Source organism: Antechinus flavipes, chromosome 3, assembly GCF_016432865.1.
Source record: "Antechinus flavipes isolate AdamAnt ecotype Samford, QLD, Australia chromosome 3, AdamAnt_v2, whole genome shotgun sequence".
Classification (NCBI taxonomy): domain Eukaryota; kingdom Metazoa; phylum Chordata; class Mammalia; order Dasyuromorphia; family Dasyuridae; genus Antechinus; species Antechinus flavipes.
The window spans coordinates 167976317-168264674 of record NC_067400.1 but is presented as its reverse complement, the minus strand read 5'-3'; the positions used below and the strand labels follow the sequence as shown (position 1 = coordinate 168264674).

The 288358-nt window shown below is 35.0% G+C and overlaps 3 protein-coding genes across 15 annotated transcripts; 1 reads left to right on the top strand and 2 right to left on the bottom strand.

Moving 5' to 3' along the window:
• Positions 1 to 79722: 79722 nt before the first annotated feature.
• ING1 (inhibitor of growth family member 1) lies at positions 79723 to 88851 on the bottom strand. Of its 2 annotated transcripts, none has more exons than XM_051984205.1 (2): positions 88770 to 88851; positions 79723 to 81317 (listed from the first exon to the last, which is right to left on the bottom strand). In XM_051984205.1, exons 1-2 carry the CDS (start codon positions 88849 to 88851, stop codon positions 80614 to 80616), a joined length of 786 nt encoding a protein of 261 aa, XP_051840165.1. In that variant the 3' UTR covers positions 79723 to 80613. The 2 variants fall into 2 exon arrangements, with proteins under 2 accessions (XP_051840165.1, XP_051840164.1); XM_051984204.1 differs by lacking the exon at positions 88770 to 88851 and adding an exon at positions 87236 to 87430.
• CARS2 (cysteinyl-tRNA synthetase 2, mitochondrial) lies at positions 88178 to 166898 on the top strand. Of its 6 annotated transcripts, none has more exons than XM_051984198.1 (16): positions 88178 to 88281; positions 89285 to 89378; positions 107287 to 107404; positions 113150 to 113221; positions 113376 to 113481; positions 115538 to 115621; positions 119657 to 119786; positions 124972 to 125105; positions 129435 to 129499; positions 138633 to 138699; positions 147031 to 147169; positions 149176 to 149299; positions 152626 to 152724; positions 157129 to 157380; positions 157927 to 158048; positions 166135 to 166898. In XM_051984198.1, the coding sequence occupies exons 3-15, from the start codon at positions 107351 to 107353 to the stop codon at positions 157993 to 157995; spliced, it is 1395 nt and encodes a 464-aa protein (XP_051840158.1). In that variant the 5' UTR covers positions 88178 to 88281; positions 89285 to 89378; positions 107287 to 107350; the 3' UTR covers positions 157996 to 158048; positions 166135 to 166898. The 6 variants fall into 6 exon arrangements, with proteins under 6 accessions (XP_051840158.1, XP_051840157.1, XP_051840159.1 ...); XM_051984197.1 differs by having other exon boundaries at positions 88202 to 88564; XM_051984199.1 differs by lacking the exon at positions 88178 to 88281 and adding an exon at positions 88775 to 88866.
• Positions 161583 to 247756, bottom strand: NAXD (NAD(P)HX dehydratase). 7 transcript variants are annotated; one of them, XM_051984189.1, is made up of 12 exons: positions 247688 to 247756; positions 226559 to 226931; positions 223113 to 223886; positions 219170 to 219320; positions 216020 to 216065; positions 212813 to 212901; positions 192691 to 192799; positions 177311 to 177361; positions 177116 to 177220; positions 175648 to 175768; positions 166119 to 166239; positions 161583 to 161972 (listed from the first exon to the last, which is right to left on the bottom strand). In XM_051984189.1, the coding sequence occupies exons 3-12, from the start codon at positions 223741 to 223743 to the stop codon at positions 161822 to 161824; spliced, it is 1575 nt and encodes a 524-aa protein (XP_051840149.1). In that variant the 5' UTR covers positions 223744 to 223886; positions 226559 to 226931; positions 247688 to 247756; the 3' UTR covers positions 161583 to 161821. The 7 variants fall into 7 exon arrangements, with proteins under 7 accessions (XP_051840149.1, XP_051840150.1, XP_051840148.1 ...); XM_051984190.1 differs by lacking the exon at positions 247688 to 247756 and adding an exon at positions 231026 to 231317; XM_051984188.1 differs by lacking the exon at positions 247688 to 247756 and adding an exon at positions 228870 to 229754.
• Between the last annotated feature and the right edge of the window lie 40602 nt (positions 247757 to 288358).

The following is a 288358-nucleotide window of genomic DNA, read 5'->3' as shown; positions in this document are numbered from 1 at the left end:
GAGGTGATGAATTTAAAATGTATTAAAGACATATATTTCAGGACATAGCCAAGATGAGAACTTGTTTTGCTGAACTATGTATTAATGCAATTAAGACTTTCTTTTTTTTAATTGCTCATTGGGGGATGGTTGAGAAGTTTGAGGGACAAATTAATAAAAGAAGAAATTAGAAAAAATATGAAACAAGATAAAATGTAAATGTGTCTGGTGATGTATCTAGAAAACAATTTTTGTCTTTTTCTTTTTTATAATAATTATTATTTATTTCATGAAATATTTCCCAAACACATATACATTTTTAATAATCATTTTTTAAAAAATTTTGAGTTCCAAATTTTCTCCTTCCCTTTCACTTTTCTTTCCTTCTTGAGAAGATAAGCAATTTGATTTTAATTATACATGTGAGACCATGCAAAACCTATTTCCATATTAATTATGTTGCAAAAGAAAACACAAACAAAATTAAGTACTCAAGATAAAGAAAAAATTTACAACTATGGCTTCATTCTACATTCAAAGTTCAACAGTTCTCTCTTTGGAGGTAGACACCATTTTTCATCATGGATCCTTTGAATTATCTTGTATCATTGTCTAGATCAGAGTAGTTAGATTTTCTAAAAAATAATTGATCATCCTTAAAATATTGATTTTTTTGTGTACAAGGTTCTCCTGGTTCTACTCACTTCATTTTGCATGAGTTCATATAAGTCTTCCCAGGTCTTTTTTGTTATGTTTCTCTTGAGTCTTAACAATTGAGAGTTAAAATTTCTATTCAATTCTAGTCTTTTCAACAGAAAGGCTTGAAAATCCTATATTTCACTAAGTATCCATTTTTTCCTTTTGAATAATTATATTTTCTGGGTAGGTTATTCTTGGTAGCAATCCCAGTCTTTTGCCTTGCAGAATATCATAATCCAAACCCTTCACTTCTTTAAGTGGTAACTGCTAAATCTTGCATAATTTTGATTGTGGCTCCATGGTATTTAAATGGTTGCTTTCCTGACACAATCAAAATGTCTTTTTCCTTGAAGATTTCACATAGTCAATATTGATCTTAAAAAAAAAAATTTTTTTTAAATTAACAAATGGATAGAGAGAACCATCTACATCCAGGAAAAGGATTGTCAGGATTGAATGTGGATCACAACATAGTATTTTCACCTTTTTTATTGTTTGCTTACTTTTTTTCTTTTTTCTTATTTTTTACTTTTTGATATGATTTTTCTTGTGCAGCAGGATAAAAGTGGAAAAAATGTATAGGAGAATTGTATATGTTTAATATATACTGCTGTCTAAGGGAGAGAGTGGGGGAAGGGAGGGAATTTGGAATTTGGAAAATTTGGAATACAAGGTTTTGCAAGGGTGAGTGTTGAAAACTATCTTTGCATATATTTTGAAAATTATAACGTTATTATAAAAAAATTAACAAATATTATTTTTCTTTCCTTCTCATCTCTCCTTTCAACAAGAAAGGAAGAAAGGAAGGAAGGAAGGAAGAAAGAGAGGAAGAAAGGGAGAGAGAAAGGGAGGAAGGGAGGAAGGAAGGGAGGGAGAAAGGAAGAAAGGGAGGAAGGAAGGAAGCAGGGAGAAAAGAAGGGAGGAAAGAAGAAAAGCGAGAGGGAGGAAGAAAGGAAGGAAAAAAAGAAAGCCCTTATAATAAATACTAATCACCAAACAAATCAAATTCCCTCATTGGCCGTATCAAAAAATTTGTCTTATTCTGAACCCTGAGTTTATCACTTCTTAGTCAAGGAATGAATCATCTGAAATTGTGTTACATTGGTCAGAGTTTCTTAAGTTTTTCAAAGTTGTTTGTCCTTTTAACATGATTATTATTACATAAATTGTATTCATCATTCTGTACCACTTCAAAAATTCTTCCAAAGTTTCTACAAAGTTGCCCTCTTAATCATTTCTTATGATACTAGTGTCATTATACTGACTCAACCTATTTAGCATTTAGTATTTCTCGAATTATCAAGACCTATTCTTATTTTATTTTTCTTTTATTGCTATAGTTAATATTTCTAGCACTATATTAAATAATGATAATAATGATAGACTGATCTTATTGAATAGGTCTCTAATTTATCCCTATTACATATAATATTAACCTTTAGTTTTAGGTAGATATTATTTACACATGTTAGAGAAAAGTCCGTTTATTTATATATTTTAGCAATTTTAGCAGAAATAAGTTATATTTTACTAAAAGTTTCTTTTTCTTCATTTAATGATATAATCATGATTTTATTGTTCTTATTTATGTGTTCTATTATATTTAGAATTTTCTTAATATTAGAGCAACCTTGTTCTAATATAATATAAATCAAATTTAATCATAATATATAACCTCTTTCATATATTTCTGTAGCCTCTTTGCTAATATTTTATTTAAAATTTCTGTATTTATGTTCTTTACTGATATAGACTTTTCTTAACTTTTTCTGGTTTAGGCATAAAGATCATATTTGTATCATATAAAGAACTCAGTAAGATCACTTCTTTTTTTATTTTTACAGTTTGTATATTTTTGAAATTAAGTATTCTTTGAATGTTTGATAGAATTTGCTTATAAATTTACCCTTGTCTGGGAGTACATTTATTGCTTATTTTTATCCCTTTTTTAGTCCCTACATTATATTTATCCCTTTTATGAGTTTGGATTATTTAAATTATTTGATTCTTATTCTATTAATCTGGGCATTTCATACATTTTAAAAATATTGATCAATTTCATGTAGGCTGTCAAATTTATGGCAAATAGTTCGGCAAAATAGTTTTTAAAAATTTTTATTTATTTTCTGTTGTATATTCTTTTTTGTTATTTTTGATACTGGTAATTTCTTTAAATCAAATTAACTAATGACTTGTCTATTTTCATTAATTAAAATTTTCTAAGTTTTGTTTATTAATTCAGTGATGTTTTATTATCAGTTTTATTTATGCTTTTGATTTTTCAAATTTTTCATTTTTATTTTTAATTGAGATTTAATTCGTTGGTTTTCTCGGTAGTGGTAGTTGTTGTTTATGACCAATACATTCATCTCTTCTTTTTCTCTTTTGTTGAAGAAAACATTTAAAAATATGAATTTTCTTAAAAGGACTATTTCATTTCTTTTGATGAAATTATTTGTTGTTTTTCTGATTTGCTCTTTAATCAAACAATTCTTTGTGATCAAGTTTTTTAGTCTTTTGCTCTTCTCATCTATTTTCTGACTGAGTTCATCCTTTTCACATTTGTAACCCAAGTCCCAAAGTCCAGTAGTATGTGACTCTTTTCGGTAGTAGAGATTAAGGTTATGTATTTATACATATACAGATGATGCCAAAACCCACTTCAAGCTAAAAGACATCCCTTCCAATTAGTCAATAAATATTTATTATGTACTTACTATTGTGCCAGCTACTTTACTAAGTACTGAAGACTTCAAGAGGTTTATAATCTAATAGGAAAGACAATATGCAAACAAATATATACAAGGCACATATAGGTCAAATGGGAAAGTGTCAAAGGAAGAATAGCATTAGATTTAAGAAGTATTGGGAAAGTCTTTTTGTAAAAGATGAAACTTAAAGAAAGCCACTTTTATAGGAAGAGGGAAAGCATTCCAGGCATGGGAGATAGCCAAAGAAATTGCCCAAGTCAAGAAATGGAACGTCTTGTTCAGTAAACAGCCAGGAGACCAATGTCAATGAGTCAAATATATATATTTTATATTTCTTCTGATTCTTATGTTTTTATTTCAAAATTTTGACTCAATTCTGATATTTTCATCAGGAATACTTGGAATTCCTGTAACATCCATTTTTCCTTATTGCTGGATAAATTATTCTTGATTGTAATTCTTCATTTTTTGTCTCTTGAGATACTGTATTCCAAGCTCTCTCCTTCATAATTGCAAGGATTTGTAGTTACTTGGTACCTGAATCCTTTCTTTTTGAGTGCTTACTGTATTCTTTGACTTGAATTATCTGAATTTTAACAATGATATCGCTGGGAATTTTCATTTTGATATTTCTTTCAGGATGGGACCAGTGGATTCTTTAAATTTTCATTCTGCCTTATAGTTCTAATATATTTGGTTATTTGTCATTTCTTGAAATATGGTATACAGGCTTGTTTTTTGGTCATGGTCTTCAAATAGCTCAGTAATTCTTAGTGGTTTTTTCCCCTTTTTGTTCTATTTTCTAGATTACTTGTTTTTGATACAAGGTACTTAATATTGTTATTTTGTTAATTTTTAAAATTAAAAAAATTATCTCAGGGAGAAATTAACTTCTTTCTGATCCATTACAATTTTTAAGGATTCTGTACCTCTTGTACAAAACGAAAAAATCCTATTAAATCTCCTTGCAAGTCTTTTGTTGAGAGCTCCCATTTCTTTTTCCAATGTTTTTCTTAAGAGATTTCATTTTATTTATATGACTGCTTTTTATTCTTGCTTCATTTCTTCTTGGAATGTTGTGACCAAGTTGGTTTTTTTTTTTTTTTTTTTTTTGAAGCTTTGCTTTAGATATTGCGAAGTTAATTTTCTTCTTCTTGGTTTATGTTTTAGGTATTCTTGGCTCTATAATAGTTTCTTATCATGGATGTCTTTTTTTTTGGGGGGGGGGAGAGGTAATTGTTATTTGCTCATTTTTCCAACTTTGCTGCCTAAATTGGGACTTTATGCTAGGGTTACATTTCTAAGGAGAATATTGAAACTTTTTTGAATCCTTATCTATTTTTTTCCCTGGGGTTTTGCTGATGCTTTTTTTGAGTATTGAGTGCTATTTTCTTCAAAGATAATGGAGCAGTTCAGTGGGGACCTATAAAGTTTTAGTGTGCTCCAAATGGTCTAATCTTGTATAAAATCTGATTATTTCATCCATTGTCTGAGATTTGTAAACTCCTAACCTTAGCTTGTGTCAGAGTGACATAACAGCCCTGGTTAGAGATGATGTACAATGTTATTGGCTCTATACTATCAGCTAGCTGGAAAGCTCTCCTAGTTCAGAACAAGAGGTCTGCAGGTTCACCTTTGCCCTGTATTTCTTATGCAATAGGCTGAATTTGCAATCCTAATTTGGAGTCAAGTTATATATATGTAAATCAGGACTATGTGTTATTTGGAGTATACTAGATGCCCTAATATTCCTAAATTTAAATCCAATCTTTTCTCTTTTACATAAATAACAAGAAAACTTGAGGAGAGACAGAGGGTGATCAAGAACTGAAGAAATCAAAAAAAGATTTCCTTTAGGATATAGCACCTAAACTGAACCTTAAAGAAAGCTAATGGAGGTGAATGTAATGGATTGAGGCTTGAGTTGATGCACTGAGGTCCCAAGCACATGAGGCTAAATAGTAATTAGACCATAATCTATTAATATATAAGCTTGGAGAAAGAATGGCCCCCACCCACTCTTTGTGCAAGTCCTGATGTGTTGTATAGGAAATGATGATTTTGGTGGGTGGAGGCAGGGGAGTAGAAAAGGAAGGGGAAAGAGAGACTTATTGCATTGCTATTGCTACGGTTTGCTCAGCTCACATCTCTCTCTGTTAGCTGGCTTCCTGTCGCAACTGCCCATATTGCTATCGCAATCTTTCTTACCTATATTTGCTATCGCAATCTTTATTCACCTCTTCACTTCAATAAATATTGAAGATTTTTCCCTTAACCTGAATTCCTGACTCCGGCTGATTTTAAATACGCGGTCATTACAGGTGGATAAGGAGCATTTTCTAGTAAAAAATAGATATTCAGGATATATAGGAAACTGATAAAAACCTAAGCACAAGAGCCATTTCCCAATTGATATATTAGTCAAAGAATATGAAGAGGTATCCTTTAAAAGAAGATGTAATCTACCAATAACCATACAAAAATGTTTCAACTCACTAACAAAAAGTGAAATAAAAATTTTAAAAATTCAGAGGTTCCACCACATACTTTACAAATTGGCAAAAATTAAAGAAAAGAAAAATGGCAATTATTGGAAGAACTGGTGCAGAACTGAAATATTAATGCACTTTCTTGACACTACCAATAACAATTACTAATTAACTGCCACCAGCAGGACCAGCACACCAGAGGAGTGCTTCCTCAACCATTACAGAATAACTCCCACTGCCATTATCTCAGGAAGCTATCCCACCTCATCACTGTAAGTCTCCAATTATTGTGATTGCCTCCTATAACAAGAAAATTTTCACTTTTCAGGGATCCATTTGCACTTTACTGCAGCCTTATTACATAGACCAGGAATTCTATTTTCTCTTGCCCAAACTGACACTTTCCCAACTTTCCGAACAGATGGTTCTGGTACAGGTGCTGGAGAACTGTTTCTACCACAGTTAAATCTTGGCGAAGGTCCCATGAGTAAATCAAGATGTCATTGAGGGAAATTACTAGCCTTTGATCCAGCAGGTTGCAACAGACTGGATTCATAAATTGCTGGAAAACTGCAGGGAACTTATGGAACCCAAATGGCATAAATCTATATTTAAACTGACCCACACAATTCAGACTGTGTCTGAAAACACAGCTCCTCTATTCATACTCATCCAGACATATTCTGCCCATCCAACTTAGTGATGATCATTGCTTGATGATGCAGCTGAACCAGTCCACTGGAATCAAGGGCAGAGAGAGCTGATCTTGTGCCATGATTGGGTGAAAGTTCCATTAGTTTATCATTCTTTTTTCTCCATGAATTTAAGGAAAGTACCAACAGGAGAAATAGTAATAACTTGTGTGTAGGTCATACCAACATAATAAAAATTATAATAGTACTTAACAATTCATAAATGAAACCCAAATAAGTATTTTTTTTCTTATGGAACTCTTGTGCACTTACTTATTGTTTCCAAACAAAGAATAAATATTGTTGAAAGGAAAAAGAATACAGGAAATCAAACCAATTCTTCCGGGGACAACAGAAGAATAAGAAATTGGGGGGAGGGGTACAGGCTTGTATTTTTTAAAAAAACAAATTTATTTTAAGATGTATTACAAAATTCATGAACTCATTTAATGATTTATCAATTAAGCATTTAGAATAAACAGCTTCCAATAATTACCTTTTCATAATAAGTATTGCCACTTAAAATACTGAACAGAGATGCAATGACTGCTTAAATTCGGATTATTATTTTAATCCATTCAACTACTTGAGTTATAATTCCATTCAGCAACATTAAAGAGTGAATCCTGCTCATGTCCATCCTTCGTGGTATTCACAACACTATTCTTCAGTTAATAGTGGAAAACTGGTTTATATTTACCTTTTTACCTTATTTTTATACTGCCTAAATACAATACCCTCAACATTTCCACTTATATCTACACATTTTCTAAAAGTTTTCAAAACCTTTCTATATCTGATACCTAAAAGATAAAATACATCAAATAGCTCCAATAATACATATATAAACTCCTCACCACTACCACCACGAAAAAAGTTGCTCTTTTTGTAATGACATGTGTCAAGGAATAAAACAGTGAATAAAAACTTTCTCATAAATCAGAAGTCTGTTTAAAATGTTTGATGTGAAAAAGGCCTTTTGTAGAAGGCCCTGTTAATAACATTTGTTTTCATAAAAGATAATTGTTAAGTTTAATTGATTTAAAGATAATTTTTGTTGCATGTTACACTAAAGTTTTAATTTTGATTTTTTTTTTAAATCAGCATTTGCTGTGTTGGCAGTACAAATAAACCAGACAATGGAATGTCAATACTATATTTTCATTTCATAGTGCTCTGATTTTTTAAATCTCCAATATCGTAACTCTTAAAATGAAAATAATGACCATCTTGTATTAAATGTATATAATATGTTCAAATTATAGTTTAAGAAAATGAAATCAAATAAAACTTAGGTTTCAGTTCCTAAAAACAAACATAATATTTTCAAATTGAAATCGTATTACACTTTTATTTTTTGTACTATAGTTTATAACAGTTTAAACATAAAAAATACAATCTTAAAATATTCCAGTCTATGCACTAATTATCAAGTTTCTAACATGCTAAGAAACAGAAAACAGCATCCTATACTATGTGAAGAACTAGCACAGATGGTACTTTGATGACAACTGTCAATCGGCCACTTCTTTAGATGGGAAAATGCTTAAATTTATTAAATCTTTTTGTTATTTCTGTTCAGTGGTTTTAAGTCATGTTCAACTATTCATGACCCATTTGGGGTTTTCTTGGCAAAGATACTGAAATGGTTTGCCATTTTTTTCTCCAGTTCATTTTACAGAGGAGGAAACTGAGGCAAACAGGATTAAGTAACTTGCCTAGGATCACATAGCTAGTAAAGATCTAAGACCAAATTTAAACTCAGAAAGATGAATCTTCCTGCCTCAGGCCTAGCACTTTATCCACTGCCCCACCTAGCCATCATTATTACAATAACATTCTTAACATTAATGATTACAACATATTTTATTAGCAGATTTGAAGAAAGTATTCTATTTTGTGAATTATGAAGAACTTAGGAAAAAATACCAATGGTTTTTAAATAACTAACATGGGACATACAGGCATATTCTGGAGATAATGTGGGTTCAGGTCTAGATCACCACCATAAAACAAATCTTGGAATAAAGCAAATTGCATGAAGTTTTTAGCTTCCCAGTTATGTTTATGCAATGCTGTAATCTAGTAAGTTTGCTATTATTATATTATATTATAAAAACAACAATGTATATACCTTAAGTAATGGAGAAGCAGAGCCAAGATGGCAGAGTAAAGGCAGAGACTTATCGAGTTCTTCCCCAAACTCTTCCAAATTCCTTTAAATAATGACCCTAAACAAATTTCAGAAAATGCAAAAAGATGGAGTGGAACCATTTTTCAGCCAAAGACAATTTAGAAGGTCAGTAGGAAAAGTCTGTGGCACCAGGGTGGGAATCCAGCACAGTCCTGGTGCAAGCTGTGCCAGCACAACCCTGGCCCCACCAGGTGGTGACTGCCAGCATAGAAGGAACAGGCCTTGGGGCCTCTGAATCAGTAGGGGTACTGGTAGTTTCTAGACCTCTTAACCCAGAGACACCAAAGTTGACTTGGAAGGTCAGCAGAAAAGGTTTGTCAGTAAGGTGAGAGGGAATCCAGCAAACCAGGACAGGGCGGCAGTGGTAGCAACAGCTTCCTGCCTCAGCTCACAGGGGGTCTCTTTACTAGCACTGAGGAACCACTCTAGCATACTAGAACTTACAGCCACAGTGAATCAGGCACTCTCCTCACAATTCCAGGGCTAAAAAGAGTGCTTGTGGTCAGGTCTTTAGAAGAATCTCTGAAAACAGTTGTGCAAAACTCTGAAGCTTGCAACAATGCACCTGCCACTCTAGAAACTGAAGCCCTACTTTACCAAAAAGTTAAAAGGTGAGTAATTGGCTAGGAGAAGGAGCAGACAATAGAAAAAATTTCTGACTATAGAAAGTTACTACAGTGACAAGGAAGATCAAAACACATACTCAGAAGAAGATAATAAAATCAAAATTCCTATATCCAAAGCCTTCAAGAAAAATAAGAATTTGTCTCAGACCATGGAAGAAGATTTTGAAAATCAAGCAAGAGAGATAGAGAAAAAACTGGGAAGAGAATTGAGAGTGGTAAAAAGGAAATACAAAAAGTTAATGAGGAGAAAAATGTCTTAAAAAGCAAAGTTGGTCAATTGAGAAAGGAGTTAAAAAAGCTCACTAGGAAAATAATTCCTTAAAAATTAGAAAAAGCAAATGGAAGCTAATAACTTTATGAGAAACTAAGAAACAGTAGGAAAAAAAACCCAAAAGAATGAAAAAAATAGAAAACAATGTGAAATACATCATTGGAAAAACAACTGATCTGCAAAATAGATTCAAAAGAGCAAATTTTAAAATTATTGGTTTACCTGAAAGTCATGATCAAAAAGAGAGCCTAGACATCATCTTTTAATAAATTATCAAAGAAAATTATCTGACTATTTTAGAACCAGAGGGTAAAATAGAAGTCGAAACAATCCACCAAAAAGGACCCATAAGTACAAAAATGTTTATAACAGCTCTTTTTGTAGTGATGATGATTGGAAATTTGTCCATCAGGTGGGGAATGGCTGAATAAGTCATGGTACATGAATGCAAGAGAATATTATTGTTGGATAGGAAATGATGAGCAGGCTAATTTCAGAAAAGTTTGGAAAGATTTACATGAACTGAGAACAACGTACCGATGATCAACTGTAATGGATTTGGCTTTTTTCAACAATGAGGTGATTCAAGGCAATTCCAATAGACTTGTGATGGAAAGTGTCATTCCCATCCAGAGAGAGAATTATGGAGACTGAATGTGAATCAAAACATAGTATTTTCACTTTTTGCTTATTGTTATTTGTTTGCTTATTTCTTTTCTCATGTTTTTTTCCCTTTTGATTTGATTTTTCTTGTGTAGCATGATGAATATAGAAATATGTATGGAAGAATTACACATTTAACATATCAAATAGCTTGCTGTCTTGCAGGAGGAGAAAGGAGAAGAAGGGGAAATTTTTGGAACACAAACATTTGGAAAAGTAAATGTAGAAAACTATCTTTGCATGTATCTGGAAAAATAAAATACTGTTAAAATAAAAAAAAAAAATAAAAACCATAAACAAAAACCTTCTCCTCTTCAAAAAAGAAAGAATTCACTCTTCACCTCCTGAAGGGGATTCCAAAATGAAAATTCCCAGGAATGTTATAACCATATTTCAGAACTCCCAGATCAAGGAGAAAATATTGCAACCATTTAGAAAGAAACAATTCAAGTATAGTGGAGCCACAGTCAGGATAATAAAACATTTGGCAGCTTCTACATTAAAGGACCAGAGGGTTTGGAATATGATATTCCAGCAAGGTGTGGAGTTAGGATTACAACCAAGAATAATCTACACAGCAAAACTGAGTATAATCCTTCAGAGAAAAAGGTGAAAATTCAATAAAACAGAGGACTTTTGAACATTCTTGATGAAAAGACTAGAACTGAATAGACTGTTTACTTTTCAAATACAGGACTCAGAAGAAGTATAAGGAGGTAATTGGGAAAGGGATATCATAAGGGACTCAATATGGTTTGTATATTTACATTCCTACATAGGAGGAAGATGCTTGTAATTCATAAGAACTTTCTCATTATTATGACAGTTTTATATAGAGGGCATAGATGTGAATTGACTATGAAGGGATAATTTCTTTAAAAAAAAAAGTAATTTTAAAAAGTCATTTTTTGGGACTGGTCCTGTGCTGGGATTGTATGCTGAGCTCTTAGTCTGGTTCCACAGACCTTTTGTGCTGACCTTCCAAGTCCTCTGATATCTCTGGGCTGAAAGGTCTGAAACCCACCAGTACTGCTGCTGAGTCAGAGGTTGGGTTGGGCTGGGTCAGGGCTAAAGCTGGATCCAGGACTGTGCTGGCATGGCCTGCACCAGGGATTACATGCTGGAGTCCCACCCTTTTCTGTTGAACTTCTAAATTGCTTTTACCTGGAAAATGTTCTACTTATTGGGTATTCTGATGCTCTAAAATTTGTTTAGAGACATTATTTAAAAGAATTTGGAGGTTGAGTGCCTCTATACTCTTTATACTCTTTCCTGCCTTTATATACTCTTTAAATTTTTTACTTAATTTTTCTTGAGGGTTTTTTTGGGGGTTGTGATCTGTTTTATTTTACAATATGACTTATGGAAATATTTTGCAAAACTTTACGTGCGTCTTCTTAATGGGGATTGGGGGTGGGGAGGAAGGGAGAGAATCGGGAACTCAATGTTTTAAAAACAAGTTAAAATTGTTTTATACATACTTGGGAAAAGCAAAAATATTAAATATTTTTAAAAATACATTGTAGCTATAAAATGCTAACCATTATCTAAGCCTTTAGCAACCCATAATATTTTTGCTGAGTTGGAGCCTGAATAAGAAGAGTGGCTAGTATAACTGGTACAAGTTTTTCATCTTGCCCAGAGGATCTATACACTGAAGACAATTTCTGAAAGCTTCTAATTGTAATTGTAGGCCATCATGACCATGTAGGTTTTAAAATGGAATTTTTATCAGTTGGAAAAGTGGAATCTAAGGATAATCATCATTATCTGAACTAGTTCATAGTTCATGCAACCTTTGACCTAATAGATGAAAACATGTGACTAACAATACATAACCAAAAATTGTAGACAAATTCAATGAGTGATTTGTTTCTGCTTTTGTTACTGCAGCTATATGAGATTTATTATGCTTCATGATGTTAGACAAGAAGATGGAATAAAAAAACTTTAGTGATATCTATGATTTATATATAAAGTTTGCAATGAATCCATTTTGTGAAGCAAATTCATCCATTTGACCAAATGCATTTGACAGAAAAGTTCAACTTCTTGGGAAGAAACAAACTGAATACAGAAAATTTCTTAAATATGCGATGTCATTGTATGCATTGTAAATAACTAAAAGCCAACCAAGTCTATGTTGTCTAGTCTTGGCTTTCTAAACCTCTGTAAATTAACCTCCTTTCGAGTTAGAAAGACAGTAAGGCAAATTTGTTGTCATTGTTGCAAATGAACCAACCAGAATAATTTATACTTTCAAAAGATAAAATGAACTGACAATTATTTTTGCTTTAAAAATTGTTTAAAAGACTCCACTTTGACTAGTCTAACATAATCTTGATTAAATTGCAAATTAGGCAAATGTCATACTGTTTATCTTAAACTGAAATATAAAATTGACTCACAATAGGAAATAAAATTTATATATACACATGGATTTTTTTTTAAGGTTTTAAATATAGGCAATAATCATAGTGTGGAAGAAATGATTTTGTTTGTTAAATTTTGTACTAAGTATTTATCTGACAGCATCAAGTAATGAGTCTGGCAATAGTACCAAAAAGACAGAAAACTTAGAACTTGTATATAAGACTACCCATAAAGGAACTGAAGTGGTTGCGGGGACCAAGAGTTAAGTATATAAACAGTATACCTTTGTATAATCCTTTATCATTGTTATGCATTTGGAATTTTGAGGATGTTTTCTTTCCTCAACAAGATAGCAATAATTATAATTGCATTTCCTTTTGAGAAGTTAGTTTCATATTTTTGTAAAGGTATTTGAATTATTTGAATATTTTAGCTTTCAAGAATATCCTGAGAAGGCTGGCAGTTTGATAGTAAGCATATAGCTTATAGCTAGAAAAGTTGTCTGGGGTTTTTGCATTGTAGAAAGTATGGAATCCTATTATTTAAATTATATGGTATGTTTTTAAACAGATGACAAGATAATAACCAAAGAGTTCTTGGAAAAATGATACATGTCTAGAAAAGTATTGTTGAATTCAGTATAATAAGAGGGAAATTTTTAAGTAAAAATAATAATAACAGTCTTTTTGCTGATGGAATGTCTTGCCTGAATGTTGATGGTTTCTGACTGATCAGGGAGATAGTTGCTTAATGTTAAAGTGGCTGTGGCAATTTCATAAAACAGCACAACATTGAAGTTTGTCCTTTCTTTTGATTCTTCTTTTCACTTGAGTAGAGACCATTGTAGGATTATCAATTGGTCTAATTTCAATATTGTTGGATATTTTTTAGGGAATAAAGAAGCCAGAAAAGAGGGAGAGAGATAGGGAACAGCAGAACAGTGGGGCAGTCAGTAAACTCATACACACACACACACACACACACACACACACACACACACGCACATTTATTAAGTTTGCTGTCTAACACAGTAGTTTGTGGCACCCCAAAACAATTTCAGTAATAACATCAAAGATCATTGATCACTGTAACAGATATAATAGCAATAAAAGAATTTGAAATATTGTGAGAATTAACAAAATGTGACAGGAACACATGAGCCCACAAGGTTAGAAAAATAGTGCTAATAGACCTAGTTTATGTAGGATCGGCACAATTTGTAAAAAATGCACTCTCTGCAAAGTACAACAAAGCACAGTACAATAAAATGAGGTATGCCTGTATCAGAAATTCTAAGAAACAAATACAGGACATCAAAAGCAGTTAACTCAGACCTAAGAGATTTTGCTATTAATAGAAATATTTAAAGATTTTTTTTAAAGTTATATTTTAGAAAGAGCAAAAAATGGTTTTGTCCTATTTCCAAATCAAAAATTTAAAGTCTTTATTTTACATTTATCTCTTTTCAAATGCCTATTTATATTCCACAATGTAACATATTAGTACAGTAATATACATATAATTTATAAATAAATGAAAATATATATTTATAGGAATACATTATCAAAATAATTTAGAGAATACTGGCCTAAGCTGCTAAGAGATTAGGTGAGCTGCTCATGGTCTCACAATTAACTGTGTCAGAAGCTAGACCTAAACCTAGCTGCTCTAAACTAAATTACCTCTCAACAGTTCTTTGTATTCAGGGCAGCTAAATGCTATAGTGGATAGAGTACTGGACCGGAAATTGGAAGGACCTGAGTTCAAACTAGCTTCACTGGCTTCAGACACTGAATGTTAACTATTTTTGTGACTGGGCAAGTACCTCACAAAAACAAAAACAAAAAAATAGTTCTTTACATTCAGCTAAAATCTGCTTCCTTACAGATTATACCCATGACTTCCAATCCCCTGCCAAACATCACAGAATGAAAGTGTTTGCAAACCTAAATTGGCTACTTCTGAAATTTCAAAGATAGTGCTGAGATATGATTTGGAGTCAGAAAACCTGAGTTCAAATCATACCTCAGGTACTAACTGCATGACTCTGATAATTCACTTAACCTTTCTCATTCTCAGTCTCCTCATCCATAAAATGGGCATACTAACAGCACCTCCCTTCCAGAGTTGGGAAGATTAAATGAGATAATATATGTAAAGTACACTGCAAATGATATATGATACACTTAAAATGATATATGAATGTTAGCTGTTCCTTTGATCTGCAATACCACTACTAATCTGTATCCCCAAAGAGATCATTAAAAAGGGAAAAAGACCCCCACATATAAACATATTTCATGGTAGCAAAATGTTGGAAATTGAGTGAATACCCATTAGTTAGAGAATGGCTGTGGTATATGTGGTATATGAGTATGGAATCCTATTGTGCAAAGAAGAAATGATAAGAAGGCAGATTTCAGAAAAACCTGGAAAGATTTGTACAAATTGATGCAAAGCAAAATGAGCAGACTCATGAAAACATCATACACAGTATCAGCAACATTGTGTGATGATCAACTATGATTGACTGAGCTCTTCTCAACAACATAATGATCGAAGACAAGTACAAGGGACTCATAAAGAAAAATGCTATCCATATCCAGAGAAAGAACTGATAGATTCTGAATGCAAATGGAAGCATATTTTTTCCATGTGTTTTATATTTTCTTGTGTTTCTTTTTCATATGACTAACTATGACTAATATAGAAACATATTTTACATGATAGCACATGTATAAACTATATCAAACTGCCTATCATTCTCTGAAGAGGGGAGGGGAGAAAGGGAGAAAAACTTGGAATTCAAACTCTTATAAAAATGCTAAAAATTTTGACATCTTGGGGGGCAAAGGAGGGGAGGAATACTATTAACAGCAACAAAAAATGTTAGCTGTTGTTATTCTTTTTAAAATTACTATTATGTCTCCAGTGTATATTTGGTTATATTCCATGTTTGGGGTATTCAGAGAACGAGGTGCTCAGAGATGGAACATATTTATAGGACATTCCAGCATTTAGCCACTTTGGCTTGCTGCTGGAGTCTGCAAATTGAATCTCACAGATCATGAAATACAGTCTATTTCAATAGCTAATGCAGGTCCCCTACCTTATACATACATGCACACACACACACACACACACACACACACACAAAGCTCAAGAAATGTTAGCATACTGAGGAGGAGGTGGACCCAGGGCAGGATACCTACCATATCCCAATTCCTAGGATGATTGGAAATATTGAGAACCAAGTTATATTCTAGATGATGAAGTGGATGGAGTTCTGGGACTGGAGACAAGAAGACTCATCTCACTGAATTCAAGTTTGACCTTAGACACTCACTAACCTATTTCAGTTTCCTCATCTGTAAAATGAGTTGTAGAAGGAAATGGCAAACCATTTCAGTAGCTTTGCCAAGAAAATCCCAATTAGGGGAGTGGAGCCAAGATAGTGGAAGGTACACAGGACTTGCAGCTTTTTCTGGCTTCCTTCAGAATCAACACCAGATTAAGCCTCTGAATGAATTTTGGAGTGACAGTACCCACAAATATCTGGAGTTTAACAAATTTCCAGCCGAAGATATCTTGGAAAGGTCTGCCTCAATTGGGCAGGGGGGGACACTTGGCCCAAGGCAGACACAATGTAGGGAGGCCCAGGGCCGAAAGGCCCCATGAAGGGAATCTAGTGGGAGGCTCTTAGCCAAAATATTGCAGCATTGGCAGCTCAGTCCTGGTTTAGAAGCCAGTAGATCAGCAGACTAGATGTAAGACCACCAGTGCAACTACAGAAGGCAAATATTGAGCCCCTGAACCCCAGCATAACAAGCAGTACTTGGCCATGCCCATCCAACAAGGGAAGAAAGCCAGCAGTACCAGCCCTAAGGCAGTGTAAAACTCCTCTCATCCTATAAAGGGGAACAATCTCCTCTTTGCCCTAAGAGCAGACCTTAACCTTTAAAAATGAACAAAAAGGCAAAAAGAGCTCTAACCATAGACAGGGAAAACTAGACCTGGATAGATTTGAAACCATGAGGACAAAAGGTAAAATACTCCAGATGAAGCCTCAAAGGATGATAAGAGCTGGTCCTCAACTCAAAAGACGCTCTGAAGAATTCAAAAAAGATCTTAAAAGAGAGTTAGAAGAAAAACGGGGAAAGGAAATGGGAGCTTTGCAGGAGAGTTTGGAAAAGGAAACAAATTGTTTGAAATCTCATTGTTAGAAAGAGTCACATTCATCAGAATTGATCTTCATATAATATTGATGTTGACATATACAATGATCTCCTGGTTCTGCTCATTTTACTTATTATCAGTTCATGTAAGTCTCTCCAGACCTCTCTGAAATCATCTTGCTTATGGTTTCTTAGAGAACAATAATATTCCATAACGTTCATATACCATAACTTATTTAGCCATTCTCCAACTGATGGACATCCATCCACTCAGTTACCAGTTTCTTGCCACTATGAAAAGGGCTGCCACAAGCATTTTTGCAGACGTGATTCCCTTTCTGAAGAAAATAATTCAGTAAAAATTAGAATTGAACAAGTGGAAGTTAATGACTTAATGAGACATTAAGAATCAATCAAACAAAATGAAAAAAATGAAAAAATAGAAGAAAATGTAAAATACCTCATTGGAAAAGTAACTGACTTGCAAAGGATATAAACAGACAATTCTCAGATGAAGAAATTGAAACTATTTCTAGTCATATAAAAAGGTGCTCCAAATCACTATTGTTCAGAGAAATGCAAATTAAGACAACTCTGAGATACCACTATACACCTCTCACCTTGGCTAAAATGACAGGAAAAGATAATGACGAATGTTGGAGAGGATGTGGAAAAACTGGGATAGTGATACATTGTTGGTGGAACTGTGAATGAATTCAACCATTCTGGAGAGCAATTTGGAATTATGCTCAAAAAGTTATCAATTTGTGCATACCCTTTGATCCAGCAGTGTTACTATTAGGTATATATGCCAAAGATATTTTAAAGGAGGGAAAGAAATCCACATGTGCAAAAATGTTTGTGGCAGCTCTTTTTGTAGTGGCAAGAAATTGGAAACTGAATGGATGCCCATTAATTGAAGAATGGCTGAATAAGTTATGGTATATGATATGGAATGTCATTGTTCTATAAGGAATGATCAGGAAGATGATTTTAGAGAAGCTTGAAGAAACTTATATGAACTGATGCTGAGTGAATTGAGCAGAACCAGGAGATCATTATACACAGTAACAAGAAGACTATACAATGATCAATTTGGATGGATATGGCTGTCTTCAACGGTGAGGTGACTCAAACCAATTCTAATTGTTCAGTGATGAAGAGAGCCATATATACCCAGAGAGAGGAGTGTGGGAACTAGTGTGGACCACAACATAGAATTTTCACTCTTTCTTTTCTGTCCAATTTTTCTTGTGCAGCAAGATAACTGTATAAAAATGTATACATATATTGGATTTAATATATATTTTAACATATTTAACATGCATTGGACAACCTGACTTCTAGGGGAGGGGATAGGGGAAGGAGGAAAAATTTGGAACAGAAAGTTTTGCAAGGGTCAATGTTGAAAAATTACCCATGCATATGTTTTGTAAATAAAAAGCTTTAATAAAATTAAAAAAAAGAAAAACAACTGACTTGGAAAGTAGATCCAGGAAATACAATCTAAGAATTATTGGACTATCTGAAAACCATGAGGAAACAAAAGATCCTAAACAACAACTTTTAAGAAATCATCAAGAAAAACTGCCCTGATATCCTAGAACCAGAGGGTAAAATAGCCATTGAAAGAATCTATCAATCACTTCCTGAAGAAGACCTCAAAATAAAAATTCCAAGGAATATTGTAGCTAAATTCCAGAATGATCAGATCAAGGAGAAAATGAAAATCTCAAATGGGACCACAGTCAGACATGATTGAAATGAATGAATAACAAGAAGTTATTTCCTAGATTAGATACTGCTCATGTTTGCCTACCTAGTACTCTAATTGTAAGGAATAGCCATCAAAATTATATACTAACAGGAAACATATTTAAAAGAATTTAATGCTGAGATTCACAACATTTCATGCCATTTCAACAAAACTTCCTTAATAGCAATAACTTCCATTTGGCCTACATACTTATAGTATGATCTTTAATCCTTTGATTTTAGACTAGAAATTGGATGACTCAATTTTAGTACCATAAAAAGAAGACAAAATATGTAATATGATTCTTGGTGTTAATGACAAAGTATATATACTGACTGTTGGTCCACCATCTTAGACACTCTATGCTGTGTTCATTAATAACCCAGCCCCTTCTCTAGAGGGATCTATCCAACCTTATTGTATCCCAAGCAGAATATGGGGACTTGCTCCCAAACGCCTTAATCATCACTTTCTCTGTACTCCTTTACCCTGTTTTGGTGGGACAGTCTGGTCTCAGGTACGGCTATATCTACACTTTTTGACTATGGATCAGAGAAAGAGCCGACCACCCTGGCCTAGTTTTAGCCCATATAAAAGTATCCTGAAAAAGCAAAATCTCTAGCATCACTCGCCACCTGAAGATAATTCATCCTGGTGGTGTCCCTTGCCTTGCCTGAGCAATTTCTAGTCTAATGTGCTAAGTACACATTAGACTAGATCCCTACCTCTGCAGATCTTCTGTTCTTGCTATTTCTTAAGTACCTCATGACATATCTAACCTGGGACACCGCCAGGCAGCTCTCTTCTTATAAGTAGAAGCAGTAGGAAAAGCAGGATAGTGTGATAGCAACTCTTCATCATCTGCCTTCTTGGAAGGAAAAGCTGGCATAAATCAAACAAAATAGATGATAATACAGCAATCATTTGCACACACATAAATACATGCTGGTGCAAATCCACAAAAAGAGTGGAATTAGAAGGTAGGATACTGTTTAAAACAAAAAAAAAAAAATCCCAAAATTTCCTTACATTTAGATAAATGTTATCCCTTCAAGGTAACTGTTTTGGGAGGCTGTATATTTATTCCAACAATGCTGCTTATTGCTCAAAGTACTTTTGGAAGAGCTCTTTTAGAAATGCCTCAGAGCCAATAGCATAGTCATGAAAATGTTTTCAATGGTGCCAAACCTTTTCCCTTAACAGTGAATGATTTTGTTTCAGAAAGAGATAGAAATCATTCTGAGCCAAATCTAGTAAATAAAGCAGTAACTTAGAATTCTTTCACCTAGGGCAGCACCAATTGAGGATGAAAGTTGGGGAAGACAAATGAAGAAGACCATCTAAAGACAAGAATAGCTGTTGGGGGAGAAGAGTGAATCATCATCTGAAGAATAATGGAAGTTGGGAGTGACCCAACATGGCCCAAAAAGAAGGATGCCTTAGCAATGGGAACATGTGAATAATAGTGTGGAGTCCCATGAAGGAATAAAAACAGAGCATCTAGTACAGACTTGTAGAATAATTATGAGGTAAGGGCAAGAAGATCTCAGAACTGCTACCAGGAGAGAGTATGAACTTCCATGTTGGCCCCAAGGCAAACCCTTGAACGGTCCTTTACTAGATATGGTTCTATTAGTGAATAAAGTGGGTAGTCAGGGTAGGTAATGGTTCATTCATTCATTCCTTTGGTCAATAAGCATTTCAATGAAGGCATATTGTGTTCTAGGTACTAGGAGACACAAAGACAACCACAAATTGACCCCTGTCCTCAAGGAGCTTATATTCAGTGGTGATGGAAAGTCATGTATACACAAATAAGCAAACACAAAATATGTACAAAGTAAATCCAAAGTAATTTCATAAGGTGGGATACTGGTCATTGGGAGGCTTTCTGTAAGAAGTAGTACTTGAGCTGAATTTCATGGAATGTAGGAAATCTAGGAATCATTGGAGAAGAGATAATGTATGGGAAATGATCTTATACAAAATCTCATTTTTTTGTTTGTTTAGAAAAAAACTGGCTATAATCTAACAGGACTGAAACCTTGTGTAGCTTATATCTTGAATGTGAAGACGATTCCAAAACATTTTAAGCAATAGATATACCAGTAGAAAAAATAAATTAACTCCCAAGGAGGCTACTTTAAAAGATGATACATATTTAAATGTATATATTTTGGTTGGTTTATTTTAAAAAATCAATAATATACATTATGCATATTATTGATTTTTTATAAACCAACCAAGACATATAAATTAAAGACATATAAAATTAAAATTTTAAAATATCTCCAATTACATGTAAAAACAATTTTTTAACCTTTGGTTTTTAAATCTTGAGTTCCACATTCTCTCCTTCTATTACTCATCTCCCTTCCCTGAGGAAGCAAACAACTTGAGATAAGTTATACATGTTCAGTCACGCAAAATATTTCCATAGGTCACATTGTGAAAGAAAACACACACACACACACACACACACACACACACACACACACACACACACACACAAAACCAACCAAACCTCAAGAAAAATAATAGCATTTTTCCATCATTAATATATACTTTTAGCAAGAATATATATATGTACAATTTCTTCTTGTATAATTGTTCGTTGTAATGTTTTTTGCTGCAATGATGTATTTTGAGATGTTTGTTATTCATAATAAAATAATTCTTTTAAAAGTCTTATTTCTTTATGGACTTACTCTGTATTTACTCTCATTTTTGTTTGACATTGTTTGACAATAGGCAGTAGCTACTCTGAAAACCCATATGTTAATTTTTAAATGAGTATAGGAAATCCAGCTATAAAAAAATCAAGAGCTGATTGGGTTTTCTCTTTAATTTGATATTAGGGTTTCCTTGTTTTCCTTATCATTTCAATAATATCTGCCTTAACTTTTTAAAGATACTTTTTCCAGATTTATTTAGTACTGCTTACTTGAAAGGAATCTCTACATGTGATAGAAAACTGTAAAATTTATTTTCTGAGAAACATTTATTTCAATTATCAAGAACTTTAGTTTTCTTTTTTTCTGGCAGTTAAGAGAAGCCTTCACCTCACCAGGAAAAAAAAAATGCTGCCATTGCAGGGGCAGGGGGGGATGGGGAGGAATTAGAAAAAAAAAATCATATCAAGTTTATTTGAACATTTAGGGATTTTATTTTTATCTTGTATTTTCTTACCTGAGGAATGAAATTTTTAAAGTTGGAGAAGTTCAGTCTAGGATGGAAAAATTCAAATGAAGGAGGGATTGGAAGAGATTTATAGCAAACCGGAGGCTCAAGTTATTTAAATATTAATTCTTCCCCAAAGTAAGAATTTAAGAGATAGCCCCATCTGTCTGAACTTCCTTTGATAAAACCCAGTAAGAGATTTCAGGCATTCCCCCTCCTATCTAACATCTTTTATAGGCTTCACCTAGCACTTCCAGATATTTTAACCCCTCAGGGGCCTATTTGAGTTTTCAGTTTAAAAAAAAAATCTGCACAAGACTTCAGATAGAATCCAATTTCCCTTCTAGCATGATAATTTCCCCAAGGTATCAATCAGGCACAGAGATGGAGGCAGTTTCTGGCAGGGTCAGTGATGAAGACTGACGTGTTATCAGCGTGAGGGAGATCTTTGTGTGCCCCAGATCTGGCCTTGATCTCCTTAATGTGCCTGTCTTGTCTGATAGTGCCAGTCAAGAGTTCAATTGTCAAATTTAATTGCTGGAAGTTGTGGGAAGAACTTGAGCAAAGAAAGAAAAAGCTGTTTCCCTCGTTTAGAAATCTGCAGCAGAGTTTTGCAGCAGCTCTGAGCATAGGGGGACAGGGTAACCAACAGGCAATCAGCTAGTTAAGTAGGTCCCAACATTTCTCTTTAGTTTTCTCTGTCTTGCATTTCTTTTCCTGGAAGAAGAACATCAAACTTTTGAAATGAATTTTTTTTTTATTGTGGGAAGCTCTATTTTACCTTGACATAATGAGGATGAATGCTGCTTGACCCTCATGCCTCCAAATTACATTTTATTAAACTTTTAAAAAATCCACAAGTCTCAACTTTTCTTTTGTATTCACTGAGCAACTGAAGAGCCCTCCTGTGGCTAATTTAACACCTGTATAGTCCCAGAGACATTAATTGCAACAGTGTGGAATTTAGCAGCCAAATATTATCCTTAACCAATAAAGGGGATGAGAATAAACTCAATGTGAAAATGATTTGGTAATTTATCTTTGAAATCCTTCCTATTATTCTATCCAAGCTGAATGGCTCATTAAGCCTTAGCTTTATTTCTCTAAACCTCAAAATATACTTTAAAATATGTTATTAAAGAAAACCATCTCTTTTAATAGAGAGCCATCTCCAGTGGATTAAACATAATATTCTGAGTCTAGACTTCAGAGTTCTGTTTCCAAATCCTCTTCTAACTTGCTGGGTGGCTTTAGGCAAGTTACTTAACTGAAAATCCTCTTTTTCCTCTGCCCTGGATAGTGTTTTCTATGTATTTAAAACTCTCCAAGAAGCCAGCAGAAGCTGGGAATGACACCTATGAGCAAGGTTATGATGATTTAAAAATAATTTTTGAACCCCACTGAAGTAACATACTATATCAACTAATGAGCCGCCTGAGAATTAAGTTCCTATATGAGGGAAGTGGTCACGTGAAAAACAAATTCAACAAGTATTTATTAAGCATTATTGCAAGGCTCAGCCCTGAGACACAGAGACAAAAAAATAACATTCCTTGCCCTCAAGGAATTACGTTCTACTGAGGTAGGACTCTGTAGACACAAAGCAAATACAGGTGTGAGTTCCTCTAAAAGAGCTGTCCAATACTCATAGCATTGAGTGGTGGTTGTGAATATTAAGGGGAGAAACAATAGATCACTAGCGTCTTATCTCCCTCCCAGCCTCCTAAAGAGATTTTCTTTTAATTAATTAATCTTTAATTTAACTAATTAATTTCAATTAATTAATTTTTAATTTGAGTAATTAATTCCGAGAAGAATTAATTTTTTCTTGGAATTGGGGTAAGAAACTGGCATCAGAAGCTTGACCACTGTTCTTCTCACAAACAGAGCTACTTGTCATTGAATTCGGTATCCAACGCAGTTTGAAAAGAAAAGGAAAAAAAAAATCCTTGAAGATTTGATGCTTGCTCGGAATTAGTTGCACTTTGTCGTCTTGGTTGAGCAGGCCAGGCACCCAGTTCAGCCATTCCCCACCCCCACCCCAGCCTGGCAAATGCAATTGCCCTCAGTTGTGAATAGCTCCTGGCATCGAAGGTCTGGAGGTATGCAGGATGGTCAGGTTGGAGCCCACAATGTAGCGATTGTGGCCCAGAGGGCAGATCACCCGGTGCAGGTTGATTTGGCTGCAGCAAAAGGTCTCCTGGCTCCTAAAACACCAGTACAGGAAGGGGCACAGAATGGATAGCCAATATGCTGGGGAGGAGTAGAAGCAACAGGAGCAGAGGCTGCAGTGGTGGCGCAAACAGCATCTGCAGAAAACCCAGGATTCCTGACACCCGGATACTTAGGCAGCAGCCTCAGCCCTGGGCTGTGGGCGGACACGGGACCATAGCTTCTGCCTCCACATCCACATCCCCCAGGAAGCTTGGAGACACGTGGTGGGGGCAAAGTAGAAAGGTCCAGGTTTCTCTCACAGAGCGAGTTATTTTCCCTAGTAAAATAGCAGCAGGGCTCCACCACTGGGGCAGACCATAAACAAGATCCCTCCTCCTGGACCATGAACCAGAAAGAGGCTATTGCCATAGCAACCTAGTAGCAGGGCCCCACCCCTGGGGCAGACCATAAACAAGATTCCTCCTGCTGGACCATCAACCATAAAGAGGCTATTACCATAGCAACCTAGTAGCAAGATCCCATCCCTGGAGCTGACCAGCAGCCCAGCCAGAAGGAAAGCCTATCCTACAGTGAAAACAAGCAGCTAAGTTACAGTCCACTGAATGCCACCAGGACTCAGAGCCCTAGTACATTGTGGTTGTTTTCAGGGAGGTAATGCCATGACATGCAAGTGAAAAGGATTGTGCAAGGGCATCTCCCTCACTTTTCCCTCCAGAGCCCTCTGGGTCCACGGATAAGATATAGATCAAGACAACTGGAGGTTGCCCTGGATGCAATGGGAGACCTTGGCCTTTTTAAGCTAAGGTCTTCAACAGATCTCAGTTTGACATCCACATCCATTCAGTGATTAAAGATAGGTAGCAACTGAAACAAAGAATCTCTCTTTTCACCTAGTCTAAATCTCACTCCCCCAACCCATAACTAACTAACTAAATAAATCTGGGAGTGGAGGACTCTCAGGGATTCTGACCAAAATAGAAATTATTGTTATTTACATTCATTCTGAGTCAATCAGGACCTAAACAATCACCAACTGGGGTCCTATTGTTGGCCAATCAATGAGAGTAAGAGTGGTTGGGTTTAAGAAAGTAAATCTCAAGGTATTTGGGGGGAATTCCATGATCAAAAAAATAGTAATTTTTAAGAACTTTTTTTCCTTCATTCCTCTAAAAAAAAAAACACTTCTCACAAAAAAGGCAGAAAAAATGAGCAAAAAACAAAATAAAGATCTTTGCTATAGAAAGTTATTATGACGATAGAAAGGGTCAATGGCATTAACTTAGAAGAGGACAATAGTGCCAAATGAGTATATGTGAAGCTTCAAAGAAAATATAATTTGGCCTCAGGTCCAAAACAAATTCTTGGAAGAGCTTTAAAGGGATTTTAAAAAGCAAATTAAAGAAGTAGAAGAATAATTGGGGGGTGGGAGGAGGAATGAGAGCAATGCAATAGAAGAAAAAAAGAGTCAGTAGAATGGGAAAACAATATAAAAATTTTTGGAGGAAAATAACTCCCTGAAAATAAAATTGGACAAATAAAAAAGAAAGTACAAAAGTTCACTGAAGAAAATAATCCTTTAAAACTTAGAATTGAACAAGTAGAAACTAATGACTCTATGAGACAACAAAATAAATTAAAACAAAATTTTTAAAAAGAGACAATTTGGAATTTCTTATTGGAAAAAAAAATTACTTAGAAAATAGATCCAGGAGAGATCACATAAGAATTTTTGGACTACCTGAAAGTCATGTTTTAAATAAAAACAAAACAAAACAAAACAAAACAAAAAAACTTGGACAACATTTCTCAAGAAATTATCAAAGAAAACTGTCACCATATATTTGGAGGCAAATCAAGATCAAAAGAATCCACTGATCATTGTCTGAAAGAGATTCCAAAATGAAAACTCCCAGAACATTATAGTCAAATTCAAGAGCTCACAGATCAAGACTTTGTCTCAGACAAAGCAAAAACAAAAATATGTTAATTAAAAGAGATTAAGAAGGGAACTATATCTAAGAAAGTATTGCAAGCAGCCAAAAAGAAACAATTCAAATATCATAGAGATCCAATCAGGATTACACAATATTTAGCAGCTTCCACATTAAAGACCTGGAAGGCAAAGGAGTTAGGATTACAATCAAGAATCAGCTACCCAGCAAAAATTGAAAATAATTTTTAGAAGGAAAAATGGATATTTGATGAAATAGATGAATTACTAATTAAATTACTAATTAAAAGATCAAAGCTGAAGAAAAAAATTGAGCACCAAATACAAGACTCAAGGGAAACATAAAAAAGTAAAAAAGAAATGAGAAAGAGAAAACATAAGAAATTAAATAAGATTAAACTGTTTATATTTCTATATGGCAAGATACAAATTGTAACTCAATAACTTTATTATTCTAACAGGAATTAGAAGGAGTGTATGTAGACAGAGGGTATGGATATAAAGTAAATTTGATGGCATGATACCAAAAAAAAACAAAAGGAGTGAAGAAGAAAATTGCACCGGAAGAAAAAGGAGGAGGAAGATTGAATGAGGTAAATTATCCCACATAAAAGAAGCATGGAAAAATCCCACTTAAAAGAATGCAGGAGAAGATGGTGAGAATGGGGGTGGTAGGGCTTAAACCTTACTCTCATCAAAATTGGCTTGAAGATGGAATAATACACATATTCAGTTGGATATCTAAATCTTTCTTACCTTATAAGGAAGTGAAAAGGACCCTGGAGGAGGTACTGATAAAAGGGAGGACATATCGGGGAAGGTGGTGATCAGAAATAAAACATTTGTGAGGAGAAAAAGAGTGGGAGGTAAGGAGGGGTGATAAGTAAGCAAAAAATAGCATGGAGGAAAATACACAGTTATTATAACTCTAAATATAAATGAAATGAATTCACTCATAAAACAGAAGCAGATAGAATGGATTAAAAAACAAAATCCTACAATATGTGGTTTACAAGTAACATATTTGAAGCAAAGAGATACACACAAAGGTGTATAAAGGTAAAGGGCTGCAATAGATTATATTATGGTTCAACCAAAGCAAACAGGAAAAGCAATTATGATCACAGGTTTAGCGAAAACAAAAATAGATTAATGAAAAGAGATAAAAAAGGAAACTGTATTGTGTTGAAAGGTACCATAAACAATGAAGTAATATCAATACTAAATATATTTGCACCAAATGACATATAGCATCTAAATTTTTGAACTGTATAGTAGAAGCGAGGTATCGACCAACATCTCATACCAAGATAAGGTCAAAATAGGTACATGATTTATACATAAATGGTGATACCATAAGCAAATTAAGAAAGCATGGAATAATTTATCTGTCAGATTTATGCAAAAGAGAAGAACTTAGGACTAAAGAAGATATAAAGAGCATTGCAAAATATAAAATAAATAATTTTGATTATACAAAATTAAAAAGGTCTTTGCATAAATAAAGCAACCAAATTTAAGAGGAAAGCAGAAGACTGGGGGGGGGATTTGTAATAACTATGTCTAATGAAGACCTTATTTCTCAATAATATAAAAAAAGTGAGTCTAATTTATAAATATACAAGTCATTCTCCAGTTGATAATGGCCAAAGGATATGAACAGGTAGTTTTCAAAGAACTCAAAGCTATCTATAGTTATATGAAGTTATAATTATATAAAAAGTTATATGGAAAAAAGGCTGTAAATCACTATTGATCAGAGAAAAGCAAATTAACCACTTCACACCTATTAGGATCACTAGTATGACAAAAAAGGAAAAATATTTGATGTTGGAGGGCATGTGAGAAAACTGGGACTTTAATGCATTGTTGGTGGAGTAGCAAACTGATCCATCCATTCTGGAGAGCAATTTGGAACTATAAGAACTATAGAACTATAAAACTGTGTGTACCTTTTGATTCAGCAATACCACTACTAGATCTATATCTGAGAGACATCCCAAAAAAGGGGAAATAAAAAATATATAGTAGCTCTTTTTTTATTGAAGCTTTTTCATTTTCATTTCAAAACATATACAAGGATAAATTTTCACCACTGACCCTTGTAAAATCTTGTGTTCCAATTCTCTCCTTCCCTCTACTCCCTTCCTCTAGATAGCAAGTAATCCAATATATATTAAACATGGTAAATATATATATGGAAATCCAACATAGGAATACATATTTATACAATTATCTTGCTGCACAAGAAAAATCAGATCAAAAAGTAAAACAAAAAATGAGAAAGAAAATAAAATTCAAGCAAACAACAACAAAAGAAGTGAAAATGCTATGCTGTGATCCACACTTGGTTTCCATGATTCTCTCTCTGGGTGTAGATGGCTCTCATCATCACAAAATCATTAGAACTGGCCTGAATTGTCTAATTGTTGAGAAGAATCATGTCCATCAGAATTGATCATCATATAATCTTGCTGTTGCTGTGTATAATAATCTCCTGATGCTGTTCATTTTACTTAGCATCAGTTCATGTAGGTCTCTCCAGGCCTCTCTGAAATCATCCTGTTGATCATTTCTTACACAACAATAATATTCCATAACATTCATATACCATAACTTATTCAGCCAGTCTCCAATTGATGGGCATCCATTCATTTTCCAGTTTCTCACCACTACAAAAAGGGCTGCCATAAACATTTTTGCATGAGTCCCTTTCCCTCCCTTAAGTTCTCTTTGGGATATAAGCCCAGTAGAAACACTGCTGGATCAAAGGGCATGCACAGTTTGATAACTTTTTGAGCATATTTCCAAATTGTTCTCCAGAATGGTTGGATCAGTTTACAATTCCACCAATAATGTATTACTGTCCCAGTTTTCCCACATCTCTTCCAATAGTCATCATTATCTTTTCCTGTCATCTTAGCCAATCTGAGAGGTGTGTAGTGGTACCTCAGAGTTGTCTTAATTTGCATTTCTCTAATTAATAGTGATTTAGATGACTAGAAACTAGTCATTTTTTCATATGACTACTAATGGTTTCAATTTCTTCATCTGAAAATTGTCTGTTCATATCCTTTGACCATCTATCAATTAGAGAATGGTATAGCAAACCTTTTTATGGAACTGGAAGAATTGTAAATCGAAGAGATGCCCATCAATTTGGAAATGGTTAAACAAGCTGTGCTAATGTGATTGTGATGAAATATTATTGTGCCACAAGAAATGACAACTAGGATAATTTCAGAAAAACTTGGAAAGACTTACATAAACTGATACATAGATAAGTGAATAGAATCAGGAGAACATTGTAACATCAATACTGTTCAATGAAAAATTGTGAGTGACTTAGCTGTTCTCAGCAATACAATGATCCAAGACAATCCTAAAGAACTAAGGATGAAGCATATCGTCTATCTCCAGAGAAAAAGATGGTAATGACTGAATACAAATTGAAGCATGCTATTTTCTCACTTTCTTTCATTTTCATGCTAATTGAACTGTTAATTGAGTCTTCTTGTAAAAAATAACTAATCTGTAAATGTTTTACATAATTGCATATGTATAACCTATATCCAATTGCTTTCAATGTCAGAGAAAGGAAAAGAAAGGAAGTGAGAAAAGGAAAGACAGATTTGGAATTCAAAACTTTAAATAATTTTTTTAAATTTAAATTTAAATTAAAAAAAAACTGAGGGGAAAAAAGAATATTTAGTGCCATTAGTTGAAATTTGAAGATTTGGAAGTGAAGTGGTTTTGTTCTTTAACCTTCCTCCTTTTTTTTTAAACAGTGATTTTTATCAGTGGAAAGTGCAGAAGTGGTACTTCCTTTCCAAGGCAGAAAGTCATCTTAGAACTTTGAAGTCTTAGAGAGTTACTTAGAGTATTGAAAAGTAAGGGACTAGCTTGGGATCAAAGGTAGGACTTGAATTCAGATCTTCTAGTCTCCAAGTCCAGCTCTTTATCCACTAGAATTTGAATCCTCTCTCAGATACTTAATTGCTTTGTAACTCTATGCAAGTTACTTCTTAGTCTTGCTTCCCTTTCTGTAAAATGGGGGTGGTTGCAGCATTTATGTCATGAAATAAAATATGTAAAGTGCTAAATAATGCTAACTGTTATTATTTTGGGTGGAGTCGAGGTGGGGAGGTGTGGAGGTAGGTGGGAGTGGGGACAGCTAGATGTCACAGTGGATAGAATGTCAGGCAGAAAGTCAGGAGATTGCCTCTTCCTCAGTTCAAATCTGGTCTCAGACACTTATTATTTGTAAGACCCTGGGCAAGTTCAATGACCTGTTTGCCTCCATTTTCTCATCTGTCAAATGAGCAGGAGAAGGAAATGACAAATCATCATAGCATCTTTCCTAAGAAAATCCCCAAAGAGTCAGATATGACTGAACAATAACTCTGACTCCAAATCCAATGAATTTTTCACTACATTATGCTGCCTCCTATGAATCTATCATTTCAACAAAGCATTCAATTTTCAAATCTTTTATTTCTAATACTCTCACAGCAGTAATGGTACAGTAGGGGTGAACTTTATTATTTCTTGGTAGTATAAGTTTTGGCAGGTCATGCTAAGCTGGGAAATTTTTAAGTTTGATTCCCATTCAAGGACCAATCTAGCTAAAATCAGAGGAGTGCATTACTTGGTGATGAATTTTTCAGCCATATCAAATCTAAGATTAGACATCAAATTTTATAACTATCAAAAATTACAGATAATAATGATGAAGATGATAACCAACATTTTATTTTTTTCTTTCCATATTTGTCATGTTGAACAAGAAAAACCAGATCAAAAGGGAAAAAACATGAAAAAGAAAAAGCAAGCAAGAAAAAAGTGAAAACACTATGGTTCAATCCACAATAAGTTTCTATAATTCTCTCTCTGGATGCGGATGGCATTTTCCATTCCAAGTCTATTGAAATTGCCTTAAATCTCCTTGTCCTTCACAGTTAATCATCACATAATCTTGCTGGATTGTATACAATACTGGTTCTTCTCATTTCACTCAACATAAGTTCATGTAAGTCTTTCCAGGCTTTTCTGAAATCAGCCTGCTCATCATTTCCCATAGAAAATAATATTCCATTCAGCTATTCCCCAACTTATGGGCATCTGCTCAATTTCCAATTCCTTGCCACCACAAAAGAGCTGCTGTAAATATTTTTGCACATATAGGTCTTTCCCCCTCTTTTAGCATCTGTTGGAGCTACAGATTCAGGAGAACATTACTGGATCAAAGGATATGCACAATTTTATACCTCTTTGAACAGTGTTCCAAATTGCTCTCCAGAATAATAATCAGAATTTTATGTATCTCTTAAAAGTTTGCAAAGTTATTTTTTTTAATATAAATACTATCTCATTTTATTCTTACACCTCTTGAAGGTAGGTATTGAGAGAAATGAGGCAGATAGAGGTTAAATGATGTGCTCATGATCATATAGTAGGTGTCTGTGACAGGATTTGAACTCATATCTTCCTCACACCAAGCCCAGAGAAATATGAAGATTATTTACACTAGTGAATTTACAAATACATTTAGTAGTGACATAAACAACAGTCAGACAATACACATTTATTAAGCACCCAGTATGTACTTAATTGTTGACTGAAAAAACTTGTCATTTTTCTCTTTTAGTTAGCTTTTAGTGATGCATTTATACCAAGTGAATAGACGCCCATCAATTAGGAAATGGCTGAATAAGTTCTGGTAATATAATGATAATGAAATATTATTTTTCTATAGAAAATGATGAACAAGCTGATTTTAGAAAGGGAAGATTTACACAAAATGATGCTGAGTTAAACAAACAGAACTAGGAATACATTGTACACAATAACAGCAAGAATGTGCGATGATCAGTTATAAAAGACATGGTTCTTCTGAGTGGCTCAGTGATCAAGGCAATCCCAATAGACTTTGTATAGAAAATGCCATATGCATCCAGAAAAAGAACTATGGAGATTAAATGTAAACCAACACATACTGTGTTCACTTCTTGCTTTTCTGTTTTTTTCCTCCCATATTTTTTCTTTTTTGTTCTGATTTTTCTATTCCATCATTTTTCATAAAGCAACGTGTATTAAAAATCAATCAATTAATTAATTAAAAGAAATAAAATAAAAAATAATAACTTCCTGGTACACTAGAATTTATATAAAATGTTGTTGTTATTGTTATTGAAGACCAATGATATCACAAATGAGTAATGTCTTGCCTTGCACAAGAACTGGATTTAAGTAAGGCAGTTGTGCAAATTTTGAGCTCTTTCACACTTTCTTCCAGTCACTGAAGTTCAATGGCAAGACAACAGTCAAGACTACTATTAAAGGCCTGGGATCCAGTGCATAACTTTGGCGTCTTTGATGTCTTACCAAGCTCTAAGCACTCCACAACTCTTGCTTCAGTTACCTTCACTGTTTTTGGAATAAATTGTTTTCACTCGCCCATTCCACTGAGAGAAGTCTTCAAAATGTAAGAACTGTGTAGAGGCAGCCAGGTAGGCCTTGGGTTGGAAAGACTTGAGTGAGGAGTTGAGTGGAAAGACTAGTTATGTAACTCTAGGCAAGTCACATAACCCCTATTTATCTAAATACACTAGAGAAGGAAATGGAAAACCACTCCCGTATCTTTACTAAGAAAACCCATAGAGGGCAGGAAGAGTCATGAAGAGTCAGACATAACTGAACAACACGGGCTTTGTTGGGCCCATCCCATGCAGCATCTGCTGGAGAACCTCTGGCATCCTCCAGGAAAATGTAAAGCTCAATATTGAAGAGCTTAGGGCTTTGAGAAGACAAAATAATCACCTTATATCAAGAAAGCAAGAAGAATCACTAACTAAATAGATTCTAAGAAGGAGTCAGGAAAAAAAAAAGGAATGAGACTCCTTTAGATTTTTCTCTAATTGTTGAATAGGGAGCAGAGTTAGTACCCTTCCTTTATGGGAACAAGTAAAGCACATATCTAGAATTAAACAAGCTTGACCCTTAACCCTGGTCCTTGAAATCCTGGCTGCTGCTTCTGTTTCCTTTCTTTTCTGAATGTAGGTGACCAAAAATTGATGCTGAGATAGACATGCCCAGCTTTGGAGATAAGTGTGCACACTGGTTGGAGGAGTCCAATCTTATGTAATAGTAGTTATTTTACTTTAGCCTGTTTTAAGTCTTTTGTCAGTGCACACTTGTGGATCTTTCTATTAATCAAAATTAAGCAAACTGAATTCAAATTCTCACTGACATTTACTAGATGTATGACTTTGGACAAATTAATTCATTGAGCCTTAGTTTCATCACTTGTAAAATGGGGCTAAATGAATATGCATTACTTTTTTCATCGGATTGTTGTGAAGAAAGCACATTACAAAGAAACATGCTTTAGAAATTCAAACACTAATTATTATGTACTCTGGATCTCTCTCATCTTACAGGTGAGAAAACAGAGATCTTATACTTGAGGTTGCATAGCTAGTTAGTGACTGAGCTAGGATTAGAACGTACCAGTTTCCTGAAAGGGAAAGCAATTCAGTCATCTTTCCATTACACCATGGTGCCTGGGGTATTATTTCTCTCTCTGGTAATGAAACTGAGAGTAGTGACATCACTAGAACACAACCTACTTATTAATAGGATTATTACTTTCCTCTAACCCTTTTTCCCCTTTGTTCTATCCAAGGGCTCTTCTCCCTGTGAGCCTAGAATATGTCTAGACACTTGTAAGTCTCAAATACATCTCAAGAAAAACTTTATAAAGAAATCTACTGTGACTGCCAAACCCCTCCTCAAATGCCCTTCTTGCATACTTGGTTGGAAAAACAAGAGCCTTTTTTTTGTGGCCATTCAGGCACTCGATAGGTCAATGCCATAAATGCTAGAGCAGATTTTGCCTGCCTTCAGCTTCCTTTGCCATTCTCTCCATTTTTATTCATGATGCCACTAAAGCATATATTAAGAGCTGGAAAGGAGCCTATAAATCGTTCTTCTTCTTTTCACCATTATGGAAACTGAGATTCAGAAGTTAATTGACTTGTTGAAAGTCACATGGGCAGCTAATGGATAGAGTGCCAGAATTAAGAAGACTCATATTCCTAAGTTCATATCTGACCTCAGATACTTATTAGCTGTGTGACCCTGGTTAAGTCATTTATCCGTTTGCCTCAGTTTCCTCATTTGTAAAATGAGCTGGAGAAAGAAATGACAAAATACTCCAGTATCTTTGCCAAGAAAATCCCAAATGGCATGACAAAGACTCAGACAACTCAACAACAACAACATAGGTAGCAAGTGGCAGAGCTAACACTCCAAGCTAGATTTTCTGACCCCAAGTCTCAGGATTTTTCCACTGCATTGCGCTGTCTTAGTACTCTAGCCAGGATGCATCTTATTACCAGTTTATCATTAAGACATTAAGCATATCATTCACTCTGGCAAAATTAGAAATGCCTTTTGCCATCTTTAGTAAGCCCTTTGACACAATAGATAAATAATAACAGAATTATCTTTACTAATAATTACCATTAACCCCATGAAAGGCTAATAACTCTGCACATTACAACAGTCTACAGAGAGAGATGCCAACCATATTACCATTTCTGAACTCAGAAAATCAAGGTACAGAATAAATGATTTGTCCCATAGAATCTAGTATAGAGCAGATGATTCATATATTTTGAATGAATTTGTACCATGCAAAGTTGCTACTGTTCAATTGTTTTTCAATTTTGTTTGTCTCTTCATTACTTTATTTGGGATTTTCTTGGCAAAGATATTGGAGAGCTTTGCCATTTTCTTCCCCAGCTCATTTTTACAGGTGAGGAAACTGAGACAAACAGAATTAAATTTCCAGGGTCACACAGCTAGTAAGTGTCTGAGGCAAGATTTGAACTCAGGAAGATAAGTCTTTCTAACTCCAGATCCAGGACTATCCATTTTGCCACCTACCTGCCCTATTATACAAGAGATTGATCAAATAAATAAATCCCCTTAGACTCACTTATGTCTTTTTGTTTGTTTGTTTTTGCTATTCTATCTGAGTCTTGGTAGATAAATATGCAGGTATTAAAATAAATGAAATCTATATTTCACTTCCCAGACATATTACCATCAGCCACCTTGCAGCTGGACCAGAGACTATGCCCTGGAGAAATTAACCTTTTTAACTTTGGAATTCTTGCCCTGGGATTCCTGGCTTCCCTTCCAAGTCTTGTCTAATAAACAATTCAAGCAATCCACAACTGGACAGGCTTCAGACATGCTTTCTTTTATTCCCCAGTCATCTTCTCTCCAGTCACCTTGCTTGCCATAAGTGTGTGCCTCCTTCTTTTTACTAGTTTATCATCAGGACCTAGAATAAGAATTCTCTGTGCCTTCCTTCTTTGGGGAGATAGAAGCAGCTAGATAATAAAGTAGAGAGAGTGCTAGATCTGGAACAGAATGACCTGAGTTTCATTCTCAAATACTTGATAGCTGGGTGACCTCAGGCACATTACTTAACCTCTGTTTACCTCAGTTTCCTCTGTAAAGGGGGGAAAATAGTGATACCATCTTACAGGTTGTTGTGAGGATCAAAGGACACAATATTTGTAAAAACTTTATGGCATATAGTAGGCATTATATACATGCTTGTTCCCTTTACCTCATCTTCCTTTTTCCTCACCACCACAAGTTATTGTCCAGGAACCATAACCAAATCACTGCTGCCAGTGCTACTGTAAAGGGATTGTCATTTTTCTTTTTGGACAACTGGAAATGGCCCTGGATACAGTGGGAGACCTTGGTCTTTTTAAACTATAGTCTTTTATAGATCTTATTTTGACTGAAGCAGCCATCCATTAAATGATTAAGAATAGGTTAAAAAAAAAGTACCTATTAGAAGGGAAGCAACAAACTGGGAAAACATCTTCACAGTTAAAAGTTCTGATAAAGGCCTCATTTCCAAAATATATAGAGAACTGACTCAAATCTATAAAAAATCAAGCCATTCTCCAATTGATAAATGGTCAAAGGATATGAACAGACAATTTTCAGATGATGAAATTGAAACTATTACCACTCATATGAAAGAGTGTTCCAAATCATTACTGATCAGAGAAATGCAAATTAAGACAACTCTGAGATACCACTACACACCTGTCAGATTGGCTAAGATGACAGGAAAAAATAATGATGAATGTTGGAGGGGATGCGGGAAAACTGGGACACTGATGCATTGTTGGTGGAACTATGAACGAATCCAACCATTCTGGAGAACAATCTGGAATTATGCCCAAAAAGTTATCAAATTGTGCATACCCTTTGATCCAGCAGTGTTTCTACTGGGCTTATATCCCAAAGAAATACTAAAGAAGGGAAAGGGACCTGTATGTGCCAAAATGTTTATGGCAGCCCTGTTTGTAGTGGCTAGAAGCTGGAAAATGAATGGATGCCCATCAATTGGAGAATGGCTGGGTAAATTGAGGTATATGAATGTTAGGGAATATTATTGTTCTGTAAGAAATGACCAGCAGGATGACTACAGAGAGGCTTGGAGAGACTTACATGAACTGATGCTAAGTGAAATGAGCAGAACCAGGAGATCACTTTACACTTCGACAACGATATTGTATGAGGATGTATTCTGATGGAAGTGGATTTCTTTGACAAAGACTCAGTTTCAATTGATAAATGATGGACAGAAGCAGCTACACCCAAAGAAAGAACACTGGGAAACAAATGTGAACTATTTGCATTTTTGTTTTTCTTTCTGAGCTGTTTTTACCTTCTGAATCCAATTCTCCCTGTGCAACAAGAGAACTGCTCAGTTCTGCAAACATATGTTGTATCTAGGATATACTGCAACATATCTAACATATATAGGACTGCTTGCCATCTAGGGGAGGGGGTGGAGGGAGGGAGGGGAAAAATCGGAACAGAAGCGAGTACAAGGGATAATGTTGTAAAAAAATTACCCTGGCATGGATTCTGTCAATATAAAGTTATTATAAAATAAAATAAAATATTAAAAAAAGTACCTAGAAGTTACTGGTGTTTAGCACAGAGTAAGTACTAAAAAGCGTATTTATTCATTCATTCATTCCATTCTATATCCTACATAATATTACTTGTTATAGCTAACTGGATATTTGCAAGGACACAAGTTAGTGGCAAGAACGTCCCAGAATCTCCCAGTCACCCTGATTCTATGCCATCACCCTAATTCATAAGTAAGATCTTAGCGAAACTGAAATAATGCTTTCAAAGTAATTATAGGTATATTCCCCAACAGAAATTATAATAGCGCATATTTATAGCACATTACAGTTAACAAAGCCCTTTTATAGATATTACTTCATTTGGCCTATGTTACATCCATGTAAGATAGATAATGAAATTTACAGAAAATTAAACTGAGTCTCAAAAATAGTTAAGTGACTTGTCTAAGGTCATCCAGCTAATAATTTGTGGAGTTAGATCAACAAACCACAACTTCTATCTCCTGAGCTAGAGCTTTTTCTACAAAACTATATTACCTCTCCAAAGAAAGATTAATTAATAAACATAGGATTTGATTAAATTATCAAGCTAAGTTCAAGAAATTTTCCTTCAGAGATGACATTTTAAAAGTCTTTGAATACATGTAATTTGTAGCTATGGTTTAGGAGGTATGTGATCATTAATTATTTCTTTGTCATGCTCAATATGTTTTGATGGCACTTGGGGAACAATGGATTTTGCCTCTTGTGACTAATTTTCCATCTGTAAGTTTGGACAGCTGTTAACCTCAGACTTTGTGGTATTATGGGAAAAGTTTTTATTTTATAATTCAAAGCCATTGAATTTAAATCCTGTCAAAGTCAAACGTTTCATTAAAATTTCTATTAACCTTTTCCCACCAGAGTGACTCTAAATTGATTAATTTTTATCCCATTTTGAAAGCCTAAAAAGAGTAAATTCACCCATATAAAGATATATGTTCTGAAAGGACAGAAGGAGGAAAAGAAAGAGGAAGGAAGGAAAGGAAGCACAAAGAAAGAAGAAAGGAAGAGAAGAGAAAAGGAGAGAGGGAAGAAAAAAGAGAAAGAAAAGAAGAAAGTTATCAGTGGAATGAATAATAATCTCAGAGACAGAGTATTAGACTATAAGAATTGGAAAATGCTATTTCTACTGGCTATATTCTTATCATATTGCTGTGAGGAGACAAAGGAGCATTAGAGAAAATGGTAAATCTAAAATACCACTATACAATGTCCAATTTACCTAGGATTTATCTTGGTCCTTCAAAATAAAGTCCACTGAATACACCTAAATAATTATCACATGGTCTTACACTAAAGACAATCAAATTCAACAAACATTTTGTGCTAACTGTATACACTTCACTCTATTAAGACAGAAAAAAATTAATTTCTGTCCTCAAGAAATTTAGAGTGTAATATAAAGTATATGGAACATCCAAGGGGATCACAAAGTAGATTATAATACAGATCAGGATAAGTCTGGGCAAAGTATGCTAAGGAAATTTGAGAAGCAAGCTGGGAGATCAGATAAGTCTTCATGAAGAGGCAATATAAACTGAACTTTGAAGAAACAGAAAGAGGTCTATCAAGAGAAATGAAGAAATAAATCCCAGGAATGGGGATGACCTGTGTGAATAAAGGCATAGAAGTGGGAAAGTTTGGATCAAGATCAAAGAAAATCTAGTTAGTAAACCAATTTGACTGAAGTGGGGTGAGTGAAAGGGAGTATGTGGAGGACCTTAAATACAAGACTAAAGACTATCTTATACAACAGGCAATAAGGATCCAAAGAAGGTGTTTGTTTTTTTTTTTTCTTTTCTTTCTTTTTCTTTTTAATAGAAGAATGACAATCTGGTACTTTGGAAGATTATTCTGACAACTGTGTGAAGAATGGATCAGATGGAAAGACTAGAGGCAAGGAGAACAAATATAAGACTATTATGGAAGTTCAAGGAGGAGATGACAGTTTGAACTAGGATGGTGGCCAGATAAGTGGTGAGAACAAGAACATCTTTGTACTATTACACTGTCTGTCTTTCATGCCTTCCTCTATTTAGAGTTCTTCTCTTTCTTCAAGATACAATTTAATCACTATCTTTTGTATGAAGCCTTTCTTTTCAATTGCTAGTATCTTCCTTCTCAAACTTCCTTCCACTTAGTTACTTTGCATATAACTATATTATAACAAGGATAGCTAAATGACAGGAGGAAAGGGGAACAGTGGGATATAGAGGTATGACAAATTGGGATCTAATCAAAGGTTAGCAATCAAAGGGAAACGACCTCTGTGGTCTTAGAAAAGAGAGCTTACAGGAATACAGGTAAAAAGAAAGAGAAAATATTGAGAAGGTGGGAGGAGATAGAGGCTTTACTTTAGAAGAGGGAGGTATTTCCACTAACGAAGTAATTATGGGTAAAGGAAAATAAGAACCTTATACTGGATGAGATCTAGGAGACTTAGTGCTTAAAAAATCTACTTATCCTGGGATAGGGGTAAAGGGAGAGGAGAGAGTTGGAACACCAGGGGGCAACTCAAAGTAGAAAAGTGAAAGAGCATGGACACAGGGAAGAGATTTCCAGGAAAATATAGGGGAAAAAGGAAAACAAGACAGGATATAGGTCAATGGTGGGGGATGAGACCTACCATGGGTCAGTGTCCTCTCTGATACTTGCAATAATTGTCATTGTCCTGAAATATGAAAAAAAAAAAAAAAAACTATGGAAATTTTTTTTGAGATTCATGGGTTAAGTCCTACAAGGCACTGTGAGAAAGCACCTAGAAGAGAAAGACTGGAATGGATACTTTGGAAGCTTTGCATGTATGAAAAATACAGAGAAAAGAGACAAACCAAATGATTATAAAAGTCAAGAAGCAGAGAATGAGTATCTAGAGTAAAAAGGAAAAGAAGACAGATAATAAAGAAAGTGAGAGGAATCCTTTCTAGAAAAGAGTACAAAAAAAAAATAATTTTAAAAATTAAAGGACAAGAATAACTGAAGGGGAAGAGAAAAAAGAGAAATCTATTTGACAGAGAGGAAAAATAGAAAAGGAAGAATTATATAACCACTTAAAAACAGGAGACGAACTAATAAACAAAACTCTAGAGAGAAAAGGGATAACAAATGAAAAGAGAGAATCAAAGGTTAGGGGAAGAGAGCCAGTAGCAATAGGGCTATCTTAAAAAAAAAAAAAAAAAGATCAAAGTAACTGAAGGAATATAATAATGTGTTTATAGCTGAATTGGAAAAAAAATTATAACTTGGAAAACAATTAAGAGATAGATGGGAGAAAATACAAACCTAGCTCTCATAACTTTAACTTTACAACTTTGTAATTTTAAATGTGAATGGAATAAATAATCCAACAAAATGAAAAAGTGACAAATTGTATAAGAAAATAAAACCCGACCAATCTGTTGCTTACAAGAAACACATTTTAAAAACAAGTACATAAACAAAATAAAATGTGGAGGGTAGAAGAAAAATTACTATAATTTTAACATTAAAGATAATACTGTGGGGGCAGTTAGGTGGCGCAGTGGATAGAGCACCAGCCCTGAATTCAGGAGGACCTGAGTTCAAATCTGACCTCAGACACTTAACACTTCCTGGTTGTGTGACCCTCAGCAAGTCACCTGACCCCAATTGCCTTAGCAAAAAAAAAAAAAAAAAAAAAAAAAAAGATCATAGACAAATTATTTGCCAGGAAGTGATGCCAGTTGCCAAGATCTTTGTTTGTTTGTTTTTAATATTAATCTTCAAGTCATTCTTAACATCCCCTCTTTTATTTTCATCAAGAAGTTTCTTAATTCCTCTTTGCTTCCTGCTATCAGAGTGGTATTATCTAAATATCTGAAATTGTTGATTTTTCTCTCAGCAACCTTAATTCCAGCTTTTCATTCATGAGCTATTGTTTTTTTCTTAGATTGTGGTGTTCCATGATTGTTAGGTAAATCACATACATAAAGTTTGTCTAAGTTTGTCTATGATCTATGATGTCTATGACGAAAAAATTAGAATAGAAACAGATCACATATCTCTTACATCTATGGCTAAGTGTTCTTAACCAAACAACAGATAGAGTACTTGTATTATTTGAAAATGAAAAGCTTATGCATAGACAACACTAAAACTTCTAGGATCAGAAAGGAAGAGATCAAATGGGGGGAAAATCTTTATATCAAATTTCTCTGATAAGAGTTTGGTATCCAAGAGATTAACTATATAGAGATATCTACATATATATATAATTTATATTTATATTTAATAGCTATTTCTCAATAGATAGTCAAAAGATATGAACAGTAAGCAAAAAAACTGCAAACTATTCGCAACTACACGTAAACGTGTTCAAATCACTAACAACAAGAAAAATGCAAATCTGAAATTTTACTTTATATCCTGAAAATTGGCAAAAATGACCAAAAATCACAACAATCAATGTTGGAGGGATATCGTTAGAACTGGGAAATGGCACAATCATTTTGGAAAGCAATATGGAATTGTGCAAAGTGACTAAATGTCATACCCTATACTTGTGCTCTATGGAAGTTAAAATAAAAAAAAAAAGTCCCTATATGCCACCAAATATTTATAATAACACTTTTGTGATTAGCTCAGAAGTAGAAGCAAAGTAGATGCTCATGATTTGAAGAATGGTTAAACAAATTTTACATGAATGTAATGAACTATTACTGTACTATAACAAAATGATGAATATAAAAAAGCATGAAAAGATTTATAGAAATTGATGTGGAGTGAAGTAAGCAGAGACAAGAAAATAATAAACACAGTGATTAAAATGTAAATTAAAAGAAAGATATCAAGAAGTCAAAAGTAAGTGTTATAAAATCAGAAAGATCATGAATGAATTGAATGAAAAAAGATATTTTCAACTTACCTATTTCGTGGAGATGGGATGTCCACAGGCATTACAAAATTTGAAAACTTTTTCAATAATTGCTTGTGTGTATTTTTACTCTCTCTAAAAATATTATTTGTCATATGGGATAATTCTTTGTGAGAGGAAGGAGCAGAGATTCAAAGGGTTCTATGGTGATGTATGAAAACAAAATTTCAATTAAAAACTTATTTTTTAGAAAAGAAAAATAAAAAAGAGGACTGAGGATCAAATCTTAAATGATGCCTATGCTTACAGGACAATAGGAAGATGGATCGTGAAAGGAGAATGAGGAGAATTGTCATAGGAGCCAAGAAAGAAGATCAAGAAGGAGGAATAACAGCATTAAATATTGTAGAAAAATCATGGAGGATGAAGATTTAGTAAATACCCTTGGATTTGGCAATGAAGAAATCATTGGTTGGTGTTTTGGGAATAATTAATTATTATAATTAAGCAAAGTTTGGCTTTTTTTAGTGTTATTTTCATTTATATTATCAGTTCATTGTATATATTTTTCTGGTTCTGTTTACCTTATACTTCTCAATTATGTTTCTCTGAATTTCCAATAGTGATCACTTTTTAATGACATAGTAGTATGCTACTACATTGCTGTACCACAATTTTTCCAGTCATTCCCCAATTAGTGAGTACCTAATTTTTCCAAATTTTTTTAAAATCACAAAAAGGGTTGTTATGTGTGATGACTGTGCTAGCACCCAGGACACCCCAGAATCAGCCAGAGGCAGGATAAGCAAAAGTCCTTAGTCTTTATTCTTGGTCTTTAAATGCAGGATTGAACAGGATGGAAGCAGAATCTCCTCAACTGCTAAAGTGATCCTGGCTGTCTTACTCCACCACCTAGTCCCTCCTACAATTCTCTGTATACACCAATCATTGAGCCAGCACAGGATAGTGGGAAGGACCATTTTCCAAGCATATACCCATAGAGTATTGTCCAATCAGTAATTAGCCCTAAGTGCTTGAATCGACCTCAGTGCAATGACTGAAGAGTTTCAGTCCTCTACAGTTATGCTTCATAAAATTCTTATTAATTTTGATTATTTGGTTTTTCAGTCTACAGGAAATTAGAAACAATGAATTGGTAGAGGGTGCGGGTGGGGGGGGAGACTCAGAAGTAGGCATAATTACAACAACAGCATCAATGAAAGGAAAATAAGCCTCTCTGGAGAAGAGGTAGTAATACTGGCTATGAACTTGGTGAGTATATATCTCTTATTTCTTTTTCACCTAAAGAATCTTTGGACAAAGTTACCTCTGTTTTTACACTTTTTAAAGGAATTCTGTAAGATTCTGATACATACACTAAGAACACTTCTTGTGAAAAGAACCTCTAAGGTGGTGGGGTTTTTTCCCATTGAATACAGCTTTTTTGGTGGAAGGGGGTTGTGTTAAACAATAATAAGCAAAATGAGATTTTGTATTCTTTACAATAATATTCTCCAGGGAAGAGTAATTACATATGAATGGTAAGGTCATATAGACCTAATTGCAAAAGACTCCAGAATGTTGCAGACATCTTAAATGAAATTCTACATTGCTAAAAAGAATTTGTTTATCTACTGAATAGGAAAAAACCAAAAGTATGCTTTTTGTCCAAATTATAATATGCTGCTGAACGAACAGCCATTAGAACTGATCCATTAGTAAATACAACTAAAACATATACTATGAGTAAACCATGAAATGGGACTCATTAAATAAAAAAGGGACATCAAGTTATGCTATTTGTGGGAAATTAAACTGTGTTTTTTATTAATCCCACATTCTTCCTGAAATAAAGGCTCATCTTTTTTAATAACCATATTCTTGTGCTGAACTTACCTGGTTCTAAGTCATGGGATACAATATATCCAATGAATTTAAAAGTTGCATGTCATTCAGAGGACAATGAAGAAGTACATGATGGACAAGAATAGGCACCAACACATTATTAACCAAGAACTGAGTAGAAATCAATAATCAACAAGCATATGTTCAGGCACTGTGCTAAGAATTGGGAATTTTTAAAAAGAAGCAATATAGCCCCAATTTTCAAGAATTTTATATTATAATGGAGGAGATATCATGCATATATCTAAGAATATACAAGATACATACAAAGTAGCTTGAAAATAATCTTACACACAAAGGCAGTAGCAGCTAGAGGTCTAGGAAAGATCTGCAAAAGTTGAAACTTGAGCTGAATCTTTTTTTAATAGTATTTTTCTTTTCCAAATACATGCAAAGATATTTTTCAACATTCATTTTTGCAAAACCTTGTGTTCCAAACTTTTCTCCCTCTCTTCCTCCACCCTGCCCAAGATAGCAAGCAATTCAATATAAACATGTGCAATTCTCTTAAACATATTTCCACATTCTTCATGCAGAGCAAAACTTTTAAAAGTCAGATCAAAAGGGGAAAAAACACAAGAAAGGGAAAAAACAAGCAAACAGTAACAAAAAAGTTGAAAATAATATACTTTGATACACATTTAGTCTCCATAGTTCTCTCTCTGGATGTGGATGGTACTTTTTATCACAAGTCTATTGGAATTGCTTTGAATTACCTCATTGTTGAAAAGAGCCAATTGCCAAACAAAACTAATGCAGACAAGATTAGAAGGGAAACAATAAACTGGGAAAACATTTTTACACTCAAAAATTCTGATAAAGGTCTCATTTCTAAACTATATAGAGAATTGACTCTAATTTATAAGAAATCAAGCTATTCTCCAACTGATAAATGGTCAAAGGATATGAACAGACAATTCTCAGACAAAGAAATTAAAACTATTTAAATATGCTCCAAATCATTAGTAATCAGAGAAATGAAAATTAAGACAACTTTGAGATACCACTACACACCTGTCAGACTGGCTAGAATGACAGGGAAAGATAATGCAGAATGTTGGAGGGGATGTGGGAAAACAGGGACACTGATACATTGTTGGTGGAATTGTGAACACATCCAGCCATTCTGGAGAGCAATTTGGAACTATGCTCAAAAAGTTGTCAAACTGTGCATACCCTTTAATCCAGCAGTGTTTCTACTGGGCTTATATACCAAAGAGATACTAAAGAAGAGAAAGGGACCTGTATGTGCCAAAATGTTTGTGGCAACCCTGTTTGTAGTGGCTAGAAGCTGGAAAATGAATGGATGCCCATCAATTGGAGAATGGTCGAGTAAATTGTGGTATATGAACGTTATGGAATATTATTGTTCTGTAAAGAATGACCAGCAGGATGAATACAGAGAGACTTGGCGAGACTTACATGAACTGATGCTAAGTGAAATGAGCAGAACCAGGAGATCATTATATACCTCAACAATGATACTGTTTGAGGATGTATTCTGATGGAAGTGGATTTCTTCCATAAAGAGAGCTAATTCAGTTTCAATTGATCAAGGATGGAAAGAAGCAGCTACACCCAAAGAAAGGACACTGGGAAATGAATATAAACTGCTTGCATTTTTGTTTTACTTCTCGGGTTATTTATACCTTATGAATCCAATTTTCTCTGTGCAACAAGAGAACTGTTCGGTTCTGCACATATATATTGTATCTTGGATATACTGTAACCAATTTAACATGTAAAGAACTGTTTGCCATCTGGGGGAGGGGGTGAAAGGAGGGAGGGGAAAAATCGGAACAGAAGTGAGTGCAAGGGATAATGTTGTAAAAAATTACCCTGGCATGGGTTCTGTCAATAAAAAGTTATTTAAAAAAAAAAAAAAGAAAGAAAAGAGCCAAGTGCATCACAGTTGATTATCTCATAATTTTGTTATTGTCTACAGTGTTCTCTTGGTTCCACTCTCTTCATTCAGTATCAGTTCATGTACATCTTTCCCGGTTTTTCTGAAATTAGCCTAATCATCATTTCTTATAGAAAATAATATTCCATTACATTCATATACCATAACTTATTCAGCCATTTCCTAAGTGAGGGGCATTCACTCAATTTCCAGTTCTTTACCATTACAAAAAGGGCTGCTACAAATATTTTTGCATATGTGGGTCCTTTCCCCTCTTTTATGATCTTTTTAGATATGACCCAGTATAGATACTGATGAATCAAAGGGTACACACAATTTGATAATCTTATGGGCATAGTTCCAAATTGCTCTCCAGGATGATTGGATCATTTCACAACTTCACCAACAATGCATTAGTGTCCCCATTTTCCCACATCCACTTCAAAATTCATCATTATCTTTTCCTATCATCTTAGTCAATCTGAGAGATATGAAATGGTACTTCAGAGTTGTTTTAAGTTGCATTTCTCTAATCAATAGTTACTTAGAGCATTTTTTTTCATATGATTAGAAATGGCTTTAATTTCGTCATCTGAAAATTGTCCATTCTTATAATGATAACATGTATCAATTGGGGAATGACTTATTCTTATAAATTTGACTCAGTTTTCTATATATTTTAGAAATTAGGCCTTTATCAAAAACACTGGATGTAAGCATTATTTTCCAGCTTTCTGCTTCCCTTCTAATCTTGACTGCACTGGTTTTGTTTGTGTAAAAAATTTTAATTTAATGTAATCAAAATTATCCATTTTGCACTGCATGATATTCTCTAGTCCATTCTTTTCCTTTTTGATACAAGTGATTTGTTTTTCTTCTTTCCTTTTTCTAATAAAATGAACCAAAGGTTTATCTATTTTATTGGTTTTTCATAAAATCAACTCTTAGCTTTGTTTATTAGTTCAGTAGTTTTCTTACTTTCAATTTTATTAATTTTTTCTTTGATTTTCAGAATTTCTCATTTGGTATTTATTGTTTTTTTTTTTTAATTTGTTCTTTTTCTAGCTTTTTTAGTTGCATGCCCAATTCATTGATCTTCTCTTTCTTTATTTTATTCATATAAAGATCTACAGATGTAAAATTTCCCCTAAGAACTGCTTTGGCTATATCCTTTAAGTTTTGGTATGTTGTCTCATCATTCTCTTGGTTGAAATTATCGATTGTTTCTATGATTTGTTGTTTGATCCACTTATTCCTCATTCTTTAGGATTATATATAGTTTCCAATTAATTTTTGGTTTATTTTTTCCATGGCCCTTTATGACACATAATTTTTATTGTATCATGATCTGAAAAGGATGCATTTACTATTTCTGTCTTTCTGTATTTGTTTGTGGGGTTTTTATGCCTTAATACATGGTTTTTGTGCATGTGCCAAGTACTGCTGAGAAAAAGATATATTCTTTTCTATCCCCATTCAATTTCTCCAAAGATCTATCATACTTATCTAAAATTGTATTCATCTTCTTATTTCTTGTTTATTTTGTGATTAGATTTATCTAGTTCTGAGATAGGGCATTGAGATCCCTTATTAGGGATTTATTATTATTAGTATAGCTTTGAAGTCTATTTCTTCTTGCAACTCACTTAATTTCTTCTCTAGGAATCTGGATACCACACTACTTGGTGCATATATGTTTATTATTGATATTACTTCATTATCTATGGTACTCTTTAGCATGAGGTAATTTCCTTCTTTATCTTTTTAAATTAGATCTATTGTTGCTTTTGCTTGATATGAGATCAGGATCACTACCCCTGCTTTTTTTACTTCAGCTGAAGTATATTATATTGTGCTCCAGCCTTTCACCTTTACTCTGTATGATCTCTCTGCTTCAAATGTGTTTCTTGTAAACAACATATTGTAGAATTCTGGCTTTATCTGCTATCTATTTACATTTCATGGGAGTGCTCATCCCATTCTAATTACTAATTCTATATTTCCCACCATCCTATTTTTCTCAAATTATAGTTTTTTCCTCTTTTTAGTCTTTTCCTCTTCACCAGTGTGTTTCTTTTGCCACAATCTCCCTCAATCTGCCCTCCCCTTTTTTAACCCTTCCCTTTCTTCTCTCTTTCCCCTTTTCTTTCTGCCCTCCATTCTATTAGTTCCCTCCTTTTTTCCCCTTTGTCCCACTACTTCTCTATAGGATGAGACACATTTATATACCAAGCTAAGTATGTATATTATTCCCTCCTTGCCAAATCTGAAGATATTAAGGTTTGAATAATGTTCAGTCTCCTTCCTTATTTTTCCTTAACTTTAATAGGTCTTTTGTGTGACATTATTTACTCGTCTCCTTTCCTCTTCTCTCAGTACAATTCCTTTTCCACCTCTAATTTCTTTTTTATATCATTACATTAAAGTCAACTTATACCTATATTCTCTAAGTACACCCCTTCTAACTGCCCTGACAAAGATACAGTTCTCAAAAATTTCACACATCATCTTCTCATGTAGGAATGTAAACATTTCAACCTTTAAAAAAACACAGTTTTTGAGAGAGGCTGAGCCAATATGGCAGAGTAGAGGCAGGAACTCACTCAATCTTTCCCCAAAACTACTCCAAATTCCTTTATATAACAATTCTAAACAAATTTTAGTGTCAGATCACCCAAAAAAGATGGAGTAGAACTTTGTCCAGCCAAAGACAACTTAGAAAGTCAGCAGAACAGATCTATGACACAAGGATGGGAGTACAGCATACAATTCTAGTATAGACCTAGTCAGCACAGCCCCAACCTGAGAACTAGCTCCTGCCCCAGCCTTCTGTTCAGTCCCAGCCCCAGCCCAAGTCCCATGCCAGCAAGCAGGAACAAGTGTAGAGACCTCTGAATCAGCAGCAGTACTAGCAGTTTCTAGACTTCTCAGCTTAGAGACACCAAAGACAACTTGAATGGTAAGCAGAAAAAGTCTGTGAAACCAGAATGAGAGCCTGGCATGCAATCCCAGTGCAGGCCACGCCAGCACATCCCCAGCTTAGCCCCAGACCCAACCCAGTGCAAGCAAAGCAGGATCTCTGAATCAGCAGCAGCATTGGCAGTTTCTAGATATCTAAACCTAGAGACAACAAAGACAACTTGGAAGGTTGGCAGAAAAGTTTTGTCAGTAGGATGAGAGTGCTTTGGGAAACAAGCAAAAGAAGAGTAGATGGAGTAGAACTTTGTCCAGCCAAAGACAACTTAGAAAGTCAGCAGAAAAGATCTGACACAAGGATGGGAGTCCAGCGTACAATTCTAGCATAGACCCAGTCAGCACAGCCCCAACCTGAGGGCATAGGCAGTGGTGGTAGTGGCAGCTTCCTGAGGCCTTAGCTCATAAGATATCTCTTCATTAACATTAGAGCAAGACTCTATTGCTTAAAGGTACTGTGGGACAGACTATTAACAGCTTCAAGGCAGAAAAGAGGGCTGGTGATCAAATCCCTAGAAGGATCTCTGAAAACAGTTGCACAAAATCCCTGGAGCTTGGGACAATGTACTCTCCACCCTAGAAACAGAGCCCTACTTTGTAATAGGGGCATTTTTGGAAAATGAACAGACAATAGAAAAATATGGTTTCTGAACATAGAAAGACTATGGTGACAAGGAAGATCAAAACACACATTCAGAAGATAACAAAGTCAAGCTCTTACATCCACAGCCTCCAAGAAAATAAGAATTGACGTTAGGCTATGGAAGTGCTCAAAAGGGATTTTGAAAATCAAGAAAGAGAGATAGAGGAAGAATTGGGAAGAGAATTGAAAGTGGTGCAAAAGGAAATGGAAAAAGCTTATGAGGAGAAGAATGTCTTAAAAATCAAAATTGGCCAAATGGGGAAAAAAGTACAAAAGTTCACTGAGGAAAATAATTCCTTAAAAATTAGAATTGTATAAATGGAAGCTAATGACTTTATGTGAAATCAAGATACAATAAAGCAAAACCAAAAATGAAAAAAAAAAAAAAAAGGAAAAAATGTGAAATATTTCATTGGAAAAACAACTGACCAGGAAAATAGATACTGGAGTCATGATTAAAAAAAAAAAGAACCTGAACATCATCTTTCAAAAAATTACCAAGGAAAATTGTCCTGATAGTCTAAAACTAGAGGATAAAAAAGAAATCAAAAGAATCCACCAATTACCTCCTAGAAGAAATCCCAAAATTAAAACACCCAGGAACATTATTCTGCCAATTGCTGGAACTCCCAGATCAAGGAGAAAATATTTCAAGCATCCAAAAAGAAATAATTCATATATAGTGGAGCCATAGTCAGAATAACATAAAATTTAGCAGCTTTCTCATTAAAGATTCAGAGGGCTTGGAATATGATATTCTAAAGAGCAATGAACTAATATTACAACCAAGATTTTCTAGCATTCATGATGAAAAGACAAGCTGAATGGAAAATCTGATTTTCAAATACAGGACTCAGGAGAAGCATAAGGAGGTAATCAGGAAAGAGATATCATAAAGGACTTAATAAGGTTTGTCTATTTACATTCCAACATAGGAGGATGATACTTGTAAGTCATTAAAACTATCTCATTATTATGGCTATTAGAAGTATATATAGACAGAGGGCAGAGTTCTGAATTGAATATGAAGGAATAATATCTAAAAATATTGAAATTAAACAGTAAGAGAGAAATGTACTGGGAGAAAGAGAAAGGGAGAAGTGAAATGGTATAAATTATCTTCCATAAAAAGAGGCCAAAAAAAAGATTTTACAGTGGAGAAGAAGTAGGGGAGAGGAATGAGTAAACCTCTCTTTCTTATCAGAATTGGCTCAAAGAGGAAATAACATACATATTCAATATGGGTTCAGAAAGTGCAGTAGATAGAGAAGACAGGAGGATTAGAGTTCAAATCTGATCTCAGACACTTAACACTTCTTAGCTGTGTGACTCTGGGCAAGTCACAACCCCAGTTGATAAATGCTCAAAAGATATGATTTTTGCCCAAAGGGTTATAAATTCATGCATATCCTTTGACTTAACAATACCATTACTTAAGTATGAATAGCAAAAGAGACTTTTTTAAAAAGGAAAAGGATCTATAGGTACAAAAAATATTTATAGCAGCTATATTCTCAGGGTAAAGAATTGGAAATTGAGGCAATGCCCATCAATTGGGGAATGACTGAACACACTGTGGTATGTGATTATAATGGAATATTATTGTTGCATGGGAAATGATGAACAGGATGCTCTCAGAAAAAACCTGGGAAGTTTTCCATGAATTCAAGCAAAGTGAAATGTAATAGCAATGTTCTGGGATGATCAACTGTAAAAGGCTTGCTATTCTCAGCAATAAAATGATCCATGACTACTTTGAAGGACTTATGATAAAAAATTCTATACATACTCAAAGAAGGAACTGATGCTTTTTCTTTCTTTTTTTAAAAACTTTTTTGAGGGTTTTTTTTTTTTTTTTTTGGTTAAAGTAGGAGATCTATGTTTTTTTTTTTTTCATAACATGACTTTTATGGAAATGTTTTGTATATCTTCACATGTGGTTTCTTTATGGGGGCTGGGGGTGCGGATAAGGGAGAAAATATGGAAAGTCAAAAACTTTAAAATATATATATAAATTGTCTTAAATGTAAATGGAGAAAATATTGAATAAATACATTTTTTAAAAAGAAAGTTAAAGGGGCAGTTAGGTGGTACAGTGGTTAGAGCACCTGCCCTGAAGTCAGGAAGACTTGAGTTCAAATCTGACTCAGACACTTAACATTTCCTAGCTGTGTGACCCTAAGCAAGTCACTTAACCCCAATTGCCTTAGCAAAAAGAGGAGGAGGAGGAGGAGAAGAAGAAGAAGAAGAAGAAGAAGAAGAAGAAGAAGAAGAAGAAGAAGAAGAAGAAGAAGAAGAAGAAGAAGAAGAAGAAGAAGAAGAAGAAGAAGAAGAAGAAGAAGAAGAAGAAGAAGAAAGTTAAATAAATACACCTGAGGAAAAAAACAAAACAAAACATTTTTTTCCTTCCATTTACCTTTTTATGCTTCTCTTGAATCTTGTATTTGAAGATCAGATATGGTCTTTTCATCAGAAATTATTGAAAATCCTCTATTTCACAGAAAGGCTTGGCGAGACTTACATGAACTGATGCTAAGTGAAATGAGCAGAACCAGGAGATCATTATATACCTCAACAATGATAATGTATGAGGATGTATTCTGATGGAAGTAGATTTCTTTGACAAAGAGATCTAACTCAGTTTCAATTGATCTAGGATGGACAGAAGCAGCTACACCCAAAGAAAGAACATTGGGAAATGAATGTAAATTGTTTGCATTTTTGTTTTTTGTTCCAGGTTACTTTTACCTTCTGAATCCAATTCTTCCTGTGCACCAAGAGAACTGTTCGGTTTGCACACATATATTGTATCTAGGATACACTGTGACATATTTAACATGTATAAGATTGCTTGCCATTTGGGGGAGGGGTGAAGGAAGGGAGGGGAAAAGTCGGAACAGAAGTGAGTGCAAGGGATAATGTTGTAAAAAAAATTACCCAGGCATGGGTTCTGTCAATAAAAAGTTATAATAAAAAAAAAGAAAAGAAAAGAAAATTCTCTATTTCCATGAATGTCCATCTTTTCCCCAAAAAATAATGCTTAATTTTGCTGGATAGTTGATTCTTGATTGTAGTCCAAGTTCCTTTTCCTGCTAAAATATCAAATTCAGACCCCCACCACCACCCCCCACCCCCAATCCTTTAATGTGGAAGCTGCTAGGTCTTGATGGCTCTTTGACATTTGAATTGTTTCCTTCTGGCTGCTTGCAGTATTTTCTCCTTGAACTTATAATTCTGGAATTTAGCTACTATATTCCTATGAGTTTTCATTTTGGGGTCTCTTTCATGGGGTGATTGGTGGATTCTTTAATAACTATTTTACTCTTTGGTTCTATAAAGGCAGTTTTCCTTGATGATTTCTTGAAAGATGTTGTCTAGGCTCTTTTTTCACCATAGCTTTAAGGTAGTTCAATAATTTTTAGATTGTCTCTTCTATATCTATTTTCCAAGTCAGTTATTTTTTCAATGAGGTATTTTACATTTTCTTCTTTTTATTCATTTTTTAAGAAATTTTGTTTGATTCTTGATGTCTCATTGAGCCATTCACTTCCATTTGTCCAATTCTAATTTTTAATGAATTATTTTCTTTATTTAGCTTCTTTACCTAAAGCCTTTTGCATTTGGTCAGTTGTATTTTTAAAGAAGTTGTTTTGTTCAATGGATTTTTTTTTCCATTTTGCCAATTCTATTTTTTAAAGAATTGTTTTCTTTTCCCATTTCACAAAATTTATTCTTTAAGACATTTCCTTCTGTATATTTTTTCCATTTTGCCAAATTTATTTTTAAGGGGAATTGTTTTCTTCAGTCAAGCTATTGTTTTTTTCTCTAGATTATCATGTTTTCTGCATAGCTCTCATTTCTTTTCTGCATTTTTCTTCTATTTCTCTTTTAAGGTCTTTTTTGAACTCTTCCAAGAGAACTTTTTGAGCTGGAGATCAATTCATATCTCCCTTTGAGGCTTCAACTGAAGGCATTTTGCCTTTGCTGTCCTCTTCTGGGTTTGTGTTCTGATTTTCCCTGTCTCCATAGTACCTCTCTATGGTCAGAGTTGCTTTTTTTTTTTTTTTTAATTTTTTTTTTCTTTTTTGCTTTTTTAAAGGTTGAGGTCTGTTCCTAGGTCACAGGGGAGATTGTCCCAAGCTTCCCCTGCAGGGCAGCAGGGGCTTCTCACTGACTGCACAAGGGTTGGTGGTGCTGTAGGCTTTCCTACTATGTTGGTTCAGCCTGGCCAACTCTATTTGTTATTCTGGGATTCAGGGCTCACAATTTGTCTTCTGTAGATGTATTGGTGGTCTCACAGCTGGTCTGCTGATCCATTGGCCTTCTAAACTAGGACAGAGTAGCCAATTCTCCTGTATTTTGGCTAAGTGCCTCCTCCCAGATTCCCTGCTCAGGTCCTCCCCTCACCAGATTTCCCCCATACTGAGCCTCTCCAGGCTGGGTCTTCACTGGGCCATATCTCCCTCCTCCTCCCCCAAACCTAATTATGACTGATTTTTTTTCTGAAGTTCTTCCAAGATATCTTAGATTATTATGCTCTGAATATTTGTGGATTCTGTCACTCCAAAATCCATTCAGAGGTTTGATCTAGTTTGGTTGATTCTGGCAAAGTATTGTCTACTTTCCATCTTCTTGGCTCTTCTCCCTGCCCTTGAGCTAAATCTTGAAGGGAACCCTTCTTGAAGGTGAAGGTTGAAAATGATTTTTTCCTGTATTAAAAAAAAAAAAAAAACAAAACATTCTAGGGATGGAGAACAGTCAATTCAATGAGAGAAGATGAAATGTTGTGTGCAAGGAACAGCAAGCAGGCCAGGTTAGTTTAAAAATTCATAAAGAAGAGTAAAGTTTAAGATTGTAAATGCAGGAAAGGTTCAGGTTATGAAAAGCTTCAAATGATCCTGGACTTAATTTTGAGTCACAAAAGTTTGATTAAGTAGTCTACTCATCTCACCCCTTACTCACATTCAAAAGTATAGATCTACACTTTAAGAAACAGAATTTGGCAGCTAATCGGATATATAAACAAAGTGAGAGTGATAAGTCAAGAATAATACTAAGATTGCTAACTTAGATGATCAGGAAAACTTTAGTCTTCTTAAAAGTAACTGGTAAGTTGAAAAGAGATAGTTTTTGTTTGTCTATTGGTTGGTTGATTGGTTTTTGGAGTTGGGGGAAAAGAGAAGATAATGAGTCCTGTTTTGGACATATTAAATTTGAGATAAATCTATCAAACAATAAACATTTTGTTCCAGTATTTTTTCAGTACTGGATATATAAATACAAATAAAAACAGAGGTAGTTTCTGCCCTCAGGAAGCTTGAAATATAATAGAAGAAATGACTATAGGGTGTTCAGTTAGAGACGTTTAAAAGGCAATTGTAAAACTCAGGAGAGAATCTAGGACTGAATCAGAGAATCACCTGCATAGAGATAACAGTTGAATCCATTGAAACTGACATGATTACCAAGAGAAAAGGTATAGAGGGAGAAAAGAAGAAAGCAGGGACAAAGTCTTACATGATACCCACAGTGAATGGGCACAACCTGAAGATCCATAAAAGAAGTCTAGGGAGGAACTATTAGGTAGGAGGGGAACTAGGAGAGAGTAGTATCACAAGAACTTAGAGCATCCAGGAATAGAAGATGAGCAATATTGTCAAAAACTGCAGAAAGGTCATTAAGTTAGGAGACTGAGAACTGTTCATTATATTTGCAGTGAAAGATCACTGATAACTTTGTAGAGAAGAGTTTCAGTTAAATGATGGAATTGGGAACTAGATTGTAAAATGTTTATAAAAGATTGAAAGAAAAGGATGGGGAGAGGTCTGGTGATGGTAGTTTTCACAATGAGTTTAGCAAAGAGAGGGAGGAAAGATATTGCACAGTAATTAATAGAAATAGCAGGATTAAATGGGAATTTTTAAAAACTGAATAAAGAAATTAGTGAAATTAGTGAATGAATATTCCACAGATTCCACATGCCATTGGAGAGATGTCTTATGGAGAATTTACTGATAGGACTAGAAAAGTGTTCCAGAGGCAGGTTTGTGATCATAACCCACAGATATTTACTATCAGAGGAAATACAACAATGATATCACAGATCCATTGAGACAGAGTTATAAAGTGCTTCCCTTATAACAACACTGTGAAGTAGCAACTTTCCATTTTACAGATGAGGAAACAGAACTTTTTAGAAATGAATACATTTATCCAAGATCATAGCTAGTAAATGTTATAAGTGAGACATAAACTCATTTCTTCTGACTTTGAATCTCAAGTTCTTTCCATAATAATTCCTTTAAAAAGATTTACAAGAACAGTTATATGACACAGTGGATCCATACTGACCCTGGAGTCACGAGGATCCAAGTTCAAATTTGACTTCAGATACATTTACTAGCTGTGTGACTCTGGGCAAGTCACTTAACCCCAACTGTCTCCCCACAAACAAATAAATAATTCATATTTACAAAAGTGTTTCCCTTTGTGCTATAGAAATAAGATTAAAGGGGGAAAGGCTTGGACTCTATACAGGCCTATACTTGGGGGAAGGGCAGAAATGAAACAATGAGAGTTGTAATGATACTGTATAGCAAAGAGTGAATTGTGTGTGGTTTTGCTGTAGTACTTCAGTAAAAAGAATAATTTTGGCTATTCACAGAATGGAGCATAATGGTTTTCAGTGTTTGAGAGAAAACTGATGGGAAAAGTTTGTAGAACTTAACATGTATCTGCATACACAAAATAAAATTATTTGTCCACCTTAAAAAAAAAAAAAAGATTTACAAAAGGGTTAAATCAAATTTTATTGTTTAAAATAGAGAATCTAAGTGATCCAGAAAACCATCTTGCATTTCTCAGTGATGTCATACAGATAAAGAATTAGTTACATAGGTTAAATGCCTGGAGAATAGGTCAGATTTTGGTCACAGTTCAGAAAATGGTCATTTTAGACACTTACAACTCCAGGAAATTTAACAATACTTTATCAAATTGTTTGGACAATAAATTCATGCTATTTTAATGAGGTAATATCAGTTTTATTAAAGTTATAATAATAATAATAATAAACTCTGATTGAAGGAACTATAAAAGGAAGGAAGGCAGCTGTGGTTACAGATGTAAGAAGTTTCATTTAATTTTTTAAAGGTCCTTGAATGATAGCCAAGTTTTCTATCTTTACAGGTATGCTTTTCTATTTAAAACATGTGGGCATTATTGACATGAAGCAACCCTGGAAACTTTTTTCCTGAGCAACCTGGATAAGTAGAATGAGGTAAAACTCAGCCAAGAAGCTAAAGGAAAAAGATGAATCAATGTTATATAGAGGTTTGAGAATCTTTAAATTAGTAGCAAGACAGAGCTGGTTTGTCTAGCATTATATTCATTGCCTCACTAATTCATTGTCATCAATGAGAGATAGCAGTTCTTTCATAATAATGACTCTTAGATAAGGTATGACTTACTCTGGCCACTTCTTGCCTCATTGACACTATAAGTTCATAGAATCGGAGACTTTATAGGTAAAGGGACTTTATAAGTAATCTTGTTCAGCCTCTCTGTTTTATAAATGAAGAAACTGAAGACAGGAAAGAGAAGTATCATGCTCAAGATCACAGACCCCAAATTTTGATCCAGATTCTCCACTTCAAAAACAAGCACTTTTTCCATTATCCCACACTGCTTCCTTACTGATAATGCTTGAAGAACTTATAATGATTCACTCGTGGCCCAGCTCATGCAATAGAGCTTTGCTTTTGGACTGGACTTATTCAACTGCTCTGGATCTTGGAATTCATGCAACAATCAAAATAATTTCTGGGCCACATTTAGCTTCTAGACTAAGTGAAGGAATTCCTGAATTAATGAAATGCTAGAGTTGAAGAAAAGAAAGTCATAACAAGAAAATCTGAACCTTGTTCTTCAGTGATAGTCTCAGTTACTTAGACTGTGCAGGTCTAAAGAAGAATGACTGACTTTCTATTGAACTCTAACACCTGCTTCTTGGGGTGGGAATGGGATGGCATCGAAGGTAAACTAGAAGATTGTATATTATCCTGTGAGGGAAAAAGCTATTGGATAGAAAAAGACAGTTGTCTTGTTTGTAGTGTTCTCTGGTTCGGTTTTCTTGGGGTCTCTGGGAGCAGCCTTCTTTTCAGTTCAGTAATCACCACAAGAACAGCCAGGTGTTAAAGTCCAAATTCTTTGTTGTCTCCTTGCCTGGGACCAGGCAGCTTTCTTAGAGGCTTCCCAGAGTCTTGGTGTCAGTGGAACAAATAAAGGAGAGAGCCTGCCACTGAGTCCAAGGGCTTGTGTTTCAGCCTCCAGGCTGCTTGTCTTCTCTAGCTCTGTCTAAATCTGGTTGAATTTGTCCAATCTTATATGCTCTCTTATCATAGGTGTGAATCTTGTAGAATTATATTAAGTACTAAGTACATGTATTGAACTAGAGAACTATTAAGCACCATGCTAAAGTAGATAGCCATTGTCTTATCAATTCCACTGACTTAACACCTTGTAAGAATCCTTGTTTCAAGTTCAGAGTTCTGACCCATAACACTTGTTTATACATGGGCTCAGGTTTGAGCTTTTGTTAGGTTAATAAAATCTCTCTTATAGCTGATATCTTTTTTTTTCCTCAATAGTATTTTATTTTTCCAAATACACGTAAAGACAGTTTTCAACATTCATTTCTGTTGTTGTTTTTTTCCCCTGAGGCAATTGGAGTTAAGTGACTTGCCTAGAGTCACACAGCTAAGACGTGTTGCGTCTGAGACCAGATTTTGAACTCAAGTCCTCCTGACTTTTAGGCTGGTGCTCTAACCACTGCACCACTTAGCTGCCCCTTTAACAGCCATTTTTGAAAGACTCTTGTGTTTCAAATTTTTCTTTCTTCCTCCCTTACCTCCCGGCTCCCCAAAAGAGCAAACAATCTGATATAAGTTAAATATGTGCAATCCTTTTAAACATATTTCCTTATTTGTCATGTTGTGCAAGAAAAATCAGACCAAAAGGGGAAAAACCTTGAGAAAGAAAAAAGCAAACTTTAATGCTTCAATCCACATTTAGTCTCCATACTTCTCTCTCTGGATGCAAATGGAATTTTCCAACCTAAGTCTTATTAGAATTGCCTTGAATCATAACATTGTTGAGCAGTAGATGATATCTTTTAACCCAAGTGGGAGCTGAAGGCCATTTTCCTTTCTAAACAGACCAGACACAAGCCAAATTCTAGTATTATGGAGAGAAAGCCTAGATTTAGAAAGTTGAAAAAGATTTGTGGGAGAGGCTGCCAAGAAAAGACACATATAGAAAATGAAAGTAGAGTCATTATGGAATATGAAACCATAACATAGGGTTTGACATGCTAGAAGATTAGATGAATGAATGAAAATGAAATCTAACAGATTCAAATAATCAGCTTCACAAGAAAAAGACATGGCTAGACAGCACTTTAGGAATTAGCTCAAAATGTATCAGCTGTGATATAGCAGCTAAAAAAATCTGATGTTTGGTTGCATTAAGAAAGTTACAGTATTAGAAACATGGAGGTTTTTCTTTCACAGTATTCTGCTCTGCTCAGACCACATTTGAAGGTATTATGCTCAGTTTTTGACACCATATTTTTTTTTTTTTACAAGAATGAGACTTTAATCAGTTAACAAACATAGTAACAAATGGACCATCTGATTGGTATGAGGCATTAATTATCCCGTACACATCACATAGTGTTGATTGTGTATCCTCAATAGCAATTGATTTTAAGGATATTGATAAGATGCAATTTTTAGAGTAGGATCAACATATGAGGATAGGCAAAAGTAACTTAGCTGTTTAGCTTAGAGAAAAAAAAAAGTCAAAGAAAGACATATCAGTTATCTTTGAGTATCTGAAGAGCTGGAATTTTAGAAGAGCTTTCCCTGCTCAGCCACAGATAGCAGATAGCAGAAGCAGAAGCAATGAATAGAAGCTAAAACATACTTTTAGGTCTGAGGCAAAGGAATTCTAGTAATTAGAGATACCAAAAAAAAAAAAAAGAAAAAGAAAAAAAAAAAAAAAAAGAACAGATTGATGTGGCAGGTTGGAATTAACTTCAACAGAGGTCAACTGGAAACAGCTGATAAGAAACTTCACAGATGGATAATCTGAGACTAAGCTCAGCCCTCAGATAAGCGGCTATCTGGAGAGAAAGGGCATAGAATCACCCTGTCCCTTGGGAAGTATTCAGATCTAAATGTACAAAGCTCAAGGGTGAAAGCTATAGTTGTTTTTTCCAGACACTGTCTTCATTGCCTCACTAATGAGATAGTGGTTCTTTTGCATGATAATGGTTCCTTACGAAGATATGAATTTCTAGGTTGGTTCTGGCCTTTTGTCTACTGTGTCACTGTCTACCATAGGATCATATAGAATCAGAGATTTAGAGCTAAAAGGTCCCACCCTTCTGACTCTTCCTTAGTTTAGGAGTTCAGGTTAGAAACCTTGGAGGAAGTTAGGCTCTTTATTTAATGTTGTTCATTTTAACCATTGTATTGTTATTAACTATATTTAACTAAAGCAATCATGTAACAACTCTACTGACAACCTTGAGTACTTTATTGCTTCATAAAAGAACAGATTTTGAAACTCAGCCTTAGATAGATATTGAGTTTGAACACTTTGCTGGAGATCTTCCATCAAACCCTGATTGACTACTTTTTTATTCCTTGATCTATAAATTTAAATTAATTTTTTCTCAAGGAACTCAAATTTCCTTTTTAAAAATTGCCATCTTTTGTTTTTACTTCAAGGAATGTTATATAATGTTTAATGATGAGTCAAACTGAGACCTGTTGAAGATCTTAAGCTTAGCTTAAAAAAGGCCAAGATCTACCATTTCATCTAGGATTATCTCCAGTCATCCTGATCTATACTGGCCACTGGAGCCAGATGGCTCTGGAGGGGAGAGGAAAGCAGATGACCTTTCGCAGCCCTCTCTCACTTAAAGCCAATTCACTATAGCATCACCTCCCTGATGTCATGGTCATTTTTGAGAATGAAGGACAAACAATAATGATAAATTGTATTAGATGGCCACTGCAGTTCATTCCAATTCCAATAAGTTATGTGAAGATTGGGACTTGGCCTAAAGAAATCCAAGGCTTTGTTCTGAGTCATGTTTTCATGATATTTGAAACAAATTTATTTGTGGTGATATGATTGGGAGCTCCGGTGTCACAGCCAAAAGATCTGGGTTTCAATTCTAACACAAGCACTTACTAGTTGAATAGGCAAGTTATTTAACCTATTCAATGCCTCATTTGCAAAAGAAACATAATGATAATATGTATCTCAGAGTGTTGTGGTAAGGAAAGTGTTTTTAAACCTCTAAACCACAAGATAAGGTTTTGCAAAGCTTCTTCAAGGGTACAGTGACTCAAAGATACTTTATTCTACCATGGTTATTTAAAAAGTAAAAAATTCAATCAGTAGTTAGATTGATTTTTCACTGGATGTGCTAGCCAATCCAGAAGTCTACATGCCAGGTATTGTAGGAGGGAGCAAGAAACACTTTTGCTTACCAAAGTTTTCTTTCAAGGAAATTGTGGGGCAAAAAATGGCAATCAAGTGAGAATAGCTTGCTCAACATCTCCCACTCCCTGATCCACTTGCTTCTGAAGCAACCCTAACAGTTGACAGTGACTGCTGTTTTCCCCCCCGTGCCAACCCACTTCTGGCCTAGATAGACAAAAACACTGAAACGACCCAGAAAGGGATGGAGCCAAGGGGTAAGAGAAGCCAGAAGCTCTGAGAACCAATGAGACATAGGAAGTTTGGCAGTTACCCCAGAGCACCCTCTAGTGTTGGGTGGTATGTAAAATAGATGGAGCTGACCACTGTATCAACAATCACATAAGTGCTAAGGGTTCTGATGACTGAAGAGGACCAAACATTGAGCACAGTATTGTACCCACAGTGTCATATATGGGGATATCATGAGGAACTTTTTTTGAAGTAAAGGTTTTAAAAATATTGTTTAGAAATCTTAGATCCTTGGATCTTGGTCCTTTTAGTTCTAGGAAAAAAAACATATTGGACTTTTCCATAAGAAAAGAAACTTATTGCCTGCCATAAGAGTTCTTTTAAGAGCAAACTCTGTCTTGATCTTCTTTAAAATTTCATACACCACCAATATTTCTTGCACAGGCATGCCTTATTTAGTATACCTATCCATTGCTGATAGATACCTACCTCTTATCCTAAAGTCAATCCAAGTTCCTGTAAAATGCTGCCTTTCAAAGCATAGCACAGTTTTCAATTTCCTTTCTGTGATAGAGACAATTCTTTTTGAGTATATGCTTTTTAGTCAGTCAACAAACATTTACTTTTAAATATTTAGAAAATTAACAAACATGTTTTCTTTTCCTCTTACTGTACTTTCATGAAAAATGGGTCAAAAGAAAAACCCTTCTAATAAATATAGAGTCAAGCAAAATAACTTCCTACACTGGCTACACCTAAAAATGTCCTATTCTGTATCTTGAATCCATCAATATTACCTCTCAATCTGGAAGTGAGTAGCATTCTTCATTATCAATCCTATGGAATCATGATAGATCATTGCATTGATCTGGATGCTTAAGTTTTTCAAAGTTGTTTGTGTTTACAATGTTCAATAGCATTGATTAAGTGTTTACCTTGTCCTAGACACAGTGCTAAAGGCTGGGGATAAAAAGAAAAGAGAAAAAGACTTTCTCTACCCTCAAGGAGCTCACATTATATGGTAAAGGATATAAGTGATTCAGATATAACAAGGTACATACAAAATACATATAGTATAAATATAATGTTATATCAGAGAAAAGACAATAGTACAACAAGAATTCCTGAAAAGGCCTGGAAAGTACAATTTTAACTGAGTCTTGGAGGAAACTAAGGAAAAGTAATCCAGACATGATGAACAGTTAGTTCAAAAGTACAGAGACAGGAATGTCTGGTTTGAGAAGCAACAACTATGCCAGTGAACGTGAATTGTAGAGTATACAGAAGGGACTAGAAAGGGGAAAAAAAGGCCAGGATGTGAAGGGCTCTAAATGCAAAAGAGAAGGCTTTATATTTGATCCTAGAAATAATAAGAAATCACTGGAGTTTATTGAGTAAGGAAGATGTGACATGGCGACATGAAAAAACCTATATTTTAGGAATTAAAGCAAGGAAATTTAGACAGCCTTATTTAAGAGCTTATTGCAATAATACACACACACACACACACACACACACACACACACACACACACATATATATACATACATATATGTATATACACCACCATGGGTGGTGCAGTGGATAAAGCAGTGAGCTCGGAATTGGGAAGACTCAACTTCATGAGTTCAAATCTGGCCTCAGACACTTATTAGCTATGTGACCATGGCAAATCACTTCAACCTGTTTGTCTCAGTTTTCTCATCTATAAAATGAGCTGGCGAAGAAAATGGCAAGCCACTCCAATATATGTGATAAGAAAACCCCAAATGGGATTAAGAAGAGCTAGTCATTTCTAAAAAAGACTGAACAACAATGATGAGAAGAAAACCTCAGATAAGAAAACCTCAGATAAGAGGTTGGGGAATAGAGGAAATGAGGTGGGATAAAAAGGTTTGGAATAGTTGCTGTGTCTTGGAAAGGAAGTGAAGGATAGAGGATTGAACGTTAATATGGATAAAGAAAAGGGTTAGGAGTTATAAGACATAGTAAGAAAACAGAATAACATGAGTAATGTTAGATAAAAGAATTTTGTAAATCATGAACATGGAATAGAACAGTTGTGTTCTATATGATATGACTGTCTCTTGTATGGCTGAGGTTAAGAGGAAGACTTGCTCATAAGAAGTGAATAGAGAGAGGAACTGGAAAATTATGGCAATAACATATGTGCTCAAGTCCCCAAATATGAGGGAAGGCATTCAGGTAGTCAGTAAATAACAATTACCACAAACTTAACTGGGTGATATATTTGGATTGAATGAACCTTAGAGGAGGAGAGGTTTGCTCAACATAAGGTGAGTATGAGAATTTCTTTCTAAAGGACTATATGCAATCTGAGTGCTTCTCCTCCATCTCTGTTCCATTATGGAATTCTGAATCAAAAAAGACTGGCCACTCAGCTGGGAAGAATCAGCAGACTTATAAAGGAGCCCTTTGGTCTTCCCATTCCTAAATATGTGTGGATTCTGAAAATTTTTTTCATGTGGTTCCCAGGGAAGGGAATAAAGGTTGCTCACACAAAGCACTGAACACATAGTCTGGCTAGGTGAACCTGAGACTCGTTCTAAAAATCCTAGAAGGTTTCTGGCTCATTTTCCTGAGCACAGATAACTGAACAATGATAGTGATAGATGTCCTTGGAAGTTCATAAGCTCTGAGTGCTGAACAGATGACCTATGAAATAACTTCCTAATAGAAAGATGATTATTGCCAAGAAGTTGAGCCCAAAACATGCAATGATTTACCAGAAGATGTGAACTTTAAGGGAGCTCTTCAGATAGTGAAAAGTTGAGGTGAAGGTGAAATGGCTATTCAGAAATTCCACTATTTTATTTTTTAATGTTTTGAACATCCATCTCCTAGAAGGGAGGGTATAAAAAGAATTGTGAGTTACTGTGCCACAGTTTAAGTCTTCGTTAACACATGCTTATGAATCTTTTGTGTTTTAGTATTTCTTTTTGTGTGGAAGAAATAAGTAGCTATCCTACATCACAGAGAGTATTTTTCTAACTTTTTTGGGGGTTCTTAAATATTAGCCATCCCTAAACTTTAAGAAACTGTCCAGTGTAAAGTTTGACTCCTTCCTCCCTTTAGAGGTCAGGTTCCCTCAGAACTCAACTTAGTCTGTTTGAACTCAGACTTTGAGGTTCTTTAGTGGGATAGGGTACCCTGCCCTGGGGAAAACCCAGAGGGGAAAATTTGGATTTTCCAAGGGTCAATATTGAAAAAATTACCCATGCATGTTTTGTAAATAAAAAGCTATACTTAAAAAAAAGAAATTTCTGACCAAAAACAACAAAAATATTCCACAACTCTTTACGTTTCTTTCTCCCTCACTTCTCCCTTCCCCCTTTCTTTGTGCTTCTGTCTTGCCAATAATAAATAGGAAAGAGGAAACTCATCTTAATAGCATAAGACACTCTTTGATTTTTTTTTTAAAAGGGCCAAAAACAAAACTGTCAAATCTAAACTTGACATAAAGTATGAAAGATTCTACTTCTCCTTCATCAAAGGTCCCTTTAATGTTTTAGAAAACTATCTTAGCTAGCCAAGTAGTTTTCTCAAAGAAACCAAAATCCTTTTTCTTCTCTTGTAAAAAAAAAAAAAAATCATTTGGGTCAGTCTGAATGAGCAGATAATCTTGGCCCAGGCTAAGGCTTTTAGAACTCTTTGTAGGATTTGTTAAATTCATTTAAAGAAAGGGTAATCATGGTGCACATTCCATACGTGACTATCCGAAGTTCCAGGGTTTGAAAAATTATAACTGTCGCCAAGTTGTCACTACTGATTTTGTAGTTATCCTTTCAGTATGTAGAGTTACACTCTTCCTTTAGTTAACTCTCAGCAAGATTCCCCATCAGAGAATGGGAGGATAGAATGGATGAGAATGCCTAATAATAAAAGATAAAATGTGCATTTCCCATGGAAAGGGGGTGGAAAGGTGGTTAGGAAGTCCCTGCTGGTCTTAAACTGGCTGTATAAATGAGGTGAGGAGGAGGGAAGAGGAAAACGCTTCCAGAATTGATCGTTTTAGTTGTCAAGTTAACCAGCCCTTGTTTTGATCTAAGTAGATTTTTCTAAGATGTAAGTGATGTAAAACTTGGCAATTGTTCAAATCCCTGTTATCGGTATAATCAAAACCACATTTAGGAGAGCACTTATATTAGAAGGACATCTGGTCTAAAAGACAAAATTTCCTTCATACTATATACATTTCAGACCATAAATTATCCAGAGGTTGTATTCAGAGGTCACCTCTTCAGAGAACTTTCCAGGGGAACTCAGAGTTGGTCTCCTTAAGAATACTTCTCAGTACCAAATGCAATTTTTTAAAAAAAAAGTTAAGAAGAAAAATGTATCTAGCCTTTTGTATAGGAATTTTAATAGCTACTTTGCTCATATATTCATAATGGAGGCAGTTTCTTTGTGCTCTAAAGTGAAAAAAATTAGATTGCCATTAGCAAAGAATGTAACTGGTTCTTTACAAGCTGAATCTGGATACTAAACCCAGTAAGTATGGTAAAAAGCCCAATAACCTGAAATTTAGGTTTATCAGTGCTAAGATATATATCCTCACCAAACTGTCAAAAGTCAATAGGAGCTAGACGTTGAATACTATTATCTGTAATAAGGTGGTCATTGTTTAGATGTTTTTAAAGTGAACATAGACTGGATTCCCTTTATTTTTTTATAATTCTAAATTGCTTTCCAAAATGGTTGTAGGAACGCCTAGCTTCATCACCAATGCTTTAAAAGAGAAGTAAATTTAAAAGAAGTCAGAAGGTAGTAATGAGAAATCCTGAATGGTTAAATGTGTTATTGAAAAGGGAGAGTAGCAGCATGGTTCTAATTCCAGTTCCAAGGTAAGTCACTTCATCTATCTACGTAAAAATTTCCTCTGTTAAAATCAAAGTTAGTCTAGAGCAGTAGTATCAAATTCAAATGGAAACTGGGATACATGAATCTGTACATAAAGATCCTTATGCCGATGCATGAGGACTTATTTATTTTGTTAAATATTTCCTTATAACATCTTAATTTGGTTTGTACTGCACTTATGAACAAGAGTAAGATAGTTTTGACTTAGCAAATCCTCTGAAAGTCTTTGGGACTCCATCAAGAATCCTTTTCTCTTTTGAGAAATGCTATAGCATAATATTTGTTTAATAGAAGGCAAAAGAAGAAATAATTAAAACATATTAACATTTGTAAAGCAAGGTTTGGGAGAGTTGCTGCCCCACTTAGACCATGTGGTCTAGAAGATAAAGGCAGCTCATTATAGTGGGAAGAACCTTGGACTTTGGAATAAAGGATCTGACTTCTTACAAGTTATGTACCTGGGCAAATTGCTTTTCTCTTTGCAACTCAGTTTTCTCACTGTAAAATGAGGGGGTTGGCTTAGATGATCTTTAAGATACCCTCAAATTTAAAATTGTATTAAGTCTGTAATTGCTTGACATTCTTTAATTTTTTCTAAGTCTCTTCTGGAAAAGCAGAGGTATTCTAATAGAGAGGACTTGCCCTGTATGATTGGATCCAGAGCAGGTACTTGGGAGAATGGGATGAGGTAGGAACTTTTAAGAGGTAAAGGATACCAATTATAAACTTTGCCATTTTAACCAAGGTCATACTATCTGTCTCTCTTTTTTTCATAGAATCACAAAACCTCAGAATTCAAAGGAATTTCTGAGGTTATCTAGTATAACCTGCCCCTGAATCAAATGATCAGTTAACTAATCATTCAACTTTTATTACTTAGGTACTATGCTGTGTACTGAGGTTACAAAGATCAGTAAACTTTCGCCCCCCAAAAAAGAACAACAGTAATGAAGAATACAAAGGCACTGAGGATATGAAGAATAAAAAGAAACTCTCAATGTTGTGCCAAAGTTCCCTTTTTAATATCGTGACCCAGTTTCTCCAATTGTCTTATTTAGTTATTCTGCCTTAGGTTATTAACCTTTCCCTCTTAATGTTTGAGATAAAGATTTTATATCTTTAGGTTGTAGACATTCCTTCTTAATGTTTGACAAGATAAAGGTTTATCCATTTTAGATGTCATTAGAATATCAGTAACCACCCCCACCTTTAGGTTATCCCCATCTAGGTGCCTTCCCCACTATGTCATTGTTCTTGTTATCCCATAAAAAAGCTTGCTGTCCCGATACTCGGGGCTAGAGTCTTTGAGATGATAGTCTCGTCTAGCCCTGGGATCAAACATGGATCCATTGGTCCCAATATTTCTCTCTATTTAATAAACTATTGAGTTGGTCTCTAATCTCTGTCTTGCGCAGTTTCTTCGGCATTACATTATTTATTAGCTTATTTTCTAACAGGACAAGTAACAGATATGCAAACAAAGAAAAATAAAATTAAGATAATTTTGGAGGGGAAAGGCATTTAGCAGCTGGAGGATCTAGAAAGGCTTCAAGGAGAAAGTGGCCTTTGAGCTGAGCTTTGAAGAAATCTTGGGGATTAGAGATAAGGGAGTTCATTATAAATTGGTGGGTGGACTGTCTTTGCAAAGGAACAGGAAGAGAAAGTAGGGTAATATGTTTGGAAAGGAGCAAGTTAGAAGAAAATAGAAGGGAAATAAGCTTGTGAAAGTCAGAGCCAAATAGTAAAGGTCTTTACCTAACAGATAAATAAATACAGGATGTCCCCAAAATCTTAATATAATTCTAAGCTTTAACAGTTTAAAGACTATTTTAAGCGTCAATAGTCTAAAAGCCCACTAAGACATTTGGAAAATCCTGGACTTTGTCCTATAGGAAATAAGGAAACTATAGCTTTCTGAGCAGGGGAAGGACATGGTCATACCTATACTTTAGGAATATCACTTTGGTGGCTCTGTGAAGGATAAATTGGACAAGGAAAAGGCTGGAGATAGGAGTATCATTTCATGAAATAGTCCTGACATGTGGCTAAGATGATAGAACTGGTAAAACTTGACAATTTACTCGATTTGGGGAATGAAGGAGATTGAAAAAATGGTGGTGCCCTCAACAAAAGTAAAGAAGTTAGGAAAAGAGGTTTGTGTGAAGTAGAGGAAGGTAATAGTTCTGGTTTGAACTTCACATGAGTAGGACCTAGTTTCAGATAGGAGTCAGTGAAAAGTCATGGGATGGGAAGCCAAGAAAAGATGAGGGAAGACAACTGAAAACAAGAGTGTGTGGGTAAAAAAAACATTAATAAAAAAACTGGATAGATCTCTAGAAGCAAAGCATTCTCATGAGAATCGGGGGTCTGACAAATAAAGCAGACAATTGAAGGGAGGAAGCACCACAGCGGGCAGGATAGACGCTTTTAATCCCTAACGCAAATTCCCCTCCCATCACTAACCCTCATCCTTATTGGCTGAGGATCTTAGATTCTAAATGCGGGGAACTACCCAAGAAATTGAACTTGACCAATAAGTATACAGTTGCCCATATTTGGTCGAAATAGGGAGGATAACGAGAAGGGGACTTAAATATGCCTTAGGGGGCTAACAGGGGGCTTTAAATATGGCCTTAAGAGGATAGCAGGGAGGAGACTTTAAGTATACCCTTAGGAGAATAGCAGGGAGGAGACACTTTAAGTATGCCCTGGACCTAAAGCTTAAAGTCCTTCAAGCCTACTCAAACTTTGAAATAGATGTAGCCTTACTCGATTTTCACAATTTGTCATGAAAGATCTCACTTTATCTCATTCAAGAGGTAAGGAGTTCAAGTGAACTGAGGATGGTTCTTGAGTTGGCTAGTTAACTTGAGATGAAAAAGTTCTGTAATTAATGTGGAGAAAGTCTTGATACAAGGACTTAACTATAGAAAACGCAGAAAAAACTATTGTGGTTTTAAAAATTATCTACATCCCGAAGAAAGGGAGTCAACTATTAAAAAAAAATTGCTTTAGACTGAAAGTGTAATGATGTTTCAGTATCTAGCCAAGGGTATACACCTGGAAAGTTCTGGAAATCCCAGGTTTAAGACTGTTAAAGCAAAAATTAGCTCCTGTGATTCAAGAGTAGCAGATTTGACCAAAAGCAAAATGGAGAGTCTTTTAAGGGGAACCTGTAATGTGTGGTGAGAATTGTTCCCTAAAGACATCTCTGATATCCAAACCTGCACTGTTCTGGGAATATAGGTTTCATTCCCCGTGTCACTCACTACTAGGTTCCTATAAATTTGCATTCAATTTTTCCCTACCCTGAAACACATACCATGTGCATTGGTGGGAGAGTGTAAACTAGGTTTACAAATGATCCTCCTTTTGCTTTCTATTGAATAAATGTTATGCTATAACAGCATTTCTCAAAAGAGAAGAGAGTCCTTTTGAAATCCCAAGATCCTTTCAGAGAGTCTGTTAGGTCAAAACTATTTTCATAATAATATGAAGATGTTTTAATTTCTAATATAACAAACATTGAGGCTATACCCCACATAAATAAAAACTCTTTGGGAGGTGGTCCTCAATAATTTTTAAGAGTATTAAGAGGTCCTTTAGAAAGAAAAAATTGAGAATCACTGTTATGGTATGATTATTATCACTGTTCTTATAAAATAAATGTTTCATAATTAATTTTTAATGGTAATATTGTGGCAGATTTATTTAAATGGAAAACAATGTTGAAGATTTAGGAGCTGCAATTATGAGTAGGAGACATAGGTTTCCCCCTATTCCAGGATGACCTCCAGGACCTTGAGACTGAACTGTAGCAATGTGGTTATCAACTACAGGGAATCTCAAACTGCTAGAGGAGGTTCAGGTAAATTAGGGATTCCACCCTAGACTAGGAAAAGAGCATGCAGAGAAGTGGAAGCTCAATGCCATATCTTTGCAGACTACATGTTTGGTTTCAGAAACCTAGTTGAATTTGTTCAACAGGGAGTTGGAATGATGGAATGCAGCTCAGAAGAGAGACTAAGATTAAATATAAAGATTTTCAAGTCATTCACATAGATCCAGCAAAGACTAAGTAATAGCCAGTGGCCAGACAGGTAGAAGGAGAATCAAGAAGGAACTCCTCATTCTCATTCCACTCCCTATAACCTACTGTGCAAATGATCAACCAAATTTCCCTTATATGCCTTAAGTAAAAAGTGGCCCCATTGCTTTTCAAGTTAGTCCTTGAGAAAGACATGTCTTGACTTTCCTGTTGTCCATTTAATTTTTATACCTACTACAAGGCATCTCTCTGCATTTCAAAATCAAATTTAAATTTGGCAATATTCCAATCAAATAATTTTCATGTATATAACTCAATTATGTAATTAATTCCCCCAAGATATGAATTATTAAGGTTCTATCAAAACTAATGAAATAAAGCTGATAACTGACAAATGTCCACACTATAGTACACTTTGTGGGCAGCAAATTCCAGTTTTGTAGAATTTTTGCAGCTTTCACAATTTCTAGAAATACTTTATCTATGGTATGAATTTAAAATAAATAGTTTTAGACTTCAAGTTAAACTTTCAGATTTTCTGTTTAATCTCTCATTATGACAGGGGCAAGTAAGGAAGGGTAGGGATGGGGAGTGGAATAAAGTTGTCACTAAGTAGGGATTAAATAGATTTTGATTTTAAAAAATTTATGACTCAACTTTATTATCACCATTTATTTAAGATGAGGAGGCCACATAACTAGTTAGAGCTGAGATATCATCTATATGTCCAATATTAATTGGTTAGTTTTTGCTCTATCTTTTTGCAAGTTCCAGCTTAAAAAATATCTGTGTATAAGGATAGCATTTACCAACTAGTTTCCTGTTTTACCTATATCTCTTTCCCTTCTGCCATCTATTTTTTGATGTGTACATCATTAGCTTCTTTTCCTGTTTCAGTAAAATTCCATCCTGCTTATGTAACCAAAACCTATATAAGGTAGCTTAAAACTGTTACTCAGGACTCACTGATTTTTATATAGTGATGCTTATGCTCTGAACATAGTAAACTAGTTTTTCCAAAGCTCTGTCATTGACAGAAGTGTTTATCAATTGATACTGATAATTCTTTGTCATATTTTGGAAATAGATGTTTAGGTTTTAGACAAATGCCATTGTCAAGACTGATACAATCATTTGTGACTTTTTATCTTTTTTAGAGTAGAGGAAAAATATGAGCCTATTTACAGTTACTGAACTCCCACAAAGGTCTATATACACTATACCAGGTATTTGACGTAACTTGAAATCAAGTCACCATGGTTAGGATTCCAAGCTTAGCTTTAAGAATTCACTACTCTGATATCTAGTTCATCCTTACAAAATTTTTGTTAATGTTATTTAAATCCAACCTTACTTTCTAGCATGAAGTTAATTGATCTTTGGTAGCTTTTTTATATATGTTAATGCAGACAGCTATAGTTCTTTCATAAAGTCTTCAAACTGGACAAGTCTATTTCTTTTTTTATAATTTTCTTCTTTTAAAAAATGTTACTCTGAAGTGATTCAAGGCAATTCCAATAGACTTGTGCTGGAAAGAGCAATCCATATCCAGAGAGAACTTTTTTTGGTATTGTTACTGTTTGTTGCTTGGGTTTTTTTTCCCTTTTGATCTTTTTTTTTTGTGCAGCTTGATGAATATGGAAATATGTTTAGAAAAGTTGCCCATGTTTAACCTATAGTGAATTGCTTGATGTCTAGGGGAGGGGGGAAGAGGAAAGGAGAAAAATTTGAAACACAGGTTTTGCAAAGGTGAATGTTGAAAACTATCTTTGCATGTATTTAGAAAAAATAGAAAGCTATTAAAGTTTTTTAAAAGTTATTTTCCTAAACTTTTAGTTTAATTCTGGAGTGCTCTTTGACTCTGTAGCATCTATTAACCTCTAATGGACTCCACATCTCTTTCTTTCAATGTATATGGAACAATGACCTAATTGTTTATATTTCCATAATACACATTCAAGTATTATTGGTTTTATTGGTGGTGAAAAAAAAGTTGTCATTCATTTCCTGCAACCAATATGAAATATGAAAAATAGAGCAGACAAGTAAAATTATTGTAAGATTTATACTATGGAGTAAGCACAAAGGAATACACAAGAAAATGAAAGGTGGGATCATTTCAGTTATAGTTTGCTTCCTCTATCATTAATCCCGTCAGTGACAGTAATCCACCTAAAATTTTTACCACTCTGGCCCCTATTCCTTATATATAGTCTGTTTTAATTGTTTTTTCTAAAAATTTAGATTGCAAGTTCATTAGGCAGAAACTGTAGCTTGTACAGCGCAAGTATGTTCTCAGAACTCAATAACAAAAAATAATATGCTTTTCCCACCGTGAACTTCCTAGACCATCCTTTCAAGTAAGCTTGAATAATGTTCAATAAAATCCATAATCCCTGGTTTTTGTTTTATAATTATATTAACCAATTCTACTTTCAATCTTCATTTCTGCTACATAGACCTAGTTTTTCACTTTGGTTAGCAGGGCTCTCAACTAATCAAATTTTTGATTCATCTCCTCTTACTCATGTGAAAGTGATACACAGACTCCAAAAAGTCAACAGCATGATATAAAGACCAATAGAGTTAATGTTATACTAGGTTGTGCCAAAAGAGGTATAGTGTACAGAACAAAAGATGTGAATTGTTCTGCACTTTACCTTGGTCAAATCATATCTGAAATATTGTGATTAATTCTGGGTGTAACATCTTGGTGTAACAGTATCCAATCACCTTTAGACCTTCCATATCCTAGGGTGGTACTAATAGCAGACCCCCTGTTTGGCTTCCTTTGCCCCACCCACTTAGAAAACAGGGAACTTCTGAAATTAAATCTATCATATTTAGGTTTTCAGTTGCTCTGATGTAAGCAAAGAAAAGCAATAAAACCATAAAATATTTCACAAGAACAGAAATGAAAAGAAATAAAAGTAAAGCATCACAAAGATGAGGTATAGACACTCATTCAGCAGCCTGAGAAATACCTCTGGATAGATCTTCACCTTGAACATATCAGGAAATGATCGTCTGTGAGACATATTCCTCTGCATATGTTCCTGAACACCTGATATGAACACCTTTCGTGAATTTCTGTTTTCCTCTCTCCATCAGTGTTTCCATGAAGTTCCTGGCTTGGCTTGCCTTAAGTATTTCTCTCTACTTCACATTTCATGAAATCAATAGAACTCTCCATCATATCTTCCCAGGTTTACTATTGTCAATCAACAGTTATCTCTGGACACATGGCTTCATAATAAATGGGTTTCTGTTCTCTTCTAATAACATCTGAACTCTGGGTCCAATCATCATAAGAAATGATGTCTTTCCAATCCTCTCCACACTTGTTATGTAGGGGGTACATGAGAGCAATGTGGAGAAGGAAAAAGGTTTGTTCTAGTAAGCAAGAACAAAGAGCCAGACTTTGGCTTGAAGGAAGGAAAAACTGCCCAATAACTAGAGCTGTTGAAAAGTACAAAAAGTCAAGAATATCAAAGGAACTAATTGTGGAGGGAGGAGTGGAATGTAAAGGAAACAGTTTTAGCAGTATCAGATCTTCACTTATAAGACAGTAATTATCAAAACTAGTGGTACTAGCTAAGAAAGAGAAAGGAAGATCAGTGGAACAGAGAAAACAATCTACAAGAACTGAATATGGTAAATTTGTATTTGACAAGTGTAAAGATAAATTTTGGGTATAAGAATGCATTATTTGGTCTGGCAGAAATTGGACAGAGACTAATATCTTACACCATTTACCAAGATAAGGTCAAAATGGATAAATGATCTAGATATAAAGATATTACAAGAAAATTTAAAGATGGACCATATTACTTATAAATCTTATGGATAGGCAAACCATTTTTTGAATAAACAAGAGAGGGAGCAGTATGCAGTGCAAAATGGATAATTTTGATTACATTAAATTAAAAAGATTTTGAACAAATAAAACAAATGTAGCCAAGATCAAAAGGAACGCTGAAAATTTTGGGAAAAGTTTAATAGTTTCTCAGGTAAAGGTCTACTATCTCAAATGTATAAAGAATTTTGTCAACTCTATAATAAAGAGTCTCTTCTCAACTGATAAATGTTGAATATGAACAAAGAATATGAACAAGCAGTTTTCTGATAAAGAAATTAAAATAATTTGTAATCATACAAAAATGCTTGAAATCATTATTGATCTGAGAAATGCAACTTAAAACAAACTTGAGATTTCATCTTACATTTCTCACACTGGTTAAAATTATTGAAGGGGAAAACAACATTTTGGAGATGTGGAAAAATTGGTTCACTATAATGAATTCATTGTTGGTGGAATTGCAAACAGATCCAACCATTTTGGAGAGCAATCTGGAATTACAACTAAAGAATTATTAAACTGCCTCTACTCTTCAATCTAGCACTATCACTACTAGGTCTACTTCCCAAGAGGATTAGATAAAAAGGAAAAGAACCTATCTGCACTAAAATATTTATAACAGCTCTCTTTGTGGTGGCAAAGAACTAGAAATTTGGGGAACCTCTAATCAATTGAGGAATGACTAAACAAGTTTTGGTATACGATCGTGATGGAATAACTACTATTGCTAAAAGAAATGACGAGCTCATTGATTTTAGGAAAACATGGATAAATTTACATTAAATTAATGAAGAATGAAATGAGCAGAATCAAGAACAGTATATGGTAACCATAATATTGTTTTAAGAACAACTTTGAATGACTAAGTCATTGTAACTATTATAAATATCCAAATTAACCCAAAGAGACTTAAGAAAGACTATCTGCATCCAAAGAATATATATATAAAATGATTTTACGTAATATGTATATATGTTGATTCCCTCTGAAAAATGCAGCACCAATGACAAAAATAACAACAACAACAACAAAAAACCCAATCCTTTTCCCCTTTTTTCTTCAGAGGAACAGAATCAATGTATCTTAATGAAGCTATTGCAATCGCAGTCATTCCTTAAGGAAGATATATCTCTTGGCATAAGCCTTTAAGTTTGAAATATCTTTTAAAAAATTATGCAATATAAATTATTCAAATAGCAATTGACTGATTAGTCAAAGGCCTGTAGGTAAGTAAGCTATTTTTTATTGCTCAGAAAATGGAGAAATTAGTTATGAGTGCTTTGTTTAAGGCAGGAATCAGTGTAATTTGCATGTGTCTGAGGAATATCTGATAAAAAACATTCTTCCAGATAGAGTAGGTCATTTGTGACCAATGTAAATAATTTTAGGAGTATAGCACAAGGCTACTGATGTTATCATTCGACAACCTAAGTGATTTCTAAACAATACCTTCTATGGATTCAGGACGATTGAATTTTAGTGGTGCATGTATACTGCACCAAGCTTTGAAAAGCACCAGTTTAATGGAGCATTAAATGTTTTAAAGACATTATTTAACTTATTACTCATCCTAGAAATTTTGCTTGCAACAATTTCTCTTTTAAGTTAGGATTTCAAACTAGGGAAATTACCAGTCCTATTCTTAAAAACAAATCACTAGGGCAAAAGAAAATATGAAAACCAAACCTTTTCCTGTTTCCATAAAAATGACTGGATTCCTTTTATATCAAGAGGGCAGGAAAATGTGGAGAGGGAAATGTAAAATTATGCCTGATAAAATTTGGTTATGAAATGTATTTTTAAAAATTTCATTGGTGGCCAAGAATATTTATGTAACATTAAAATCATATATATGCTTATATGTAAACTTAATAAATGTTTGAAATAAATTGTAGAAATTATATAAAATTTTAAGGAGTCTGATAAGGCTGCATAAAATATTTCTGAAGAATTTTAGAGCTAGAAGGGCCTTTAGAAAATTTCTACTGCTGTTTTTTAGAAAGTAAGAGATACTTTAAAATTTATTTTTCTTTCCTTTTCAAAAAAAAGTTTTGTTTGATGCCTTTTGATTTTTACATTATTCATTTCCTAATATGTCTTCCCTCTCGTCATCCCTACAAATAAATCCCTTTACAATACAGAGAAGGTGAACTGAACAACTGGCTCAAACAACTCAGCAGTGGCAGACTCTTGATCTCAACTTAAGATTCTCTGATATCCAAAACAGTGCTTTTCCCAGGATATCAAATAGTCAAGTTCTTTATTCTTCTCTTTTTAAATATCTTTCTCACTAATTATAACCATTTCCTTAGGTTTTATACATTAGCAATACCTCCAGATAAATTAGAGGTGAGAAGAGGATGAGGAAAATGATCTAAAGGAGACTAGTTATATTCAGTTGATCTTTTTAGATTGAAAAATCTCAGAATGGTAAGAGTAAAAAAGGGTCCTTGGTGATCTGATAATTTAAGCTACAGATACACTGAAGCCCAGAGTTAGGTGATTTACCCAACATCACACAGCTAGTAAGAAACAGAACTGAGACACACCTAATCAGGCCTTTTGACCCTATATTTATAGCAGTATTTCTACTCCATCTAGAAGTCCACCAAAACAACCTAAGGTGCAAGGTTAACATAGTATAAATAACTTGTAAGTCTTTCTTCACAAGACTTTTCCCAGTTACTTTTTAGAAAAATATTTGTAGATGATCAGTATGTTATTACTATAATACCACCTAATCTGAACCATACAGGGTCAAGAATCACCTCTACAAAATATCCACTATATAGTCATCCAATTTAGCCTAAAACCTCTCTGGCTCCAAGTGGCTCATCCCATCTTTTGGATTGCCTAAGTGTGAGAGAAGTTATTCTTCAAGATCTGAACTTACCTCAAATCTGTTTTTTTTTTACAAATTGTATCCACTACCCCTAGCTCACTGGGAGTGACTTCTATAGACCCAAGTATAACAAGTGTTTTCAAATGATTTCAAGACAGCTATCAAAAATCCATTTGGTCTTTTCTCCTCCAGGTTCAACATTCTCAGTTGTTTCAACCAACTCCTCATACGGCATGAACTTGAAGCCCTTCACTATCTTGGCTATTCTCCACTAGATGCTTTCCAGCTTATTAATTTCCTTCTATAAGCATAGTGCCCAGAACACAATACTCCAGAAATGGTCTGAGAAAGGAGAGTACTGTGAGGCCATTACTTGGGCACTATGCCTTTCTTAAAACAGCCTAAGATAGAATTAGCTAGATTATAAAACTTTATCTAGAAAGGGGCTTAGAGAGTTAATTTTTATACTTATTTTATAGATCAGAAACTGAAGCCTATAGATTACTGCTGTGAAACCAATTAATTTTGAGAGAGGGGATCTTGGATATTATTAGTCCCTAAAAAAAAGGCAAGGACAAGATTTCCCAACTTCCATACAATGAATGGAAACTCTCAATGACCCCTCTCATTCTGCTTTTCAATGTAGTACATCATCTGACAAATGTTTGCTGTTATTGTTAAAAGTACATTCATAAACTTTTAAACTGGCATATTGCATGAGTTGGAGACAAGCTTTTAAGTACATTTCAGCTTTAAAAATAGGAATGTCACTGAAAAATAGAAAAGTTTAATATTTATATCCACTCTGCCTTCTGTTGAAAGCAGTCATCACTGTTTACATCACATCATTCAAGAACTATGCTAAAAAAAAAATCCAAATTTTCCTGAAGGAAATAGAATTTAGAATGCATTTAAATTATGTTTCTTATGGAAAAACATGTATTATCTTGATAAGTATCTTATGTATTTGGCAAGCAGTTATGGGGTTATCTATTTCCAAGGTATTGTTCTACATTACTAAACAGCCTTTATTTCCAAGGTATTGTTCTACATTACTAAACAGCCTTTAATTACTTTTTAATACATTTTAGTATCAGCACAGTTCATCTAACATTATATATTATACTAACTACTTCTTGACTTGATAGTAAAAACTTACTGGTTTCATTTATTTATTCAACAAATGTTTCTCTAAACTTTAAATAGCTTCTCTTCAAAATATGTAAAATGGATAAAAATGAGAAGCTACTAGAGATTGTATGATTTTTCCATTTCCAATTTTCCCATTTTTAATTCAAAAGAATTAAATGTTTCAGTTATCTACTTGCTTAATATAGCAAAAAGTGTAATATGATAGTTAAGAAAGTTAATGCACTCTTAGGCTCTATCAAGAGACATAGCATCCAAGCTTAAGAAGTTAGTCCTGCTGACTCTGCCTTGCTCAGAACATCAATTGGAGGATTGTTCTCCATTCTGGGTCTCTTTCAATTAGAAAGAACCTAGAGGAAATCCATCAGAATGAAAGGTTTTGAGTTCATCATATGAGGATCATTTGAAGTAATTGAATTTGGCCAAAAGAAGGAGAGCTATCGATGTATCTGCAGGGCTGTCTTGTGAAGGGAGAATTAGTTGGCTTGGTCTTAAATAGCATTGCTAGGAATAAAGTTAATTTAGATATATGTAAGGAAAAGCTACTGGAAAGCAATGGGTTCTCCTTTATAAAGGCTTTCAAGGAAAGCTGAAAAGACCACTGTCAGATATGTCAATAGGAAGGCTTTTTAATCAGGTATATTTTGGACTAGTTTATTATTAAATACTTCCTATGTGCCATATACTTTGTTAAGCCCTTGAAATACAAAGCAAAAAACAAAAACAAAAAAGCCCCCAACAATTCCTTCTCTTCAGAATTTGTCTATAAAGGGAAAAGAAAACATATGGTTTCCTTTTGATTCAGAACTCTATTGAATTCCCTTAGCACTAAGAAGATATGAAAAATTTAGATGAAAATTTCCTAATTTTTCTGTAAAACCTATCTAAGAAGGCTCTTTACAGCATTCTTCTAACATGATTAACTCAATGTACATAACTTCCTTTACTTTTAACTTTTTTGTATTTGTAACATGCCCAGATGCTTTTAACCTGCTTAAATCTTTTTGCACAAATTAAATCTCTAAATTTTCAAAAGCATAAAAAAAAAAATCAGATATCCAAAAATGTCATGCTTTTTTCACTCAAAGTTCTTAATTTTATGAAGTAGAAAATATACTGGGAATTTCTTATTCTCGATGCCCATCACAAAGGCGGTTCGTCACGGAGGTATATGGTGCTTAGTCAATTTAGCAAATATGCAATTCCAGTCATGTTATTTCAGTTTAGATCTATTACCCCCCAGTGTTTGGTAGTATGACATCACTCATCCCTTGAATTGGGGCAGTGACCACTGAGGAACGGCATAATTAGACAAATCACTCTATCAAGTGAAAACAGCCATGTCCCACAAAAAAGAAGTGCAGCCCAATGGATATATAACCAACCCTGGAACAAAGGAGACATCAGTTCAAGCCTTGCCAGTGACATATACTGGGCTAAGTGTATGGCTTTGGGTTAGTTATTAAATCTCTAAAGTGTTTTCCCAGGAGTCAACCTATATTGAGGTAAAGGGTTTCCCCTCCCCTATCCATTAAAATTATTTTCATATAATAAAATTAGAACCTGTTATACAGACTTGTTTGGCAATACTAATGTTGTTTAGTTGCACTACCCAACTGTTCTTGGAGAAGTGACCTCACACTAATACCCAAAACTGTATGTTGAACTGATTTTTACCAGTTTCAAAGTAAAAAAGTAGGCAAGTTGTTTTGTATTAGAAATAAAACACCATTTTTTTTTTCAACATACAGGTAAATTTTGGAAAAAAAATCTAAGGCTTTAGGTAAAATGCAAGTAAGATGTAAATAGTTTTATGACATTCATTTGTTAAGTTACCTAGTATTTCATCATTAGTATATTCTGTAAGCCAAAGGTATAGATTCTGCTCAGTTTCTAATTAACTTGTTAGTACTTCTGACACTTTTATTAAGGAATTTTTTTTTAAAATAGGAATATTAAATGCTATTAAAGGAGCAAACTGTCCAAAGTTTGATTTATTCTTTAATATCACAGCTGTACAACTTTCATACATACAGAAGGAAATGCACATTGGTTTCACAACGGCATTTGGCTGCATTTCCGATTATAATACAGTAAGTGCAAGTCCACTCAGAAATTTACATTTATACACTTATACAAATTAAAGATTGCTACACTATTATTTGTGACAGTATAAAGCTTGATTTTTTTTGTGTGTGTATTTTAAGAGTTCCACTGTTAGATCACTTTCTGGTTAAATATAAAATGTACTCAATCATTTTAAAATGGCCCCTTTGGGATGAGCCAGTATATAAAATATTGTCATGTAAAATTTAACCATTTTCTCTTTTAAAAAATAATCTTTTAACCCTAAACTTTTGTTATAGAACTGTTATACTGACACGTACTATAGTAGCAAGAGTCATTTTTTAACATCACATTGGGTATTTTTAAAAATGCAGCAGGCTGTATGTTTATTCAAATACAGCCATCTGGCTAAACGTTTTCCAATTTTTTTGTTAAGGTAAATAATATTTTCCTTAGATAAAAAATTGGCTTTATGAAATTATTTTCTTTCATCTATATTTTAATGGGCTTAAGTGCTTCCCGGTCACGAAAAGAAATCTGAGCCTTTTGACTCACTTGGGTGCTTAATCCAAATCTATTTTTGGAGTTAAAAAAAATGTTGATCCACAGACCACTTCTTGGTTCAGATGTACCAAATGAAAACAAAACAAACAAATCACTGCCATCCCTATAACAGGAATGGTTTATTTTCTAACTTTCTTTAAAAATATACATTTTACAATCCTTGTACCTCCACAAAGGTGGTAAAGGTAATAAATACACTGGTTTGTTTTATTCTTTTCCTTCACTATTATAAAATAAATGTCTACAAACTACCTGTTATAAGCTCTTTCTTTTTTGGATTTCTCCAGTGCTTTGTCCATTGTTTTCTCATTTTCCCCTCTACATTTGGGACAGTACCATTTGCCCTTTGGTTTATGATTAAGTCCTACACATGAGAAGTGAAACCACTCAATTGGGCATTCATCATTATCACAACCTATCATTTCTCCATAGGAGACTTGATTACATAAGCAGTATGTTGGTTCATTTGGATCAATAGGAAGGTCTGCAGGGGAGGCCTCCCTCTCTGCTTTGGCCTTGGATCTCTTCTTTTTCTTTGAAGTTTTAGCTTTTTTCTCCTTTGGAGTTCCTGAGGTGATATCGTCATGATCGTGATTATTAGAAGCATTCTCTCGGTTCTCATTGTTGCGCTGCCGCCTAGATCGCTTATTATTAGGCTTTTCAGTTTGAGTGATTGTCTCATTCTTAGACTTATCCTGGCTGGTTTTGCCACTATTGCCCATGGTGTCATTAGTCTCTTGACAAGTCTCAAAAAGTTCCACATGACTGTCAACTTGCCTGGTCCGATTCTCAACTAATTCCACCATTTGGCTAACAATCTGGATCTTTTCATCTCCAAGTTCCTGGCTCCGAATTAATGCTCTTTGAATGCAGTGTAAAACTCTCCTCTTCTGTACTGAGTCAGTCTCTCGTTTGAACTTCTCATAATATTCATCCAACTCCTTTAAGATTTCTGCAATGGAAAATAACATTATATTTATACTACAAAAAGTATTTATACTCTCTATTTGGACTGAAACAAGTCTTCATTATAATCTCTCATAGTATAAAAAGGGTAACTACAAAGGAAAATGCTAGAATCTAGGAATATAAATACCAGCAAATTTCAGATTTAGCAACTTGCCACTTAAAACATTCCGAATAACTTTATAAGTACAAAAGATGACATTTTTGGGGACTGCTAATTAATAGAAAAACTTCCTAACAACAAGTATTTGATGCCAGACCTTACTATTTTCTAGTAAATTAAATGTTATTCCAGGTAGTTCCATGACTTAATGCTTTTGTTTAATTTATAAAAATGACTGAGTTATTCCTCTATCTGTGAGTTTAAATAAAGCTCGAGACAGAAACTAAGTTTTTGACTAATCTACTTTCATCTGAGTAGCTCTATCTTTATACAGATGAAAAAAAAGTGGCCACAATATGTGGAAATAATCTGAGAAAATAAGTACAATGTGGTACACAATAAGCAGTGGGTAGGAGCCAGGAGATCTAGGTCCTAATTTTGGTTTTGCCAACTATGAGCTATATTAGACTATAACAACAAAACTAAAGTTATTTTAATATTTTATTAAGACTCATTTAAAAAATTTTTGATAAGATAGGACATGGGTTAGGGGGACAATAAAAGACATGCTGTGGTATATTTCTTTCCTTATGCACAAGTAATTAAATTAATTTACAGATAACATTTTTATCCCCAAGTCTAACAAGGAGTAATGTGTCCATTATACAGATTAAAAAAAAAAAAAAAGTCAAATTCAACTACTCCATCTCAGGACTCAAGATTCAAATAGTTATGGGGAGTTTCCCCGCACTGATTCACCTTCCCCCAACATTAACACAAAAATGTAGCCCTAATACTAAATTTAAACTTTTCAGAGAACGTACTAACAAGTGGTATACTTAGTTGTTGTTTTTTAAAAATGCATTTGGGGAACATAACTATTTAATGAAATTATTTTACAGACATAATTGCTTTTAACTGTACTAAATGCAATAGAGAAATTAATCAGAATTGTCAAGTCTACTTTAAGTATGCAGATTAAAACTTCAAAAGTAGATTTTTCCCTATTCAGTACTATTAGGCTAAATGGAATAAAACTTTTCTCTGGAAAGTCTGCAGTCTTTTAAAATATTAGATTCCCCCCCCCCCCCCAAGTATACAAATATATTTGCATCAAGTCAAATGTTAAAATCCATAAAACGTAAATGTTATTTTCAAAATCTAAACTAGTTGTTAAAAAAATTAAAAAAACATTCTAACTTACAATAAAATTGTATTTCAGAATAACTTCTATTATTACAGAAACAGAGACAAAAAATAACTTGTCTTGCTATCTCTTTTGGCAATATCCCCAAATTGAAGTTCTGATATAAGTGGGAACTGTCTTTAGGAAACAGATTCATCTAGTCACCTCCTAATGCAGGCAAATACAATTGCAATTTTCATTAAAAAATGCAAAGTTAAAAGCAAATTTCCCATTTTCTACAAGTAGCATTATTCCACTGATTTGTAAAAAGCTTTTTGTTAATAGTGAAATTAAAAACTTAGTAGTATTTCAAAGAAATAGAGAGAAAACACAACTGTACTACTAAAATAAAATGTAATAACATAGCTATCTCAGTATATTTAAAAATATAATAAAAGTATTACAGAGAGAACCTGGGTTCTTATGGTGACTATTTATGAAATCTGGGGAAAGCCACTCAATGTTCCCTAATCTAAATTTCCTCACCTATAAATTGGAGGGTAATCAGCTAATTAGATACATATACCTTTTAGCTGTAAGTCTGACTCAGTAAAATATTGCTGTATTGGCCATCAGAGAATTAAGAGTCACTTGTACTTACTGATTAGTATATGATTCTCCACATACTTTTTAAAAAACAGGATAGTAAATAATTGGCAAGTTTCACTTGTGAGGGGGGGAAAATCCTACCCAACAGAATCAAGCACTAAAATCTACAAAATAGGAAGGTGGATAATGCCAAATAACATGGAAAAGTTGCAAAATTCATTCTTTTTATTGTCCTGACATTTCACCTTCGGGTTCTCAGAACTCTTTTAAGAAATTTCCTACTAAGATTACAGTAACATGGTCTTTACAATGCAGAACAATTTCATGAAGAATTTGGATTTAAGTTTAGTGTTGGTTAGTAAGTTCCAGAGATAGAAGGGAGAGGGAGGAAAAAGTCTCCAAATACAAAAAGACTTAAGTATGCAGTGAACTTTAAACATACACAGACACACCAGCTAATTACAAATAGATTACTTGTATTCATTAAGGCAAATCTTCTACAATCAAATTAACATCTTAACCTATTTTGAGGAGTTCTCTATTTTTGAAAAAAAAAAAAAAAGAAACTTAAAATCTTTAAAAATATAATTGGGTTAGCTTGTCCTCTAAGCACAAATTAGTGCATTTTCTTTATGATCAATGAATGACATGTAAAGCAAGATATATGACAACACATTACTACATCATTAAGCTTTCATTTAATCTTAAAGGCAAACTTAGCCCAATCAATTTAATTTGTCAAATGTGCCAATATCTCAATCGCAGAATGTTATTTGACATTTAATCTCAAGTTCAAAGAGGTAAAGTGATTTGCACTTAAGCTTTATATTCACGTCCAAGAAAAGTAAATTATCATCATCAGGAAAAAATATCTACTTTTTACGAGTCACAGTACGGTTGAAAGCTTATAGCTTTTATAGCTTATAGCAGCATTTAAGGATTTTAAATTGCATAGTTCAAAACCTACCACAGAAAATGACACCATGACTCCGACAAGCAGTCCGATCTAAGTCAGTGGGGCTAATTAATAAATATGGAATAGTGACACTATTTGTCACTATTCCAAAGCAGAACTATTTACTTCATTGGACACAACTACCAGCACCACCTCTTTTTGGTCTCAGAAAGCAGTTGCAATCAGTTGAGAATAGTGTTTTTGGAGTGGTGATAAGTGGATGTTCTCTGAGAAAGCAACCTGCACCGCCGTCTCTTTCGACAGATCCATGGTCTCACAGATTATGCCCTTGGTGACTAACCAAATCAAAGGTTGAGGGTGGCTTGGTGGCACAGTGGGGCAGCTCCATTTCTGGATCGAAGGATTCGAAGACCTTAGGGAGAACTTCTTCCACCCACCCCAGGACTTAGGGGACTCTAGGCCGGCCCAAGACCCGCCCGCTGCCGATAGCTAATCCTATTCCGACACAGGTTCACCCGGAAAACACAGTAGAGGAAAAGCTTCGGGACAAACAGAGACGATTAAGGAGCAGCCAGCCCGGTAAGGCATGCCAGATCGTTACAAAAACCCCTTGGCAAGAGGGCTAAGTCACAGCCGGTACCCAGAATCTCCTCCCCGCGTTTCAACACCTCCTCCCCCCGGCTAGTGATGTGCGCGCGCGCGTGCTAGCCCACACCAATAGGCCTCGCCGGGCACTCACTTTTCCCACGCTGCACCACAGGCAAGAAAGCGCTTCGGTCCCTTGCGCGAGGAGCGCGGGTCTGTCCCCAGGGCCCATGCGAGCGGCGGCGCCCACCACTGGGTGAGTGACGAAACCTGTGGCGAAGGAGGAGGAGGAGGCAAAGAGAAGAGGCCGGCTCCCTCGAGCATCTTGGACCTGACGCGACCCACCCGAGGCTTGCCAGAACTCCAAACCGTCTAAGTGCTCCACCTAACCAAGGGGAATATCCCGAGCCCTGGCCCAGGGGAGTGGCCAGAGGTACAGTCGCCACCAACCGCTACCCCCGCCCACCTTCCCGTGCTCTAACGGCCGGACATGACACGCAGCCATTGTTCCCGGCCGGAAGCAGCCGGAGTTCTTTGGTGTCCTAGGAATGGCGAACTTAAAAATCTGACCTGGGCCGGAATCCGTCCAACCCCTCCCGGACTGACCAATGGGGACACAGTTTTCAGGTCAGAACTGCTCCACCTCTCCTCCGCCCCACCCTGTGCCCTCCTCCTCCTTGAAAGAGAGGGCCTATCAGAGTGGTAAGTGAAGGAAGGCTTAGGCTCAGGGACCCGCCCTTCCAAAGGGAAAGCTCCAATCCACGGCCAGATGCAGAGGGACTGGCACAGCCCGCGGAGCCCAAACTACCAATCTGAGGCTGGAGGCAAGAGGACTTCGAGATATTCAAAGCAATCCGACCTCTACACTCCTCCCCGCTTTCCCCCCAAATCCCCCTCCGCCCTAGCCGGGAGAAAAAAAAAAAGGAAAGCGGCGGAAACTGAGAGCGAGGCAAGTCACTGGGCACAACCCACCCCCTTCATCCCAGGGACCAATAGCCCGGCGGTGAAGTGATAAGGACATTCCATGGGGAACGTCACGGCCAATTACTAAGAGGCTGAGGCGGGGACGTTCCGCAATATGCTAATAGAGTGAGCTATAAAATTCGCTGCGAAACTGACTATCCGGCAGAGCGCACAGGGCGCCTTCAAACGAGGGGGTCTCGGTTCTTAGGGGGTAAGCCGCTGCTTTCCCCGCCCTCCCCCTCCCCGCTCCCTGCAGCACAGCCCAGTAAACCGTAAACATTAGAAAACTAAGAGTGAGGCTCTTCTGTCACAACCGATCCCACCACAACCTCCACCATGGCGAGTGACCTCCGAGAAAAGTTTCCCCAAAAGCAAACAATTCCCTACGGGCATTCCCTGTACCCCCTTTCCCCAACACACTTCTTACATATAGATCTGTAGAGACTCACACATTCAACCCCCCTGCTATCTTTCTACGTGTCTTAACCTCTTCCCTGCTTCCTCGTGAGCACAATATGGATCCGCGATTTCCTCGGCTTCCCTCCCACCCTCCTCCCCCATTACATGTACGTACACACACACACACACACACACACACACACACACACTCTCTCTCTCTCTCTCTCTCTCTCTCTCTCTCTCTCTCTCTCTCTCTCTCTCTCTCTCTCTCTCTCTCTCTCTCTCTCTCTCTCACTCACTGCATAAAACCTTTCCTTCAGACCCTCTGCAAACTACACCCAGCAAGCCTTTCCCAAGCAGCTTGGTCTTAGTAAGTCTGCACTGAAGAGGAGGAAGTGCAAGAGGGGGGCTGGAGGAAAAGGTGGCAGAGACCGTGCAGTACAGAGTATGTTATTCCCCCTTTACTTTATGTAACACTTAGGTTTAAAGACCACCCGATGGGTTGGTGATGGGGGTGGGGGATATCGGGGGAAGAGAGAGGAGGAGGATGGAGGTGCGGGCATTTCTCAGGAGGGACGTAGCCCTGGTTTGGACTAGACAACCTTGCCCAACAGCAGCAACCTCTCCTCGAACAGCCTCTTTACTATCAGCCTCTGTCTCTACTGCTACTACAGCCATAATGAACACTACATTCCTCAATGTTGTGGTGTAATCTGTGTCCAGCCTGCACTTCCCCCTTTGCTACCCCCTATTAAACACACACACATACACACACACACACCACACACCCCAGTACACACTACCTAACCATCACCCCTCTATAGAAAGAGCTGTTCTTGTAGTCTAGCTTAAATTAAGATCTTTCTTTCTCTCCTCCTTCTTTCTTGTCCCATGTTTTACACAGAAAGACCTTGGTGAATAAAAGAAGCTGAAGACCTTTTGTTCCGCCCCATGACAAGAGCTACCGCTGCAGATCCCCCTGTGCAGCTCTCTCCAGCTCAATAACATTACTTGCCCCCTCAGCTTCGGCCACCCCTAATGAAAATTCAACTACCCTTCTTAACCAGGGGCCGAGAAGAGGAAGGTGTAAGAGACTAGGAAAGGGTAGGAGCATTCACACAATCACACATACACTCAGATGAGCTAGGGGAAAAAAAAAGAGGGACCCGACCAACCGCCCCATCCATCACCCCCAGCTCTTACCTTGGTATTTCGCGTCTATTTCCCTCATCAAGGAGACGTTTCTCTGCAGATCGAAAGGCAGGGACTCGATGGAGTCCAGATAATCCTCCACATAGTTCACCAGGTGAATCTGCTCCCCGTTTGCAGGACTCAACATGGTTCACCCGAAAGGTCCCCGGCGACTCTGCACTGCTTTCCGCTTCCTCCACCCCCCCACCCCCCGCCCCCCTAAAAAAATAGCACTGCAAAATGCAAAGCTCTTTCGCACTCCTACCCCCCACCCCCCGCGGTCTCCGGCTCTCAGCCCCCCAAGAAAGCTACATCTGCTGCTGCTGCTCCGTTTCCCCTTCCTCCTGCGAAACGGAGAGAGACCGAGGAGAGACACCTCCCCCCAGGCCCCCCCTCCCCGCCTATTCGGCGGCGGAGAGATCGACTGTCGCTCCGGTAACTCGCACACAGGAGCTGTAAGAACAAGCTGAGGGTCGGCTGGGGAGGAAGGGAAACGGAGAGGCGGAGGGGTGGGGGTAGAGAATTAAAACAACCGCACAGGCCCCCCCTCCCAGATGGTAGGGGGGAGGAGTGGAGGGGGGAGCCGAGCGTACGAAGCGCGCACACACACCCAGAAGGGAGGAGAGAGGAGTAGCAGCAGCGAAGCCGAGTTGCCTTCTATGTATTTGTGCGTGTGTGTGTCTGTCTTTCTCCCTGCCAGTACCGGCTCCGGTTCCGGGTCGGTAAGGAGGAGGAGGGAGGGGAGAAACACAGCACAGCCTTCTCGCCACTCGATGCGCCGTACTTATCCAACGTGGAAAACCCAAATACCAGTTTCAAACACTTGGGAAACATTCAGCCCCGCCACGCATGGCGCATGCGTGTCCCCTTCCCCCTCCCTCTCTCCCTCTTCCCCCTCCCATCTCCTTTCCACTCCCTCCTCCCACCCTGAGGCCCCCTCCCCCCTCCCTTTCCGGGGCAACGGCAGCCCCGCCTCCTCCCGGCCTCCCTCTCTACCCTCACGATGCATAATGGGGGGCGGTGAGGATAGCTCGGGCTCCTCCAGGGCCTGTGTTCAGGTTGGAAATTTGGGGTTTCTAACCTGGGGCTTGTCTGTGTATCTGTATGACAGTGGGAACGGGGGTCGGTAAGAGGGCAATGAAACCGAGCGATCCTAGGGCTAGGCGGCGGCCGACTTGAGCCACAAACTTTATTGAGACTTTTGGGCTAGGAGGCCAAATTGAGGTGGCGGCGCTGACAGCCCGCCTAGGAGCTGGAACAGTCGCGCCCTCCCACATGCTAGCTCCGCCCCTGACCGGGCTGGCTAAACTGCGGAAGCAGCCCCGCCACAGCTACTACCAAGTGCGTGAACGGCCCCGTTACTTCCCCCTTAAACTATCCCCAGCATCTCCTCCCACTCCGTAACGGTGTATAAGTATGACGTTATCAAGAGTGGCGACTCCAGGAACCAATCTGCCATTCTCCCTCAGCCACACAATCCAATCAGAGAGAAGGATCGAGAGAGGGCGGGGCGAACGCCGACAATTCATTTCAGGATTTTACTTACTGGAGCTCCGGGTCCTCGGTAGGGCGGAGGTTAGGGGATGAAGTGGGGAGTTTGGTGAGGAAGAATTGTCAAGAGTGTACATGCGCACCACGAATTGGTAACGGGAGTGGGGATAAGGGGGAGGGGAGAATGTATGTATGTCCTTTCCCTCTTCGAGAGCCGGACTACCATTCCCAGCCTTCCGGATGACTTGTGCGCTTGCGCAGTTTCCTGCCGCCCTCCCTCCCGCCGTCCCTTTGTGTCTTTCTCCGGAGTTCAGTTTCGAACGCTCTAAAGACAAAGGGTCTTGGGAGTTTGCTTGTTCTTTTCCAAAGAGGGGAGGAAAGAGCCGAACAAGAATCACTTAGGAGACCTCCACCATACCCCTTGGCTGGCTAACCACTATCCCCCATTTCCCCTATCTAGCGTCTCTCCCAATTGCCAGCAACCCCTATGTCCCTAACAAACTCTATCTCCCCCACCTCCCCCGAACTTATCTTGGCCTCTCTTTTTCTAATCATGAGCCTTTTCTTTAGGGATCTGCAAACCCCTCAGTCCTCGATCCCTCCTACTTAAAGCCTCGAAAATTACCAATCCTTTTTCTTCACCGAAATCCCACCTCCCAATCAAGTAAGTAAACCGAAACTAGCTGCACCCCCAAACACTCGATTCTGTTTCCCCAGATCCTCTTGCCTTTTTGCTCCCTATTCTTCCTTCCCTACCCCCCACAAACTCCCGGATTTAAGGCTTTTTGAAAAGCTTAGGGGTTGATCAACCTCGTTGCCAGGACAACCAGAGACTGGAGAGGGTGAGCGGGCGCCGAAGCCCGGCCCCGCCCCTTCCCTCCCGGGTTGAAATTCCACGCCCATCCCTCCTTCCCTCCCTTTCCCTCTCCTCTCCTCCCACCCCAGCTTTTTTTTTTTTTTTTTTTTTTTTTTAAGGGGAGAAGCTTTCAAGTCTTCCACTGCTTTGCTAGTCTCCTCCCAACACTTTTACGTTCGCTTTCGTTTTCTTCGTTTTAGGGCTATCACGGTCTTTGTTTTCTGGGGGGAAAATCCAAAAAACAATCATTTAAAATGTATCATCGATGTAGCAATGGGAGCTGTGACTACGAGGGGAGAGTCAACTAATGGAAGTATTTGTAGATAGCACACTCCCTCTTAACTCTGTGACTTCTAAGAGTCCACTTCTGGTTCACAAACTACTGTATAGTAGCTGAACAGAATAATAAAACTGCTTAACATCTTTTAGTTACCCTGGTTGCTTCTTGCTTTGTGTACTGTCCCTCTTACTTGGTTAAGTGGAGAAAGGTCTTGGATTTATTTTCCCTTTAGAGAAACTGTTCAAAAGTGATTTAATCTCTTCCCCCTTCCCCATCTCTCTCTGTCCCTGTCTTTGTCTCTCTGTCTGTCTCTCTTCTTCCCTCCCTTCCTCCCTCCTCTCTAACTTTTTTCCTCTCTCTTCTCTTCCCACCACTTTCCCTTTTTTTCAGCCCCCTCCACTCTTTCCTCTCCCTTCTCTCCTTCTGGCTCGCTTTTTAATATTTGTAGGTACCTGTTTTTTCATTTCAGCATTATTTTCTCTTTTTTACTATGCCAGGCATCCAAGGAAAATCTATTAACATCCCCTAGTCCTGAAATTGCTCTTAAATTTACAGTTCTGGTGGTTTAATATGAAATGTCTTTTAAAAAAAATTACGGGGATCCTTATGTTGTGTAGAAATCTGGATGTTTTGTTATAGAGAGGAATGACCTGGTGAAATTTAAGAGATGATGTAAAAAATTACCCTGGCATGGGTTCTGTCAATAAAAAGTTATTTTAAAAAAGAATTTAAGAGATGGTAATTTTTTTTTCAAGAGGTACTTAAGCAAGTATCTTGTGAGATTTATTTTCTGTAAATAAAACTTGCTTGAGATATACTGTGTTTCCAAAGGAGGGATTTCCAAGTTGCTGTAAATGTTGAGGTATTCATTGCTACCCTCAGGATCAATTAAGTAGTTTTTAAACCACTGAGTGCAACAATTTCATATTGAAGACTTAAAAAAAAAAAAAAAAAAAAAAAGACAACTGGCTATTTGCTTGGTAGTTGGAGAAAGATTTTTGTTTCCTTTCCTTACAGGTTTATACTTCTTTTACATTTGGCTCAGCTTAAAATGAAACCATGTAGACATATACAGAGTTCTAGACTTCACTTCAAGCTTACATTCAACATTACTTCTTTCCTATATTTGATTTTAAAAGTAAAATAAAGAAGTTTCTATTAACCCATTTACAAATATATCCATGCTTCTCCATCCTTAAAAAAAATCCTTACTTGGTCTATGTCTAATAGCTATATAACACCTCAGTTAAGTGGCTATACTTTTTAAGAAAGCTGTTCACCCTGGGCATATCCACTTCCTCTCTTCTCACTTGATGCGAAATCTTCTGCCATCTGGCTATCCATTTTATCAACTAAAACTGATTTCTCTAAAGTTACCAGTGATGTATCTCTTAATGGTGAAATATAATAGCTTTTATTAGTCCTCATCCTTGACCTTTCTGTAATCTTTTACAATGTCAGTCACTCTTTTTTCCTCAATAACCTTTTGTCTCTTAAGTTTTTTTGACACTGCTTGCTCCTGGTTCTCTTTCCTGTCTTGTCCTCTTTCCTTTTCATTCTTTGTGGAACTACATCCAAATCAAATCTACCTACTCTAGGTGATTCCTATAGTTAGATTCTCTTTTCTCTCTCCCAACCCTGGTTAATCTAGGTTTGTAAACTTTTCCCCAAAGGATATGTGTGTATGTATTTGTATGCACTTGTATAATTAGTTTCCATTATAATCCTATTATTTTTATCCTCACTACTAGAAGGATCAATGACACAAAGTTAACCTGTTTTCTCTACTAACTCACTGGCTGAGTTCATGAGTTCCCACAGGTTCAAGGATCATCTCTAGGCAGACAGTTCCCAGATTTGTATATAACAGGCTCTTTTTCTCCTGAGCTATGATCCCAAATCATCACCTGCTTTTTAAAAACCTTGAATTGGTTGTGTTGTAAACATCTCAAACTCAACATATTGAAAACAAAATTCATTATCTTCCTTTCCAAATCTTCTCTTCTTCCTAACTTCCCTATTACTATCAAGAGCACCACTGTTCTGACAGTTAACTAAGATCAAAACTTGAGCTTCATTCTCAACTCCTCACTGATAAATTATCTATCTATTGTCAGGTCTCATGGTTTCCAATCACCACCCTGGTATAGGCCTTCATCAGCCTCACTCCTGGACTATTGCAATAGCCTTCTTGTTGGTCTCCCAGCCTCTCTTTATATTATGCCCTTCCATGGAGGTCACAATCCAGCAATACTTACCTTCTTGTTATTACTTGCACATAGCACTCCATCTTAAACTACTAACTGCCTAATGGGTTCTTCAACTCTACATATCCAAAACACAACTCATTTAGTTTGCTTTCAACTGCTCCCTCTTTTCAATTTCTCAATCATAAATGTCATCCTCAACTCCTCACTCATACTCACTTCACATATCCAGTTGGCTGTCAAATTTGTCATTTCTTCATAACATCTCCTATATAATATCTCCTTTTCATTCACACACCCACCACTTTTATCACCTCACACCTGGATTGTTGACAATACCTTTTGGTTGGTCTTCCTGTATCCAGTCTCTCCCAACTCTAGAACATCCCCCTCTTAGCTGCTAAAGAGGTCTTAAAACACGATCTGATGATGTCACTTACCATACGCAATAGATTGCAGTAGCACTTTGTTATCTCTAATACATATTTAAAGTTTTTCAAAATCTGGCCCTTTCTACTTGTCCACTTTTCTTAAATTTCACTCTCCTTCAATTTTATAATCTAGAAACACTGACCTTGCTGTTGCTTGAGCTGGATATTCCACTCCCAACTCAGTACCTTTTCATAGGAGTTTCATCTTCACCAACTCCTTCTGGCCTTTTCTCTGTATCCTGTATTCTTAGCACAGTGCTTGGCACAGGATTATTCCTTAATAGATACTTTTTTTTGCCTAATAGACTAGTACTCTAGTAAGTGGTCAACTGGAACTTTTATTCACAACTATTTCAAGAAAAGAACACTTTCCCATTTAAAAATGATCTATCTATTAAATAAACCTGGGTCCATTTTCCATTTAAAAATTAACCAAGAATTAAAATATAGAGTAACTTTTTAAAATCTTTTTTAAAACAGCATTTTATTGTTCCAATTACATGTAAAGAAAGTTTTCAGCATTCATTTTTGTACAACTTTGAGTTCCAAATTTTTCTCCTTCCCTTCCTTATCTCTCTCCTCCCCCATACGGCAAGCAATCTGATATAGGTTAAATGTGTGTAATTTAAAAAACATTTCCATATTTATCATGTTGTCCTAGAAAAATCAGATCAAAAGGGAAAAAAAAACACAAGAAACCAAAACAAGCAAAAAAAAGAAAAACCAAAGAAAGGTGAAAATACTATGCTTTCATCTGAATTCAATCATCATAGATCTTTCTCTGTATGCAGGTGGCTGTCTCCATTACAAGTCTATGGGAATTGCCTTGAATCACTGCTTTATTGAAAAGAGTCAAGTCTTATCACAGTACATCATCACATAATTTTGTTACTCTGTACAGTGTTCTCTTGGTTCTGCTCACTTCATCAATTCATTTTTCTTTCATCATTTCATGATGTTGATCAATTCATTTAAGTCTTCTGGGCTTTTCTGAAATCAGCCCATTAATCATTTCTTATAGAGCCATAATACTTCATTACATTCATATATTGTAACTTCTTCAGCTATTCCCCAACTAATGTACATCCACTTGATTTTCAGTTTCTTGCCACAAAACTGACTGTCTCAAACATTTTTGCATATGTGGGTCCTTTTCCCTTTTTTAATAGTCTTTTAAAGATACAAACCCAGTAGAGACACTGCTAGATCAAAGGGTATGCACAGTTTGATAGTCCTTTGGACAGAGTTGCTCTACAGAATAGTTGAATCAGTTCACAATTCCACAACAATATATTAGTGTCTCAGTTTTCCTATATTCCCTCCAACATTTACCATTATCCATTCCTGTCATCTTAGCCAAGAGATTAACATAAAAAAAATTTTATTTTTCCAACTACATGCAGAGATAGTTTTCTATATTCATTTTTGTAAGATTATGAATTTCAATTTTCTTTCTCCCTCTCTCCCTCACTTCTCCCTTCCTGAGGACAGTAAGCAATGTGATATAGGTTATATAGGTATGTAGATTAGATTAACATTTTTGTTAGAATGATTATTTTGTCATGTCTTCTTATAATATTATTGTAGTTATTATCTGTTATATTATGAGAGCTGACTTTAAAACCAAGAAGACTGGGATTCATTTCTGGCAAGTTTTTGTATGCTGTCTTTGTGATTCTAGGCAAGAATCTTTCAGTTCTCCAGACAGTTCACTAAAATTTCAGGGAAAACACCCAATCTATTTTGGAAGACAGAAGATTCCTCAAGAAGTACTTTATTCTAAAGACATCACAGGTCCAGTTACCATCCTATTATTTTCTAATAATACCCACCACTTCCTTTGGCTTCATTCAGAAGTTTTATTCTTTGCCACATAATATAATATAGTATGGACTTTAGTTGAAGAGATGTCATATATCTATTTGAAGCTCATAACATACATGTGGTTTAAGTGCAGCCTAAAACATTGAAATGTAAGCGGGAAATATCCAACAAAATAAACAAAAATAAAATAAAACATTGATAATGCTAATATGTAGTTTTCTAAGTCAATATGCTGCTCATGGAAATCATTATATATGGCTTAGAGACGCCTTTTCTGTTTGGGTTTGACCAGCTGCATTGGATCATGGTTATTCTTTAAATGAAATAAAAGGTTTAAGCTAGTTTTAGTTCAATGTACAAGGCCCTATACTTGTTCCTATCAAGACAAAACGATAATCCCTGTCCTTAAGAAGCTTACTTAATTTATATTGAAAAGACATAACATTTACACAGATTAAAAAACAAGATTATTTGAGATTACCAACATTAACTAAATCTAAACAGGAATGGCTATTTATGAGAAGAGGTAACTTTGAAGTAGAACACTGAAGGAAGTTTAGAATTTTGAGAAGTCATGAGCAAATGCCTTTCAGGTATAGATGTGAACTATCATGGAGCTGGGAAATAGAATGTTGAGTTGGGGAATACAACCACAAGTAGGCCAGTTTAATGTAAAATATAAGACATTTTAAAAGAATTCAAACCTCTTCAAATCATTCAATCAATGAAGGTCTGTGAATTTTGCTTTTTGGATCCTATTACAAAAGTTAAAACTTTTTGAAAAATGATATTTCTAGACTAAGCCATTCTTTAAATTAAAGCAAAATTTGCTTTAAGTTAAAGCAAAAATACATGTAAAAAATTTGTTTTTGAAAAGTTTGAAAAAAACGCAAGAATAAAAATAGAATAATCTATCCGAAGCTTAAAATTCCTTAAAACGCATTATTCTTTGCTTTGGTATTTGCTAAAATTTTGGCTGAAAACCAGATGATGAACCAGATGTAAGTATATGAAAATACTTAAACTACCTTAATAGTCAATGTTTTGCTATCACTAAAAAATATTTGTGAAGGACTGGTCCTTTCAAAAGACCTTAGAAAAAAAAGCCCAACTGCTACCTGAACACAGATTTCATTAGACAGTTTTAGGAAGACAGTAAAATCCATTCTTGAAAAAAGTAATTATTTTCTCTGACCAATTCAAATATCAACCATATGACTACCATGTATGGAATTTGATCTTGGTTCTTCTGAATTTGTAATCAAAGTTCTTTACATTTTTGATTAAGCTTCAAATATTCAGATTGCAAAGATAATATAACTTTTATCTGTGTATCTGGGTCAGAATTTTCTTTATAAATTGTGATTTTACAGACATTTCACCTGCACAAATGATTACATTTATGCAAGATTAATTCAGAAAGCTTTCAAAAAACATATACTGAGTTCTTACTATCTTCAGAGAACTGCTAAAGTCTAAGAGGAGCATTCAGAGTTTACATTCTATAATACTGAAATATACTAAAAGTGAGAAAATTATAAACCGACAAAATCAAATTACTGTATTGAGTACAAATGTATACCTATGTACTATACAGAAAGAATTACAGTATGGAATTAGGATTAATTTTAAAATGTCTTGCATTGGAGAATCAAATGCTAGTATTTACCCAGTGCTATTAATTCAAATTGTGACTCAGTGTTCTAAATCTTAGAGTACTTAATCTGTTTTTTCATAATACTTAATTTGGTGACATCTTTTTTTTCCCCCTGGAAAAAGAAATAAAGGAATCAGTGATCCCAAGGATTTGGGCTTTCTTAGCATTTGGAGGAAATACTTATGTTATCATAGTTTAGCATTCACTTCTGAAACAGTATGATGAGAAAACAAAGACATTTTTTTAGATGTCACTGAAAAGTCTCACTGGGGAGAGGTAGAGCGTTGAGACTTTGTACTTTGACGGTGGCAAGGGAAACTATGTACTAGGCATGAATCGGAATGGGATGGCTGGGAAACTGCAGGCACGTACTGGGTTGTGTTGTGAAGCTATTGACAATTTAAGCTTTTTAAACAGTTAAGAGTTAGTCAAATGTCCATTTCAAAATATACCTCAGAAGGGAGGGTGAGGGTTAAATTTAAAAGTGTCTTTTTAAAATCAATCTACCTGCACCGCCCATGCGCGAGAACAGAGTGATTTTGTAAAAGCTTAACAGTATCTTAGGTATTTAATTTGTGTGGAGGATTGAGGAGTATATTTAGTATATATGTGCTAAAAACCGCAGCGCTGAGATTTTAGCTCCGTAACCCTTTCTATTGTTGGGGCTTTTCTGGAGGGAGCAGAAGTAAACTACGCCCTATGGAGGAAAGGAGGCTCTTTTGCATCCGGCTCGCAAAAGTCAACGAAACAGAAGGCGTCCCGCAGTCTGACGGGCTCGTCCCAATTTCCTTCGGCGCTGCTTCTGGCTGATAGGGCCAGTCACTGTTGGGGGACTGTGGGCAGCCTTCCTGAGCCCCAATGCAATGCCCGTGGGCCTCTCAGTTCCATTCGCGCTGCGCTGGGGCAGAGCTTACCAACACATGCGCTTATTAGGAGAACGTGCTTCTTTCTTTGGGGAGGGGTAGACGTGGCTGAAGAAGGTGGAGAGAGGGAAGGAGGGTCTGGGACCACATCAAATCCCACCCCTTTCCGGCGCCCGCGCAGCCTTCTGGGGTTTTCCCCGACACTGTCCGGGCCCTCGGGACACCGCAGTTGTAGCTACAGTCGGAGGAAAGACTGTTCCCTCCTCCTGCTGCTGCACGTCCCCCTCACGTGGTTTCTAGGTTTGTCAGCCCCGCCCTACCCCTTCCAAGCGCTTTCCCTCTACACGCGGCTGCGAACTTGCAGCCCCACCAAGCAGAGGGCGGGATGTCTGGATAGCTGGGGCTGCTTCACTTGGGCCTCTTAGCTTCGCGGGCTAGAGCTCTCCCGGCCGGGGCGGCGCTTGGGGTCCGGCCTTGGGCGGGGAGGAGGCAGAAGGCCGCCCCCGGGGGCGGGCTGAGGGAGGAGGCGGCGGGCTTCCTGGCTAGTTCCACACCGCAACTGCTAAGTGGAGCCTACGGTGTCCGTGCTACAGCCGATCCTCTACGAACCTCCCGCGTTCTTCTTACTCCAACCCTGGCCGGCAGGATGCGAGGGTTGATGTCGCAGCCAAGCAGGCCGATCCTGTCTCCAACCTTGTGGAGACTGCGGAGCGCAGGCCGATGCCGGGTGCTGCCAGACCTCGCCGCTCTAGTCAGCTGGCGACTGGCAGGCTGGCCCTCCTTGGCCCGCTGCGTTTGTGTAGGCCGCGAGAAAGAATGGCAGCTGCCCCTAGGCCACGACACGGGCATCAAGATCTACAACAGTCTAACCCAAAGGAAAGACCCTTTAATCCTGCCCCGCCCGGAAGCAATTTCCTGGTAGCTCTGCCGATTCGTTACCGGAATTTGGGGACGTTCCCGAGGGCTGGGGAGGTGGGGTGGGAGGGAACAGGTATTAGAGGAAGAGCGAACCCACAGTTTCCAGGGGGGAAGTTAGCATATACTTTTATGCCTTCTGAATTTGCACAACTGGGGGATATATTATGTACCATTAGGTATATCTTACACCGAATTCGAAATTTTAAATTTACGATGTGAAATAATTAGGCCAAGTGTCGAGCAGCGTGGTATAATAGAATGTGAGAGTTTGGAGCGGGATTATCTCTCCCAGCTATTCCTCTGCAGGAGTCACAGCCCCCAAATACAAAAATACTTAGTAAATTCCTGTACCCAGATTAAGAACTCTTGTGTTAGTTACATATACAAGTTATTTTTCTTCTTGGAGTTTAGGAGAAGGCTACAGTTTTAGTTCCCTCATCTGTAAAGGGAAGAAATTAACTTAGAATCCTTTCTTTCCCAACTCTGGCCCTGTGTAAGAATTTGTTTCAAAATGGCACTGTATTGTAATGGCTACCTTGTAATTATGAATATAGTGTCGTTATTGAAAAGCTATTTCATTCAAAATGATGAATATTAACTTTGTTCACAGGTATAGTTGTGGGCCAACTGTTTATGATCATGCACATCTTGGGCATGCTTGGTGAGTTGTGGTACATTCTTTTTTGTTGCATTTAAGAAGAATGTTTCTACTTGTAGAAGTGCTTTTAAAATAGATTTGTCATTCTTTTAAAATAATTTTAATGTGCCTTGGTCAGAATCGCCAATTTATGTTATGAAGTTGAATAAATGCTCACTTTTCCCTTCTATCACAACCTGAAGACTCCAGAGATTTGAAAACATTTTATGAGTTGGAGGAAAATGGCCAGTCTAAGTATTCTGGCATTTGCTTTAATGTCAGCAAATTGGGTAAATGTTAAATAATTGACACAGCTGAAGACATTACCGATATTCATTTATTTAAAATCCACCGTTTTGATGAATTTGCCATATCCTTAATATGTGAACCTCTTACATGTTTGGTAATCCTAACTGGAGTGGAAAAAGAAACTGCCCTAGAGGCCCTTTTGCGAGAGTAAATGGTTAAAAATGTAAATTTTTGAATTATTTTGTATGGTGAAATAATGAAAATTAGACAGCTTTCTATAATTAAAGTAAGTCCTCCCAAACTTATAGGTATTAAAAATATTTTTATTTGCTCAGTGTATGTGACACGATAAGAAGGAATGTTTTTCCCCTCTTAACTTTGTCTTCTGTCAGTCTACTATTTGAGCACAAATGTTAACGATTTAATAGTGTTATTGATGGCCCCTAATTGTTTCAAATTCAACTATTAGTTTGATCAGATGCTCTGATTTCTTCCTGTAATGAGACTTTTCACTTCTGAAGAAATAAAATGGAAATATAAGATGCTATGTTGTAACTATTAAAGTTATTATTTTTGTATAATACAGAAGGAAGAGGTATTTAATTTCATTCATTCATTCATTCAGTAAACATGCCTACTATGTGCCAGGCACTGTGATAATTACTTCCGAAGCATATTAAAGCATAAAATAATCTCTGTCCTAGAACTAACAATCTAATGATTTTAATTGGGTGATGTTAGGTGTTCTTATGACTATCACTTTTTTACTTATATTCCCCCATCCCATTTTAAAACTATAATACTAAGGGAAGGAGTAAGACTAGAGCAAAAAAAGTTAAAATGTTTGGAACAGAACTGTCCTGGTAACCTGGGTAGCCTATTTCATGTCTAGCACCACAACATATAGTCTCAAGCTAATGCTTGAAAGCATTTTAAGAACTGTTGAGAGGCAGCTAGATGGCATAATGGATAGAGCGCCAGCCCTGAAGTCAGGAGAACTAGAGTTCAAATCTGGTCTCAGACACTTTACACTTTCTACCTGTGTGACCCTGGGCAAGTCACTTAACCCCAATTGCTTCAGCAAAAAAAAAAAAAAAAAACCAACCAAACAAAAAAAACTTTTGAAGGAAGCATGTGACATATAATAAATTATATGAATAATATACAATTATAAATTTACCTTGAGCTTTTAATTAACCATTTATTTACCTGCTCTTAGTAAGTCTTCCAGAATAGGTAGGGAGGAGGAGCAATTGTAGGAAAAAAAAAATACTCAACATTTGGGAAAGAGAAATAAATGAGGAAAGAAAATATACAACTATGTAGTCATTCTCTGTATATATTTTGAGAAGGTAGATTTCTCCCAAATTTCTAAAGGCTTATTAACTCAGAGAAAAAAAAATGGATTTTTAAAAATAATCATAAATCTGTAATCTTTGTACTTGGTGATGGTGGTGGGCTTTTTTGTTTTTGAATGGTTTGATTTGAAGTGATAACTGAAATGTCCAGTTCATGAATTCTATTTCACTGGATATTTTATGCTGATGGCTCCATATTACATCTATTTAAATAAAAGGAGGAACTAAAATCTGATAATGTCATAATCATTTTTTACATTTATCCTAAAAGTTGATTTTGGAGTTTGCCAGTCTGTATGAACTTCCCTCTTTTTGCTAAATAAATGTAAGCAAACTCTATGTACCAGTCTTATGTTAAGTATAAGATGTTATTTCTGGCCTCAGGGAGCTCACTGTCTAGAACAGACTATATAGTGCATTTAAACACATTTGAAGTTCTTAAGCACCAGATGAGTTATAGAGACAGACTTGTTAGACATATGTAGGAAAGAGGGGAAGTCTGGCATAGCCTGGCCTGTATCAATATTATTTTCATAGAAAATTGGGACCTTGAAGCCTTGGCAACTGGGACTTGAAGGATGGGCCATATTGGGTTAATGTAGATTAGGGGTAGTTCAAGGAAGGAAGTCAGTGCTTCCTTGTCAAGGCAGTAGAAGGTATGTTTGATAACAGAGGGTTTACATAGAGGATTTTGGAGGGCCATAATATGCTCAGGCTAAGAAATACAAATTGCATCCTGCAGTTAATGGAGAGCCATGAAGATTTTTGAGCTGAGAGTATCAAAAAATTACAGAATTGTAGAATTGGATGGAACTTTAGGGATCGATCAGCTAGTCATCTCACTTTACAAATGGGGAAAAAGAAGGCCAAGGAATATTAAATGAATTTTAAAAGGTCATACATGTGATGGGCCTAGAATCCTGACTTTCTGCTTATCCATTTAACAATCTGGTGTTCATTAGCTTTATACCTTGGATTAGAAATATAAGAACAGCATCTTATTGTCATATCTTTAACAAACTAGTCAATTAGCATTTATTAAAATGCCTACTCTGCTAATTGAAACTCTAGCATAAAAGAGCAATGATTCACAAACTTTTTGGTTTTAAGACCTCTTTATTATACTTTTAACAATTACTGAGAATACCAATTGTGGGTTTCATGAATAAATATCAATATTTATCATCCTAGAAATTTAAACTGATACATTTAAAAAATATTTAATTCATTAAAAAATAACAGTAAACCCACTGCATATTAACATAAAACACTTTTTATTTAAAAATAGTTACTGTATAAGACAAAAATTTATCAAGAATGACATTGTCTTATGTGTTTTAAAATTCTCTTTAATGTCTGGCTTAATAGAAAACAGCTGGATTCTTTTATCTGCTATGCATTCATTCTCCTGTGATAAATTGTTTTTGGAATATATAAAGAAAATATGACCTCATATAACTAAGTAGTTGAAGTTAATAAACAAATAGCATCTTAGAATTATGTAAATGCATTTGACTCAGATCTCCTGAAACATCTTGGGAATTTTCAGAGGTGTGAAAACTTCTGAAACAGAGACTGACATAGACTACTGTAGCAGCCCTCCAGATTTTCTTCTTTTTCCATCAGTCTTCCATACAACTGCCAAATTAATCTTCCAAAAGTCATAGGTCTGACTCTGGCTCTCTTAGTGGATTCCTATTTTTTCTAAAACAAAAACTCACTCTTTAGTCTGGTATTTAAATCCTAGCATAATCTTGGGGCAACTCCCCTCTCCAGATTTATTTCAAATTACTCCTCCTCATGCAGTCTATGTACCAGCAATCTAGACCTGCTCCAAAACCCTTGACTCTTCAACTCTTCATAGCTCAGCTCACTTATCTTCTCCCATTCCCCCCTTTAATTGAATGAATTATTTGTCATACTAGCTTGTAGCAATTTAGAGAAGCCAGAAGACTCTTCCAAAGCAGCACTGCCCCCTGCAGGCCACAGTTTATAGCATTCTGAATGAAAGTAGATTTTTGGTTTATTTGGAGTTTTTGAAAGTCCTCTTGAGCAAAGATGGACTTTTATATATAGCATTTCATTCTTGGAAGCTACACTAGAAGTCATTTGTCTAATTCATACTGAAGAGGAGTTCCTTTTCCAGGATCCCCAACAAGCCACTTGAAGACCTTCACTGAAGAGGAGTGTGTACTTTCTATTTTAGTTTTAGATAGCTTTAAGTGTTGGGACACTTTTTTCTTACATGCTATCTATATTGGTCTTCATCTGTACTTTGCATTGAGATATTATTACACAGTGTGTGTGTACTGCCTCCAACAATAGAGTTAACCCATTTTATTCTGCATTTGTCTGTGAGGTTTTAACTCTTTATGCCTCTGGGAGCCTTCTTATAAATCCTACATAAATGGTTCATGTAGCAGCTGTTGATATCAGGTCACTATCATTTGGTCTTGCATACTGCCTTATCTGTTAGACCTTGTTCTTCCCATATGAGCAGTGTACCTTCCTTTTTCAAAAATACATTTATCTAATGGCATTCCTTTTCATTGCTAGTCATAGTACAATTCTTTATTATTTGTGTTTTTGCTTACTTGGGTGACATATCAAAATCAGCTTCAAACACTTAGTTTGGTCAAGTCACCAAACTGCTCTTTTTAATAAGATTTATCAATTTCACAGAGTGCTTATGAAAATCAAAAGAGATAATACTAGTAAAACATTTAGCACAGTACCTGAATAAGAATAAGTTTTACATAAATACTTATTTCTTTCTTTTTCCCTTCTTCCCATTCTTCTTTGGGAAAAACCTCAACCTTTTTTTTAAAATTTCTTTTTTAAAAATAAGCTTTTTTCCTCTATCCCAATTCCCACCCCCAATAGAAAAATGAAAAAACGAAACCCTTGTGACAAATATGCACAGACTGTAAAATTAAATTCCTGCACTGGGCATGTTTCAAAATCGGTATCTCATGCCCAGCACCCAAATTTTTCTTGGTCAGAAAGTAAAGGAAGAACATAACTGACTGATAAAAAGATTCTTTCATCTTTTTCCTGGGTGATTAGATTATTATTCAGCAGAATTATGGATGTGGCTTGATTATAAACCATGTAAGATTATTTTACTGTTGAACAGTGATTTAAATACTTTGAGGGAAATTGGGAGAGGGATGAAATAATTAGTTTTCCAGAAGATTGGGAGTATCCTGGGATTGTCTAGCAGGTTGTGCTTCTGTGATCTGCATCTTCTAAAAAGCATATTGTTGGATAGTTGTTTGACTTGGGTATTTGGTTCCCAGTAATACTTTGCAGAAAAGGGGTTTTTTATTAAGTCTGTTTTTTATTCCTACATTACCTAGCTCACTGAATTGTGAGGAAGGAACTTTGTAAACCTTAAAGGCTTATAGAAATGTGAATAGTTGATACATATGGAGAGATAATCGAATTATTCTTTGAAGGCTCTCATGAGATAAAGATAAGGGAATATTAGGGTCTATTCCTCCTGTCCTTCAGGAAAGGATTTTATAAGTTTTAAAGAAAATGCTATCTTGGATGGTACTAGGTCACTTTTTATATGCATAGATCTATATGTCATTTAGCCAACTCCCTTGGAGCTTGACTTAGTTTATTATTTTTTAGATGATTTTATTGATGATTTTTTACCCTCTAGTCGTTTCTTTATACTCTCTTGGCTCCTTTTTGCTTTTCTTCCCTCCATCACCAAATTCTGCCTCTTAACCAAGGAAAAGTAAGCAATGCTCAGTACGACTACTCCATCTGATTGCTATATGTAACATCTTGCATTTCTAATTAGAGAAAGGAGATGTTCCATTATATCTTCTTGGAAACCAAGATCTGTTAATCTAGCTCATTTTAGTGCTTTTTGGAGGTTATCTTAGTTATCTTGTATATTATTCTTCTGGTTCTAATGATTTCACTTGCTTTAGTTCAAACAGGCTTTTCCATGTTTCTCTGAATTCCTCACATTATTTTTTAGAGTGTGTTAGTATTCTGCTACATTGGATTTGTTTAGCTAAAGTGGACATCCAATACTTTGTTTCCAGTTTTTTGCTGCCACAAAAGTGGGTTTGTGAATATTTTGGTGTATGTAGAATCCTTTTGTCTTTATTCTTCATTGTAAAAGGCAGGAACTCAGTATGATTGATTGAATCCTAGAACAAGATGTTAACTCAGTGGAATTGATAATACAATGGTTATCTAGTTTGGCATATGAGTTCTCTAATTCAGTATGATTGATTTAGTCTTACAGCAAATAATGGTTCCCTAGTGATATAATGATTGGTTTATACTCAGTATACTGTAATGATGTAATTGTAATAGAGCATATAAACTGGAACAAACTCAGCCACACACAGATTTCAAGATAGAGACTGTCCTGGTGGCTTTCCTGCCATATATTGTCCCAGAAGGGGAATCATTAGGTCAAAGGGTATGCACAGTTTTATGAGTTTTCTCATAGCTTCAAATAGTTTTCTAGAACAGTGGGATCAAATCATAGCTCCACTAATATCTTTTTCCCATTGCCTTTCTAACAGTAATTATTTTGTCTTTTATCATATTTGGCACTTTGAGAATGCCATGAAACTTCACAGGTGGTTAATTTTGTGTTGATCTAATTATTTATGATTTATAACATTTCATATGGTTTTTGCCAGCTTATAATTCATTTGTGATATAAATTCCTATATAAATTAATCATTCATATCTTGGTTATATATTTATGTCAATTTCCTTTATAAATTATTAGGTTTATCAGAGGTATTTGATTGAAAAGATTTTTTTTTCTAATTTGTACTTGCTATTTGTCTAGTGTATTGATTTGTTCAAAAAATTGATTTTTGGTAATGTGTTATCAATTTTGCTTGTTTTTATCTTTTACAGTCAACTTTGGTTTGGATAATCATTTTTTTTCTATTCCTCACTCTAAACCAGAGTTGTAAAAGGCGTCTTTCATACTCCTCTAATTTATGTATGATTTATACTTGTATAGTATGATATACATACTATATGATATATATATATATATTTGGTTAAATAGGCATTTCAAGCGAAGTATGATATCTGATGTGAGATATTAAATTGTGAAATTTTTGCAAAAATGTTTGTCTAGCTTTATACAAAGTTCTTTAATTGAAGAGTTGTGGTGATTTAGGGACTGAAGCAAAATTAGATTTTTTTATCAATACAAATTAATAGTTTGTTATTATTCTTTCCCTAACCTAAGTGGCATTAATTAAACTATTGCAGTACAGACTTATATGTATGTTCAGTAAAGACACCACTGTGTTTATTCGTCCTCCATAAATGCAATTGCATATCAAGTGATAAAAAGTATAAGCTAAATAGTTTTGCAAGGATCCTATTTTGATAACTAAAAAGTGATTACTTTATTTTCCACAAAGTTTGTGAAGAGACCATTTAGTTATCTTTGTATCTTTCTCCATGCAAAGCAAGAGTATATAGAATGTGCTTAATAAATGCTCGCTGAAGGTAAAACAAGTAGCTACTTGTTTCTTTGATAAATTGATATCTTTATTACCTTTTTTTTTTACATTTAATTTTGTAACATACCTTTTTTTTTTTTTACCCCAAATAAATTTTTATTGATGATTTTAAAACATTACTCTCATTTCTCTTACAATTCTTTCCCCCTAATAATATACTCCTATATAATAACACAGAAATGTAGTTTTAAAAAACAAAACAATGCCAGGGTAATTTTTTACAGCATTATCCCTTGCACTCACTTCTGTTCCGATTTTTCCCCTCCCTTTCTCTCCCCCCTCCCCCAGATGGCAAGCAGTCCTTTATATGTAACATACCTTCAAAGGACATTACACAGTAGATAGAGTTCTGGACCTGAATTTAAAATGACCTAAGTTCAAATGTAGCCTCAAACACTTAGTTGTATGACCCTAGAAAAGTCAGTTTCCTCAGTTATAAAATGAGTATATAAATAGTACCTATCTCCCAGGGTTGTTGTGAGAATAAAATGAGTTAATATTTATAAATCTTGAAAATCTTAACGTTCTATACAATTGCTAGATATAGTCATTTAAAAAATTTTTTTTAAATGTATAGGATAGGTCTTTACATAGGCATATAACAGTACATACATGTATATTTTATTATGTAGGTTTTTGTGTGTACCTGTCACCCTCCATACTACATATAGAGTCAAAATATATTTTATGTATATTATTGTGTGTCTGTATCTATGTGTGTATATACAGTCCGTCTATATTCACTTAGGCATAAATGTTTGTTTTGTAAAATGTGTTCATGATTTTTTTATTTGTTAACTAATATTCTTGACCCTTTTTATCAAGATTTGTCTTTTTGCTTGAAATTGAGAAAGTACTCAAATGTACCTAGTGCTAATAGAGAGCTTGATCTAATTGTTTAGTATCCATAGTGGATCCATAGACCCAAGAGCTTTTTGATGATTTCTTAATTAGATTTATTTTTCTACCCTTAAAAGTATATCCAATATATACTGTGAAGTAGAATATAAAGAAATGGCATCTTCCCTTGCATTATAAATGTTTTTTAAATTTGTCCTAAATAACTTTAATAGGAAAGCATTTCTGTTGATTTATTTTTCTTTTTTCTCTGCATTGCAGCAATGAGAAACTGGACAGACTTCAGGTAGACTATGGAAAAGGTTACTGTAGCTTTCAAACTCACCAGTTATTTAATGATAATATTTAAAGAGAATTTCATCTTTTCTGGTAGATGTAAACAAGGTTAAACAAAAGCCGGAAGAAGCATACTGTAATTCAAAGAGTATCTTTATTGGTTTATTGTAATGTAATCTTTAGAGCTGAATGATTCCGGAACACTCTTTTTGTTTTACAAACTAAGTTGGATAAATGTAGCCATAAGTCTTGTCAAGAAGAAATCTCTCCTTTCCTTCTCCTAAACTTCCCATAACCTTTTTTTTTTTTTTCTACTCTATTTCCATTCTTCCTTTTATGATATAACTTTTTGTCTATTTATTGTCTTTTCACCCATATTTCTCTATGCTAAACTCCATAGGGCATTTTGTCTTGATATTTCAGTGTCATCTATCTAGCACATTTCTATAGCATGTAATGGGAACTTTATTATATATTAGTATATATTTTTAAATGAATTAATGTTTTGAAGGCTATTAAACAGTAGAGGTTTTAAAATAAATTATTTTTAGTAGTAATTATTTTAAATAGTAATTTAAGGAATAATTATTTTCTGAATAAAAAAAGAATTAACATCTTATTTTCTCTTTTCAGTTCATATGTTCAATTTGATATAATTAGAAGAATCTTAATAAAGACTTTTGGATACAACATTGTCATGGTGATGGGGATTACAGATGTAGATGATAAAATAATCAAAAGAGCAACTGAGGTAAATATGAAATTAATTTGTTGGCTGAATATTGCAACCTCTCGTATTGTTTGTATTTAAATACTTTAAAAATATTTAATTTATTCACAGGTGGAGCTGTCCTTATGATTTAATCAAATTAACCAGAGACTTGTACTCATTTTTTAATTCTGTCAGATCAAGTCTGATTATTGGGCAGTAAGATGCTTTAATTCTTTTAGGTTCTTAGGCTTTGTTAATAAATTAACTATGACATATTTTTTGATGCTATAAAAACTTGAATTTTTGCCCCCTACATGAATAAGGTATTTATCATACTTATCACTCTTTTAAAAACTATATTCTCAATCAGTGATTAAGCATGTAGATCTTACTCATTTTATACAGTTGCTCATTGATTGAAAAACTTTTTTACAGAAAACCTCAACATGTCCTATGTTCTTTGTTTAATTTTTAGTGAGTATTTCTTTATATTGTATATATCAATGATAGGGAAGGAGAGCAAGGAAATTATAGGGTAAAAAAAATATCCTATTGTAGATATTCTACTTCACAAGACATTTAATAGGTAATTGTTTTTTTTTTTTTCCTTATAGACATTGGGAAAATACTTTTGTGATATTGTTAATCAACATAAAAATTAGTTCAGAGGAAAATCAGGTAAGCTAGGTTGCTTTTTTGGAGAAAGAATAAAGAAAATGGTAATAGCTAGTTGAAGAGAGAGTCCCCCTCTTCCTAGCCTCCAGTCATTAGAAATCTTTTTCAGCTATCCTGCTTGCTGGAAATCTACAGAATAATATAGTATTATTCTGCTCATGTAGTATATCAAGACACCTGTTTGCTCCTCGTTTCCTCTGTGTTCAAAGGCTTGGAAAAGAGATTTGTGTTGTTGAAAAGAAATCGTGGAAATGAAAGCTTGAAATAAGATGAAATGACAAGTAGATTATAAGAATACCTGAATTTCACATTTCAGGAGTTCATATTTTAATTAGTAGTAGATGATGTGGAGCCACTGTAAATTTTTAATCAGGAGAATAACTGATAAAAATGTTCTTGTTTATTTCTTTCCATGAAATCATATTTCTATGTTCTCTCCTTCAAAACTGGCTAAAGAGGGTGAAGTGGGATAAAGAGGAATAAGAATGTATCTAGAAAGCTATTGCAGGAATCTAAAAGTGAGGATAACCCAAAGGACAGAAAGGAAGAGACATTGAGAAAGAATTGACAGGATTTGCTGATGGGCAATGGAGAGCAAAGGAAAGAGAGTAATTAAGCTTTATTATTATAGTTAGAACCTTGTCTACCAGATGCTGTTGACAGATGAGTATATATATATGTGAGCGTGTGTGTGTGTGTGTGTATGTGTGTGTGCATGTGTACATATATATATATAGTACATATATATGTATGGAGTATGGAAAAGAAGGTGATTTCAGTTTTTAAAAAAACTAATTTTTAGATGTGAAGAATGTTCAAGTAGCGAAAGAGAATAGTTTGAGAAAGTAACATTGATTTGAAAATCATAAGTAAAAGACTGGTTCAGGAGGAGAGTGTATGTGTGTATAGTGCTTCAGGAAGACTAGTACTTTGGTGTAAGTGCTGCTCATCCACTTCTGGTATCCATCTGATTCATCGACTTTTCACCTGTGACTCCTGGAAACTGTAGCATACACAGCAGTCATACCTTGGTAAACTATTTTTGCAGATGGATTAAACCAGTTTGAGGGTGGGTAACCTATGGGTCTCAAGCCTTTTGTTATGATGTCTATCCCAAACATGTGAAGACTTCTCTATCAGGATAGTAGGGATGTGGACATTTAGTTCAAATATCCATGAAGGTGGCTGAAGCCTGTAGGCATTGTACCTTGACCTCAACATAGTGATTCACTTTGGTCCTCTTCAAGAACAAACAACAACTAATCAACCAACATGTTTTTGTATGTTTTTATATATATATTTAATAAAGATTTGTAATTAGGGAACTACTGTAGAATTAATTTTAAAAACCTTGTTATGGGCCAGAACTTGAAACAAGGTGATAACTCACTGGAATTGATAGAAACAATGCTTAAGTTTACACCTTTGAGAGTTCACACATTAGTTTCACATATTAGAGTTCAGGAGATTCACAAGTCAGACACCCGCAATCCCACTCTCTCAGAGGAGGAGTCAATCTTTGGGTTCACACCTTTAAGAGATCATATATAAGAAGCTCCTGAGTCAGTTGAGAAGAGTAGAACCAAGATTCAGAGAGAACTGGAGGCTGAAGCTGGCAGACAAGCTGCAAGAGCTCTTGGAACAGGCCTCTAAGAAAACTAACCGGGCTATTTTGAAGGAGACAATAAAGGATTTAAACTTTTAACACCTTTTGAGGTGATTATTACTTGGAACTGAAACTAAGGCTGTCTCCAGAAGCTCCCCAAGAAACCTGCACCCAGAGAACGATCATATACAAAAGAAGAGAACACCACAAACCTCCAAATCTGAAAACTTAGAAACTTTTACACACCTGTAAATCTATGGCACTATTCATTGTTTTAAGGCTTATTATAATATATTGAAATGGTGCTTTAAGGTTTTCAGAGTGCTTTCTTCATAACAACAGTGTGAGACTGATAATAGGGATATTATTATTGTTATTCCCATTTCACAGATGAGAAAACTGAGACCTGAAGAGAGACTAAGTTTCTTGTTCATAGATATGCTTTGTGTCAAGAGCTGCCTGGGTCCCCTGACTTTTGGGAGGGGAAGGGGGATGTCTTTTGACTCCTAAGTCAAAATGCTCTTAACATTATTTCACTCTATGAGGACTCATGTACTATTTACATTTTACTCCTAAAGAAGTGTTGCATTTTTTATAAATATATATCTGTAAGCTAGTGGTAATGATATTCCATTTTTTTAGTATTTATCAAAAAGGCTATTGCTTTTTATCTTCCCCCTTTTCTAATGGTGGCAAAATCTTGCATGCCATCTGCTTTGAAGTTTGTTTTAAAAATATTTTAAATTATGATATTACACTCATCTGAATTACTCTTGACATTTAATTTTTGGCACAATTTTGGATTTGTCAGATAAAAAGCAGAGGAGAAGGATTTATTAAATGAGTTTGAGATGGGAATGGAGAAATTAGTTCCTTAGCTTATTAACATGTAACTAATTTTAAAAAGTAAAAAATATCTTGTGGTTTAAGACAATTATTTTTTGTTTTAATTGGATGCCAATATTTGCAGGTACCTCATCGAAGCTGTTGTGACTGAAATTGAGTACAACATTTGTGAACATTTAGACGCTTCTAAATTTATCTTTAAATATAAATTATCTCAAATAACATAAGGATTATTCTTATAGGCAGTTATATAGATAGACAAAATGATAGCACGTGATTTTAAAGTCTATGTTACAGTAGAAGAGATGCATTCTCAAATCAAGGACAAGTTTCAAACTCCTTAGGCTAAACCAGATTAAAATGTTTAACAAAATTAAAAAAAAAATCTGTAGTACAACATATATTAATTTGTGGCTTTCTAAGTTAATATTTTATTTATAGGGATCTGTTTCTATTTGAGTTTAACACTAATTTAAATGATATTACCAATCAGATTGAGAAATAGTTGGATGACCAAATTCAGAATAAATTGTTAATAATTCAGTGGTGGCAAGAGGTTTCTTGTGGAGTATGCCTGCTTGGATTTTGGCAGTGACCTTTTTTTTGTCAATGACTGATAAAGTTGTAGCTAGTTGTATATTTGCAGATTAATTGAGAAGTTTTATTTACTGAATGATAAAGTCAGTATCCAAAAGGATCTTGATAGGCTAGATCATGGGGTTGAATGTAATATGATAAAATTTAATAGCAGTAAATATAAAGTTTTGCACTTGGGGAATCATAGTCAAGTATAAGATTGAGGATACAGACAGTAGTTGTGAACAAAATCTGAAGGTTTTAGGCAACTGAAGCTCATTATGAGTCCCAAGTTAAAAGTGGTTGCCAGAAAAAACTAGTGCAATGTTGGGTTACATTAAGAGCAAGGTGTATCTCTTCCAAGAAGATGGAGACAATATTCCTACTGTACTTTTCTCTTTTTAGATGTTACCTAAAGTAATATATTCTGGGTACCACAGTTTAAGAAAGGTGTTTATAAATTAGAGAATTTTGGAAGGAAAGTGACAAGAATAATGATGACCTTCAATCCATAAACATAGAAGATTGTTGGAGGACCTGAGCATGCTTAATTTGGAAAATATCACTCTGGGAGACTTGCTGTCTTTGAGCATTTGAAAGATCATTCTATAGTGGAGGGAGATTAGACTTGTTCCATTTGGCACCAGAAGATGGAAGCAGGAACAGTGGTTAGAAGCTGCAAAAAGGTCAATTTAGGCTTGAGGTTGGTAAAGTCATTCTGACATTTAGAGTTGTCCAAAAATAGAATGGGTTGCTCTGAGAGGTGATTGATTCCTTCTCTTTGTCTTCAAAGAGGAGCTGGCCTGTTGAGTATGTTGAGTCTTATGTATGATAGATAAGATTAGATGGCTAATGAAATTCTCTTTTAACTCAAATTCTGTGATTCTCAGAGTAATATAAAACATCTCTGTTCATTCCCTGAACATTTATAAACTGATGACAGAGGGAAGCATTCTAGAAGGAATGGGTAGGAAGGAAAAGATGGTATGGAAGTAAACATGACTTCTAATAATACATAGAGAAGCAAGAATGGGAAATTTTTTTCTGTGGAAAACAGTACACTACAGGCTGTTTTATAATCATTTTAATCTAACTTTGTTTTTGGGATTACTGGTTAAAAATAATATTTGAAAATTTTGAAGTGGCTACTTGGAGGCTTTTTAAAATTTTAATTTGAATGTGTTTTAGACATCTTGGGTATCATCATCATTAACATTACTAATTCCAAACAATGATTAACTTGTTGGCTGACCTTCAGCAAATCAATTGACCTTTTCATTCCCTGCTATTTAACCTTTTGAATGTTTTAAGTAAATGTTTATACATACACACACATACACACACACACACACACACACACACACACACAGTGCCTTTGGAATTGTAATAATCATGTGAAATGGTAGGAGGAAGCTTGTCTGAATGGTTTCTGGTTAGGGTTTTCATTTGAGTTTCATTTCTCTTTTATTTCTTTGATAGATAGTTAAATTGATTTTTTTCTCCATTTAAAAAGTGTAAATGATTCTTACAAAATTGAAAATTAATACCTTTTTAGATAGCTATGTAATTTTGTATATTTATAGTCCCAATACTTCTTTTATGGATTTCTTTTCCTCTCCCCACCCCTACTACCATATTTTTGGTTATTTTCTTTTGCCATCCAAAAGTTTAGAAATTTAAACATTCCTAATTGTAATAAATTGGTATAGAAAATAGCTTGATAGTTTGCTTTTTTGAGAATAGGCCAAAAGAACCATTTTTATAAGACTGCTATTTGCTTAAATCTATTGCTTTTCCTTCCAATCAGAAAACCAGGTCAATTAAACTTTTATGGTCATTAAATGCCTATACATATGGTGCACATGTTAGGCCTTTAATGTTTGATAGAATTGAATGATTTAAAGTAAAATGTACTTACTGAATTGAAGAGCTCTTTAAAAAATAGTTAAGAACATTGAAGCCATTTGGCCCAGTTCTTTCTTTGTATTTAAAAAATAGCCTTAGCTTGTCTTTTTATTAGCAGATAGTTGATTACTTACTCTCAGTAGCCTCCTATTAATTGATAACTCTCTCATTTGTAGATGAACATTTCACCTTCGGCTTTAGCCCGTTTTTATGAGGAAGATTTTAAACTAGATATGGCTACGTTGAAGGTACTATTACAATTCATTGAAAACTGGCTATGTTTATTTTCCTGGCTTTGTGTTCTCAAGGTCTCTTTAAAAAGTGAAACAGAATCATGTTGAAAACAATTAATATATTTTCACAAAGTGTCTAACTAAACAATACTTTTCTCCTTTACTTTAGGTTCTTCCACCTACAGTATATATGAGAGTAACTGACAATATTTCTCATATAATTTCATTTATCGAAAGAATAATTTCTAAGGGGCATGCTTATTCTACTAAAAAAGGTAGGATTTATATGATTAATATCTAATTGTAATTTGTGTATAACCACAGTAGTTAGGATTTTGAGAAATATGACATTTATTTTTAATGATAGTATTAGGTAGCATTCATGTAGCACTTTAAAGTTTGCAAAGTACTTATAAAGTATCTTATTTTATCTCACAACTGTGGAAGACATTTCTATTATTCTCATTATTACAAATGAGGAAATTGAGGCAGATAGAGTAATTGACTTCTTTGGTCACACAGTTGGTCTGAGACACTTTTGAACTTTAATCTTTTGGGTTCCAAGTTCTCTGTTCTATTCACAGGGCACCTATCTCTTGGTTTGCCTATCTATCTCTTTCTACCTACCTGCTTATCTACTACTGCCTAGTAACAATTGTCAATTATCAGTAGAGAGTACATAAAAGTTTACTGGACTTTTTGATATAATTCTCACTTACATATTTTGGTCATTTCTAAAGTAAATATGTTCTATTATAATATAAATAGATTACTGTCCTTTAAAGGAAATTCATTTTTAAACTTAATTTATATAATCATATAAATTTGATGATTGTCTAGAATAACTAAGTCTGGTCAAGAGTTCAGAGGATTTTTAATTCTATGGCTAGTTTCCCTGGAAAGGGAACTAGTAACTATGGCATTTCATTTGGTCAGCAAGTACCAAAGTTTCCTACTTGCCCTCTGATTCTGTTTGAATTCTTTACTTTCTTCAAGGCCTACATTGGCCCTTACCTTCTCCATTAATTTTTGCCTGACCAGCAATAGGGCACAACAAACTTTTCTATTTGTGAATATTGGATTAATAACATGCAATTGCACAGTTCATTATGAATGGTCATCTTATGTGATTTTAATCATCTGGTATCCTAGCTATAAATTATATATATAAACTGGCACATACTGACTGAAACTCTGAGCAGGTTACTTTATTAGGCAGAATGTTGTTAGTTTAGTTGGAATATTGCATAAGCTTTTAGGTTTGTTTCCTACTAAAGCTTCATTTCTTTTTTTAAAAGAATTTTTTAAAAAATCCTATTATTGAGATTTGTTTTCTCCTCTCACAATTAGTTTAAGATTACTAGAATTAATCTGAAGATGTTAAATTGGAAGAATTGGAAGACTGCCATGATCTAAAATGGAGGCAGCAAGAGAATAGTCATATAAAAGGTTGAATCTAATTCATTTGTCTTTTGTTGAATAACCAGCAGGAAGTAGTAGAGCGATACCTGGATTTAAGGTCAGAAAACTTGGGTTCCTAACCCAACTTTGCCATTTACTGCCTATCTTGACATGAAGCAAGTCTGAATCTCTTGAGGCCTTAGTTTCTTCCTCTCTAAAATGAATACATTCTAGGTTATCTCTAAAGTTTCCTTCCTAAATCTCTGATTTTAATTAAAATGCCTATTTCTGTGCTACTTAGTTGCCAATACTACTACCTACTTTGAGGGAGGAATTTCATCCTCAACATAAATAACTGCTTAAACAGCTAGAAAGACTTCATAAATTATAATTTGTTAGTTTTCTTACTGTCTTGATAAAGCCTCTGGAGTTCTGAAACTTTTAATTTTTAACCCTATTTCATCACAGGTTTGTAATCAGAGATAGAATAATGGTTACAACTGATTCTGCATTGAATTTTCTGATTATATCTTTTCATTTGAAATGTGTGTGTGTGTGTGTGTGTGTGTGTGTGTGTGTGTGTGCATGTGCGTGTGTGCACGTGCATGTAAAAATATAAACAAATGGTATTCAAGTAGACACTTAAAATACCTTCACATTAGGTTAGGGAAACAATTTCATTTATTAATTCCTATGAACCAGGAAAGCTGATGAAATTGCTTTGCTTTATAGTTTATCCTTTTTAAAAAATGTCCTGATTTTATACAAATGTATAGTTTAAAAGGTATTTTTTTACTCTTCTTAATGGACTAACAAATATAAATTTAAATGTCATTAAACAACTTGGTTTGATATCATGTTAACACAGCTGTTGATCTTTTAGCCTAGGAAATAAATCACTGATTTTAATAATGATTTTCTTTTTTTAAGGTAATGTTTATTTTGACCTTAAGTCTAGAGGAGACAATTATGGAAAATTAATTGGTATTGTCCCAGAAGGAAGGGTAGAACCAGGTAAGTTGGTTGAGTTTTGCTTAAGGGCTTTAAATCTGCTTCAGCTTATTTTCTCGTAAATTGGAAGTGCTTTGACAATGAAGATGGAACATCCTAGTGGTTGCTTTTTTGGTTGTTATTGTTTTTGTTTAAGTTTTTTATTGATATCTTCTTTTTTTCAATATTATCTAGATTTATTCATGTCCCTTCTCTCCTCCCTCAGAGATATTATAACAAAGATTTTTTTTTTTAATAAAAAGAAAGAAGGTAAGAAGAGGAAAAAAATTTAATAAAGCTGATGGAAAAAATTGATTTTATATGTAGTGTTCCACATGGATCCTCTGCAAAGGAGTTAAAGAAAGTTGTCTTCTAATACCTCTTTGGTACCAAAATTGTTCTCCATAATTTTCCAACTTTCAGCTTGATTATCTTATGGTTATTTTTTCCATTTCAGAGCTATAATATTGTGTGTATTATTTTCCTGTTGTATTCTATTTCTATTACTTGTTGATATGCTTAATTCAATGTTGAGCTCTTTATGAGTATTAACAGCCTCAGATTGAAAATGAAGAGAATCGTTTGTACGTAAACTGAAAAAAAAAGTGTGCCTTTACATCTAAAGCATCATTAACCTTCTCTTGGACCCTCCCAGCCAAAAAAACCCAAAAACAACCTATTTGATTATACCAGGATTATATCAATAGTAGCATTGCTCATTGGTTCTCAGGATTGAGTTCTATGTTAATGTAAGAAATGAGGTGAGGTTTTTTGTTTTAAACTCATTTACTAATAGGGATATAATGAAAATAGCACATTTCATTACTAATTATCATTTTCTATTTCTCCAATATGTCATTCAAGCTTTACCAGAGAAACCTTGAAAGAGCATTGCTCTGTGTGAGATATGAACAGTGAAATTGATATTCTTGTGTGACCCATAAAATTGGAAATTATGATCATAAGCAAATGTTACAAAACTTTTCAACTTAGAGTAGTCATTGTTTTCAAAGCTGGCCAGTTTTTTGTTAGCAGTTTTGGTGAATTGGAAGTGTGCTTTACTTTTTACCAACATCAAAGTGGATGACTATTATTTTGAAGAAGTTAATATAAAATCTTCTATGAAGTTAAATCTGCAAGTAATATGTTAAAAAAAAATTTTAAAGGTGAACTAATGTCAAGAAAAGCTTTTGACTAGCACAAAGAATTTAAGGAAGATGGAAAAGTTATATGTGCATGAAATTGTAATCTAGTAATCCATAGGACTTCTGAAAATAGTGAAACATTCAGAGGTTTGTCTTGTGTTTAGACCACCATTTAAATCAAGATAAATATTTATTCTAAAAAGAGAACTTAAAAGATGAGAAAAAACATTGAGAAGATTGTACCATGTTTTTTGAGTGATTTAGTAGTTAATAAATACATATCAAGTTCCTAAGGCACTTGAACAATGATGAACAATTATTTTTATCTTTCTTTTTTTTTTTTTAATAACTTTTTATTGATAGAACCCATGCCAGGGTAATTTTTTACAGCATTATCCCTTGTACTCACTTCTGTTCTGATTTTCCCCTCCCTCCCTCCCCCCCCTCCCCCAGATGGCAAGCAGTCCTTTACATGTTGAATAGCTTACAGTATATCCTAGATACAATATAAGTGTGCAGAACGGAACAGTTTTCTTGTTGCACAGGGAGAATTGGATTCAGAAGGTATAAATAATCCGGGAAGAAAAACAAAAATGCAAGCAGTTTATATTCATTTCCCAGTGTTCTTTCTTTGGGTATAGCTGCTTCTGTCCATCTTTGATCAATTGAAATTGAATTAGCTCTCTTTATCGAAGAGATCCACTTCCATCAGAATACATCCTCAAACAGTATCATTGTTGAGGTATATAATGATCTCCTGGTTCTGCTCATTTCACTTAGCATCAGTTCATGTAAGTCTCGCCAGTCCTCTCTGTATTCATCCTGCTGGTCATTCCTTACAGAACAATAATATTCCATAACATTCATATACTACAATTTACTCAACCATTCTCCAATTGATGGGCATTCATTCATTTTCCAGCTTCTAGCCTCTACAAACAGGGCTGCCACAAACATTTTGGCACATGCAGGTCCCTTTCCCTTCTTTAGTATCTCTTTGGGGTATAAGCCCAGTAGAAACACTGCTGGATCAAAGGGTATGCACAGTTTGATAACTTTTTGAGCATAGTTCCTATTCTTATTTTTCAAAGGAAACTAAAAAATAACTTGTTTTTGAGGAAATAGTTAATGATAATAAAACATAATATTTCCAATATGACCCAAAATCAAATGTCACAATCACCAGGGAAAAGAATATCTGTATCTTGAAATTATTGGAACCCTCTCTGTAAAATTTCCTTTATTACGTCAGTTAATTAAACCTGTGTGGAAGTTTTGGAGGATTTGTAGTATCAATGTATGGGATCCAGTTTGTAGTCTTTGTCACCAAGCTTGTGCCTCACAATACTTTGTGTTATTTCTTTGAAATAGTTTTTGACTAAGAATGTAGGTACTTATCTACCTTGGTTTCAGATGACTAGGTTATTTCTAAGAAATCAAATTTCTTCTGAAAGAAAAAGAGATAGATATTTAGGATAACTTGTTTTTTTTTTTTTTCTTTATTCCTTTTTTTTTTTTTGAAACTACTCTTAGAAACTGAGGTTCAAAACCATTTTAAGTAATGACTGATTGATTCACTATACTATGTGTTAAGCTTCCCCAAGACGATTCTGTTAAAGAACATTTTGTGTAGAAATATCTTTTAATACTTTATTATCCTCCTGATTTGTATCAATAGCTCATCCCTATATATTTAAGACTTTTAAAAGTATTTTTCTTATGGAAACCTTCTGAAATTAGACACAAAATAATTATTTTAAAGTAACAGTTATGTTATAAATTTGTTCCTCGTTTTCTTTCTTATGGTAGATGGTCCTTATTTGTTGAGTAAGTGCTCAAGATTTCAGTGAATATAGAACTTTAAAAGCTGGCAAATATTAGTAAACTTTCCTAAAATAGAAAAAAAATCTTTTAATATTATAAATATATGTCATTTATACCAAAGCTGCTTAAACTGTGGGTTGCAATCCCATATGGGGTCATATAATTAAGTGTGGGAAGTCATGAAATTATGATTTATTGTCAGTAAATGTTTGATTTGTATACCTGTTTTATATACCTATATCAGTGGGATTCCGTAAAAATTTCTCAGGCAAAAACGAGTCATGAGTTAAAAAAAATTTAAGAAGCCCTGATTTATACAGATTCTTCTTTGCTTTCTTCCTTAGAGGCAGCTGGCCTGAGAGTTGAAAAAGCTTTGTTTTAATTGTAGATTCTGCCAATCAATCAGTCAGTCTTTATTATGAGCTCATCAGGCATTGTGTTAAACCCTAGACACAAACTGTAATTATTACATCAGTTCCTTACTGTCTTTAACCTTTAGTTGTCTCAGCTGTAAAAAAGAAGGGTTTGTAGGAGATAATTTCTAAGGTACCTTTAAAAATCTTAATTAGACTGTAGAAAAGAGGTATCATTTTAGCTATTTTAATATTCAGGCTTTTCAACATTCATATGGGAATAAAAATCTAAATAAGGTCAGTATATCTATATCATTTTATCATTAGGTAGCACAGTACCTAGCACATAGTAGGCACCTTAGTGCATTTTGCCTTGACAGATTTTATTGTCATAATTCAACATAGAAAAATTATTTTATAGTCATAGCTAAGGATTCCATTCTCAAAGATGTTCAAGAATGATTAAAGTAATGTCTAATTCAATAGATTCTTTAGAATTTTATCAGTTCACATTCATTTAAGCATTTTATTAAACCTGGGTCAACCATCATTGTGCTTTGATGTACTTAGCAACTTATCCATGTGTTATCTTCATAGATAGGGGGAAATCATTTGAAAACAAAAATGTGTAGGCATTTGTAAGACTGAGTAGAATTTTTTGAGTTTGTTTCTAGTGGTCTTAGTTCCATAGTATGTTTGTTAAAATTTCTTTTCCACTAAGTACTTTGTTGTTGCAGATGATTCTGATAAGCAACATACCAATGATTTTGCTCTGTGGAAAGCAGCTAAACCTCAGGAAATTTCTTGGGCCTCTCCTTGGGGAAATGGAAGGCCTGGCTGGCACATTGAATGTTCTACAATCTCAAGGTCAGTTTTCTTTTTTAAAATCTTGGTGAATGGAAAGCAAACAGTACTTGGTTTGGTTAGCAGAGAGTGTTGATATCTGCAGATGTAGACAAAAAAAATTTTTTTTTAACAGTTCTTTGGGTGAATAAAAAGAAGTATTTAAATATGTTCAACATTATAATTTTTTTAAAAATCTCAATTGGTGGTAGAAACAGTTGCCTTATTGAATTCTGGTTTTCAGGTTTTACAGAGTAATTTCCAGGCTTGCCTTTGTTTCCATCATGTAGACAACATTATTTGTTTGTTTGTTTTATTTGGCTTTTGTCAATAATGTTCTTAAATGCTTAGAAAAATAGAAGTTTTTATAGAACAGGAAATAATGATGAAGCTCATTCTTGACTATCAAATACTGATGGGACTTTAGAAAAAAGCATATTTCTGTAGTATACCTAGTCTATTGTTTGTGTTTCCCAGGTAAATCAATATTTAATCATACAGGTTGTCTGTCAGTCAACAGGAAGTTTTAGCTCATGTGTGTGCACTGCAGCCCAAGTTTATGCCTCCTTCCTAAATTCTAGTTTATTTTGTTCATGGGAAACAATCTTTACTCAGTATATCATAAAATTACTCTATCTTTTTAAGGGAAATCATCTTAATATAAATTCAATTCAACAAACATTTAAAGACCTACAATGTAAATAGAAAGAGAACTGTATTAGATAGTTAACTAAAACAGTGTCCCTGCTGTAATGGAGTTTATGATTTAATATATCCTTTATGACATTATTTATACCTGTTAACTGTTTAACATGTAGAAACAATTACTTTACCAAACTCAGAATAAATTACCAGCAATTTTGAATATTCTGAATTAATTTATTTTTAGGATGACTATTGCCTTAGGAATGATTCTGATGAATAAAATCGAGTTCTTATTTCACTTCAGCAAATCAGATTAAAATGAACCTGAATTTCTTTATTGTAGTCATCTGTCTTTTTTAGGCTAATGGACTGATTTTCCTCTCTTATAGTAATTTGTTGTTGTTTTGTTGACTCTTCATGACTCAGATACTGCAGCCATTTGCTATTTTCTTCTCCAGCTCATTTTATAGATGGAGAAACTGAGGCAAACAGGGTAAAGTGACTTTCGAAGGATATCTTAAGCTAGATTTGAACTCAGGAAGGTGAGACTACCTAACTCTATTGACCCACCTAGCCGCCCTCTTTTATAGCAATAGGTGTGCATATATTTAATCTTAATATCAGTCATGGGTACATAGCAATTATTATATCAGTGATATATTGGTAGGAACCTTTTAAAATATTTCAGGAGTAATATTCCTGAAGAAGAGAGGCCAATATTATATCTGTTCTAATAAACAGAGAGAATTTTAGATTAGTAAAGTTTTAATTGGCCTTTTGAAATATACTTTAGGGGACACAGTTATCTTCCTTCTTCATATGAACTGACTTCTTAGTGTGGTTAATTTAAGTGGAGGAGTAAGGAAACCCAAGTTTTTACTTGTACTGTTGCTGTTTAATTGATGTGTGTTTGTATTGAGTTATGCTACTTCAGAAGCAATTCTGAGAGACACACTTATAAGTGGTGGTAAAGAATTGAGCTGATATACAAATTTAGGGAATTCTTTTAAACACCTTTTTTTTCTGAAGATTGCCACTGTATTAGAATACCACTTAGGGTTGCAGACTCCTCTGTTGATGGCTTTGTATTGAGTTACCAGTAGCACAATTAGCTTTTAATTGAAATCTCACTTTTTCAGAAGATCATGTATCTGGCTGAAATAACTATAAATAGATCTTTATCTTTTTTTCAGGTTTGAAGTTTCTTTTTACTAGTCCTAAACCAGGGTGATGTTAGTTCCAAAGATAACCTGATGTTTAATAACCAGTTATATGCTATTGAAGGACTTTTTTTTTTCTGATGCAGTTGGGATTAAGTGACTTGCCCAAGGTCATACACATAGGAAGTATTTTTTAAAATTAATTAATTAATTTATTTTAAAATAACTTTTTATTGACAGAACCCATGCTAGGGTAATTTTTTACAACATTATCCCTTGCACTCACTTCTCTTCCGATTTTTCCCCTCCCTCCCTCCACCCCCTCCCCCAGATGGCAAGCAGTCCTATACATGTTAAATAGGTTACAGTATATCCTAGATACAATATATGTGTGCAGAACCAAACAGTTCTCTTGTTGCACAGGGAGAATTGGATTCAGAAGGTAGAAATAACCCGGGAAGAAAAACAAAAATGCAAGCAGTTTATATTCATTTCCCAGTGTTCTTTCTTTGGATGTAGCTGCTTCTGTCCATCCTTGATCAGTTGAAACTGAATTAGATCTCTTTATCGAAGAGATCCACTTCCATCAGAATACGTCCTCATACAGTGTCGTTGTTGAGGATTTGATGATCTGGTTCTGTTCATTTCGCTTAGCATCAGTTCATGTAAGTCTTGCCAGTCCTCTCTGTATTCATCCTGCTGTTCATTTCTTAAAGAACAATAATATTCCATAATGTTCATATACCACAATTTACTCAACCATTCTCCAATTGATGGGCATCCATTCATTTTCCAGCTTCAAGCCAATACAATCAGGGCTGCCACAAACATTTTGGCATATACAGGTCCCTTTCCCTTCTTTAGTATCTCTTTGGGTATAAGCCCAGTAGAAACACTCCTGGATCAATATTATGAGTTTGATAACTTTTTGAGCATAGTTCCAAATTGCTCTCCAGAATGGCTGGATGTGTTCACAATTCCACCAACAAACACATAGGAAGTATTAAGTATCTGAGGCCAGATTTGAACTCAGGAGGTCCTCCTGACTTCAGGGCTGGTGTGAAGAACATCTTTTAAAAATGATCAGAGTGTGAAGAAGCAGAGCTAGAAATAATGAAGGTATTTAAGCAATAGAGTAGCAAGTTAATTTTGTAGTATGTTTGACTTTTTGATTGAAAATGCACTTTGCTGTAGAGAAATGCTGCCCTCTGCTCTCATAAAACTGGTTTATTCAATACCCTCTGAAAATTGCCTTATACTTTCTTGTCATTGTTTTTCTGTTCATGTCATTTAGCCTATTGGAAATGTCTTGTTCCATTTTGTCTACCTATTTGTTTTAAGGGTTCCTAACCTTGTAATCCCACAGATGCCTAGGAGTGGTTATAGATTTGAGGGAGGTCATGAATTTGTATGGGAGAAAAAGTTACATCTTTATTTTTATTAACTTTTTACTAAAATTTAGCTTTTTTCTTCATTCATTTAAAATACTTCTCCCTCCTCCCCTTCCCTCTCTCCCCTCTTTTCCCCCCCCAACACATATTCTGAGAAGAGTTCTTTGGGTTTTACTAGACTGTCTGAGGAGTTCCATGAATCAAAAAAGGTTAAGAACCCTTGACCTATTTAAATATGACCCAATGCTGGATCAAATTTTTTCTCCGTAAAGCCTTTTCTGACCATCCCCAAACCAGAGTGGTTTCTTCTTCCTGTGAATTCCTGTAGCAATTACTTTCTGAATAATTCATCTGGCAATTAATCATGTGCCATATTCTACTGTATTGAACTGATGCTTAAAATCTTTTTAAATGGAAGTGTGTGTATGTATATATCTTAAGTGAAAGTATTTTGATGGCAGAACTATTTATCTTTGTATCACTTTTAGTACCTAGCACAGAACTTTGCATTATATTAAGTTTTCAGTAAACTTGTCTTTAATATTATGAGCAAGGCTATAGGTATAAACAAGAGTTGATTTAGATAATAGCATGAAGCTGTTATTATTCAGTCATGCCCAACTCTTCGTGACCCTAAGGACCGTACTGTCCACTCTTGGCAAAGATGCTGAAGTAGTTTGCCATTTTCTTGTCTAGTAGATTAAGGTCAACAGTAGTTAAGCACCTTGGCCAGGATCACACATTAATAAATGTCTGAAATCATATTTGAACTTGGGTCTTCCCGTCTCCGGGTCTACCCAACACTGAACTACATTTTGTTTTGGATTTAAGTCGAGATTACTTAAAAAAACCTATCAGAAAGTCAGCAGATTTCAAAGGAATTTAGTATTAAATAACATGTAGGCATGCCTCATGTTAGACTAAACAAAATGAAAATGTTACCAAATAAACAGGAATATAGCACAAATGAAATATATTGTTTTGAATCTGTTAACTTGATTGATATGGTATGACTCTGAAATCCTGAGCCAACAACCACACAATTTCAATCTTTGCAGTCCCCCTGCATATGTTAACTTCTTTCAAATTAGAGCAATTGGCTGTGCAATAGGGTTGTTTTTTTTTTTTTAATGTCATTTGTTGATTTCTAGACTCAAAGAAAGATTAAGATCATTCAGTGGAAAATATTAATGTAGAGCATTAAAAATACTAGTCTCCTTACAGAATTTATTGTGTTTCAGCTGAAGTAAAAAAAAAAAAAAAAAACAGAGAAGCATTTTTGATCTCAGATAAAACAAAAGTAAAAATAGATCTTATTAAAAAAGATACGGAAAGTATATCTTGATAAAGGATACTGTAAACAATGAAGTGGTAAGGATACAAAATGTGTATATACCAAGTAGTAGAGCAGCCAAATTCCTAGAGAAGATTTTAAACCAGTTACAGGAAGAAATAGACAGCAAGACTGTAGTAATGAGGGACTTCAACCTTTCCCTCTCAGAATCGGATAAATCTAACCACAAAATAAACAAGAAACTAGAGAAGTTAATGGAATTCTAGGAAACCTAGATATGATAGACCTGGAGAAGATTGAACAGAGATAGAAAGGAATACATCTTTTTCTGAGCAGTATGTGGTACCTCCATAAAAATTGACCATGTATTATAGGGCATAAAAACCTCACAATCAAATGCAGAAAGGAAGAAATAGTAAAGGCTTCCTTCTCAGACCACAATACAGTGAAAAATTATATTCAATAAAGGAGGAGGGAAAGATAGGCTAATTTCTAATTGGAAATTAAATAATCTAGTTCTAAAAAGTAAGTGTATCAAAATACCAGTTTACTTTTGAATTTAGTTGAATTAAAAAAAAATTCAGTGGTTTGATTAGAGCTTTGTGTTTCATTTTAGTAATAGTCTCTGCAATATTATATGGGATGGGATAATGAACAGTTGACAATCTGGAGAAAAGTTGATGAGTAAGCTTATTAAAGTAGTTGAATATGTTTTCCAGTTTAATGTTTGGAAGCCAGTTGGATATCCATACAGGTGGGATCGATTTAGCTTTTCCACATCATGAAAATGAAATTGCACAATGTGAAGTATATCACCAGTGCAAGCAGTGGGGAAACTATTTTCTACATTCAGGTAAGTGGCATTATTAGTTAGTTTTATTGTTCAGAAATTCAGTCTTTACTGATACGGTGGTGCTATATTTGAAAAGAGGTATATCCAATGAATACACACACACACACACACACACACACACACACACACACACATATGTGCATATATAAGGAAATTGCTTATTTCCCATGCATGTTTGTGACAGTATTTTTTATTTGTGGGGGAGGGGCCCATGAGGGACTTTGGAATACCAAGAATTAAGTTTCATTGTATCATTGCTCACATTATCTAATGTACCATGTATTTTTCCCTGAGAATTAGGAAACACTATATGCTACCTTCACATTCCCACACAAACATACACATTTTCTTGTCTATTTAGTCATCTAAGTCTAAAAAGTATTTCTATTCATATGTTTTATTAAAAGGATCTGTGATATGCTATAACTAGTTGTCCTGCCAACCTAAATCTTAAATCCTTCCATGTTCATTCAATAGCTGCTGTGACTATCAAACTAATCAGTATGTAAACGACTTGGTATTGAGTATCTGAATTTATTTAGCCTGATCTGAAACTGAAAAATACATAATCTGTCACTGGACTTGTACTTGAAGCCTTTCCAGGTAGATAGAACCTGTGCAAGATCTTACTTCAAGTGATATACTCTTTAGAAAGTCAAGTCTACCCCTGTACCTGCTGTAGAATGCATGAGTGTATGAAATTAAATGAATCAAAAAAAGGGTCAAAAACACCTAAAATTTACATTAAAAATTATTGATATATGGGTTTTACTTCCCCAAAGGAAGACTAGGAACAACAGGTGGCAATCACAGAGTAGCAAATATAGATTTAATGTAAAGAAAAATTTATTTGTAATTTAAGCAATTCATTTTAAAAATAGACTCAGAAAATATAGTAAATTTTTACATTGGAGATTTTCAAGGAGAGATTGGGTGTATTGTTGAAAGGATTCTTTTTAATATATGAATATGGCCAATGGCTTTGGAGGCTTCTTTCAATTTTACTATTTTTTCATTATTTTTTGCGGAGGCAATAGGGGATAAGTGACTTGCCCAGAGTCCCACAGCTAGGAAGTATTAAGTGTCTGAAGACCAGATTTGAATTCAGGTCCTTCTGAGTTCTGGGCTCATGATGCCACCTAGCTGCCCCACTTCTTTCAATTTTGAAATTATTTGATTTTATGAAAATGTAAGTCTCAAAAGTTCAAAGTCATTGTTTGGTGTTTGGTGTAACATTCAAAACATGTGCACAGTTTTCAACATTCACTCCTTCAAGACCTTGTGCTTCAGATTCCTCTCTTCATTTCTTTCCCCTCCCCCTCCCTCATACTGCAAGCAATCCAAGATGTGTTAAACATGTGCAATTCTTCTATACATATTTCCACAATTATACTGCATAAGAAAAATCAGATTGAGCAGGATGATTTCAGAGAAGCCTGGAGAGACTTACATGAACTGATGCTAAGTGAAATGAGCAGTATTAGGAGATCATTGTACATGGCAACAGCAAAATTTTATATATATATATAATTCTGTATATCACCTAAAACTCTGTGGTTGTTCAACAAATGTCAAGCAGCCCATTTCTTTATATTTTTGCATTCCTCATAGCTTGAAATTTTACCCTTTGTAAATTTAACCTTCCAATAATGTTTTCAAAGTATCTCCTTTTAAGAAAATATGTTTATGAAGAACATCAAAATGGTTTTGCTGCTGTGTTTGTGAAATGTTAGTTAGTTTGGCTGCTGGATGTATCTAATCTATCACAACTTTTTCCTTGTTACAACTAAGTAGGATCCAAGATATAGTTGCTACATTCCTGACGTTGTTGCTTTGCTACATTCATTTTTCTATGAAAAATCAATAGGAAGGAAGATATATTTAAATAGATGAGGGAAGCAACCTACTGATTTAGTGGTAAAAATTTGAGAAATTTACTTCCTAATGGACATTAAGTGTAGTTTACAATGTAAGGTGCTTTACAACACTTTAGTGATGTGGAATAGAAAATATTTAAACTTTTTTTCTCAGTCTTTAGGCAAATAATTGCAAATAGAGCCAGAGTTTATAAAACTTTTTCATGTAAAAACTTGGAAAGGTTTACATGAACTTATGTAAAGTGAAGTAGCAGACCCAGGATGATATTGTACACAATATTGATAACATTGTGCAGTGATCAACTGTGATAGATTGAGCTCTTCTCAGCAATAAATTGATCCAAGAAGATTCCAAAGGACTGTTGATGGAAAATGCTATTCACATCCAAAGAATCAGATGAAGTCAGAATAAAGATTGAAGTATGTTATTTTCACTTTATTTTTTTTCCACTTTTTCTTTTGGCCACTTTTTTCTTTCACAATATGATTAATATAGAAATATATTTGAAATGATTGCACAAATTGCTTGTCATCTTAGGGAGAGTGTGGTAAGAAAAGGTGGGAACTCATTTTTTTTAAACTCCTTTTTAAAAAAATGTAAATGTTAAAATTTTTTTATAAATAATTAGGAAAAGGTAAAATACTGCTAAAAGAATAAACAAACAAAACTTATGTAAATGGGAAACACCATTGAAAACCTTTGGCATACTTCATATTGAAGGATTGATACTTTTGACAATACCTGAAAAATACAGTCTTCTATATGGGCCTAACTCCCTATTAGCTCATCTTTTTCAGTGGTCTATAGATAATCAGGGTTATATTCTAAATGTTCTGGCAAAAATTCACTGCTTATAAATAGTGTACTTCTATTGGCATATTTCTGTTTCAAAGAATGAGAATACTCATATTGAGGTATTTGATTCCTTTAAACCTTACCCAGTAACTAATCAGACCTACCCAACTTTATAGAGTAATATGAAAGCAGCCAGTTAATGTTTGGAAATAATAAAAGAATACTAGCCTTTAAATTTAGGAAGAGAAGCACTTTTTAATTGATTGAGATATTTTCTCCAATTATTAAGTAAGATCTTAAACAGATAGCTTCCTTTATTTCTTAATCTTAGTTTTACATTGGAGATAAAAGAAACGTCATGTATTTCCTTTAGTAAAACAATGAAGAATTATTTTTTCTAATAAAAAAATTAAACTAGAGAAATGAAAAAGTCAGATAAAATCTTATTTTATCTGTCAAACTTAATTTATCAATATAATATTATTTGACAACCACATGACTGATCCCATGTTATATCACTTTTAAGATAGGCTATTATATAGAAAGTTATCAGAATACATTTGTATTGTAACACAGTATTTTAAAGCAGATTAGGAAAGAGAAATCCCTTCATTAGGAACAAATATTTCTAGGAGACTTTCCCCCCCTTTTTTTTGAGAGTTGTATTGCTTAGGGAAAATGCCACACAAAGCTTTTAGAAATTCCTTATATTCTAGATGGTATCTATGTGTTTTAAGAAAAAAAGCTCTTTATTGAAACTAACATCTTCTCTCATATATATGTGACAGAGGAGATGTGAAGTAATTCCAGAAAAATTCAGTGAATTTGTAGAATTCTTAATTTAACTTGGGAAAGAAAAGACTTGGGAACATGATAGCTATCTTCAAATATTTGAAGGGTTATCACGTGGAAGAACATTTAGATTTTAGCTTGTATAGCTGCAGAGGACAGCACTGAAAATGGTAGGAAGAAGTTAAAGGGATGAAGAATTTTCTTAAGGTAGCCAAGAATTTCTAATAGTTAAATAAAGCTTTCTCAGAACAAAATGAGCTACCTTCTACTGCCATCCCTAGAATTGGAGTCTTAAGTGAGATGATAACAGGTGTTGTAGAGAAAATTTATTGGGGAAGGGGGAGGAAAGGGAGGGAAAACTGAACCAGAGAATCTAATATAAAGTTCATTCTAACTGATAATGATTCTATATATAACATATCAGGAAAGTCCAAATCTGTTCTGTTCAGCTATATAGCTTTCTTGTCAATGTGTCTAAACTCTGAGTATAGTGCTTACATTATTAAATTTGCTGCCAATTTCCTCATATATAAGAATTTACTAAAATATTACTATTATCCAGGTACTTAATGTCTTTAAGTAGATGTTTCTAAATTGTGGGATAAGAAGCAAATAGGACATTAATGAGATGGTTTGGACTAACTAGCTTCTGAGTTCCCCTTTACCTCTATTATCTATATTTAGTGTTATGTTTACGTTAACATGTTAGCCCTAATTGAGCCAGAGGTACTTCTGTGCCAATCGAGAATAACTTTTCTAATGTTTTCGTTACTTGTATTAGCTCTTCAGATTTTTCTTATAGGATTAAGCTATTTTTCTCATGTTTCAAAAACAACTAATTTAAACTTTTTGTTTCTCTTCCAGGGCATTTACATGTTAAAGGGAAAGTAAAAATGTCAAAATCATTAAAAAACTACATTACAATTAAGGTAATATATTATGAAACTATAAAATGAATGACAAATTCTTATATTGGTTTTAAAATGTGTGGGCATTGTATGACATATAACTGATTCTTTGGCTTCTAATAAGGTCTTCCAGTCATTCTAACAGTGGTTTTACATCTAACCAACATTACTTTTCTTTGTCTTAGAAGCATATCAAGAATTTTGCCATTTTTATCCTCATTACTTCTACTTCAGTATTCACTGTACTGAAGTATTAACCCATATTAACCCATAGACTGTTTGCTTTATTTCTTTTCCCTTTATTCTTTGAGGGAGATATATGCATGTATGTCTAGTTCCATTTCATAACTACTCCTACAAAAACTAATGAATACCTCTTCAATAGCTTCTATATCTTTGCAAGTTGCTTGGAACATTGAGAGGATCAGTGATTTGTCCATGATCACACAGCCATAAGGATGTTTGTTTCATACTTGTGAAGTTTTTAGCGTTCTCTCTTCTTTGAGAAAAATATTTATGTCCTTTATTCATTCTGACTCTTATTAAATATAGTTTGCTATTCCATTGTATTTTATCTTTTGGTGAGCTCTATAGTTGGTTAACTCTTTTATTTGACTGACACATTTTAGGATGCTTCATACACATATTATGCTATAAGAAAGTACACAGTGAGAGTTCAAAACATATATAATTGAAGAAAATGTTTTTTGATGACTTAACAAATATAATCCTCTGACCCTGAGTTTGAGGAACTAAAGAAACATAATTGCAAATTAAGAAACAAGTTTGGATAAAAAACAACCAGATTTTAGGAATTTCCCTCCTTTCATCAATATAAATCCTGCTATTAAAAGATACCTGCCACAGATCAGTTAAAACCCTAAAAATACTTTTAGCTTATTAGTAGTTCAATAAATGTTTGTTGATTTAAAATGAAGCCATCAAATTTTTGTTATTTGTTAGAATTTAGTTTTCTTTTCTAATCTTAACATCTTCAGAGGAAATTTAGCAAACACATTAAATTCTCTCCAGAAAAATACTTGATTTTTCAGTACTTTAGTAATTTAATAAAGTAACATAAAACAGTCTTCTTCTAAAATCTAATTCTGATAACTTTGGAGTATAGAGATGACCCTGGTTTATTTGCTTGCTTGTTTGTTTTTGTTTGTTTTTTAAAGCGTTTTATTTTTAAAACATGTGCACAGTTTTCAACATTCACTCCTTCAAGACCTTGTGCTTCAGATTCCTCTCTTCATTTCTTTCCCTTCCCCCTCCCTCAGACTGCAAGCAATCCAAGATGTGTTAAACATGTGCAATTCTTCTATACATATTTCCACAATTATACTGCACAAGAAAAATCAGATTGAGCAGGATGATTTCAGAGAAGCCTGGAGAGACTTACATGAACTGATGCTAAGCGAAATGAGCAGTATTAGGAGATCATTGTACATGGTAACAGCAAAATTATACAATGGTCAATTCTGATGGACGAGGCTCTTTTCAGCAATGAGATGATTGAGGCCAGTTTTAATGATCTTGTGATGAAGAGAGCCTATACCTAGAGAGAAGACTGTGGGAACTGAGTATGGATCACAACATAGCATTTTCACTCTTTTTTGTTGTTTCCTTGCATTTTGTTTTCTCATTTTTTTTCCTTTTTGATAAGATTTTTTGTGTGCAGCATGATAGTTATAGAAATATGTATGCAAATATTGGATTTAATTTTTTTTTTACATGTTCAATATTTTGGATTACTTGACATCTAGCGAAGAAGGTGGGAAGGGGAGAAAAAGTTGGAACACAAGGTTTTGCAAGGATCAATGTTGAAAAATTAATCTATATATAGGTTTTGAAAATGAAAAGCTATAATAAAAAAATCAAATCAAAAAGAAAAAAAAAACAAAATGCAAGCAAATCACAACAAAAGTGAAAATACTATGTTGTGAGCCATACTCAATCCCCATAGTTTTCTTTTTGGGTCTTTTCATCACAAGACCATTGGAATTGGCCTGGATAATTTTGCTGTTGAAAAGAACCCCCTCCAAAGGAAATAATCATCATATAATCTTCTGGTTGCTGCATACAATGTTTTCTTCTTGCTAATCAACTTAAGTTAGCATCGATTCATTTAAGCCTCTCCAGGCCTCTCTAAAATCATCCGGCTAATTGTTTCTTATAGAACAATAATATTTCATAACATTCATAACCATAACTTATTTCAACCAGTCTTCAATTGATAGGTATCCACTCATTTTCCAGTTCCTTGCCATCACAAAAAGGATTGCTGAAAACTTTTTTGCACATGTGATAACCCTGGTTTCTTGAAGACTATGTCCTTGAAACTCAAATTGGGAGGTTTTACTGCACTCAAAAAACTTGAGTGGGGATTGTGGGATTGATGGCCCATGATATCAGTCATAGTAGAATTAGCAAAGTGGAAATGTCACTGTGGAGCAAGTCGGGGATGGAGAGGATAGCATCCCATGAAATTAGCAGGATTGTGCTCTTGTGTTGTTGAAAATAGTTCAACAGTGATAAAATCATGTCCTTTAATCTCTGAAAATAAACCTGAAATATCCTAGTTTCATACCATCTAGTTTCATATTAATCACAGGGTCATTGCTTTAAAGCTGAGAAGGACCAAGGGATCATCTGTTACAACTACTTTTAAGATAAGGAAAATAAGACAGAATGAATAAGGACTTTGTCCAGAATTATACCAGTGATGTGGCAGAAAGAACATTTGGATGTAGATCCTTTGACTACAAAGGCAGTATTTTTCTATACCTTGCTGCTTCTTGGTATGAATGTATGAAAGGTATTTATTAAATATGTATATGCTAAGCACACTAAGTGTGATGGGGAAACATAAAAATACACAAGCAAACCACTCTTTCCCTTAATTCTTACTTCTTCACCTTAATTCCTAAAATTAAGTAGAAGGAGAGAACATATAGAGAAAAATGACATTTTGTTCTAGGAACAGTCACAGGGATAGTGAGTGGCATTATAGTGCAATTTAATTATCTAGCTTTTTCTAAAAACAATGGTAGTGCTATTTTGATTGCTCTGCCCAGAGCAGGCAATAGTAAGAAAATGATGATAGTGTGGGGGACAAGTGAGGCACAGTTGGGTCTTTAAGGAAGAAAAACATCAAAGATCTATGGTTGGAAAGTTAAATAACTTGGCACTTTCTTTCTTTCTTTTTTTTTTTTTTTAATAACTTTTTATTGACAGAACCCATGCCAGGATAATTTTTTATAACATTATCCCTTGCACTCCTTCTGTTCCGATTTTTCCCTTCCCTCCCTCCACCCCCTCCCCGAGATGGCAAGCAGTCCTATACATGTTAAATAGGTTACAGTATATCCTAGATACAATATATATGTGCAAAACCGAACAATTCTCTTGTTGGACAGAGAGAATTGGATTCAGAAGGTATAAATAACCTGGGAAGAGAAACAAAAATGTAAGCAGTTTATATTCATTTCCCAGAGTCCTTTCTTTGGGTGTAGCTGCTTCTGTCCATCTTTGATCAATTGAAACTAAGTTAGATCTCTTTGTCGAAGAAATCCACTTCTATCAGAATACATCCTCATACAGTATGGTTGTTGAAATATATAATAATCTCCTGGTTCTGCTCATTTCACTTAGCATCAATTCATGTAAATCTCACCAGTTCTCTCTGTATTCATTCTCCTGTTCATTTCTTACAGAACAATAATATTCCATAACATTCATATACCACAATTTACTTAACCATTCTCCAGTTGATGGGCATCCATTCATTTTCCAGTTTCTAGCCACTACAAACAGGGCTGCCACAAACATTTTTGCACATGTGGGTCCCTTTCCCTTCTTTAGTATCTCTTTGGGATATAAGCCCAGTAGAAACACTGCTGGATAAAGGGTATGCACAGTTTGATAACTTTTTGAGCATAGTTCCAAATTGCTCTCCAGAATGGCTGGATGTGTTCACAATTCCACCAACAATGTATCATTGTCCTTGTTTGCCCACATCCCTTCCAACAAAGCAAAAAGTTATTCAAAGCAAAAATAACAGACTACTATTGGAAGCTTAAGGTCAATAGAAGTCAAAGGACATCATTCCACAAACACAGCTAGTTAGTAACAACTGGGAGACAAATCCAGGATCTCTTACTCCCAAATTCAATTTTCTTTTCAGTAAACTGTACTACAAATAATCTGTCTCTTTAAGTAGTTCTCTTTAACTTAGAAACATCTTTATGCTTCTGTAACTGAAATACATATCTCATTGTTTCAAAAGGACTCATTGCCTCTCTTTCTGCTACGTGATGTCAGACTAGCCATGTCACCTAAGCTTTCTTTTAGTCTCAGCTCTTAGGAGATCTCTGTATGATCACCTATCTTGGAACATACTTCTTTCCCTTTCACTTCCCCTCCACCCCCGATTCATTGTGAGAAAATTTTAAGAGTAAAATTCCCATATGGCTCACCACATTAGAAGTATTGTTCAGATACATGTGGTATCATTAAATTTTATGTTTCTAGTATCTGATAAATCATTAGCTTTGACATATTGAAATATGTTTTAAGAAATATTAGAGAAACTAAACCATATTTTTTTTAAAAGACCCAAGATATATTGAGCTATCTCAGATTTTTCATGTCCAGGTTTGAAAGCTAGGCCCCTTGAAGTTTTTATGATATTCAGAAAATGATATAAGAAAGTGGTGGCCCAGTCATATATGGAGAACAAGGGATTACAAAAAATGATTAGCCAAGTACACTTGGTACCCATGGAGTGTTAAAAAATCTAGAGCAAAGACAACAAATTAGGTAGATCCTCAAAATTTATGGAAGGAGGTAGACAAGAGCTGTATAGGCTGAAATAATTGACATCATTTGGGGAGTAGTAAGGATATCAAAGATCCTTTGAAGAAGCGTATATAGGCCTAACTTTACTGAAGAGTAAACATCCTGAAAAGTTTACAGAGAATGTGTCAGTCTAAGTAATAAAGTTATGTTATTTTGAAGAATTCTGTAGGTCAGAATGAACATCAATTAGTGTCACTATGCATGTATGTATCAATGCTTTATTCATCCATTATTTTTTAAAATGGGCAAAAGACAACATATAGATTGAATGGGAAAATAGGAAGTAAAATGCGTCTGTAATAGCTTAATTTTGCTTTGCTCCTACCCTCTCAATATGTGGTCATATTTCTTCTTTGCCTATGGTCATAGTTCTTTTTCATAATCTTAGGTTTTTTCTCTACTCCCAATGTATCACTTGATTTTTGAAGAGTTGGAAAGAATAAAAAAAGGTGAAGTAAAATCACAGAAAAGAAAGTGGAAGTAGGGAGAATATTTGGAGAAGTAGATACTTTTTAGGTAGGGGAAAAACTAAACCTTCAATTGAAAAACCAATATAATCTCCTTGTCCTTCTTCCTCCCTCAAATCCTCCTACTCTAATTATAGATTAAAGTGGAATCCAACTAAATATTTCTTAATATTTGTTTAGAATTGTGTCCACCTGTATTGTCACTTAAATCAGTCGTTCTTCCATTTATGTAATTTAAACCAACTGATATATTATTCCATCAGTGGAATGTCAAAGATGTAACTGGAGATGTTCTGGCTTTAATTGTAAATTAGTAGTTATATTAGAATTTTACTGAAGTTTATACTCAGTTGTATAAGATGATTGACCGACGTACAAAATCCATAAAATAAAAATTTTAGCAGTTAGGAGATATTTTTAGAAACTTAGTTCTTCTCCTTCATTTTGCTGTTGAGCAAACTGAGACCTGTATGAGCTTATTTTTATAAGTATATATCTTGTATATACATAGTTATTTGCGTGTTTTCTTCCTTATTAGAATGGAGTTTCTTGAGGACAGACTGTGGTTTTGGGGGGAAGGAAGTTTAGATTTTTTTTTTTATTCCCAGCACTTAATACAGTGACATAGTTTGTAAGTGCTTAATAAATGCATGTTGGTAATTAATTGATTCCAATCCAACTTTTTTTTTTAATATGCCACATTGTCTATATAAGATTTTAGAAATATGGGTTTACAATATATTCTGAGGAAATTTTCATAATTGACTTTTAAATTGTTGATCTTCAGGTGATTTTTTTTTAAATCCCCCTCTTCTTTCCATTCTTCCAAAAACTTTGTGTCATATATGCAGCAGAAAAGAGATATTTAGCTAGGAATAATGTCGACTACTAATATGTTTTATAATTTGGGTGATGTTCATGGAGCCAAAAATCTACTGACCCAAATGCTAATGATTGAGTCAATATTGTGAAGCATTTCCTCTTAGATCTAAGTATTCAAGAGTAGAAAATTAAAGCAAAATTACAAACAATAAAGATATATTTATCCTTGAGTTGTCTGCTTCTGCTGTGGAGAACAAACTCTCTGGACTCCTTTTCTTACTCTTCATTTTTTAATAAAATGTGTATCAGGCTAAATATAAGCAAGTAACTTCATTGTTTTTACAAAATGTGTGTCAAGTTAGATGTAAACAAGTAATTTATTTTGTTTTAATAGTGATTTTGGCCTTATTATAGGAACCTAACAAGTGTAGAGGACTGGAGAGGGAGATCAATTTATGAAATTCAGGGGGAAAGAATAGTGGGGAATATGAATAGATGAACTTTATTTTTAGAAAGAAGACTTTGAATGTTTCAAAATCATAGAGAACAACTTTGGAGAATAGTACTTCTTTCAATCATCTGATACCAATAGAGGAAGAGAAATGAATGTGTTCCTTCATGCATTAGTAACGGGTAGGCAGGCAGTATCGTTTATATGTAACTTATCTTGGAGTTTAGGAAGACCTTAGATTCATGTCTTAACTCTGACATGTAACTAAATATGTGGACCTAGCTAAATCACTTAAATTCTCAGGATTCTAGATAACTCTCCAAAATTGTAATTTCCTGGGCATGTATTGATCTGCATTTATAGAGCCATTTTTCTTACTGGAACTACAGATGTGAGCCACTCTTCTGCCTCTAAAAAAGTAGCCCCATTCATGGGTGCTTTTTGGTTGACTCCAAATATAGCCATGAAACTTCACCTTCTTACACTTAAAGTCAGTAAGTAGTACAAAGTAAATAGGAAATACAGGAATATAACCAGTATTCCTGCACCTGCGCACACACAAGCTTCCTTAAACTTTAGTCCATAAAATATTGCTACAATAACTCAACCTAATTAATTAATTCATAAGGGGCAACTTGGTAATTTATTGGATAGAGTGCTGAGCCTGGAGTCAGACTCATCTTTGTGAGTTCAAATTTGGCCTTAGCACTTCCTAGCGTGTGACCCTGGGTGAATCACTTAAACCCAATTGCCTCACCACCCCAGCCCCCCAAAATAGAATAGATTTAAAATCCTTGGGGCTATGGTAATGAAACAAGTTATCTTAAAACAATTATTAAAACAGTAAGGGGAGAAGAGAAGAACTAAAAATATTCCTAGTTAAGGCAATTTAGCCTGATAGTTCGTTTTCTCCTCTATAACTGGGTTTGATGCAATAAACAGTGCCCTCTTACTCTTTCCTTCAATTCTTAACCTGAATATTATTATAACTGAACTATTAGTTTGAGTGAGCAAGATATGTTCCTCTATGTGTGTGCTTTTGTCCCTTGAAAATTGAAGTATAAGCTGAATGAACAAAGAAACATTAAGTGTTTACTCTGAGCAGAGCCATGTAGGAAGCACTAGGGATATACATAAGAAAAAGCAAGACTTCTATTCTCAAGGAACATGAACAGAGATTTGAAAAGGTTGGGTGACCCTCAAGGATTTAGCAGCAAAGTTGATGTAATACATCTTTCATATTCTGTCCCTAACAAAGCTATCAACATTTCTGGAGTGCCAAGGCTCCTGAAAGTCTTTTCTGGGTCTGCAAGAATAGTGTCTGCTAAACAGACGTTGATTGTAGAATCTGCAGAAGTGCTTGCTGGGATTCTTTCCCTTTTTAAAAAATAATTCCTTTTCTGATGTCCTAAAGCAGGGGTCCTCAAACTATGGCTATGAAGTTTCTTTATTTAAAGGCCCACAAAACAAAGTTTTTGTTTTTATTATAGTCCAGTCCTCCAACAGTCTGAGGGACAGTGAACTGGCCCTCTATTTAAAAAGTTTGAGGACCCCTGTGACCTAAAGTAATCTTGAAGTAATTGTGTATACCTCAATACTGGCTTTTACATGCAGAGATTTTGTATAAAGAAACAGTGTAGTAGTAGTTGTTCCTCATTTACACTGATTTTTTTCTTTGCACTTCCATCTTGTTGGAAAACATTTTACTCTTTCTCTCACAAACTGACACACCAAATGCCAGTTGAACTCCCTAAAAGACTATTGTTGCTTTAAAATAATACCTGCTTTAATTGCAACATACTTCAGGATATTCACTAGAGCGGTCTCAGTGTACCCCCAAACTCAGATAACCTTTTCACTAGACTAGATCTTGAGATCATAGTGTGTCATCAGGCTCCAACTTGAAACTGCTGACTTCGTAGTATATTTATTTAGTCCATAGGGGAAGGCATAGGCCAGCCCTCTCCAAGGTCATTATAGTTGCTAAGTATTTGGCTTTATTTTAGTGTTCTTTTCATCTCTGTTATTGTGGTTGTGATGTGTCTTTGACCAAGTTTGGAATGTCTATTTAGTAGTAGGAGCTCTAAAGGTTAAAGGGTACAAATTAATAGTTTAGTACCTTTTTAAAATATAATTACAAATTGTTTTCCATATCAATTGATACCTACACCAATAGTGTTATTAGTGTTTTGGTAAAATTTAAAAGGAGGCTAACTGATAAAAAACAGTATTTATGATGTTTAAAAGTTTGGACAAGAGTATCTCCACAAAGATTTCTTAATGTGAGTTAACATATATTTATAATAATCACAATAATAATAACAATATGCTGACTTTAGGTTTACAAAGTACTTTTGTTTCATTTGTTTCTCACAGCAACTATGTGAGGTTTGCACATTATAGTAATAAGTATGTTGAAGGTAGAATTCAAATTTGGGTCATAGCCCCCAATGTAGTACTCTTATCTACCATGCCACATAATCTCTTGAGTTAATATAAAAATTATTTACAGGAGAAAATTATAATAAATGTATTTCATTCAAAAAAATTTTAGGACTTTCTAAAGAAGTTTTCTCCAGATGTTTTCCGGATGTTCTGCATGCTTAGCAATTATAGATCAGGTAAGAAAATAATTTATTTTAAATATTTCATTGTCAATCTCTATTTTAGAATTTTATTTTAAAGTTATGTCAGCTTCTTTTAGCTCAGATTTCAGTATACATCAGAGACTTGCAAGATAAATTGGTATATGAGAAGTAGGGGGCAGGGAAAGCAGAGTGTACTTGACTGGGAATCAAAAGACTGGGAATTCATGAAGATGATTGATGGCTTTAAAGAATGGACAAGAATTCAGCAGAAGGCATGCAAGGATAGCATTCCAAGCATAGAAGGCTTAGAGATGAGAAAGAGTAGCATTTGATAATAGCAATATTTCTTTGATCAGCTGTTTTAGACAGACATAAGCATGGTAGGTAAAAGAAAAGCTAGGAATGGACATTTTCTGATGGTGCAACATAGAAGTGGAAGAGTAAACAGTTTACTAGACTAGCTTGTCATGAAATAATAATGATGTTAGTGGGCGGAGGAAAGGCTTTTTTTTTTTTTTTTTTTTTTAAAGCACAGATAAGACAGTCATTGCTTTGAATGAATAATGGCTCTAGCCTCTGTATTTCAAAATAGACCTTACATTCAGCAGATACATGCATGCCAAAGTGTCTGGTGCTTATGTAGAACTCTTTCCTCCCAGATCTTCATAAAAATAACATTTTTGCTTTTATGTACACAACACCCACACAGCATATATGTGATCATGGTATAAAAGAACAGAGAATCATAGATGGGGTTAACTAACAGGGGTAGGGTAGGCTGCGGGGGTGGAATCATTGTTTAAAATGAAGACAGGAATCCTACTTAGTTACTTGATTTATGGTTTTGTGAGATTTTCTCAGGTATTTATTTAGAAGACAGATATAGTTAAAGAATGTTTTTCCATTTTAAATCCATAAGAAAAAAATATAAAATTAAGCTTTGCATTTATTTGGAATTTGGGGTGGTTTTCACAGATTTGTTTCTGTGATTATCAAAGTAATTAAAGCTATGTTAATATTTGAGAGAAATTATAGGTAGAAGTTGCTCTAAATTGGATAAACAATTTAAAATGTAAGAATGTTAGCACTTGAATATTTTTTTGTTCTACCCCTTAAAATAAAGACACTATTTAGGGAAGGTATGTGTTTAGGTAGAGGTGGAACCACTCTAGCTGTTAAAGTCCCAAATGTTTATTAAAATCAATAGTTAAAGTTTGAGGTTTATGCTAAATAAAATTAAAACAGTTGACATAGGTAATGTTTCTTTTTGACTAACCCTTCTTATGAAAGAAATTCTTTGTTTAGTACTTCTGCTTTTAACCTCCTATCAGGTTCCAGAATCCTTGAGAAGTAAGCAGCTTGCCTAAATAAGTGAATTATATTTTAGTGAAGAAAAAAGTGTTTTATCCTACTCAAAATAAGAGTTGAAGATTTGTCCTTTGACAGAAAAGAGAGTCTAGTTCATGCTACTATTGCTATTAGTTGTCCATGCACATGGAATGTATCCTATATTATTTTAAAAAGAAAAGAAAAAAAGAATTAATGAAGTTCCTCAGCCTAATAGCCCTTCTCAGTTTTAAAGAACAAGAGAGAAGGAGGTAGAAGAAACAGATTATTTGATTAATCTATGTCAGTGTATAACTCTTTTGTGAGCTTTGTTGTATAAGCAGTTTAGTTTCAGAAAAAGCTTTCTGATTGACAGTTTTAGAAATTCTAATTATCTCTGAAACTTTGCTAGTGAGGGATTTCTAGTGCTCTGCACTGCTGCTAAATGACATAAAAATAATGAGTAGAATCTCATGATTGCAAGTCTCTTGCTTTCTTGTAAAGTAGAGAAACTGAATGAAATATCAAGAATGATGATCACAAGGGTGTTTTGCATAGATCTTTGCTATAGTAATTGGTCTGTGTGTCTCAGACCTATCAATTTAAAATAATGTGAGTGTTCCATTATTAACAACTTTTATTGTTTATAACTTCACATGAATTCATTTCCTCAGGGGTAGAACTCTAACTTTGTGCAAAAAAGTCAGGAGAAAGGCTCTACAATTGTAGTCTACCATGGTTTTGATTAGCACATAGATAGAGCAAGTTACTTTGGGCCTTTGGCTTCAGTTTCCTAATCTCTTAAAAGGAATTTTTGTGGAAATTGTTTCTTTACTTAGACGCAGAGTAATTGTCAGTCTTCTGGGTCCTTCATATGTGTAGAAAATAAAGCAGTAATGGAAAAGTAAATATATATAAAGTGTTTTCAGTAGTTTTAAAGGCAATTTCTGTTATTAGGAGGCTATTCCATCTTACTTGCATATTTTAAATCTTAGAAATAATAGATCCAAGAAGCCATTAAACATTAGAATAATAGTGCCATTCTATAATTAGAGTAGTTACTACCACATGAATGGCTTTGGAGACATAGATTATCAAATACATGATCTAGTCCAATTAAGGTTTTTTTTTTTTGTTTTTTTTTTTTAAAGAAACACTTTTGTTAAAGTAAAATCACAAACAATTTCTAGAGACCTTGGAAATAATTCCAAGCCTCTCTTCTAATTTCATCGATGAGGAAATAGAAGCCAGGAAAGTTAAATGATTTATCCAAATAATTCAAAGCTAGTAGCAGAATAAAGATCCAGGTCTGGTGATTCTACCTTAGTATGTTTTTTTTTCTTGAGCACCTTAATTTCCTTCACAGTTTGTTGGCACTTTTGCCTCACTTATTTTGCCTTTTCTTTTCTCTCTCAAGCTCCAGGCTAATAGAGAAGTGAAAGAAAGAACATGGAGTTATATACTTCATTTATACTTTCCACATTTTTGTGTTAACTATCTTTGATTAACCAGAAAGAGATTACTTCAGCAAATTAGCTTCTATGACACTCCTCTTCCTTTTCCTTGTTCCGTGTTAGTTTTACAATCTCACCATTATTGAAGTGAACTGTTCTCTTCGAAAAGAGACCAAAGCTTTTGTCTCAGAACATTTAAAAACACAATTGAGAAAAAGCAGCTACTTCACTTCAAAACATTTTTAGAGAAGTTTTCTATGTGGATCTTGTATGCTTCTTGGGAAAGTAAAAAGGAAGAGTAGCAGCTTATTCTTATCATTGGTGCATCAGAATCCTTAATGATCAGGCCCTATACTTACATGTATTGTGAGTTAATTACAGTCATGCAAGATATTGTTCCTATTTACTTTTCCTTAGATTAAAGGGACATATTCTTGCTGCCCAAGTTAAGATCTAGTAGCGGGAGTGGTAGCTGATTTATAATGGCAGGATCCGTGCACTCCCAAGTAATTTTATCCCACCTACCGAAGGCTTTCAGGATAAAAGACTTTGTATTGATAATTTTACCCTTCTTTATCTTTTTTTATCTTGGTCATCCAAAAGTTAGCTTTAATAAAGCACTAGTTGAAAATGAAAAAGTAAGTAAAACTAGTATAAGAAAGAATAATATTGGGGAGAGATTTCTATGACTAAACAGATCTTTGATGTGACAGTCTCCACTATAGCTAAGATATTTTAGATAATAGACATTTCAGGTTTTAAAAACCTTTTAAAATAAATTTTGCAAATAAACACTCAGACTATCCTGCTTGAACAAATATCCTACTGCTTTGTCTGTCAAACATATGTACATCCCCAAACAGATCATCACTTTGTAGTCTAATTTTTTTTCTTAGTATGGAGTTTTTGATAAAGCTTAGAGAAAGAATGGAAGAATTTTGGAAGATCTTTTTGATATTCAAGTAAATGATCAAGTAAAAAAATCATTTTAATATTAACCTGCGTAGAAGAAAAAAACAACCTTGGTGTTTCCCTTTTGAGTAATTTATTTGGTCACACATGAAATTGAATATATGGAAAATTTCACATGACAACTCATTGCCTTGCTCTAGTTTCTCATGCTCTTTTTTTCTTCCCATGACAATGTAGTTGACTCTGGGCTATTTGTGACATCCTTCTTGTCATTTTAATGCCCATTTCAGCAATGAATTAATGGAATAGTGCATAGAAAATTTCTGGCCCTCTTCTCAAAAGTTATACTTTAGCCAAATTTATTTTTTGCTTCCAACCTGATTCAGGAGACAGAATATACACATTATTTTTCTGAAAATGTATACTCAGGTATATATGCTGTTGGTCACCAGAGATCCAGGCAATAGAAAGTAGATGGATCAGCGTCCAATATGAAAACTGAATAAAACAGTTCAGCAATATATTTCCTATTGAGATTGATACAATAATTTCATCTTATATGTAAAAAGAGCTGAAGATTATTAATCAATGTAGCTTCTGAAGATTACATTTCCAACTTTCCTACAAAGATGAAATAGATTTTGGAGTATACTTTCAATTTGAGTTTCATTGCAAATTTAAAGGGCTGATTCAGATGATTACTACTCATTCAAAGTAAGCATGATTTAGGACATATTTAGAAATCTATTTGAAATATGTACTCTATGATTACCCTTTGGTTCAGTTCAACAAATATTTAGTATTATGGGTGAGGTAATTTGCTAAATGTTAAAAAATACAAAAATGAAGTAGTCCCTGCTCACAAGAAGTTTTTATTCTACAGCGTTCTGTCCTTGAGTATATAGACTAGAATTTTGTAGCATTCAGATAAATTTTGAAAAAACTTCATATTTCTTAAAAGGTTGAAAGTGAAAATGATAAGGCCAGGGACAGCTAGGTGGTGCAGTAGGTAGAGCATCAGCCCTGAAGTCAGGAGGATCTGAGTTCAAATATGACCTCAAACACTTAACCCTTCTTATCTGTGTGACCCTGGGCAAGTCACTTAACCCCAGTTGCCTCAGTAAAACAAACAAACCAACCAAAAAAAACCCCAGGAAAATGATAGAGCAAGTTTTTCCCTCCATAGAGACTACTTTACTCTACAGTTAGCAGGTATGATTATCTTAGTCTGTTTGTTCTTTTTCCATAAAATACTATTGGATGAATGCATGATCATTACTTTCTGAATCCATACTAAATCATTTATGTATATTTACATAAGGTTTTTTTCTTATGCAAATAGAACTTTGGATAGTTCTTAATGTTTTGATGTTCTTAATGTTCTAAACTGATAGTTCTTAATAATTGAGCCAAAATTATTTTTTATATACTGTATATACTCGAGCATAAGCCGACCCGAATATAAGCCGAGGCCCCTAATTTTAACCCAAAAATCTGGGAAAACTTATTATATCCGTAGGTTTAGGTAGCTCACTGGTGCCCGCAGAGGAGGAGAGTGGGTGCCGGTATACTATGTAGAGCAGTTGCCAGCATTAGTATACAGTCTGGATACCGACTGTGATACTACAGGAACAGCCGTATTACCATAGCAACAGCCGGTCCTGTAGTATCACATTCGGCACTCATGCTGTATACTACACAGCAGGGGGCATTCAAAGGGATATTTACACATGTTTTATCTAGTGACTCTCGTATAAGCCAAGGAGGGGATTTTCTGCCCAAAAATTGGGCAGAAAAACTCGGCTTATACTCGAGTATATACGGTATCTTGGATGCCCTCTAACAGACGGTCCAGAGTTTAGATCTTATTCTGGAGCCTTATGTCCAACCGCTAATGTAACTTATAATTTAGTTTCTGGATTTATCTTCAGAGCTTTCTCTGGCTATTTTTTTTTCTTCCCCATTTTTCAAGTCTGCCTCTGATGAGTGAGAAGGAAAGAAACAAGCATTTGTTAAGCATCTATTATGTGGCAAGCATGATGTTAAATATTTTTCAACTATCATCTGATTGGATCGATCGATCCTCACAAAAACCTTGGAAGATAGGTATTATTTTTGTCCCCATTTTACAAATGAGGAAACTGAAGTACAAGAGCTTAGTTAATGACTTGCCCAGAGTCACACAGTAGTTTGTGTTTGAAGCCAGATTTGAGTTGAGTCATCTTGACTTTAGAGTCAGTTCTCTATCCATTAAAAGCTACCTCTAAGATTCTCTAGATTTTTGACTGAACATTTACTTAAATATAAAGGAAGATGCAGACAATGTCTTTGTAGAATTCTTAAAAAATTTGGAAAATTAATTAATAAAAAGATAAAGAGTGGCCTTGCCGGGCCTTACTTTTCATATTTAAACTTTTCTTATTTTTCCAGATTTGATCAATCAAAAAAGGGAGAGTATTTCCCTATGTAGGAAGATTAGGTATGAATCCATAGATCTCGATTCTGTAACGCTTGTTATCATTTTAAAATGTAGGATAAAATCACATTATTTTTAAAGCCTTTTTCTTTTTAATGCAGCAAACAAGAGTTTTAGTGCATGGTGGTTTTATCCCAAAGTTGTCTGAATTGGCCTTAGTATAGAGGGAACAAGTGCTTTCTCTTTCTTATCCGTTTTATGTATTCTGAACTGCTCTTTTTTCTGGATACTCTTCTAAGAACTGGGGTATTGGAGGTTTCGGAGAAGAGAGGAAGATGAACACACTTTTTAGAGCAAGTGTAAAAAAAATTTTGTTGAATTGCAGGTTGGATAAGATAAATTGGGAATTCCTCACCAACTGTGTTGTTGCTTTTGTGCTTAATTATATTTAATTGGTGTCACCATCAAGTCCTCATTTCTAATATCAAGGTGGAATTTGGTTACTAAGCAGTTAAATTTTGCTTTTGTAAGAATTTTCTTAAATTCTCTGTGTGGATTAAAGATCTATTTCCCCTTCTTAACATCCTTCAAGGATCTATTGTATAATATAGTCATTGATCATATTTCTCTAGACTTTTCCATTCTTTTATCAGTGTAAAACTCTTAGGCTTTTTTATGCACAGTCAGCTCTTATGCCCATTTGTCATTGGAAATATGATTGACAGGTTGACAATTCAGTGGTCTTTCTGAACATTTTTCCTTAGACAGTAATTTTTCTCTCAAGGAAGAAATAATTATTGCTAAGCCATTCTCCAATTGATAAATGGTCAAAGGATATGAATCAATTTCAGATGAAGAAATTGAAACTATTTCTAGTTATATAAAAAGGTGCTCCAAATCACTATTAATCAGAGAAATGCAAATTAAGACAACTCTGTGATACCACTACACATCTGTCAGATTGGCTAAGATGACAGGAAAAGTCAATGACGAATGTTGGAGGGGATGTGGGAAAACTGGGACACTGATACATTGTTGGTGGAGTTGTGAATAGATCCAACCATTCTGGAGAGCAATTTGGAACTATGCTCAAAAAGCTATCAGGCTGTGCATAACCTTTGACCCAGCAGTGTCTCTACTGGACTTAATCCTAAAGAGATCTTAAAGAAGGGAAAGGGACCCACAGGTGCAAAAATGTTTGTGGCAGCTCCTTTTTGTAGTGGTGAGAAACTGGAAACTGAGTGGATGCCCATCAATTGGATAATGGCTGAATAAGTTATGGTATATGAATATTTTGGAATATTATTGTTCTGTAAGAAATGACCAGCAGGATGAATACAGAAAGGCCTGGAGAGATTTACATGAACTGATGCTACATGAAATGAGCAGGACCAGGAGATCATTATATACTTCAACAACAATGATATATGAGGATCAATTCTGATGGGCATGACTCTCTTCAATGAGATGATTCAAACCAATTCCAATTGTTCAGAGAGTCAGCTACACCCAGAGAGAGAACGATAGGAAATGAGTGTGGACCACAACATAGCATTTCTGCTCTTTCTGTTATTGTTTGCTTTTATTTTTGTTTTACTTCTCAGGTTTCTTTCTTTCTTTCTAGCTCTGATTTTTCTTATACAGCAAGATAACTGTATATATATGTATACATCTATTGTATTTAACATGTATTGAACTACCTGCCATCTAGGGGAGGAGGTGGGGGAAAAGGAGGGAAAAAGTTGGAAAAGAAGGTTTTGCAAGGGTCAATGTTGAAAAATTACCCATGCATATATTTGTAAATAAAAAACTATAATTAAAAAATTTTGTGTTAGATCACATCTCAAGGGCCACATACACACACTAATACTTTTGGAAAAAACCATGAGTACCAGTGAGTAATCAGTTCTTCTGTTTGATTTCTAAAGGATTATAATATATTAGAACTGACAACAAGGTAGAGTGGTCTCCTGAGAAAATAACTATAGGAAGCCCTGCTATGTTTAAATATATGTGTTTGATACTGTATAATAAAACAGTGTATAAGACAGATGTCACCCCAGTTTTGCAGATGATGAAACTTTCTCAGAAAAGATAAGTAGACTTGTCCAACACACACAACTAATAAGGTGCTAAAGATACGAATCAGATCCATGTGCTTCCCCTGAATGAATTTTACTTATGTATTTACCATATTGGTTTTGTGATAAGTTAGCTTTCACACTACAGCCTAAATGGAAACCTCTACTTTCTTAGCAATAGAATATAGTGATGACATCATGCATGAAGCCAAACACCTCCTCCTTGGAATAGCTTCTTTTGTAGATGATGCTAATGCTTACATGAAAGGACAGCTTGTGTGTGAACCCATCAGGGAGGACTTACTCTGGGAAAGGTAAGATATGTTTCTTATTGTTTCATTTGAGGATTCCAAAAAGAAAATCACTCTCTGTGTTTTTTCCTCCTAGATTTGTTGAGATTTGTGCAGTCTTCTTTTCTTTTTTCTTCCTTATTTTTTTAAAGGTTTGTGCCATCAAAAAAAGAAGAAAACAGGATCCAAAAAGATCTCAGTAGTGAGGCTAAATATTATAAAGCTTGAGTACAGAATATGTTAGTTTAGTTAGGATCATATGAAAGTGATCTGGATAATTAGGGCTTTTCAAGATGGTAGTGTAACATGGGCCTATTTATGTATCTTAGGATACATAAATAAGAGAGTATTTAAAACTAAAGGGATAAAGCAGTAAAAGAAATTTATTATCACTCTGTACTCTGCCTTGGTCAGATCATTTTTTTGAGTATGTTGGGTATTGTGTTTTTGTAATAATTCTGACAAATTTGATCCTTTCTCACTTAAATCTCATGACACTCAGGTGTCATGGTCTTTGAGAACAAAAGACTACCAACCACATCAATGATGACAAATTTGAGCATGCCTTGAATGGTATCATCATGAGAATGAAAAGACTGGACTTTACCATCTGATGATTATTTGAAGGCCTCAGAGATATTTAGCCTAGAGAGGAATAGAACTAGTGGAAGATAGTATAATAATGATCATAAATAAAAGTAGCTATTACTTAACATAGCACTATAATGTTTTCAAAGTGCTTCACATATGTTATGTCACAATAATTGTGAAAATAGTTTGTAGTGAAGTAAAGAGAAAGGAATAAGCTTTATAGTTCCTATTATGTTCCAAACATTGTGCTAAGGTCATTGAGCAAAGATTATCTCACTTTTGTCATTTTGTTATATAAAGATTTCATGGTGAATATCTAAAGTCACTTTTGTCTCTTGAGAATCTAACAATTGTGAGTTTTTATATGGTTAAATTACTTGCTTTAGTTATATAACTAACTAGTGGACTTAAATTATACCAAGTTTCTTGATTCTTGCACTAGAGTAAGTGCTTTTTTACTATACCAGCATGGAATGTATTTTTGTGATTGCTGTTTTGAGATTTAGGAGAGCACAATTATTTTTCCTTTGAATACAAGATTCTCTTCTCCTTTGATTTTGTGTTTTATGGTAAATTTTTGAAGTATGATTATACCATTCTGATTAGTTTTTCATAATTGTTAAATTAATGATTCATAATTGTTAGATTGCTAAATTCATATTTTTTTAAACTACTTAGGAAGATGCTTATGTGCTTATAGTGGGTTTAATAGACAAAGTCCTTGCCTTTTAAATTTTTGCCACTTGTAACAGGTTAAACCTTTTGTATTGATCTGGTAGACAGAGAAATGTGGAGAACTCCTTAGAATAAGATCAGTTTTTGGGTTCCAGCTCCTCCATTTAAATGCTTAGTGATTTGAGAGAAGTCACTCTTCTAAGCCCAAATATCCTCATCTGTCATAGTTGTTGTCCAGGCCTTTTCCAGCTCTTAACAGTTTTGAAGATATTTGAGGCATAGACAAAATATGATACAGTCCCTACCCTTAAGATTACATTTTACTAGAGATGGGGGAGGATATAACAAACACAGAAAAAGCAAAATAAATAGGGCAAAAGAAAGATCCAGACCAAGGTATCTCTAGGAAAATCTTGAGTGGGGAGATCTAAATCATGGTTTTCATGAGCCAAGTGGAGAAGAAAAGATAAAAGACTAGAAAGATGAGTAGAGAGTTGGAAGCTGCTAATTATGAGTGGTGGAGCCAGAAAAATCCCAAATCACTATAATGTTCCTTGAGGAAAAGAATTTTTCATTAGGGAAAGAACATTTTTAAGAGTTATGTGGGCCCATTGACTGCACTGATTACACATTATGGAAATGATTATACATTAAGAAAATGATTGTTGTTTTTTGTTATTCTTAAAAGTTTCTTGTTTGAGTTAGATAACAGATCTACTACTTTGTTGTCTTCTTTTCTCTCCAAATACTTTTTCTTCTCAAAGACTAACTAGTACCAAAGTAGCCATCAAGGCTGCATTTGCAGATGACTTTGACACCCCTCGGGCTGTTGATGCAATTATGGACCTCATTCACCATGGCAACAGACAGCTTAAAGCTGTTACTAAGGTAACCCATTAGGATATAGAATTCAAAAAATGGCAACTATCCATAGTTCTTTTGCTTAATGTAGACAAATTAGATTGTTATTTTTATAAAGAATAATGAGAAAGGAATCCTGCTAACTTTTTTGGAGAGACCTATATTTTAATTGGCAATCCAAGAATTTGGGCCTAGTAAGCTCTTTTGTGTTTTAGTATTTGAGGAAATCTGTTCCCTCCTTTGTCTTACTATTCTTACTGTATTCTATAAGTAAGAATTATGAAGTTAAGAGTGCTCCAGATTTTTCATACTTGGTGAAAACCCTATTAATTTAGCAAAACTTAGTTCTGAACTTAATATTATGGGCAATTGCTAAGTTTAAGATGGGAACAATAAAACCACTGAAGTAGGAAACTAGATTAGCATGATGAAAAAAAAATTAGATCTTGTGTAAGGGACTTGGGTTTTACACTTGGCTTTTTTTTTTTGGCTTAGGAGGGGGAAAGAATGGGGGAAAGAGGGCAGAACTGAAGACTGATCTCCCTGTCTTATTCAGGCTAGTAGTGAAGTGGCCACTCACAGGCTTTATTCCTAGTAGTGATCAGCACAGAAGCTTTAACTTGCTCTATTTTTCCATCTGGTCCAGTTCACCTTTCCTTAGGGAGATGCCAGATGTAGTATGGACACTCACTCTGATTTTAGCAGTACTGCAGCTCAGAATTCTCCAGCTCAAGCCAATCAATCAACTTCAGTCTTCCTAGTGTCAGGGTTACAGGTAGACTCCTCCACACTTGGCTACACTTGACTTTTAAATTAAATCAGTTTATGACTTCAGGCAATTCATTTAACCTGTGTTTCTGAGCTATTCATTTGTGAAATGAGGGCTTAGGCTAGATGATCTCTAAGGTCCCTTTCAACTTGAAAATTCTATGATTATTTGAGATTGACAATATTTTAAAAATTATTTTCTCAAGGATCAAACTTTTCATATGTGTACAGGGAATTTTTAAAATGTGGTTAATTTTACATGTAGAAACTTGGTCAGGTATTTGAAAATAAAGAACACATTTATTAGAAGGAATTTCTGCTTTATTTAAGCTTCTACCTAATTTCTGTTTTACATTAATTAATTTATTCAACAACTAGAAAGAAAAATCATACTTAGATTTACTTCCAATAAGAAAATATTTTAAATGACAAATAATTAAAATAGTAAGCCAATCTTTGAGTCTATAGAAGACACTGATTAATCGAAAAAGACAGTGTGTGTGTGTGGTGGGGGGGGTGGAGATGACAAATGAATTAGGGGACATTCATAGACTTGTTATTGTTGCTTATATAGGCTTAAGGATTAAAAATAACTTGTCCAATTGTGAGTATTTAGACCCTAGAACTTAACTTTACGAGACTGAAATGGAGTTTAAAAAGTCAATCTTACCTACATTCCCCTCGTGCTCACTCCAAAGCCTGGAGATCACTTTTTTTGCATGGTATATATTCTCTCTACCTTACTTTTTGGTACCTGACATGGATTCCAAACTGTGAGACAAAAGGACAAGTGGGAAGTTTGAACTTATAAATGAATATTAAATCCTCACTTAGGTCGATACAAACTTGAGGGATAAAGTGTGGCCTAGAATTGGACTAACATGGTATTGTTTATATTATTTATTACTTTTGCCTTCCTTCCCTTCCTTTTTGTCAGTGGCAGGCTGTAACTCCTCAGATTCTGAGACTTTAGAATCAAATCAAAAGTCATTGAACCTCTTCTTGAAAGTCTTATATCCTACTTGGTTCAAATTTCTCATTTTTCCAATTTTGGAGTTCTTCAGTCCTGGCCAGATTCAGTATTGAGGAAGGAGGGGGAAGAGGGGAAGAAGGATGGAAAGAAGTATTTATTCGGTGTCTGTAATGTGCCAGGCACAGTGCTGATAGCTTTACAAATCTCTTCACAACAATCCTTCTGGGTAGATGGTATTGCTATCCCCATTTTATAATTTAGGAAATTGAGGCAAAAAGATTAAGTAGCTTGCATAACTTATATAGCTTGCACTTGTCTGAGGCCAGCACCCCATCCACTACCCCACCTTGCCACCCAGTTCTTTAGAAGTCAAGTAGAAAGGAATGTATCCTAGATCAGAGTACAACAGACTTACTAACATATAATAATTACCTTCTCTTCTTTTCCTCCTTTTCTTGGGAGAGATGAATTAAGTGAAGTAATTAAGGCTTATTTCCCAAAAGAGGAAATATAGGTCAGGAGTTGCAAAGATGCAACTAAGCAAGATTAGCATAACCCTTAATGAACACAGAAGAGTTCGAGTTTATTGTTATTTTCATTCTCTCACAACTTTATAAAGGAGTGCAGGATCTCTACTAGCATGAGCTTCTTTTTAAACCAGTCTAGTGAAGCCCATAGAATTTGGGTGATATTCATCAAATACATTTGTATTTAAGTTATTAATTTGATAATTGCTCATTATTTTAATAATGATTTCAGTTATTTAAGTCATGTAAAGCTCTGGCTATACTCCATGTTTGTTTCTAGACTTCACCACTAGAGATATAAGAAGCCTTATGAGAATGTGACGATCTACAAAGCTGGGTCATTTCTTGACCCGTTTATTGAATGGATTTTAAAAAAAACTTAGATTTGACTACATCACAAATTTAGTCTACTAGAAAATTCCATATTAACATTTAGTCCCATAGCCTGAAGTTCCACAGGGGTTGTTGAGGATGACAAAATGAAAGAAAGAAGTTTGAAACACCTCTGAGATAAGAAAGTGCTAACCTAGGATTGAGAAGATCGATAGACCTGGGATTGAGACTTTAACACCCTGTTCCTTGTTAGCTGTACTTTCCTGAGCCTGAGTTGCCAGGCTAAATTTAAAATTACCTGGTATTATTTATGGTCCTTCATACTTATTAGGGGTAGTGCAAGAATCAAATGAAATAGAGTATGTAAAAAGTATTCTATCAATGAGCTGGGGTTTGGAATTGTAATTTTATTGAACTCCCACTGGGAAAATCTTTTTTCTGAATGTGTCAAGAGTTACTTTACAAATTTATCTTACAGAATTGCCTGGCATTGAGAAGTTAAATAACTAGCCCAGTGTCACAAACCAATATAAGTCACAAGTGATGCTTGAATCCAAATCTTTCCAACTTGCAAGCTTTCTACCCATTCTTCTTAGCTGCCAATAAAGGAATGGTTGTTTTTAACTTGAAGAATAGGGAATTTTCCATTTTTCAGCTTTCTTAAAGTGTTTATATTTAGGCATAGAGCCAAAAATGCCTTTTCACATTGAGATAAAGACTGAGTTAAAAACATAATGTTTAATTTATAACAGGAAGATAACTGCCCTAGAAGTCCTGCTGTATATGGTGCAATAGTCTCCTATATTGAAAGTTTTTTGGACACAGTTGGAATTTCTCTCTCAAGTAGACAGGTAAGTCATACTCTCCAAATAGCTTAACTATAACAGTATTCTCTATGTAACATTCCAATAATGTCTTCTTACTAAAATTTTGATTTACTGAACATTTCTCATGTGTCAAAAAGTATGTTTCTGAAAGAACAAGGAAAAAGCAATAGCCTGATGTAGCCTGATATCTCCCCTGGGAGAAGTGAATTTATACGTGGGCAGGAAAAGAGTAAGAATTGAGAGTGGGGAGAGATGAGTGGGATAATATGTTGTAGAATAGAAATAGATTCAAGTTGATTTTTCATTGTCATCCAAGATCCTTATATCATATTCCAGGCCTTTAATGTAGATCCTTTAATGTCAAAGCCTGTGTGATCCTGACTGCAACATCTTAATATTAGAATTGTGAGTTTTTGTCAGCTTGTGTACTATTTTCTCCTTGACCTGAGAGTTCTGGAAAGTGGCTATAATATTCCTTGTACTTCATTAGGGTCGGGGCACATTCTGAACAAAGAATCAAAAATGGAGGAGAGAAGAGAGGAGACAGGGAGACCAGAACCTCTCATCCATTTGATTGATTCTTGGTGTTCCATAGAATCATTAGCTTTCATTTGCCCAATTTTAATTTTTAAGAAATTATTTTCTTCATTTAGCTTTTGTGCCTTCTTTTCCATTTGGACAATTCTACTTTTTAAGGAGTTTTGTGTGTGTGTGTGTGTGTGTGTGTGTGTGTGTTTCCTTTACCAAATTGTTAACTTTTTTCATGATTTCTTTTGCTTAGCTCTCATTTCTTTTCCCAATTTTTCACTTGTCTCTCTTGATTTTTTAAAATAATTTTTTAATTGAGACCAATTCATAATTCTCTTTGAGGCTTCACATTACAGGTGTTTTAACATTGTTTGGCTCTTATGAGTTTGTGTTTTGATCTTCCCTGTGGCCATACAAGCTTTTTATGGACAGTACTTTTTTGGTTGTTTTTTCTTCTTTCCAATCTATTTCATGACTTTTAAAGTTGAGTTCTGCTCCTGGGGCTTAGGGAACACTGTTCCAAACTTCTTGCACTAGGAGCCAGGGATTTGGTCCCTGGCTTGCTGCCCCTGAACTTCCAGGGCTGCCCAAATATTCTGGGTTATCCAGCCTAATTATACCCATTGATGAGTTTTCCAGGACCCTTTGGGTGTTGATCTATGGTAGGATTCAGAATCTCCCACTGGCTTGCCTGAACACCACCTGTGCAGGACTATGTTCCCCTTTTTCCCAAGGGAAACAGACCTTTCCTGCAGTCCTAAGTTATCTTGGACTGGATAATTGTTTCACCTGTTCTTTTGTGAGTTCCTTTGCTCCAGAATTTGTTTTGATACATCAGAGAATCCACACTGGCGAGAAACCTTATGAATATAATCTGTGTGGTAAAGTTTTCACCCAGAATGCCAATCTTTTAACATAAGAAAATCCACAATGGAGAGAAACCTTATAAGTGTAATCAATGTGGAAAGACTTTCAGTGTGAAATATAGTCTTCATGAACATCACAGAATTCATACTGGAGAGAAACCTTATAAATGTAATCAGTGTGGAAAGACTTTCACAAAAAGGTCCACTCTTGCTAGCCATTTAAGAATCCACACTAGATAAAACTTTATGAATGCAGTCAATGTGGAAAGACTTTCAGACAGCAGTCCACTCCTTATTTACACCAGAGAATCCACATTGAATGGAAAAAAATATGATTGTGATCGATGTGAAAAGTTTTTCACAAAAAAGTCTACTCTTCCTAGACATCAGAGAATCCACACTAGGAAAAAAAACTTTTTGAATGTAATCAATGAATAGACTTTCCAAAAAGAAATCCAATCTTTTTGTATATCAGAGATGTCACATTGGAGAGAAATCTTAGGCGTTTAATCTGTTGGGTAAAGCCTTCAAGGAGCAAACATCCCTTATTTTCCCAGCAGAGAATTCCTAGTAGATAGAAATTATATCACTGTAATGAATGAGGAAGGATATTCAAATGGAGTACAGAGCTCGTTCAATAGCAGATCATTCATTTTACAGAGAAGGGTTATATGTTTGAAGGGAAGCTGAGGAAAGCTCATATGTCTTGCCTTTTCTAAACCATTTTGACATCATTTCTAATAAAGACATTTTTAAAAAGCAAACAAAAGCTTATACTCATTCATTCAACAACAAAAAAACTAAACACTGACAAAATGTGAATCTTTGTGATAGATTGTGGAGGATACAAAAATGGTGAAGGGATCATTCCTATTTTCAGGGAGTTTTGGACTTGTTGAGATAACTTCTCTGTGAATAGTGCCATCAATATTATCCTTATTAAGAAATTTGGGGATAGTCAGAAGGTTGTGTGTGTATGTTTTAAATTACAACTTGGACACTTTATTTTTAGTTTACATTTTGTCACCATTATTTTGTTTTTGTTTTTAACTACCTTTAAAATATGAGAAAAATAATGTCAGATCCTTGCTGTAAAGGCTCATAAAAACTTATTTTGGAAGAATGATCAAGAAAATTCAGGGTATTTTACAAAAAAAAAATTTTTTTTTTCCGAACGAGCCTTTTACTTTGAACCACAAACATTGATTCTACAAGGAATGTGACCCAAGTCTCCTTTACTCGAGGCAGTGCTCTTCTTAACACCCTCCCTTCCCCCAACTCTTTACATACTGGTTATATTCTATAGATTTTGAAAACTGCATTTAAGAGCATCCAGAAGATTGGGTTTTTTTTTGTTTGTTTGTTTTTTGTTTTTTTTTTTTTTTAGCTGAGATACTTCTCAGGATGAAATTGTGAAAGGACAAGAACACTGTTTTTTTTCCTTGTCAGAAGCAGTATTAACCTTTCCCCCTTTCTTCAGGACTCATTTGGCTTTTTGAATTTTTTGTCTTGGTAACAAAACAGTTTTCAAGCCAAGGAATAATTGTTGAAAATGATAATAATTTAATAAATTAATATAGAGCTTTAAGCTTTTGCACTCATTTCCCTTGCATCAATCATGTGAGGCAGGAAATGCCAGCATTCTTCTTTTCATTTTACATATGAGGGTACTGAGTCTTAAAAAGGTCAAGTGACTTCCATGACATCATTGGATTACTTTCCTTTATATGTGTCCATAGAGTAGCATGACTGTCAAATATTTAATATGATTTGTGTGGTTGGCCTAGAAGAAAAGTAGTGTCCATAATGGGCTAGGAAGAAGTAGTCCTTCTGTATTCTTGTGAGACCATACCTGGGCTACTGTATTCAAATCTGAGTACCACCCTAGGAAACATCTTGGTCAGCTAGAATATATCCAAACCAAGAGCCACCAGATGGTATTGGGACCACACACTATGCCATGTGAGCATTGAGAGGTTTAGCTTGGAAGAGAGAACAACTTAGGGTAACATAGGGCTCTTTTCTTTTCTTCAATTTCATCGTGTTTGTCATTTCTCACAGCACTATTTTATATTCCATTACATTTATGTATCACAAATAGGTTAGCCATTTGCTGATTGATGGACATTTACTTTGTTTCTAGTTCTTTGTACTCTATTCCTAGTGGAGAAATATTGAAAGCTTTCTTTTCAAGATGGGCATGAAGCAAGGATGTTCACTGTCATAATTTGATGTAATATTTGTAATGCTAATATCATAGCAATAAAGAAAAAAATTAATATTGACCAAAAAGATGCAAAATAATTGCACAAATCTTTTGCCATCTTCACTAGTTTAATTAATGAGAAGTACTTATTACCTCAGTGTTACTTCAAATTTTATTTCTCAGATTTTTAGTAATTTTTGATTTTTTTTCAGGTGGTTTTTTGACAATTTGCATTTTTTTGGGAAAATTCCTTGTTCATAATTTTGACCTAAAGATTCAGTTTTCAAGTCTGCATTTGTCAGTTCTATTTAGATTTTGTCTATCAGACTTTTGTCAGTTATTTAATATGCTTTTTATCATATATATCTAGGGCTTGGCTTCACTAATTTTTATATTTTTTTCCACATTGTGGAAATTGTATGTGATTGAGGTAGTCTATTTTGTCTTTTAATTTCTATCCCAAGCTGGTCATTATTGTGAAAACTACAATCTTCCATTTATATCCATTTCTCTTTTTGATATATTTATTTTGGTTGTTAGTTTGAGAATTTAGTTTTGTCAAGTGTGGGATGAAGACAAAGTTTAAGGGGAACTGGAGGCTAGTAAATGTCTGGACAAAACATAAATAACTGCCATAATTTTGTTATTGCTATCAAATATAAATACTTCATTAATCAAGCCTTTTTTTTTTTTTCAAAATAAAAGTTAGCCAGGCCTCCTCCAAAAATGTTTACTCTGCGACTAGTCATTAGATTGACTTTATTGCACCAACTGTTTTCTGTAAAAGTAGCTATGTTTTTAATAGTAATTTTTTTTTTCTGTGTTTAGTTTATTTCAGAAAATAGGAGCTCAGCTACTCTGCATAATGTGATTGATGAACTAGTACAGTTTCGTTCCAAAGTCCGCCAGTACTCCCTGGTTGCATCAGAAGGCACGGGGACTGTTCCAGTTGACCTGTCCAAAGAAGCCAAGAAACTACAGAGAGAGAAAAGGCAACAGTTGCTATTAGAAAGGGAACCACTGCTCCATGCTTGTGATAACCTCCGGCAGAACCTTGCTGCCTATGGAATCAATATTAAGGTTAATTAATGTTTTATGTAAAATATACCCCAGAATTTCCTGAAAAGGAAGGAATATGCCTCTTTTGGGGGGAGCAAGAGACAAAAGAAATGTTCCAGAAAAGGTGTACTTTTAAATTCCCTATATTGACATAAGAAGTATTGCCACAGTGTGTGTTAAATTCTTTGTTCATTGGAGAGAAGAGATTTATACATTTTGTTTTGACAGTTCTTTAAAAGGTTCAAAGGTCCCTCTGGATCTCTCTTTAAATTTTATTCAAAATCTTACCATTAAGAATGCTTTTTTTTTCCTTTTGATCTATTTTTTTCTTTCACAACTAATATGGAAACATGCAATACATGATTGCACATATATAACCTATATCAAATTGCTTACCGAGAGGGGAAGGGAAGGAGAAAAATTTGGAACTCAAAAATTTGCAAAAATAAATGCCAAAAATTGTCTTTATATATAATTGGGGAAAAAAATATCTGTTTTTAAAAAATGCTTGTGGGGGAAAAAAGGTAGCTTTTTAAAAAGAAATTTTTTTTAAATTTTGATTTATAGGATCGGAACAATATTTCTACATGGGAATTGCTGGAACCAGGAACAGAGGAGCAAAAAACTGGGAAATGAAATGAAATTGTATTCTTTCCTGGACATAAGATTCAATATTTACTATTGGAAAGGTAAAACTTTACATTAAAGTTTCCCTTTCTACTGTTAAATCAACATTAAATTGGTAGTTGTTTCATTTCTATTAAATGTATGTAAGAGATTTTCATTTTTGTATGATATAATTTATAATGATTGACTTAGCTTGCATTGTAAGAGAGACTTCGGTTTAAAGAGAAGAACTACACCTATGCATTTGTTGGTAAAGAGAATCCCCAGATAATAAAGCAATGTGTGTCAACAAATTCTCTGTATCTCTTAATCTTTGAGAATGGCTTAGAGCACTGAGATTTCATGACTTGCTCAGAGGCACCCAGACAGTATTAATCGTGGCCAGGACTTGAAACCACATCTTTCTAAACTTGAGAACAATTTTTTCTTTCTGCTCTGCCACACTCCCCACCTTGAGCTTTAAAAAAAACAAAAACAAAACACACACACACACACACCCTTAAGGCAATATTAAATTCAAGCCACTGAAAACACAAGGATTATAGGATACGAGGATAGAATGGAGAGATGGACCTAGTATTTTAAGTTACAGAATGGTTAAATATACTATCACCTAGCCAGAGACTATACTATCTGCCATCCAATCAATCAGGTTAAGAAAGAAACAAGTTGAAAAATTTGAGAGCTCTAGAATTGAAAGAAACAAAAGTTACCAAACCCTATACCTCATTATAAATCTAAACAAAGCCATCGAATAAATGGTTAATAAAATAAAAAAATATGACAGGCAAAAAAAGAAAGAAAACATACCATTTTCAAGCCTTATAGAACAGTGGTACCATTAACAGTCACATGTTGGAAAACATGTTGGTTTGGGACATACACAAGATTTGATGTGCTACCAATGACCATGATATTTATGTCTAATAGGCAGTTGGAAATAGGCAACAGATATTGGAAGGGGAGAAACGTAGGGATGTAGATTATAGTATCTCAGATTTGGGAACCAACACCTGCATAAAAACCATGAAAATTGTAAGACTGGCAAGGGAGAAGTATATATAGAAAACAAAAAGCTAAGAAAATATCAAGGAACATCTACCTAAAATGGGCACATATGTACTCAACTGGATCTATACTCTATATTTTACTTGTCTTTTATGCTTTCTCTTCCTGTGCTCCTCTCAACTTTCTATAAATTATCCACAAATGATCCCAAGAAAGGCCTTCCTCCAGCAATCTTTACATCTGTTCTATGAAATATAAGATACTTAACTTACTTAAAAAAGCAGACATTGTATCAGGAGACCTATTTTGCCCATGCCAGCAGCCCATGGGGATACTATCCATTCTAGGCCCTCATCCCAACCCTTCCCTTTTCTTTTTCTGTGTAATCTACTGTTTCATTCAATCTGGTATCCATCTGTACCAGGTTTATTATTTAAAGTGTCTTCCTCTAATCATTTAAATCACACTGAGGTCTTATGTAAGAGTAACATGAGTAAAAAAAAACCTAGGGCAGCTCTCAGAATATTCATTACAGTAGGGCCTTGAAGCATTCACCCTAGGAAGTCAGTAATGATTGGTGTTTACCAGTTAATTTTGATTAAATGCAAGTTACCTAATAATTCAATGTTGTAGCTGTATCAAGCTGAAGTGAAATCTATACTGATTGGGCTATTTAAAGAACCTAAAGTGAGAGTTAGTGAGACTCTGGCTTTACTCACCAGAACTGAAGATTATAAATAAAAAATGCTTTTTTTTTTTTTTTTTTTAAATAATGCTTATGAGGGGTCTGAAGTAATTTCACAGAGTATAAGTTATTTTCCCCAAAGAAGTTCATGGAAACACATATTTTGTTTACAGTTAGAACGCTTAAAAAGTATCATGCATTTTAAACTTTAACAATTTTAAAGAAAATTCAGCATTTTGGGAGTGAGGCAGAAGTTGCAGTGTGTCCAAAAGACACCATTTAAAGAAGCAGGCCACTAGAAAAAGTCATGGTAGTGAATATCTGGGAGCATTTGAGAATAGACAATATTTTAGAAATCTGTCCATCTTCTGGCTGTCCAGATAAATTCTACAAAATCAAACTAGCTGTACTAATGAAGGGGGAGGGGAACTGTTACCCTTTATCACTCTTAGATTGTGTCCCCTTTTCTGATCTCCCAGGCTCCAAGGAGTCAGAGACAAGCCCAAATCTTTCAGGATAAAAGAAGCAGTACTATTCAGGGGCAAATCAACTCCCTGAATTTAAAAATTTAGAATTTAGAAATTCTAAATTCTCATTCAATTAAGGAATCCTGATCTGATCAGCCTGGGCTGTCCCAGCCCCCATCAAGATAACCAATATAACAGCTTCTCTTAACTAAGAGTCTTTGCAGATGGCCCCGTGCACTTTGCTAGGACCCTGCCCATTGAGAAAGCATTCTCAGCGTCAAAACTCCATTTCCCAATAAGTCTTTAAACTGATTTCTATTCAACAATAAACTTTCATTTTGTAACTAATAATTCGGGAATGAGTGAATTTTTTTATTCTAAACCTGTGGCCGATTTAAAGGGGATATTTAACAACTCTTATTGCCACTAATCTCTTGACCACCAGGGAAGCATTCAAATTGAATCACTAATACTATTAGAACTAATTTAAATGTTTCCTAAAAAGCAAAGATGTATGTTTTGTTTTGAAGCCGACAGGGAAGTTTGAAAGGATTTACAAATCTCAAACTTCACATCCCACCAGAAGGATACAATATTACCATTCTTGGCAAACAGTAAATGCTATGTTATAGGCAGTTGGAAATGGGCAACAGATATTAGAAGGGGAGAAAGGGTAGGGATGTAGACTATAATATCTCAGATTTGGGAACTACCTACATAAAAACCATGAATCCCTAAGGCTACACTGACCAAACAAGTATTAAGTTTCCAAAATCAGCAAAAACAACTTGATTAAAGGTAGAAAATTTAACATCAGCCTTCAAATAGTTTTCACCTCTTGACTACATCTCAGAAGCAAAAGAACTACAAACAGCCTGTCACTCTAATTTATCACATCCAATAACAGAGGTTTTGATGGCTCATAGAAGAATGTCCCTACTTTTTTCTTTAACCATGCTTCTAAAATAATTCTTTAAAAGCACATTATTTTAGACTATTCTGAAATATTCTAGTGATCACTTATGTCAAACAATTTCAGAATTTCAAAAGTTACTGTGATGTGATGGTCTTTTGAACAACTTTTTTCAGACTGCAAGGTACTCAATCCCTGAGATTGAAATGACATATTCTAATTCACATGGTAAAGATTTCAGTGATAAGAAATATGCCCCCAAATCCTGATTTTTTAAAAAAAAATCCAAGTATCATACACAAACTGGATTAGTGTAGTTTTATTTAACTTAAAAACTGCCCACTTTCCTAAGCCCAGTGTAAAGAAGTTAAAACTGTAGAATGTAAACCCAACATTGAACCCCTGGTTCAAGTGCAAACCAAAAACAGTCAAGCTGTGGAAAAGTTTTATTTTTATTTTCAAATTGTGTGTTTCTGAGGCTCTTAGGATTTGTTAGTGCTGAAAAACCAAAAAATAAGAGAAGTACTTTCAGTTTAGTTTTATTAGAACATTTGTAAATACATCTTATTTCAGCCAACACTTCCAGTATTCCAAATTCTCGAGAAATATCTATGGTAATCACCTTAATCCCTAGTCTTAAAAATAAGAAGCATCTGTGCTGCCATAACACTCAGAGGGTTCGTGACTTAACATATAGCCTCCTGCTCAAAGGACTCCTGTAGCCAGAGACATTTTGCTTCCATGTTTCTTGCTCCCCTTGCTTCAAGTTTCAAACAATTTGCCGAATGCTATCCCCACTTCGGCAATCATGTCAGTAGTAGTCATCGAGCGCCCATATTTCTGAAAGGCCTGGTTGTTACACTGCCGTATGAGAGAACACGCACCAAAGGCAGCCACGAGGAAAGGGTTCTGACTAGAAAGTGAAGAGATTATTAGTAAAAAGTTTCCATTTTTGGAAAGATGCAAGGCAAGAGTCATTGGAAACCATTAAACATCAGATTTATAAAAAATATTGGTGTGTAAGTCCTATTGTTTTCCATGTCTTAATATTCTTGACCTAGAGCTTGTTTTAAATCTCAGGTTATTGTAATTTTACAGTGTTCTCCTTCCCCCAATCCTAGTTAGGGCAGAACAAATTTTATTTATTTGCTTCCTTGTTTTTGTGAGGCATTTGGGATTAAGTGATTTGCTCAGGGTCACATAGCTGAGTAAAGTGTCAAGTTTCTGTGGCAGGATTTGAACTGGGGTGATCCTAACTCCAGGGCAAGTGCTTCAGCCACTGAGCCACTTAACTGTCCTGGGCTGAACAAATTTAGAATTATCTCCTGGAGGTTCCTAAAGGGTTATGGAAGGAGTTTCCTTAATCGCCCTTCCCCCCCAAAAGTGCCATCAAATATTTTAGGATGAAAAGACAACTAGTTTTTCATATAAATAAAAAATTGTAATATGTATAAATGTGGGGGGGAAATTTCTAGTACTTATAAATGTGGACAAAACCATTATTAAACAAAAGACCTTCAAGAATTTATTGTAAAAATTACCAACAAAGACTAACGTAAAAATTCTATGATTAATAGGAAAATACATTATAGCTAAGTAGAAAAAAAGCACTAATTTAGAAGTCAGAGATACTGGATTCAAACCCTTTGTTTGATAAACTAAACCCTCTCTCTGCTCAAGCAATCCCCTTCCAGCTCATCTCACTTCTTACTTTATTATTTTCAATCTCTCTTCACTGTTCTTCCCTACTGCCTATGAATATACCCATTTGTTTTAGCTATTCTGAAAGTACCTTCCATTGGTCCTTCCATCCCCACTAATTATCCTCCTCTAACTCTTCTGTCCTTTGTGGGTCAATTCCTGGTTAAGAATGGCTATAATGGGTGATTTCCCTCTTCCCACGCTAGTCTCAACCTTTACAATCTGACTTCTGATCTTGCCATTACACCAAAATTGTTCTTTTCAAAGTCACTAATAATCTTCCTCACCTCCGGAGGCAATTGGGATTAAGTGACTTGCCCAGGGTCATACAGCCAGGAAGTGTTAAACATCTGAGGCCACATTTGAATTCGGGTCCTCCTGACTTTAGGGCTGGTGTTCTATCCACTGTGCAACTAACTGTCCCAAAGTCACGAATCTTAATGTTGCTTTTTCTCAGTCTCATTTTCTATACTGCTCTGCAGCTTCTGGAACTCCTCTTTAATACTCTCTTCTCTGCATTTTTCATACTCTTTTCATCTTTCTCTGTATTTTTCATACTCTCTTGCTGGTTCTCCTTCCTATCTGACCACTCCTATGTCTCTTTTAGTGGATCTTCATGGATCCCTTCTCAGCAGTCTGTCTTGGGTCCTCTTCTTATCTCCCGTAAGATCTAAGTACCATCTCTAAGCTGATGATTCAATACCTATCCAGTTTGGACATCTTTGCTGATTTTGCACTCCAAGGGTCTCTCATAGACCTCAAACTGAATGTCCAGTAGACATATTTTTCTTCTTTCTTTTTTTTTATTTTTATTAACCCTTTTATTTTCAAAACATATAATTTTTCAGCACTGACCCTTATAAAACCCCATGTTCCAATTTTCCTCTCCTTCCTCCCACCCCCTCCCCTAGATAGCAGGCAATCCAATATATGTTATACATATGTTAAATTCAATATATGTAAACATTTATACAATTCTCTTGCTACACAAGAAAAAAATCAGATCAAAAAGGAAAGAAAATGAATAAGAAAAAAAATGCAAGCTAACAACAACAAAAAGATGAGAATCCTGTATTGTGACCTACCCTCAGTTCCCACTGCCCTCTCTCTGGGTATAGATGGCTCTCTTCTTCATAAGGTCATTGAAACTGGCCTCAATAAATGAGATGATCTCTTATTGTTGGAACCAGTTAGACATCTTAAACTCAACATGTCCCAAACAGAATTCATTATCTTTCTGTAACTAAAGTACTTTGATCTAAGACCTAAGAGTCATGTCTAAAGTGTTGGCAAGGCCAACAAGATTTTACTTCTACAACATTTCCTCTTGACGCTTTCTTCCACCTCCTATCTGGATTCAATAATCAGTCAATAATGGCCTGTCAGTAGTCTTCCAAGCCTTGGGATTCCAATACTTCATTCAGCCACTAAAATGATTTTCTTAAAGTGTAGCTCCCACTCTGTCTCCCCACCTCCTCAAACTTCACTCAGCAAATACCCAATTCTCTTTGAATCAAAATTTTGGTATTCAGAAGTCTTTCCTAACCCAACTCCTTCCTACCTTTCTGATCTCCTACCTTATTCCCTGGCACCATCTTCAGTCCAGTGACAGGCTTCCTAGCTGTCCCCAAAATAAGACACTCCCATCTCTTGCGTCTGAACATTTTTCTCTGGCTGCCCCCCATGCCTGGAACCATCTTTCTTCTCAATTCTACTTACTCATTTCCTATCTTCCTTTGAGTTAAAATCCCACTCTTTAAAGGGCACTTTTCCCTATCTCTTATTTCTAGTGCCTTTCCTTTGTTTTCTATTTATTCTGTATAGAATATCTATATAGAATATAGAATTACATGTTTCTATGTTGTCTCCCCCATTATATTTTGGGCTTCTTGAGGACAGGAAATGTCTTTTCCATATTTTTGCATTAAGCTCCATCAGTTCCTATTAACCTCCTATGAAAGGTTTCAAATAGAAATCTGGTGCTGGTCTAGGCATGGGGCCTAGGACCAGGCTAAAGGACCAGGCTAAATGAGTTAGGAAAAGCAAATCACCAGAGTAGCTTACAGATTAATGACTTTCAGTTACAGCAATGCTCAAAGACTTGTCCCAGAAGTTCTCTGAGTGGAAGGAATATTTAAGAGTTTCATGAGATCACTGGGTTATAGCTTTAAGAGTTGGGAGGGACTTCAGAGGTTATGTAGTTGAACCCCTTCATTTTCCAGATGATGAAAAAGGAAATTGTGATATGCCCAAAGTAATTATCATTCAGTTAATAAACACTTTCAAAGCACCGACTGTATACCAAGCCTTATGTTAAGCAATGTTAGGATCTCAAAAATACAAAAGATAGTTCCTGCTCTCAGAAGGCTTTCATAACTCAGCGCCTCCTAATCTAAACTGGTTGTATTTTGTTGATTTTTTTTGGTTCACCTGCATGCCATGACCCTTCTGAGGCATTAAGGTAGAACCCGAATATAGGTAGGGCTCTCTTATGCCAAAAGTAACAATTTATAGTTGAATGAAGTTCTGTCAATTTGAGGAAGAATTTGAAAGTCATTTCTGAACTCCAGATCAGTTAGGGCAAACTCAAATAAAAATGGACTCCTATAAACATTATCTATGTGGTATTATATTTTTATTTATTTTTTAAGCACTTCCTAATTACATTTTAATTGGGTTCCTGTTCACTGCAGCAGGCCTTGAGTTTAATACCACTATTCTAGATAGTACAATCAACATACCTCCAAGCATACTTTGTTATGTAGTAAGTAGTATTATTACAAAATTAGTTTTTTTATTAGTATGGTAGTTTCTTCTTAGTATGAGGTAGTTTGGAAGGAAATTGATGTCATTTAGAGAGGTTAAGGTTTGTAAAAATACATGACATTATCACATTCCTCAGTAATTAGCTGCTACACAAATCTAGATCACAAGCAGAATCTGTGGTGGGCACTGGGAAAATCTGATTTTGTACCTATATTGTGTGGCAAGAACATCTAATAACAACCCTTGAATGGCTCTGAAAAAAATTTTAAAATAGTGTTTTCATGTTTTCTTTCTTAAATAGCTTGCTTCTTTAAGGGTAAATTAATTTACTCATGTTTTTTAAAAACTTATAAAATACAACCAGTTTAGACAATGCCCAATAACATTTTCTAATTTATAATGCTTAACAGTTAGTTTTAATTAAATGTGATGTTTTAAAAAGAGACTCAAAAGTGCACCATTTACCACTTGCTTGTGAGATTAGAAAGAAAGAGAAGAAGAATGTTGGGGCTAGTAAGGGGAAAAAAAATCAAGAGATATTAAGTCTAGAAAATTATGTTTCTGATTGTAGTAAAATGAAAAACAATCATACCCATTTGTTTTTTCAGGTCCAGCAAGGAACGCCCAGTGTGCTAATACTCCAAGTGAGCCTGCTAGAAGGTCTCCTTGTCCACCGCACCTTCGACGGCTTCCTTCATGACTACACACGATCACTAAACAAAAGTAAATGTGAATATATGTGAATTGTGTGTTTTCTTGTACATTTTACAAATATGAATCCTTGACAGTAAAGGAGGGAGAGCGATAAGAAAATATGGAGTTGGTAGAAGCTGTTATTTTAAAAAATTAAAACAATCCAAACTACAAATGGAAGTTATATGCAAAAAAAAAAAAAAAAAAAAAAAAAAAAAAAGTCCTCATCCTCCAATAATATTATCAGAAGTGGGGAAAAGGGAATTAAAAAATTAAAATTTTAGATAAATTCATTTCATGGTCCCAAATATTCAGAAGGGAAAAATTATTTCAACTTGACTTACTTTTGAGAACCTCATCATTTTATGTTATGGGACCTAGGCTCTAGAAGAGATTTGAAGTAGAAAGGGGAAAAAAAAAGCAATAAAATACCAAAGAATTTTTTCTTTGCAGGTGTTAGGAAAACAAATGTGCTTTATATAGACATGAAATTTAAGGGACACTTCTGAAGATAAGAAAAATCTATTTTGAAATACTTAGAAATCCTTGGAGATTTTAATTTTGATGTCATCGGCTTCTTCAGGTTGTACAAAGTGAAATTACACAGTTAAAATAGCTACTGTCTGTTATGAGGGTTCCATGTTTTGTGAAGTGTTTCTAAATAAAAGAATTAAAAATATTTTGTGTATTCTTATTTCACAAGCATACACTTCTCATTTAGATTTATCAATTGAAAAAAGCTGGGAAAAAAAATTAAGTTTTTGATTCAGTAAGTTTAAATATTTTACACAATCTATCTTTTTACACATATACTTTTTTTTTTTTTGGGGGGGGGGGGGAGGGAATGTATCAATCTGATATCCTGAAATAATGCCTAGTATAGCTGGCTCTTATTTAAAACAATATGCATGTAATGTGATGTTTGTACACACAAACATATAATCATAACTTCCCATGAGCCTCTACTATAATTTTAGATGTTGGGTCTTAATACTTAATAAAAATCATACTTAATAATTTTAATAATGACTATAGAATTCCTGTCCAGTTAAAATTTGACTGTCTGTTTAACTTCCCCAAAGAAGCCTTGAAGAAAAAGGCTATAAGGAAGATGTTTTAGTGTGACCACTGTATGAAAAATCAGTTAACTCGTGTTATGCTTCTGGAAAGGCTACTGTATATATATAATCTTACCTAGACATCAAGTTTCTCAATCTGCAAAATGAAGTTGGGCTGGGTAACCTATTAGGTCATTTTTGTAAATCTCCATTATTCTATTTATATGATATTTTTGTGTACTTTTAAACATACTATATGTTAAAACATTTCATAAGTAATACCAGTGGGAGTTTTCATGGATTTTTTGAGACCTGAATGCTGATGCAATTATTTTGGCAATTTTTCATGATGGTAACAACCTGCAAACTGACTAGGGAAATTTGTTTTCAATTTACAAAAATCTATTTTCTTCCCTCTCATTTTCTCCCTCAACTGGGAAAAAAAGAAAAAACCTATTAATCAAGCAAAACGAATTCCCATATTGGCCATATTCAAAAGTTATACCTCAAGGAGCATTCTAAGTCCATCACCTCTCAAAAGATGGGTAAAAGTTCATCATGGATTCTCCAAGCATGATGATAAATCAGTGTTCTTAAATTATTTCCAAATTATTTGTCTTTAGAATATTGTGTATTGTAAGATTATATAAATTATTCTGATTATGCTCATTTCACTCTATCAGTTCAGATTTCTCTGAAAACCATCCCCTTCATCATTTCTTAAAACACACTAGTATCTATCCCATTATACTTATATGTCATAATTTGTTCAGTCATTCCCCAATTGATGGGCGCATCCTTTTCCTGATAAATTTCTATTTCTTTACCACCACAAAAGGTATCTGTATCTTTGTATATGAGTCATTTTCCTCTTATAATCTTTTAGGGGTAAGAGTCAAAAGGCAGTTTTGTAACTGCTTTCTAGAATATTGTTGCTATTGAGTTATCTTTATGACCCTCATTTGGTAAAGATACAGAGTGGTTTGCCATTTCCTTCTCCAGCCCATTTTACAGATGAGGAAACTGAGACAAAAAGGGTTAAGTGATTTGCCCAGGGTCACACAGCTACTAGTGTGAGGCTGAATTTGAATTTCAGTCCAATCTCCAGAATAGCTAAGGGAATATTATTCTTTTTCCAAACAGAACAAAGAAGTGAAACAAGGCAAATAGAATGATCATATTTGACTTTTAAGTGTTTTGCTCTACCTGCCTTTTCTGTTTACACTTTAATGACTTCTTTAATCAACTGCTATTTTCCTAATTGAAACTGGGGTCTTTGAAGTGATTTTTCTTTTAAGACAACAATATAATCCTATTGCTTCTCTGGCTGGGAATAAGCTCCAGAATCTAATTAAGGAAAACTTGTAAATTATCAAGTGCTGGGAGAAGTGCATTAACTCATTCATACTGGTGGAATATTCTGCCTTAAATGCTTCAATCCTGGTTCTGTAGTTGTTATAACAGTCTGCAGTGGGAGTTGGACGTAAGTTTTATATATATATATGTGTATATGTCTTCATATATGTGTATGTGTGTCTTAATTTAAATATGTCTTTTCATACACACATACACGAAAAAAGACTTGCCATTTTTGCCATGGACATTCTCAGAGCTGTTCTCATTTGATCCCAGAAAAACAAAGACATTTTACAATGTAAAAGCAGAGATTAATGCTGTCCCAAGCCTGCTGTGCAGCTCCAGTTGAGAAGTTGTTATATGTGCAAAATAAGTATATTGAAATCAGCCATGGACCTGGAAGTTGGGATATTCTGACTATGAATGTGAATTCTGGCTGGGTGACCAATACATCATTTGCCACTTGGGGCTTAATTATCTCATCCTGAAAATGGATTAAATAATATTTGCATTTACCTCCCTTATAAAGTTAGTGGTGAATCCTTTGTCAGCCTTAAAACATGATAGGAATGTGGCAGTTCTCTTTAGAAAGTCCTAACATTTTTAAGCACAAGCATCATGAAACATCATTCTAATCTGGGCTGTTTGGAAAAGAATTGGAGGCAAATTTGTCTGGTTATACAAGACTGTTTTAAATCATAACCTATTGTCTATGCTCTTCCAGCAAATAGAAAGCCCTTCAGCCATATTTTAAGCAGTTACTAAAACTGGGGGCTCCATCTGGGAACAGTTTGTCTTCTCCCATTTCCTTTAATCTTTGTTGACTAGAATTGCTTCTGACATAAAATCAAAGTCTGAGCTGGTTTATCCAGAGGTACATGAAGCAGTGTTGACTATTTGACTATTGAATAGTTGACTTATTTCTCTTATGCTAGTATCATCTGTAAACTTGATAGAGCAAGCCACCTATCCTTTTATCCAGGTAGCTAGGTGGCCAAGTGGATAGAGTGACTAGGATTGGAAGCAGGGAAACTCATCTTCCCGAGTTTAAATCTGACCTCTGACACTTACTAGCCATGTGATCCTTAGGCAAATCACTTAACCCTCTTTTCCTCAGTTCCCTCATCTGGAAAATGAACTGGAGAAGGAAATGATAAACCAATCCAGTATTTTTGCCGAGAAAAACTCCAAATAACAACAATAAACAACAACAAACTTATTTAAGTCATTGATAAAAATGTTAATACTACATTGAGTACTTCCACCAAATGTTGAATCCATTTAAATGTGTTACCATATTAATCTATTTCTATCATCTCTAAATGGTATGAAAAACTTTATCAAAAACTTTGCTAAAATCTAGCTAAATGATAACTAAAGCTTTCTACTTATTTCCTAGTTTTATAATTCTAGAAAAATTGGAAAAACCTGTTCTTAAGGGACCTATGTTAGCTTTTAACAATCAATGCTGTCCTTTCTAGAAGATCACAAATCATTTCTTTCATGATCTTTTCTATAATTTTCCCAGGAATCATAGTTTGGTTCACTTCCACATAAGGGGAAAGATTAACAAGCTTTTGTTAGATAAAAATCATGATGCACATCATGCATCCTTTTTGAAAAAGCTTACTATACATCACAAACTCAGTTAAACTACAACTCAAATTACCTCTAACATATTTTGGGAATGATCTCTCTTACAATACAAAGATGCTATAAATAAGGTGTCATCCATCATTTTCTTTTCCTATATATTCATTTATATATTTCCATCCTTGAGTATGAAACCTGCTATTCATTTTTGTTTTGTCTTTTACAGTGCAAAAGTCATTCTCTTTTTTACAAATAATAGCTTTTTATTTTTAAAATCCATGCAAAGATTATTTTCACCATTCACCTCTCCAAAACCCTGTGTTCTAAATTTTTCCCTCATGCCCCACCTCTCACTACCTCAAGCTAGCCAGTAATCCATTATAGATTAAATATGTGCAATTCTTCTATATATATTTCCATAATTATCTTGTTGCACAAGAAAAATCAGATAAAAAGGGATAAAAAAAGAGAAAGAAAAAACAATAAAGCAAACTACAACAACAAAAATGAAAATACTATGTTGTACTCCACATTCAGTCTCCTTAGCTCTCTTTCTGGATACAGATGATTCTATAAATCACAAGTCTATAAGGAATTTGCCTGAATCACCTTGCCTGAAAAGTCCATCATACAATCTTACTGTTGCTGTATATAATGTTCTCTTTGTTCTACTCATTTCACTTAGCATCAGTTCATGTAAATTTCTCCAGGTCTTTCTGAAATCATCCTGCTGATCCTTTCTTATAGAACAATAACATTCCATAACATTCATATATCATAACTTATTCAGCCATTCCCCAAATGATGGGCATCCACTCAAATTTCCAATTCTTTGGCCACTACAAAAAGAGCTGCTACAAACATTTTTGCACATGTAGAATCCTTTCCCTTTTTAAAGATTTCTTTGGGATAGTAGATACACTGCTGGATCAAAGTTTGATAGTCTTTTTGGCATAGTTCCAAATTGCTCTCCAAAACGATTAGATCAGTTCACAACTCCACTAACAACATATTAGTGTCCCAGTTTTCCCACATCCCCTCCAATATTTACTATTATTTTTTCCTGTTATCTGAGCCAATCTGACAAATAACAATACCTCAGAGTTGTCTTAATTTGCATTTCTCTAAGTCAATAGTGATTTAGAACATTTTTTATATGACTAGAAATGGCTTTAATTTCTTCATCTGAAATTTGTCTACTCATATCCTTTGACCATTTATCAATTGAAGAATGGTTGATATTCTTATAAACTTGAGTTGATTCTTTTTATATTTTAGAAATGAGGTGGTTATCAGAAACCTTGGATGTAAATTTCCCCCCCCCCCCCAGTTTTCTGCTTCCCTTCTAATCTTGATTGCATTGATTTTGTTTGTATAAATCATTCTCTTTTTTATGCCATCTGTCCCAAGAAAAGAGCCTTTCTTTTCTCTGATCCTCTTCTTTTACTCAATATTGATCGATAGAGGCTAAGGAAGGGAGGAAATAGAGAAAAGAAAAGAAAAGAGTAAAGAGAGAAAAAGGGGAGAGAACAGGATGAAGAGAAGAAGGGGATAAAAAGGGAGGGAAGAGAAAAACAGGAAAAGAATGGAAGAGAAAGGGGACTAAAGGAAAGGAAGGGAAGGAAAGTGGAGAAAGGGAGAGAGACAGAAAGAAGAGAAGGAACATTTATTAAATGTTTGCTATGAGTCAAGCACTGACTAGTGCCAAGTGGATATAAATAGAAGCAAGACAGTGGTCCCCCCCCCAGCTCCTAAAGAACTACATTCTACTATGGGGAAGACAATATACAAATAGGGGAGAGGTGGAGGAGGTTAGCAGTCTGGAAACAGTGGAGGTAAATCTGAGATGAAACACAGGCAGATGCTTCCTAAAATAGAGGTCCCAAAGAGAGAGTCACCATAAGGACTTTCCCTTGTAACATTTCAATTCTTGGGATCCTATCTGCTTTCTTTTGAACCCTTTGAAATCTGCTTTTTAAAATCAAGGATGAATGGCAAACTATATTCATGGCTTTCTTCTCCTCTATCACAAATTATAGTAGGGTTATTTCCCCATACATTTCCCATCGTTTTCATTTCAGCAACAAGTTCCTTCCTGTTAGGGAGAATCAGATACATTCTAGAATTTTTGTTATTTCTTCCTTCTTCTGCGAAAAGAAATTAACATTAACAAATTAACAAGTTATTAACTAAGCTGCTTGTGGCAAAAAGGGAGATAATCAAAGATTACCATCAGCTACTCTATCAGACTCTCCCCCCTCCAAGCTTGTGGTCTGTTTTCCAAATTCAACTACTTTCTCTTACTGTCAAAGGGATCTATATGCTCCAGTAAACAATACCTTTTGGTAAGCGACCTAATCAGCTGGCAGGGGAAGAGTGTACTATCAATTTAAAATAAATATCAAGAATTTCATAATTAGATCAACAGATAAAGAAAAAGTTTTGAACAAAAATTTGATAATTCCTATTACTAGGAAAAATAGGACTAAATAAAGTTTTTCTTAAAATAAGTATATTCATCTAAAACCAATAGCAAGTATCTATAATGGAGATAAAGTAGAAGTCCTTCCAATAATATCAGAGGTAAAATAAGGATTTTTTTTTTATCAGTACTATCACTTAACATTGTATTAGGCATGCTATAGCTATAACAATAAGGCAAAAAAAAATTTGAAATTAAGAATAAACAAGGAAACAGAACTAGCTCTTTTTGCAAGGGATAAAAACTATTACTATAGTATGGGATAATCTGAGAGTAAATGTAGAGAACCCTGGAGAATCAACAAGGGTACAAAATAAACACACACAAATCATCAACATTTTTATATTTTCCCAACAAAACAACAGAAGTAAAAAGAGAAGTTCCATTTAAAATAATTGCAGACAATACAAAATAAAAATTTGGGAGTCTACTTGCCAAGACAAACCCAGGAACTCTATGAACACAATTATAAAACTTTTCATAAAAATAAAGACATCTAAATAATCTGAGAAGTATTAATTGTTCATTGTTAGAGCCAAAATAACAAAAATGACAATTCTACCTAAATTTATTTATTCAGTGTCTTACTAATCAAACTACCAAAGAATTATTTTGTAGAGCTAGGAATAATAAAACTTATTGGGAAGATCAAGAATACCAAGAAAATCAATTAAAAAATGTGAATGAGGGTGGTTTAGCAGTCCCAGATTTCAAACAATATTATAAACTAGAAATCATCAAAACAATCTGATAATGGCTAAGAAAGAGAGTAGTGGATCAGTGGAATGGAATAAACACACAATATATTGTGTTAATTTAGTGTTTGATAACTCCAAAGATTAAACTTTGGAGGAAAGAATTCATTATTCCACAAAAACTCCAAGGAAAATCATAAAGCAGTCTGGCAGAAAGTAGACATAGACCAACATCTCACATTGTATACCAAATTAAGTACTTGATGTAGATATAAAGAGTAATTTTTTTTTAATTTTTATTTTTTATTTAATGATTACTTTATATTGACAACATTATTCCTTGCACTCGTTTCTTTTCCGATTTTTTTCCCCCTCCCTCCCTCCACCCCCTCCCCTAGATGGCAAGCAGTCCTTTATATGTTGAATAGGTTACAATATATCCTAGATACAATATATGTGTGCAGAACTGAACAGTTTTCTTGTTGCACAGGGAGAATTGAATTCAGAAGGTATAAATAGTCCGGGAAGAAAAACAAAAATGCAAGCAGTTTATATTCATTTCCCAGTGTTCTTTCTTTGGGTGTAGCTGCTTCTGTCCATTTTTGATCTGAATTAACTCTCTTTATCGAAGAGATTCATTTCTATCAGAATATATCCTCAAACAGTATCGTTGTTGAGGTATATAATGATAGCCTGGTTCTGCTCGTTTCACTTAGCATCAATTCATGTAAGTCTCGCCAGTCCTCTCTGTATTCATCCTGCTGGTCATTTCTTACAGAACAATAATATTCCATAACATTCATATACCACAATTTACCCAGCCATTCTCCAATTGATGGGCATCCATTCATTTTCCAGTTTCTAGCCACTACAAATAGGGCTGCTACAAACATTTTGGCACATACAGGTCCCTTTCCTAAAGGGTAATATTATAAGCAAATTAAAGGAAAAAAGGAAAAACTGCCTGTCAGATCTATGCATAAGGGATGAGTTTATAATCAAATAAGAGATAGAGAGGGAAAAAAAAAGTTGTTTTTCCCCCTACAATTCCAGGCCAAATTAGAAGGAAAGCTGGAAATAGAAATTTATAGCAAGTTTCTGTGATACAAACCTCATATCTCAAATTTATAAGGAACTGAGCCAAATTTATAAAAATAAGGAGCACTTCCCCCAGTTGACAAATGGTCAAAGGATAAACAGGCAATTTTCAGAAAAAGAATTCAAAGCTATCAATAGTCCTACAAAAATGCTTTTAAATTACTAATAATTAGAAAAATGGATATTGAAAATACCCCTCGGTAACTGATAACTATCAGATTAGTTCATGACAGAAAAGAAAAATAACAAATGATATATCCCAAAGAAATCAAAGGAAAAAAGACTGACAAAAATATTTTTAGCAGCTCTTTTTGTGGGAAAGAATTAGAAATTGAAGGAATGCTTATTAACTGCAGAAATGGTTGAACAAGTTTTGGTTTATGATTGTGATGGAATATTATTGTGCTGTAAGAAATAATGAAAGGGGGAGGGGGGTAGGTAGATGGTATAATGAATAGAGTATGGGCCCTGGAGTTATTCAAATCCAGTCTGAATTCAAATCCAGTCTCAGATACTTACTAGTTATGTGACCATGTGTCACTTAGCCCTGATTGCCTCAAAAAAAAAAAAAAAAAAAAAAAAAAAAAGGGATAATTTCAGAAAAAACTGGGAAGATTTCTGTGAACTGATGATGCAAAGTGAAGTGAGCAGAAGCAGATTATCAACAAACAGCTGTTAAAGACTTGGCTACTCTATCAATACAATGATCCATGACAAATCCAAAGGACTCATGATGAAACATGCTGTCTACTCCACAGGAAAACTTTTGAACATTGAGAGCAGATTGCATTATATTTTTTCATTTTATATATTTCTTGTTGTTCTTTGCAACATAGTTAATATGGAAATGTTTTGTTTGTTTCACTTCACATGTATAATGTGTATCACATTGCTTGCCTTTTCAGTGGTTAAAGGAGGGGCTGGGGGAGAGGAAAAGAATTTTGAACTCCAAATTTAAATGTTTTTTTAAATTAAGAATTACAATAATTCTTTTTAAAAAGCAAGGAAATTCTTTGAGAGTATGGTGATAAAATCTAAAGGAAGCTCATTTCTAAATAGCTTGATCAAAATATAAAATGATCCCAACAGAAATACATAAAAAAAAAATTTAGCCATGTCACAAGTTAGGTAAAACTCATTACTTACCCTTTTCACCATCTGAAATAACATCTTTCTCTCCTTTTAGAACAACTGTCAAATTCCCTAAGGCTTGACTGAGTTTCAATACACATCCATGAAGATCACTGCTAACTACTGAAGTGTTAAACTGTATCACAAGGGGAAAAAAAGAACAACCTGATTACTACAATGATCATGATTCCAGAAGACCAATGAAAACTGCTACCTACTTCTCCACACAGAGATCTGAGAGATGATAGATTATGCATAATGAGACACATACTTCTGGATGAAGTTAATGTGAAATTTTGTTTGGCCTTATTTACTACAAACATTCTTCTGGGTTTCTTGTTCTTTCTAGTGGGAAAGGGAATGGTTGGGAAGGAGAAAAAATAAAATAATTGTTCAATGGAAAAAAAATGGTTAAATGAAGGGGAAAAAAGCTAACACACAAAAAAAATACATCTTCAATTATTACAAGCTTTTAAAAAATAGCAAGCAAGGGACATTCTTATATATCTATTTCTTTATTAATTATTTAAAAAAAAAAAAGAAAGAAAGAAATCCCATAGAAAGACTTGGAGCAGTTAGGAGATACAGTCAATAGAGTACTGGGTCTGGAGTCAGGAAAACTCATCTGGCCTCAGACACTTAATGGCTATGTGACCAGGGGGCAAATCATTTAACCGGTATCTTTGCCAAATAAACCCCCAAAATGATCATAAAGAGTCAGACACAAGTGAAAAATGACTGAACAACAAAACAGAAAGACTTCATAAAGAAGTCTATTAGACCTCCCTACTTTCATTGAAGAGGTGGAAGACTAAGGGTTTGTATTGTAGATTTCACCAAACCTACTAAATGTGTTAGTTGGCTTTCCTGAACTGATTTTTCTTCTCTTTTCTTATTCTTTGTTAATAGTTAATGTTAATTGCTTGAAATCTACTCATTCCATCCATAGAGAAGAAGGGAGAGATATATTTTAAAATGAAGATAATGTAAAAATAAATCAATAAAAATTTTGAATAAATAAAAAAATTTCCTAAGAATGTATATAGTATTAACCTATATAAGATTGTTTTCCATCTTGGGGAGGGGAGGAAGGGAAGGAGCGAGGAAAAAATGAAAATGAAAATCTTATAAAAATAAATGTTGAAAACTATCTTTACATAAAAAACTACTGTGGGAAAAAATGTGAATATTTATCTTGTCCTATATATGATCTGTACAAAGGTTAAAAAAAAATTTAACAAAACATTTGTAAATGAAATTTCTCTTCTTTAAAAGATAAAAATAGAATGTATCTTGTAATTATGGATCACAGTGCTAGAAAGGACCTTTGATAAAGTCACCTAGTTCAATCCTTTTATCTTGCACTTGAGCAAACTGAAGAGTGGAGATGGCTTGAACAGTCACAAAACGAGTAAGTGACAGCATCAACCTCAAACCAGTGTCTACTATGCATTACTGCCTTTTCTTTGGTCAATTAACTCACCATGGCTTCATAGAGTCGCTTGAACTCCGCACAATTGGGGGTGAGAATTGCCTTCTGATAGTCTTGAATAAGGGAAGGCTGCTGAGTAATGAGCCAAATCCCATCCTGTATAAAACAATAACAGTTGTTTATTTGGTAGAATTTAAGTTCCTTAGCACAGGATAAGAAATGAAAATCAAGGAAAGTACTACTTACAGCATCAATGATCAGAGGAATACCCCTGTCTTTGGTTTTTTCTATAATGCCCTAGGAAAGAAGAAATTTATAGCAAGATATTTATGATTTTTTCTCTCCAAAAGAGTAAGAAGAAAATCTAATGTTTTTTCCTCCCAATTATATGTAAAAACAATTTTTAGCATTCATTTTTAAAATGTGGAGTTCCAGATTCTCTCCCTTTCTTCTTGCCCCTCCCATTAAAAAAGCAAGAGATATGATACAGGGTATACATGGGTATAGTCATGCAAAATATTTCCATAATAGTCATGTTGTAAAAGAAAACATACAAAAAAACCTTCAAGAAAAATAAAGAGATTTTTAAATAGTATGCCTTAATCTGTATTCAGACACCATTAGTTATTCTCTGGATAGATTTTTTCATCATAATTCCTTCAGTGTTATTTGGGATCACTGTATTATTGAGAAGAGTTATGTCATTCATAGCTGATTATCTAACAATATTGTTGTTACTATACAGTATTATTTACCCTTGCATCAGCTCATGAAAGTTCTTTCAGGTTTTTCTGACACATCCTTATCATTTCTTGTAGGACAATAGTATTCCATCATAATTACGAGAACATTTGTTCTTCCATTCCCCAGTTGCTTGGTATCTCCTCAATTTCCAATTCTTTATCACCTAGCATTTTCTTTTTAGATGAAAGGGTCACATTAATGAATTTCATCTTGCCACTGAAAAGTTCTCAACTGAGAATGAGTTACACAGTCAATAAAGCAGATAGTTCACACAGATTAAACCTCAAATCCAAAGCATTTGCAAATGAAAATTAATATACTTGTTGAATTAAAAATTATGGTAATTGAAAGTTAATTGATCTCAAGAGTAAAAAGTTTGCTGCTCTAAGCCAAGACTGCACCAGTATTGAAGTGAATATTGTTAGACCCCCTAATGTACAAAAGTAAATATTTAAATCACAATTATTTGGAATGCAGAATGCCTGGTTATAAATGAAGCCTACAAAAGCCTACAAACTGAACTACAACAACAATAAATGTCAAACTGAACTACAACAACAATAAATGTCAAACTGAACTACAACAACAATAAATGTCAACTATTAATATCATTAGGTTTGTAACTCTGGGCAAGTCACTTAGCCACTTTCTGCCTCAGTTTATTAAACTAACAACGGCACCTATCGTCCAGGTTGTTATGAGGATTAAATGAAATAATATTTGTAAAAGCACTTAGCACATTGCCTAATATTTAGAATGCATTGGATAAATGGTGATTTCTTTTTCTTCTTTCTTATATGACATCTTCTTCTTATCCAATCAACTTATTCCATTCTCCACACAAGTTTTTCAGAGCTATTCCAAATTCCAAAGAACTCACAATGAAAAAATACTATCCACCTCCAGAGAAATAAAACTTTAGTTTTCAAATGCTTTAAAAAATATGGCTTCTATATCCAGAGAGAAGACTGGGAATTGAGGGTGGATTACAACATAGCATTTTCATTCTTTTTATTGTGGTTTGCTTGCATTTTGTTTTCTTTCTCATTTTTTTATTACTTTTTGATCTGATTTTTCTTGTACAGCAAGATAATCATACAAATATGTATGCCTATATTGGATTTAACATATATTTTTACATGTTTAACATATATTGGAATAAATGCCATCTAGGGGAGGGGATGAAGGGAAGGAAGGGATATTGGGAACAAGGTTTTTCAACAATCAATGCTGCATGTTTTTCATGTTTTGCAAATAAAAAACTTCAATAAAAAAATCAGTATAATCCTAAAAAATATAACTAATATGGAAATATGTATAACTTATATCATATCACTTGCCTTCTCAGGGGGTGGGGAACAGAGTACAAACAGGGGAGAAAATTTGAAACTCATAATTTATATAGAAAAAAGATGCTAAAAATAAATATTTTTTTAAAAAGAAAAGAAATTTAAAAAGTCACTTTACTATTACTCCATGTTTCCATCTTAATCCCTCATAGTAGGGACTCTCCAAGTTTGTTTCCTGGGAATATAGTTAATTTTTCTTTGAGAAATCATTAGGTTAATTTAAGACCTAGAACTTCAGAGCAGACCACAGAATAGCCTTATATTTGTTTATTCTTCCATGTGGACTGATCAATTAGCAGGCAATTAGAACTTACTGAAAATGCACTACAATACCATATTCAAAAGGAGAGAACATTGTTGTACTAACTTCTGGAGGGCAAAGCATAGCCAAACCATGAGTCTATGATTGCTAAAGTTAGTATAACTGAATCTTGGATTACAGAATCAGTTATTATTGGTTAGTCTAATTTTTCATTGCCCCTTTTCTTGGCAAAGACACTGGAATGGTTTGCCATTTCCTTCTCCAGCTCATATTACAGATGAGGAAACTGAGGCAAACAGGGTTAAATGACTTGCCCAGGATCACATGGTTTGGAAGTATCTGAGGCCAGATGCACTCAGAAAGATGAGTCTTCCTGACTCCAGGTCTAATACTCTACATAGCTAGCCTGAGTCATTATAAGACACCATAAAAATCAAATATTTTAACACATAACAAGAATCCCCCTTTTACAATATACTGACTAGAATTACACAACTTCTATTTGAAGACTTCTAGTGAAAAAAGGCCACCCATCCTATTTTTAAAGTTCTAATTATGTGTTTATTTATAATAAGCCTTAATTTGCCTCTTTATAAACTTCCACCCACAGTGCCTAGTTCTGCTTTCTAGGAATCAAATGGATAGAACAAGACAAATCCTTCCCCTTAATCCCAAGTATTAGATCTAATTCTAAATTTTCTCTTTTCCAGGCTATATATTCCTAGTTCCTTCAACTTAGTCTCAAATGACATCATTTTGAAGTTCTTCCCTACCTTCTCTAGATATTTCCAGCTTTACCTGGCATTCTTCATAATATGTGATAGTGCAGAAACACAGTATCTCAGATGTGGAACCATCACTACTCTTCTCCTGGAGCCTCAGATTGCACAATACTCCCATCTATTATATTTGCAATATATTAAAAATCTATACACTTCAGTTTCCCCAGATGAGCCTACTGAGGCACATGATTTTTCTTTCATCTCTGTTCTATTCCATCTTGTTCAAGTCAGCTCAATGTTCTAGCCCTCCTCTGATCAAGTAGAGGTCCCTGGCACACTCCATTAGACAAATCCTTCAAAGTTAAAAATCAAACTATTTAAGATTATTCTTTCAATTTGGTCTTTCAATCAGTTCTACCTAACTCTATTATTACCTAGCCTAAATCTCTCTGTCTCATCCACAAGAATAAAAAGTTAAGACTGTCAAATGCTATGCTAAGTAAAATCCAGATAACCCATATTTATAGCATTTCCCTGATCAACATGGAGCAGCTAGAAGACAAAACAGAAAACTGGCTTGGGAATCATGAGTTCAAATCAGACACTTACTGTCTGTGTAACTATGAGCAAGTCAGTTTCCTCATCTGCAGAATGAGCTGAAGGATGCAACAAACCATTTCAGTGTCTTTGCCAAGAAAACCCCAAATTGGGTCACAAAAAATAGGATACAACTAAGCAACAAACCTGCTCAACCGATCAAAAAACATTAAAAAAAAAGTTTCATCTAGTGTGACTCACTTCTACCAAAGTGCCACTCCTAATTGATAAAGCACAAGTCACTCTCCTGTTCAAGAATTTTTTTTTTATTTTTTAAAATAGCTTTTTATTGACAAAACATATGAATGAGTAATTTTTCAACACTGTCCCTTATCAATCACTTCTGTTTCAACTTTTCCCTTCCCTCCCTCCATCCCCTCCTCTGCAGGCAGTCTCATACATATTAAACATGTTAAAGTATATCTTAAATACAATATATGTGTACAAATCTGTACAGTTCTCTTGTCGCACAAGAAAAATCAGATTCAGAAGGTAAAAATAACCTGGGAAGAAAAACAAAAATGCAAGTAGTCCACATTAACTTCCCAGTGTGTTCTTTCTCTGAGTGTAGCTGGTTCTGTCCATCATTGATCAACTGGCTGTTCAAGAATTTTCAATGATTCTTTACTGCTCCTAGGATAAAATACAAACTCCCTGTTTGCGATTTCAAACCCTTCACAATCTGGCAGTAGTTTATTACACACTACAAGTTTATTGCGCATTATTTAGTCCTTTGCATTTAAAATTCCAGCCAAATGGGTCTACTATTTAGCATTTACTCTCCCTTTTAACTTTGCACAATTTGTTTAGGCTGTCCCCCAAATCCGGAAGATATTTCCTCCACATTTCTATCTCTTACTATCCATAATTTCCTTCAAGGTTTAATTCTTTTGACACTAACAACAAAAGTCTTTCCTGATCTTTCTGGATGCTAGCCATCTCTCTCCTCAAATTATCATGGATATGCTTATTTGTTTATAGGCCTGGAAGACAGTGAGTACTTAATAAATGCTTGTTGTAATCCCCTCCTCAGAAGAACATGAGGTCCATGAGGTTAGGGACTATTTTTCGTTTTGTCTTTGGGTCACAATATTTTGTACTCAATAACAGACTCTTCATAAATACTTGGAGGATTGACAGAGTAAACTTAAATCTTTATTCCAAACTTCTCTACTGAGAATAAGTATGATTTTTTTTAATCAGTTTTAGGAACCAATATTTGTTTTTAAAACTATTTTTTTAAGACTATGACATATTTTTATATTCATCTTCCATTATTTGATTTAAAAAAAAAAAAACACTTAACTACATGTATTTTAAAATTGCATGTGCTCCAAGATGAATAGGAAGCAGAGCAGTGAGTTCTCCTTCATAAACTTCTCCAATCAAATCTAGATAATGAACCAGACTGAATCCTGATGCAGAAATTCAGAAAAAGTTACTTGACTCATTTGTCCAGTTTATCTGGGTACAGAAGACAGGGAGAGGTTTGCAGACACTAGGGGCAGGTAGGAACCAGGATATGCATGGTACAAGATATGGTAACCCTGAGAGAGAGAGACAAGTAACACAACAAAAATGTGTCTTGCCACATACCTAGGCATTATAATGGGAAAGGATAAAATGGCAGATTTGCCATCTTCTCCAAAGCTCCAGGGAAGATAAGAGAACCTGAGTAGGGGAATGATGTTTGCAGATAAGGAGCTGCGATATGTATAGAGAAAGAAGAAAGTTCAGAAATTAGTGGTAATAGCACAAAGCAGCATTTCAATTTTAGAATCTAATCCAACCTAGAAAGAAGAACCAGTGTAGGAATTCCAGACCAAGGCAGGGCCTACATATTGGTCTTTCTGGGCTGAGAACTTTCTTTCCAGTAGCAGTTTACATCTACACAAACCTAAATCCAAGTCAGGAACTTGTGAACTCAATCAGAGTAGAGGTGGGAAATGGGGTACAGTTATCAGACTTTACCCTGAATTAGACCACTTTGGGAGTGCTGAAAAGCTTACAGATCTCCCCAATCTTTTCCTGTGATTTTAAATGATACTCAAGAGTTCAGAAGTGTCAGAGTCCAACCCTAATGTCAAGTCTGAAGTAGGGAAGTAGGCTAAAAGAATGAGCAAATTAAAAAAAAAAAAAGAAAGAAAATTTAAAAAGAAGTCCCACCAATTATGGTGGCAGGGACACTTAACATACAATCCCAGAAGAAGAAAATGACTGTAAAACAAGTATAGGCAATGTTTCAGAAAAAAAAATGCAGCTTAAGCAGAAATTCAACTAAAATTTCTGGAAGATATAAAGGATTATAAAAAAAAAGGTTCAAAATGTTTTCATAAATAGAATGAGAAAGCTTGAAGAAAACACTGGGAGAGTTGTGAAAGAAAGCACTGGGAAGTGAATTAATAATTTGGCATAAGATGTATAAAATCTTGTCTAAACAACAAATTCCTTGAAAGTTAGAACAGATCAGAGAGAAGTCAATGACTCCATGAAGCATATTTGTAATAAGTTTCATTTTTCTGATATTCTCAATGGGGAATGACAATGGGAGGATGAGAAGATGAATTTTGACTGATTACAACAAAATAACTATAATGACTATAGACATTTGTAATAGGGGTTTGGTTTTTCTTGCTTTCTCAATGGAGAGAAAAAGCCAGGGTAATGGAGATAGAAGCCTGATCTTTGAAAATAAAATTTAACATTATATAAATAAATAATGACATGATCAGTAAATACCCCCAGCACACATTTAGATCTCTTGAAAACTCCCTGGATCTTCTACATCAAATTTATTTCTCTTTGTGTCTTTAGAATTTTTTAAAAGATTTTTCCAATTCTCCTGGGCTAATTTTTTTGCAAAATTTTAGTTCACCTAGCTTCTTTTGGAAGAAACATACTCTCTTAAAATACAGGATGGAAACAATTAATCTATACCTGGCTTTCCTCTCCTCCACACACTACTTCTAAGATGAAGTGGTTCCTTTCCCACAAAGTTCCCATCTTTTTTACATCAACCATCTATTACTTTGTACCCTGCAGCTACTACTAATGGTAGTAGCAATAGTTGGCACAATACAGCCCTTCAGGATCTGTATGTGCCAAAATGTTTGTGGTAGCTCTGTTTGTAGTGGCTAGAAGCTGGAAAATGAATGGATGCCCATCAATTGGAGAATGGTTGAGTAAATTGTGGTATGTGAATGTTATGGAATATTATTGTTCTGTAAGGAATGACCAGGAGGATGAATACAGAGAGGACTGGCGAGACTTACATGAACTGATGCTAAGTAAAATGAGCAGAACCAGGCTATCATTATATACCTCAACAACGATACTGTTTGAGGATATATTCTGATAGAAATGAATCTCTTCGATAAAGAGTGTTAATTCAGATCAAAAATGGACAGAAGCAGCTACACCCAAAGAAAGAACACTGGGAAATGAATATAAACTGCTTGCATTTTTGTTTTTCTTCCCGGACTATTTATACCTTCTGAATTCAATTCTCCCTGTGCAACAAGAAAACTGTTCAGTTCTGCACACATATATTGTATCTAGGATATATTGTAACCTATTCAACATATAAAGGACTGCTTGCCATCTAGGGGAGGGGGTGGAGGGAGGGAGGGGAAAAATCGGAACAGAAGTGAATGCAAGGGATAATGCTGTAAAAAAAAATTACCCTGGCATGGGTTCTATCAATAAAAAGTTATTTAAAAAACAAACAAACAAACAAAAAATACAGCCCTTCAAAATCCTTCAGCAAGAACTGGTCTACTAGAAAGAAAAACAAAAACAAAAAAGGGTTGGTTTACTTAATTCTAGGATTATCACTGATAAGGACACATTAAGGGGGGTCAGGATCACCAATAAAGGCCCAATAATTTCTCATAATGTCCAACTAAACTGTCAACACACTGAGCCAGTGACATAATCTTTAAAAGTCAAGTATCTTTCAAAAATCATGATTCCAGTTATGATTCTCCCTGAGGAATGAAATACCACCTGACTAGAGGTCCTGACAGAGAAGACTTTCTCAACTCGGTTTATAGAAGTAACTTGTTTCTTGGTTACTACTCTTATTTTTTTCCCCCATGACCTGCCAAAGTGAGGAAAGCCAGTCCCTCAGATAACAAATAACCCAAGGGTGCCAAGTATTAGATGAAAGAAAGCAACAATATGGGCCAAAAATTTGCTTGGCAAAATGCTGTTCACAAATGGGAATTTCCCAGGGAGAATTACCCTCCCCCCCCATTTCTCTACCCCACCATCTCCTCTGAACTATTATTAAATTCCATTTTTTAGTAAGTGGATAAAATTTAAAGCATCTGAATGGTACCACCTGACAAACTACTTATGCTCACCATGCTAATTCCACATTCTTCCAAAACCAGTAAAATCTTCAATGCCTCTAATTTGCACAACGTGTCATCCAGTGCTACTGTTAAATTGTATTTGATTGCCTCTCAAATTATTTATCCTGAATGCACCCACTGCTGGCTCATTAATCACTCCCTATTCTCTCGGCCCTTTTTAAAAAGAAATGAATAGCTACTCGTTCCACCACCAAGGCTTCTATTATCACAGCTTCTTATTTCAGAATTGAACCATCACCTCCTTCTGAAGCTCCCAGGAATTCTGTTCACAGCTCTAATCCTCCTTTCTGTTCTCTCAATCAACATCCAAAGACTTGTATATTGTGTCTCCTTTCTTATCACTATTTCCAGGTCTAAACAGCAAATCCTTTCCTGATAGCACCCCAAATTTGGGCATTTTCATGAACATAAACTGATTGTGTTTTGATAACCAGAGAGGCAGCAACAAATGAGGATTACAAGTTTTAGTGTTCTATCCATTCATTCATTCATTACTGTAGCAACACCACATTATGCATAAATACAATGACCTGTATTTATACTTGCAAAAAGCATGTAACCTTTCAGAATGTTTTTTTCCTTGCAAAATTAATGATCACCTAATGGGACCAATACTAAATGTGTCATATTTCAACTGCTAAGTAAAGTAAGTTCATCTCAATCAATTAAAAACATCAGTAATTTAAAAAAATTGTTGTCTGTTAGTGACAATTAAACTATGTTGGATATAGGTTGTTTGGAAAGGCAAAGATGAAAAACAATTCATTACAGAAAAAAGCAAACTGGAAAGTGACAAAAGAGTTATTTAAATGAAGCTTTGAATAGCAGGTAATTTATGATCTTATCTACTGTTCCGATTTATAATCACAATTAGCCTGAACCAGACACACACTCTCTCATTTCCCTGTTTTTGACATGCCCCAAGTTCTCTTCCAATTATCATGGTAAGTACAATTAATAAAATAGTTCTTTAAAATGTTCTTCAAATCAGAGATTTCATTTCTCCACAGAAAATTTTGCAAAATAAGGACTGAAGAGAGAAATTCTATTTTCCAGCTGTCAACCTAGGTCTCTAGGTTGTAGAGGCTCTAATCAATGAGCTCTAATTTATCAATTGCTCTAAATTATTTCTATATAGTGGCTTCTACAAATCTAGGTAAAATAAAATAAGATTATATAAAGCTATTGTAAATAATATTTCAAATATTTAAATAAAGCTTGTCCAATTCAAACCCTGATCAAATATATACCATGGAAAGTTAACAGCTCATAGAAAGTTTGTGCTAATTGGTGATACATTTAAATTGAGATCCTTTATTATGAAAGAAAATGAAAAAGGGAGAGGGCGGGAGGGAGGGAAGGAAGGAAGGAAGGAAATAAGGAGGAAAGGAAGAAGGAAGGGAGGGAGGAAGAGAGGGAGAAAGGAAAGAAGGAAGGTAGAGAGAGAAGAAGGAAGAAAGGAATGAAGGAAGGGACAAAGGGGGGGAGGGAGAAAGAGAGGGAGAAAGGAAAGGAAGAAAGGAGAAAAGGAAGGAGAGAGGAAAGAACCAATGTGGACTATTCAGAATGATGAACATGGGGGGGAGGGGCAGATAAAGGCAGGCAGGCAGGAAGGAAGGAAGGAAGGAAAAAAGGATGTAAGAAGGAAGAAAGGAAGGAAGGAAAGAACCAATGTGGACTATTCAGAATGATGAACATTGGGGCAGAGGGAGGAACCTTTATTCTGTGGCAGAACAAACAACAGGAAGCATCTTTTCTTTATTTCTCTTTGATCTAAAATTTTTATTTGGCTTTTTAAAATAGCATTTTGTTTTTTTTCTAAATACATGTAAAGATTATAAATATAAATATATAAATAACATTAACCTTTGCAAAACCTTAGTTCCAAAATTTTTTTCTGTATTATTCCCACTCTCCCTCCCCAAGATAGCAAGCAATCTGACATAGGTTAAATATGTATAAGTCTTCTGAACATATTTCCATATTCATCATGCTGTGCAAAAACAAACAAACAAACAAACAAAAAAACTAGCAAGCAAACAACAGCAAAAAAAAAAAAAAAATACACATGCTTTGATCCACATTCAGTCTCTATAGTTCTCTCTCTGGATGTGGATGGCACTTTTGGAGGTATCTTTTCATTGGTAAAGACTTTCAAATAATTAAGTCCCTACTATGTACCCTGCCATTTGTGTTAAATACAGGAGATTCAAAAGACAAAAATAAAAATAGACTCTGCTCCTCGAGCTTATATTCTATCAGGGAAAATAAAATATATAAATATACGTATATACAGGATATTATATGTTTTATTTAAATGTATATGAGTGAATACATACATATTCATATATATAACCACTAACATATATACGGCACATGTGTATATATGTATACATATACACACAAATTCAAGATAGTTAAATAAATAGTTGAAAGAAAAAGAAGGTACTATCAGAAAAGACTTGGGCAGTCAGAAAAGGGTTTAGGACTATGAGACAGAAGGAAGAAGAGAGTCATTTCTGGTATGGGTGATGGACAGTAGAAAAGCAGAGACACATAAGAGAATATTATCTATGAGTAAAGGGGAAGGCAAGTTTAGCCAGACCACAAGATACAGAAAGGGATAGTGGTAGTGATGGTGATGGAAATACATAATGAGGCTGGAAAGATTACTGGTTAGGGCCAGGTTGTGAAAAAATTTTAAAGCTAAACAGGAATTTGTATTTGATCATAGAAGCAATAGGGGCCATTAAGGTTTGTGGAACAGAGAAGTGACTAGTCAGAGGTATGAAATATAGACCAGAATGGGGAGAGATTTATAGCAGGAAGACCAAATGGGAGATTACTGCAAAAAGTTAAGATGAGAGAAGCAGTAAGAGGACCTAACCTGGTATAGTGGCTTCATGAACAGAAGAAAAAAAAAAAAAAAAAAACCTAGATAAGGGAAATGTTGAGAACCAGCAAGATTTCATAAATAATTTAATATATGGGGTGAGAGAGGGTGGAGGTCAGTTTGCTAATGTGGAGACTGGAAGAATGATGGTGCTTTCAATAGAAATGGAGAAATTGGAAAGATGGTAAAAGATAATGAATTCTGTTTTGGACATATTAAGTTTAAGATATCTTAGGAATACCTAATTTGAAACATCTTATAGGTAGGTGGGGACAGTTACAGGAGCAACAGGAGCGATAGAATCTCCAGGAGAGACCAAGCCTGGATAGATAGGTCTATGAATCATCTTCAAGGATGACAATGAAATCCATGAAAAATGATGAAATCATAAATGAGGGTATAAAAAGAGATTAGATACACCCATACTTAGGATAATAAACCAGCAAAGGAGACTGAGAAGTGAGACAAGTGAAAGGGAGACAACATCCAGGAAGAGAGAGAAAAGACCATTCCACCGGATAATAAAGAAAGTGCTAGTGGCTTTGAATGCTTAGGCTGGAATTCTGCATGGAGAGGCCTGGAGAGTGAGAGGAAAGTAAATTAGAAAGGACCTCGGATTCTAAAATTGGGGACCTAATACTTACCTCTTGGGGGTAAGTCAGTAAACTGCAACCTCTCCAGATTTCAAATGAGAACATAGACTGCTGAAAGAGAAAGAGGTCTTGGGACTGAACAGGATACTCCTGGGACAGTCTGAAGAAAGGCCCCAGGCGAGGGATTAATCACTGTGAACTACTAACACCTCCCAGTTAGCTTCCCAGAAACCCCAAATGGAGATCCCTGGGTCTCGCTGAATTTGGTGGGAGGAACCACAGAAACTTTCACCTCCTGGACAGCTTGTGGAGTTGGGATCTGAGTCCCGGAATTTTGAGGGAACATCAGTACAGAGGCAAGGGGGCCACTTGCAGGAGAGTGGAGCTTTTAGTTTGGGGTTCCAGGACAGAGCGCTAACTGGCACTAGAGACAACATCCCCCCACCCTACAATTAGAGGTGCTTACACTAATACTTCTCCTTAAAAAAAAAAATGAAATCTGCAATGAACCCAACCACAGAAATTTACTATGGGGATAGGGAAGATTGGGGTTCATCTTCACAAAAGGACACTGAAGTAAAAAAAGCTTCTTTTACCTCTCAAAGAGTAGCAGAAATGGTTTCCCTGCCTTGGGTTATAGAATAACTTAGAAAAGAATTTAAAAATCAAATGAGAAACATTGAGGAAAAACTAAGATTATTAAAAAAAAAATTAATCAACTAGAAAAAGGAGATACAATCTTTTTTTTTTTTTTAATGATTAATAGATATTGGGAAAGCTTCTTCTTCTTTTTTTTTTTTTTAAATAACTTTTTATTGACAGAACCCATGCCAGGGTAATTTTTTACAACATTATCCCTTGCACTCACTTCTATTCCGATTTTTCTCCTTCCTCCCTCTGCCCCCTCCCCCCAGATGGCAAACAGTCCTTTACATGTTGAATAGGTTACAGTATATCCTAGATACAATACACGTGTGCAGAACCAAACAGTTTTCTTGTTGCACAGGAAAAGTTGGATTCAGAAAGTAAAAATTACCCGGGAAGAAAAACAAAAATGCAAGCAGTTTATATTCAATTCCCAGTGTTCTTTCTTTGGGTGTAGCTGCTTCTGCCCATCTTTGATCAATTGAAATTGAATTAGCTCTCTTTATCGAAGAGATCCACTTCCATCAGAATACATCCTCATACAATATCGTTGTCGAAGTGTATAATGATCTCCTGGTTCTGCTCATTTCACTTAGCATCAGTTCATGTAAGTCTCCCCAGTCCTCTCTGTATTCATCCTGCTGGTCATTCCTTACAGAACAATAATATTCCATAACATTCATATACCACAATTTACTCAACCATTCTCCAATTGATGGGCATCCATTCATTTTCCAGCTTCTAGCCGCTACAAACAGGGCTGCCACAAACAATTTGGCACATACAGGTCCCTTTCCCTTCTTTAGTATCTCTTTGGGGTATAAGCCCAGTAGAGACACTGCTGGATCAAAGGGTATGCACAGTTTGATAACTTTTTGAGCATAGTTCCAAATTGCTCTCCAGAATGGCTGGATGTATTCACAATTCCACCAACAATGTATCAGTGTCCCTGTTTTCCCACATCCCCTCCAACATTCCCCATTATCTTTCCCTGTCACTCTAGCCAATCTGACAAGTGTGATGCAGAGTCTTAAAGAAGACTCTTTGAAAATTAGATTGGGAATATAAACCGCTTGCATTTTTGTTTTTCTTCCCGGGTTATTTCTACCTTCTGAATTCAATTCTCCCTGTGCAACAAGAAAACTGTTCAGTTCTGCACACATATATTATATCTAGGATATACTGTAACCTATTTAACATATAAAGGACTGCTTGCCATCTGGGGGAGGAGGTGGAGGGAGGGAGGGGAAAAATCAGAACAGAAGTGAATGCAAGGGATAATGCTGTAAAAAATTACTGTCAATAAAAAGTTATTTAAAACAAAAAAAAAAAAAAGAAAGTTTAAAAATAATGAAAATTTCAATGAACCTCCCCCCCAAAAAAAAGAAAATTAGATTAAGCAAGGGAAAGCCAATGAAGCTATAAGAGACCAAGAAATAACAAAACAGAATAGAGAATGAAAAAATAGAAAAGAATGTGAAACATAAGAAAAACAGATGAAGAAGAGAAAATATAAAAATAATTGGGCTACCTGAAAACTGTGACCAAAAAAGAACCTCCACCCAATAATGCAAGGCATAGTCTAAGAAAATTGTCCTTGAGTGAAAGAACATGAGAGGAAAGTAAAAATAGAAAAAATCCACTGATCACCACCTCAAAGAGAAAATTGTGGAAAATACATAGGAATATTATTGCCAAATTTCAAAACTCTCAGATCAAAGAGAAATTTCTGCAAGAAAAAAGAAAAAAAATTCAAATACATTGAACTACAATTAGAATTGTACAGGACTTCGCAGCAGCCACAATAAAAAACTGCAGATCCTGGAATTATATACACTGCCAATCAAAAGAACTAGGCATATGGCCAAAAATATCATATCCAGCAAAATAATATTGAATGAAAAAAATGGATATTCAATGAACTTGCAGATTTTCAAGTCTGTCTTTCAAACAAATCCAAACTCCATAGAAAATTTAACACATAACAATATCAAAGATCAATTTCTTAACATGGACAAATTGTTTATGTTTTTTATATGGAAATGCATACTATAGGTTTAAAACTGACGTCAGCAATTAGGTAGGTCAAAAGAAAGATTGGGGCAAAGTTGAGTTTGATCTGATTCTAAAAAACAAAACCACCTAGAAAAAGGTAAACCTTTCTAGAGGAAAAACAGATACAGAAGCTAATGCTTCTGAGAGTGGAGGTGGGTAGGCTTGTATGCTGAAAACCTACTCACATCAGGAATAGGTTAAAAAAGCAACACTACATATATACCACTGAAGGATATACCACTGGTCAAAGATGGAGTCCCAAATCTTCTTTGTGTCTGTGTCTGAGACTCTTCTGTGCTCATGGCTGAGGGTCCTCTGTGTCCCTTACATACCGCAGTATGATTACATCACTACAGCACACTGAGCATGCGCCTACTGCCCATTACATCACCGTCACATTAAGTATACCATTAGCACACTGAGTAGGTGCTTTACTATAAGTGCCCCTCTGTCCTCGATTCAAGCATACTTTTTCAGAGTTCTGGCCCTCTACAATTTATAAAAAACATAAGGTGGGAGGGATGGGTGGAAGGGGAAGCAAAGGCTGGGGGAAAGATAAGGGAGAGGGCCATGAATAAGAGGAAGAGCAAGACAAGTTAAGGAGCAGAATTAAAGAAGAAGAGGTGGCAGGGAGAGGAAAGAATGAGATACACACAAAACACTACAACACTTAAAAGATTCAATCAAAAGAGAAATGTACATTAAGTGTCAGCCACACAAATATTATTTTAAATGCATGTTTATGGATAAATGTGTGTGTATCTGAGTATATGCAGATGTTTAAATGTTGCTCTATGTCTGTATGTATATATATAATATATAAAATATGTCTATGTGAGTGGGGATGTGAATAGGTATTAATATATAGAGGAACAGAGATATGTGTGTATGTGTACATTTATATGTGAATATAACATATATCTGTGCTTAACTATAGCCTGCTTGGGGTATATGGGAGGGATGAAAGGGGAAAAAAGAACAAAGTAAAAAAAAGTGCACAGGAGAGAACAAAAGAATAATCAGTAAGGAAGCAAAGAACAGATGAACCCTCATGAATATAATTTATTCTATTTTATCTTTTCTTGAACTGATAATTTATTGTTACATATTTTGAATACTCCCTGATGTTCTGCTGGGCACTTGACAAATCTCTTTTGTTTTCTTTTTCTATCCTGCTTTTTTTGATAAAACAAAAAAAAATTTTTTTAAATACTACCTTCTCACATACTCTTCATATACATAAAAAAGCTTGCCAGAGAGATAATTGTATTACTCTTGTGTATACGATGTAAATATGAGATATACACAGCATATGTAATGATACTACCTATGAAGATAAGCCTTGGGGCAAGAGGTGGGCTGAGGAGAGAATCAACATTACATACATTACCTTGGCATTCTCTAGCACTGTATCATCTCTGCCTAAGCCGGGTCCTAAGACAATGGCGTGTAATCTGGGTAACAACTTCTCAACGTCATTAACAGCATCAGGACTGTCACTAGATAAGGAAAAAATATATAAAATGATTCAGAACTGTAATTCTTGAGAGTCTAATTTTATCACGCCATTAAAATCTAAAATGATACTTCATATTAGAGTAGAGGTAATTAAAAGCTACATGCCAGGTCTAAAAAAGTTGGAAAACCTTCTGAGTTGGAGCCCAAATGATGCCCTGATACATTTGACAACTGAAGGCCTACCTGTGGAAGTTGTGTAAAGTTCATTATCAAAAGCCTGGATGAAAGGTGATGAATTTTTTGTTCAAAAAATTACTCATGAAGTTAACTCATGAAGACCAACTAATAGGGTGTACAGAGTCTATAATCTGCTGAATAAAATATACTGAATAAAAATATTGAAGAAATCAGAGCTACTTTTACATACTGAAATAATTCCAAAGACAAGAAATTACTGATAATTTCACAATTACCTCTGCCTTCTAAAAGTCAGCCAATCAACTAGTTTCAAAAGTTAATTAAACTAAAAGTTAATTCTAAGGTAAAAGCTAAGTGTATCTATAACCCTCTACCTTCCCACCCCTGCCTAAATGTCTGGAACCATGACAATGGTATATAATCTGAATGTTGTCATTGTTCAGTTGTATTTCAGTTATGTCCCATTCTTTGTGACTCCATTTGAAGTTTTCTTAGCAAAGATACTAGAGTAATTTGCCATTTCTTTCTCCAGCTTTTTTTTTTTTTTTACACAGATGAGAAAACTGAGTTAAAACAAGGTTAAGTAACTAGCCTGGGTCACACTAGTACCTGTCCGAGACCACATTTGAACTCAGGTCTTCTTGATTCCACTGTGCTACCTAGTAATAAGCACTTATTAAGCACCTAGTTAGATGCCAGGCACTGTGCTAGAAAATGGAAATATAAATACCAAGAATGAAATAATCCCTATTCTCAAGAAGTATTTTTGGGACACCACTAATACTATTTTCTTGCATCATATGTAACTTTACTCATAGGTATTCTTGAAAAGCCCAGCACATGGCACAGTGCCTGGTATATAGTAGGTGCTTTTAAAATGTTTACTGAAATAGCCGAGTGATTGACTTGAATTTAAAAATAGCTGCTGCTGCTGCTTCTTAGTGACCTTCAAGCAATTCACTCACTTCCTCATATATATTACAATAGGGTTATGTTCTATGGTTTCAGAGGTTTCCCGCCTTCCAGGTCTATACTGATGATCCAATTATCTCTCTTCAAATCAGGTTTCCTAAGTCAAATCATCATGTAAATTCCCTTAGAATAGCTCAATATTTAAAAAACATATGATAAACCAAAAAAAAAAAAAAAATCCTTGTACTCTCAAGTCCAAATTGCTTTTACATCCAGCACCCATTTCACTGAATCTTACAAGGAACTTCATTTAAGTCATCTAGTCCAACTTGTTACTAAGGCATCAGATGGTCATGTAGCTATATAGTTACTGTCTGAACAAGTTTCAGAAAAGGGAACATAGTGCTTTTTAAGTTTTTCATTTCCATGATTTATCAGAATAATTTATTAAAAATTTATTAGAATATTAAGTCTGTTAGCACTAAAATTTATTAAAAGAAATTTATTAGGAACTATTAGAAATTTATTGTATATCATTATTAGGATATTATTTTATTTATTAGAATTTATAATGTAATAGAAGTAAATTAATTAGAACAATTTATCAAAATGTATAATTTATTAGAGCAATCTGACAGGAATTGATTATTATGAATTAAGTATTATTTATTAGAAAATTATTGTTTATCATGATTTATTAGAACATTTAGTTTGGTGAATGTATAATTTATTAGAAATAAATTTATTAGAAATTTATCATGTATCATGCTTTCTTAGAATAGTTGTTAGAATGTATAATTTATTAGAAATCTGAAAATAAACTAAAAAGTATATTAACTACTAAATGTATATTTACTTAAACACATTTTATTCCAAACAATGCAGGATCATAAAATTTTAGAGTTGAAAATGGCCTTGGAAAATACCTAGACCAAATCATCCCCTATAATCACTATTAATATCATTTTACAGATGAATACATTGAAGCTTAGAGAAAGTAATGCATTCAATATCACACAAAACCAGGATCCAAACCCAGGGCCTGGCCTTTCTCTGAAGATCTAGAATTCTTTATGCTCCCAGATATTCCAGGCTTGGAGGCCAGTTCTCTTTTCACTACACAGTCTTTCTTAATAGACTATAAGGGGGGGTGGAGGAGGGGGAACTAGCTGGGCAGTGGATAGAGCATCAGCCCTGAAGTCAGGAGGACCCGAGTTCAAATTTGACCTTGAACACAACACTTCCTAGTTTGTATGACACCACCAAGCAATTCACTTAATCCCAATTGCCTTGCAAAAAAATAACAATAAAGGAAAAAAACACACCAAAAAATAAAATATAAGGAAGACCAAATATGCATCATTTTATAGTAGTGCTTGTCATACTTCAATCACAAGAAAAATGCAAGCAGAACTAAAATGTTCTTTACATATCCTTTAAAATAAAAATTTCAGAGTTCTTTTAATGACCCCAAACTTCTCTCAAAAACAAAGGCCCATCTTTCTAATGCCTGTGTTCTTCTGGGATTGTATAGCTCCAAGAACTAGAACACCCTAGTCCCTTGAAGAAAGAAATTAAACATCTCCCAAAGGGCAATGAAGAGATATATGATAAGCATTTGAATGGTACAATCCATTATTTTTGATTTATGAAGATTTATAAAGAGGATTTAAGAAATGCATAAACAAAAAAAGGTAGGTAAGTTGGTCATCCGGTGAAAGCTGAATCAATGAATAAACAACTCATATGCTCCAGAAGTATCCTTGTGAACAAAAGAAATCAAGGAAGATGCCCAGAACATTAGTAGACCCCACTGTGGCAAATTTATGGCAGGACACAGATAAGAATTACACAAGATGGGCAGGCATGGGTAGGTTATAATTTGGAGCTCTGTATCATTATGTCAAGGAGCTCACAGATGAAATCTAACTATTTCTTCAGTAATCTTTCTTGGTTTCTACATGAGTTATTTTTTCATAAAGCTTTTTATTTTTTTTTAAAAAAGCATAGTTTTCAGCATTTATCCTTGCAAAACTTTGTATTAACAGAAGTATTTTAACAATCAGTAGACATGAGTTGTAATTTTTGTTTGTTTTATTATGTCTTCTCACTGTGTCTCCTTATCCCCAGTGAACAGTCTTTTTTATAAAGTTCTCCCAACGCTCATGCTCATAGCAAAATAAATTCCCATTCTTAGGCACATCCAAAAATGTATGTATCCCATTCTGGATTGCAGTGATAGGATTCATTTTCAGTCCTCTGAACTCAGGGCTTATCATTGTGATATGAATATTACCTTAATTTTCTTACTGGGATGCATTCTTAAAGAGGCGTTCTATTATTATTTTTAGTATTTCAGAAAGGAACATCAAAAAACTCAAATCCAAATAAAACTTATAGACTGGAAAATACATCTTGACAACAAGACTCCTAAAGGAAACCTCATCTAAGCATGTGTGTCAGGTTAAATCTACATATAGTAAACCCTATTACAAAACCACTGTATTTCAGCTTTAAAAGGGACCTCAGCAAGGGTCTTCAAACAACTGCCTGAAGGCCAAACTGTTGGTTATTTTGGTTTTTGAAGGGGAGCTAAGAATTGTTTTTATTTTCTTAAGTAAAATGAAACTTTAGAGTTGTAAATTTATTATTAATAAATAATAATACTAATATTAATTAATCTATTAATTAACAAAGACCATCCTGATCCTGTCTAACTCACGTCCAACAAAAATGCCATCAACATTTATCTGACAAGTGAACACCCCATTTTCCCTTGAGAACCCACAATAATGGAATCCCGTAACTTCCTGAGGCATCCAATTCCATTTTTGGATAGCCTGAAGTAAAACATACAACAGATCATCAGAGTATAAAAGACAGAGAGTCCAGAAACTGGACTTATGATTTCAGTGGTATATAGACTGCCTACAAAAGCAAACTTCTACTACCAATGGAGTTATACAGCATCTTAAAACTTTTAGTCTAATGTCAACAAAAGATTATGTGAATTGCTCCATAGTCACACCCCAGAATGAGTTAGAAGCAATAATATAATTCAGGTTTTCTTAGTTTAGAGGTCAGCTCTCTTTCCACTACAAAATGCTTTCTTTCTTAAAAGAATATAAGGAAGATCAAATATGCACAATTCTGACTCAAATTATGTCTATAATGAGTAAGACCACTGACCATATTTATAATATGAGGAAGCAACAATTTAGTTTTTGATGTACCCTCTTTCTTCTCCTTAAAAGAAAAACTTACCTAATCTTCTTTAAAGGTTTTTATTCCCTATTTCATTTAACTGAGAAAAGTAGTTGTATTTATTTTTAAAAGGTCATAAAACAAATAATTACATAAGAAAAATCAAATAATGCCCACATGAAGGGAAAAAAATTATAATGTAAATGATTAGAGTGATATCTATACTTTTACACATAGGGCTAATTGGTTAAGTAAGAGATCTTACAGTTAATTAGAGCCATTAGTAAGTAGAATAAATGGAACTATCTTTGTAGTTCTACAATTGTTAGACTTCTACAAAGAAGCTTATGGTTTTCCCAAGCTAAGAAACACTGCAGCTAATTGTTCTCCTCTTTCCCTCCTCACTCTCAATATATACACAATCACCTCAAAGGTGATCATTTACAATCCAAGCTGTCTACATGTTAATTATCATCTTTAATTATCCACAGCAATTTTAACTCTAAGTATGGCTTCTTCATTCTGTTATCCAGCACAGACCTGCTGGTGTTTGCTTGGGAAATGCAAATCAGTTTTAATTTCAGACAATGTAAAACATAATTAAGAAGGAAGATTTGTTAACATAAAATCATAATGCATGACACAAAGGGAAAAAAATCTGGGATCATTTCTGCTGTGTATTTATTCACTGATCTCTTCCTTCTTGGCATAGGGGTTATCAACTGCTTCTGTAGTATTATGATAACTGTATTTCAATAATAGTGGTTTCCTTTGTAACTTTATAAGTATTTCAATTTTATGCATTTAAAAATATTATTCTGCAGAAGGGTCCATAGGCTTTACAACACTGCAAAAAGGTCCATAACTCAAAAAGATTAAGAACCCCAACTTTGTCAAAAGTAATGTATTTATGAGGTGATCCAAGACTATTCCAATAAACTAATGATGGAAGGTGCCATCCACATCTCAAGAGAGAATTATGGAGACTGAATCCATTTAATGGAGACTTTAATCCATTTAAAAGCCTAGATATCATTTTCACTTTGTTGTTGTTTGTTTGGGTTTTTTTTCCTTTCTCATTTTGTTTCCTTTTGATCTGATTTTTCTTGCTCAGCATGATGAATATGGAAATATCTTTAGAAGATTGCACATATTTAACCTATGCTGAATTGCTTGCTGTCTTGGAGATGAGATGGGAGAAAAATTTAGAACACAAAGTTTTGCAAAGCTGAATGTTGAAAACTATTTTTGCATATATTTTAAAAAATATAATATGATTAGAAAACAAATATAATCAATTAATTAATTTCCTATTTAATATGGCTGGAGAATATATGCTCAATTTAGATGAAAGCTGAATCCTGCAGAATTGGCACTTTCAAATTATAATGTTGGAGAAGACTTTTGAGAGTCCCTGGACAGAGAATAGGTCAAATCAGTCAATACTTAAAGAAATTAATTCAGACTATCCAGTGGAAGGTCAAATATTGAAGTATAAATACTTTGATGATACAATGAGAAGAGAGGACTCCTTGGAAAAGAGTCTGATGTCGAGAAAGACTGAAGGCAAAAGGAGATGTCAGAGGATGAGATGGATAGATAATATCATGGAAATAACAAACATATGCTTAGACATATGTCAAGAGGTAGTGAGAGAAAGATCTAGCTATCTGTGGTCCATAAGACATGAAGAATTGGACACGACAATGACAATTAACATGAGACAATAAGGATTATCAATATTCCAAAAAAAATAAAAATTTGAAAACGAGATATTTTATACTAAAACTATTAAGAATGTCAAATTTTTCTTTGACCAATCAAAAGACATTTCAAATTTTCAGTGACCTGGAGTCATCATTATGAACATCAATTAGTAATTGCTACAGTTCTACAAAAGTCTAATAGTTTTACTATATCATTTAATCCATAATTCAGACAATCAGTTAGCACTGACCATACACTCTTTGTGGCAAGCACCTCACTAAATGTTAGGGAAACATGCAGCTATGTATATAGACAAGAAAATAAATAGAATTTCCATTTAAGTAAAACCACTGGTGTATGTATACAGCGCGTGCGCACACATAGCTGCAGGGGGAAGCAGCTATAATTCAAATCAGTGTGAAGATTTCCTAACAAGGAAATTCCACCTATGCAGACCTTAATTCATCTATAATTCATGGTAAATACGGTTGCTTGGGACATTGAAAAGAGGTTAGGTAACTTGGCAATGGTCACACAGAAGAATCAGGACATGTACTGACTGAGGTCTCTGACTCCAAGGCCTGCTTTCTATTCACTGGTTATATCGCATTCCCATGTATGCTATATTATTGTTAATCAAAGGTAAAAGGCATAGTTCACATCCTCTGTTGATAGTATGCTGTGATCATTGACTTTTGAAAAAATATTTTTCCCCAACTGCATATAAAACAAATTTTCAACGTTTTTTTTTTTTTTTTTAATCTTTAGCTCCAAATTTTCTCCCTTTCCTTCTCTTCTATCCTTTTTTGAGATGGTAAGTAATCTGATATAGATTATACATGTACAATCATGTAAAATATATTTCCATATTAGTCATTTTGTGGAAGAAAACTCAAATGTGATATCTATCTTTCCCTAACTTGTGATCCATCTCTTTGAGATGTAGAGGGCTGAAACCATTGGGTTGATGCACTAAAGTCAGGACTGAGGAGCACTTGAGGCTAACTACTGAATGGACAATACTCTATGGGCATATGCTTGGAAAATGGTCTTTCCATGCTGGCTCAATGATCGGTATATAGAGGATTGTAGGAGGGACTAGGGAGTGAGTAAAGCTAGTCAGGGACACACTCTCGGTGGTAGACGAGGGGGAAGGCAGGTTATGGAAATTCTGCTTCCATCCTGTTGAATCCTGAGTCTAATACCAAGAATAAAGACTGAGGACTTTTGCTTATCCTGACTCCGGCTGATTCTGGGGTGTCCTGGGTGCTAGCGGTTGTTACACTGAGGTAATGATTTCTATACTAGTTTTTATTGTATGCTCTCTCTTCTTAAAGAATAACTTAACCTAACTTTCTTTAAGTGTTTTTGTATCCTATTTCATTTAAAACTGTGGCAGCCAGAGAGTACAGTGAACAGAACATGCCATAAAGACCCAAGTTCAAATTCAGCCTCAGAAACATACTAGCTATATGACTTTGAGTAAGTCATTTACTCCTGTTTGCCTTAGTTCCTCATCTAGAAAATGAGCTGGAGAAGGAAATGGCAAACCATTCTAGCATCTTTGCCAAGAAAACCCAAAGGAGGGGACAACGAATCAGGCATGATTGAAATGAAGCAAAAAAAGTAATTGTTTCTATTAAGGTGGTCATGGAACAAATAAATTCATATGTAACAACAAGATAATTAGGTTATATTTAGATAGCTATATCAGTTTATATTTGCTTTATTTTCAGTTCCAAATTCTCTCCCTCCATCCATCCCGTCTCTTACCCACTGAGATGGCAAGAAATGTTGATACCCATTATACAAATGAAGTCATTCTGCCTCTGTTTATAGACCACTTATTAACTTCATGTTTCTCATTCCTGAACAGTACTACAATCACAAAACAGCATGAAGCAGCCCCCTTTCTGACTCCTCCCTTCTTGAGTAGGTAACAGCTACATCAGCTACTCACTGCTTGCTCTCTAACCCTTGGCACTGCTGGTCCCACGATATAGGGGAGTTCTAGGCAACTTGCTTGCAAACTTTAAGGGCATTTAAGTCAGTCAGCCAGAAAAGTTTATATTTTAAATGTGTTTTAAATCTTCCATTACCATTTCTTCTACCTGTTGATCAGCAGCTGCTCTCTAAACTAATTAATAATCATTTCAGCATCCCAAAGTCATGGCCACAATGAACAAGGCATCAATGCCTATGTAAGGTGATAACATCTCAAAATCTCATTTTTGCAGCCTGTGTCCTTCGGTCTGAGATTAATATGAAACACTCTTTTAGCAGATGACCTTTTCCAAAGTCTATGCTTTTGTCAATACCAGTTCTCAGAGGGTTCAGTAGACAGTATGTCAATCACTTCCCTTACAATTCATCTAAATTGAACATACATTCGATATTCTCCAATCATACTAAATAGGAAATTAATCTAGAGTTGATTGTAAATAAATGCATTATTTTTTTTTGTTTTCTAATAGTATTTTATTTTTCCAAGTATATGCAAAGATAGTTTTCAACATTCAGCTTTGCAAAATCTTATGTTAGGTTTTTTAGGGTCTGAAGTATTATTCTTCACTACAACTAAATCACCTATCTGCTGGTGTACCCAAAAGGCATGACTAGCTATATTCATTAGGTATCTAGTTTCCTACAGGCAAAGTTTAATAATAGATTTGAAGAAATCCATGGGTATGTGTGGGTTTGTTTACACAAGCTAACAGTATAACAGTGAAAAACCTCTGGACTTGGGAAGGTAGCAAAGTGTAACAGTGCAAATCTGGCCTGTGACACTAACCATGTGACCTTGTATAAGTAATTTCCCCTCAGTCTCCTCATCCATTATCATGATCTATAAAAACCATCTACAAAAAACTTCCCACAGTTGTTGTGAGGATCCAATGCAATAATATTCATAAAGCACAGAGCAAACAGTATATAAATATATATATTCATAAATATTAATGTACTAACATAAATATAATGTAAACATTAGCTTTATTATTACTGTTTTTTAAAAAATCTGGGTTTGAATCTTAGTTCTAATATTTATAGGATGTGTGATTTACTACTTTGAACTTCAGTTTCTTCATCTGCAGAATGGGAATATTAACATTTATGACAAAGTTGGGGGGAAAAAAAAGGCTTTTGTAAACCATAAAATATTATGCTAATGTGCTTCCAAGATTACTGCCAGCTCATAATATGGTAGATATTTCCAAATGATCAGTACAATATGTATTCCTGTATAGTATATCAGTTGTTAGCCCATTCTAAGGCAGCTTATTCTGCATGATGTACTTCTGAAATTTCTACACTGGCTTCAGAGACACAGGATTGAAGCATCACAAATTCAGAGTTGGAATGAACCTTAGAGACCAACTGATCCAATCTCCCAGTTTTGGAGATGAGAAAACTGATGGGGCCCAGAAAGGAAAAGTACCTTCTCAAGGTCACCTAGGAAGCAAACAGCAAACTACACAGCTGTATACTCTCTATACTCTCAAGTCCATGAGGACTGGGGGAAAAAAAAATGGGATAACATTCTACATTCTACTCTCAAGATGCATGTTATCATATGTGCATAAAATGCTCATTTAGTTCACTCACAAGTCCCAAGCTTTTCTGCCCTTGCCAACATAGTCTCTAGACCACTGGAGGATACCATCTTCACTACACCAATAGGTTCTCCAAACCAATGGACCCCTGAATCCTAAGGACCAGCAGAGCTCCCATCTACCCTGCAGATGATCCCTTTTATATAGGTTTTCTCTTCCCCATTAAAATTCTTTGGGAGAAGTAATTGTCTCACTTATCTATTTTGTATCAGCAAGGGTTTAGCCTACTGTTAATACAGTATATGTGTGATAGAACAGTAACATAATACCTGAATACAAAAATTAGAAAATCTGCACAAATCTTGGTAGTATTTTAAAATTAAAGATGTAGGTGGCACATTGGGTACAGTGCCTGGGGCCTAGAGTGCAAAAGCCCTGAATTAAAATTCAGCTTCCTATATTCAAAAACTTAGGCAAGCCATTTAGCCTCTGATTACCTCAATTTGTTCATCTGTAAAATAGTAATAATAGCACCTACTTTCTACTATTGTTGTGAAGGTCAAATGAAATAATTGTAAAATTACTATGTACAGTGTTCTCCACATACTAGGCATTATGGAAATGTTAGTTGTTGTTTATTGTTATGTAACAGAATGAATGAAAAGCATTCATTAAGTTCTTAGTACTTGGTAAGCCATAAAGAAGTAAATCTTTATTTGCTGAAAGCTCAATGGGTTTTTATAACTGAAATATTCTGCCTAAAATCTAAAAAATGAGTCATAGTCTAAGGAATTATATCTCTTATATGTAGATATTTTAGATGAAAAGGACAGAAAAAGGACTTTTATGAGACTGATAAAAATCAGCCTCAGGAAAAAATACTGTCCCCTCAGATAAAAATGCTTTCAGAGAGAGACAGACTGTTCTGAGAACCTGAAAGAAAAATGTCCTTCAGATAATTGTACTAAGAAAAGCTACTTATTTATTTATCTTGCAAGGCAACTGGGGTTAAGTGAATTGTTTAGGATTACACAAATAGTTAAGTGGTCAAATGCCTCAAGCAGGATTTGAACTCAGGTCCTTTTCACATGGAGAGTGCAAGAAAACCTATTCAAAGACAAAGAATGAACTGAGTTGAGAAGATGGCTATCAGACATCCTGTTCCATCAGCCAATTTATATAACTTCAGAGTTTTTATGGTTATAACAGAGAAATTAAAAGTCAATTAACTATTTGGGTCATTCAGGATATTTAAGTAAGGACTAATATGTCATATATAGGAGATGTATTTACTGAGTTTAACATTATAAGAGATGGGTCATTTTTATGAGGAGGCAAGAGAAGATGGGTCATTCTTTATGAGTTCAGTCAAGTTCAGGCATTACAAAGTATGGGAGATTAGACTCAGATCAACATCATACACCACATTCCACATTAAAGTCAAAACGGATAGAGATCATTGCATTGAAAATGAGAAGTAAAGTAGATCATGTTCCTTTTTCAGCTATGAGTATAAAATGCATTCTTAGGCAAAAAAAGAATGTACGTAAGATGTGTTCTTAGGCAAAAACAAGCGATTACATAAGATAAAAATAGATATTTTGATCACATGAAAAAAAGCTTCTGGAAAAATATAATGCATCTATGATAAGAAAAAAAAAAAAAAAGCAGTGTCTTCCCAATAGAGGGAAAAAGGAAGGAAAGGAAGGGGAGAATTTAGAACATAAATTTTTAAAAAATGAATGTTAATGACTTTTTTAGAAACGATTTGCATAATTTCACATGTGCCTTCTCAATGCAGATGAGGTGAAGAGGGAGGAAGGAAGAGAATCTGGAACTCAAAATAAATGTAAAAAAGTTGTTTTACATGTAATTGGAAAATTTATATATATATAAACAAAACAAAAAATGTTAAATATTGTTGCTACATCTAATGTAGATGTAGGAGAGAAATGAAATAGTGAATATTTAATAGAAAAAGGAAAAAAGCAAATAGGAAAAAAGTCTTTGTAGCTAATTTTGCTGATAAAGATTTAACAACAAAAACATACAAACTAAAATATACTTCAAATGAAATTGAAAGGGTCTACACAAAGGTAATGCATCTCTGGTAAGAAGGGAAGTTGTCAACAGGGGAAACAAATCTTTGAATCAAATATTTTTGATAAAGTTATGACATATCCAAGCAATCAAATAACAGAAATATATAAGACCAAGAGCCATTCTCCAATAGCCAAAGGTAGACACAGTTCTCAAAAAGAACTAGAAATGCTATTAACAATCATACAAAAATGGCCAAAATCCCTAATAAAAGAAATTTAAATCATATCGAGAAAAATGGCAGATAATGAAGGATAAGAATAGTCATTGTTGGTGGAGCTGTGAATTAATCCAACTATGTTGGACAAAAAAATTAGAATTATGCAACTAAAATAACTAATTCATATCTTTAACCCAGATATTATTAGGTGTATAGCCCATTGACGTCACTGATTTAAAAAAAAATAGGCCCCATATGTAGCAAAACATTTATAGGAGCACTTTTTGTGATAGCAATGAACTGGAAACAAAGTAGATAAATGCCCACTGATAAGGGAATGGATACTTAAATTGGGGCAATTAGGAGGTACAGTAGATAGACTGCCAGGTCTGAGTCAAGAAGATTTATGTTCATGATTTCAAGTCCAGCTTCTGACACTAGCTGTGTGACCCTGAGCAATTTCTTTAACCCTATTTGCCTTAGTTTTCTCATCTGTAAAATGAGCTGGAGAAGGAAATGGCAAACCACTCCAGCATCTTGGCCAAGAAAATCCCAAATGGAGTCACGAGCAGTTGGATACACCTAAAATGACTTAGCAACAAAATTATATATTACTGTGCTGTAAGAAGGGATAAATATGATGAATATAGGAAAGCAAAGACTCATGATACAGAATGAAGCAGAGCCAAGAAAACAATCTTCATAATGACTGTAACATAAATGAAATGAACATTAAAATAACTGAAAGTAAATTTTGCAAAATTACAAAGAACAAGTATGGCTCCCTAAAGGAGACACATGAGATGACAGCTCCCATGCTCTTTTGCAAAGAGTGGAAGTTGACAGGTGGTGAAACATTGCATGTTTTATATAGGACTGCTTGCCATCTAGGGGAGGAGGTGGAGGGAGGAAATCAGAACAGAAGCGAGTGCAAGGGATAATGTTGTAAAAAAAAAAAAGTACCCTGGCATGGATTCTGTCAATATAAAGTTATTATTAAATAAAATTAAATTAAATTTAAAAAAAAAAACAAAGAAACATTGCATGTTTTCAGATTTTTGATGAATTGACTGGTTTTAATGATTGCTTTTTCTCTTCTTCCTCTTTAAAAATATTCTGTGGATAGTGAGGGAAATTTAGGTGATGTAAAAACAAAAAATATCAAAACTATTTTAAAAAAAATGAATAAAGATAATTTTTTTTAAAAGATAATTTTTAAAAAGAAAGCATAAAAAGGTTAAACCAAAACTTCTTAAACCATGAGTCACAATCTCATATGGGGTTTCACAATATGATGGTTATGAAAAATTTGGCAACAATAAAAGGTATCAAATATTCCACTAACATTTCATTCTTTATGCAAAAAATAAATAAGCACAGCCAATCTGGTTAGTATGTAAATTTGCTTTCATCTTTAATAAATGGTAAAATTATATATAAATATATATACATACATACACCAATGAATTATTTAAAGATAAATTTCTTTATGATTTATTATCAGTAATTACTTGATTTGTATACCTATTTTATATATTTACATACATAGAGTTTGCAAAAAAAAAAATTTCTTGGACAAAAAGGAGTTGCAAGTTAAAAAAAAAAATTTAAAAAGCCTGGGTTAGGCAATGAACATATAAAGAAGGAAAGAAGCAAGAGAAGATACTCATAAGAAGAATCAGGGTAAAAAAGATAACACTCAACTGACAATGGGACTCTGCAACTGTTCTGCCAGAAGTGTATAATTGGAAACAAGGTATTGTTTTGCTGTAATGAAGAAAGGCCAAGTCAGAAGAAAGAAATGACTAAAGCCAATTAGAATTTCTACCTAATGCTGGTTATACTTTGTTTTGGAAGAGGACCATGACATCAGAGAGGTGACGCCATGCCATGGAAGTGAATTGGATTTAAGTGAAGGAAGGCTGGGCAAGGTCACCCACCTGACTTTCGCCTTCAAAGCCATCTGGGTCCAATGGGCAGATCTACTAATCAGGACATCTTGAACAGGACTTGGACTTTTTAAGTTAAGGTCTTTTTCAGATCTCAGTTTGTCTAACATGCCCATTTAGTGATTATGACTTACTAACAAAGGAGGCAGAGAATGGCCTCTTTTACCTAGTCAAAAAATAAAAATAAAAAAATATATGTATATATGCATACATATATGTATATATTAATCTGTGAGGGAAAGACCCTCAAAGGTTTCTGGCCAAAACAGAAACAAATGCTATTTACATTCACTTTGAGCCTAGTGAGGCATGGATTGGGACCTTCTGTTGGCCAGTCAATGAGAGCCAATGATTTGGATTTAAGGTATGGTCCTTAAGAAAGGAATCTAATTGGTAAAAGGTTTCAGGGATCAAAACTTACATTCTATTAGAAGACTACCGAAGGAAAGCTCTCTGAGTTTCTTATGATATCTGTAAACTGAGAAATGGGAAATCTCTCAGGAGTGCCTATGTTGCCCTCTATAGCTTAAAAAGGAGAAGAAAGGGCTTTACACAGTCTGAAAGAAAACAAATTTGGATCAAGATCTCACACAACATCACACAATAAGCTCCAAATAGTTATATAATCAAGATATAAAAAGTCATATTATATGCAAAAATAGAGGAGAAAGGGAAAAAATACTTTTAACAGTTATGAACAGAAGTTTATGATTAAGGAATAGAAATCACAGAAAATAAAATGGTCAATTTTTATTAATAAAATTGAAAAGTTTCATGATTTTTCCCCTTTTTTGATTTTTCTTTCACAATATAATATGGAAATATGTTTAGGATGATTGTATATGTATGACCTATATCATGTGGCTTGCTGCTCAGGAAGATGGGGAAGTAAGGGAAAGTGGAAGAAAAAAATTGGAACCTCAAATCTTACAGAAATGATGCTGAAAACCATCTTTATACATGTAACAGGAAAAAGGAAATACTATTAAGCAAAATAAATAAATAAAATTGAAAACTGAAAAGTTTTTGCACCAAAAAAATTGATGCTTTTAAAATGAGAAGTAAAACAATTAAATGGGTAAAGACTTTGGTGGAAAATTTTTTTTGATAAAGATCACATAAGGAACGGATTCAAATATATAAGACTGACGACCACTCCTCATAGAAAAATGAATAAAGGATATGAACAGACAGTCTTTGTTGTGTACTGTTTTCTAGAGCTCCAAGTTGGGGTGATTAAAATATTGAGTCCTGCTTTCTAGAGGCCCCAAGATGAGGTGATTAAAATATACCTTCCTAGTGGAGAAGTGATAAGGCGTGACTCCCGAGGAAGGTGAGAAAATGGAGTCCGTTTATTTCAAGGGCTTTCCCCTTTTTATAATGTAACAAACACTGAGCACGTGGGACCACATAAACAACTTGCTATGTAGTTTGCCACCTGATATCACTCTTCCACCTGGTATCACTCTGCTTCAATTTCAACACAGGTTGTCACTGCCCCCTGACTTCTCAGGAAGGCTGAGAGCCCTTAGGGGAGATGAGGAGCTGAACCAGACATTGTCAGCAGGTTCCCTCTGGGCTGAAGAATCTTATGCCTTACCCAGAGTTTCCCCACTGACTGTGACCCTCTACAAGTCCTCAAAGAAAACTATCTATCTAAGCAATCAATAAGCAATCTAAAACAACTTAGAGGCTTTAAGTTTAACTTATAAGACTGGCAAAGATGATTTAAAAAGAAGAAAGTGACAATTGTTGGAGAGGTTGCAGAAAGACAGATGTTAAATCTGTGAATTGGTCTAGCTATTCTGGAAAGCAATCTGGAAATGTGCTTGTACTCCAGAGATCAAAGAAGAAAAAAAAGACTCACATGGGCAAAAATATTTATAGCAGCTTTTTTTTGTTGTGGTGGTAGCAAAGAACTATAAACTAAAACGAATACTCACCTCTTGGAGAACAGCTGAACAAATTATGGTATGTGGAACAATGGATTATTATTACATAAGAAATAACAAAAGGTTATCTAAGAAACCTGGGAATACTTTTATGAATGGATACTAGAGTAAAGAGAATAGAACTAGGAGAACAATTTATAAATTGGAAAGGATTAAAATCTTTGAGTAATGATAACCATATTTCTAGAGGACAGAAGATGAAGCATGCTAGCCATTTTCTGACTTGGGTGAAAATTCTAAGTTGCAGGATAAAACATGCACTTTTAATAGAGAAAATGTGTGGATTTTTTTTTTTTTGCTTGTCTATACTTATTTGTTTCAAAAGACTGTAGGGTTTTTCCTATTTTTATTTGATGTAAGGAATTTGAGATCAAGGAGAAGTAGTATTGAAAAGAAAAGAAAATCACTTAAACATCCTTAAAAATCCACAAGAGGAAAGAAAAGGAAGTTCAGGGGGAAACACAAATAAGAAGAACTATTTTGAAAATAACATGTTGAATATAATTTAGAAAATCAAGCTATAGGTAACAGAGATTTGGAATTTCCCACATAATCCTCTTTATCAAATGGAAATATTTTCTTAAAGAGGTGCTTATTAAATTAAGAATAAAAATAACATTTTCTTTTGAGATAAGTATTATAGCTGTATACTGACATTTCCCCAAAAGAATACAACATTTTCTCAGTATCCTGCCAAGGGTGGATAGATGTTTAAAAAAAAAAATCCTCATTGGCCTGAAAGGAGAAGAGAAATAGCTTTGCCCGGGAAAGAAGACTCAAGACTTGAAGAAGGGCTCCTAGCAAACAAGGCATTTTGACTAGCAGGTGATTCATGGAGTCAGACTAAAATGTCCTAAAAGAGTTCATGTTTGGTAATCACTGGTGTTATTGTGACTGGTTTTATATCAATGGGAAATACATAGATGAGACTCAAGAAGTAATATGTAATGAGCGTATATTTCCTATTTCATTGCTGTTGTTGAGTTGTTTTAGTCATGTCCAACACTTCTTAAACCCATTTGGAATCTTTGACAAAGATACTGGAATGGCTTGCTATTTCCTTCTTCAGCTCATTTACAGATGAAGGAATTGAAGCAACATTCAATGATTTGCCCATGTTCACATAGCTAGTAAGATTCTCAGACTGGAGGTGAATGCAAGTCTTCCTGACTCTGGGCCCTATCTATAACTTAGATCTACCCATCATATATTGTGTTTACATCAGGCAAATCTCTAATTTTTTAACTATAGAAGGATAGATTTCCTTTCACCACAAATTTTTTCTTAAGTAAATACTCATCTTTTTTCAAAGGTATCACTTACACACTCAGTTCTAACTTTTCCCATCCGAAATCTCACTTACCTTGTACTGAAATATCTTTTAACCTGTACAGTTGGTAACCTCTCATTATGCATATTTAACAAATATTTTTTCATCACAAGTTGTTTACCACATCTATAGACACAGTGATGAGGGTATGAGTAAGAGAAAGCAAGTTAATTTTGTCCAAAGGACAAAATTACAAGTAGAAGAATTAACTGATAAAGAAAAGTTAGAGCAGCCTATTTGGCTAGTCTGGTTCCCAAGTTTTGTAAACCACAGGTTAGATGCCAAAAGTGATATTCATCTTTATACTGATTGCTATATTTCCAGTCTGAACAAAAAAGGACCAATGAACCAAGTGCCATTTTGAGTGGTAATGACATAGCTTTGACACGAATAGTTTCTAGGATTCCACTGTCTGCATTCTAAATACAGAGTCAATTCCAAATTTTCATGATTACAAAACACATTCATCTGTTTTAGATTTAAAACAAAACTAAGAATAGTCTCATAATTTGCTCTTTGTTAGTATGCTGCTTTGTTTTTCTATGAATGTTCTTAAGTTCAAATCAATTAAACATTAATCATTTATACTTTGTCCCAAACATTATGCTAGGTCTTGGGGATTCAAAGATTAAAAAAAATTACGGTCCTAACCATCAGGAAGCTTACAATCTATTGAGATACCATTCTCCAATTGATAAATGGTCAAAGGATATGAACAGACAATTCTCAGACAAAGAAATTGAAACTATTTATAGACATATGAAAATATGCTCCAAATCATTATTAGTCAGAAAAATGCAAATTAAGACCACTCTGAGATACCACTACACACCTGTCAGATTGGCTAGAGTGACAGGGAAAGATAATGTGGAATGTTGGAGGAGATGTGGGGAAACCGGGACACTGATACATTGTTGGTGGAATTGTGAACATATCCAGCCATTCTGGAGAGCAATTTGGAACTATGCTCAAAAAGTTATCAAACTGTGCATACCCTTTGATCCAGCAGTGTCTCTACTGGGCTTATACTCCAAAGAGATACTAAAGAAGGGAAAGGGACCTGTATGTGCCAAAATGTTTGTGGCAGCCCTGTTTGTAGTGCCTAGAAGCTGGAAAATGAATGGATGCCCATCAACTGGAGAATGGTTGAGTAAACTGTGGTATATGAATGTTATGGAATATTATTGTTCTGTAAGGAATGACCAGCAGGATGAATACAGAGAGGACTGGGGAGACTTACATGAACTGATGCTAAGTGAAATGAGCAGAACCAAGAGATCATTATATACCTCAACAATGATACTGTTTGAGGATGTATTCTGATGGAAGTGGATCTCTTCGATAAAGAGAGCTAATTCAGTTTCAGTTGATCAAAGATGGGCAGAAGCAGCTACACCCAAAGAAAGAACACTGGGAGATGAATATAAACTGCTTGCATTTTTGTTTTTCTTCCCGGATTATTTATACCTTCTGAATTCAATTCTCCCTGTGCAACAAAAAAACTGTTTGGTTCTACACACGTATATTGTATCCAGGATATACTGTAACCTATTCAACATGTAAAGGATTGCTTGCCATCTGGGGGAGGGGGTGGAGGGAGGGAGGGGAAAAATCAGAACAGAAGTGAATGCAAGGGATAATACTGTAAAAAATTACCCTGGCATGAGTTCTATCAATAAAAAGTTATTTAAAAAAACACAATCTATTGAGATAGGAAATATATCTATCATGCCAGGAGGGAGGATAAGTTCATGGGTAGTGGCTACAGGTGTTCTACCCCACCATCCTAAAACCAGCATCTGCTTGTATATAGTAAAACATTAAGTTATTCCAAAACTCTTCAATAATGAGCATTTCAAGGGTTGACTAGTCTTAAAGGTTTTTAATTCCATGAGAATTAATTTAATTTTAATTAATTTAATTAATTTAATTCCATCTTTCATTATCTTTTTTTCCTCTACTTTCTAAGCTATATGAGAGGCAAAAAAGTAAAGTGGATAGAGAGCTGGCCTTGGTGCTAGGCTAGGTAAGTTTGAGTAAGTCAATTAATATGAGAGTGACTTTGACAACTCTCTAATACTATAAGTTTCAGAGAAGGTATAGATCTCCACGGTAGAGGAAAATGCTCATGCCAATGAAATCACAGAGAGATAGCCTGGATGATCTCTAAGAGATTTGAGAAAAGTTGCTGGAAACAAGCAATGGAAAGGTATTCATAAACTTACCTGACTTTCTCCTTTATGGTCTGGTTAGAGTAACAATTTGGATTCTCAGGAATGCAAAGAACCCTCCCTTACTGCTAAATCACCCAAAACTTAAATGTGAGCTATATGGAAGCCGGTAGCTGAATAGCATTTAGGCTAGAAAGTTGTTCAACAAGTTGAATATTGCCTTCTACTTATAGAATTTCTACATCCTATAGAAACTATGTTATGAATATATCAAATTTATTTGATTTTTGTCAAATATGATAACATATGTACAAACTTAGATATACTGTGTACAAACTTAGAGCATTATCTAAATGCTAGCTCTGATATTTTGTTTCCTCTAAATCTTAAGTTTTTTAAGGACAAAAATAACATTTTATTTTCTTTCTGGTTATCTAGTTTGTTGTTGTTCTGATCTGTCCAACTATTCATGACCTTATCTGGGGTTTTCTTCACAAATATAGTAGTTTTCCATTTCCTTTTGAACTCATTTTACAGATCAGAAAACCGAGGCAATCAACTTCCTTAGGGTCACACAGCTAGTAAGGGTGACCCAGGAATCAAATTTGAACTCAGGAAGATAAGTTCCAGATTTCAGGCCCTATACTCTATCTGTGGCACATCTAACTGCTCTTAGATGCTTATTTTCTAATATCTTCCCATGGCAATTGGTAAAATGATTTATGCCCAGCAATCACTCAGTAATTGCTTATTAATGGAAAAAATTTCCTAAAACTTAAAGGGAGAGTTTCTTTAAGTAAATCCAAAAAGATATACTTACAGAACAGGATGAACAATCAACTCTGGGCTATATGACTTAATCACTGGAGCTGCATCTTTGGTACAGAATACATGGGAGAGATCTGCACCCTGGAAAATAATTAAAAAAAAAAGCTTTACTGTAACCTAGATCATCTATTGGGTAACTAAAAAAGTTATCATTAATATTTCACTTAAGAACAAGACAATTAATATTAAATGAGTCACTATATGGAATAATAGAGGAAAAAACCTCTTATCCAAAACCAGTTCTAGCTTTTGACATTTTTATTTGTATAGAGATATACATAATTAACACATATAGTTATAGGGTAGAGAATATATGAACTAAGCATGATCAAAATGCAAAGAATCTAAGGGAAAAAATATATGTAAAGTGGGTGTCACTACCTAAGAGGCTATAAATTAAAAACCAAATTAAACCTACATGCAATATGCAAAGAGATCTAACAGTTCTAACATGTTTTTTCTTTTTTTAAATAATAATTTTATAGTTTTCAACATTTATCCTTGTAAAACCTTATGTTCCAAATTTCCCCCCCTCCCTTTCTTTCTTCCCCCCTTCCCTTAGATAGCAAGTAATCCAATATAGGTTAAATATGCAATTCTTCTAAACATATTTCCACATTTCTCATGCTGTACAAGAAAAATTGGAACTAAAAGTAAAAAAACTGAGGAAAAAAAACAAGTAAATAAACAAAAAAGGTGAAAATACTACGCTGTGATCCACTTTCACTCCCCATAATCCTCTCTGAATGCAGATGGCTTCTCTCCATCACAAGACTATTGGAATTGCCCTAAATCACCTCTTTGTCTAACATGTTTTTCACTTTTTTAAATTAGCCTATTCTCTGAAAATTTATAGCCATGATCTATACTGTGATGTTTGCATTGTGTTTTTCTTGCTGCAGAAGTGATATTCTCAATTACTCAATACATGAATAAATGTCAGGTTTTTGGTTTTGTTTTGTTACAAACAACAAAAACTAGAAACAGGAGAAGTTTGTAATGAGCAAAATATCCTTATTGTAGCACTCACTCATGAAATTCAAGACTAACCTTGTGAATATTACTCAGTTAAAGCAATATTCAGTCTCAAACAAATGGATTTTTGTCACAGTTCTCAAAAGAACTTAAAATTCTACAGACTTAGAAATATTAATATGAAATGTTGCTCAAAATCACTGGTATAAGAAATGAAAAACAAGCTGAGGTTTTACCCATACCCAACAAAATGGCAAAGATGGAAGATAAAATGGAAATAGTTAATAATAGAGGCACTGCAGAGAGATATATTAAAAGACATTGTTGGTGGAGTTGTAAATAGTTGAACCAGTTCCAAAAAGCAAATTGGAATTATGCTTTTAAAAAATTGATAAAACTGTCCATATCCTTTGACTCAAAAACTGAAAAAAAAAAAAAAGTCAAGGAAAGGAGGAAAGATCCCATATGCACTGAAATATTCAGAGTAGCTCTTTTTTGTGGTAGTCAATAACTAGAAATAAAAGTAGATACCCATGGATTGGAGAACGGCTAACCCATCTGGTATATGAGTGGAATGAAATACCTCCTGCACAATAATGCTGTACGTAGAAAAACTAATAGAAACTGATAAAGTGAAGTAACCAAAACAAGGAAAACTATACATAAATGTAGCTATGTGATAGATTGGAGTCAGAAAGAATTAGATTCAAATCCTGCCCTAAATAATTACTAGATTTATGACTCAAGAATGTCCTAGTCTGTCTGCCTCAGTTTCCTCATATGTAAAGTGGGGATAATAATAGCACCCACATCTCAGGGTAATTGGAAGAATAAAATGAGATATTTGTAAAATGCTTGTGCAAACCTTAGTCTATATAAGTTCTATATAAATGCTAAAAATATAAAGAGAAAAAACAACAAAAAACCCCAAGTGCTTTGTAATTACAGTGACTTTGAAGGATGGTTAAATAAATGCAGCTCTCTCCTCTTTGTAGTGGTATGATATTATGAAATACTGCAAATGTCATCAGACTTAGTTGGCAAATTTACTGTTGGTTGTTTCCCTCCCTATTCTTTCTGACAGCTGTTCCCACCAGGGTAGTGGAAGCCTCCAAATTTGGATTTTTTTTTTTGTTTTATTTTAAATAACCATATTTAATATAACTGGTTTTTCTTGCGACTGTTTTTTAAAATTCTTTTTTAACGATTTTGTGCATCTAAAAGCATTATTCTGTAAAGGGGTCTATAACACAAAAAAGTTTAAATAGTTCCTGCAATAGGAAGACTACAAATACAAATAAGCAAATGGAATGTCAAAAAAAAAAAAAAAAAAAAAGCTCCGTCATTCCTCTATAGAATATTTGTCCCAATGGTACCAGGAAACGTAGCTTTCTTTAATCCATAAGAATCAAAGATAATTCTGGAGAAGAAAGAGATGTTCCTTTCTTGTGAGCACTACTTTATGTTCTCTATTTTATAGAATTATTACATAGAACATAAAAAATTCTATATGTACAATCAGAAGCTAATAGTACAATCTAAAGAGCAATTACTATAATAGCTAATGGGGGAAAAGAAAAAAGACTAATAAATTCATTTTGTTAAGAAATAAATTAACTCATATTGATAAAGAAGATTCTTGAGAGAGTAATAGGTAAAATGAGTGAGCTGAGTATTTGCAAAAATGGAAAAAAGTTATCTTCTGAAATGATGAGACTTTGAGGTGACTGGCTAAAATTTTTCACACAACCAAAATACTATGAATAATTTTGTCATTTTAGTCCTGATTAGGTAATAAATTGTATATTCAGTTAATTAGTAAGATAATATCAAAACATGCTCCTAGATTATGCTACATTTTAGGATAATAAGACATATGAAATGAATCAAATGGCTGCCTGAAGGGAAGGCTATCTATATATATGTGAAGAGTGACCAACTCTATAACATATACTATACTCTATTTTTTTTTTAATTTTTTGTTTTAAGCAATAACTCTCTAGGTAGGAAAATGATATACATGTAAATGAAGATGATATAAAACAAAGGTATCCATGAAATTAATAAAGTAATTTTAAAGCACATTAAAACAAAACATCATACAAATTTTACTACTTCATTTTAAAAAATGCTTTTTTTTTTTTTTTCCTGATTTGTATCACTCAAGTTCCCATTAGGATAAGACATAAACAGACAGGAAATTAAGAAATTTAAATAAACATACCACTTTGAGGGCTGCAATTCCTGCAAAGTATGGCGCCCCTGTGTAGCTTAAAAAAGAAAAAAGATTTAAATATTTAAACCCACAAATCTTGCAAGATTCTCTAAGGATCTCCAAAATGTATTCAGTTATCACGATGGAAATCATATGAAATGTAAAATTAAATTTAAAAAAATGAAAAATGAAAAATTACCACCACTTAAAGCTCGCTCATCCTTAAAAATATTATACATAATGATAATTTCTTAATAATAAATACATCATAATAATAAATTCTTAATGTCAACTATATAGGAACAATTTTGAATAACAATTTTGAATACTTTTTTTCAGCCTACTAGTTTATCTAAAATTTGCATAAATTGTACCTATTTAGCCTACTAGTTTATCTAAAATTTGCATAAATTATACCATATCTACTAGCATTGATCAAATGATAAAGTGTTTTTCAAATCTTAAGTCAATTAGAGCAGCTGACTGGATAAAGTGCCTGGACTGGAGGCAAGAAGACTCATTTTCCTAAATTCAAATCTGGTCTCAGACACTTTGTAGATTGTGATCTTGGGCAAGTCACTTAATCCTGTTTGCCCTCCTGTTTCCACATCTATAAAATGAACTGGAGAAAGAAATGGCAAACTACACCAGTAAGAAAACAAGAAGAGTCAGACTCAACTGAAAAATGACAACATGTCAATTGTTATCAAGATATTCTCATGAAGTTAAGGTTAATAGTCAAAACTATTTATATTTTATGTTCTTCTGCATAACTGGAAAATTCAATTGAGATAATGGTCAAATGTATGATTTATTAAATTTTGGGAAGGGAAAAGGTGCAGAGCCCTTAATCCATGATTTCATCAGTTCAAGGAACTCATGATATAGAAGTTCCCTCTACCAATGCAGAGCAGGAACTCATTTATACCATAGAGATAGTCTTAGAAAGGTTCTTAGGATATTGTCAAATTAAATGATTTTTTCCAAATCTTAGAAACTAAATTATATCTGAAGGACTTACATATCTTTCTCACTCTTAAAACTGGTCCTCCATCTACTGCTTCTCTCAATAAGACAATAAAAAAATTGTTTCATTTTAAAGTTTCAATAATATTAGGTTTAAACTAAGAATAATTCTATATGATCTTTCATTTAATAAATATTTCCTGAGTGTCTATTATATCTACTAGGCATTACACTAAATATTTACCATTATCTTAATGATACACACACAAACACACACAAAACACTACATATACTGAATTTCCAAAAGGGTGAGTACCAAATTCACAAAAATAGTGATTAAAGCTAACAAATATCATGTCCATAGAATTAAATGTACATTATTCAGGACAAAAAAATGAATAATATTATTTCTACCAGTTTCCTTCTTATTAAGAAGGATGTCAATATGTAGCCCTTTTAACAGCTACAATGAAACCTATAAGACTTCCATCAACTGATGCAAAGTAAAATGACCAGAATAAGAATAATTTATACAATAAAAACAATACTGTAAAAATGAACTGAAAATTCCAGGGAACCAATGATAAATAAAGCATGCTCCACACCTCCTGACAGACAGGTGACAGACTAGGGCATAATGAGACATCGTTTTAGACCCCCTTCAATGAAGAAATCTGTCTTGTTTGACTATCCATTTTTGTTAAAGATGTCTGTTTGTTTGTTTTTGATAGTGGAAATATTGGTGAAAGGGAGAAAAATCTATTTTTTGTCACTTGGAAAAAATAAAATTAAATTTAAAAAACATCTTTAAAGAAAAAAAACATTCAAAAGGTAGAGAGAGTACATTCTAATAGGAGCATAAGAAAGGAGGTGTCTTTTCTGGAATATACTGAAAATGGATTCAAGTTTATAAGAATTCCCCAAGAGACAAATGATAAAAGGATATGAACAGATAGTTTTTAGGGCTAAAAATCCAGATTACCAATACATATCAAACAGTTTTTGAAGAAATCATTCTGGAAAACTCTTGGAAGTATGCCTGTTATTATTAAACCATGCATATACTTTGACCCACCCCATATACTAAATCTATAACTCAAAGAGATAAAGAAAAAGGAAAAGGATTCATATGAATAAAAATATAATACCTCTTTTCTTTTTGAGGAAGCAAAGAGTTGGAAATGAAGAAATAGATATAGTATATAAATGTGACACAATACTATATAAACCTCTAAGAAATGAAGATGTTTTCAGACAAACTGATGCTGACCAAAATGAGCAGAACTAGAAAAACAATTTAAACAATATTGTAAAAAAAAACAACTTTGACTAGTTGTATAACCCTAATCGTCTCAGCAAACAAACAAAAAAAAAACTTTGAATGAGTGAGGAAATTTGATAAATAGAAAGACCAATCCCAATTCTAAAGGACTTGTGATAGAGGAGTGATAGATACATACAGAACAAGTGAAACATAACTTCTTTGTACATGGCCAGTTTGAGAGAGGTAATGTGACTTGATCAAGTTCTATCCACTGCACCATCTCTCTGCCGCCAAAAAGTTGGTATCTGTTCACATTTCCTACACAAGATTCTTAGCAAATTCATCAATCCACTATGGTGCAGCTGACAACAATTTTTCATGTAAAAACCGAAGGCTTTAAGAGTATTTTCCTCCAATTCAATTAATCATTAATTATTGCGGGGATTAGGAGACAATCATAGAAATTTGAGAGTAAGAGAAATTCATCAATGGTCATCTAGTTCAGTGGTGTCAAACTCAAAAAAATAGAAACTGGTCCCTGGGAACCACCTACAGACTTAGAAAACGACAAATTAACATTATCTACATTGTATTATATTTCCTAAAAAAATTTGTTAACATTTTCCAATCAACATTTTAATATGGTCAGATAAGTCTGGCACTTCTGATCTACTCCAATCTCTTCCTCACAGATAAGAAAATGGAAGCGCATCAAAAAAGTGATTTATCCAAGATCACACAGAAATTTTACAGTAAAAGAGAAACTGGTCAATGAATTCTGGTTTGATCATCAGCCTAGTCATTACTACATACATCACAGCTACCACCCTGTAATAATATTTTAATAATATCTTTGGAGATTTAAAAAAAAAATTTGTCATATGGCCCTAAAAGTAATGTAAAATAACATTTAAAACATTTCAACTTACTCTTGGCAGCCTCCAACTATGCCTATTCGTCCATCTTGTCCTTTATGTTTTTTAGTTGTTAAAGGGGGTATAACATTTCTCACCAGCTGAAAAATATTCTCCATGTTCTTTACTGAGGACCTTTTACGTGGCAAAACTGGTTTCTCTACAGCTAAAAGAAGAGAGTAGAAAAAAAAAACACATAATAACATGAAAAGTAATCTCTAATTTTAGTGTAGAGGATTACAGACATATAAGAATAATTTCTATAAACAGCAAAAACTTTCAGAAAGCTTATCTTTTAAAAACTCTCCCAGCTTTTAGATATTAGTATTTTCTTTAAAAAAAAAGTTTTTCACACATTACCATGCCTTGACACTTTTAACATAGACTTTAAAAATTCCTGAGAATCTTTATATATTTATAGAAACAATTATTTTTCATGTAAAACTGACATATACATTTAGCTTTTTGAAAACTTTACTTCTAACCACTGGATATTTTGGATGACAATTTGAAAATATCAGGAAATAGAAAGAACTGCTGTTTATCCTCTCCCACAGAAGTCATTTTGAAAACATAGATACTTGGAGTCAGAAGACATGAGTTCTAATCCAGTTTTGATCTAGCTGTGTGACCTTTGGCAAGTCATTTACCCTATTTGTCTAAGTTTCTCCATCTGTAAAATGGGAATAACATCAGTTCCTGCCTCCCAGGGTTATTGTGAGGATCAACTGAGATAGTAATTGTAAAGTGTTTTTAGCACAGTGCTTGGCACACAGCAAGCACTATAAAAATGTTAGATATTATTACTATGATGATAAATATCCTAATTTAGTCAACATTTTGAAGGACATGACAGCCATTTCAAATAAGAATACCAAATTTGTATTTGCTATATTTTACTGTTAATCTGGATGTTTATTGTACCCCATTTTAAAAAGCTTTTTCAAGTGTATTTTGAAAACATGTTTGGACACTAATTATTTGAAGTAGTAGAGAACAACTGGTGTTTCAAATATAGAACATTCACTTTATTTTAATAGAATTTATGTGGCGATTTTAAAATCAGTTAACACTTCTGAAATTTTAATTGGTCCTGCTTGATAAATTTCCTTTTGCAAAGTCCTTTGTAGCTTCAGACTCAAAAGACTTTGGCCACAAATTCAGAGAGCCCAACGTGTCAGCTGGGAAACAGAGACATCACAAATTAAGAGCTAAAAAAAGGAATTTTGCAAACATATGCCACATTTTCTTAATTCTCTGCCAAAAACACTCCCCATTACAATTAACTCATTTGCTGAGAAAATTAAAAGCAGCTTTTACAAGTTCAACTGAAGGCAAAAAGCTGCCAAAAGACTTTCTCCTAGAAAAGGTTTGTATTTTTAGACCCTCTTCCAAGTTTATTTCTTGCTTACTTGATTTTTATAATCTAGAGATAATGGTAATGCAGATAATAGATACGATAACAATGAAATTTAGTTACATTTTCAGAAAATGTTGATAAAACATTAATTCAGTTATAATCATCCTGAATATTTCTATGGATTAAAAAAAAATTCAACATCTGGTTAATCTGGAATAAAAAGATAGACTTGGAATAGTGGAGAACAGTGGTCTCAAAGATCAAAAGACATAGCTTCGAATTTTGCCTCTGAAGCCTGAAGGACTATATGACCCACAGCAAGTCCACCTCTCATCAGCATTCTAGACACTTTTTTAAGATTTTCAATTGCATAGTATAATGAATAAACATTATATATTTAGGTGCCAGATACCATGCCAAAAATGATTTTCCTCACTGATGAAATGACTTTCCTCAAATGAATTCTCTATGTGAACCAAATCACAGACTAATTCCGTATCCCTAGACTAGAGATAAACTCCACTCCCCACATTGGAAATGTCAAGTCAACAGTATCACCTTTTCCCTTTTCCCATCCCTCACAATGCTCACAAAATGATTCAAAACACAATTACTGTATAAGCCTTCAGTTATCAACAAATAACTGTTCAAATAATAAACACAGCTGACTAATTCTTCCTTCCATCCTTATAAGTATTTCATTAATGCCAATGAACTAAGAAAAGAAACACTCCCCACGTAACCCCTTTCTATTCCCTTATTTTCTAGGCTTGCCACAAAAGCGTAAAGGAAGAGCTGAAGTTATAAAGTCTCCATCTCATTTCTTGGAAAGCAAGACTAAATCTTTCAGTTTTCCACAGATAGATTAAATTTTATACATAGATGGAAAACACCATTCACATCCAGAGAAAGCACTATGGAGACTGAATGTAGATTGAAACATGCTATTTTCACTTTTGTTGTTTTTTCTTTGTCATAGTTTTTCCCTTTAGTTTTGATTCTTCTTTCACAATGACTAATATATAAATATGTTTAACATGATTATACATATTATAACCTATACCAGATTGCTTGCTATGTTGGGGAGGGGAGAGGAAAGAGAGAAAAATATGGAAATCAAAATCTTACAAAAATGAATGTTGAAAACTATCTTTACATGTAGTGGGGGGGAAATACTGGAAGGAAGGAAGGGAAAAAAGAGAAGGAAAAGGAGGCAGAAAGAAAAAAAAGAAAGAAAAAGAGAAAAAAAGAGAAAGAAACATTACACGTAGGTCTTCTGGGGTCTCTTTTTTTTCCCCCTGCTGCTGATTTTTCTATGAAAAGAACTACCAAAAAACATATATGTATCTATATAGGCCACTACTTTCGGCACAGGTTTTTACTTTGTGAAAGAAAAATTTACAATAATAAGATTTAGCTACATGTCCAGGAACTGGTAATGAAAAAGGAATTCATCTATAACTACGATGAACAATTCAGCTACAACTACAATGAACATCTTTACAGGTATTTCATTTGGGACTCAACATCCATCCATCATCATTTTAGTGTCAAATGGCTTGATTACCAACTACATAATTGTAAAGGCAAATTTTTATGTGATAGGTCCATGACTTGGAATGGTCCAAGTACAATCAATTTCATTAATTCTTTAAAGAACTACTTTTCTTTTATTCAGGAACAGAAAGTACAAAAAACAAACCAAACAAAACCCTACAATTTCTCAAGTCACAGTGTTGAAAAAACAAACTACAATTTATATAAATAAACATGTCAAAGATCAGTTTCACTAAAATAACCTGTAACAGAGGCAGAGAGATAGTAACTCTTCAGTAATTTAAAAGAAGTCTATGGAGTTGCCTGAGACTCAGAGATTAAATGAGTTTGCTCAAAGTCATATATAGCTGGTGCTGAAAGGTAAGACTGGAACTCATCCTCCGGACTTCAAATACAGCCTTTTTATGCACCAAGCTACAAATGTCAAGATGCAGTTTTTTATAAGTAGTTACAAAATTCATTGAAAGTGGCTCAAACTAGATTAAAATGAATTGAGAAATGTTTAACAAATAAATTAAAATACAACATAAATGATAAATTTTAATTTTTTAAGTCAATATACAGACCACAGGGATGCATTTCTATTTGAATTTGCTATCACTGGTTCTTTGTACACCCCACAAAAAAAAGCCCAACCCATAAACGTGTGTGTGTGTGTATATGTGTGTGTGTGTGTGTATGTGTGTGTGAGAGAGAGAGAGAAGTCCAATCAACAAATGTGTGTGTATGCACACAGTTATCCCTTCTACGATCTGGAAAATATGCATAAAATTTTTTGGTCTTCCCTTTGTGTCAGAAGTCTGAAATTTTTTTTTAATGGGGCATTTTATAGGGTATTATTAAATGTTTGGTCTAGGCTATATGTAGTAAGTTAATGTAAAGTAAAAATACTGTAAGAAAAAGAAATTTTAAAATTCAAAATATGAAATTTATTAAAAAAAAAAATCAAACAATTTAAGGAGAAAAATACTTAATGTCCTGCATGTTTAACAAAAGACATTAAAAAAAAATTAATCTTTGAAATTTCCTCCTTGTACTCACCATTAACCTGTGGTACATCTTTGCAATTTAACTTGAAATGAAGAAGTTGAATGCTGCGTTTCTCTTCGGTCATTTTCTTCTGGCTTTCAGGACCTTTCTTAGTTGCCTCTTGACGGGAGGGTGCTTTCTTTTGAGGGGCAGGTGCAGCCTTTTCTTTTGCTTTTACATTACATAGGCGAAACCTTTTCTTAAAATTTTCAAACCAGCCTTTAGTGGCCTGAAAATCTGTACAGGTAGGTTTTTCACCTTCATTTTTCTTTAGAAAATGATATAAGGCCTTAGCTTTTGCTCGTATGGTGCCAGGGTCTACTGGAATGCCTTTTTTATAACAATCCTGCACCCAAAAGAAGGTTGCACTCTCCACCTGAGAGAGATGTGGATCTCGGGATTTATGCAAATGCTTTGCATTTGTTGGTGTAACTGTGGCAATGGCTGCACGGATTTCCTTCTCATTTTTCTTGATCTGCTTTACCATTGCCTCACTAATGCAGTAATGGCGGGCCACTGCAGCAGTTGTTTTGCCTGAACGCAGCATATCTAACAATTCTACTTTTTCTTCCAAGTTCATAGCTTTCCTCTGTTTCTTGGGAATACTTTTAGCACCATAAGGAGCACTACGCTTGGGACCCATGATTTTAATAGTTTAAAGTGTATAAACGACACAAGATATACGAAACTTGAGATGCAAAGATCACTTGAGATCACCGCGAGATGTCACATGAAAGACTGCTGGAAACAAGCTTGGCATCCCCAAACCAGTGCGCAGTTCTTTTACTATAGATTTAATTTTAAGAAAAAAATTGTGTAGCTGTTCATTTGTGTTATTAAATGGTAAAATATATTAAGTAATTAATAAATGGTAAAATACTGAATGGGTAATATTATACATAACAGTATATACAGTTTATGCATTTACGAGTTAACTAAATTTCTAAATCTTTCCACATTTCTAGTTTTTTTAGTTTTCTGGCTTTCACATTCTTTTTGTAAACTTTAACTTTTTTCTTATTTTAACTTTTAAAAAACAAAAAACATGGGGCAGCTAGATGGCACAGTGGATAGAGCACCAGCCCTGAAGTCAGGAGGACCCAAGTTCAAATCTGGCCTCAGACACAATACTTCCTAGCTGTGTGACCCTGGGCAAGTCACAATTGCCTTAGCAATATGTATATATATATATGGTATTAAAAATATGTTGATATTATACAATACCATAATATATTTTATGCATTTCTGAATTTTTAAACCTTTTTTTGTACTGTCCTGCTGACATTTGTGTGTTGTCTGTGACTTCCCAAAACTCCCCCCCAAATTCCCATTTACAGTAATTTCTTATGCTGACCTGAAATACAGAAAAACCATGATAGGGAAAGTCATGGTGTGGAAGGGATAAGCGTGTGTGTGTGTGTGTGTGTGTGTGTGTGTGTTCACCTATGCTGGCTCTTTATATATGGACCAAAACAAGAGATTTATTTTTATGCAGGCTAACTCTTCAAACATGCAAAATATATCTTTAGAAGCTATCCAATTTGATTTACTGCATATTTACACAAATATAGTTTTAGTTATTGTGTGACTTGCTGTTTCAATCTTTAAAATCATATCATTTCAAAGGCAAATGGGATCACTAACTATGTGATCATGTAGTTTATATGCCAATATTTTACAAAACAAAATTTGAAATCACTAGGAAATATATTCTCTAAGATCTCTGATATTAGTAGTGTATTTAGTCCTGTTGTTTCCAAGTAAAAAGAGAAATTACACACTTAAAAATATCTCTTAGATATAATTCTCCTAACATCCTTACCTGAAAATAAACAATTAAAAAAAAAAAAAGAACAAAGAATCATCTGCATACCAAATGGATAATACATATTAGTTACTGAAGTATCTCTATTTTCAAACACTAGTCTAAGGTCTATCCCAAAGTCTCTTAATCTGGGGTTCATGGACCCCCCAGAGGTGAAAGCACAGATTGCTCAGAGACCCTAACCTTGTATTGAAAAAAAATTCCATCTTTATGTTAACTAGCCATAAAATTCAGCATCACAAAAATGGTTTTAAGAACCCTGGCTCTTATGTGAGTAAGAATACAATATAGTATATAAGATATACATGGAGTACATAGAATATAAGCATGCATAAAATCAGAATTAAATATATTGTTAAGTGTTTCTCTATTCCATTAGAGTCTTCGAAGAATCAAATATTTTTCAAAAAGGCAAAATCAATTAATTGAACTATTTGCTTCCTTTTCCAGCCTTCAAGAGCACACATCTTTCTTTGTTATGTCTAAAAATAGTGTGTGTAAAGATCCCTTGTACCTGAAAAGAGTAATGTTTCCACAAATAAATTCTATGGGATTACTAGATGAAAAATCAAGAATTCCCTACTGTTCACAGAAAAAGAAGAAAAGATTTAGATATTGGAAAGATTAACTTGCAAAACAGAAGTGCCTTGACTACAGTAATAAATAATCCTAATTACATTATTATCTACAAACTATTTATTTATATTCTATTAAAGCATTTATACATAGTGATGCAAACATTATTTTTAACTTACTTTCAAAGTCTTAAAATTTATACACCTATGATCTAAATATTTGTTAGAAGTGTTTCAATTTAAATATTTATAACCCAGTAAAATATAATATTGCTAAAACACAAAAGATAATAGCAATTTGGTTAGAACTTAATTTATTGCTTGATGTTATCCTTTAACATTTAAAACAAACAGCCCTAGATGAAAAACACTCTAAAAGGAAAATTTTAATTTGGAAATTGTATCTTTTGTTCTTGGCACTAAGAAGAGAAATTAAGAAACACCAGTAATAAATTTCTTAGACACACACTTTCTGTAGATTTATAATGGACTTTCTGTCATAAAACTTGTCTTTGTTACTAATAATGTAAGTCTTATGCTCTGAAAAAACAACACTAAAAACAAGGCATTAAACATTTTCCATCAAATACAAAAGAAACTACATAAATCAAAATCCATAGTCAGTTACCCTTTCACTTCCTTCCATTAGAACTAGAAAACCTGGATCACTACAGTTATCCCTTCCCACATCTAACTTTTTTCAATGAGCTTATATCATGGGTCAGCATAAGAAGTTAAATGGGAATTTTGGGGGAGTTTTGCAGAAACCACAGACAACACATGAAGGTGACACAGAAGCTGTGACCAAATACTTAAGCCTAACTTCATAATAAAATACAATATAAATACCCCATAAAAGAAAATTAAAGAATTTCAGACCTCTCTGGTATGAAGGGAAAGCCAAAAACTTTTAAATGAGTTTTCCAGATCGTAGGAGGTGCCATATTTCTAACTAAAGAGCCATCCATGCCTTTCCCCCATCCCTTGCAATGCAGAAGGGTTAATTAAATGGTTTTCAAAACAAAAATACTCTTTAGCTATACTATAAAATTGAGTACCTATCATTGGAGAAAGTGTTGGTGCCATAGTATTATAATTAACGTTCTCTCCACAGGGTGGATGGTTTTCTCTCTGAGATGAACTGGGTGATCTGCACTGTGACCTTTGTGTCAAGTTGAAGAAACTGCAGCTAACATCTGTCCCAGTACTTGCAACATCCACAGCTCTTGGGTATGTTCCATTTATCGATTCTTGTCCTCAATTCTAAGCCTCTTCTCTTCATACCTATAAAATTTTTCTTCTGTTTCCATATTTTGTTGCAAGAACTTCTCCATCATTTTGTCCAGAGTCATATTGGCATGTCGGGGTTTTTTGATCTTTTCGATTGAGGCAGAAGTAGGATGTTGTTCTCTACATCAATGAGACTGAAGCCTGAATCAAAAAGTAGATATGAATAAGCATACACACAAAAAATAAGCTCTGATCAAGTGTAGGGTTATTTGATGTCAGCTAAATAGAAACTTTCATCAAAACACTTGAACAAGAATTAAGAATGGCTCATTAGTATACTAAGATTGTGAAGTGTGTGTTCACAGGTATTAACCAATGTCATGTTTTCAGATATGGCTATAACTGTTAGATAAGGGGGATTTTCTGATTTGTATTTTAAAGAGTCTCCATTTGGGGAAAAAAAACTCTGATTTTCACACAAATATTTTCAGGACTCTGGAAGACAAACTTGTGAAAACAGTCAGTGGAGGCAAGAGGACAACATTATCAAAGTAAGGTAAATGTCCAATTTGCTTTTAGTGGGAGAGAGGTATGGGTCCATTTTTTAGTGCATAATGTATAATTCATAGGGGCACTGGAAAAATGTGAAAAACATCTCTCTTTCAGACACACTGCACTCTCATTCATCACATAGCAGTTTGTGTGGGGGAAAAAAAGGACCATCTCTTAAGATATTGTGCTTCATCCCTGAAAATTAAATAAGGCAGAAGGGCATTTTTCACCAACAGCTGGAGTGCCAAAGGCTAAACATGGAAGTTCAGTTAAGTTGGCCAGCAAACACTTTTGTCACTCACAATAGGTTTTAAGTCTACTTTCATAAATTAATTGGATTTGTATTCAGAAGTACTTTAGTATAAACATTAGCTTTCTGAAGGAATACAAGATTTGAGAAAAGGCAACTCAAACATCTTCTTATGAGCAATATCAATATGATAACCGGAGATTTTAGGGAAAAAAATCAAAATTAAACATCAGGTTAAAAAATAAAAGGGAATAATGGTCAGGAATGTATATACACTTATATTGGATTGCTTTCTAGAATTATTTATGCCAATAAATTCCAACTTTTTTTGAAGATGCAAGCTTTGGTAATCACTCCCTTTTCCTCTTATGTGTGTTAAATGACAAATTTTAAAGTGCATTAATCAATTTTGTTAAGAATTTCTCCCACTTTGGGGCAGCTAGATGGCACAGTGGATAGAGCACCAGCCCTGAAGTCAGGAGGATCTAAGTTCAAATCTGATCTCAGACACTAACCACTTTTTAGCTGTATGACCCTGGGGCAAGTCACTTAACCGCAATTGCCTCAGCCAAAAAAAAAAAAAAAAGAAAGAAAGAAAGAAAAAGAATTTTTCCCACTTCTCTAGTCTGAAATAAGAGGAGAACCCCAGGGGCCTACAAACTTGGGCCAAGACATTATTAATCTGGACTTTGGAGTTCGAATATTTTTAGGGGTTTTTTTGCAAGTAAACTTTTAAAATGAAATCTCAAACATATTCAGGGAAAATTTCCTCCCAGCTAACTACAAAAAAGGTTTAAAAAAATAAAATAAAATTTCAAATACACGTGAAATACATTAAAAGTTATCACTGAAATAAAACTTATTGAGCTTTCTAATGATTAGGTCAAGATAAGAAAACAGATGGAATGATTATAACCAACCAACTGTTCCTGAAAGAAGTTTTGACTTGTAAAAAGTTTACAAATTGACTTTACAAGTCAATTAGGAAATTGAATTGCCAAAAAAATCAAAAATTGCAAGTCATCTTGTATAGTCCATACTTAACAAGATAATTAAAAAGGATATGATAATCCCTTTTACAGTAGACTGAAGGAAATATAAGGCTTAATTAGAGAAATAAATATTAAGCTATTTCTAAAAGTCAATGGGACCTCTTCCCCCTCAGAAATAGTTTAGTAGTTAATCCTATTTAGCACTAGGTGAAGACAGTAGTAAGAGGTGGGGAACGCTGTAGAATCTAGTTAACCAAGAGACCCCCAGGTGTTATGGTATCCCTCAGCATCCACTTACTGCCCCAACCTCATCTATGATACGCAGGCCCTGGGCACAATACTCACCACTGCAGGGCAGCACCTGATGGTGAAAGGGGGATGTTCCACTTTGATGGGACACTGGGCAAAGGAAAAGTGTTTGCCCAAGTTCTTCTAGGGAGACATCAGTCTGCCTCATCCATCTTGTCCCGTCTCCTTAGGATGTCCATAGTTCCTAGGCTGTGGTAGGAGCCTCCACGTCTCTCATGCTGCCTCGATAGTTGCCTCAAGATCATAGTCTGCACAAGGTTCTTCTCCGAGTACTCCGGGAACTCTCAGTTAAAGATGCAGTCCATCTTGTGGAAGGACTAGCAGATTTTGCACGCATGTTGCTTTGCCTGGGAGGCCACTTCAAGCCTTAGGACGCTGACCGGCATTGCTCTGAGGTCCGGGTGAAACCCATTTCCCCCTCACTGAAGGCCACGTCCGAGTACACACAGCCGTTCTGAAAGTTGCCCCAGATGCCCAGGGTTTCCAAGTCAGACCCCAGTAACCCCGCGGTGATCATTATTACTCCGTCCTCTTCCCCAGAACAGAGTCCCGGAGAAAAGCAAGTGGCCCCTTCCTACTACCAGTCCTCTTTCAGATGGAGAAAGACACGGGGTGTAGCAGAACGAGCCAAAAAGAGTGGGAAAAGGAAGAAGGGAGTAAAAGGTGATCTACAAGCACATCAAACCTTGAGCTAGGGAGCTGACTGTAGGGCACAAGGAGGCAAAGAGGCAATTAAGAAAGCGTTAATTGATGGAACCCAACTAGAGGTTTTTACACTTCTGGATGAGGAACCTTAAGAGAGAGATGGCAGCTTGCACCTCTTTCCCAGTCCTATACTCCTGCTAGGGTGTGGAGAAAAGTTCAAAAGTAGCGTGAAAGTAGCGGTGCTCCAGCTTCTTCCAACACAAGTAAATCTACTGTGAGAACACAGCCACCTCAGTTTTCTTCATCGTTTTTCCCAGCGTTTCCCCAGCTTAATGATCATCCAGCCTAGCCTACCGCAGGCTACTACCCTCGCTACCTAGTCTTTTCATCCCAAGCTGATCCCATCTCGAAGCCCTTCACCAGGGCCTCAGCATCCCTCCTGGGCTGAGCTACTTCAGTCCCCAGCTCCTCAGCCTCCGGCTGTTCAGCTCAGCTCAGCGACAGGAGAGTGCAGCTCAGCTGTAAGCACCCTCTAGCAGCGCCGCTGTCAACGCGCTCCGCCAGGTACCCGCTTCCGCCTTAAACCAGGGGCGCGCACAACAGCTCTCTCCCCCCCGGACCTCCGCTAGCTGGCAGGCTCCGCAAAGCTGTTTCGGCTACAGTTCCCAGCCCACAATTCGTAAACAGACACACCCCTTACTTTGCATTTCTCCTCCCCCTGCCCGCCCCAGTCCCTGAAGCTCCGTCATCTAGACGCGCGCTCTACCTCACCGCGCACACCCCAGCGCCAACCTCCCAGCGCTCAGCCACTCTCCTCGAGCGGCCCGCCTCCTTTCTGCGGAGTGGGGGCAGGGAGCGCCCCGCCTCCTCGAAACCCCAGGAAAAGAGGGGTTAGGCTAGGAATGCTCCCTCGCAACCGACACCCGAAGGCCACACACTGCCCTCTACCCGCCCTAAAGAATACAAGCCCCAGCCATTTTCCCTAGCTCTTAGCAACGTAAGGCTCCGAATAGAAACGCAGCGGGAATCTAGGAAAGAGACTATAATACCGAAGGAGGGGCAAGGTTATTTCAGAAGGGAATAAGGCTAATCGAGCCTATCTCATAGTTCACATCTCCTCTCCCCAAATCCATCCCTATTCACACCTCCCGGAGTCCGCTCTCTCCGAAGCCACTCACCCCTCGGAATCTACAGCTGGGGGCTACTCCAACGCGCTTCCCCTCCCCCGCTGTGCCTTAGCAGGCCCCTCTGGTCGGGCTCCGCAACAAATGGATCATAGTACTAGCTTCCTGACCTCCGCCCTACCAGCAGAGAGAGGCCCACGAGGACTGCAGCGTGTACCTGAATCCAGCGGCAGCCAATGACAGATGAGCAGAGCCGATAGCCCCGCGGCCGCAGCCGCTAGAGACACCCCCACAGTTCTGGCCCTTGTTTCTCCCCAAATTATCATCTCCTGCAGACAGTGAATTCGGCCTGGAAACTGTGTTTTTCTTTTTAAACACAGTCTCAAATCCCCTCCCCCAATCGGGGTCTGAATCTTCTCTTACCTAATATGCCTTTAGGGGGGTTGGGACCAACTCGGGCTAACAAACCATAGAAGCGTTTAATCACGATCATTGGGACGTTCTTCCGGGTTTGCCGCTGTCCAAACTCTGCCAGCAGGAAGCACGTTTTCCAAAACGAAGTCTGGCTCTTTTCTCTGGCTCTCCCGCAGAGGGAGTTCAACCTCCCTCAGCCAATCACTGCTTCTATACCTTCGCGATTGACATTACAGACAAAATTCTACTCGAAGCTTTTACAATTAATAGTCTTCCCTCCCCTTCCCCCATAGTATTATTTGTGAAGCTTATTACAAAAACCTGTAAGCCAAGGTATTGTTTGTTGGTCCTCCTTTGTGATTTTTTTTTTTTTTTTGGCTAGGTCATGTCTGCTGGCATGTTTAGTGGTTTTATTTTGCTTTGTTTGGGGAGATATGGAAAAAGTGTTGTACAGAACTTAGAAAATAAGTAGGAAGATTTAAAAGCTATGCTGTAAACAAACCCGTATTTGTTGAGAATTCTGTCAAATCAGCAAGCATTTATTAAGCATCTAATATGTGCCAGACACTGTAGAAATACATATTGCAATCAGAAAAACGTTTTCTGTCATCCAAGAGTTTAATAATAAAGGAGAAAAGATGTAAATAAATAGATACATTGATACATATAGAGTAGAAGTACAGGAAATGTAAATTTTTCATTTTACAGGTGAAAACAACTGTAAGCAGTTAAGTGCCTTTATTTAGATCACACAACCAGTAAGTGCTTGAGGCTAGATTTTTAATTTAAGAGTTTCCGGACTCTAGGTCTAGGTTCCTATCCACTTAACTACTAGCTGCCTCAACACCTAAAAGGAAGCTGAAGAAGAATAAAGACATGGCTGGCCTTGATATCCTCCTTAAATGGAGGCTCTAGGAGGAATCAGCCCATCAAAGGAAGTGGCCACAAGGACGAAGGATATTTCCAGAATGAGAAATCCAGAGGTACAATGAATTTCCAGGGTGAGGGAGTTTCTGTTGCATATATGGGAGAGAAATTCCAGAGTCAGGAAGCCTAGTCTGATGTTTGAACACTTACTTTATGCTTCATATTGAAGAGGGGACGCTGAAACTCTAAAAATCCTTAAAGGAGAAAATCTCCTTCAACTCTGCCTCAGTGAGGGACCTCGCCCCGAGGGACAAGGGACAAACAGTTTCATCCTTGTTACCTGGGTAGTGTAGGCTCAGTCCTGAAACTCATTGAATTCAATTCAAATTCCAGCTCAAGCTGAAACCCAGTGAGGAGCCCCCTTCAGCTTGTGGCCAAAGCTCCTATTGTAGAAGAGCCAAACTAAAACCCTCTCTTTGCAGAGATTCCAAATATGCCATCCTATGCCATGCTTGGGATGCCAAGGGTCTCTGTCCACTGGAATACTCTTTCCAGTGTCATTCTCTCTTTACGCTCACCTATTTTCCCTAACCAGACTTTATGCCTCTCTGTCAGGATTTCTAGCCTTACTTCCAATCCCCATAATAAACCTCTTATCAATCTAGGTTTTGGGGTCTGTAAATTCTTTTACAGAGAACCTCTGTGCCACCAGAAGGGAATCCCCAAAACTCCCTACCCTTGCACTGAATCCCAAGGGGTTGTTGCAGGGGAGCCTAACTCTCCATTTGGTTCCCTGAATCCCAAACCTGCCTCTCGACCTTATCATTTAACTCCCTGACCACTAGAAACCCTAATTTCATTTTGGTTCCCTAAATCTAAACCTCATCAATCTGAGCCAACTCACTAATTTAGAATTCTGTCGGAAAAGAGTTAGGAAGTGTTCAACATTTCCTGGTATCAAAACAATTTTGATGAGGTAGTAGTAGCAATTCATACTTTGAAATAAACTGTAACAGATTCACAATGGCCATTCTCTTTGCCAAAAGGTAGGTTTATTTAGGGGAAGAGGTTAAAGACAGAAAAAGAGCTAAAATAGGGACCAGGATTGGCATATATGAAATAAGAGTTGGGAGAGCATATAGTGAGAAAGGAAAAGACAAGTTCCAGAAGAAAGGACATTTTCATAATATGGGAGTAAGCCATTGACTGGCAGGTTAGAGCCAAAATTTATCAAACTAACCAGAATTGGCTATAGTAAGGAGAAAGACACCATTAAAGGGAAGGCACTATGAGGAAAGAGAGAAACTCTTAAACCCATTTGAGGGCTTAGTCCTAAAAAGGATTTAGCAAAGATCTTCAAGAGCAAATCTTTTATAGAGAAAATAAAGCCTCAGCAGTTTCTCAAGGAAATCTGGGAAATAAAGATGGGAACTCAGAGTGAGGGATCAAGGAGTCAGATAGAATGTATCTGGCAGACCGGGTCCTAGACCTGTCAAAAGATATACTAATCAATTATCTCAAAGGTTGTTTAAAGATACTCAAGAGGTTGGAGAAGAGACAATGGAGGTTGTTAAAGAGAATTGGTTACATCTGATAATAGCAGATAATAGCCAGAGGAAGAGAGTAAGTCCACATAAATTTTACAAAGATCACTTGGAGTATTTTTATTAGCTTATGTTTTAATTCATATTTAAAATTCATCACAATTTAAGACAAAAACCTATAAAGAAAAAAAATTAATCATTGTTCCACTGAATTTCTTGTTAAAGGGCCAGAAACCTCTACTGAAAGGAAGGACTGGATACTTACAGCCCCTCAATGGAAGACTTCTGCCACTTATTTCCCAGGGTGGAGGGTTGGTGGGGAGTATTCAGTCATTATTGAAGGACAAAAATTCCAGATCTCTCCCTCAAGGCCTTTCCTCAAGTAGTAACCTATTCTCTTAATGCCATCTATGTCTGAACCCAGTACAATTAATCTTTCAAACTGTATGCTCCTCTTTGGAGAAAATTCAATGCTAGTTTAACATTTCTAGACTTTGATTTAAATTTTTTTAATTAAATAATTTGATATATTTATATAAGTATTGTACTTTAAAGTATGCAATAATTTTGATTACTTCCTTAAATTACCCTGGATTGCCTACCATGGAAACCTCTGGGTTCTCTGTTGTGTGGATGGAAATGGCAGTTGGCTGCTCATATCTTTAAAACTGGTGAGACTGAGCCAATCATTCCTCTTTTCCAACTATTTTGTTTCTGCTGAATCTTATTCCCTGAACCCAGAAGATAAAGATCCCCGTTTATTCATAGTGAAGACTTTATGGACTAGTGAAAATTGTACTAGTGACAGGGAAAGGAAGTTCCTTTCTCTGTTATTCCTCCTGGAATCTTAGAAGCAATTCTGTGGGTTGTTGTACTGGTGTACTTTGCCATTTCCTTTTCCAGTTTATTTTATAGATGTGGAAACAGGAGGGCAAACAGGATTAAGTGACTTGCCTAAAATCACAATCTGCAAAGTATCTGAGACCAGATTTGAATTTAAGGAAAATGAGTCTTCTTGCCTCCTGGCCAGGCACTTTATCCAGTCAGCTGCTCTCATTGACTTAAAATTTGAAAAATACTATCGTTTTATCAATGCTAGTAGATATGGTATAATTTATGCAAATGTTAGATAAACTAGTAGGCTGAATAAAAGTATTCAAAATTGTTCCTATACAGTTGACATTAAGCTAACCCTACATGGATGTCCTGAGAATTGAAAGTGTTTGGGGCTTGAGAGAGAAGCGGGTTTTAGATTTGAAACTGGGATTGTGCTCCTTGGGGACTAAGGAGGAAGAAATCATCTTTCCTTTCCCAAACACTGAAATTTTGCAAAGAGGAGGATTATATCCCCTCCAGTCAGGAGTTCATCGAGCCCCATTTAGGCAAACTGGGCATGCTCAAAAGGTCCTTAAGTGAACTAGGAATGCCCAGATAAACCTGAGTTACATAAGAGGTTGTTTTTTTTTTTTTTTTTTTTTTTTTTTTTTGTAAAGCAAGATTAGGCGAAGCAAAAAGGGGAAGGACGAATAATAGAGAGCCAAATGAAGTAATATGACCATGGTATCTCAGAACCCAGGTTTCAGTGCAGGACTTTACTGGTGTTAGTTTAAGTAAGGCTTTTGTTACCATTCCCCAACCGTCTCAAGTGGTCAGGCTGCCTAAAGAAAGACTCTCCAAGAGATAAACATTATTGTGCAGGAAGCACTATACGGTAGAAGTTGGTATTTCTTTCCCCTGCGGGGTGAAAGAATTATAAACATTAAAGGCAGATTACATTAGGAGCCACCTGGCACAGGAGCTGGCTTTCATGTGCACCTGAATGTTGCAAATGCTCTTATTACTTATTTCTCTTTCTTGTTATTTATGGGGTGGAGGGGGGGTTGTTTGTTTCAAATGCTTTTACGGTTGCGTTTGTGTCCCAAATTTGTTAGAAACAAGACCCTAGACAAAATTTCAAGTCTGTAATGTTTTATTGAAAAAGTGAGAGAGACTAAAGGTCTTAGGCTTCTCAGAAGAAGCGGGCACACTCCCCGGGAAGGGGTGTTACCTTACAAAAGCCAAAGGAAGATTTTCTAGATTAGTCTCCTCCCACTTTATCTTTAATTGACTAGGGGAACAGTTCCTCTGACACCCTAGGAACGCCTCTGACACCTGGAATAGCCTCTTCCCGGACCTATTGTGTGTAGATTTGTGTTATTGCTGCACTGGGAAGAGGATACTCTGCTTGAGCTTCATTAAGCTAGCGCTATATAGAAAAGCCGCCTCTCTGTCATTTACCCCCTCCCCCTCCCCCTCCCCCACTCCTCTCACCCCCCCCCCCCCTCGCGACACAGTATAAGTCAGTTTCTAGCATAGACATTCTCCCTCCCTCCCCCCCATCAGAATTCTGCAGCTAAGTCAATTTCTCCTGAAAGCTCACTGGTCGGAGATTCTTAATTATCTTACATTACCTTGAAACATACAACATTCTAGGGAAACAGCTTTTCAACATTTCTCATTGTCTGCTCAAGGTTTCTGAGGAATTTAATTTTAACTGTGTTGTGGAAATTTAATCCTAGTTTGTCTCTCACGAATTTGAGCTCCTTGTAGGCTTCCTGAGGGCAGGTAGTTTTGTTTTTGCCAGAGTATCCTCCCATAAAGGATTGCAACTCAGGGTCCACTCTAAACTGAATATCTAGCTGAGGAAGGTAAGGAATGTGGAGCAATTAAAATTTCTTATCTATTACTCCTTATTTGCCCTCTTTAGAACTTCCATTCTGACTTTTTGTCTTTTTGTAATAGGTCTTATTTATCTCTTTCCCTAAATTATAGTCTTCCTTATCTCTCTTTTTAAAATTCACAGCCTTGCACAATGAAGTCTCTTGTGACAAGAGAATCTTCTTGAATTCTTTCACTCTGACTACAAACTGACTCTCAAACACTGCTAACATAGTGTCTTTTACTATATGGTATGTGCTTAAGAAATATTTGTTGAATTGAACAAATTTGAATTATATGGCCTCACAATAGATATTAAATTGAATATCAGGGACTCTAGCCATAAAATGCATGACTGATTATTCAAAAGATCCACACTAAAGTCTGGCCCCAATGTACTTTTCTGGGCTTATTGAACATTGCTATCTTTCACACACTCTCTAAGGTGGCCAACTGAACCTTTTTTAGGGATCATCACCTTTAACATTTCATTTTCCATATTGATGTCTTTGCCCAGCCCACAGCGAAGGAAATAAGATTTTATTAAGCATCTGTTATATGCCAGGCATTGTTCTAAGCACTTTACAATTATTATCTCATTTGATTCTCACAACATCAAGAAGGTAGCTGCTATTTTCATCCCCATTTTACAGAGAAGAAGAAACTGAGGCAGATAATTACTTGTCTAGTGTTATATAGCTAGTATCAGGTCTTCCTAACTCCATGTCTAGGGCTATACAGTTAAGTTCTTGTTTTGGGTCCAACTCACCATTTTAAGAAACAAGATGAAATTTAAACTCTTTGCTTGGCTAACTACAACAAATATATTACTGGGTCAGTAAGCAAAAACCATTTCTGTAAAGTGTATTGCTTTAGAAATAAGGGACTTGAAATGTTCTGGGATAATACAAGCAGTGATGGTTACCCAAGCAAGAATAATGTAATATGCGAACTGATTTTCAACTTCAGTTGGATACCTGCCTAGAAAAGTGAAGGAGGAATTGGCCCTGATGATGCTACTGTAATGGTAGGAAAAAAAAGAAGTAACATTGGTAGCAAATCACAAAAATCACAAAAAAAGCTGCTCACAAGTTCTGTATGTTCCACACAATTTCTCTTTCATGTCATCTTACTGTTATGATAAAAAGAATGAAATATCTGAATAATACATTTTTAAATTCCATAGAGTTGTAGAATATTAATATAATTTTGTAGGACTATCAAGCAAACAAAATAGTAGTAATAAGTAGCTAACATTTAGGTAGCATTTTTTTTTTTTTTTTTGCAGAACCAAATATATCTTTAGTAAAATACTTCATTGTACAAAATTCCTCCCAATGTTGTTTAATAATCGAAAACCTCAACGATTCAAAAATAGATACAGAAATACTAGTTTAGAACTCAAACTCTTCATCTGCCATATCGATTGCCCAGGCAAACTTCTCCCTCTGTGTTTTATTATAAATCTTCTCCACTGGCACTCCAAACTTCTTACACCAGGCGATGTAGGTAGCATTTTCTATGCTAATTTGTTATTGTTGTTCGAATGTTTCAGTTATATTTTCCTCACTCCAATTGAGGTCTTGTTTTATGTTTTTTTGTTTTTTTTTTTGATAAAAAGTACTAGAACAGTTTGCCATTTCCTTTTCCAGCTCATTTTGATGAGGGAGTCTTGAAACTCTCTAAAACTCCTTTAAGGAGAATATCTCCTTGAATCCTCCCTCCCCAAGGAACCAAGATAAAGTGGTTTATCTTGGTGGGACTATTTGAAGTATTCAATTCCAAGATTTTCTACCCCTACTCAAAACCACTCCCAGTAAGTGGTCTCATCTAGGCTTGCAGGCAGTGATAGCACTGAGGGAATATCTCATTCAATTGAAACTTCTGTCTCACATTTCCTTATAAAAACGGCAACTTGGGGCTCAGTCCTTACAGAGGAGGTAATGTGCCATCCCTGACATAGCTGCAAATTCTGCCTGCTGAAATAATATTCTCTTTCAGTGTTACCCTCTATCTCCCCCACCTATTTCCTTAAGAAGATTTGATACCTCTCTGTCGGGATTTCTCTGCTAAACTTCACTTCTGTATCAGGACCTTGCCAGTAAGGGATTTAGTCTTTCTATTTATGCATAGGAAAGGATGACTTCCCAATGCCAATAATAAACTTCTTTTTATCAGTCTAGCTTTTTGGGTTCATAAATTCCTTTAAGAATCTGTGCTGCCAGAAGGGGATTCCCACAATTCCCTACCTTGCACTAAATCCAAAGGGGATTGAAGGGAGCCAAACCCCTTCATTTGGTTCCCTGAACTGCCACTAACCTCATCACTTAACTCCCTGACCACCAGGAACCCTAATCTCTTTGGTTCCCTGAATTTAATCTCACCAATTTTATAGGTAAGGAAACTAAGGCAAAATAGTTATATAGGATTGTTGAGGTGTAAAAAATGAGGGGCGGAGAGATACCCTAACACTGATGGGGTTTCTAGGCCAGTGTCGCAAGTTTTTGCGAAAGAATTCATAGTACCTATCTGCAGGATAGTTTTTTGGCAAAAAAAAAAGAAAAGGGGTTTATTACACTGAGAAACAACTTCCCAGAGGGCCAGTTCCAGATAAAAATTAGCAAACGTTTGAGGTACAGAGTAGTTTTTTTTATTAGCCTTCCATTAAAGGGCTAATTTTCAATTCAATAAAGGGTGGTGATTGTTTCCCAGACTAAAGTGATTCGAAGATCAATTGGGACATGAGAGATTCCCATGAGAAACCAGGTAGCTTCCCAAGGGAGATTCAAGTGGGTGGGGATCATTTTTAGGAATTTCCCCAGGCCAGGTAGCTCACCCTCCAAAAAGATCAGGGGGTCTAGTTCTATTACAGGTTCACAGTGAATAAAATTCTGAAGCTACATTCGAACTCAGTTCTTCCTATTTTAACTGAGGTCTTTCTAATTCCAGGCCTAGCGTTCTGTCCCCTGCTCTGACAATAATGAGAAAGGCATAAAAACTTAGGTATTTTGATAGAGTCTTGCTAAGTGAAGTTAGGCCAACCATATTGATAGTAGGGACTTCAGGGCCTTTCATTCTTTAGGTCTTTTGTTATCTTTAAGTGGACCTTTATTGCAATAGGCCCTTGGTTAAATTCCTTGTTCTGTTCCTTGAATTAACAAAATTATCATGACTTCACAATTACAGTATCTAATCAGAAGGTCAAATTATGATGTCAATCTCCTAAATTATTTTTCTCTTATAAAAGAACTTTCTGGTATCCTACTTCTTACCTAACTCCTTTTAGGGTTAGCTCACTACTCCTGCTTTAATGGCATCTTATCCCTTGTTAATTGTAAGTTCACTAGGAAATTTAGTCCAAGTTTTTCCCCTTGGAAATTAGTCCATTGCCAGCAGTGTAATGAAACCTTTACCTCTAGATTTGGAGATGGCCTAAGCTGACAAATTCTTTTTAGACACTTCAAAACATCAGATAGAAACCCTAATATATTTTTTGGTTTTTAACTCCCATACCCCAATATTTGGTGGCTCATATGGAAAGAGTCCTGGCTCTTCTATACCCTTGTGCCCCATTAATATCACCTTTTAGTGTCCCAGACTAAAGCTTTTTTTTTTTTTTTTAAAGCTCCCTATATTTTTTTTAAAAAGTTGCTATACCAGGAGAGCCTTGCATCACTGGTCTATATTTCCCCCACTAAAAAAATAGAAAGTTATGACATATTCCATTAACTCTCTGGCTAAATTTATTTATTTAATCATGAGAACTAGAACTAATTTTATATTACAGGACTAAAATTTTCTCAGGATGTGTCTAAGTGCTCTGTGTATCTGCATGTTTACATGGTGTTTTCTTGTAGGTGGCTTGTTCTGTTTACACCCTAGCTATCTATTATTTGAATGTCAGATCACTAATGAGGATAAATGAAAGTGTTCTATAATTAAGTCAGTTCCAGTTAGGAAGACTTGCCAACTAGAAATGTATCTCTTAATACAACATCCTTAATCAACAGAGTATGTAGCTCTGTGATAGTTTATTTTTATCATTAATATAAACTTAGTTTTTGCTATATTGCATAGTACGTGTAAGAATGAAAATGGAGCTGTCCATATTCAGTAGTCTTGTGTTTTAAATATTTAAATCAAAGATCCTTAATTTTATCGTTAAGGATAATCCTTCACATAGGCACACATCTCAACCCTTCTATGTCTTAGTACACAATTTAAAAAAAGAAGTCATCAACTGGGTGACCTCTTGTCAATACTAATGACTTTTTCCTTAGTCTCCTTCTTGATTGCTCTATGGCATTTGACAATTCTAAATCACATTCTCCTTCTGAATACTTTTTTCTTTGAATTTTTATGACATTGCTCTCCTCCGGTTGGCTCTTTCTCCATGATATGCCCACTGAATGGGACTAACGGGGTACAGTTTTCTCAAAGTATAGGCCTATGTCACGTGATCCCTATTCCCAGAGGTCTTTAGAGCAGGAAGATGAGGTCTTGGACCTTATGTTGCAGGAAGTTACATGATCTCAAGGCCTAGAGGTCTCTAAAGGTCAGACCCTAAATTAGTGACAGGAAGTTACAGGAAGTGACATAACCCACAGGAAGCAGACAGCATTAGTGATCATTGGTCAATGATGGTTACTTCCTTTCAGTCTATCCAATGAAAAGGCTTGGGTCTTTTGCTATTTAACCAGTTACTACTTCTTGCTGGTCAAGTTGATGAGCACATGTTGGGAGCTGAGATGTCTCTTGGGTGTGTGGGGGCCTTTCCCTGCAGCAACTAAATAAATGCTTTCTCTTTGTACCTAAATATGTCTCTGATTAGTTAATTTGGGAAAGGGGGTCTAGCCTCCATCCCACACACCACTAACTGATCCCCAAGTTTTGTCCTGCCCATGTTTCTTTGGTTTTTTGGCTTGATCATTTTGTGATCTCATCATATCCTGGATATGTGTGTATTTGTGCACATGCCTAATTGAAATCATTGTCTTTTTCTCCGGACTCTTCCCTCTTCCCAACTTTCCTAAAACTATCACGAATATAACTAGGATTCCAATCAGACTCGCAGTCTCAATGATTTTTTCTCTCTTAGCCCACATATCCAATCCATTGTCAAACTTTGTCTCTGTCCTTGAAACATTTCTTGTATACATCCCCTTCTTTCCACTCATATACATTTATGAACCCAACAGTATTGAAAAGAGGAAGAGTAGATTTGGCTAAGGGAAAAGCAAAGCTTCTATTCCAATCCTCCGTTTAAGGATGTTCCTATGTGGTAAGTGATGAGAAGTCATATTTGTTCCAATTTCTAGAATTCAATCCCTTCTCAACTCACATGATAATTTATAGGCAATCCCTGTGGGACATGACCAAATTATTTTGACCTATCTAAACATGATTCTTGTTTTAAGGCCTTTCAGTCTTTGTTTTAAATCAGGATTTCTTAACCTCTGCGTCATGGACTCTTTTGCAAGAATAGTGAATCCTTTGAGTCCTTTATCAAAATAATTTATGAAATTGAATCTACATACATTTCATAACTTAAAGAAATGCCAAATTTCATTTCAGTTAGTAAAGATAAAGATGTATTTTCTTTTCCATATCCAAATTCACAGATACCCTGAAATCTATGAATGTTCCCCTTTGGTGTCTATGGACCCTGGGATAAGAATCCCTATTCTAGGATTTATAAGTGATGGTTTAATTGAAAAATATTCTCACCTCATCTACATATCAAGCTTAAATGATATAAGGTGGGTCTGAGCTCAGCCAAACTTAGAGGGTAGCTAGGTGATGCAGTGTCAGGAATCAGAAAAGATGTGAGTTCAAGTCTCAGATACTAGCTTTTACTTAGCAAGTAAATTAACCCTGTTTATCTCAGATTCCTCATCTGTAAAAAGAGTTAGAGAAGGAAATGGGAAACCACTCTAGTATTTTTGCCAAGAAAACCCCAAATGGGGTCACAAAGAATTAGTCACAACTGATACACCTGAACAAAAATAAATTAAGGGAGGCAATTCTATTGAATAAATTGAGTCATCATGCTAGATGATGTCATTTTTGGTATTTTGTACAAAATAAAAATAAAATGTGACTATTAAAAAATGATATTTTGGTTCTCGAGTGATTTCTAGATATCAGTCCAATAGAAGAGTTTCCCCAAAATGTTTTGAGCAACAGTAGAGTAATTAGCATGACTGCATATCACTGAGCCCAGCATGTCCTAGGGTGTTTTATAATAGAATTCTTTTGCCTGTGCTGATAACTTTTTGCTGGGAAGAATCTAATAACATCTTCATATGCCCAGCAAAGTGTATCCAGTATTTATGAGTATAAATCTTTAAGGTAATAGCTGCAGAGCTGTTGTGTATTTTTTATATAAGCCTTCAGGCAGATTTGCTATTCCCTTGCTTACAATATTTTTATTGCCTTATTGAATAAAGATCTGCATTTACTGTGTCTTAGACAAAGTTACCATCCCCATATTACTGTTATTTATTAAAACAAATTCCAAAATGTCTTTTTCGTTCAAGATATTTTTTGAGCTCAGGTTAGAAATAACAACTTAAATGTTTTATAATTCCCACAGAACTTTCACAGATCTGATTTCAAAGAACATTGAAAAAAAAATTAGAAGGACCTTAGAGGTGTTTTTTTGCTCTTCATTCTAAAAGAAAGGAAGTTCAGGAGACTACAGAACTAGAGAGACTTGTTTGAGGTCACACAGCAATAGCAGGGGAATCAAGATTTGAACTCAGCTACCTGGACTTTAAATCTAACCTTTTCCACTACAATATGCTGTCTTTCATTTGGGCTGCCTAATAGTGCTATGATTTAATTAAAAGATAGATCATTAACTCTATTTTAAAGAAAACTTAGGCTCCTAAACACTGTCATCTGAGCTTGCAAAGTAGGAAGTCAAGCTCAGTTCTCATAGTAGGAAATCAAGCTCAGTTCTCATTCTAAGCTCTACTTCACTGAAATATTTCTCAACAAGGTTTTATAAAGCAGGAAATAAAAAACAATTAGAATTCCTCTGGGTGAGATTCTACTAAAAAGCTATTAGAAATAATTCACAACTTTAGCAAAGTTGCAGGATACAAAATAAATCCACATAAATCCTCAGTATTTTTATATATCACCAACAAAACCCAGCAGCAAGAGATACAAAGAGAAATTCCATTCAAAATAATTGTCAATAACATTTGTCATAGATTTGGAATCTATCTACCAAAGGAAAGTCAGGAATTATATGAGCAAAATTACAAAACACTTTCCACTTAAATGAAGTCAAATTTAAGTAATTGGAAAAATATTAAGTGCTCTTGGATAGGCTGAGCGAATATAATAAAGATGACAATACTCCCTAAACTAATCTATTTATTTAGTACTATGCCAATCAGACTCCCAAGAAACTATTTTAATGACTTAGAAAAAATAACAACAAAATTCATATGGAAAAAACAAAAGGCCAAGAATGTCAAGGGAATTAATGAAAAAAAAAATCAAATGAAGGTGGCCTAGCTGTACTTGATCTAAAAGTATATTATAAAGCAGCGGTCACCAAAATCATTTGGTATTGTCTAAGAAATAGATTAGTTAATCAGTGGAATAGGTTATGTTCACAGGACAAAATTGTCAATAACTATAGCCATCTAGTGTTTGACAAACCCAAAGATCCCAACTTTAGGGATAAGAATTCATTATTTGACAAAAACTGCTTGGAAAACTGGAAATTAGTATGGCAAAAATTAGGCATGGACCCACACTTAATACTGTATACCAAGATAAGATCAAAATAGGTCCATGATTTAGGCATAAAGAACGAGATTATAAATAAATTAGAGGAACATAGAATAGTTTACCTCTCAGACTTGTGGAGGAGGAAGGAATTTGGGACCAAAGAAGAACTAGGGATCATTATTGATCACAAGATAGAAAATTTTGATTATATCAAATTTAAAAAAAATCTTTGTACAAACAAAACAAATGCAAACAAGATTAGAAGGGAAGCAACAAACTAGGAAAACATTTTTACAGTTAAAGTCCTCTTTTCCAAAATATGTAGAGAATTGACTCTAAGTTATAATAAATCAAGCCATTCTCCAATTGATAAATGGTCAAAGGATATGAACAGACAATTTTCAGATGACAAATTGAAACTATTTCCACTCATATGAAAGAGTGTTCCAACTCACTATTGATCAGAGAAATGCAAATTAAGACAACTCTGAGATACTATTACACATCAGTCAGATTGGCTAAGATGAAAGGAAAAAATAATGATGAATGTTGGAGGGGATGGGGGAAAACTGGGACACCAATGCATTGTTGGTGGAGTTGTGAATGAATCCAACCATTCTGGAGAGCAATCTGGAATTATGCCCAAAAAGTTATCAAATTGTGCATACCCTTAGATCCAGCAGTGTTTCTATTGGGCTTATATCCCAAAGAAATACTAAAGAAGGGAAAGGGACCTGTATGTGCCAAAATGTTTGTGGCAGCCCTGTTTGTAGTAGCTAGAAACTGGAAAATGAATGGATGCCCATCAATTGGAGAATGGCTGGGTAAATTGTGGTATATGAATGTTATGGAATATTATTGTTCTGTAAGAAATGACCAGCAAGATGAATACAGAGAGGCTTGGAGAGACTTATATGAACTGATGCAGAGTGAAATGAGCAGAACCAGGAGATCATTATATACTTCCAACAACGATACTGTATGAGGATGTATTCTGATGGAAGTGGATTTCTTTGACAAAGAGAAGATCTAATTCAGTAACAATTGATCAATGATGGACAGAATCAGCTACACTCAGAAAAGGAACACTGAGAAATGAGTGTGAACTATTTGCATTTTTGTTTTTCTTCCGGGTTATTTTTACCTTCTGAATCCAATTCTTCCTGTGCAACGAGAGAACTGTTTGGTTCTGCACATATATATTGTGTGTGCAGAATATAAGATATACTATATCTTAGATATACTATATCTAAGATATACTATAACATATTTAACATGTATAAGACTGCCTGCCATCTAGGGGAGGGGGTGGAGGGAGGGAAGGGAAAAGTCAGAACAGATGTTAAGTGCAAGGGACAATGTTGTAAAAAATTACCCATGCATATGTACTGTCAATAAAAAGTTATAATAAAAAAAAAAAAGAATTCCTCTGGGTATAGTAGACTTGATAAATATATGATGATTGATTTGTTGATAGTTGACTAACACCTCATTACAGTTCTGTCTTCTCAGGAGAGAAAAGGAGAACGACAAATACAGAACGAGGCATATACTGTTGGACATTATAGATTTAGAGTTGAGAGGTATCTTAGAACCTATTTAGTCTTTTTTTTTTTTTTTTTTAACATTTTTATTGTTTTATTTTTTTTGTTTGGTGTACATTATATATATATGTTTGTGAGAAATATTACAACAAAAGGGAAAAACCATGAGAGAAAAAAACAACAGAAAATAGAAGTGAACATAGCAAGCATTGCTTTATATTCATTCCCCATAGTTCTCTCTCTGGATGCAGATGGAGTTTTCTATCCAAAGTTTATTGGGATTGCCTTGGATCACTGAACTGCTGAGAAGAATCAAATCTTTCATAGTTATTATCACACAATCTTGCTGTTACTGTATATACTGTATTCCTGGTTCTACTTGTTTCACTCAGCATCAGTTCATGTAAATCTTTCCAGGCCTTTTTAAAGTCAGTTTGTCCATCATTTTTTATACATAATTAATTACTTTCATATATCATAATAAATAACTTATTCAGTCATTTCCCAATTGAAGGGCATCCACTCATTTTCTAGTTATTTGCCACTACAAAAAGAGTTGCTTACTAACATATTTGCATATGTGGGTCATCCTTTTCCCTCCTTTATGATTTCCTTGGCATATGAACCCAGTCGTAGCACTTCTGGATCAAATATATAACCCTTTGGGCATAATTCCAAATTGCTCTCCAGAATGGTTGGATCATTTCACAACTCCACCAAAAATGCATTGGTGTCCCAATTTTCCCACATCCCCTCCAACATTCATAATTATCTTTTCCTGTCATGTTAGTCAATCAAAAGTGTGATGTAGTATTTTAGAGTTGTTTTAATTGCCTTTCTCTAATCAATAGTGATTTAGAGCATATTTCTTATGACTGTAGATGGGGAAGTCATTTAGTCTTATTTTCTCATTTTACATACCAGGAAACTGAATTCCAGTGAATTCCCGTGAGTATAGGACCATCATGTGAAGGAGGATGGAAGGACTAAAAGTAGGGCTTAAAAAATAACCGTATAACAAAACATTTGTTTAATTTAAGATAGAATGAAAGTCATGTCAAAAACATGTCTTACTCATCTTCAAATCATCTATCATTTTAGCATGGTGACCTGTACATAATAGATATATAATAAATGTTTGTCAAATTGAACTAAATCCATATATTTATCTATGGTAACTTTTATTACCCCCAAAATCATAGACTTCATGACCTTCCCTGGTAAAATGGCTTCTTGCATTTTTTTTTGAATGTCTCAGTGTCAGAATGGAGTCAGGATTTTAGAAACTAGGAATGCCCCAACCAAAGACCCTTCCTCTAGTTATAGCTAAGTTGTCTAAGGATAACTAGCTGTTAGGTTCTAGATTAGGAGAGATGAAAAAAGGAAGACATAATTGCCAGTTTAACCTTAAGGTCTATAGGTCCTATTTTGCTAAGATATCTGAAAGATAAAAATTTTGAGTTATATCCTTTTAAACTGTCATTTAATATATTTAGAAGATCGCAAGTCAATAAAAATCAATAGAGCATTTCATAAAAGTGAATCAACCTTCCTGTGGTCATAGAACTAGTAAGAAACAAAGAAAAAACTCATATCTAGGTATCTTGTAATCCAAATTCAGGAGCACTTACTTTTCCTAATAAAGATGTAGTTCTGGGGTGCTCTTCTTCCATGAAACTGCTCCAGGTTTAAAGTCCTCTGTGGGTCAATAATCTCTCAAAACTATAGCTAATAATCCTTTACCATTGTGTTTACTCTTACTAGCAAGACAGAGGAAACTGGCTTGAAGAAAAGGCATTTAATGAAATAACATATAATTCTAGTCCAATAACATAATTAAAAAAAAGGAATTTAATGAAATAACATATAACTCTAGTCCAATAACATAATAAAGAAAAATTCCCCATAGGATTGGAGAATCTTCTCCCATAGCTGGTGATACAGTGGGAAGAGCCCTGAGTCTGGAGTCAAGAAGAAAAACTCAAATCTGGCCTTAGACACTGGCTGTATGTTTCTGGGCAAGTCATTTAAGCACTATCTGCCTCAATTTCTCCAATTGTTGTGAGGAAATGAGATCATAAAAGTGATTAGAATAGTGAAAAAAAGTATATAAATACATTTTAAAAATAGTATAGTGGCACATAGCAGGTACTAAATAAATGTTTATTCTCTCCTATTCCCTCCCATAAAGACAAATACCTTCAGTAGGAGAAGGCACAAATAGGAATCACATTTAAGGGACACACGCATAAGGGAACACATATTATTACCGGGGCAGATGCATGGCAGGATAGGTAACTCATTCCTTCAATGCTGCAGAGCCACTGATTTCTTCTGGCAATGTCATTGTATTTCTGTGAGGTATACGTCACAAGAGGTTTTGCTAGGTATCTTCTATGACAACTTTCTGCTGGTTATGATATCATAGTTACTCCCTGCTTCTGGGTATTGCATTGCTCCTATTTCCTGCTCCACTCGAATGCTGCTGGATTTTAGCTGAAACTTCACATATATGTTATCTCCCCCATTAGAATATGAGAGTTCTGAGTACAGGGAGTGTCTATTGTAACCTCACTACTTAATATAGGGCTTTTCATATAGTATATACTTCATAAATGCTTTTTTTTGTTCATTCATTTAAAGAAACTTGGTTGAAAAGATGCAAAGAAAAACAAATAGAATAAAGAAAACAATTTGCACAATGAAGAGCACAATAATGTTAATTAAAAGATTTTAGAACTTGAATAAATGAAGATACCAATCAAAATATCAGAGCATCTCCTATCTCTTGATAGAGAGTTGATGGACTATAGGTGTAGAAGGAAACATATATTTTCAGGGCTACTCTGTTAGTTTGTTTTTATTAATTGTACTTTGTGATAAAAAGAGTCTCTTTGGAGCATAAGTTATTAAGAAGTAACAATATATTTTTTTAAGTTAGTGAAATATTTTAATGTAAAAATAATTTTTATTTCTAATTTTTCCTTTTACATAAAGGATGCATTCTTTATGTAAAAGAATAAGGATTTTAAAACCATTCTGGAGAACAATTTGGAATGATGTCCAAAGGGTTATCAAACTCTGCATCCCCTTTGATCCAGCAGTGTCTTTATTGGACTTGTATCCCAAAGAGCTTATGGAAAAGGATCCATATGTGAAAAATATTGTTCCTTGTGGCAAAGAACTGGAAACTGAGTGGATGCCCATTAATTGGGGAATGGTTGAATAAATTATGGTATGTGAATGTTATGGAATATTATTTTTCATCATAAGTCCCTTGGAATTGTCTTAAATCATTACATTAATGAGAACTAAGTCTATCATAGTATCATCTCATAAAGTTGTTCTTACTGTGACTAGTGTTCTCCTGCATCTGTTCACTTCACTCAGTATCAATTCATGTACATCTTTCCAGATATTTCTGACATCTACCTGCTTATCATTTCTTATCAAACAATTGTATTTCTTTACATTAATATACCACAACTTATTTAGCCATTTTCTATCAATGAACATTACCTCAATTTCTAATTCTTTGCCATTTCAAAAAGAGCTGCTATAAATATTTTTTTGTATATGTGGTCCTTTTCCCTTTTTTAATGATTTCTTTGGGATATAGACCTAATAGTGATATTGCTGGATCAAAAAGTATATACAGTTTTATAGCCCTTTGAATATCACTGTGTTTTCCTTGAACTTGCAATTGCATAATATTTTTTAGTTACCTCTTAACTGTAATAAAATTATATCAATTTGCATTAAATTTTTCCAGCAAGTAATGTATTGATAGAGTTTGGGTTTTGAGCCATTATACAACTACTTTTTCTTTTGATGAGAAATTTTAGACCATCTATATTTAATATCATAAGTAATAAATTTGATTAGTTGTAGGTATTTTTCTTATTGTTCTGAATGTTAGATGAGAAAAATAAAAAAAAAAAAACTAACATGTAACCATGTCAACAACTAAAGCAAATAAATAAACCAAATTATGTTTCAAAAGCAAAGAAATTCCAAAGATTCTATGAAGATCTGTGGTCCTGTAATTTCTAGAAGTAATCCTAAAATCTTTTGTATTTTGTTATTCAAATGAATGAATAGGGAAGGGCAAGAATTTTTTTAAAGGCTTATTTAGTAGAACAGCTGGGAGGATTTCTTCTAAATTTCTATCTTTAACATGCAAGTGAAGGTGATAAGCAAAAACCTCTGAGATGCCTTACAAGTTGATAATTTTCTCTGTCTGTCTGTCTGTCTTTCTGTTCCTCTCTATCTCTCTTTTTCTCTCTCTCCACATTCATCATAATGGGTAATGTTTTTCTAGTCTTTTGCACATGGTTACTACAGGGCAATAAACCATAATTGTCATTGCAAATAAATCTCTAAGAGGGTTAATTACAGAGACAAAATATGAGAACAGAATCTGAGTTTGTAACTTTAGTATATGGTAAATTAGGATACGTGAGGTATCATACTTTGGGAGTTTCTATTGTGAGTTGAAGGGATATAAAAAGTGAGGGTAGTACAACAATTGATGACATAGACCAATAGTGCTTATTGTAAGATCCCCTTTTGAATGTTGGTTTGCTTATTGAATGGGACAGCAAATGAACTTTTAGAAAATAAAAAAACTTTTGTGCAAATAAAAATAATTAAATCACTCTTTCATTTCTTTCCAACATTCCCTCTGTGGAATTCTTTCTCTTCAATGTCCCAGAAACCTTTTCACTGCCCTTGAGACTCTTTTTCAGAAAGCCCAGACATGGTATATTCATGCTTTCATTCCTCTCTGGCTTCCACCTTTGACTCTTCCAACTTCTTACTTTGTCACGCTTTTGAGAATATCTGCTCTCCCTAACCTTTTCTACTTCTCTTTAAATAAAGTATTTCCCCACTGGAAATAAGTTCCTTGAGGTTCAGGGACTGTCTTTTTATTTCTATTTGTATTCCCAGAATTTTGCACAATGCCTGACACAATAAACACATTTAATAAATGTGTGGTAAGTTGCCTGGAACTCATGAATATAAAATACAGCCCCTTTCATAGTTGAAAAGTTTGCTTTATGAAAGAAGCAAAATAACTAATTTATGCATAAAAATGCCTATAGGGACCTACTTTATTAAAAGAACTGAAGCTCAGCCTTTAAGCTCTAAGATAAAAGACTTATGATAAAACCCACTTCTCCTTTGGGGAAAGAGTAGATCTTGAAATAAGTCCAGCTAGAGTCCAACAGAGAGGGGATTGGGAAATAGTAGCAATGCAGTGCCCAGCAATATGGCACCCAGAAGAAAGGTGGTCAATGAAAAAGGAATGCCTTGTGGGGAAGCATGAGGAACAATTGTAATGTTCCTGCTGGTTTTCTGGCGGTCTCGGGACTAGCCTTGGTCTCAGCAGAATAATAACCACAAGAATAGTCAGGGATAAAGTCCAAAGTCTTTATTATCTCCTTCACAGTCTGTCTCCTCCTGGGGCCAGGTTAGCTTTCTGGAGATCTTCTGCAATGAGTCTTGGTTTCAATGGAGCAATGCAGGAGGCAGGAGAGCCACCAGAATGGTGGTCAAGTCTCTCTGTCTATCTCCAAGTCTGTCTCCCAGTTTGAACCAGTTTCTCACAAAGTGCAGGAGTCAGGAGAGCCACCACTAGGCTGATCAAAGATAGAATCTCTGTGGCTGACTTTATCCTCAATTTAAATACTCTATTACAATTATATCAATTATGGAACTATTATATCACCATGCTAAATACTAAGTATATGTAAACTAGATAACCATTGTCTTATCAATTCCACTGAGTTAATGTCCTTGTTTCAAGTACATTTTTCCCGAGTTCTGGCCCATTACAAACAAAAATTATTTTTCTGCCCCTTCTAGCAACCAAACTGTTCAACTATGGAAAAAGCAGTATTTTGCATCCATCTCAGATTGCTTTTATTTAAAAAAAAAATTTTATTTATGAAAAAATTCCTTTAATGTCCTTTTCAGCAACCAAATAATGGCTCACATATTACAGGGGTAGTAGAACCCTATCTTTATGCTATCTTGTAAGAGGGAAGCAGGGACTGCTCCATTTCCTACCCAGATAAAAAGTCTCTTATACTACATAATGTCATTTAGTAAAATCCATCTTTCTTTCCATTCAAGTTGCCCTTATTGTATATTTTAGCCAGATTTCGCCAATAGAGCCAAAACTGGGAATTCAGGTATTTGAGACAAATTTAGACAAGTAGGAAGGGGACAAGATAGACAAAGAAGGACAACATAGAAACATTCCATATTTTTTTCTCCCTCCTTATTTCCCTCATTCAGTTTTGAGATGGCACAACAATAACACTAAATCAATCTATCATCATCAATGAAAAGAATACATTTTATTTGGAGGGGTCAATGAATAACAGATCATGGAAGTAACTCATTGGTTGAAAATTCTCTTCTTGTATTGGAGATATTTTTTCTAGCAGTACTGGAGAAAAAAATAGTTGTTTTAACATAGACCTACAAAACTTGGAAAATGTTACTTGAAATAGTGATTTAGCAGTCAGCTAGGGATGGAGATAAATGGTTTAAGAGAAGAAATTGAAAACTGATTGAGGTTAAGAGCTTGGGTTAACCATTAGAACTGACAAAGTAATTTACATTACTAATAAGCAATATAGACTGTTAATTTCATTTTCTAACTAGGAGTGGCTACTCATCATAGCAAGTTGTAATGTGTAGGAAAGAGACTTAAATTTTAGATCTGTCCCTGGTGACACATTAAGTGTTCATTTTTAGCTCTGCTACTGAAAAGAATAAGATTGGTGTTATAGCTGGAAGGAAAAAAATTGTATTTATATCCAGGGTCAGCAAATTTAATATTCTCAGGACTATGAACAACCAGTCAGAGCTTAGTTAGTTTTAGCTTTTCCAAGGGATGGTTTGGAATATATAATACACTGAAAAAATTAAGTTGGCTGCAAATTCCAAGTGATTGCAGTTTCTTTTGAAAGGCACAAATGTAAAACAACCATTAAAATGTAGATTCACTTATTGATTTACTCCATGATGGGATGGAATCTTCAACTACTCAATTATAATGTGACAGCTGCAGAGAAGACTGCAGGGGCTACACAAGAGAAATATGGGGACATTGATCAGTTTCCTGACTCCCACTTTAATTTCTTTCTGTCAACTTCATGGGTTTAATGATGCAAAAGGTAGTAAATCTTAAGTAAATCCCCATGTTCTAAAAGCATTTGTTAAGGGCCTTTTTGCATGGAGCACCGGAGTTAAGACACACCCTTTTTCAGGTCATCCAAGGGCACTTTTCCCCAGCTGTTCTCCCTGAAACCACCAAAAGAACAATTCACTAACTTTGAGATCTTGTCATTCCAGCCATCTGAGTACTGCATAACAAATTATTTTTTCAAGAAAACATGGCATTTCCTTCTACTGTTGTGTGTATAAGTGTATCTATTTTATTAGGAAAGTGAATGAATTAGTCTGTCAATACATGAATAGATTCTGTGTCCATTGAAGGTTCAGCTTTCAGTCTAAAGCCTTTTTATTTGTCCTAAGTTCTTGGGGAAATCTCAAGGTAGAAATTCTCTTCAATGATCAGATAAACAATTCCCCTATAACTAGATGTCTTAGTTGCCTAAGGCTCTGAGAAATTAAATGACTTTCCCAGTTTCACCCAGCCCAGTGTCTAGTGATCTTTAGTTAAATATAATATTTGGTTGTAAATAATTTTGTATACTCAAAGGTAGGATAACATGTAAGATATTTTAGAATCGAACTCTATCTTTATTTAACTCAACGATGAAGTCTTTTAGGGTTAGCAAAGCTTTTGAAAGTATCATTAAACTTGCAGTTGGAAAAACTTGGGTTGAGTCCTGGCTCTGCCATTTGCAGTTGAAAAACTAATTATCAACAATAGTATCAGAATCCATGACCATCATCATATAGAATTAAAACGTTTTAGATCTAATACTTGGAGTCTCTATTTCCTCTTTTGTAACATGCGTAATACGTGAAAAATGAGACAATAACAGGCTTAGAGTCAGGTCAATCTGGGTTCAAGATTTGCTTCTGATTTTGTACACTGGGAGTTTCTTACCCTAATGAACTGATAAGTCCAAAGCCTATGACAGAAAAGGGGATAATGATGGGATAAGTGGTAAAGCCTTGGACAAGTTAATCTCCCTGAGACTTAATTTCCTTATCTGTAAAATGGGGATTATAATATACATACTCTCATGTATAACCATTTTATGAATCAACTTCCATATGGCTGCAGAAAACCTCACAGTTGAAAACTTAGTTATCAATAGTAGTATCAGAATTAGTATTATTGAGCTCCAAAGGACTTTAGTTCCATGACCATCATTATATATAATTAGACCACCTTGTACTAATCACCATTAACCTTGTACTATTTTATTAATTCTAATTTATTTCTAGTAGGTTACGATACAGTGATAACTGAGAATTACTGCCAATTGAGAATCACGAACCAGGAACAATAGAGAACTAACTTCAAATTAAGAGACCTGATTTCAGATTTTGCCACAGAAACTTCTACCACAATCAGGGACATGCCAAATTACCTCTCTGACCTGTAATTAGATCCTTCATCTTTAAATTGGGACTGATAATGCTTGTATTACCTGCCCAACAGTGTTATCATTTATTTAGTTAAGAAGAATTTATTTCTTCCTGTCAAAATGTCTGCCTTAACAGAGGCAAAGAACTCAGCTCCAATATATCAACTCCAGCAAAAACCTGAAGTTCCTATAAACCAGAATAATGATCAAGAAAGCTGAAGAATAATAAGTGACTTGTTCCACCCCAGAAAAGCACAAAAAGCTAGCTAGCTAAAAGATCACAGACCTTAGATCAAAGGGATGCTTAGCAAAGGCAGCACCAGGGTAGGGGACAGAGACACGTAGTTTTCACACCCTATGTCTGAAGGTGACAAAAGTGGAAGATTTCAGTCCCAGAAAGAGAAGCTTAGATGCCTACCTAATGGTAGGACAGTAAGATGTGTCAGGGGCTCCAAGGTCTCTTGTATTCTGTTCGGATTCTATAAAAGGTACTGAAGATATAGACCTCTGAACCTCAAAGATCCACAGAAACCTAACTTCAGAAGATGGTGATCCACATAAAAACTCAGAAAACCAAGGTTAAGACCATAAAGGGCTACCCACCCCTCTTAAGTGCAGCAGAGGGTAGAGCCTTTTTCTGGATCAAACACCAAGTTCAAGAATTAAGGCTAGAGATATGAGTGATCTAAAAAGACATTGATCAGAATAAATATTTTAGGATTAGAGATCTTCCCAAAGAAAAAGAAAGTAAATCTGTAACAACTATAAGCAGATATCCAAAGTCTCAAACAAGCTTTCCACAATGAATTCTTTTAAAAAATTGTTTTTTTTTTTCTGGTTATACTTGTATATTAATTTTTTAAATAAACATTTCTTTAAATCATGTTGGGAAAGAAAAATCAGAATAAAAGGGAAAAACTGTGAGAGAGGAAAAAAAAGTGATTATAGCATGGTTTGATTTACATTCAGACTCCATAGTTGTTGGATGCAATTGTCATTTTCTAGCCAGAGTTTATTGGGCTTGCCTTGGATCACTGAACTACTGAGAAGAACCATGTCTTTCATAGTTGATCTTTATACAATCTTGCTGTTACTATGTACAATATATTTCTGGTTCTCTTTTGCTCAGCATCAGTTCACGTAAATCTTTCCAGGCCTTTGTAAAATCAGCTTGTTCATCATTTTTTATAGAACAAAAATATTCCATTACCTTCATATGCCACAACTTATTCATCCACAATGACTTCTTGACATAGAAGGAAAGCAAGATACAAAACATGAAATAAAAGTTTTGGAGGGAAGAATTCAAAGGAAAATAACATAAAAGAGAAAGAAAATCTTATTCAAGTAACTGACTTCCTGAAAACTAGTGAAAGCCTTATAAAGATTCTGAAATCCTTATGCTAATTCCTATTTTCTCAAGAAACCCTGCAGCTGGTTACATTTTAATCATAAGGGTTTAGGGATATTCTTGAGGTAATGGGAAATATCTTTCTAGTTCCATTGGCTTGAGTTCCCATTCATGTGTGTTTCCCCCTGTATTAACCATTAGTCACAATTACTATTTCCCTTACAGCAGTATCTTCCGTGATTAGTACTTCAATATCATTTACCAAATTACCATCATTTGTATTTCACAAAAATGAACTTACTAAAAAGCTATAACAAGAATAGAAGTTGAAAACATTTTGTGCACACATACGTACATTGGAGGATGCATTCTTCTGTATTCTATCTTGGTCTCTCAAATATAGTAAACTCGACCTTAAAGCAATTTCTAAAAAGCATTTGCACCCTTGCTCCCCAATGCATTTTTAAATGCATAAGAACTGTCACTTCCTTTTGGCTAACTTTGATAGATGACTATGCTGGATCAAGCAGGGAGATTGCTCAGGACTTTACTCCTTTTACTTGTACTTGATATCCTGGATCTCTGGTAGCTCACTCTGAAATAAATGGCTTTCAAACCTTTTTGATGAAAAGACCAGAGCTGAATAAGAATGCAAATGATGTAATAGAACTGTGTCCCCTGATCTTTGTGGAGAGTGGGCCACCTGATCTGGGGAAATTCCTAAAAATGTTCCTCATCCTCCTACCTGGTTCCCACAGGAATCTCCCACCTCTGATTAATCTGGGAATCACTTTGGTCTGGGAAACAATCACTACCCTTTATTCATTTGAAAATTAGCCCCTAATTGCTCCCTAGCCCCAAACCATAGAAGAATAATAAAAGACAAGATTCTGTACCCAAACCTTTGCCAATTCCTATCTGGAACTGGCCCACTGAGGGAAATTGTTTCTCAATGAAAATAAACCTTTTTTTTTTTTTCCCCAAAAAATCTCTCCTGGAGATTGGGACTGCGAACTATTTTGCAAAACCTGCCACACTGGCCTGGGGACCCCATCGCTGTTAGGGGATCTCTCATCCCTCATTTTTCACTCCTCAACATTTGGTGGCCCATACGGGGAACCCCAAAATTTTGTCCGAGGTAAGTCTCCTTTTGTCTCTGTTGTCTATTCTATAGCTGGAACACCCAAACACCCAGGAAGGTTTGGACTGACTGGAGCTCTATCCTCAGCAGACTTCCTTGACTAGGGACGCCGAGACTTGGAATTCTTGCTTCTTTTAGAAGAAGTACTCTTAATCAGGGAACTTCTGTTACCTCTCTCCCTCTCAGGGATGCCTGAGAGGATAGAGGGCTATAGAATCTGGAAAATCTAAAATCTGTGTGGCCAAAAAAAAAAAAAAAAAAAGTACAATCTTCCTCTGTCTCTATTCCTAAGGATTCTCCCTTAGGCTATCTCTTTAAAAACAGAGACACATTTACCTAAAAGATCTCAAAACAAACAAACACAAAACTGAAATTGAAACACATTTCAGAATGCTGCTAAAATTTACTGGAGGGGAATCAAAATTAGATACTAACTTTCTAAATAACACCTCTCCTTTCCACTCCTATAGAGACCCAGGATTCCTTCTCTGCACCTGTGAATCCCTTTCAGAACTACCTCCTTACTAAAGACAGGACCTCATGTCCGACAATATTTTTTTAACTCTGTCCCCTTCACCTCCTGAACCAGGTCCTGAGACATCCCTACCCCCACTCCTCAATCCCTCTGATACAAGGATTGGAACCCCTTTTTTCGGCCTCAGGATCCTGATTCAGCCACCCCTTCTAACCTCTGTCCCCAAAGAAAAGCAGCAGACTCCCATGGAGAGACACTCAGGGTAGAAGTGCCTTTTTCAATGTCAGATCTCTCCCAGATTAAGGAAAAACTTGGCCCTTACTCCGAGGACTCCACCAAGTTTATTGAAGGGTTTAAGGCCAATACCCTCCAATTTGATCTTTCCTGGGGAGCTATTAATATTAAACAATCTGCCCCAAATATAGGGAGGAAGCTGCAGAAGCCAGCTTTGGGCCCTCAAACTTCCCAGACGCAGCTGTTAGAAATAGCTTTTGGAATCTTTAAATAAAGAGACCAAACTGTAGCAGTTAAAAGTGAGTTAAAGTGAGAAATAGAGAACAGTACCAAATTTTAGCTGCTGACATAATCAGGAACCATAGGAGTTCGTGCTTCAGTTGTAATGGACAGGGTCATTGGGCTCACAAATGTCTTCAGAAGAAACCTCCAGTTCTTGCCCCAAGTGCAACCAGGAGGGGCACTGGAGGAGAGACTGCCCACAGGGGACAAGCTGCACCCCCCTCCAATGCCCTGCCCTCTAGCTAGATCTTGGGGCTTAGTCAAGCTCCCCCTCACACCATCACAACAGCCAAACTCTGGGTATCATCAGAAGTGGTCGGTAAGACCACTGAATTTCTTTTTGCTATGGGGGTCTCTCTTTCTGTCTCGCTTCAACACTCTGGTCTCAGCCACCCTTCCCCGTAGAAAAATGGGGATTGAAGGGAAATTTAAGAATTGCTTTGAAACTTTCCCTCTGCCTTGACAATTTGATGACTTCTTGTTCCCTCTTGTTGTTCTTGAGGTATTATTGAGCTCCTTTCTTATTATTCCCTCTGTCCTGCTCCCTGATTGGGGTGTGATTTAATGGTGAAATTGGGCACCCAATTTTCTCTTTTCAGATCTCTGGATGACCTTTTTGTGCTTTTTTCAAAACATTCCAATATTCCCTCTTAAATCTGGGAGAAAATACCAAGCTACTCATTCTGTCTGGGACCAAGGAATCCCTGGGTGAGCCACTCACACCACCCCAGCCTTAATCAGGCTTTGGGATTCCAGTGCATTCCCCCATAAATGCCAATATCCAATAAGCCAGAGGGTAGGGAAGGATTGCAATTTCTGATTGAGAAATTTCTTAAGCACAGACTTTTAGCATTGGGTAAAGATTTAAGGGATTTGGAGCTGGATGATACTTTGATCTGCTGCCCCACCTAAGAGGCTTCCTTAGACACAGCCATAAAAATTCTTAATTTTCTGGCCTTATCTAAAGCCCACATTGCCTGCCAGTCTGTCAAATATTTGGGCTATAATCTAACTCCCATTCAAGGCCCTGATAACCTTCCCCTTACTGGGGCCCCATCAAGCCAAAGCTTTTAAAACCCTGAAAGCCAAACTGACTTCTGCCCATGCTCTGGCTCTAATTTAGAAAAGCCTTTCACTCTGTGTGTAGATGAAAGGCAGAGCCAGGTCTGGGGGTCTTAAGTCAGGACTGTCCCAGACCCACTGCCTACTTCTCAAAGAAACTGGACTCGGTTTTCCTAGAATGGCCCTCATGCCTTAGAGCAATGGCTGCTATGGCCCTTCTAATTGAAGAAGCCTCCATGGAGACGCCATTGGAGGTTTTAATCCCCCCACCCGGTTCAGAGCATTTTAGAAGCCAAAGGGCATCAGTGGCTTGCCAGTGGGAAGCTTACTAGATATCAGGCTGTCCTGCTAGATACCTTAACCTGACTCTCTGAGTGTGTCCCACTCTTAATCCTGCCACCCCACTCCCGGGCAACACTCAGTCAGGAGACATCATTCATAATTGTGAGGAAGCTTTAGATTCTATCTTCTCCAGTCGACATGACTTGAGGGATATTCCTCTTGACAACTTGAATGGTGAATGGCTTACAGATGGGTCTAATTTTCTTGAAAATGAAGAAAGAAAGGCACGTTATTCTGTAGTGACTCTCAATAGCACCCTGGAAGCTAAGCCATTGTCTCCTAAGACTTCTGCCCACAAAGCTGAACTCATTGTCCTACCCAGAGCTTTGGAACTGGGGAAGGGAATGAGAATGAACATCTATTCAGACTCCAGGTCTGCTTTTCATGTTTTGCATGCTCATGGGGCCATATGGAAAGAAAGGGGACTTTTGACAGCAAAGAATTCTCCTATTAAATATGCAGGAGAAATTCTACAGCTATTGCAAGCTGTCCACAAATCCAAAGAAGTTTCAGTCATATTTTGTATAGGACACCAGAAGGGACATTCACTTCAGGCCAAGGGGAATGGGTTTGCAGATTGAGCTGCTCAAGCTGTTGCCCATTTACCCCTGACTCTGCCACCTTTAATTCTCCAACTCCCTGATTCTTATACCCCTTCATATAGCTCACAGCAACAAGCCCTTGCAGAAGAAAGGAGATACCCCCTTTCTCCTTCTGGCTGGTTTCAAACATCCTCAAGCCAACTTTTAATCCCAGAGGCAAGTCTGTGGAAACTTTTTTTTGGCCTTCACCAAGCTACTCACGTGGGAAGAAATGCTCTTTAATCTCTTGTGAAATGCATTTTTTTACTGGTCATAAGCTGGGAGAAACGATCAGACAGGTCTGCCAGGATCGCCCAGTTTGTGCCCAAATAAATCCTGAAGGAGCTGTTAAACCTCCCCCTCTCCTGAAGCCTGTTCAGAGAAGGGGCACATACTCAGGGAAAGGTTGGCAAATAGACTTTACGCACATGCCCCCTTGTAGAGGTTTCAAGTTGCTTTTGGTCTTTGTGGATACCTTTAAGCTGAGTCCCTTTGAACTTCTGTATGGGAAGCCCTTCTTAACCTCTGACATTCTTGTAGATCCAGAACAGCAACTGGTCACTCAGTTTGCTACACAGCTTGGTGCGGTCCAGAAGGCCCTTTCTGAATAAACAAATGACCATGTCCCTATACAGATACTAATATAAAATGGAAAGGACCATATAAGGCCATTCAGACTATTCCCACATTAGTCATACTGGAAAGGTTCCCCAGCTGGATTCATATTTCTAGGATTTAAAATGCTGCTTCTGTTACCTCTCCTTCAGATATTTCAGAATATTCCTGTAAACCCATAGTTCTTCCACAGGACCCCTGAAAACACTCTGGAGAAAAAAGGATGAAATTGTCTGTGTCCTCTCTCTCTCTCTCTCTCTCTCTCTCTCTCTCTCTCTCTCTCTCTCTCTCTCTCTCTCCACTTCAAGGATGAGAACTTTGTTCCTAGCACTTTCTCTCTGGCTTTTCTTGATATCATTCTATGGCCCCTGCCTGTAGTTAACTTCTTCTTAGCCTTTCAGCTAGGGAGCTCTGTGGGCAGTGGAGATGTTCAGGATTGTTGGGTGGGCCATCAGCATCCTCAAGGCAGCCCACAGATAGGACCTGATGCATTATTTGCAAAGGTCCCATTCCCAAACATCACCATCTCCACCCTGGATGACCCCCTATTTTTAACCTGCTTGTGAGATTTGTTTCCTCCAGGCTCCAAGCTATGAACTTCCAGCTACTTGTTCAGTCTAAAGGTCATGGGAGATCATGGGACAACAGACTTGGACACTTAACATCCCCTAGATGTTACTACTGCCACCTTCAGACCTCTCACTTCCCCTCTTGGCCTGAAACTCTATTGAACATAGGGACAGCTCTGTAGTCCTTGTCAGCTTAAAATAGTTCCAGAAGATGAGACCTTCGTCCTTTTGCCCCAAATGAATTTGGGGTGATTGCTTGAGGGGGGAATGATGTAATGAGGCCTCTTTGTCTCCCTGATCTTTGTGAAGGATGGGCTACCTGTCCTGGGGAAATTCCTAAAAATGATCCCTACTCACCTGAATCTCCCTTGGGAAAGCTATCTGTTCCCATTAGAATCTCCCATTTCCAATTGATCTGATAATCACTTTGGTCTGGAAAACAACCACCATCCTTTATTAAATTGAAGATTAACCCTTAATCTCCCTAGTCTCAAACCACAGAAGGCTAATAAAAGACGACTCTGAACTCCAAACCTTTGCCAAAATTCCTTTTTGGATTTGGCCCAACGGGAAGTTGTTTCTCAGTGTAAACCCATCTTTGCCCAAACCTACCTTTGCTAAATTCCTTTTGGAAGAGCCTGCTGAGAAGTTGAGGTGTTCCATTACTGCTAGGAGATCACCTCAACAAATCCATCTCCAAGTCAAGGAGCAAAGTTTATTATAATTGTAACAATGATTGAAGTGGGTTAACTACCCAAAGAATTTAGCAAAGAGCCAGGAGTAAGAAGATAAATATATAGAAAAAAGTTATTTAGACCAGGAGCTTCATGTTACTTACTTGCTAGTCTTATGGCTTATAGGTAGATTGGAGGGGTAATCTATTCACTATTGTCTCAGGAATTTTGTTATCACTGGCCAACAGACTGTTTATCTGACAGTCAGCAATGTCTGTAGGACTATACTATAGTATTCCTAAGACCAGGAGACTTTAGGTTTGTTTGTTGACAAACAAATTGAGAATCATAGTTTTCCTAAGGTCAGGGAACTTCAGGATCACTGATATATCTTCTCTAAAAACTAGGGGAAGAAATACATAACTATATTATTATAGCATTCCTAAGGTCAGGGGACCCCAGAATTATTGCAACATTTCCCCTAGAAACTGTGTGCCATTATTAAGACATGATTAGGAAAATCACTTTCACAGCTGACTGGAGGATGGATTTTATTTAATTAGGAGATTATTGAGACCAATTAGAGGGCTGTTGTCAGTTTATGAATGAGGAGGAAAGGGCTTGTACAATGGTGTATATAGCAGAGAAGTAAAACAACATGATAGGGCAATGGATTGGATATATGGGATGTATAAGAATGAGGAGGTGAATACGATGTCTGCTTTGAGGAAAAAGTGCTTTGCAAATCTTAAAGTACTACGTGAATTTGTTGAGAAGATAACCCAACAAAATTAGGGTCTCTCTGAGATTAGGGAAAAAGCAAAATACTCAGGGAATTTGGTGAAAGAATTTATATACTCAGTCTCCAAATTAAGGGGCAAAGATTTGTTGAGGTGTGGAAATTAGGAAAGAGAAAGAGTTCCCCAGGCCGGTGTGGCAGGTTTTTTTTACAAAAGAATTCACAGTCCGGAATTGCAGGCAAGATTTTTGGCAAAAAATGGATTTATTACACTGAGAAACAATGTCCCAGAAGGCTAATTTCAAAGGAATTTAGCAAAGGTTGGTTTTAGCAAAGATGGATTTATACTGAGAAACAACTTCTTCAGTGGGCCAACTCCTGAAAGGAATTTTAGCAAAAGTTTGGGGTTCAGAGTTGTCTTTCATTAGCCCTCTGTGGTTTGAGGCTAGGGAGTAAGGGCTAATTTTCAATTCAATAAAGGGAAGTGATTATGGCCCAGGCCAATTGAATTGTAGGTGGAGATGGCTGTGAGAGTTTTCCCTAGGAAAAGGAGAGTGAAAAGGGTTGAGATTTTAGGGTTTCTCTAACCCAGGTTCACCCCTTCCACCAAAGATCAGGGGGACACAGTTTATATCAGATTCATTATGCTGCTTGACAGTGGGAGCCAAAGCTCCAAAGGAGTTTTTAGCAAAGAATCAGAATCAAGAAGATAACTTTATAGGAAAGAGAAACAAAGATTAGGTTGATATGCTACTATCAGAATTTAGAGGTACAAATGAAGAGTGGTAGAATTCCTATCATTGTTCTACAACTCTCTGACCTATAGATTGGCCAGCATTATTTGTGGTTTTTCTAAGCACAAGTCGTCTTAGGGTTTCTCAGGAATTGCTACTTTCTTATATCTCATCAAATCTCAGTTATGATGATGATCTCACTACACAGAGATACAGTTCAGCTACCACTCAAAATCAAAATCAACTTTTATCTTCTTGGGACTTTTTTTCACTTTAGCTCAATATTTATTAATGATACTTCTGATATTTGATATTTCTACTATTTTTGCTGATATATTCAGGGCTGGGACTCTTTGATATATTATTAAACTGAATTTTTATCAATGGAGATCCTCCCTCCAGTGACAGCTTGATCATCTTTGTGGGTTATGACCAATAAAATTATGCCTTTAATGGCTAAACCTCTAGTGATGTGAGCAACAATTTTTGGACAATACACACACACACACACACACACACACACACACACACACACGTATATACAGTATCTCTTAAAGGCTGTTCTTAAAGCCTTTCTAGCTCAGTGGGTCCTACCACAGTCTACTGCCCACTAATGTTGCTGTCTGTATCATAAGGAATCAGAATAGGAATTTGAAAAAGCAACAAGAGCTCAATCTAATTTTAAAAGTTAAAATAGAATAAGCAGGTAAATTAATGAAGGACTATGCATTTAACATTTGGTACCAGGTGGGTCTAAGATCTTTTGTGATTTAACCCACAATATCCTTCCATAGTTTAGTTGACTAAAATTGAAATATCTCAAGTCAATTAAAATTTTTAAAAATAAATGCCTACTATGTGAAGGCACCCTATCTTGGGGGATAGAGTCAATCAGGATGACTTGGATTCAAGTCCAGCCTCTGACATATACTGGCTATGGGACCTTTGGCAAAATCTTTCAATGTCTTCAACTAATTTTTTAAGATTATACATTTTAAAATAGTTGCAGATTTTTTTTTACAGCAGTTTCTTACACCAAAGAAATCAATTATTGGTCTAGTCCAAATCAATAGATCCACCAACAAACGTTTATTAAGACTGTACTTAATGTGCCAGGCACTATGCTAGATCCTAGATGATAAATACAGAGAATAAAGCAATCTCTTATCTCAAGAAATTTATTTTCTAATAGAGGAGATACACACATACATGCATATATATGTGTATATATGTTTATATATACACACATACAGAATATTGTTATTGTTTGTTCTTTATTTTTGAATAGGATTGATGGCATCACAATGTAATGTTTTAACTTGCACATGATGGGTTTAAGTGAGATAGAATTGCACAAAGTAGCCAGCTTCACTCTCTCTAGATTCATCAAAATCCAGTGGAAAAACAAAAGTCAGGAATACTAGCATTGGCCCAGGATGCTGTGGAAGATCTTGGTTTTCTCTATGCTTGACCAAGCTCTAAATCAGTGGTTCTCAAAGTATGGTCTAGAGAATCCTGGGGATCTCTGAAACCCTTTTAGAAGATCTACAAATTCAAAAATAGTTTTTATTTCCAATATGGTAAATGTCTATAAATATAATCAGATAAACAAAAACGCTTTGGAGAGATTCTCAATAATTTTTAATAGGATAAAGATACTGAAAACAAAAGTTTGAGAACCACTGCTTTAAATGCTCCATGGCCCTGCTTTAGCTGCCTACATGGCTGTTGGAACAAATTGTTCTCATCCATCCATTCCACCAGGAAAAGTCTTCACATCCTTTGAGCAGACATGACCCAAACTCATCCACAGGTTTGAGACTCATACATTATCCTCAATCTGTTTTAACTTGTCTGTCAAGATGGTTTGCCAGGGTACCAGCCAGTAGACATGCCGCAGGTAAGAGTTAGATAGCAGGTGCACACTAAAGGTGGATGAACAACCTGGAAAAAGGCTCTGCAACAATTTGGAACTATGCCCAAAAGGGCTATAAAACTGTGCATATCCTTTGATCCAGCAGAGACTCTACTGGGTCTGTATTCCAAAGAGATCATAAAAAAGTAAAAAAGTTTGTACCATCTCTTTTTGTAGTGGCAAGGAAATGGAAATTGAGAGGATGCCCACGAATTGGGGAATGACTGAATATGTTATGGTATATGAATGTTATAGAATATTATTTTTCTATATGAAATGATGAGCAGGCTGATTTCAGCAAAGTCTAGAAAGATTTACATGAACTGATGTTAAATGAACTGAAAAGAACCAAAAGAACATTGTACACAGTAACAAAAAGATTATGTGATAATCAACTGGGATGGATTTGGCTTTTCTCAACTATGAGGTGATTCAAGGCAATTCCAATAGACATGATGAAAAAAGCCATCTGCATTCAGAGAGAGAACTATAGAGACTGAATGTGGATCAAAGCACAATATATATATTTTTTTGTGGTTATTATTGTTGTTTGCTTATTTTTTTCTTTCTCATTTTTTGATCTGATTTTTCTTGTACAGCCCAAATATGGAAACATGTTTAGAAGAATTGCACATATTTAACCTATATCAGACTGCTTGCTATCTAGGAGAGAGGAGAAAAAGAAAGGGTGGAAAAAAAATTTGAAACACAGGATTTTGCAAAGGGAAATGTTGAAGAAAAAGAAAAGGGCTTGGCAACCCTCACACCAGAGGACTAACAGTCCTCCTCTGACACCCCATGTGCTCCCACAAAGGAGATGAGTTTATGTATAAGCATATGCTGAATAATTATAAAGAGAATAAACAGGTTACTTAGGGAGTTATGTGTAACTTGTGGGGCTGATCCCTTAAATTTAAAGGGCTCTTGCTGAAAATAATTGGAGTTTTACCTAAAAGAATTTTATGGCAGTATGAGTTGGCAATGAATATGAGTGCAAGTTCTCTGGGACCTACTTCCCATTTCTTCTACATTTTGTTTTCCTCTTGTCTAAGTTGAGTTTTATGTTTTGCTATTGGTTTCTTACATCTAATAAACATCACTACAAGCCTTCTTTTTGAAAAGTAAAAGTTAACAGTAACAAGTGAAGCATTTACAGATCTACACATGAGCCTAAGACCTTTTTTTGCAAAATGACAGACTTCCATGAAAATAGGAAAAGAAGTATAAATTCAATCCAGGAGGCTGTGGAGAGCTAATGAAGCATCTTCGGCTTTTTTGAGAGTTTCTATTTTCCACTCGTAGCAGAGATGATGATTTTATGGGGAAAAATTGCTTTCAATAGTTGATATGGCAGCAGGTGAAAAAGCAGGGAGAACATGCATGTTGACTTCTGCATGCAGGAGACAGTAATGCTAAACCCTATTAAAAGTTTGGTGATGTATCTGGATTCATTAAAACTCACAGTTGGGTAGAAGAAGGAATGGATATAGATATAATTTGATGGAATAGGCTAGTTTTTTTAGTATCATTTATCATATCATATCATACATCAGTAGAAATGAAGAATAATTAGAAAGTAACACTAAATAACAATTTAGATGTTGATCATAAATGAATGTTTTAGAAGAAATCATGTATAGTTTACTACTGACTTGTTCTCACCTTCAGTTTCGAATGCCAAACCAATGAATCAAAATTAGTAATGCTCAGGCTGCCACAGAAAGAAGGATTCAGAGATCCACTTTTCCTCAAATTCTGACAGATCTTCTAGGGCCCTGTCTCTGATGCATGATTGAGTTTCCAACTTGAACTGTCATGATTCAGTTGTTTGTGTAGCTTCAGCATATTTATAATAGATGTTCCTAGAGACAGATAAGATAAAAGACTACTGGAGGCCAGAAAGCATGAAATATAACTACAAGCATACAACCCAGGATGTGTTTGTGAATGTTTAACAACAAACTCTCTGGAGGGGTGAAGTAGGGAATGTACCCATGGCTAATTTTTAAGTTTAAATTGCCTTATTAGCATTTTTTTCATCACATTTTAAAGACTAGACAATATACACAACAGAAATCAAACCCTGATTTGTGGCATTTGCCAGTTTCTAAAACTGAATAATCAACTCATGAGTGTTGTTTCAGTTGACTTTAGCATAACTATGTTAGTTGTCTTTTGGTTATATTTTAGGCTTTGAAATGGATGTTTACAAGCTGTATGGCTAATAAAGCATAGCAAAAACAAGATTTTGAGCTGGAAGTTGTTTAATCCCCAATCCCAAGAAGTTGTTTAATCCAATTTCTTTCTTTCTTTCTTTCTTTCTTTCTTTCTTTCTTTCTTTCTTTCTTTCTTTCTTTCTTTCTTTCTTTCTTTCTTTCTTTCTCTCTTTCTTTCAGGTTATATATGCACATTTATTTTTTATATATTTCCATATGAGTCTTGTTGGGAGAGAAAAATCAGAACAAAAGGGAAAAAATATAAGAAAAGAAAAAAAAAGTGAAACCAGTATGTTTTGACCTGCATTCAGTCACCATAGTTCTTTCTCTAGATGCAGATGGCATTTTCTGTTCAAAATTTAGTGAAAATGCCTTGAATCACTGAATTGCTTAGAAGAGTTGTTTATCATAATTGATCATTACACAATTTTGCTGTTGCTGTGTACAATGCTTTCTTGGTTCTGCTCGTTTCACTCAGCATCAGTTCATGTAAATCTTTCCAGGCTTTTCTGAAATCAGCCTCGTTTTTATTTTTTATAGAACAATCATATTCTATTACTTTAATTTGCCATAACTTATTCAGCCATTACTCAATTGATGGCCATTCACTCCTTTTCCAATTCTTTACCACTGCAAATTGGGCTGCTACAACAGTTTGGGTAGGTCCTTTGAGCCCTTTAAGATAAAAACAGCTTGAGAATTACAGAGGTCCTCATAAAAGGAAAGATAGTCATTCTTAGGAAGAAAAAAGGTAGTTCCAAGAGTTATCCCAACTTGTGAAGGGTAACATGACAACTTTATCTTTTTTTTTTTTTTCTTTTGTCTCCATCTTCCTCTGTTGCTTTGCAGTAACTAGACCCTAGTAAAGATGGAATTCACTCCAGAAACTTAATGGGATTCATCTTTGCTCTTGTAAGCAGCTGCAGGGTCTATTTCTAATGGCCTGGTGTATCAGAGAAGAGGCTTGGAAATTAATCAGCCAAACTGAGATTTCTGGAGAATGCTCAAGAATTGCCTTGACGAAAGTGTTTAAAATTCTGATTTGTTATGGAAATGTATGAACATGGGAAAACATGAGACTGGAATTTATGATTGTTGCAAAATGGGATTTCCTGCCCTAGTCTAAAGGAAGAAATGGACCTAATATGTCCAGATAAAGTCACCTTTGATCTTTCTCTTCTTTCTATAATCCTAGTGTAATTTGTAATTCAGAGCCAATACTCTAGAATGAAACAGATCGTAGGTGAAGTTTAAATGTTCTTCTATAGGTAATAACTGTGGAAGTGCAGCAACATATGTAGTGTAGTATTTATTATTATATAGGCTTTCTTGAAATGACAATTTGTTGTTTTAAATTTTGAATCCTCTTTTATGTTCTGCTTTGCCCATGGCAATTTTTTTTCTTTTTCTATTTTTGCATTTAAGTTTTAGATAAATAAATTAAAAAAAAATTTTTTTAAAGCCTTTGTTATGTAGGATAGAAAAGAAGAGGAGTGATGTGGGGGAAATTTAATATATAAAACAAGAAATAGCAATAAAAATTTTAAAAATAAGAACAACAGTTCTTAAAAGAACTAGAAACTCCCAACCAATATCTTTAAAATAGTTCAAAATTGCAAATAATAAGAGAACTATAATCCAATTATAACTTCACACCCATCAAAATGGGCAAAAATGGTAAAAGTCAAGGATGTTTAGAGTTGACAAGGATGCGAGGAAAAACAAAACATGCTAGCTAACTCGCTGTTTCTGGAGTTTTGAAGGTGCAAACAATTTTGTCAAATAATTTATAATTTACACTAAAAAAGTAATAAAAATATTCATGTCCCTTTCTCTTCCCAAAAAAGGAAGTAGAATAGATAGGGAATGAGACTTAAAGTCAGAAAGGAATAAATGAATGAATAAATGAAAAAAGCATTCATTAAGTGCTGACTATTATTTATTCATTAAGTATACAAAGCATTGAGGAAACAAATAAAAAAATAAATACTGGATTACTTGCTATTTAGGGGAGGGAGGGAGAAAAATTTGGAACACAAGATTTTTGCAAGGGTGAATACCTTTGATATTCAAAATTATTCACTTTGAATGTATTTTGAAAAATAAAAAGCTATTATTTTAAAAAAATTAGAAAAATAAGACAGTCCCTGACTAGCACTTCAGCAGGAAGTAGTAATACTGCTTTATAAAATTCCCCTTTCAATGATAAAATCATATCAATTTCTGATATTGAGCTGAGGACTGGGTCCTTAGTAGCTGTGTCCATAGCACCTGCAGTAGTAGCTTTCAGGCTGTGTCTCCACTGGGGTTGTTCCCCCAGGATGATGGCTGCAGACACTGATTTGGTACTTTACTATTCCAAAGTTATTGAATTCAGGATCCTGGACTGTTTCCATCAAGATCTGAAAAGAAATCGTTGTCAAGGAGATGGTTATTTGATTTGCCTGATACATTGCTATTTCTCTCTCTCCCTTAGAATGCCTTGCTATTTAACTAGGCTTGGTTGCTTGCTTTATAGGTTTGGAGTTGATGGAGATGGCTGGCCCTTTTTCCAGAATAGTTGCTTCTCTGATAATAGGTATGATGAGGTACATAAGTTGAACCACCAAAATATATTGGGGTTTCTGGCAGATGTCATGACTTATCTCAAAAGAATTTGTAGCTCAGATCATCTTCAAATCAAGAAGCAAAGATTTTATTATTATGCTATTGACTGGTAGTTAAGTTCCAAAAAGGAATTAGAGATTAACAAGGGGAAAGATGTGGGCTAAATTGCTCAGCAAAACTTGCCATTAACAGGGGGGAAGATGTCATAACAAGAGGAAAGATGTCATAAGGCAGGCAAAGTTCCTAGAGAACTTACTGCCACAAGGTGGGCAGTTCCTAATGAATCCGCTATTGTGACAATAAGTTGGCTAAGTTCCTAAAAGGAGTTAGCAAAGAAATGGGGTACCTGTCAGTTCTTTTATAGGAGAAAAATAATCTCAGGGGTTGACATCTGTAACTTGGCCTGTTGATTAGAAACAGTAACTGCGGGTTAATAATGATTTTTTCAATGCAAGGAATTCTACAAGGAATTCAAGGAGAGCCTACTGCAACAAAGGCCCATTTACTTACAAGATAATCCTGTGATACCCTTCCTTGATTGCCTCTTAAGAAAGTAGCTTATCTTCCTGATTGTTTACAGTAAATTAAAGAAAAGCCCACTAAGGACCTAAAAAGATAATGCCCTTTATGGAAAATGCCATCTATATCCAGGGAGAGAACTATGGAGACTGAATATGGATCAAAGATAGTATTTTCACTTTTATTAGTTTTGTTTGCTTTTTCTTTCTCATGTTTTTTTCCCCCTTCAGTCTGATTTTCTTTTGCAACATGAAAATATGGAAATATGTTCAAAAGTATTGTAACATGTTTAATCTATGTCAGATTGCTTGCTGTTTTGGGGTGGGGGGAGGCAAAGGAGGGAGAAATAAAAATTTGGAACACAAAATTTTACAAAAATGCCCCTCCCTATGGCCCATCTAGACACTGGGGATGTGACCTTTTGCAGGTATCTCATGAGTTGTAGGGTCTGGGCCAGAAGGAGAACCAGAGATCTGGGAAGTACTGCCCCTACCAGGCCCTTGTGCTTATCTGTTTGTTGGCAGTTGGTTAATAGTTGTTACTAATGGTAGTGAAGAAGGTGGGCCTGTTTTTCACAATAATTTCTCCTCTGAACAACAAACTAAGTTTGAATCCTGTCTCAGACATTTAGTAACTATGAGAGCCTCGACAAGTCATTTAATCACTGTCTGCCTCCATATCCTCATCTATAAAATGAAGATAATTCCTACCTCTCAAGTTTGTTTTAAAGACAAAATGAGATAATATTTGTAAAGCACCTTCAAAACTTAAGGCTATATAAATATTAGTTGTCATCATCATCATCACCACCATCATCATCATCATCATCATCATCATTATTCTTTTTCTTCTCCCTCATCTCTATCATCTGAATTTGATTTATTCTAAGTCCTATGTAAGGTTCCCTTACAAGCACCAACCTAACAAGGCAAGGAACATAGGCCATATTTATTATGCACAAGTCAAAAATAGATATATCCATATCTAGTACATAATTCAGAATACTTCCCTCTCTAAGAAGACTCTCCCTAAGGTCTTTATATAGCGACTCCAGATTTAGAGTGCTTTGAGTGTGTGGGATATTCAAGGACTAGCACTCTAAAATAAGGGCTTGCTGAGCCCTTTTCAAGGCTTCCCATCCATCTTTAATGACCACCTTTTACCCAGCTCTTTTACCTGAAGCTCTAAGAAGCTGTAGCCACATTACCAGGTTGAGGGTAATCCATGGGTGTCTAATCCATTGGTAAGTTACAGAGATGTCTAACCCAAGCATGTGAAGGCTCCCTGAAGCAGAACAAGTGTATGAGAACTATTTGTTCCAATGGCCATGGCCATAAAGACTACTAAAGCTTATTCTAGAGAGCTGGTTAGAACTTAGTCAGACATTAAAGGTCATCCAGTGCATCCCAAGTCACTGCCAGTCATTTTGACTTGTCTTACCACTGGACTTTAATGGCTTTGGAAGAGAGGGTGAGACCAATGATTTTCTGCAAGTCATAAATCCAATTCATACGCAAGTCAAGCCATTACCCTATGATATCACTGGTCCTCTTTGGACAGTAAAAATGAGAATTGTACATGTTTGAACTATATCAGATTGCTTGCTATCTTGGGGAAAGGGGGAAAAGGGAGAAAAATTTGGAACACAAGGTTTTGCAAAGATAAATGTTGAAAACTATCTTTGCATGCATTTGGAAAAATAAAATACTATTAAAAATTTAAAAAGAAAAAGAAGGACAAACAACAACAGTACCACCTGGTATTTGCAGATTGCAGAGTGCAAAGGGATTTTTGTTGTTATCTCATTCAAACTTCATTTTACAAATGAATATACTGGGGTCTTTAGCAGTTATATGCCCAAAACCACACAGAAAGGAAATCGTAGATCCAGTATTTCAATCCAGGCCTCTTACTCCAAATTTGGCACTCTTTCTACCACAAATGTCCTTTCTTCTTTACCTATTATGGGAAAAAAAGACAACTCAGGATTGTTAAAGAATTGATCAGTATACTGTAACCTATTTAACATGTATAGGACTGCTTGCCATCTTGGGGAGGGGGTGGAGGGAGGGAAGGAGGGGAAAAATTGGAACAGAAGTGAATGCAAGGGATAATGCTGTAAAAAATTACCCTGGCATGGGTTCTGTCAATAAAAAGTTATTAAAAAAAAAAAAAAGAATTGATCAGGCATGATTCAAAGCAATCCCAATAAACTTGGCATGGAAAATGCCAATCACATTCAGAGAGACAACGATGAGACTGGATATGGATTAAAGCATAATATTTTCATCTTTTTTGTTTTTTTCTTTCTCATGATTCTCCACCCCCCCCCCCCATTTTGGTCTGATTTTTCTTGTACAACATGACGAATATGGAGATATGTTAAAAACGATTGTGAATTTTTAACCTATATCAGTTTGCTTGCTCTCTTGGAGAGAGGAGAGATAAAGGGAGGGGGGCAGAATTTAGAACACAAAGCCTTACAAAAATGAATGCTGTTTGCACTCTTTCTGTTGTTGTTTGCTAGCATTTTTTGTTTTTCTTCCCAGATTATTTTTATCTTCTTTCTAAATCTGATTTTTCTTGTGCAACAAGATAACTGTATAAATATGTATACATATTTTGTATTTAACATATACTTTAACATATTTAACATGTATGGGACTACTTGCCATCTAGGGGAGAAGGTGAAGGGAAGGAGGGGAAAAGTTGGAAGAGAAGTTTTTGCAAGGGTCAATGTTGAAAAATTACCCGCACATATGTTTTGTCAGTAAAAAGCTATTAAAAAAATGAATGCTGAAAACTATCTTTACATGTATTTGGAAAAATAAAATAGTGTTGGAAAAAAAAAGAATTGACTATACATACCCCACAATTTAGACAGTCTGTATGATTAAATGAAGGACAGGATCTAGGGTTGCCCCTCCATCTCCTGCTTCCTGATCCTTGGTTCCAGCTTGTATCATAAACCTCGCAGAATGATTAAAGAACTTCCTCACTTGGTCCAGCCCTTAATTTCTTTCATTTAATGAAGAATATCTAGTTTTAAGCTTTTGTTAATTAGGACTATTGTCCTGCTTGGTGGACAAACCAAAGACCTTCTGTCAGAATTAGAGGTTTGGTTCTTCTTCCTCCTGACTCAGGCAGATACATCCCACCCTTCATCCATGGTAAGTACCTCCCATGGAATCTTTTTAAATATGGGGGAAAACATTTCCACCCCTTTTCATTTGTCTTTCCAATTCCTAGTATCTATCTCTTTTCCCTTTCCTAGTATCTATCTCTTTTCCCTCAACTAACTAGCTTCTTTCCTGATTAGCATCAGATCATAAACATTTCCCTAAGGCTGCAAAAAACCTTGGGATTATGCTAGAAACACAGGGGAAACTAATGCAAAGGTCTCCTATACTTGTTATTAATCAATCATGTTTACCTCTTCATGTCTCTATGGCCCATACTGTTACCAGAGTGGTATTACCTTCTCCAGTGAATTAAAGTAAATAGGGGTGTAGTGATTAATCCAGGGTCATATAACTAATAAGTATCCGAAATCAGATTTGAATTTGACCTAAATTCAAATGATTCCAGACCATGCCTTCTATTCGCTGAGGTACCTACCTGCCATCTGCACTAGAATAAATCTATGCTATTCATTCTGATCCCCGCTAATCCCATTCACATTTATTAAATAGCTACTATATGTAGCTATTTATGTATGTATGTAAGGTACTATATTACTATATTACAGTTCAATAACTAATGCACTGACTTTAGCACATAATGACACATCCAAAAATGTGTTTTGAATTTTTTTCCTGCTCTTTCTCATTATGTACCAGAATGCCTTAAGAAGGATGATATATTTTGTTGCAAAAATGCATTTTTGACTTTGTGTTTTTTTGCTATCACTTGAGATGCCTTTTTCTCTTCACTATAGTTCTCCCTTTATTTACATTTTGCTTTCCATTTTCTTTTGATCATGGACTCTCAAATTTTCTTATCTACTCAATAGCTTTAGATAGTGTTTTTTTTTTTTTAAGTTTTTTCTTTACCAATACTAAACTGTCCTTTCTTTAAAAAATGTTTTTTCATTTTTTTTTGTTATTGTGACCTTGACAAACACTAACAATAATGAGCATTTCCATGTACAAATAAAAAGAACTGTACATGAAACTGTGAATCTCCATCATGTACTGTTTGGATTTTTTAAGCATAGAATATATTCATCACTTTTGTTCTAAAGTTGCCCTAATTGTCTGTGTTTCCCTCTGAGCCTCTTTCTGCTCTATTCCACACACATTTTAAAAATGTTTCTTTGATGTTCTTATCATTCTTTTTTAAAATCCTGACTCACTATGATTATACCTCCTCTCTTTTTCCCTCTATATTCCTCTTCCCCCATCACTCCCAAATAAAGCAAAACAAAACCTCTCAATTTATAGCATAATAAAGCAAACAAATTCATACATTGACCATACCTATAAATGTAAGTTTCATTCTTCACTTTTAGTATATTTACTTTTCTTTCAAGAGATAAGAATTGTACTTCATCAGCAATCCCTTGTAGTTCTGGTTGGGCATTCCATTGAAGAGAATTTTTAAGTCTTTATGAATTGTCTTCCTTTACAATGTTATAGTCATTGTATAAATGATATTGGTTCTGCTTACTTCACTTTGCATCAGTTCATATAAGTCTTCTTTTCTTAATAATATTTGATTATAGTGCAATTTTATTTCATATTTATTGAACATCAGAAAACTGATGTCCTACTTTAACCAGATTAATTGATCCTCTTCCTAATAATAATTACAAACATGTGATAACTTAAGGTTAAAAAGAAGTCCCCTGGACATTATCTCATTTTCTTATGATAATCTGATAAGGAGGATAGAACAAATATTTCCATTTGCATTTTACAATTGAGTATACTCAGGTTCAGAATTGTTAAATGATTCACTTGAAGTCACAAAACTGATTTAGTATCAGTGACAAATTCCAGAGATAATTTGAAGTCTGGCACTCTTTTCTTCATGTGACCTTGTCTAGATTGTTGCTGTTTAGTTGTTTCACTTATATCTGACTCTTTGTGACCCTATTTGGAGCTTTCTTGGCAAAAATACTAGAGTGGTTTGCCTTTTCCTTCTTCAGCTTATTTTACAGATGAGAATATTGAGGGTGAAATGTCTTGCCCAGGGTCACATAGCTAGTAAGTGTCTAAGACCAGATTTGAATTTAAGTCTTCCTAAGCCCAACACTGTATCCATTTTACCCATTTAATTGCCCTAAATATCAGAATTAAATTGCCTAGATTCCAGAATTAAATAAATAAATAAGAATATGATATTCTTATTGATTCTTATTCTTATATTTTTATATATGATATGAGTCAGAATAAACTCAGGGGACTAAAGCCAATAGGTATTATGGTTTAGGAAGAACATTGATAAGCTTCAGATAGTTAAGGATTATCCCATATTAGGATCAGCAGAAGGAGTGAGGCAGGGTGGCACATTGGAAAGAACACCTGATGTAGAGTCAGAGGACCTGGATTTGAATCCTTCTTTGACCACATTGTGACCTGACCATATGTGTCCTACTATTGATATTTGGAAAATATGCCATCCAGAAATACTATCTCCTTGTTGTAGTTTCTCCTATACAGCATTCCAACTCCAGATTCTGTATTTTCACTGATTGTCTCTTCTGCATGGAATTTTTTCCTTCCTTATCTTTGCCTTCTGTTTTTTTTTTTTTTCCCCCAAGTCTCAGCTAATGTCCTAGCTTCTATGAGAAGCCTTCCCCAATCTTCCCTAATTTTAGTACTTTTGCTCTAATATTATGTCCAATTTTATATATCTCTTGTTTGTATGTAGCTAATTGCATATTGTCTCCTCCATTAGATTAGGATCTTCTTGAAAGAAGGGATCCAAAGTAGATGCTTCATAAAGGCCTGTTGACTTGACAGGGATTATTGGGCTTCCTCAAAAGGCAGACATTCGACTAGATCACCTCTGAGATTTCTTCAGGCTCTCTCAATCTATATTCCTGTGATTCCAGAGTGATTAACTGTATCCAAGTATATGAAAGGCCATCACATGCTGTTTGGTCCAGAGGATAGACTTAGGAACACTGGGGAAAGCTACAGAGAAGTAGATTTTAATTTGAGGTAAAGAAAAATTCCAATAATGAAGAGGCTACCTAAGACAGTCATTGATAACCCCCCCTTTTAAACAAAGGTGTTAAATGTGTTGTAGGGCAGATTCTTATTCAGGTTCAAGTTTGCCCTAGATGACCTTAGAGGGCCTGAAGAACAGATGATGCTACACATCTTCCTTAGAGAATCAAAGGACTACAGTAGGTAATGTTGCATATACCCTCAGTTGTTGCAGCTTCTGGAATAGGTTTTGCTTACTTTTTTTTGTTACAAAGGAGAGATATTCTTTTTTTTTTTTTTTTAAATAACTTTTTATTGACAGAACCCATGCTAGGGTAATTTTTTACAACATTATCCCTTGCATTCACTTCTGTTCCGATTTCCCCCCTCCCTTCTTTCCTTCCCTCCCTCCCCCAGATGGCAAGCAGTCCTATACATGTTGAATAGGTTACAGTATATCCTAGATACAATATATGTGTGCAGAACCGAACAGTTCTCTTGTTGCACAGGGAGAATTGGATTCAGAAGGTATAAATAACCCAGGAAGAAAAACAAAAATGTAAGCAGTTTACATTCATTTCCCAGTGTTCCTTCTCTAGGTGTAGCTGCTTCATCCATCCTTGATCACTTGAAACTGAATTAGCTCTCTTTATCGAAGAGATCCACTTCCATCAGAATACATCCTCATACAGTATCGTTGAGGTATATAATGATAAGGAGGGATATTTTTGAGAGAGGTGAGGATAACAGGGTAAATGTGGAAATGGTTATGTGGCATACAAAAGTTCAAGAAACATACTTTCTGAGTCATTTCTCATTTTATTAATAATGTCAGCATTTTAATAAAACAATTGGCCACCTTTCTCTTAGACCTAAGATCCATATTAATGTTGGGTTCACAGTTTATATGTTCTTGGAAGAGCAGTGGTTCCTGAGGAGATGTAAGAAACAAAATAGCTTACCAAGAACTCCACTAGTTAATTACATAATAATCACTAATTAATTGATTATTAATGCAGGAGAAATTTATTTTACATTTTGCAAGAATGGGTACATAGGTGAGTAGACACACCCTTGGAACTCCAAGGGCAGCATTTTATTTTCTATCCTGAAGCACAAGTCTCTCCCTTGATTCCTCACTAATTAGATGTTACAGAAGTTACCCGACATGAATCCATCCTTCATTACATATAGCCAGTCCCTGTCCCAAAGGAGCTTCCATTCTAGAAGTGGGGAAGGTAACAGAGGAAGACTAGGACAAAGAACAAAAAAGATTCTTTTCAAAACTCAGACCACCATCCTGATTGCAAAAGTCAGTCCCTCATGTATACTTATTTTGTATTTAATTTATACTTTAATATATTTAACATATATTGGTCATCCTGCCATCTAAGGGAAGGGATGGGGGGAAGGAGAGGAAAAATTGGAACAAAAGGTTGGCAATTGTCAATGCTGTAAAATTACCCATGCATATAACTTGTAAACAAAAAGTTATTAAAAATTAAAAAAAAATCAGTCCCTGCCTCCAAGGAGCTTACATTCTTTTGTGGGAAGATAATCTCCACTCTTGATTTATTCAATATGTTCTTGGAAGAGCAGTGGTTCGTGAGGAGATGTAAGAAACAAAATAGCTTACCAAGAACTCCACTAGTTAATTACATAATAAGCACTAATTAATTGATTGTTAATGCAGGAGAAATTTATTTTACGTTTTGCAAGAATGGATACGTAGGTGAGTAAACACACCCTTGAAACTCTAAGGGTAGCATTTTATTTTCTATCCTGAAGCACAGGATAGTTTCAATTTTGTAATTTAAATTTCATTTCTCCAATTTAATTTTCATAATTGCGGAAACCAAATGTCCATCCATTTCTCACAATTTCTCCCCCCCTCCCTTTTTTTTCTTTTTAGTAATTTGGTTTTCATATCCTTTTCTAAGCCCCTATAATTTGGCAATTTTTTACATCCCACTTCATAAAAGTCTATTTACTTCTACACAGATCTCCTTATACAGGATGGATAATTAAACCCTGAATTCTCTTCTAATTCTTCTGATAGAGCTGTACTAGAGTGAAACTACTTCCAATTGTAACACGTTTCTCCTCTTTTGCCAATAACATTTCTAGAGTTATTCTATAGTCTCATGCCTTTCTGCTGCTGGCATCTGCTATTCCCTTCACTGCTTCTCTGGTGTAACTTATCCAATATTTATTCACTAGAGTAGGACTGTCTCAAATCCAGAACTACATTTCTAGCCTGAATTCATCAGTTACATCCTTGATTTACTTCTTCCTGATTCAGTCTTTCTTACTTCTTTGAATGCCAAGGTAAAAGGAATAGCACATAGATGCCCACTCAGTTCCTGGGCAAAGCAGGTTTGAAAGTACTGCCTGAAAAATTTTCAGAGCTACCCTAGTACACACCACTATAATCCCTAGATTTTGGAACCTTTCGCTCTGCCATGAGAGGAAAGCTCATTGATCTCCAGAACTAAGGGGCTAGTATAGCCTGGTGTATTTCCTCACAAAAAGGAAAGGAAGAGCAAAGCACTGCAATTCTCCTCAGGAATGTTATTTTGGAAACGGGAAGAATTCACTCTTGTGTTTTTCCGTACTCAAAGGGAATGGTCCTATCTGGGCACAGGTCAACTTATAGCACAGACACAGAAATTGCTTTTTGTTCAAACTCTTTACACAATATTTTATCAATTCTACCCAGGCTTTGGTGTCCATCATTTGCCTTAAGTCCTTAACTTGATTCCAAATCTTCCTAAGAGATCTAAACTATATTATATATATAATCAACTTACTCTTTGACATTTTCTAAACATTTTCTAAATGTGTAGCTCTTATAACAAACCAAACATTCCAAACTGGACAGACAGAGCCATAAAATCCTCTTTCTCCATTAGGACACAAATACTTATAGTACTTACTTATCTATGGCTAGTCAGAGCTCTATAATTCTATAATTTGACAAGCATCAAAGTGAATTGTTTGTGGGGTACTTTTCCCAGTAAAATTAACCCAAATCTTAACCCAATGTCCTCATCTTAAGCCCCAAATACTATTGTAGCAGGGGAGTAGCATTAATAACCTCTTTCACTGGACTGATGGACTCCTTACAGGGAACCCAGTCAGACAGTGGGTACTTTGGGATCCATTGACCAATCAGTTACGGTTCCTTCCCAAACAAATGGGGCTCAAAATCTTTTGGGGTATGGGGTGATGATCTCATCAATGGGCATTGAGTTGGGTCCCCTTTGAAGGGACTTGAGTTAATTGAAGATCTAGTGAGTTGAGCCAGACCCCTGAAACTGGTCATATAGCTGTCTAGTGGTGGTCATTTGAAGGCGAATTGCTCAAAGTGTAGAGGAAAACAAACCTAAGAGAACTAGAAAAAGAAGTTGAGAGAGCACTAAGAGCAGGATCCTCATTCTTGGGAACTGTGCTTATACATTCCCTGAAAATTATGTAAATAACTAGTTATACATCATCTCTTTTACTAGAGACTACATTATACTCCAAAAGAACTTTTGAGAAAAGGGGAATAGCAAAGGTATTCACAAAGTGCTTCATTAACAGGTATCATTTAACCTATCAAAAGGAGGATAGTGAGGTAGAGATTAACCCAGATTTCTGCATGAGGCATATGTGTAAAGCCTCTGCCAGTGTATACACACACACACACACACACACACATATGTATATATGCATATATAAAAATATATAAATGTATATATAAATGTGTATATATACATATATATGTTTTAATATATTCCCCCTCTTTTGCCTGTTGTAGAATGGACTAGGAAAGACCAATATAGATTGGCAGCAGCTTTTCAAGATGAATTATTCAAAAGAAAACATATACACTATACAAACAAATGTTCTTCCCACGTTAGTAACAAACTTAAATAAAATTGACTTTCCCACTGATGTAACAAAATATTCCATAAGTAAAATCCCTTTAAGGAGACTTGAGTACACTAAAATCCTCTTTTATAAACCACACGAAAGATATTTTAGCTTCAGTTTCAATAATCAATAAAATAACAGGTCCCATAGACAGTTGTATCAATTGTTTTTATATTTACATAAGAAGGACCTTATCGCATATAGACACATAACATCTAGCAACAGATAGGCGACCAGACCAAATACTACATAAACATAAAGTATATTACATAAGTTCAGATTGAAAACAGCAAGCTATTACATACTTGAACTGTACTTATGGTTTCTATTGACCACTTACTTTGATTATAGAAATTTGCTATAAGAGGGCATGATTATAATAGCATCAAAACTGATCCTTCAGATCCTCAGTCTGAGGGCACAGTTGACAACTAATCTCGTAGTAACAATCCCACTTTAGCCAACTCAGCTTTCAAATAGTGGGTTACTAATTTAATAATTCATCAGTAAACATCCCCAAATTCAGTATTAAAAACAGTAACAGTTATAATCCCAAGAGATGAAATCTCAGTAGCAAGTTTCATTAATCAGGTTTTAAACCCTAACCTATACCATGTGCCTAGAGAACAAGAAAACTATAGTTTTCTATAATATTCTCTATATTATTCATTAAACAGTGAAACCATGATGCACTTAATAAATACTAGATAATTTGCTGAATGGATTTTTGAAATAACCATTTTCAGAGAATTTGCTATTATCCGGAAATCTAACAAACTTCTCTTAGAAGTTCCTTGAAAGTGCTAAGTGGTAGAACCTTTAACATAGCATCACAAATTACTTTGCCTTAAAACAACCACAGATGTGAAAAATAAAAACAAATATTCAGTTATTAACACCATGTAAATGTAAACTAATTCCTCTAAGCAAGAAATTAATGTTAATAGTAATTTCATTTAATTAGGAAGGCAGGAGGAAAGATTGGGGAGTGAGCTTCAGTGGATTTATTTTCTCACTTCTGAGGAGCTGCTATACCCAGTGAGGAAAAAGTGGACTACGCCTTCATCTTCCCAAATCAACAGATCATGCAAATAACTAGTATACAGTTTTCAATCCTAAATTTCAGATTAACTACCAACAATCACAATCAAAAACCTTCAGAAACCTAAAAGTGAAGAGACTGGAACTCTATACCCAGAACCAATTTTTTTCCAAACCTGAAAATTCACAAACTAAGAGAATGGATCTCAGGGTAGGGGCTGAAATCTACCTCCTCTGTCCAACCTCACCTTAGAGTCCCAGAGGCAGGGAAAAGGCATGGACAGAAACCCCAGTCATGTACCTGGGTTAAATCCTCCCCATAAAATCTACTTATGGGGTACCCCATGGCTGCTGCCTTCCTTTGGATCAGTCCACCAAGGCTTTCTGCCCTGTGGTGTCTTTCCTCTTTTCCCCTTTCCCCATGCCATGTAGTATCTCTCCTAGCTCCACTAAGCTTTCCAACCCTATTTCTTCTCCTTATAGCTCATTCTTTTAGGATGCTAAGTCCTTTCAGGATTTAATCAGCCCGCTAAAGGCATGCATCAACTTTATGGGGTATTTCCTTTCTCCTAGCAAATGGCAAGTCCACTAAGGAACTTGCCCTTTCCATCATTAATTATTAAAATCCCTTTCTATGCTCTCCTTCTCTATTTCATATTTACCATTTCTGGTGTCTATTGTAGCACTCCATTTTGTCTGTAACTTTTTCCTTAAATAAATCTGCCTTTTGCCAGAGAATGGTCAATGTGAATTCTTCATACGACCAAATCCTAGCTTTTGGTGTCAATCATCATCTGGTGTCCATATAACCCACATCATTTTTGACTTTTTGAACTACAACTTTTGGTGCTAGCCAAATCTACTTTCTCTGTACCCAACATCTTGTTCTTCTCTCTCTCCAACATGTCCTCCCTCTCTCTCTCTCTCTCTCTCTCTCTCTCTCTCTCTCTCTCTCTCTCTCTCACATATGCCCTCTCTTTCTCTCTAACATCCTATCTGTCTCTCTTTCCTTCCCTCCACTTTTTTCTTTCCCCTCCCTCCTTCTCTCCCTCCCTCCCTCCCTCCATCTCTCTCCCTCTTTCCCCCTCCTTCCCTCTTCTCCCTCTCCTTCCTTCCCTCCCTTTCTTTCTCCTTCTCTCCTTCCCTCTCTCCCTCCCTTTATATTCAAATGAAATATCCATTTGGACCTTATTTTGGTATGGGGTGTGAGATATAGGTCTATGCTGAGTTTCTGACATATTATTTTTTCAATTTTCCCAGCAATTTTTGTCAAACAGTGAGTTCTTATTCCAGAAACTAGAATTTGGGGATTTATCAAATATGAGATGAAATATAGGCATTGATTATTGTGTCGCGTGTACTGCACTTATCCACCACTCTATTTCTTAGCCAATACCAAATGGTTTTGATGACTGCTGCTTTATAATATAGTTTTAGGTTTGGTACTGCTAAGTCATTATACTTGGATTTTTTTTTTTCATTAATCCCCTCGATATTCTTGACCTTTTGTTCTTCCAGATGAATTTTGTTATTATTTTTTTCTAGTTCTATAAAATTTTTTTTGGCAATTTGATTGGTATGGCACTCAAAATTAGGCAGAATTGTAATTTTTATTATAATAGCTTAGCCTACCATGAGCAATTGACATTTTCCCAATTGTTTAGATCTGACTTTATTTGTGTGACAAGTGTTTTGTAACTATATTCATATAGTTCTTGGGTTTATCTTGGCAGCTAGGCCCCCAAGTATTTTATTTTGTCTCCAGTAATTTTCAATGAAATTTCTCTTTCTATCTCTTGCTGATGGGCTTTGTCAGTAATATATAGAAATGTCAATGATTTATGTGGTTTATTTTATGTCCTACAACTTTGCTAAAGCTGTTAATTTTTTCCAGAGGTTTTTGGATGATTTTCTAGGATTCTCTAAGTATATCACTATATCATCTGCAAATCATTGACTATTCTAATTCCTTTAATTTCTTTTTCTTATTATTAAAGCCAACATTTCTAATACAATGTTGAATAAAAGTGGTAATAATGAATAGTGATAATAATAGAGGTGATAACTTTCATAACTGTGGAAACCAAAGTGCCCATCCATTTCTCACAAGATCAACTATGATTAACAGTTAATGAGAAAATGAATGTTACATTGAGAGACTGGGTTATATACAATGAGGGTTTTGGAGTCACCCAAATCTTGGTCAAAAAGATATCAATTTCCATATCACCTTTCAGACAAACGGGAGAATCAATATTTTCCCAGGCTTGTCTGAGTACACACAATGAATAGGAATGCACTCAGAAATCTACCAATTCTAAACTTAGAATTTCTTACTCTCTGATTAGATGTTGGCATGAATAAATGTTCAAGAGAAGTTTCCCTCATTGGTTGATTTCTGGATAAGAAAGTAAAAAAGGGGAAAAAAAATCTTAATTTTAATTGAATAATTAATATAAGAGAAATAAGATTTTCTCACAGTTGTAATACAAAAATAAAAATACAAAAAAAAAAAAGAATAAAAAAGGAGCAGTTAGATGATACAGTGGATAGAACACTGGCCCTGGAATCAAGAGGACTTAAGTTCAAATATGGCCTCAGACACTTAATATTTCCTAGCTGTGCGACCCTAAGCAACTCATTTAAACTCAATTGTCTTGCCAAAAATAATAGACACCTTTGGATGCGGTGAATACTAGATAACACTGGGAACAATTTGTTTCCTGTGTTCCACAGCTCCCTTGTCTAATCTGAGTTCTTTTGTCTCATTTTTTGTTCTTTAGCTCCCCTATGATAATCTTCAATGACACCCCTTTCACAAAAGGTTCCAATAAAGTGACACTAAGGTATCAATGACTTACTATATGTATCTTTGGCCACGCCATATTTTTATGAAAGGAGTAGAGAGGCATATTTAACACAAAGGAATTTTAGATATCTTAGGATGTTTTGTATTAACCAAATACCAACTTATTTTAGGATCACTTGAGGTTATTTTTCTCATCCAACAATTAATACAGCAAGGGTGAAAAGTATGAATTAAAAAAAATTATAACTTAAAGGTAATGATGTAGTGCAACCATTGTTAGGAATGATGTGGAACTCTAACCTAGTCCATCCAGTTTCCATTGACAACCTTACCACACACAAAAAGAAATTCCTGGGACTGTTTTGTCAGCTCCATTAAGGCTTATTAAATTTAATAAATCAAATGAAGGATTCTTTTCTTTGAGCAAGTGCATAAGACACATTCTCACCCTACAAGTAACCTTTGTGACCAAAGCACCTTCATTATCCTATATTACCATAGCCTATTTCTGGATGTCCTATCATGCAGTTGGTGATATCGACATAATACACATGTGAGTTTATTCTTGACTAAGACCTTCTCTAATTCCTATTTAATTTTTTAGACCCTGCCCTTAACTTTCACCTCTGACCTTCACTCATAGGAGCAGTCCCTATACCTTTTTAAGACAAAAAAGGGTCTTTCTATGATAACATCTTTGTGTGAAATTTTCACATTCTAAACCACTCTCCCAGAACCTGTTGCTTCATCAGCAAAAGCAGATACAAAGGAATGAACTGAGCTTTGGAGTTGGAAAACCTGAATGAAAATCCCAGATCTGTCCTTTACTACTTGTGTGACTTTGATCAATCATTTCATCTCTGCTTTAGTTTTCTCAACTGTAAAATAAAAGGTTGGACTGGATGGCTTCCAAGGTCCTCTCCAGTTCTAAATCTGTGACCCTGTATTTCCACTGATATAGACATCTGGTGCAGAACTCTCTCCACAATCATAGAAAGGAAATACTCTGAAATTTATAGTCTCAGAGTTGTCCAAGGCACTGAGAGGTTAAGTGATTGTCCATGAGTATGTGTCAATCAAGGCTTGGACTAATATTATTCTTACCCCAAATCTATTCCTTGCAGGGGTCTTCAAACTATACCCACGGGCCAGATGCAGCAGCTGAGGACATTTATCCCCCTCACCCAGGGTTATGAAGTTTCTTTATTTAAGAGCCCACAAAACAAAGTTTTTGTTTTTACTATAGTCCGGCCCTCCAACAGTCTGAGGGATAGTAAACTGGCCCCCTATTTAAAAAGTTTGAGGATCCCTGCTAGGCTTCTCCATAGCATAATGAGAAGAATATTGCTATACTCAGGTGTGAAACTTTTTTTTTTTTTTTTTTTACACCCAGATGAGGTCAACCTTTCTGGAAATCAAGTTGGAACTCTATCATTGACTTGTGCATACATTTTGACCTTGCAATACCTCTATTAGACCTTTTCTTTAAGAGACCAAAGAAAGAAGACAAGAATACATACATATAAAAATGTTTCTAGCTGTTTTTTTTTTTGTAGTGGAAAAAACTGGAAATTAGGTGGTGTCCATTATCTGGGGAATGGCTGAACAAATGATGGTACATGAATGTAACGGAATATTATTGTGATTTAGAAAATGATAAATGAAATAGTTTCAAACTAAACTGAAAAGACTTACATGAACTGCTGCAGAGTGAATTGAACAGAAGCAAAAGAATGATTTACATTATAATAATATTACAAAGAAAAACAACTTTGAAACACTTGAGAACCCTCATCACTGCAATTACCAAGTAGAACTGGATAGTTGAGGAAGCATACCACTCATCTATTGATAAAGATGTAGAATAAAATATATTTTTGGATATGACCAATGTGTTTTGATTAACTCTGGTTATTTATTCCAGGGGGAAAAGAGTAAGAAAAAAGAAGGTTAAGGAAAGTAGAAAGAAGATAAAGAGGAGAAAAAGGTGAAAGAAGGATCATTGAGGAAACATTTTAAGAGATCATTGGAAATTCCAATTTTTTGGAAAGAATACGAGAATAAAGAAAGTATCATTAGACAAGCAGAATAGCTTTGAAAGCAATAGGCTAAATTTTTTTAGGTACTTCAAAAAATAAGCAATCTTAATATGTATGTGGAAATGTCTAGTTTACTTAATGTCTCAGTTCAGAATTTTAAAAGATCAATTTTTAAATAAAAATTTTAATAAATTTATACTCAAACAAATCCTAGAAATGATTCTGGTTCAAACACCAAAAGTATGCTTTTTGGAGTAGCTTTCTGCACTAGATCATAGATAGCATCTTGAATCAATAATAGGAAGTCCCAGCATATTTGTTGAAGACTTGGAGTTAGAAAAATCTTTATTGGTTCACAAAGAGACAATGAATTGAGATTTAAAAGACAAATGTTTTTGTTTTACCTTTCCTTCAAAGAGCAGGTGTGATCTATACCCATGTTCCTCATGAATGTAGAGAAAGTCTGGGAGTAAAGTTGATCCTAATGTTATCTAACCCTATTTTACAAAGTAATAACATTTTGATTGATTTTTATATAAACTTTTTTTCTTCAGAATACTTCAATAGTCAGTATGAAAAGGCAAAAGCCAGTGAATGAAGTTCACTTCATTTCAGCCTCACTGTTAGGGTTATCTTTAGTAAGCCAACTAAAAACTTGTTTTCTTAGGAGTGATGCTGCTGTGAGCTGTTGATCCTGAACTTGAATTGAGTGCTCAAAGTCTAGTAGAAAGTTTACAAAATTTTGGTTCTGAGCTTACTGGGGAAACTGAAGCTAACATAGGATGTCCTTCTACCCTCTCCCCCCTTTCAGCTTTCTTCTTATTTTATGCACATTTCTTCCCTTCTTTTGTTAACTAAAATAAAAGATAGGATGTGAAATTTAGGTCCCTCTTCCCCTATAAATGTTTAGAAGCAAAGAACTGAATACTCTCTCTACAATCTCCTGGTCTGTGCTGGGAAACTGAGCAACATCTCCAACTCCCAGGTATTTTAAGCAAGGTTCAGCTTCCTTAAAGCCTAGGGGAAAGGACACCCCTCTCCCCCCAAGAAGGTATGTTTCCTGTGTTTTGTCCATTTTGAATCTTTTAACTTTTATAGTTCATCTACCTGATTAATAGTGATAACAGTGGGTTGAGATATCAAGACTCTCTATAATCTCTTTTGTGACCAAAGGAAAGAATTAGTGTCGAATCCTTCATTATGTGGCTGGAGAAAAATTTTAGTTTTCTGTTGTACTTTAACAGGGATGAAATTCATAATCTTGGCTTCAGAATTATGATATAAAATATAGGAATTCAACATTTTAACAAATATTAAACACTATAGAGAAGAAAATGTTCTAAGAACTGAGTCTATGAAGACAAAAATGAAACACTTTATAACTAAAAGATAAAATATTTGCCAATTTGAATTTAAGTGAAAATCATCAATACAACAAAATTGAGATCTTTAATTTGAGTAAGTGAGCTGTAATTTGGGGTGGGGGGCATACAATCAATGCTGGGGTACCTGAAGAAGGTGTTGGGCACTAAGGCAGAGGAAAGAGTCAGGCTGCAGGTGGGATGGATTAGACATTTCACAAATCACAAGATAAACTGTTTTTCATAAACTACCTTTCCAAAGGAAAGCTAGAGAATCTCTTGGAGGGGAGAGGTTGGAAGACTTAACAAAATAATCAGAGACTGGGAGTGACATTGTCTGGTCATTCCCAGGCAAATCATGGACTTGGGAATGGAAACTAGGTTCCCTTCAGTCAGTTCTTATTAATTTTTATTTGTTTTATTCTATTAGAGGGGAATTCTATGTTTATAAAGATTGGTAAGCATAAGATATGGTAATTGAAGTTGGGAGAAATTGTAAGAACTGACTTATCTTGAAAAATATTACATAAGGAAGTAAATTCTGACCTGAGCTTTGAATGAAGCTAATCAATCAACAAGCATTTTTTAAAATACTAGCTTTTTCTTTGTCAAAATACATACAAAGATAGTTTTCAGCATTCCTTTCTTCCTTCTTTCCTTCCTTCCTTCCTTCTTTTTATTTTCAAAGTATATGCATTGATAATTTTCAACATTCACCCTTGCAAAACCTTGTGTTTAAATTTCTTTCTCCTTCCCTTACCCTCACTTCCTCCCCTAGACAGCAAGTAATCTAATATATGTTAAATATGTGCAATTCTTCTATACATATTTCCACAAATATCATGCTGCACAAGAAAAATAAGCTCAAAAAGAAAAAAAAAGAGAAAAAAACAAAATGCAAGAAAACTACAACCCCCCAAAATGTGAAAATATTATGTTGTGATTCACACTCAGTCCCCACAGTCCTCTCTCTGGGTGCAGAT

What these genes read in the sequence shown, in the direction of transcription:
- ING1 (XM_051984204.1), bottom strand. Translation starts at nt 87,371, where the DNA reads ATGTTGAGTCCTGCAAACGGGGAGCAGATTCACCTGGTGAACTATGTG. An exon ending in AATAGACGCGAAATACCAAG is followed by an intron (nt 81,318 to 87,235) that starts GTAAGAGCTGGG and finishes TTTCCATTGCAG; the next exon opens with AAATCTTAAAGGAGTTGGAT.
- CARS2 (XM_051984195.1), top strand. Translation starts at nt 97,479, where the DNA reads ATGCGAGGGTTGATGTCGCAGCCAAGCAGGCCGATCCTGTCTCCAACC. An exon ending in TAATCAAAAGAGCAACTGAG is followed by an intron (nt 107,405 to 113,149) that starts GTAAATATGAAA and finishes TCTCATTTGTAG; the next exon opens with ATGAACATTTCACCTTCGGC. An exon ending in AAAACTACATTACAATTAAG is followed by an intron (nt 129,500 to 138,632) that starts GTAATATATTAT and finishes AAAAAATTTTAG; the next exon opens with GACTTTCTAAAGAAGTTTTC.
- NAXD (XM_051984189.1), bottom strand. Translation starts at nt 223,743, where the DNA reads ATGGGTCCCAAGCGTAGTGCTCCTTATGGTGCTAAAAGTATTCCCAAG. An exon ending in GAATTGCAGCCCTCAAAGTG is followed by an intron (nt 212,902 to 216,019) that starts GTATGTTTATTT and finishes ATTATTTTCCAG; the next exon opens with GGTGCAGATCTCTCCCATGT. An exon ending in GGACCTGAAAAAACAAATGG is followed by an intron (nt 161,973 to 166,118) that starts GTATGATTGTTT and finishes TTCACTTTCTAG; the next exon opens with TCAGAACCCTTTCCTCGTGG.